Source organism: Channa argus, chromosome 15 (genome assembly GCF_033026475.1).
Source record: "Channa argus isolate prfri chromosome 15, Channa argus male v1.0, whole genome shotgun sequence".
In the NCBI taxonomy this organism is placed as follows: domain Eukaryota; kingdom Metazoa; phylum Chordata; class Actinopteri; order Anabantiformes; family Channidae; genus Channa; species Channa argus.
The window spans coordinates 9,081,179-9,353,288 of NC_090211.1; the positions used below are offsets into that span (position 1 = coordinate 9,081,179).

General features: G+C 39.7%; 16 protein-coding genes across 21 annotated transcripts; 8 read left to right on the forward strand and 8 right to left on the reverse strand.

The window, feature by feature from the left end:
• Nucleotides 1-419: 419 nt before the first annotated feature.
• On the reverse strand, nt 420-14,492 carry stat3 (signal transducer and activator of transcription 3 (acute-phase response factor)). 2 transcript variants are annotated; one of them, XM_067477517.1, is made up of 24 exons: nt 14,283-14,492; nt 11,272-11,421; nt 10,666-10,909; nt 10,474-10,566; nt 10,269-10,350; nt 9,973-10,073; nt 9,385-9,536; nt 8,875-9,033; nt 8,447-8,539; nt 8,302-8,361; nt 8,160-8,189; nt 7,977-8,070; nt 7,846-7,893; nt 7,652-7,735; nt 6,619-6,717; nt 6,353-6,488; nt 6,222-6,274; nt 6,037-6,131; nt 5,771-5,910; nt 5,459-5,680; nt 5,276-5,318; nt 3,392-3,451; nt 2,326-2,423; nt 420-1,562 (listed from the first exon to the last, which is right to left on the reverse strand). In XM_067477517.1, exons 2-24 carry the CDS (start codon nt 11,397-11,399, stop codon nt 1,522-1,524), a joined length of 2,355 nt encoding a protein of 784 aa, XP_067333618.1. In that variant the 5' UTR covers nt 11,400-11,421; nt 14,283-14,492; the 3' UTR covers nt 420-1,521. The 2 variants fall into 2 exon arrangements, with proteins under 2 accessions (XP_067333618.1, XP_067333619.1); XM_067477518.1 differs by lacking the exons at nt 3,392-3,451; nt 14,283-14,492.
• Nucleotides 14,493-14,955: 463 nt separating this feature from the next.
• cavin1a (caveolae associated protein 1a) lies at nt 14,956-31,179 on the reverse strand. The gene is made up of 2 exons (XM_067478171.1): nt 30,362-31,179; nt 14,956-17,504 (listed from the first exon to the last, which is right to left on the reverse strand). The coding sequence occupies exons 1-2, from the start codon at nt 30,860-30,862 to the stop codon at nt 16,746-16,748; spliced, it is 1,260 nt and encodes a 419-aa protein (XP_067334272.1). The 5' UTR covers nt 30,863-31,179; the 3' UTR covers nt 14,956-16,745.
• A 1,745-nt stretch (nt 31,180-32,924) lies between these two features.
• Nucleotides 32,925-47,643, forward strand: atp6v0a1a (ATPase H+ transporting V0 subunit a1a). Of its 3 annotated transcripts, none has more exons than XM_067477364.1 (22): nt 32,925-33,074; nt 34,257-34,417; nt 35,677-35,755; nt 36,033-36,130; nt 36,217-36,345; nt 37,009-37,091; nt 37,402-37,528; nt 37,620-37,702; nt 37,793-37,886; nt 39,659-39,871; nt 40,735-40,885; nt 41,093-41,232; nt 41,512-41,678; nt 41,773-41,863; nt 42,051-42,169; nt 42,257-42,473; nt 42,582-42,689; nt 42,789-42,896; nt 45,093-45,137; nt 45,704-45,821; nt 45,928-46,099; nt 46,612-47,643. In XM_067477364.1, exons 2-22 carry the CDS (start codon nt 34,301-34,303, stop codon nt 46,703-46,705), a joined length of 2,553 nt encoding a protein of 850 aa, XP_067333465.1. In that variant the 5' UTR covers nt 32,925-33,074; nt 34,257-34,300; the 3' UTR covers nt 46,706-47,643. The 3 variants fall into 3 exon arrangements, with proteins under 3 accessions (XP_067333465.1, XP_067333466.1, XP_067333467.1); XM_067477365.1 differs by having other exon boundaries at nt 45,120-45,137; XM_067477366.1 differs by lacking the exon at nt 45,093-45,137.
• Nucleotides 47,644-54,513: 6,870 nt separating this feature from the next.
• On the reverse strand, nt 54,514-68,012 carry stk17al (serine/threonine kinase 17a like). The gene is made up of 7 exons (XM_067477516.1): nt 67,661-68,012; nt 64,247-64,459; nt 59,763-59,907; nt 58,838-58,964; nt 58,686-58,734; nt 58,184-58,363; nt 54,514-57,419 (listed from the first exon to the last, which is right to left on the reverse strand). The coding sequence occupies exons 1-7, from the start codon at nt 67,753-67,755 to the stop codon at nt 57,128-57,130; spliced, it is 1,101 nt and encodes a 366-aa protein (XP_067333617.1). The 5' UTR covers nt 67,756-68,012; the 3' UTR covers nt 54,514-57,127.
• Nucleotides 68,013-84,205: 16,193 nt separating this feature from the next.
• On the forward strand, nt 84,206-90,407 carry hsd17b1 (hydroxysteroid (17-beta) dehydrogenase 1). The gene is made up of 7 exons (XM_067476749.1): nt 84,206-85,742; nt 86,018-86,179; nt 86,263-86,442; nt 86,610-86,703; nt 86,811-86,994; nt 88,056-89,572; nt 90,272-90,407. The coding sequence occupies exons 1-6, from the start codon at nt 85,646-85,648 to the stop codon at nt 88,209-88,211; spliced, it is 873 nt and encodes a 290-aa protein (XP_067332850.1). The 5' UTR covers nt 84,206-85,645; the 3' UTR covers nt 88,212-89,572; nt 90,272-90,407.
• si:ch73-141c7.1 (coenzyme Q-binding protein COQ10 homolog, mitochondrial) lies at nt 90,354-95,632 on the forward strand. The gene is made up of 7 exons (XM_067476751.1): nt 90,354-90,591; nt 91,132-91,284; nt 91,584-91,776; nt 92,282-92,383; nt 92,927-94,645; nt 94,741-94,875; nt 95,033-95,632. Exons 1-5 carry the CDS (start codon nt 90,488-90,490, stop codon nt 93,077-93,079), a joined length of 705 nt encoding a protein of 234 aa, XP_067332852.1. The 5' UTR covers nt 90,354-90,487; the 3' UTR covers nt 93,080-94,645; nt 94,741-94,875; nt 95,033-95,632.
• Nucleotides 95,633-97,542: 1,910 nt separating this feature from the next.
• Nucleotides 97,543-98,685, forward strand: LOC137099643 (complement C1q-like protein 4). The gene is made up of 3 exons (XM_067476752.1): nt 97,543-97,843; nt 97,940-98,074; nt 98,147-98,685. The coding sequence occupies exons 1-3, from the start codon at nt 97,579-97,581 to the stop codon at nt 98,431-98,433; spliced, it is 687 nt and encodes a 228-aa protein (XP_067332853.1). The 5' UTR covers nt 97,543-97,578; the 3' UTR covers nt 98,434-98,685.
• Nucleotides 98,686-99,118: 433 nt separating this feature from the next.
• LOC137099638 (uncharacterized) lies at nt 99,119-104,500 on the forward strand. 2 transcript variants are annotated; one of them, XM_067476745.1, is made up of 9 exons: nt 99,119-99,246; nt 99,510-99,675; nt 99,778-101,475; nt 101,551-101,735; nt 101,866-102,070; nt 102,162-102,266; nt 102,651-102,832; nt 103,150-103,291; nt 103,374-104,500. In XM_067476745.1, exons 1-9 carry the CDS (start codon nt 99,238-99,240, stop codon nt 103,967-103,969), a joined length of 3,288 nt encoding a protein of 1,095 aa, XP_067332846.1. In that variant the 5' UTR covers nt 99,119-99,237; the 3' UTR covers nt 103,970-104,500. The 2 variants fall into 2 exon arrangements, with proteins under 2 accessions (XP_067332846.1, XP_067332847.1); XM_067476746.1 differs by having other exon boundaries at nt 101,551-101,690.
• A 226-nt stretch (nt 104,501-104,726) lies between these two features.
• mylk5 (myosin, light chain kinase 5) lies at nt 104,727-113,931 on the reverse strand. The gene is made up of 17 exons (XM_067476747.1): nt 113,532-113,931; nt 111,349-111,498; nt 110,894-111,046; nt 110,524-110,700; nt 110,167-110,202; nt 108,969-109,096; nt 108,741-108,894; nt 108,350-108,661; nt 108,157-108,268; nt 107,571-107,774; nt 107,247-107,464; nt 107,051-107,174; nt 106,021-106,173; nt 105,804-105,933; nt 105,646-105,730; nt 105,406-105,546; nt 104,727-105,246 (listed from the first exon to the last, which is right to left on the reverse strand). Exons 1-17 carry the CDS (start codon nt 113,665-113,667, stop codon nt 105,041-105,043), a joined length of 2,619 nt encoding a protein of 872 aa, XP_067332848.1. The 5' UTR covers nt 113,668-113,931; the 3' UTR covers nt 104,727-105,040.
• Nucleotides 113,932-123,876: 9,945 nt separating this feature from the next.
• Nucleotides 123,877-126,448, reverse strand: fzd2 (frizzled class receptor 2). Its single transcript, XM_067476748.1, has one exon. It carries the CDS (start codon nt 126,238-126,240, stop codon nt 124,612-124,614), a length of 1,629 nt encoding a protein of 542 aa, XP_067332849.1. The 5' UTR covers nt 126,241-126,448; the 3' UTR covers nt 123,877-124,611.
• Nucleotides 126,449-129,390: 2,942 nt separating this feature from the next.
• Nucleotides 129,391-134,163, forward strand: moto (minamoto). The gene is made up of 7 exons (XM_067477716.1): nt 129,391-129,453; nt 129,865-130,031; nt 130,268-130,369; nt 130,568-132,083; nt 132,229-132,363; nt 132,771-132,948; nt 133,018-134,163. The coding sequence occupies exons 1-7, from the start codon at nt 129,391-129,393 to the stop codon at nt 133,200-133,202; spliced, it is 2,346 nt and encodes a 781-aa protein (XP_067333817.1). The 3' UTR covers nt 133,203-134,163.
• Nucleotides 134,164-134,388: 225 nt separating this feature from the next.
• On the reverse strand, nt 134,389-139,642 carry ccdc43 (coiled-coil domain containing 43). Its single transcript, XM_067478295.1, has 5 exons — nt 139,454-139,642; nt 138,405-138,498; nt 135,555-135,690; nt 135,321-135,376; nt 134,389-135,162 (listed from the first exon to the last, which is right to left on the reverse strand). The coding sequence occupies exons 1-5, from the start codon at nt 139,625-139,627 to the stop codon at nt 134,975-134,977; spliced, it is 648 nt and encodes a 215-aa protein (XP_067334396.1). The 5' UTR covers nt 139,628-139,642; the 3' UTR covers nt 134,389-134,974.
• A 66,307-nt stretch (nt 139,643-205,949) lies between these two features.
• c1ql1l2 (complement component 1, q subcomponent-like 1-like 2) lies at nt 205,950-221,227 on the reverse strand. The gene is made up of 2 exons (XM_067478289.1): nt 219,790-221,227; nt 205,950-207,765 (listed from the first exon to the last, which is right to left on the reverse strand). Exons 1-2 carry the CDS (start codon nt 220,396-220,398, stop codon nt 207,586-207,588), a joined length of 789 nt encoding a protein of 262 aa, XP_067334390.1. The 5' UTR covers nt 220,399-221,227; the 3' UTR covers nt 205,950-207,585.
• A 34,566-nt stretch (nt 221,228-255,793) lies between these two features.
• On the forward strand, nt 255,794-258,367 carry LOC137100471 (bryoporin-like). Its single transcript, XM_067478311.1, has 3 exons — nt 255,794-255,951; nt 256,299-256,407; nt 257,680-258,367. The coding sequence occupies exons 2-3, from the start codon at nt 256,304-256,306 to the stop codon at nt 258,107-258,109; spliced, it is 534 nt and encodes a 177-aa protein (XP_067334412.1). The 5' UTR covers nt 255,794-255,951; nt 256,299-256,303; the 3' UTR covers nt 258,110-258,367.
• A 547-nt stretch (nt 258,368-258,914) lies between these two features.
• On the forward strand, nt 258,915-260,589 carry apnl (actinoporin-like protein). 2 transcript variants are annotated; one of them, XM_067478247.1, is made up of 3 exons: nt 258,915-259,073; nt 259,555-259,677; nt 259,772-260,589. In XM_067478247.1, exons 2-3 carry the CDS (start codon nt 259,574-259,576, stop codon nt 260,226-260,228), a joined length of 561 nt encoding a protein of 186 aa, XP_067334348.1. In that variant the 5' UTR covers nt 258,915-259,073; nt 259,555-259,573; the 3' UTR covers nt 260,229-260,589. The 2 variants fall into 2 exon arrangements, with proteins under 2 accessions (XP_067334348.1, XP_067334349.1); XM_067478248.1 differs by having other exon boundaries at nt 258,924-259,073; nt 259,552-259,677.
• Nucleotides 260,590-266,890: 6,301 nt separating this feature from the next.
• Nucleotides 266,891-271,525, reverse strand: ramp2 (receptor (G protein-coupled) activity modifying protein 2). Its single transcript, XM_067476266.1, has 6 exons — nt 271,324-271,525; nt 270,683-270,748; nt 270,570-270,596; nt 268,722-268,754; nt 268,404-268,578; nt 266,891-268,308 (listed from the first exon to the last, which is right to left on the reverse strand). Exons 1-6 carry the CDS (start codon nt 271,382-271,384, stop codon nt 268,059-268,061), a joined length of 612 nt encoding a protein of 203 aa, XP_067332367.1. The 5' UTR covers nt 271,385-271,525; the 3' UTR covers nt 266,891-268,058.
• Between the last annotated feature and the right edge of the window lie 585 nt (nt 271,526-272,110).

Below are 272,110 nucleotides of genomic sequence, written 5' to 3' on the forward strand. Positions count from 1 at the left end.
GTCTTGAGATGCACTCAGCACTGGCCCTCCTAAAGAAAATGGTTGAAATCAGTAAGCTATGTGACAATTTTTATTTTTAAAAATTGTTGTTTTTATTTCAATTTTGTCACTCCAGTTTCTCCTGCTAAATTATGCCGTAGTAAAACAATTTAAATGACTTAAACATTAAATATTGTAATGATAAACTTAACGATCATAGTAAAGTAATTTTTGACGTGGCTTATGCATCAAAAGAGACTTTTCTGCTTCACTTGTTTTAACTTTCTTTCAATCTAATTGAATCTTAATTTGTCCTTCAAACCGCTCCAGAGAACAATGTTCAGCCAGGACGGGTGTTTTCAGTGGGTGCATTTAATAAGTTAGACATTTTTGGTTCTTGCCAGTTTTCTGTTTGCATGAGCCCATCAATAATTTACACATTCCTGTCCAAAATGTATTTATTATTGTGTTTTTGAATTACATTTCACGTTTTGTCATTTTACTTTGAAGTCAGTAATCACACCAACAGATACATTTAGTGCTAACTTGTCTTTTTATTGCCATCTGACAATGTATGGTAGTAGCATATTTTACAGAAACCCTCTTGATATCTCATGTCATGAAAAACAAACTTTGCTTGCTTTAATCTAACTGTATGAAACGTTAAAAGTCAACATAAACACAACCTGTATACTTTCTGTTAAAATATCTTAAACATCTATGATTATTCAGATTACAGGTTTGTCCAAAATAAACCATTCATAAAATTATTTAAATTACATATCTGATCAAACTGCCCATTTCAGAAACAAATTACAACTTACAATGTAATGAATGATGAAAGGAGTCATTCAATGAAAGGGACTGTTTTCAGAGCACCACCTTTGCAAGTTATGTCAATGTAATTTCTCACAACAAGGGAAAAGCTTTCCTTGTCTTCCTGTTTACAGTTTATAAATGCTTCAGAGGACTGAGAAAAGAAATATTTCATTTAATGTAAAAAAATAACCATTTTAAATGCAACCCAGGTAGATTTAAATTTGGCAGGGCCTAAAAATGAAACAAATCATACAGAAAAGGTACAATTTCAAAGCACAATAGCTTATACAATAATTAAAAAAAAAAAAAAAAATCACAAACTTATAACCATTAAAAAAAGGTCAATAACACAAAAATATTGTTGTCAAACAATAAAGATATTTAAAGACATCTATGAAAGTAGGGGAAGTACTGAATGGGAGCAAGATGCTGTTTAAAATACAACAAGGTCAATATCAATTAAACAGTTTCACACCAAAAGTATAGGTGTAACACCTAAATGAGTGGCAATGCTTTTTAAAAGAACATCTTTCAAAAATCATTTAATTTTCTTATTGTGTGAAAATGAGTAATTTTTACAAAAGAACAAGAGACAAACTGTACAGACAGAATGAGTGTACAGAGACAAAGAGAAATCATCATAGAATCTTCGACTATAAGAAAAGATTAAATTCCAAAAAAGAAAAAAAGAAATAAAAAAATGTAAAAAATAAAAATCTCTCTCTACAGAGGTGATGCTACATCCATGTCCAAAGTGAGTGAATCTGTGGAAGAAATCCAAATACAAGCAATTAAAATCACACTAAGCTGTATAATGTGATTATGCCCAAAGATTAGACCTTGATTATGAGATCATGTGAGATCATTTTAGCTAGCCCTACTTTTATAAAACCTCCCTGGTTTCAGAGGTAGGCTTAGAATTGGGTTTTGGTTAAGATTAGTGTATAGTAGGGCTGGGCAATTTGGCAAAAAAATAAATCCTGATTGTTTCTAGTTTTCAAGAATTTAATCATTATTTTTTGCCTACATGAAATCAAGACAATATTATTCTCTCTCTCTCTCTCTCTCTCTCTCTCTCTCTCTCTCTACTTATAATATGCATTGTAAACATTAACCCCAGGAACAACTGTGCAAGAATAACCTGGGCTATGAATGCTTCTAAAACACAGATGACCTACACTCTGTAAGGCCCCTTAATGCATCAGCAGTGCACCATCATACAGCATTTGTTGCTAACAAGTAGCTAACACTCCAACTTGTATATAAACAAATTTTTTCTCACCTGCTTGCAGAAAACCAAACGAAAAAAAGGGGGAGAATATCAGAAAATTATCACTATTTATCTATAATTTATCCCTATCACTGTGTTACCGCGACAACCTTTCTTTGGTTTTATTTTGTTATCTTCACCTGCTTGGCATGAGGTGTCATGTAATAGTAAAGGTCGGGACGTACAGGCTTGGGAATTCTTTACATCAGTGCGTACAGTAGGAATGTGTGTCTACAGTGTCTGTGTCAATGACTTACCCAAGTGTCCTGGATTGGCTTCAGCTTCATTGTGCATCAGAGAGTCAAGGGTGCGAGGAGACATTGGGAACAGATCACTGGTGTTTCCAGAGTTTGTGCTGAAAAAATGAATGAAAAATTACACAATTTGTCTGATACAAATTGAAATGCTCACTTATGGTCATACAAACACTTAAACATGGACTTCAGCCATACCACTTGTGTTAGTTGAAACATCTCCATTTAATGAATATAACCACAAATTTGTTATCCCACAAGCTAAAAGCCAAAAATAATTAGTGTATGAGTGTCTTTGTCATAGACCACAGAGCTACTAGAAGTAGGCTGCATGGCTTAGTGCACATACTAGTGGTTAATGGTGGTTATTTAGTCTAAATGTCACCTAATCAGTGTCGCCATCAACAGATGATCGGAGTTTTAAAAAGTAGATGAAAGGTGTGATGGTTCTGTGGTAAAATACTGATAAATACTGAGATTTAAATCAAACATAAATGATAAATTAAAATAGTTGAGAGTAGGCACCCGTTGAGGATATTACATACTGCTTCTTGCTTTTATTTTAAGAAGTCCTAAGGACACTGAAAAAGAATATTTATGTTTAACTCTGAATTCATTGTAATGACAGCTACTCTACAGTCGATTGCACAACTGCTGTTGATTACCACAGGATAAAGCAGATCAAGCCAATTTCTTCAAGCAAAAAAGCTTATTTGCTCAAGGTTTAAACCTTGCTTATTTTTTTAGGATCTCATTCTGGAAATACAGTATTTGTAATACCTATTATGTAACTATTATCCAAAATCTTTCCTAAAACAAATCTACACAATTTAATTTGGTTATTAAATGATGAAAAAAGTGTCTGAAACAATGTGTGACCTAAACCAAAAAAGAACTGATGAATGAAAGAGATGCTCTTGTATTAGACCAGTGTAATTGGCTGTGAGTTAAAAACATGAATATGAATTATGTCGATGGTAGTGCAAAACAAATATCCCTGAAGCCCATTACACACCCACACCCACACACACAGCCCTATAGAACATGCCATCTTCCCCCAAGCGCCTACCCTGGGAATCCGTTCCCAAGCAGCTCACTGTCCGGCAAGTCCATGAACACGGAGGGACACCTACGGAGACAGGTCAGGATCGCACTGAGCAAACCTCACAACGCAGCAACACACCATCAAACCCACTGCCAACCAAAGCCCACATGAAGTGGGTTTACATAGACTTAAGTAACCAAGCTGATTTCTTAACTGTCATTGTGTGCTGACTTCTCAAGTTCTCTGCCATGTATACGTGCAACCAGGTTTCTAATCAGTTTTCCTTAACAGCACATGTGCGTAACAAAAGGCTGCAGACAGGAACACGCAGCTGAGTGAAAGAAGTAAAGATCGTCAATGTGGCGATGACGCCTCATTTAAAACAAACTCAGTGTAAAGTCAGGCAGAAAATGTAAAAAAGACAAAGTGTCTCACGGATGTCCAAATAAGTTAATTTCCACCGCAGATTTGCAATGTTCAGACTGTTGTGGATCAGCTGCATGTGTATTTCCTTTCTCTTCCCCTGCTCCGACACGAACACACACAGACCCAGCAAAGTCAGAAAGCTACGTTTTCTGTCACTATACAGTTAAAATCTCTAAGCCAGGCTTCCAAAATAAGTCAGAGGTGGAGGGAATATTAGGGTTACTCTTCTTCTGCATGTATACACGGATTTCCAGTCCCCCGGTTACTTAAGTGCATGTAAACGCACAGATGCCACGTGATAAACATATTCTCTGAACCTCCTCTTATTACGCTTATTGGTATGAAGTACGGTACCAAAATAAAAATATAAAAGATATCAGTACCCTTTTTCTAAGCCACATGAAGAACACAGCTGGTCAATTGGTCAATTGTGATTCAAGTATTGATTCTATGGCTTTAATTAGATATTTTATCCCTTTTCCCTGACTTTCAGTATATTAGTAAAAGTACATTAGTCCCACTTTATGATGTGAATCAGTTAAATAAATCACTTGTGTTTTGCTGTTTTACTGCTCCATGCATGTTAACTGAAACTGAACTGTGTAGCTTGACAGTCTGACGCTCCCACTTCATTATACACTTTGTTTAGTTGTTTAATTGATCTCAAAGTGATAGTGCTGGTTGACCATGTTCGTCTACATGTGGCAAGTCACACTTTTTAAAAATGAGTTTTTTCCCCCCCTTTTTTGATGAGTCAGAAAGATTTTAGCCAAACAGAATTCATTCATTTTAAATAGGGTGGAAAATATTTTAGAACCACCTCTTCTTATAATTCACTCCGGTACGACTCCACCACCCACCATGACCTCAATAATAAAGAGAGTAGAATTATCACCTTTCTGACTGTTTCAACTAAGAAATTATAACATTGTAAAAGCAGAATTCATGGCAAAGCTGCTGTACTGGATTGCATTAGATTGTACAGGTGTATGTAATAAAGTAGCCAGTGAGTGTATACACTACGTATAAACACAGTGCTCCAGAGTAACAGTCTGTATTCTTGTATGTGACTGCAGCACTGATTTACAAAAATGAAACTATTGCACATGATGGTTTGCTGACTGATGATGGAAATCAATTCCATCAGAAGTCTTTGACGAAGACAAACCAGATGCCAGGTGTGAGGTGAACTCTGTCTAACTGAATCTAAATATAACTGGGTTCACAATACTTGGTCTGAACAGGATAATGGTTCCTCAAAAAACAGTGGTGACTCACAGTGAGACTAAACACAGCTCTGTTCTCTTTTCTTCAAAAATTTGGTAGCACATTAAAAAAAACAGGAACTGGGAAATTTTGTAGGAAAATCCAGTCTCTCCCCTTTGTTAAAGGAAACGTTAACATCAACTAATAAATTCAAATACAGGTGGAGATCACTAGGAATCACAGGTGGAGATCAAACATAAGGAATAAGATACTTACGGAGTAACACAGATGAACTTTGTCTTCAAGTATGGTTGAATAGCTGTTAGGGGACAAAAAAACAAAACAAAACAAAACAAAAAGTAAAAAGAGAAATCACTTAGAACAAAAATCATGGACTGCAAAAGCAAGACATCATCTGTTTTTTTCTAAACTGCAAAGACATAGTATACGGTGACTTACTGCTTGTAGAGTCTCCTCCCATCTCAGGTTCAGGAGCTGCTTCTGGCCTGCAGTACTTCCCAAAAGCTTCCTCTTTGGGGATATCAGGGTAAAGGTAGACGAGAGGTGAAACCAGGATGTTGGTTGCATCCATTATCTTGTAGCCCATGATGATGTCAGCAAAAGACATGTTGTTGAGCTGCTGCTTGGTGTAGGGCTCCACTGACTGGATTTGGGTCTTTCCTGTGAACACATGAGGAACTTCATTGTTTCAACAACAAAAGGAAGTCGTGAAAATATTACAATACAGCGAATAAGGTCTAAAATACTCACCACTGATGTCTTTCTCCACCCATGTAAATGTAATGCCCCCCTCTTTGCTGCTCTCGCTAAAGCGCAACAAAAAAGTGCCCGGAGGTTTTGGACTCAGAATGGCTCGCTCTCTTTCTTTACTGATGAAGCCCATGATATACCTGCAGAAAGTCAAGTAAACACATGCCTATTGACTGCATATTCAAACACATAATATGAAAGGCAGGTAACACGCAGATCAAATGACTGCTTAGAGAGGTGACTGTAAACAAAGAAGGACCTCTTACCCTTCATTCCACAATGCCAGGATATACTTTTTCACCAGGTCAATAATGTTGTCCAGCCACACCCAGAAGGAGAAGCCTTTGCCAGCCATGTTCTCCTGGGAAGAGGAAGGAAAAAATAACTCACAATGAAGCAATACAATGGCAAAATGGCAGACTGAGTCTCATGTGTTTGGTAGGTGAAGTACCTTACAGAACTTGGCCCAGGTGATCTGACAGCCAGAGTAATTCACACAGGGCCCTAGATAGACAAATATCATCACATATGAAGCAGTGCAAAGTTAAAAGGTTTTGAAGAAATTGGGGTACATTAGCTTACCTAGTAATTTCTCAGCCAATGTAGTGAGCTGCTCAATGGTCAGGCCTCTTTTGGTGGTGGAGGAGAATTGCCAGCTTAACACCTCGGCCACCTGGTCCCATGTCCCCACTGGAGGTTTGGTGAAGAAGTTGACGTTCTGTGCAGATTTAAGAAAAGGAAAAAAGAAATGAAAACAACTTTCACTACACAGTAACTGTGTAATGTGTATTTGGTATATTATCCTCCAACAGAGTTCACCCCCTTTCCACCAGAGGGTGCTCTCTTACCTTTGGGTGGTTAGTAAGCATGTTGTACCACAGAATAGAAGCCCAAGCGTTAGGCATCTGGCAGATGTTCGAAATGACTACCACAGGCAGGGAATGAGTCTGTGTGAAGGACAAATGAGATTACTATATCCTCTTTTAAATTTTCTTTTGAACAATACAGAAGAAATGTTCCTTTATTTTACTACATTGTCTACCTTCTTCATGATGTCCTCTCTTTAATACTGCGCTTAGAACTAGAGGGCATGCAGCTGTTTTCAGAACAAGCTATATTCTCTAAAAAGTTCCTTTGTTGACCAATGCAGATGTTGTACCCAACGTATAGGTTTATGAATAACAAGCGTTGATCATAAAAGAATGGTGCGAGAGTAATACGATGCACTAACATTACCTTAAACAGTACCTAAAAAACCACATTAACTAGTTTCCTAATCAGCATTCTGAAACAGAAAATGTCATAATAAAAAGAAATAGCATTTTATTGTTTTGGATAATAATGCAAGCTATCTGTCTACACACACACACACACACACACACACACACACACACACACATTTTACAATAGAGAAAATAAATGCTTGTGTTACATATACTTTGAGACATAAAGTTTTTTCATGGTCACAACACTGTAAATGGTAGATGCAAGTTGTGTGGTGTTATAGGTTTGAGGAAATACACAATGCTTGATACACTAGACAAAAAGATTAAAATAGTCGTAGCTATGTTTTCCACAGAGGATTAGGAGGAAAGCAAAAATTCAGTGTGGGTTACTCTGCCTTCAATGGAGTAACCTAGGACAGGTCAATAACCGAGTTGATGAAAGAGATTTATCTTTAAGTAACAGCTCATTTAGAAGCTGAGGTTGTGAGAGTCTCTGAGGGCAAGAGACTTTGTTAATGACTCATTTGACTTATGGCTTACTTTGCACTGTGTGTGAAAAATACACCGCAATGTGCTTTGAGAGTTGTTGATTTTTAGTGCTGTCTGAGAAAAGAGAAATGTCTCCCAGCTCATGAAACAAAGTGGTGATACTCACTTCAAGATCTATCTTCAGGCCTTGATGATAGACCTCTGTCTCAAAAGTGATTAGATGGAGCTCCTCTGTCACAATCAGAGAGGCCTACAGAAAACAATTATTTAAATGCCTTTTGTATAAAGTAATAATACAAATATATAGTTAATGTATGAGAAACCAACAATATGCCAAAAAGGGTTAGAAATAATACTTACGTCACTATTGGTCCGTCCACCATTACCGCATCTCTGTTCTCTCAGGGTCTGTAACAAACAGGAAGTCATTGCAAAGCAGGCCTTTATCTGAGAACGTCAAACATTATGAGTGTCTATAACTCATAACTCACCAAGTGTTTAAACTCTGCTGACAGGCTGCCATTGTTGGATTCCTCCATGTTCATAACTTTTGTGTTGGTACCAAGGATGTTAAACTTTCTTGACCTAAGAAAATCAGGGAAGAGCAGGAAGTGAAGATCTTTTTCGAAAATAAGTTAAATGCTCAGGCCAAAAATATATTAATTATGTCTCACCCTCGAATTGCAGCCACATCGCCAGATTCCCTGGAAAAAAACAATTGTGAAATGAGTAAGAAAAGCAAAGCAGTAGCTTCTCAAACTTAGTCTACTGAACAAAGCATAACGGAAATGTAAAAAAATAAAAAAAACAACTCACTTGTCTATACAAACTTTAATTTTCAGCTGGTAATTGAGTTCAGGAAACTTTACCAGTAACCTGGGAAAATAAGATATAAAATATTGTCCAATGCACAAGGAAATTAAATTATATTTTGTCACTCATACGCAGTTCTGCGTCTTACCTGACTTTATTTGTGAACTGCACTCCTGTTTTGATGACCAGAGGTCTGTCTGGGTGCATTGGCATACAAGGCTGTCTTTCAACGACAAATGCACTAAAAAGACAGAGGAAATCATGTTTCAGAGAAAATTCCCAGCAAAAAAAAAAAAAGGTCCACTTACAAAATATTCTGAGCTTTCAAGTGCATCTCACCATCAGTTGATTTAGCTGGTTCAGATGTTATCACATGACCTCAATTTAAACATTAAGACTATGTCAATTCCTTTCCAGAATAAAGACAGTGAGGTGGGACTGAAAGTTTTACACCCCTAATGGGTGGAACCTTAGCAAGCCTTGACCAGAGGTCAAGAATAAATATCGATGCAGCTCATATCAACACTAAACAATGGTCTGGACAGATATAGAGCAAGCACTTATTCCATGCAATACCTCTTCATGAGGTTTCTGAACAAATCCACGATCTTCTCCTCCAGAGCAGGACGGTGCTGAATTATGGGGTCACCTTTGTAGGACACTTTCTGCTGCAGCTCCTCCAGCTTCTTGATCTGCTGACGAATCTGAAGCTGGGACTCAGCCAAGGATGTGATCCTGGTTAGAAAATTAAACCCAGTTCCACGCTTTACTTAATGCTTGCATAAAGGAATTTTAAGAACAGGATAATAAAATCAGTCATGAAAGACCATAGTGAACACAATTGATCATGATATTATCAAAGTATTATATGACCTGTACAGTATCGAATGCTCTCATGTATACAGATACAAGACATAGTATAGCAGGTGCAGTAATGTAGGTGCATTTTATTAATTTTGTGCGACTCAAATTTTGTTGTTTATTTTATTCTGAACAAATTGAACACGTAAGTTAGTAAATAAAAGCTGTCATAAAAAAAAAAACAACTTAAAAATAAGAACTTGTTTAAAATGTGCACTCGTTTACCATGTCTCGAGGCGATCCAAGCAAATGTTAGGTGGCCCTCCAATGCAGGCAATTTGTTGTCTTCTCTTCCAGTCTGCAAGTTCTTCATCTGTCAGGTTTTTCTGCACATAATCCATGGCAGTCAGCAAGCCTCCCATCTCTGTCACGATTTGCTACAAGATAACAAGCACAGTACACAATAGGTATGGGCATAAGGAGTCAAAGTCCATCCGTGGTCAAACCCCAAAAAAATTATTTTTAAGGGTTTAAAGTCTGATTTTTGATAATATTTTAGGAGCAACTCTTCAGGAAAACCAACACAGATGAAGTTGAAATAATAACAGACAACCATGTACAATGCAGCAAAGATGGCAATAGACAATGTGGTTTTAATGCAAAGATGCCACACAATACATTGGCAGCTTCATAGAAGTACATTCACCCTAAATTATTACATCCTACTCTCAATTACGTTTTTTTCCTAGTTTTATCATTTGTACAGTATTTATCTATTATATTGATCTATATTTTGTCTAAGGCACTTAAGATACACAAAATGTTAAAACCTTTTTCATTTTTTTATTGATTTAACTTAATAAAGACACTCACCCTTCTGAGCTGGTCCAAGGCGCTAAGCATCTGCTCAAGCTGAGCCATCTTCTGTCTGGTAGCAGCTGCCTGGCTATTGCCATTAAGGTCCTGGGACAACTCTGGAAAGAGGGTGATTATTTCTTAATGCAGCTGTCAAATTTAATTTATATTATTATAAATAATATTGTGAACAGTTTTGACGTTTGACATAGTAAAATGTGGATAGAATTTCTTTAATTAATGTTTTGAATAAATTAGTTAAAAAGTTACCAATATAAACTGTTTGTGTTAATACAATATTAATTAGACATTACCTCCTTGGCTTTTCAGGGTCTTGTAATTGAAGTCAAAGTCATCTTGCAAGTTCTCAAGCATTTTCATCTTCTGTTCCATGTCCTGTAGAAAAACATTATTTATATCTGTCAATGCAGACTGATTACATCAAGGCAATAGTGTGTGTGGTATTCTTAATACTGCATTTTCAAATAATTAATAAGTAAGCCTTCAATGGAAACCTACCTGTACCCGCTTCCTGATGTCTTGAAGGTTGTGCTCAAGAATCTGCTGCTTCTCTGTCACTACTGTCCCAGTTGGATGGGCCGCCTGGCCATCCTGTTAGATACAGAAACATTGGACCAACAGATGCACATGAATAACTATTACTGCATAATAACATTAAGTCTAAGACTAGGTTGGTATTGTGCTCTTTACCTGTGCAGCAGAGGTAGCAGCCTGCAGAAGCCTCTGTTCCTCCCACAGACAGCGGGCAACAATGCGAGCAATTTCCATTGGCTTCTCCAAGTATTTGCTCTGCAAATGCTGTTTAATTCTGCGCAGGTTATGCTGGTAGAGGACATTGTTCTCCTGCAGAAAGCGGCTATACTGCTGGTCTATCTCTCCCAAGAGGTTGTGGAACACCAGTGTTGCATGGGACTCCTTATTTGCAGCATAAGCCCTTAAAAAAGAGAAGGTAAGATTATGAGGATATGATTTCTACTAGTTTCTTCTAAGAGGCTAAAGCTCAGCTTCTTTTTGAATCTCATGAAAAAACAAACATACAAATGGGACACCAAAAATTGCTTCTTTGGAAAGTATTGATTTTATCAATTGACTTCAAAAAAGAAACTAAAAGAAAATTTCACTTAGAACAGAAACAATGAATATTTAGCACATAGAGAGAATAGGGTGTCAATTAAACACAATAAAATGCAATAACATTTCAACTGCCAACCTAGAGTGAATTTAAGGGTATATGTTATGAAAGATCACATGAAATGTCCTTCAAGAACAGAAATCAGAAACTCAATTTACTCTCACCAGTCTTGACTCTCAATCCAGGGGGCAAGAAACTGCCGTAGCTCCATGGGGAAGCTGTCACTGTACAAGTGGTACAGCTGCTCCAGATACCTGGTTTCCAGCTGCTGCAACTGGTTCCACTGAGCCATCCTTGCACACACGTCCTCAAACCTACACAAAAAAGGCAAAATAAAATAAAATAAGCAGGATATATGCTTGTTAGTATTTGCAGTTCCAGAGAATTTCTTTGGAAGTGTACATTTACTTTCTGTTTAGTATTAAATGCAATCACACACGCCTTTACAACTAACATCTGCAGTGACCAAACAGAAATAGCTAAATGTCATCATTTTCAGAGGAAACCTGACAGGTCTTTGGGAGGCCTTATTTTCAGCACATACACTTCCTGTTCAGTGAAAAACGATGCCTTCACCAAGAAATATAGCCCGATATGAGCAGCTGTCAGCTTTCTAACCAGATATGCGTTAATGATCTTTGGCTGAGGTTTAGAAACAACAAAACCCACATTTCCTCCTCTAAGCTTCTAAAAAGCTACGGTAGGGATGGATGTTAATCCAGAGAAACAAATATTCTTTAACATAGCACTTGCTGGCATTCTCAGAATTACTCATTGAACTGCTTTCACAGACAACCATCATCTATCAGATTCACGTGAAAGTTCAACCAGATAGCAAGCTACAACATTCCCCATGGGGACCTAGACTGTAATCCAACAATAATCAGACAGTTTCTTAAACCAACAGGAAGTTCTCTCCTCTACAGTCTATATATTTATATAGCTTAAGCCCCTTACACAATTTTTGGATACTGTTGAATTATTATCCAAACTCTAATTAGTCACTAGTTACTTATACAGCAAGCTTGCATGGGACTGAATTTTAATGAAGGACCAGAAGTTTACTAAAGCGTTGATCATTAGTAACTGATGACTCATAAATGTTCTTGACAAGAAACTAGATCGTGATTTCTGTTTCCAGGAGTTAGCATACTGCTCTTGCTTGGAGAAAGGCATCACATATTGTGCTAGTAACATTTGAAATGCTATAACAAGTACTTAAATTTACATTCTACATTTTTACACATGTTTAGCCCTTCAGTAAAGATTGATAGAAACACCTCTCAGCAGAACACAACCCAATACAATGCCCCCACTAACTACAGTCTGAATAATCACAAGAGACTTTATGATAATATTAAAAGCAAGTGTAAATGCTGTAATATTTAGCTGTGAGACCACTACTACAGCTAAGTGAAATAAGCCATAAGTGATGATTTTTGACAACTCAAAATGTTTACTATAAATCACTCTTCTAGAAATACACAAGACTGCATATGTTTACCCAAAGAAGTGGTGGATCTGAAGACTGTCTTATTGTTTTAATTACTTAAAAAGGTAGCCTGAACATAAATGTGCTCCAAGTTCCATTTAAAACATGTCCTTGTGCCAAGGAATCCGGTAAAACTCAAATACAACAATTAATTTTAAGATCAGATGGGTTAGGGTTGTTTCAAGCATGTTTGCCAAATAACTGAATCTGCCCTACATACATGTTTTAACACAAGTCTCATTCCGCTTTCACTGACATTAGAAAACAGTGGTGAGAATTTCTGGGCATGTGAAAACCCTGAGAGGATCACATCAAAGAAAAGCTGAGTCACTTTTAGTACAGTGAAGTACCTTTCATTGTTTCATCACATGAATTTTGGACCACTAGATTCTAAAGTTGATGAATTTGGGTTGGAATTACAATCGTTTTTGTTTATATTTCTGTGATGCAAGATGATACCCTACTAGCCAAGAGAAGAGAAGATCAAGAGGGTGGGCACAATGACTTTTACTGTATGACCTATTTTCACTGCCTTCATTGTGTCTCTAGAATTGAATTACAAACTGGGTTACCAATAAACCCAAAAACTATATCAAGTCTATAGACAACTCCCACATGGAGTAGAAATCTGTGGGAACACTTTAGGATTATCAATAACCAAGTGTTCAGTCATGCAAGTGTAATTCTTATATTGTAATTAAAAATTCATTTAAATAATGCCTGTCATTGAGTTCCAGATAGCAAATGCAAACTTACATTGAATCTCTCATGCCACAAAGCTGTTTGTCTTTTGTCCAGTATTCAGTGCTTGGCAGTCATGTGGTACTAACCGTAAATAATAATGTGATTCTTGAGATCATGTTAATGATATTCCTGGTAGTACTTCCTGGTACAAACAAACAAAGCAATAACCATGCCAACTTATCACTTTTCGGGGCTCTGTAAACACATGTGGCAAAAATTACTTATTACTTTTTTTTTTAACAAAGCTAAAATCTATAAAAAGTTATCGCAATCAATAATCTAGTAGCCTGTGAGAAAACTATTACTAAGACTCAATAAATGTACAGCCTATATTAACCACTGTATTAAAAAAAAAAAAATCCGCCACACCACAAAGTAGGACTCTGTGCAGATATGGAAGGGCATCTCTAAAATCGTATTTGTGTGATGGTAGAAACTCATCCCAGAATAAAAAAAAAAGTCAGTCGTGCTCGCCTGCAGCAGGGAATGAGATGGGCGTGACGACTCGAGAAACACAAAACAATAGCCTGTACTTCAAAAGGTCTAATAAACACATGTCCATCTGGGTTGACGTTACTGTTAGACCTGTTTAACAAAAACTGGTTTGTGCATAAATAGTATACACAAGACATCCACCCTCACAAGAAAGTTTAAAAAAGAAAAAGCTTTACCGAGACCTCGTTGTAATATATAAAAGGAGTCAACAGAAGTGAGGGGCCTGAGTTAAAACACTTTAGTTGTGTAACACTGTGGACAGAATGGCTTCTCTAGCATGAATAACTTACAACATAGTCTTTAGTTGGGTTATTAGCGAGAACTTAAGAGTTAGTTGTGCTGTAATAAGATCTGCTGTGGCATAATAACGAAATCCCTTCGATCCCAGCTCCGTAAAGCATGTTAAAAAAAATGCCAAAAGCAGAAGTAAATGTAGGCGCTTACCTTAGTTTAGTCACTTATGTGCGAACTTTCACGGTAAAAAGTACGGACCCCTTTCTGTTAAAATCCGTAAGTGAATACTTTGATATTGAAATTTAACGCACAAAACGAGATAGAAGACAAGAAAAAGTCGCAACTCTCTGACAACTACGGAAAACACTTGCCTGACACACGCATATACAATTTTCAACCCATCCCTTACATTGCAGTGCTTCCAGCCAGACAAACTCCATAATTTACTTTATTGACACCTCGAACAGCCAATACTAACCGGGAACTCTGCTGTAGCCAATAATAATAAAAGCTATAAGTACGAGAGGCGGGACCAAAAGATGGTTTGGTTGAGGACGTCGTGTTTACTGCTGTCGCAACTCTGCTGTTCCCGAATGTCGACCCTCCCACAGATCAGGCCAGTTCGCTTATTTGGTGAGGAGGGAGGGCGAGAACGTCAAAAGAACAGCCAGCCTGGAAGTCATCTGAGTTACTGGCAGTGTTGACGTCATCAAGAGTTTAATAACGCCAGTGGTGTTCATTATCGACCTTTTCTAAGCATAACTTGGTGATATTATTTACCTTTTCTCACAGTAGGTAGACTAATAAATACAATTCATACATTGAAATACAAATGTTTTCACGTAAACAACATATTCATGAAATAAATATTATAGGCAGCATATATTTTTGAGTAAGCGTTTATTCATATATAAGCGGTTTGGCAAAAGAGGCATTAGGCACAACAGAATAGGCAAGCTTTATTGTTTTTTTATGAATTAATAACACTAAGCAAAAATACACTGTGTTGTTTTACAGTCTGGCTGATATTTTTTTATTAATAAGGCAATGTCCTCCTCCGCTTATAGATTGGGTTTTTAATAACCAGCAGCAGAACTAATTGATGTGAGTCAATTGCTATTTTATGAAATTTGGACTCAATGCTGATATAAAAATAAGTGTTTTCCAAAAACTAATAATAATAATAATAATTAAGTTGGGTATATAGTATAATCACCACAACCACACATAGACAAACACACGCACACATGCGTGCACACACACAGACACAGACACATCCTATTCTCTCTTTTTAACCACTTCTGTTCTATGCTCTGCTCCCTGCTCAAAGGAAGCACTCTTCTTAATTGCATTCCCCAGCCTATTGATTAGTTTAATGGTGTTCCATGCTACATAGTGGGCTCCTGCATGCCGACAGCACATCAAGGTCACACACAGTCTCTAAGGAGGACAATGGAAACTGTACATCGCTCCTGTCTGGAGCTCTGTGTGCTTGCCTTAGATGGTCAAAAGTGGAAATGATTAAACACTGTCATTGCTTGTCAACATCAGGTTCATAATTAGAATCTAGTTATCATTACTGTGCCTCCATAAGTATTTCTCTAACAAAAGAATATTGCACCTAGTCTTGCAAAACTGCTTGCACACTGAATGGTGCTATTCCAGTGCCATTTATCAATATATGGAGCCATTCATAATACCTGGCAATTTGCTTCTCACTTTAACTGCTGTTAGGATGACATTTGCATCTCCACATGTTACATAGTCAAGTCATTAAACTGTCATCTTGCTCTTCAGAACATCATTTTTCTGCCTGCAATTACCTTGGGAAAATTTAATAGGGATGTGCAAATGTACTGTGAGAAGCTGTGACCATGGTGACACATTTGTATTTCTTCTCTTCTGTGCAGCAGTGGAACTTGGGTAGAACAGTGTATCCAGATGCAATAAACATGATTAAGTGAAAGTACATAGACTCAGTAAATAACAGTAAAATATGATCAAAATGTGTCTTCAAGCATGCGTTGTAAAGGTAGACAGCGACAAAGTCAATATTCTGAATTTCACTGATATCACCTTTTCGTATTTCGTTGCATTATAGCCTGGAATCTTGAACAAGTGGGCAATTAAGGGCCTAGGAAAAAGTTGAGAAAGAGATTTCCCACTCAATAACATGGTACAGTACACGTTAAAATTCAGTATTGCACTACTGATTCTTTTATGAATTCACAACCCTTTTCCATATCTTGCCAAATACCTCCTGTTAATTATTTATGTGCATATCATACATGATATATTTATAAAATACATTTCATCTCAATAGCAAAGATCATTTATAACTTTTTTCTTACAGCCACTTGATGTATTAACCTAACAAGAAACAGCAGATACCCTGAACATACAAGTATTGGATAATTAATCTGCAAGACATTTCAAAAGCTAGCTTTTTTGTTTTTCTTATCTGTATGCGAAAGAGGAGCAAATATGAAAGTTGTCCCTGTTGGGTACAATAAAAAGAGAACAGAAAAGAGAAAAGATGTCACAGACTGTGATCACGTCTAGAAAGTCCCTACGACTAATAGTGTGTCCTTTTAATTAGACTAATTAATCAAGACTGCTTTCCCATCTTCATCCTTTTATTCCTGTCTGCTCAGCCATGTAGAGCTGGACACTCTATTCGCTTTGGGTCTTCTTTAGGTGATCGGGCTCCACTCTGATCAGCTGAGAGTCTTCAGTGACCTGCAACAAATCCTCCACCTCTGGGCTTTCTACACTCACTAGCTCCCCTTCCTCCACCTCCAAGTGTACACCCAGCCCGTTGTCCTCCCCTGCTTGCTGGGCTTCTGCCTCGGTCACCTCCACCATCTCTGTATTCTGCAACACCTCCACCTCCCCTTCTCGGATCTTCTTAACGTAAAAAGTGAAAGGGGGCACACGGTACACAGTGGTCTTAGAACGAGCATAGATCTTGTGGTCAGGAGTGAGGGATTTCTTCATCTTCTCTTTGGAGCTCTTTATCTTCGCCCTGCGCTCCTGGGTAGGGGTCATGCGGGTCCCGAGCTTGCCAATCTTTTTCTCCAAGCTGTGTTTTGTTTTTTCCAGGTTGTCACGGGTTTTTTGTCTTGTCTTCTCCAGGTTCTCACGGGTTCTCTGTTTTGTCTTCTCCAAATTCTCCTTGGTCTTTTGTTTAGTTTTCTCCATTTTCTCTTTGGAGAAAGCTTTCTTGATGTTGTCCACTTGTTGCTTGGTGGTGCGCTGGAGGCGCTTAGTACGGGACTCTTCAATAATCTCCTCAATCTCTACCTCTTCATCTGAGTTAAGGTTGGCTGGAACCTCCTCTTGTTCTTCTTCAGGTATCTGCTCAAGGCCTTCCACTGCTTTACCTTCAGTTGTTATCTTGGACTTAGATGTCTTTGGTGCCTTCACTTGGTCCTGAAGGAACGAAATAGAAAAGATGAAAAAAACATATGCCATTTAGCCACAGCAGCTTTAAATAAAGAATTCACAGAATATTAATCGAATAACATTTTTTGTTTGACATTTACTACAAAATTAGCAGACATGGTGCTACACTACATTACAGTACTACATTAATATAAATTTTGCTATTTCATTAAGTATGGCACGTGAAATATATCAGCATGATATGTGTAAGTTAATGGTTTTGGGTGAGAAATGAAATTGAAAATAAGAGCATGTGTCATCTCTGTAGTCATTACACACTGCTTGTAGATCACCGCTTGTCGCTGGTGCAGAGTGCCATCTAGTGGTGTTAATCATGTGCCAACAATCATGTGCCAACAAGGCAACATCCAGTTATTTTACACTTTAAAAGTCTTAGATGGATGTCACATCTCATAAATAACAGTAAAGCTTTAGGATTTTAAAACAAACCTATTTAAACTGCAGTTTATTTTGAAACTAAAGTTAACAGGCTCCCACACTTAACCACATGCACTTTTTCTGCCATTTTATCATTGTTTCTTTATAAAATCCTAATTTCATAAATTTCTCTTTTTTTGTGACGCAAAGTGCTAATATTCAGCACAACCCAGCAGTAAGCAAAGAAGATGTTTTGCAACTTATGGAACTTAATAATGCTGCTCACATGTCACTGGAAACACTTGGTGGTAAGTAAGGTTTCATTTTAACTATACACACATAGTCAGCAATATGTATTTGTGCCAAACGTATGGCCACACTATTTGTTTTACATACACCAATCCAGGACATTTGCTTCAAGAAGTCAAATAAATGACCTGGGGTTACACTTCAATTGTTTTCTAATCTTTAACTTCACTATCTGGCAAAAGGAACTTGCCTATAACATGTCTACTAGATATGTCTGTAATCAGTAAGAATTGCCAAACCTCACTGCTTCATTTTGAGTTTAATGGAAATATTTGACTATAATTACTTGCATTAGTAGGTCTGTCATGCAAATGATCTCAAAAAGTCAGGCTTTTTGGTGTCCCATCTTGTGTGAATGGGTTAATGGTGTAGTGTTGCTTCTGATCCATCCAATCACACACACAGTCACACACTGATGGTGACATCTACCATGCAAGATGCTCGCCTGACCCACCGGGAGCAAGTTCAGGGTTCAGTATCTTGCCCAAGAAGACTTTGAAACATAGCCACAGCCACCAATGACTGGTTGGTCCGTGAATGACCGCCATACACATTTTAAAAAATATTATCTCAGCAAAGAAATGAGGTGAGGAAACGTGGTTATTGTTACCCTGTGGCTACATATAGACTGTTTCTTCTGCAGAACAAGAACTGGGTTGAAGTGAGAAAAACTAGGTTAATAAGTAGCTATGACTCTCTTACACAAGCGACCATCTTTGTCACACCAATCTCATTTGAAGCATCATCAGTCTTCCTTAGCTGTCACATTACATTTTATTATTGTTAATGTTTATGACTGTGAGAAAAATAAGATTGCAACACTGAAATAATTGCTTTGTGACAGTAGGTTTTGTAATGTTAACCCATTAGTTAATTGGAGTATATATAAAAAAATAATATTCTCATATCATGATATCTGGCTTCTAAAAAACATACACCTGTCAAATCACATGAGCACCACATCTCCCTGGGGAGTTCAAATGTTGCCATATAATCCTATCGTAAAATGAACATATCCGGTGCTGTGTATGGTGACGGCCTGAACAAACCACCCTGTATGGGTTTATTTTGGGCTGGCCTTTCCCTCTCTCTGGATTCCATCTACCATTCTCTGGCTAACAGCCACTGCAGCGTTCAGTCCTACTGCCACTGCCCAACACACAACCCCCTCGCCTCCTGCTGCAGCAACAGATAAACACGGCGCATCGTCACCATGGCAACCACTTCCTCATGTTTACTCTAGTGGGTGGTGAAGTTTAGCTCGACAAACAGCTGATATATATTTAATATACCACCATTAGGATCTCAGTTGTATCACAATTAAACTAAAATAAATACTGCACCTGCTTTGCAGACATGCACAAAGCAAACTAAGGCTGAGAGCAATAACATGTCAGTGCAAGGAGTGCTATTTTTAAATCTGTGAGATTGTAGCCCTACAACAACTTTATCTAGTTATGCTAAATGATCAACAACAACACTGAGCAGGACCTACATTGTTGGACTAAATCTGAAAGCAACTTTGTTAAGCCTACAGTGTAGTAGTTCATGCTAATGCGTACACCCACCCTCACACAGTTTTTTCCACGAAGTTGAACTGTGAACACCTTTCATACTAAAACACAATTTTAATAAGGACACCTTGGATTCATGAGTTGATTTTGACAAAGATACAAGCTAAGCAGAACATTTTGATTTATAAAATGAACTACCCAGTTTGGGCCCTGCATTAGACAAACCATGTGACAGGCAAGTAGAAACCAACTTGCATTACATGCAACCTATAACCCAGTAGTGACACAGAATGTACAATTTGAGAGCTGAAATGTATCCACCTGTACTAAAGATCACATAGAGTGCACTTTCGTTTGCATTGTTTGCCTTTAATTAGACTTTCAAGGCTCATAGGAAGTTATTTCCAAAAACAGACACATAGCATTGTTGGAACATTTTGTTGTTTACATTCTTAAAACTTGACTCAGACCACTGTGGAAATTGTGATAATATCAGTGCAAACTGTGTTTGCGTTTTTCTGCCTGATTACAAATTGAGAGAGCGAAGACGACAGTAAGTCCATTAGTGTCCCTGATTTACCTTTATCCCCCTTACGAGCAATAAAAAAGCTGGGGCTCTGTGTGAGTGTGTTTACCATCTGCACCTGGGAAATGGAGAGAGTGTGCGCTCTCAACTATAAGAAAAAGGTCTGTTGCTAATGTTTTTCCCCCAAGTAGTGAAAATCGTACCTCATGGAAAAGTCTAGAATGAGTGGGAACACTCTCTCTCTGTTTAATTTGCTTAGACAAACCAACAACTGTCTTTCAGAAGGTGCTGCATTTAAAAGTCCTAGCAAACTGAGGGAAAAAATGTTGGTCAACAGCTAAAACTTAAACTTATGAATTTAAAGCAAGTAAGAAAGAAAGAAATATATATAAACTGCTTGAATTGTAGTTTTATAACAATTTTTGTAAAAAGGCAATGTGGTCTCATTGTCTAAATATTAGCAGAGGCAAAATGTTTTCTGTCTGACTCATACAAAAGCTTGGGGATAATTTCACCACTGACTGTTACCATGGGCAACAGAGCAAACAGTGTTCTGGGTCAGCACTATATAGAGATGGCAGCGGCTTTGACTAAAGCCGCTGGCATCTAACTTTCTCCATCACCCTCTCTGTCTTTATATCTGCTGTTACTAAGCCTTAACTCATTCAACTGCTTCAAAACTCTTCATTAGTTACTCAAATGACAGTGCCAGCTGTTAGCAGTGTGACTGTGTCAAGGCAGATACACTGCCTCCAAAAAAAAAAAAATAATCACAATGTAGTTTTAACTCAGGAAATACGTGAGAGTTTTCTTTTGAATAATTACTGCAGTGATAAATACAGTATGTCTCAGCTGGCAACAAGTTATTAAACCTCAACTAATGCAGAAAGTAGCTAACTACGTGAAAATGCTGAATGATCAGGTTTTTCCATCAGTGGGTGTTTTTACTTAATGGCACGGGCAAATTTCCAGATGACTCAAATTATGAAATTATGAGTGGTTCAGGAGCTTGAGACGTCATTGTCACACATGAATTGGCCACCACAGAGTCCATACCTTAACCCCACTGACAATTATTGGCGGAGAAGAATTTACACAGTTTGATCCTCCCATCATCTTTAAAAGAGCTTGGTAAAAAATGAATGGAACTTTGGACAGAAAAAAAATGTTTTGAAATTGCATAAGCTCGTCAAAAAGGTGCCATGGCAAATGCCTGCCGTAATAAAAGCTGTCAGTGTGTGACCTTTTGGAGCTGGGGAGTGTATATGAAGGAGAACTACAAATCAGATTAATTGTTTTTGCCACTTTTCATCATGTAAGTTTCTTGCACATAGAAAAAATACCATGTAGAATTTAATACAGAAATGCATAATACATTATACAAATTTAGAAATGTTAAAAACTAAAGGTATATATGTTAGCTATTTCAAATATGGTTTATTAAAACTATGCCCTAAAGCGAAAATGGATGTGTTGTTGAAAGCTCCTGTGATCCAGAGTCAATGAAGAGTAATGACAGCTATGCAGATATTTGCAATGCTCACACAAATCACAAAACTTCCAATATTTCTGCTTGAAAAGTACATTTTAAACCATTCTTATTCATAGAAAGCTCCTAATGGCAACTAGCTTAAGCACTGGGCATGAATGTAGTGGAGAGTAGCGGAGCAGGAACAGAGAGATCTGGTGGAAGCCGAGTTGATGGATTGGAAGTTTCAGGCTATCACTAGCTTAAGTTGCATATTTATGCTTGTTTGCAATCATTTTAATGGTCTGTTAGATTTTATTTAAATATTTTTTCCCCATTATTGTATTTAGAACAAATATTAGGTTGTAACTGGTTAACATCTGACATTGCCAACAGTGGGGAAATGTAGCAAGGGTGAATATTTAGACGAATGAGGTACATGAGATGAACATTAACGAACATCCTTATCCACCTACATGCATGCAAACACTACTTGCTTGTAAACACACACACACAGGCAGACACACACCATTCCTTTTGAGGGAGTGTGATGAAAGGCCTCTCCAATGACTCACAGGAGCAGCTGTCTGATCCTGTCCAGTCCCTGCAGCTGTGCACTTAGCTTTCACAATGAGTGATATCACTGACCCATGTGCCCCTCCAAGGTTGGAGACGACCAAATGAGAGATTGGCACAAGTCAAAGGTGGGGGTTCGCGTGTTACAGCTCTGTACAGTATATGCATGAATGGCAATGCTTTGATCCCTGAAGACTGCTCGGAGGCTAAAATAAGAGCACTAATGTGCTCTGGTCATTAATATTGATACCTCCCACACTCTCCTCAATAAAGCTCAAACAATTCACAGACCTAGAGCTGCCTACTACCTCAGGAATCTGGGATTTCTGCATAGTGCAAACCCTGTTTCATGAAGCTACCAATGATTTAGTGTCCTAACAACAAGTTCTACTTTGTGTATAAATTCAAATAGAAGGCCTCTGTACATACCACATGGCAATTACAGTGCACAGCACAGGAAGGGAGTTCCTTGGTTTTTGTGTCAAAGTGATTTGTGATTTCACACACAGCAACATGAAGGGGGAAGCCCTTTTCCACTGTGCAGGCTTCCCACATCCACGACTCTAAAACCACTGGAATCCCTGGGCTAGTAAAGCAAAGATCCAACATTTACTTTTCCATTGACATTACTGTGTGAACTGGCAGCATGAGTGCTGGGATACTGTATATTACATAACAATCCTGTAATGGTGCCATTCATTTCCTGTAATGGTGCCCTTCATTTTGACACTAAAGGGGTTCAGTATAACGGCAAATTTATTCACATTTTTTTTCAAAATTTCCATTCATATGCTTGAAATGTTGAAGTTAGTTTAGGCGAAAACTTTACTTCTGAAATGTATCAGATTAACATCTTTAAAATACTTAAGTCAATGTTTCAGTTATTTATAGTACACATACATAATACACAAATCCACATCCTGCAGGACAAAAAGGATTTGTGGCTAAATAAGGGCATGATTAAGCTGCCAACATGAATACTGGGAACCACTTTAGGAAACTACAACTACTGAATTACTTGCCAATATTGTGTTTAATGACCAATAACGTATGCCAAAAGAGGGAAAGGAAGGCATCCAGCCAATCACTCACTCTGTTGTGCTTTGTTCTCAACTGATCCTTTTTTTGTGAAAGCTCCATTATAAATAGTAAATTTGACAAATGTTTTTTTGATCAGCTGTGCATATATGTTTTTATTCTAAAGCTATAATAATGTGTACTTTGGGAATCAAGCTGGAGCATGAGACTTGCACTAAGAAAATCCTTGTTATTTCTTATAAGTAAATTAATATAATCTGAATAGTACTTTTAGCAGCAGTCAAATGTTTTATTGTGCCTTTGAAGTTAGCCTCATACACTGATGACGTAATTTAGGTACACATTTTATTATTTATAGATTAATCATCCTAAACATCCATGTGCATGCAAAATATAATCCCAACGGTACCCAAAACCCAGAGAGTGCCCTGGCACAGTTTCCATGACAGCCTATAACTCATATACCAGTGACATTAGCTGGGAGCCACTACAGCAGCAGAGGGAAAGACTGAAAGTTTGCAGACCAGACTTTTCTTCACATGCAATGTGTTAAAGGAATAACAGTTACGTGTATTAATATTTGAGGTATGGATTCTGCATATGTATTTAACAACATATTTTTTTATTACAAAAAAAGCTTTAACGAATGCCAGGATGTATTGACAGAGGTTGTGGCGTGTCTGTCTTCTGTAACCATTTAAAAGTAACATAGTAGCTTTCTTTAATAGACCGCATAATTCAGACTAACTTTTTATTTTGGCTATAGCCTCATGCATGAAGGGTGTGCCCACAAATCGTGGAATAAACAGCACCGAGTGTCTGTGGAGTTGTGATATGGTATGAGGACACATTTCTGCGAGCTGGCCAAAAAGCTGGATGACAACTACAACTGTTCGAATCAAGGGATGACCTGATGAGTCTCCCAGCTGGTTAAGCCTGTCTGGTGCTGTGGGATGGGGATGTATGCTGTGATAGAAGGGCAGCTGTGGTCTGGGATCAGACATCAGGGAACATAAAATTAGTTATTTTAATAGTAGCAACTCAGAGAGTCCTTTTGTGGACAGGAAAAATTGCTGTGAAAGAGTAGTGTGAAAGACATGTGTCTTAAGTGTTGCACACAAATTGTTCTGCAAATTTGTTCCTCTACTGCTCTGCAAACAAACATTACTTGTTTCTGGCTAATGTTAGAATTTTGTGGAAGAGCAATCTTTCAGCAAAGAAATATTCTTCACATATCCACACTAATCACTAACATGTGCTCATACTGATTGAAATAGGTTATCTTTTCAGGTTGAAGTGCAATGCAAACTAATAAATCAATGTCATTTAACCAACCAAACTGTGAGCACATATCGTGTAAAATTTGTTGTAAATACACTACACCACATAGTCACATTTAAGACTTGTATTACAAACAGAATGGAATTAAATACCTAATTCACAGTGAAATACTCTACACAATAAAAGCATTTTAGGATGCCAAGAATGATTTATTATAGCACAATTTTCAGTACTTCAGTGCATATTAAAATATAATAGTTAATAATATATTAAATTAGTAAGGGGTAGAAAATAGATGTAGGGGAAGTCAACTTATGTCTTAACTAGTTGATACAATATGTATTATGAGAGAATGAAATAACAAATTAGTAGTTTCTTGTAAACCATCCTAAATGTGGCTAAAAAAATACAAGCACTCCAACAACAAGGAGCTAAAGAACATTAGACAGATTATAGGGACAGAATAGAGACAGACAGAGTAGAATTATAATATACAGATGTGCAGTAGTGTTGGAATAGCAGGGGTCATCTTTCTATTATAAACACTGTCCTGCATATCCAGAAGAACAGGAAAGTCTACAATAAAACTATCAGCATATCCACTTGCACACTGCTGAAAAAAAAAACAGAGATTAAATATATTGTATGTTATGATGTTGAAATGAGAGAAAGAGACAAGTGAAAAAAATAAAATCTTGACTAGCAGTTTAGCTTTTGGGAGCTTGATGACTGATAGTGTTCTCAGTCCTGTAATGTAAATATGAAACTAGATGTCCAGCAATGTTTCATTTCAATACTGGAGTTTTTAATACCAATGTATTTATCCAAAAATAACAAACTAGTACGTCTTGATTAAACATGGGGCAGGTGTCTTCGTTAAGTCCTCAGAACTGTGTACCTGTTATTTGTGATGTATGTCTAACAAACACAAACTATTTGACAACCTTTAACATGTGAAGGCTCACATGCCACTGAGTACTGGAAATCAGTACAGGCTCGACATAGTAGCTGACATGAGATAGTGAAATGTAGAGCCTGCCAGATATTTTTCCACTTGCCTGGAAAAAGAGGAGCAATGCAGCAATGAAGGACAGAGAGACTGGAGAGTGACTGTTCATTATCTGTGCTACGGCAAATATGGAATGAGCCATGCCCCTTAGTCCTGGATTAGAAGTCTGAGTGGGAGTAAAATGAACTAATTTGATAGTAGGAGTGATAGGGGACAGATACTGAGAAGACGGAAAGTGAACAAGTGGGCATGTTGGCATGTTGGCAGAAGAAGCAACAGGATACCAGTGGGATGAATCACAAAGCTACTGTAACTTCGTAGTGCTGGTTCAGTGCTTTTGGCATTCCTCCGTTGCTTGCTGTTGTCTGCATAGGGGTTGTCTAAGGGCTTCGAAACTCCCCTCTCTATTAGGGTTCTACTGAGATCCGATTTGTGTCTGGACATATTCAGAGATCTGAAGTGGTTAATATCTGTTGCTGGATCACACTGTCTGCAGTAAGTGGAAGTGAATCATTTCAAAGTCTGGGCTGACTTCGAAAAAGTGGGTCTAGTGGCGAGGCTTGTTGGCTGTGATCTGTGCTTTGGAAGGTCTGTGAAGCAGACATGGAATAAGTAGACTGCAACTGAGAAGTCCTACATCTCCCTGATAGAGTTGACTACATACCTATCACTGCCCTTGAATTGCAGCCAAACACACCCTGATTCCTGACACACAGCACTACTGTCTCACACTCTAAAGGGACACATGCAATCACATTGCATTAACTGGATTAATCTACATAATTAAGCAGAGAATGTGCATTACAACAACGTCTGCAAATTTTACTCAAAAAAGGAATGGTTTGGGATTTATGAAGCTGGTCTTATTATAATGTTGATAACCACTTAAGTACATGGCAGTTGTTTTTTTTGATCGCTACAACTGTCTCAGTTAAATAAACGATGACCGTGCTTCATCAAATTTCACCTGAAATGCAATTAGACAATGAGTGACTGCAGCCAAAATATATAAAAATGTAGTTCAAATGTCAGCTTAGACTCATGTGAAACTGCAACAGTGCCATTAAGCAATGTCACATTGTTTCAAATTTATAGTGTATTTAAGACAAAATTCACTCCTTTTGTTAGGGTTGGATTAGATTAGATTCAACTTTATTGTCATTACACATGTACAAGTACAAGGAAACAAAATGCAGTTTAGTATCTAACCAAAAGTGCAATAACCAGTAAGTAAAAAATATACAGTGTCTACAGTATGTGCAAGATAGGCACTAATGGACATAATATACATGTTGGAGTACCATAGAAGTACCGTGGACATAATGTAAAGATGTGTGTTTAGGGATTAAACTTGAAAAAAAGCAAGTCAGTTCTCAAGAAAAGCGTCTCTTCATGCCAAATACCAGTGACACTGTATCACAAATTTGCCCCTGAAAGATCCTAAAAAGAAACGGTTTGGGGCTTGAAGTGGTAAAAATGTTTCTATAATTTAAACTTTCTTGAGATATCTCTCCATCACGGCTAAGGGGAACACAAAGTGAAATTTGGATTAACAGACTGTAATTTGGAAGGACACCGAATCAATTTAGCTTGAGAGGGGCAGAGATTCTTAAACTCATGCAACAAATGTGGGCTGTGCAATATGGCTCTGCAACTGTCTGAATATGTTTGAATTGGTTAAGCAAAGGCACTAGGGCACAGACAAAGAGCTACTGACAGGTACAAATAAGGATGTCATTATTGTAACAGGCTGTAAAAACCTGAACCATTAGTAGCTGATCTTAGTAGCCAATTCTGTTATTTTCGACAGTCACTTAATGTCTTTAATCTTCAGACAATGACAAATAAGAACTAAAACTAAAAAATAAAGCTGCTACAAATGTTCTAGCTGGTGTCTGCTTTAAAATATTTAAGTAATCTAACAAGTAACTTTCTAACAAGGGTTTGAAAAATCTGGCAAAAACTAAGTTGGCAATTAAATGAATGGCGATTGGTTGTTGTGCTTTTTTTTTCTGATATTTTATTGACCAGATTAACTGAGAATTAATCAATAAACAGAGAAAATGATCACTTAAAACAATCAATATTTACTATTTATCATGCTTAACAGAGGCTAACACCTTTCAGTTGTTCAATAATTTACTTGTTCACTTCAATACAGAGCTGCCTATATTTATAATACAACTCTTAGTAGGTTTAAATCAGTATTATCTATAAACTAGTTCATCACAAAACAATTGACAACTCAATCATATATTTATTTCCTGACAGCTATTACTGTTTTCTAGAGGAAATCAGACCTGCAGACCAAACAAAAGTCAAATGCCTGGTGATTAAAGACTAACGGGAAATAAGGAAAAAACTTGCCCTCATTTGGAATGTTTATTTAAGTTTTGACTTGACTGTTGTCCCCCCAAAATAATTTTCATATTCATAAACTCCTTTAACTAAAAATTAAATGATGGTTCTAATTAGGATTTTCATAGCTGATTTCTTTGCAATAAAACATCACAATACGTCTCCTGCCAATGCTGATATGTAATGTGCATTTGGTAAAGGTCTTTATCACAACATCATGCTGTTGCCCGGAGATTCTGCATCCCAACATAATTGCAGGTTTAATTATAAAGCATTGATGTCCTAGTATTTCAGGCTAGAAATTCTAAAGTGAAGTAGCTATTCTCAGAGCGCGAAGGCATAGTGACAGGAAAATAAAAATACAACACCTGCAGTTTAAGCCAATTTAAGCAACAAAGCACGTTACAAGTTTCTACATATCGTTATATGAAAATGCTCCACTTTTCTAAATCAAACCCTTACTTGACATTGATGCTGTGCGCGAAAGCGAGGATTAGTAAGTAATGACTTCACCTGCAACACACACAGACACACACACACACACACACACAAACACACACACACACACACTATCCTACATTAATTCCATGGACACTTAGTGAAACCTTAAACGTGACCTCCACATGCCGATCCTTAACCCCTAACTTGTTTTTAACCCAATTCTAAATCTACACTTAACCCACTTTAGCACATTAACACACAAACAGACAGTGGAAAGTGGTAAAATGTGACTGAGAGCCAGTGTTGGTTTGAAGCGCTGCCAATTTCTGATCAGTCTATGTGTCAGTTAATTAAACTGGACCAGAGGCAGCTATCCTCTGGCAGTAAGCAGATCGTGGGAGCCCAAAAGAGTTACTGCAACATGGAGACATCTCCTAAAACCACCTTGAAAACATGACAGTCACCAAGTTTAGACCATGAGATAATATCAAGAAGGAGTGATTTAGATGTATTAATTCTCCTGTTGAAACATAATCAAAACTCAGCTTTAAAGCTTTAAAATGAGTTTTTAAATTACTCCAACAGCCAAGCAACTTATCCATACAGTGTCAAAAACAGCAGGAGGCACCTGCTTTGCAGAATAATTTATTAAGGCCTAGTGTCTATGATTGGATTTCTGCTAGATACCAATAGTGTAACCTGCTCCCACAGTGAACATCCCAGAAGGGGTCCATGAAAACGTTTGTGCCTGCCAACACATATTCTGAAGTAAGCTCTACTCACGCGAGGCTTGCAACCCTCAGATTCACTGTCACTAATGTTCGAAAGAAAACTGTCTCTCTTTCAAAGCTCTCAAACTGCAAATGACATGATGTAATGTGCATAAAATTACATACTTTTCATGAGAAGTCCCCCAGATCTTAGGATATAAGATCTTTCCATGCACAAAATAAATGAAAGCAGGGGTGCTGCAACGAATGCTGTAAGCTGACATGACAGCACATCTTGCTAAAAAAAGAGCTGTTCGTCAAGTTTCAAATGCACAACAGTAGCTAGACTGATCAGTGCCCCACAGTCACACTCTTGCATGCAAATTCCTACATTATCCATTTAAAAATTTCAATCAAAGTCAGTAGGTACTTATCTGTTTCCTTAAAGTAGAAGCTACCATGTTCCCTAAGATCAAACTTACTCCTCCCTAGAATCTGTTTAGATTTTCAAGTGCATATTTGATAACCATGAATATATATGAATGTCACGTGAATCCCACTTCTGAGAAATCTTCATAATAAAAACTACATCTTCATCTCACATGCCAGCAGCCTGCCAAATATCTGCACTCGGAGCACCCAGAGGTGGGGCATTGGTTATGTCTCAAGTAGAACCTCATGCCTGTGTTTATAGGCCCTATATTTTTACTTACACCACGTCTTAATTTAGTTTTACTGTGTAACCAGGATGTCCTGTGGAATGGGAAAGGTCACTACCTGCCTTTACTTTTCTATAGAAGCAACAGGGATTCCCTTCATGGTGGAGGGAATGAACCCACCTCACACTGAGTGTGAATGCAAACCACCCAACACCTTCGAAATGGTGGACTGCAGTTTAAGCTTCAGAAAAACATGATTCAGATATTTATGTCATGGAAACCACAGAGCTAAAGCGCCGGCTGGTCTCCGTTCTGTGAAAATACTACGCCCCTTTCATTTGCACTAACAAGGGTCAACTCATGCCACAGAGGGGCTCTAACTCTGCCTGATGTGTCGATGTCGAAGGGTTGTGCTGATGCTCAGAGATTTTGCACTTCCTCCCAGCATTGCTTCATGACATGGGGAATGCAACACACCCATCCCTAGACCAACACGTATTTGTAATCTTATAATAATGAGATATGTATTATTTAATACAATGTAATGAGGAAAATAAAAGGCACAAGCCCTACTTCACCTGGTAGATGAGGACTTTGAAGTTGCGTCTCTTTAGCAGCTCATTCTCATTGCTCTCCAGCTTCTTGATCTGGTTTGCTTGCTTCTCCAGGTTGCTGCGCACGGTCTTGACGTTGACGCTGACCTTGCGTACTTTATCTAGCATTTTGTTGACAGTGTTGGCAGTGTCGATGTGGTTCTTAGACAACTTAGCCAGCTCCCCTTGGATGGTTGACACTGACTTCTCCATGGTCTCTTGCCGGGCCTCCAGCCCATGTTGAGTTTGCTGGATCTGGTCTACAACACCAATAATCTTATCAAGCAGAGACAGCACCATGACCCCGTTCATCTGGGCGTCACTCTTGACTCCAGAGCCAGTGGCCAGCACCGTGTTCGTTTCCTCTGCAGGGTCATCGTCATCTACTGCCGGCTCAGTGGCAGCACCAACCAGAGCCACCTCTTCATCATCATAAGGCACTTCTGCCAGAGTGGCATGCTCCTTCTTGACACTTGCATCTGCCATGGCTGTCAACTCTGAATGCAAACCGTTTGTACACTACAGATAAAAATACACTACTAAAAAACAACCTTCAGGAGCCACACTGCACAGACCTCAGTCCCTAATTTGTTTCCCTTCCTTTAGGCAACTTTCTTGACTACTTGTTTGCCTTTTCCTAGTCTACTTTAACTTTCTCTTTACCTCCGATCTCTCACGCTCAACCCTTTCTGTCTCTCTCTGCCTCTGCACTGGGATGACAGCCAGCCAAGGGGAGTGGGGCCTCTCACAGCTGAGGCATGTGTGCCCTGACTCAAATGCCTGTGCTCTCTGTGAAACCACCCCATCAAACATTTCCCTTCTCACACCCGGTCCCCGCCCCTGGCTCTCCCTGCTCCTGGGGCTCCACCCCATTTTGTCCCCAAGCACAGGGCAGCATAACTCCAAATCCCATGCTCCACCTCTTATTTTACATGACACTCAGCTGAAGTGGGGTCTTTATAACAGCAAAATGTGAGGGCCACTTGAGGCAAGATCCAGTACCACTACAAACTTACAGTAGTTTAAGATGAGTGAAATGTGACCATGAAAATGGACAGCCTCTGAAATCATAGCTTTGTGCATGTAGATGCTATATCAGTAAGGTCTATTGTTGATTTCAGGATAAAAAATAAGAATTGAATTTAATGTTTTATGTTAATTTGTTATATTTGACCATCCTTGGTCAAGCTATTTTTTTAAACCCACAGGCTTATCTTTACATGTGAGAAAAAATTTATGTCACCCTGTCACTTGTTTAATTTAATAATTTATGTCATGCAAAAAATCACTTTATTTGTTAAGGTATATTTTTGCGACTACATATAATGTGAATGGTATTACGTTTTGTTTTGTTTATGGCTGACGACAAGTTTAACAATTCATTCAGTTACACTTCAAACACTTTTAAGACTATCAATCACTGTACACAGAAGCAGGTTTTCATGTCTGTAATCTTTCCAGTGAAGATTGTGAAGCTCATGATGCTATTTAGCTAGGTAACAACAATTTTATTGTGGACTAGATGAAATGATAAATTGTTTTTCCTTTTATGATGTATTATTCATTGTCAAGTTTGTGTACAGTTAGTTAGTTAAAAGTCCAGCACCATGTAATACATTCCGAACAGAGAAAAATATTTTAACAAAATTTACCTTGGTTGGTGGAGAAAATTTTCTGCCTTTCTAATGGCGATGTAAAGTTTGACCGGGGAAACCTTGGGTGACCCATAAACCTAGAGAAAATTAGAAATTATCTATGTGTAACTTTACAGTTTGACATTTGAACCTGAAAATTCCAGGGCCACCTAGTGGCAACAGTGACAACACATGAACCACTAGAGGGAAGCAGTTGTCTATTGCTATTGGAAACATTTTCTTTTCATTATTGCCCTTCCCTTTTGGGTTTCCCTTTTTTTTTGTACACTTGCACTTTCCTTCATTTATGTTGCTGTGTAAAGCACATCTATCTCACATGGTGCCTATTAGATATACTAATAAATGTCACAGACCACAAAACCAAACAACAGATAACACAAAAACACAAGACATTAAAAAAAAAAAACAATAACATGCGGTAAATAATATAACTGTGCAGGTTAAAGACTAACAGACTAGTAAATTATTTGCAATATCTTATTGCACATTGCACTTCTTGAGGAAGCCTTAAGCTTCCTCAAGAAGCAAAGTCTCCCCTGTCTCTGTGTAGACGGCCTCCAAGTTGAATTTAATTCCAGTCTGTTTGTATTGATTGACTTTTTTGTTATATGGTCATTACTGTGTTATGTTTAGGGATGTGATGTTTTTAAAAACAACCTAATAGGGGCAACCAATGAGCAACAAATGAAACAATCCAATTGTATTTGTATTGCCCCTTTTGTACCGAATCATGCAAAGTGATTTAATTACAGTTTACTGATAATCCGTTAGTGAGACAGACGAGATGTGAACAGGAATAAAAAATATGTTGTGTTTTTGTTAGATCTGTCTTGGACAAAGTGAGAAGTTAGCCAACTGTGGCTTGTCGGTTAGTTGTGTGTCATCTAGAGGGCAGCAACCAGCACTGTAGTGTCTATACTGACAACAAGTAGAAGAGGAGTTGCCTGTTTCAGGCTTCAAACAAACTCCCGACGAAGTCCAAGTGTCTTCTCTGCTGGGAGGAAGCTGAGGCGGAAGGGGGAGAGGAAAGCTTCATTTAAACAGTAAGATTAGTCTTAGAGAAACTTTTAACTAACTATAGGACATAACATAATTCTTGTAACTACTTCAGCGTTAAGCTGACGTTCTTTTGTGTCCGAGGTTAAATAGTGAGCAACAGGTGTGTTAGCCTTAACCGCTGTTACATTTTCACGTTAACGTTGGCTAGTTGACAATTAGCGACACGTTTAACATTATTAGCGCGATCGCAGGAAAGACGTTAAAACGACCACAGTTAATCTCCTTCTTCTTCTCTTCTGGCAATAAAAGTAACACTTTAACTAGCTAGCGTTTGCTAGGACGACTGTTAGCTGATATTAGGTTGCTCTCTTAGCGTTATAAGCGTTGACGCTAGCAAAGCTAATGCTAGTTAGGAAATCATAAATGTCCAGCTCTGCTACACATTTTCATTACGCGGTGTAGAGTTAATAGTTTTGGTGAACTCCATGTGTGTCCGTGCCCAGGGAGTCGGATCGTTCATCGGCTTGCTCCAGCTAGTTGCCGTTAGTTACCCAGTTCTGACAGGTGAATCTCTAATGTAACGCTCACTAACAGGGGTGCTGGTTACGTTAGCAGCCCAACCTGTTATGCTAATTAACTATCTTAATGAACTGAAAATGCCAATTGTTTCAGCTTTGAAGTTTCGTTATGCAAACGAGTTTTAAAAGCCGTAAATGTGCACTCAGCGTTGATGGAGTGTGGGAGCTCCTAGGTCACATGCTGCATTGTAATCCACAGAAAAGACCTGTGTGCTTGTTTTAGGGTCGGTACTGAAAGTTTGCCTCAAGAGTTTCTATCTAAAACTTCTGCTTTACTCCTATGTAAATGACAAACAATACACGCTGGCTGTTTACCTGTGCACAGTAAAACCTCAATCCACACAAAGGTTCTCTAGGTATATTGTTTTACAGCTCAAATTCTTTTTAGCATAACTATGTTCCTGTACTGATCATGAGACCAGCATGGGGCCAGCTGATATTTTCTTACTCTTTTGTCACATGCCAGCTTCTCACAGTTGTGTTAAAGTAACAAACAATTGAGTGTTGAATGTCGAACTTTTGCATATCCTTCATGTTTTGTAGCAGGCGGCTCTAATAAACCTAATGCAGTGTGTTTCCACCAACTGCAAATCATGTTTGCTAATATTTGAGTGTTACTAATTTTCACTTAATGCTCCTTTTCTACAGACTGGTTGATTAAAGGGTGCAGAGCACTCTCATCCATCAGCAACATGGGGGACCTCTTAAGAAGTGAAGAGATGACACTGGCTCAGCTCTTCCTCCAGTCAGAAGCTGCCTACTGTTGTGTCAGTGAATTGGGAGAGATTGGGATGGTGCAGTTCCGTGATGTAAGTTCTGTTTTTTTTTTAAATCATCGCCACTAAATTGTGTATGTAAACTGTTTTTTTTACGTGGTGAAAAAAAACATGTGGTAATTTTATTTATTTATATATATATATATATATATATATATATATATATATATATAAAATTACCACATCAGTAACAGTTCTGCGAGAATTCATGCCTTTTGCGTCATGTGCTCATTGCTGACCCCCATTCCTGACTAACCCTGAGTGAGGCTTTGTGCTAGAAAATGCATGTATAATGGTCTGTAATACAGTAGGTCAGTGACATTTTATTAATTTAAAGAAATTAGACTAAATCATCCTCCACCAGTTTAGAAAATTGCAACTTTGGCAGGTGATAATGTCCAAAAGGAGTTTTTTGCTTCTTTTAAATGTTCATTGATAGATTTTCTAACATCCAGTTATTCCAAGAGTAAACAGTTGATAGCAGTGCAGAATTAATTGTACAAGTGTTACTACTTCAATGTAAATGTTGGCACCTAATTTTGATTTAGTCTTGTGAGAAAAATGTAAAATAGTAGTTAGTATTTAATATTTTCACATTGGTTGTAGTTTCTTTTTAGTAACCAAAAAAAAGTCTAGTTTTTATCTATGATAATTTAGTCTATTTTTTTGTGAGCTTTTTAGTATTCATATCTATGCATTTATACAATACTAACATATTTAGAAAATTTGAGACATCAGGTGTCACTGTATTGTGTTCATTGACCATGATTATGGGTGTTGCTTCAGTTGTATTTTGTTTAAAATATTGTATGGGTCCAGCTTAATAGGAGAAGCTAAATTATTTGATAATATTAATGTTTCACATTTCCTTGTCATGTTGAGCTGCTGCTGCATTTTAATAGACTCAGTTGTTTTTTAACCTATTGTCTAATTCGCAGTGGATTAATTTAGTTCATACACCTGGTTAAAAAGGGGCCAGAGGCAGAAAGTTACGGGATGTGAGAAGCTTCTTTATAACTGTCACTGACGCTACAGTTTCTGATTCACAGATCCTTGCCGGTCAGGAAGTGAGAGTTTCTCATAAGATGGATTTGTCATGGTCATTAGTTTGTATAGGTCGATGAAAAATGTGAAACATCAGCAAAGCTTTAGTTCTGAAAGGACACTTTATTTAATTTATTCAGTGACCTTTATTACAGTATTTATTTAGTTATTTTGTTTTGTCAGGAAAAGCTGGTCATCGTTGAATATTTTTCATTTTTATTATATAATGTATTTTTTCTTTTTTGCAGCTAAATCCTGATGTAAATTCGTTCCAGCGAAAGTTTGTGAACGAAGTACGGCGATGTGAAGAGATGGATCGCAAACTAAGTAAGTGTGCTTAGAGATTTCTTTCAGGAGCTGCCTGTGCTCTTACAGGAGCCCTTAGTGGATTTAACAGTGCTGCCACTGTGCTGTGGCAGCACAACCACAACCTCTATTTAATTTTGACACTCTTTAAAAAGTTAAATGGGCCCATACAAAGAGAGGTGTTGTCCTAAACATAGTGCCCTCTCAGCTTACTAGGAGGGGTAGTTTTTTTTAAATCCAGAGTTAAGTAAATGTACAACTCTACCCTTCTTTTAACATTGTTACTTCTTTCTCTCAGGATTTGTGGAGAAAGAAATAAAGAAAGCAAACATCCCCATAGTTGACACTGGAGAGAATCCTGAAGTCCCCTACCCAAGGGACATGATCGATCTGGAGGTGACTGTTTTCCTCTTAAACCTAAACAGCGACCTTTTTTACAGTATGTATTTTTTCCCTCTCTTGAATGCTCTGTCTTTCCCCAGGCCACATTTGAAAAGCTTGAGAATGAGCTGAAGGAGATAAACACCAACCAAGAAGCCTTAAAGAAGAACTTCCTGGAGCTGACTGAGCTCAAGCACATTTTGCGTCGCACGCAACAGTTTTTTGATGAGGTCAGCTTCATGGTACACATAGTCATGAAAAACGATGTGCTTGGTCTGTTAAGCAACATTGTGGTAGACTAAAGGAGAAGTTAGACTTTTACTTTTGTAAATGTTTCTTACTATTCAATTGCAACTAATTTTCATTTCACATCAGTGTCGTACAGACACTACCGATAAGCTGTCTGCACCAGTTAGACACACACACACACAGACACACACGATTTTGCAAAGCAATACGTTTTGTTTCATGGATGTTGCTCACTTGGCTCTGGCACATTCACACCAGCTATTCACCTTATCCACAAGTAGAATTGCAGTAAAATGCTTTGCTTAGATTTATTTCTCTGTACACTTTTCATTTGCTGGAGCAAAATCATTGCCATACCACCTTTTTTTCAACAGTGTCCCACTTTTTGCCTATACTGGCCAAAGTTGGTTTTTATGAGCTTTTTGGTCAATCATTTAGCCAAACATATAGCTGTTCACCCATTAACTGGTGAAGTTCACTGTCTGTTGGAAGCAAACTTTATCTTTTCTCTGATTATTTAACAATGATGTAAATAATAATGTAATTTTATAGAAACACTGTTTATCAGTATATGTGTGTGACATGTGGTGGTAAAGTAGTTATGTTATCATTGTAGCTGATGCTTTGTTTACTGACTCCTGTAGATGGAGGACCCCAGTTTACTGGAGGAGTCATCCATCCTCCTTGAACCCAATGAGATTAACAGAGGAGCTGCTCTCAGACTGGGGTAATTCTTGTGGGCTTTCCGGATTTAAACGGATTTGGCTTTTTTTTTTGAGACTTTCAGGTCTGTGCAATGTATTGTTACAGTCACATGCAGCATACCACTTCCCAGCTAAGTCACACAACAAAGGTCAAATAAGCAGGAAGGCCTAAATATTTATTGCCATAACATTACAGAATGTTACTTCACTGTTGTTACTGTGTGTATGTATGTATTTGTGTGTGTGTGTGTGTGTGTTTTTGTTAAATGTATTTGTCTTATCGGTTTTATGCACATCAGCTCTGGTAAGCAATTAACAAATTTTGTTTTATAGATTTGTGGCTGGAGTCATTGGTAGGGAACGTATTCCCACATTTGAAAGGATGCTATGGAGAGTTTGCAGAGGAAATGTTTTCCTGAGGCAGGCAGACATTGAAGATCCTCTAGAAGATCCGACTACAGTTAGTAGACTGTTAATGAACACACATTCAAAACTAAGGCATTTTTTTAATGTACTATTACTAACATCCTAACTCTATGATGATTCCTCAGGGCGACCAGGTCCACAAGTCTGTCTTCATCATATTTTTCCAAGGAGACCAGCTGAAGAATAGAGTCAAAAAGATCTGTGAGGGGTAAGTGAATTAGGAAAAATATTTAATTTAATTATTAACAATTATTAAGCGGTCTCACCCAACAACTCCTTATCTGTGCTTCATGTTCAGGTTCAGAGCAACCTTGTACCCATGTCCAGAAACACCCCTGGAGAGGAAGGAGATGCAAGCAGGAGTGAATGTACGAATTGATGACCTACAAATGGTAAGTAATACACTTCTGATGAAAATGTCTGCACACTGTTCAGTCAAACACTGACTTGTACAAATGTAGTAACAATTACTGATTTTATTTTTTTTTTTTAGGTTTGTTTTGTTTTTTGTTTTGTTTTTGTTAATGTGTTTTTCCTTCCTCCTTTGGGTAGGGTATGCCTGGTCTGCAAGATATTAGAGAAGGTAGTTAGTTAGCAATCATAAGTGACTAAAACATCTTACTTGGTCATAATGACAGGCTGTACATTGTACATTTTCCAATATTTATTTGATAAATACACATTCTTCTAAGTTTTCTTTGTACCAGTGTAGCCTTAATGATTTCATCCTCTGAAACAATCACAAGACTACCACCAACAATTACTCCCTTTTGACTTGAGCTGCAGTCCTCTCTATTTAATAGCCTGTTAATACACTGATTTCTTCCTTTGAGAAATAAAAGGAGAGCCCTTTTAATATTCAGGATTTTACATGTCTCTTTGACATGTAATTATACATGGATCCATAGGAGTGTTTTGCAATACATCACATTTGTACAGTGGCAAGACAATGTAAGTGAACCCTTTGGAAAAATCTTCATGTATGTATATGTTTGTCTCCAAAGATGGTTGATTAAATATCTATCATTCTTGGTTTTTTTTTCAATCTGTTCTGTTTTGGAAGAAACTATGTTAAGCCATTGGAATCATGAGTTTGCAAACCTGAAGTCCAATAAGTGTAAAAAGATGAGAGGTTAGAGAAAGATTAGCACTTTGACTTAAAAAGAGAAAACACAGTTTATTTACCACAATAATCTGCTGATGTGAATAATGCCAAACAAAAAACATCACATAAGACTATTGGTCTTTTTTTTTTTTTTTTTTTTTTTTTTTTGCATAAAGCTGCTTTGTTGTGAAATGAGCTAAGAGCTGTTAAAACCAAGCATCCTCAGAATATGGCTGAGCTAAAGTTGTTGTGAAAAAAGAGAGGTGCAGGTTTCTTTCTAAAGATTTCAAGTTGGGCTTGTTTAAGGCTGCGAAAAGTTCCTGTTGCTTTTTCCACAAGCACTATTAATATTTAATGTTTTTAATAAAGTCAGATAAGATTGTAATTGTGCTATAATTGCAATATCATAGTATTGAAATATAGCAGAAAACTAGGTAATTGGAAATCATTGACACACTCCTAATAGTCCTAATACTAGACGGATAATAAATAATTGACAAAGATGGAATTCCTCTTATGGCTCTCTGTACGGGTAGACAGTGTGTATCATGTTTGTGGATGCTATGCTGGTCACTACGTGGGCATGGAAGCTAAATGCCATGGTTGATGAAGAATGTGTAGCTGTTTGGACAGCAGTCTGCTATGTGTGGGCCATTAAGCTTTCGACAGCAGGCAAGGCCGTGCCTGTAGACAGACACCACAGAGCTTAAATAACCTGCCGTTTGCTGATCATGGGATTTGGCTTTAAATGTGAGTCATACAACTGCATATTTGGGAGTATCCTGTATCTCTTAGGGGAAAACCTAATGGATTGGGCAGCCTGTTGGTCTTTAACATATGGCTTAATGCTTACTAATCACACCAGTAAATGTAAACCCTTTGCTATGAATGTCAGGAATTGAATGTTTTATTCCTGCTATTTTTAAAAAGAAATTTTATAATTAAAATGGCTGTGACTTCTTTTAGATTGATGTTTTTGGTGATAAATGCCAATGATGATCAGAAACTTTATTTACAACAAAAGAAGCAAATACCATTTGTATCGTATCTACATCAAAGGTGCTGAACCAGACTGAGGATCACAGGCAGAGGGTCCTGCAGGCTGCAGCCAAGACAGTTAGAGTGTGGTTCATCAAGGTCAGAAAGATGAAGGCCATCTATCACACTCTCAACCTCTGCAACATTGATGTCACTCAGAAGTGTCTGATTGCTGAGGCATGGTGTCCTGTCTCTGAACTTGACTCAATCCAGTTTGCTCTACGCAGAGGAACAGTGAGTAACAATATGTGTTCAGTAAAAAACTCTCCACTATTTAGAAGCTGTGTTTCATATGCAAACTCGCACACCAGCCCCCATTATTCTTTCAGGCCGAAAACGAGCAAAGGCATGGTGGCAGTCTTAAGTCTTTTCTGTTTTGACCTTAAAACAATCTTCAAGAGCAGACAGACATGACAGAAACAACACTTAAAAAATATCAAGTGTGCCAGCTGAGTACTGGGTGTAACAGGTACTGTGAAATCATTGACCTAATTGATGGACCTGACTAATCAGCTGGCAAATCTAGTATCCTAGTATTCTAATCACACTTACATCTCACACACACACATTAGGGAACTTGGGATTAAAGGCCTTGCTCAAGGCCACCATTACCTTCATGGCTCTGTGCTTTTCATGGGGAGTAACTTTTCTGCTATTGACAATCATATTTTACTATTTATTTATAATTCATTTTACTAGAATATTTATTTTTAAGAAATCATCAATACAGCCCTGAAATGCTCTGTCCTTAGCCTGTTTCAATTCAGTACAGAGCAGCGTGCTGCATGTACAAACTCGCGCAAATAATACGGATGTAGTACTAAGGGGCTCGATAGATAAAGTCTGGATGTAGAGTCTCACGCCGACCTTTGCGTCAGGAGACCCAGAATTCCAGTGCATGTCTGACGGGCTATATACAGTTTCTTGAAAAAGTATTCCTACCCTTTCACTTTATCTGCATCTTACTCCATTTTAAAATGATTGTGGTTTTCCCCTTTTTTTCAATGAATTCCAGAAACATTTTAGCTGGTCATATTTATAAGTGAAAATAATACACAGCCTGACTTTTTTTTTTTTCTCCTTCATCTTGTTCTTAGGAGAAGAGTGGCTCTACTGTACCTTCAATCCTCAATAGGATGCACACCAGTCAGACCCCACCTACCTTTAATAAGACAAACAAGTTCACTTCAGGCTTTCAAAACATTGTGAATGCTTATGGAATTGGCAGCTACCGTGAGATGAACCCTGGTATGCATATGCCTCTGACCTTTGTGGTTTTGTTTAATAAATAAAAAATATGTTTAGCCAGCTACCTGTAGTTTCAAATTGCACACTGAAAGGCCTCAGCTGCAACCTCCATTGTCACCTTGTTTCATGAGATGTTTCACTCATTTGTTGTTTCACCTGCCACACCACCCTTCCCACCCTCATGTTATGCCACATCCTCACTTCCAGCACCATACACCATTATCACCTTCCCCTTCCTATTTGCGGTCATGTTTGGTGACCTGGGCCACGGGATTCTAATGACCTGTGGTGCCTTGTTCCTTGTGGTGAGGGAGAGGAGGCTGATAGCCCAGAAGATCGACAATGAGGTATGAGACACGCCACTTTCATGTCATCAATCCTACACCATCTTGACTGGGATATACCAGCCCCAGAGCCATACAAAGCCTGGTGTTTCTCTTTATTTATATGCATTAGAAATGCACATCACAAGTAAATACAAAATATATATTAAAAAAGTACATCTCTCTGTCTATCATCTATCACCAATACTGTGTATATACATTTTGATTAGACCATATCTTCCTTAGACCTGTATGGGTTTTTGTTTTTCTCATGACATTTTAAGACAATAACTCTTTCGGCAGATGTTCAACATGGTGTTTGCTGGCCGTTACATCATCTTGCTGATGGGAATCTTCTCAATCTATACTGGCATCATTTATAATGACTGCTTCTCCAAGTCCCTCAACGTGTATGGTTCTAGCTGGAGCGTCAGGCCTATGTTCAATTCTCAAGTAGGAGGCAACTGGACGTAAGTAATTGAAAATCACTTACTGGAGCTTTATTGTTTCATTCTGACTGCTCTGCTTTGCTCTAATTTAAGTTTACGTTCTCATTCTGTTCAGACTTGACACACTTTCTGGCAATGCAGTTTTGCAGTTGGACCCAGGAGTACCAGGAGTGTTTGCTGGACCATACCCCATTGGCATTGACCCGGTGTGTGTGTGTGTGTGTGTGTGTGTGTGTGTGTGTGTGTGTGTCTGTGTGTGTGTCTGTGGTCTCGGAATTGTGCTAAGGATTCCAGCTGAGTTGTTACTCATTAGTTTGTTGCTAAAATCAGTATTAGGATTAATCTGTATTCATAGCCATGTATTTCAAATAACTTGATGATGTTGTGTCTTAGATTTGGAATATTGCCTCCAACAAGCTGACATTCCTGAACTCCTTCAAGATGAAGATGTCTATTATCCTGGGAGTATTCCACATGCTTTTTGGAGTCTCTCTCAGTCTTTTCAACCACTTGTAAGTTTTCAATTTTCAATTGTATTTCCTTTATCTTTTTTCCACACTTGCCATGGCATCACATTGGATTTTTGCAATACTCTACAGGTATTTTCAGAAACCTGTGAATATCTACTTGGAATTTATCCCAGAGATTATCTTCATGTCCAGTTTGTTTGGCTACCTAGTCGTTCTGATTTTCTATAAATGGACCATATACAATGTAAGCATGTCCAGAGAAGCTCCCACTCTCCTCATCACCTTCATCAACATGTTCCTCTTCAACTACAGTGACTCCACGAACAAAACTTTCTACAAAGGGCAGGTTGGATACACTCGTTAGGCACATCCATCCATCTTTTTGTTCTTAAATGAATAGCAACACAATGATCACCCTTCTTTTGTGATTTTCTTTATTCCCCTGAATCTGTAGATTATTATACAATCATTCTTGGTGATCTTGGCCTTGGCATGTGTTCCCTGGTTGTTAGTAGTGAAACCTCTAGTTGAGCGAAATCAGCATTTGAAGAAGAAAAGTCAGGTAAGATAAAGCAGAGCTGCAACCTCAACTATGGGATAGCCTATTTTTGTATCATTATAATGACAATAAGTGACTATTTTTATGCATCTTGTGTGAAAGGGTACGCAGAACTTTGGAGGGGTCAGAGTGAGCAATGGGCCCACTGATGATCAGGCTGAAATTATCCAGCATGACCAACTCGATCAGCATTCTGAGGAAGAGCATGAGGTAAAAAGAAAATGTGCCCTCGTCACAAACACTCTTCTACCTGACAGGATTATATCCCTCTTACACATAAAGTTTGCAAACTGGAAGGCCATGGGGCTTCAGACTAACTTTTTCTACTCCTAGCACTTTTTACTGAAAATCATATGAGCACCAGCACAAAATTAATATTTGTTCCATCTCAATTGTAGTACTTCTAAATGTTTTAGTAATAAATAGACAACTTAGACAAATAACAATGCTGTAAGTAAAATAATGCTTTAAAAGGCAATTTCATTAAAGATAATTGCTGCTCTTTTAAATTTAAATGCCAAATAATTAAAATAAAATAACATTTAGAAATGTAATATATAGAATAAAAACAAATTGTGATGTATTATTTTACATTGAGCTACCCAAGAGAATACAGTAATTAATGAGCTCCATTACTTCTAGCTATAATATGAAAGATGAACACGATCATGCATCAGAAATTCTAATCTAATAATATATTGTATATTACTCTGAAATGAGACATTTTTACAAATTTTTGGTAAATTAAGTATATCTTGATGCCAGTACTTTTTAACTGCTAAATACAACTTTTTGTTTTGAAGCAGGATTTTTGCTTATGAGGGTATTTTTACTCTGTAGTACTGCTATTGATCTGAGTCCTTCCTCTTCCAGTGTATTAGTATTTTTCCTAACACAAATGTATTAATAGCTTTTGTTAAGAAAAGGATCTGGCTAGTTTTTCTACCACTGCTTTCTTTCTATAAAAATATGTGTGCTTCATAACCTGATACTGCAATTAATATACAGACTATATAGTTTGTGCTTTATGACTGTTGCAGGTTTAAAGTTTGTGGTCAAGTCTCCAAACATGGTTTCTCCCCACAAATGTTGGGTCACACCAGGAACATTACATACTGTAAAATACATAGCATTCCCATAGCCATGTACATTGTTTGAGCCATATTAGGAATTTGTGCCTGCACTTAGTTATAAAACATTACAGTGCCTTGTGGTGGCATTCTGGAGAACTGGGCAAGCAGTTAAGTTGCATTTGGTTGTGGAAAGGCAAGTTATAGTATCTACTTACATCTTTGAATAATTCACTCACTCAGCTGTTGGAAACAGAAACCAATACCTTACACCTGTTTCCTCTTCCACTGTGGAAATGAACAATTCATTATGGAAAAAGGTCCAATTTTGCAAATTGTTTTAAGGAACTATATTGTGTATCAGCTGTCAAACTGTACAGTGAGTAGAAATGAAAGAAATGCAGTTTTTGATTTTGTGTTTCCTAATTCACCAACTTTGTGTTTAGTTCCTTTTTAAATGTATACTTCTTGTGAACTGCTGATAAGTCATGCTGCAGAGCTTTAACACCACGTAGAAGGAAATCCATATTTGTGGGTTTAATTTAATTTTGAAATGAACTGACAGTGCATGTGGGACGAATGTTTCATCCTTCAGTGTTGAGCATTGGGCTGCGTTATATGACGATATATTTCATGTGAACATAGAAAAACTTCTTATCGTTTCATATTCTGCTCTATCGTGGTCGCAGATCAGACTCAAAGTACAAAGCAGCTTTCTACCACATGATGCAGACGCAGCATTTTAGCAACATGTGGAGGAGCCTGACAGTGAATAAACATATGTAGTTTGTGTGCTTAGGATTTAATTTACTTACTTATGCTGAGTGAATGAAGCAGCATTTAAAATGATTTCTGAGAAAAAGCTGCAGGGCTCGTCTGTAAAAATATAGGCCTTTCATTTCCATTTTTTATTAGATTACATTGTCATGACTCATGATTGTCATGACATGATTCATTGTCATGAATAGACTCACCTAAGGAGGCTATTTAAGCCAGGTGAAAACGAGGCCCGCTCTGAGACCCTTCACCGACAATCAACCCACCTTAACTTTTAATGCAACTACTTGACCATTCCATGTATTTTGAATGCTTTTCTTGCATGACAAATACAGACTAACCCTACTAACACTTCAAGTGTATAATTCAAATTGTATTCATAAATCAGCTTTCCCATGTAATTTCAGTGAATGCACAAAAAAGTCTATTGTGAAATTTGAGTCATGTTACACAGCCCTAGTTGTGTATGAGAAACTGGTTTTTTTTTTTTCTTCTTTTTCTTGTGACCTTCTCGTCCACTGATGTTGGTCTGTCCATCTTTGCTTTGTCAATAACCAAGCGTTGCCTTTTATCACCTGCTTTCAAGGCCAACCAGGAGGAAGAGGTAGGACAGGAGCTCGTGCTGCAACTCCACCCTGCAACCTATCCCCTCCCGCCATGTTGCATGTCTAGCAATTCTGTCTCTTTCTGCTCCTTGCCTTGTTCACTATGTATGCCTTCAAACATTGCCTGCTGTTCTTATATATGTGTGTGTGTGTGTGTGTGTGTGTGAGTCTGGGTGTTTGTGTGAGAGTGTGGGTGTGTGGGAGAGTCTTGTTGTATGTGTGTGTGGGTGTGGGTGTGGGTGTGAGTCTGGGTGTGTGATTGTGTTCCTGGAGTCTCCCGTTGAGACATGGGTTGCAGGGATTCTTCAAGCAGTGGGTGCCAGTTGGCCAGTGCTTTCTTACACTCACTGATGTGCATGAAGTATTAGCAGAGCAACTGATTCTTTGGGTTCATGGAGACCTCCTCTAATTTGGGGGGCCTTGCAGATCCACAGTAGCTTTCCTTTCTACTACCTGAATGATCACGCGCACACATGAACTCCTATCTGAACCTCAGGACCTGTGGTACAGATGTTGTTTTCACCAACATACATTTATGTTTTGGTGTCATGTCTCTGTCCAACAGTTTAACTTTGGAGATGTAGCAGTGCACCAGGCGATCCACACTATAGAGTACTGTCTGGGCTGCATCTCCAACACAGCATCCTATCTGAGGCTTTGGGCCCTCAGTCTGGCTCACGCAGGTAAGTCAAAACCTTTGATCATTAAGGTTTGATGTAAATATGTAAAATCATCCACACATTTAGACAATGAACTCTAAATTGTGCGCATTCTTTGTCCCATGCACAGAGTTGTCAGAGGTTCTGTGGACCATGGTGATGCATATTGGCCTGTCAAACCGCGGCTTTGGGGGCTTTGTTGTATTGTCCTTTATCTTTGCCGCCTTTTCTTGCCTCACAGTTGCCATACTCCTCATTATGGAAGGGCTTTCAGCCTTCCTACATGCACTGCGATTGCATTGGTAAGTTGAGCTGTGTGTGGGGGTGTGTGTTGCCTAGGTCAAGTGTCAAAGATTGTACTTGCAGTGTAGTCTGTTACTCTTTATGATTACACAGAAAAAGCTTCTTTGTCCTGGAATCAATGTCTTTATCTGGATCAAGGGTACAAGTAACTATTAACAACAAATATGAATTGTAGTGATGATTCAGTGCTGATAAACTTTGTACAGACAGCCTACAGAATGGCAGCCATTCACAACTCCTAACTTAAAAGGTAACTGTCACTTATCACTGTCCTTTTTAAAAATAGAGCCCGATCTTTTTCCAAAAGGGAAGGGGCTTATGTTACAAACTCCAGGACTGTGTCCAGGAGCAGGGTGTAGACTTAAGTGGGTGCGGACTTGGAATAAAGATCAGGGGTCATCAGGGGGGACTGCTCAGCTCAGCATTGCCCAACCTCACCATCATCACCAGTATGGCCTGACTGTGTTATTGTGTAATAGATGTTCTGCTCATTGTTGTATTTTCTTTGTAGGGTGGAGTTCCAGACCAAATTTTATATAGGCCAGGGCTACAAGTTCCTCCCATTCACCTTTGAAGCCATCTTGGATGGGAGGTCTGAGGACTGATCTCTGACTAACCTTCTAGTGTCGCTCATCTTGAGAATCTGTGTGGCGTTAAATTGTAATTTGTAATCATTCATGTTTTTGTGAGATGCTGTTTCCATCTTCTTGGGTGTTACCAGAACTTTGAGTGACACTCCTTACCTCCCTTAACATTTCATCATCTTTTTCTTAATTTCTAAATCATAGATCTTACCGACAGAAATAACAATTCACTCGTTCCTAATAAGATTAACTGTCATCTGTTGTGCCTTAAGTCTTTTTTTTTTTTTAAATTTAGTTAAAAGTTGGTAAAAATGGTGTTTAATATTCTTTATGTTAATATTTCCTTCATAAAAGCTGCATTTATCGAATTGGAGGGTTTCTCCATCTATGCATAAAGTTCCTGAAGACATGGCCATTTAGAAAAAAGTGACTGTTTCATACTTAGCGACATTGTTGTACAGTTGTTTCTGGTTTAGCATTTTTCATCAGCAACAATTAACATCTTGTTTGCACAGTGCTGCTCATCAGGTTGATTTCACAAACACCCACTTTGTTTGCACATGTAGACAATGACTCCTCCATCGCGTACATACTGACCTCACGCTGTCCAAAGGGAAGACACATTAACTTATTTCAGGATGTTGGGTCAGTTCTCTGGAATTGAATATTTACTGACTGATACTTCACTGTGCTCTGACTGTGCCGCAAGTGCCTTTTTTTTTGTTTGTTTGTTTTATTTTTCTACTGTCATAGAATAGTGATCTGTAACAATCCAGTGTGTTAGAGTGACACAGCGATTGAATGTTCTTCCATATGTTTTCATTTGTATGTTCAAGTAAAAAATAACATCGTCACTTTGCATAGAGAAACTAAAGCACACATCTTCAGACTAAATGTTTCAGAAATGAGTGAGCACCCATGTTAATTGTCCATCTATGATCAATAAAGTGGAAAGAGCAGGTTGTGTCATTTTTTTTTATTTAGTGATTTTACTTTTACTCCACTGCAGAAAGTTAACACTATAGCAACATCCATGATCAGTTAAAATCTTACTTCAGTTCAAATGCTATATTAACACAATATACAGACCATAATGTGTGTATGTGTATATAGTTGAGTTCTAAAAACTAAAGAAAATGATGAGATTCTTTGGCAAATTTGAAACTATATTTAGTAGAAGTAAGTAGAAATAAGAAAAAGATTACAGAAGAATTATGAAAAATGACACTTGACATTAAAAATCCAGCTATATTACATCCCTTGCAGGTTATTTTTAATGATAATAAAAAATCCTCAATACATTAAACTGTACCCTTTAAGTGTTTCATTCTTACTCCTCTTGGTGGTGCTGTTGACCAGGCTGTGAAGTTGAAGCTCACTATATCTCCATCCACCATCCTCTTTAAAACTTCAGCCACATTTGTCTGTGACAGATTATTATTTTTTTTGTTTCTGAAATGGGACCCTGGAGATTTAATTGGCAAACCTAAAGAAAATTTCCCCAAAGATAATAGACCTTCCCTTTAAAATGTGACTTATAGGTAGTTGGGGTTGACATCTATAAGCCATTATGTTATAATGAGTGCAAACAGAAATATCCACTTATGTCTTTACCCATTTTGAAAGGGTTTGACTTTCCCAGTCCTGTCAAGAGCAGCAGGAAACAATCAACTTTTGACATTTTTTCATTTTTTAAATTTACTGTAGCAGTGGTGATAGTTCTGCTTATATCTTATAAAAAGTTGCAATGTTTGGAAATATTAATACAAAACCATTCAAATTACAATCGTGTTGCATAACATTTTATTTTACAATCTATATAATTTTAGTGGATTATAATTGTTAATGTGTACATCAGTCTAATGCTGAAACAAATAACAAGGGTGCTGAAGGGTGCGGCTGTAGATTAGTTGGGAGGGCAGTCATCCACAGACCACAGGGTCCATGGTATGGCTTGTTCTTTGAGAGGGGTCACTGCCAACACAAAGTCTAAAGCAAAGCATCTCATCCTGCTGGCACCTTGGGAGGCCAGACAATAAAATCCTCTATGATAAAGGACATCGTGTTCTCTATCTTGTGTGTCTGTGTGTTTAGTAGGACGGCCTCTGTTAGCCACAACAGCCCAAAGTAATAATAGTGCTCTTTATTTATCGTGGAATTTTTTGAACAAGCTGATTTAATTTAATATTTCCCAGAGTGTCATGTACGGCCAGGGGTAGGAGCAAGCTTGTAAGAGAGCCCAAGAAATCCTGCTGAGTTTACACTTGCAAGAACTTTTTCTCTGCAGATTCAAAGTACAAACCCCAATGAGACTGAGCTTATTAATATGCTCCTTTATCTAAGGTAAATGTTAAGTTCACTTTGGTTTGGCAGAAGACTGTTTTTAGGAATGTTGTGTTTCTTTTAATGTCACACTAGATCTTTGAGATAACAGAAATGCTTTTGCAGCTGCTGCAGGCACAGACGGACAAGGGTTCACCATATCATTTTAGCTTTGACTATGGCAATGAAACGTCTTTGCGGAAGTCTGCAACAGCAACTAACAAAGCTGTTTGCACATTACTGTGGCTAACCAGAGTCTCAGCAGCCTGACGAGCCCAAAGTACATAATGTTTCATGAATTTGCATGAAATCTGGATTCACTCTTATGCATCTTGAGGGATGGGGACTCGTGAGAAGAATTTTTCTTCATTTCTAAAGTACTCCGCATGTAGCAGTTGTCGTCTCGTCTGTTTCCACCCACTGATAAATTATTAAAATCACTGAGCATGCAGCTCATGCCACTGTACTGTTCACTGGTTCACACCATGAACTAAATCATTAATTTATATGCACAATATTTCACAGAAAGAAATATTTTCTTTTTGATTCTAATGTGGACAAAACAAGGACTATGTACGTTCAAGGAGCTACAAACATTTCATGATTGTGGCCTTAAATAATGTATGACAGTGTGTTAAGCACCCCAACATTTACCTGTATGGGGTAAATACACACTCATCAGTATTTATTCTCTTGGGAGCATGATCCGTGCTGTACAAAATTAATGGCAATCTGTCCAATAGTTTTTTAAGATATTTCATTCTGAACCAAAGTTGAGTACTAAAAAATACGTACTGTAACACACTGCTGACTTCCAAAGCTGCTGTGTGTTTGATTTTTATTGTCACCTGCAACATGGCAGAAATAAAGCTATAAATTGTTGTCAGGAGACGACACAAGCTGTCAGGCCAGGAGCTATCAGGGCTCACAGAAATTATGTGTTTATGCCGACAAGCTGCTACATAAGGCCGATAGAAGGCCCAGGTCAGTCTGGGACAGCGGAAGCCTCTCCTTCTGAAATGGTTCACACCAATCCACACTACTGGGGTTTTATTACCGAGTCTCCAGATAACATTGTTCCTCAGCATGTCACAACCTGTCTGACCCTCAGCTATTGTTTCCAGGACCCTATTTTTCACAAAGACTGTGCAGATTACATCAGGAAGCCTCAGACAATATGAAAGCATTGGCACCGTTGAACTCACTAACATGCCCACATCCCTATAGGTCTGTGAAAGAAACACGCATAACGTAGAAACCTCGAAAATATTTAAAATGAACTGCAAGGGAAAAAAGTGAGAATCTTATAAAAATGTGTACTGGCTGACTTTTTGATTAATTGCTGGCTCCTGGAAACCCTGAAAATATTTTTGGAGGCAGTAAGAGCCACTGTAAAGTTGCCAAGTTCCAAAAAATGATGTGTTTGCTTCTCGTTTGATCTCAACATCTACAAACTCATAACACTGACAGGTGGCTGCTCACACGGCCAACACAAAAACATCACATTGGTAAAATGAAAGAGGAGCTGCCAGACAAAGCCTTTTTTTAACCAATACAAACACTTCTCCAGTGTGAGTACAAATCACTTTGTTCCAGACTGAAATATTTCAATAATGATTAAATGAACTGCTACGAAATTCAGTTCACACATCCATGGACCCCAGAGGATGAATTCTGCTGACTTTGGGGATTGTGTGAGAAATGCATGTGCTCTCTAATTCAGTACCATAGCAGTGTGGGAGCTCAAAAAGCTCCCGACCACCAGAATCTGTTCCCTCTCAGTCTAAAAACCTGGACTCCCACCTGAACTTGCAGCGAGTCGGGGGGCAGAGTTCACTGTGGGTACGCTGGCAAGAGTGTGTGAGTGTGTGTCCGTGTGTAAACTACAGTTTATGTACATGTGAGTGTGCATCCATGTGGACTGGGTCCTGCAAAACCAAACAACAGAACCGACGGTGTTTTCGTTTCTTTCCATGAACCCACAGTGAAATTGAACCTTTGTGAGGATAAACTTAGCAGCAGCCCTTGTTTTGGTTGGGTGTCTCACACAGCTTTGGAGTTGAAAAGTTCTCCCTGAGCTGAGTGTGCCTATTGTGTGGCTTTCTGAGTACACTCTTTGCCTGTTGTGCCCCCACATTGAGGGAGTACATGGTCGCCGCAGACTGAGCAAAACAGGCAGCATCATCAGGTCGTGATAGTCTTTGTTGGGAATTCTTTTGTTACTCTTCAACTATTTCCAGGGATGGAATAAATAGCTCAGCTTAACCAAAGGCATTTGCCTCCCTTGCTGCTATGAATGCACCACCACGAGAAACATATTACCAGCAGTTACGAGCGTTTCACCTCCATTGGAAATTCTCTCTCTCCTTCTGTTTATTTTGCACACATTTCCAGAACACGGGAAGAAATTGTTTCTCCTGGTCAACATGCATTTAATCAACTTTAATCAATTTCAGTCAGCCTTTGTATTGTCATGGTTGGTCATATCTCTATGAAATACTTCTGCATTGCAAGGACATTTGCTTGTTTTCATCTTCTTTTGCTAGTTTTTTATCATCTTACGGTCCACTTTACTGGACATATTCATATTCATCAGCATCAGCAGACTGCAGCTCTTGAACTTATCATCTGCTTATGTGGATCATAAAAATGATAGTATAGGTTTGCAGCTAGAGCTTTCTGCACGTTAATTGAGCGCATTGCTACAATGAAGGCATTCAAAGTCATCTAATCAATAAATATCACTGGCCTAAGAAGTGAAGGCTGCATTTATGAAGAAGACAATGTGAAATGTGAAAATGAAAGATGAACAGAGTTGGGGAGATTTGCAGCTGGAGGCTGCAGGTTTTTAAACCTCGGTGGATAGATATTGTTTATGCCTTGTACTTACTCCAAAACGGCAGTCTAATAAAGAACATCAGTGTAAAGGAATTTCCCCATTGTGTGAATTGCAAGGGGAACTACTTCTAAGAAAAGTGGTAATGGTGAGGGAAATGCAGACATACTGAGATTAAGAGAGACAGGAAGAGTGAAAAAACAGATACTCAGAGAAGACAGAAAGAGACAACCAGAAATGTCAGGAGGATGGAGGGATCGGAAACACGTTTTTCATTTTTTAGCAGTGATGGAAAAAAAAGAACTTTAATGGCAGCAGCTAGAAATGCACTGGCAAACTTTAATAAGTGCGTGTTGTCTAATGTGTTTTTGAGCAAGGTATCAAAACCCACATCAGTTTCAAGGCCACTGAGCTGTGAGTGTCTCTGTATTGTGTACTGGCCTCTGGGCATTGCTGGTTAAATGGATTCTAATTCAGGAATCAAGAAGCTGTTGCTATAAACAGCATGATTTCAACCAATAGATTAACAGAAAAAGGATTTTGAAAAGCTGGTAGCTTTGAGTTCTCATGTTACTGGAAAACCTTTATCTATATTTCTGTTAGCTTGTCATATGTTTGATCAGACCGTGGGTGGCATTGATGTAAATGAAACATCTTTCAAAGGTGATATTCATCATTCTGATGTTTCCAGCTACTCTGAACAGTGTCTTCATCCTCATCAGATAACAAAAACATTAGACTACGATGAAGACAATTCCTTCACATATGATACTGTTTCATGACACATATTTGTACGGTGGTTCTGAGCCATCAGTGGCACACGGCGGAAGCCAAAGTTAAGATATCACCCAGCTTTCAAGCAGTCTTTGGAGGCATATATGCTGTAAATTCACCTTTACTTTGTAGAATGTGTCCTTTTCAGTTTTCCAAGACATTTACATTTGGAAAGCCTGCTTCTGTTTTTTTTTTTACAGACAAGGGATCAAAGTTCAAAGCTGGAGGTGATGACAGAGTTCTCTTTACGCTGTACAGACATCAGTCTGAGATGAAATGGCTGCTGAGTGTCTACATCAAAAACATGTTAGAGTCCAGGTTTAGAATAGTGCAAGGAAAGTCGGTGTTTGTTCCATTATTGTTATCTTTTCTTTTACTGTTGTTGCACAGACTGAAGGGAGATAAATGTCATTCTGCTACTTAAAAGCAATATTTGTTGCCTGATATCTTTCAGAATCCATTAAGCTGGACTTGGGTTTCAGTCCACAGTGATTGTTGAGAGCAGGTTATCTGGATGTCACAATAAGCTTTGGTGTGCTCTTTGTATTTGTTTGGATCTGTGGGAGTCAAGTGCTCTTTGCTACAAAGCCAGATTCAGAAGGCAGCGTAAACTACCTCCACATCTGTCTTAAATCATGGTCTAATGGCCACCTTAGAAATCAAAGTCACATGAACTGATCCTGAAAGTCCTTCTGAGAAACAGACACTTAATCAAAGACTTTAAAAACTCTGTGTGTGTGTGTGTGCGCGCGTCTATATGCAGTGTGGAAACAAGATCAGCTCCCACTGAGAAAACAAACAATCTATAAGGAGGATATAAGGGAAGAGAGGCATAAAGGATGAAGTCTGAAAAGAAGGAACAAGGCTGGTTATGAACATTTCTGGAATTCCTCAGCTCCATGTAGCAGCAGGATTTTCTTTAGGGGAAGTAGTCGGTCCAGCCAAGAGCCACCGGAGCAGGACCCTGCAGGGAGCCTCATTGGCAACAGCAGTGCTGAACTGGCCCGGTGCCGACCACAAGAGGAAGAGCACATTAAAGCAAGAATTCAGGATACTGGCAGGCAGGAATGTTATTTAACCTGACACAAGTAAACAAGAACAAGAGTGTGCATGAGATAGACAGAAAGAGACAGAAATTTTTCAATAGTGGAAAGCTTTCCACTGTGTGACGCTGGCATTTCCTGTTCAGAGAGCTGGCTGGATATTTATGGAAGACAGGCTCAAGAGAGCACTTTTATTTTCTTTATTATACTGTTTCTGTAAATAGAAAAATTAAGAAGAAAATGAGCTGCTTCACTCACAGTCAGGTACAAACCACAGGTTATCTGCTGTATGAGATCTGACAAACACACTCACCCACTCAGTTAGGTGAACTCTTATCGTCAGTCAAACAGAAACATCCAAAGCTGTTCATTATAAGCACTATGTAAAATAAGAAACAGAATACATACAATATCTTAATCACAAGTTTGGGAACCGCTATTCATGAGTTAATGAATGATTCAGATTTGTTTGCTTTAAATGAGGGGTCTGTCTGGGGGTCCACTACCTGCTGCTGTTAACAAGCTTTGTTTCATGCAGCCCAAGAATACAAAATAAAATCAGACTTCAAATGTTTGCTCTGAGCACTCTCTTTTATTCGTATACATTATCCTGAATTTTGGTTTATAAAAAGCAGGTCAAGGTTTTCTGTTAAGATTTTGGACCAAATCTTATTGGGGATCAATGTCTTTGCTCAGCAATACTTTTAAGTTTGCAGAGCAAATAGATTTTGCCATGGCAGGTTTGTATAAATGTAGTAAGGTATACGGTCAGTCAAGCTAATAAGGATATGTTAGTGGTGTGTTGAAATGGCTCGGTAGCATTTGCCAACTGGCACAGAGTACAGTAATGTTAATGTTTGCAAATGTAAAATTTTATTGCTATTGTGAAAATCAATCACACAGAAACAGAGGAGTTTGGTACAAAATGCACATGTATTTTTGCAATGCATGCCATCAACATTTATTCATTTTAATATTAGGTCCACAAGGACAAGTGCAAACCTGCCTGAAATTCATGAGCAAAAAGTATCAGAAAATAAGTAAAAGTTACCATACAAAAAAAAAAAAAGGAGGACATGATACAATAATGTTAACATTCATACATTGGTTAAAAAAAATATGTTTACAAATTAATCTTAATACTAACTCATAATATACAACTCAGTTATTTTTTGAAAAATTCTTATCTCTCTGCTCCCGGACATCTGAAGGCAAGTATCACACAGTGAGGTTCATGAGAATTTAAACAGTGACAGATTTGATCATGTTGGCTCTGAAGAAGCTTTCCACAATGAATCAAGATGTTCAAGTGTAGACTGCCAGTTTAGTAAGTCATTTTTCCATGTAGCAATACACAGACATTCAGATATAGGGGCTCAAATGTAATTGGACAGTAGGCTCCTGAGCTGCTCTATGGTCAGGTGTGTGTTATACACTGGTTAGCTGATTTAGAAGAAAGCACATAAAAGTTACAGAGTTGATGTTAGGTGTTAAGTTTGAAATCATTAAATTTGGTTTCGAATTAAAAACAAAAACAAACTGTCACTAAAAATGGAACACCCCAGCAGAGGTAGAACTATGTGTGTGAAAGTAGACAAACAGGAGAAGACCTATAAAGAGTTTAGTACAAGGTGTCAACTAGAAAACCAAAACAGGAAGGCCAAATTAGACTTTGCAAAAAAACAAGGTCAGTTCGGAAACAACATGCTCCAAACAGAGAGATGCAAAGTAAAGAGTATGGTGAAGGGGGCTATGTCTGCCAAAAGGAACTGCTTCCTCATCACCATTGGAGATGTGACTGCTGTAAAAACAGCAGGATAAATTCTGAAGTGTTTGGGGCTTTATAAATTTGATCACGTTCGGTCATGTGCTTCAAAATGCAGAGGATGCGTCTTCACTAAGCTGAGTGACAAAGACAATGGAACAGTCAAACTTCTGCCATGGCCTTTCAATCACTTGACCTGAACACACTGACTGAATACAGCAGTAGTAATGGCCTTACAGAGTAGAGGGTCAGATTTGAGTTACTGACTAAACATCCAATTTAATTTAGGATTATGTTAGTTTGTCCATTTACCTCTGAGACCCTGGAATCGTATGAAAATGGTTTTAATACCTACATGATTTCGCACAATAGGTTTTTGACAAACCCTTAAATTATGTCAATAATTTCAAATCCACTGTGGAGGCTTACAGAGCCAACCAAGACGACAAGTGTCAGCGTTCAAATGCTGATGTGACTGTATTTTTACAAATCTGGGCTCTTCAGTTGGCCTTTGTCACTGTTCATCTGTTACAATGCTAACAACGAAACTGAACTGTCACTGTTCAGCTGTTACAATTCTAAGAACGAAACTGAACTACTGGTTTTAACACCTGCCTTTCCCCCCTGTTTTCGTGACTGCTCTTTTCCCCATATTTAAAGAGCAGGAACTCTAGTAGCAACCTAGCAGTTAATTACAAAAACAACAACAACAAAAAAAACAAAAACAACAACTTGTGCAACTTGTGCAATAGCCAACAAAACAGAAGAAACCTTAATACCTTAACTCCGACATTAATACAGAAGTGAGGTTGAAAAAGTGGCACATGACATGACAAAGACAGTGAGTTGTGGAGATAGTAATATGTACAGTACATCGTGTGAAAGCTAACTGTGCTTGATGAGCCTTTGGTTTTTTTATACAATTACTCAAAAGAACAATAACAAAATAAAAAAGTGCTCAAGATTGTCCTAAAAAAAGAAGAATGCTACCATATCCATCTTAAATGCAGGCATTGATGTGGCTTTATTTAAGGAGCTGAAGTGGTATAACAAACGCATAAATAAACTTTTTAAACAGTGGAATAATTAAGGTCTAGTTTCGGCATAGGCACTGTGTTTTACATTAGTTCCTTTGTTAAGTTTAACCAACTGTCAAAACCCTTTACTTCCTTCAGTAAAACTCCTCACAGAAGATATGTCTGGGTCAGCTGAAGCATAACTTGTTTTGATGAGGGGACACAGTGAAATCATTTCCCAAAGAAGCAGGACGCTGCCTCCCCCTAGGTCAAAAGACTAATTGCATGAAAAGAGAAACCAGTGTGTGTGCACGGGTGAACTAGTAACAGTGTTGAGCTGAGCCAAGTTCAGTTCTGTCACTTTTAAGGCAGCAGTGCAGTCCTGCGACACAGTCCTTGTGTGTCTTCTCCAACTTTTTTCTCCTGCACCTTCATTGCTCTCCCCATCCTCCCCGTGCCCTCAAAAAGCAGCACGGTGCAGAGCATTATTCACACACAAGCAGAGGTATCAAACGACACACAGCCCAGCTCACAGACGTCACAGCAGTAAAAGCAGCAGGCATACAGCATCCATATAGCACGGCCCTGAGTCCGATCAAGACCAAGAAGCTGCAGGCTCACTGGCTTTCAGCATCTGCTTTGTGGAGGTTAAGTTTCTACAGTCTCTCACCACCTGTGAAACGTCATTCAGCACATCAGCTCCTGCTTTATTTCGGGTCGTGTGGGAAAGGGGGGCTCGCTGAAGGAGAAGGCATCTCGGCCAGTCTTCAGCTCACCTTGGCCTGGGCAAGTGAGGTATGACTCGATCAAGTCCAGGTCAGGGGAGGGTGCCGGGCTCTCGGGTTCCGACTCTGACTGGCTTGTCTCCGGCTCATCCAAGGAGGAGGCTGACGTGCTGTGGAGGTGCGGGTGCGAGTGGGGATGGGGGAGCAGGTTCAGCCAGGGGTGGTCGAGGCATTCTTCTGCCGTGGCTCTCTTCCTGCACATACAAACACAAAACCACTGTGGATAAATGGAAATTCCCAAAGAGTTTACATAACCAATGCACTGCCTGGATCTTCTGTTTCAATCAATCTCTCACCAACGTTGGCCATATTCCTTTTCAACATTTGAGTTTGAAAAACCACAAAAAAATAAATAAATAAAAATCCACTTTTTACTCGAGATTTTCCCCTTCATCCTTCACTGATTACTCACACACGGAGGAATCTTTCACTTTTTCCAACGCCACCACTAATCTCCCCCAATTAAATGCTACGCACTGGCTGTGGATGTGAGACTGAGGCTGCTCCTACTTTTCATCAATAAAAAGTGGCGACAAATTATGGGTTCAAAGCTGGATCTCTCCATCAGATTAAGGGTTTGATACAAGTTCATCACTAAAATGGTTACACTTGGAAATCATCTTAGAACATTCTCTTTATCAACATAGCGACATTACACTGAACACATGAGCTGTAATGTCAAAACAAAGATACAAACATATTTTTATTTTTTTAAATGAAGGTCAACCTACAACCACATTTTGCAAGAAAGGAAATGGGTTTCAGCTTGAATGACGTAAATCTCGTTACCACACACACTTTAAAGCCCCATTTAGAAGGATGTACTTCCGTGCCGGTATGAACCTGACTCACATCCTTTTTGTGTAATTCAGATTAAATTGTTGCCGATGGAAAGTTTGCAGTTTTAGCCATAATCAGAACATCTCATCATCTTCATCTTTACTGCAATCAGGCTCACCTGGGGTTTTTAACCAACAATGACTTGATGAAGTCAATAGCCAGGGAGGAGATCCCCTCAAATGTGTCTTGTGAGTAGTCTACGTTGACCTGGGAGATGTTGAGAAACGTCTCCTGTTTGTTGTCACCCAGAAAGGGAGACTCGCCTGTCAGCATGACGTAGGTCAGGACTCCAATACTCCTGACAGATGGGGAAAAAAAAAAAGAAAAAAAAAAAGGGAAGCGCATCATGTAATTTGTCATCTTTATAAGAAACACTATTTTGTGACACACTGTAGCACAGCAGATTTGCCCATCATGCAGTATTCTGCAGTTAGTCATTAATTAACCACAAGTCTGAAGAAAAGATGATGATGTGGTCAAAGGTCTGGATATAAGACTTTATTGAGGTGATGTCACTGTTCTGAATATGTCACAAATATAAAGCCCAGAGCAAATGAGTTCTGCACAGCATCCACTAAAATGGGTGGAAATAGTCTTATGAAATAGAATGGCAGACTCACCACATGTCTGTTGCAGTGCTAATGGGTTCATAGTTCAGGATCTCTGGTGCTGCAACAGAAACACATGGCCACATTTTACTTCTAATAAATGACACTCAAATTGAAAAGACAGAGGTGATGCTGGATAATCAAGGGCTGCAAGCAATACTCACCCACATACTCTGGGGTACCCAGGATCTCCCGGACTTCTGTGATGCTGTCCATGTGTCTTGATAAGCCAAAGTCCACAATACGAATGTCCCCCAGGGGTCTGGCACTGGTCAGCAAGATGTTCTGGGGCTGGAGAGGATGCACACCCAGATTAAAACTGATGTATGCTACATAAGCGCTAATGATTATTCAAGAAGCCTGCAATATCACATCTGAGGTCAATAACTACATGGCTGTGTGAATAAATCAAAGAATCTGAAGTAGCTTTTCCATTGTGGATACCGGGTCTAGGGTCCTCTGAGCTCTGATCATTCACTTAGCCTATCAGACAAGACTGAACACAGGTAGGATTTTCCTGCCAGCCACTTAGATGCCTCTTAAGTATGTGCAAATACTGTGGCGTGCGTATGACTGGGCTTAATTCTTGGTCAGGCTGCTGGCTGGAGCATTTGAGACAAACACAAGAGGAGAAGACAGGCCAAATATCAGACCTGGGTGGCTATCAAACCACAGCTGAAGAGGGTTTAAGATTCAACTCTGGAAACACTCATCGTCGCCATATGGTAAACAGAATGTTTTAAAGCAACAGTCATGGATTCTGTTTATTTAAAATTATTAATCAAGACAGTTTTTTTCTCACCTGTTCACCGTGAAAAGAATTGTATAACATGTAATAAGAAACCAGATGCTTAGTGAATGTTCTAAGATACTTTGATAAAGAGACCACCCCGATGATGACTGCCTTATTACCTCTGGGCCCATTAAAGCAAACATGATGAGTTCATTGAGGTTCTTTTACAGATTGATTGCTTGTGGGAACAGAGATGTGACCCACTGAATGAGCTGTGGTTGCATAAGAGAAATCATATCTCTCACTCGAGGCGATATGCTGCCCTATATTGTCATATAATCTTTCAACAGGCTTACTTTCAGATCCAGATGCACCACATTGTTTCGATGCAGGAAGGCCACTCCTGTCAGGATCTGCCTGGCCAGTCGGATCACATCTTTCTCTGTGAAGGCTTCATCGTTATCAGCAACACATTGGTTGAAGATTTCGCCACCAGCGGCACTGCAAGTAAAGCACAGGAAAGAAAACTTAGAAAACAAAACATGGCTGCGATTTGGAGAAAATAACTGGACATGAAAAGCCTCTCTGTGGAGTTTAGTTTGGCATACTTACAATGTTTGATTATTCATGTTAACTTCTCATAATAAATTGTGCTTTAAACTGTACAAATACGCCCTTCCTCTCTGTTTGAATTGCACGAGTTGACGATTGCAAATTCCAAGCAATCCCATTAGTGTAATTTTAGTAAACAAATCTAAAGTCATTTCCACTTTTAAGGAAAAAAAAATGATGCAACAGTCCATCTCCTCATTAGTGTACTTTGAGTTGGAGGGAAAAGTCCATCCACATCTACACACTGTGTGTGAGTCCAATATGGATCTGTATAGCTTTTGATTCCCTGCCTCTGCATGTACTTTCCCTATTTCAGATATATTACCCGAGATAAGAATGGCCATATCAGCTCTTACCAGGGTGAGATAAGGCTTTATACAGGCTGATATATTGAGTTAAAGCACTAAATCAAAACTGTGGAAACTCTCTTAACTTTCTTACTGTAAATAGAATGGAACAAATCTTAAGCTGAAAATAGACAAGATTCTGTACATAAATGGTGACACTGTATTATTAGGCTGGCAATCATACTTTACTATATGAGCCTCAGTGTCTGTAGTATTTGGTCATTTACTAAAAACTAATTATATATATATATATATATATATATATATATATATATATATATATATATATATATATATATATATATATATATATATATATATATATATATATATATATATATATATATATAAAAAAACTAAATGGTGACATTTTTCCCTCCCCCATTTGTCTGTAGGAAAAACATTCAAACAGATTCCTGCCTAGCCTTGTGTAACAAGGTTAAGTAAAGTGGAGACATGGTGGATTTATACTGGATGCTCCAGTCAGTCAGATCACTGCCTGCAGCTGACAGTTCACCCCCCACAAAAAAAAAAACTAGAACCATGTGTGGGGGGATTTAGATGGCACACATGCTTCTCATCTTCGGAGGAAAAAACTTTATGACCGGGCCCTGGGCATGTCAGTTACATAACCAGCGTCGCTAAATCCCCCGTTAGCCTGCTAAACCTGCATTTATACTATCCTCAGCTGTAAAAACAGCATCCATGTTTTGTTGGATTTTGAAGATATCCGTCAATGGTTTCTATAATCTATAGTTTTTTTTCTTTTCTCATAGCAAAAGATGCTTGACCTACCACATAACCTGCTCAAGCCCACCTACCAACCCCCAAGGGCTTAATAGCAGTGGGGACTCAGCTCTCTGTTTACACTAATGTGCACATGTACACGAAACGCAAACAAGCCCAGTGTTACGGTTTTTATTAGGGAGAGGAAATGGAAGAAATGAGTGTGGTTTGACGGACATTTTTGATTTGGATTTTCCTGAAAACTACAATAGAAAAGAATGTGCATGTTACCAAGTTGATATTGTAGTGAGAATGAGCTGGAATCTGTCAACATAACATGGAGTTGATTTATAAGCATTTACAGTGCCTGTCTGAACAATTAAAGGTATGACATGGGAAAGATTTTCTATAACTTTATTAAGCTGTCAAGCACCAGAAAGAATGCAAAATCTCGACAAAGATCATCTTGTTTAAGTTCAATGGACTGCACAAATTCTGGCCAAGCACTTAAGAATGATCCGATACTTCCCTGAAGTCCAAATATTGTCTCTGTGCTCTTGAGTTAAAGTACTCAGCCCTACTCCAGTGTGTAGGAGGGCATCCTCCCCTACACTGCTCCACAAGAATAAACCCAGTGTAACCAACAAGAGCAAGTGAATGACCATGTAAAACTAAATGACCTTCTGAAAAACAGAATTGGCAACTAGACCCTCTGTGTCAAAACAAAGGATTAAGCAGGAAATAGGCAAAAAATATTCTAGTATAATTATTTAGTAAAGCAAATTATTCTCTTTTAAGTCGTTTTATTTGGTCAAAGTCCCTCTTGGCTGACCAGCCAGGTGCTCACTGACATCACCTCATCCACCATTTTTCACAAGTCTAACCTATTTGTTGGCTGGGTTTTCTGGACCGCACTTCTTAACTAAAGGCCAATTAAAGCCTGGTGAGGTCACTAGGGCTCTGGGTAACGTTACATATAACATAGTAAACATACCATTTCTCTCCAGTCAAAGTAGGAATTGGAAAATATTTTATGAAATTTAAGTTATGTCATAATCACGTGTCAAATTATGTAAAAGTATAGTGTATGTGAAGCAATACACAATGAAAGCTTAACATTAAATGTTAAATTAAAAGGCGCATCTGATGTTTAAAAAAAAAAAGGGATAAAAATTTGTTTGCTTGTAGATTAAGACATAGATGTGATCTCAAACTTACTGCCTAAATAAATTAAAAATCTCACAGTAATCTTTAGTATGGCTGAAAAAAGCAGAATATTTAAAAAAACTAACTATGCTGTGTGATGAATTCATCATCATAACCATTTTTAGCTACTGTGCATTAAGTTTCAGAGGTGATGCACGATCATTTTTCATCAAAGTGACCATCTGTCTAACTAGTCATTACACTGAGGCTTTCTGTGGTACTGACGCATGCTGGAGCTCCACTTCGAACGATGATTCGAATTCAACTTCTCGCTTGCATTTCTCTGACATTACCAAGGATGTGGTTGTGGCTACGAGAAGCGTGTGCTTGTGTGAGTGTGTATTACTGTGCGCATAACACTTTATACCAGTGTGAGTGTGGGCGTCTTTAGGGAGCCTCGCTTGCTGCTTACATCTAAACCAACAGGAAATGGAAAATGGTTTGCAATTCTTGAAACTCATGCTGAGGTCAGGCAGTTTACAGATGCAGCTTTCAGCAGCCAAGGGTCTCACTGTGAGAGCTGCTGCAGCTTTTAGGACAAATCCCGATAATAACTGACAAAAGCAGGAGCTGACATGTTAACCCCTCTTTAAGTGCTAAAATATGGTGTCGGTTGTTTGATTAAATGCTCAAATACCCTGTGTGCAGCTCCCTTGGGCAGCCACGGTGCAACTGTGGACTGGTGCCGGCTGACCTCCTGCTATGTTTTCTCTGCAGGCATGCAGTGGTGACCTGTGGTGATACTTCCCCTTTCAGACATCAGTCAGGGGTCATACAGCCACCCCCCTCCCTCCATAGAGCGGCTTTTGTTCTGCAGAGGCATTTCAATGTCTGGGTTGGGGATGACTAGCAAGGAGAGGGTTTCCTGCATTAATAGTGACCACTTTAGGAACAGGGTCAGGGAAACGTGGCTCAAGCATAATTGTCGTGTTTCATGTTATTCGTCCTTTCCAAATATCACAAAGCAATAAGAGGACACTAACTAGATGCTACTACATCCTTTCCCTTTACAACAGATCATGAACAGAGAGGCCTGGATGACCTTGTTGTGTCGACTCAGCCAGCTCACCTGCATATTTAACATCAATACACTATCCATTCTGAGAAAAATGTTCTCAAAGTAGGGTTTAACTGACTTATTTGTGGCAAAACAGCACCATACTTGTGGTGTGAAAATGATGGTAAGTGGTGCGGCTTTGCCGTATTGGGCCACAAGAGACAGTTTGTGACAGCCGTTTAGCGTAATGAGACTGAAGCATTGGGCTATGTTGAGACGAGCAACAAACCACACAGAGACTGAATTTCCTTTTAAGGCAGAGTTCATCTCACATTAGTGCAAGGCTGTGAATTTCACAAAAGTATGCATGTATGTAAGTGTGTGAGAGAAACTTGATTAACATGCTGCTTTATTCTCAGGAACTTGCACATGGCAGCAACATCCAGGAAGTTAAAGGTTTTTTTGTTTGTTTTTACGTCAGATCAAGTTGCATAAAAACCCAGAAGCACTGATAATCATGTCATGTAAAAGGCCGGATGTTGCATGACGTGTATTTCAGATTTATTGCGAGGTTTCCCTCAAACAAACAGTTCATGTTGGGGAAAAAAAAAAAAAACACACACTGCCCATTAAATCTTAACTATTCATTCATATCTATGTAACAGGCAGTGCATTTCTTTTGTTGTTTGTTTGGGGAAAATATGCGCGCATACAAAGATATTTTACAGGAGATGTAAATATAAGAAATTTCTGATGATTGAGAACCTAATATTCTCATTCCAGTCTTCCTGGCATTGTCCAAATTCCAAGGAAGTGAGGAGAGTTTAAAAGGTCTCTAAATGACCATGATCATGTTTGACTCATATCAGTGCAATGATGTGGGAGTGTAAAGTGACAGGTGAGGCTGCTGAGATGCAACACAGAAATCAGTGTTCGTTCCATAATGTCTTACCATTCCAGAACAAGGATGATTTCTGTGTTGGTTTCATAGACTTCATGCAGTGCCACCACATAAGGGTTTGACTTGGCTGACTCAAGCACGGCAATCTCATTGAAGACGTCCATGCGGCAGTCCTCGCCCTTCCGCCGCTTTCGCAGGAACTTGGCAGCGTACTGCTTCCCCGTTGCCTTGTCAATGCACTTCTTCACCACAGCAAACTTTCCCCTGGCAAACAAAGAGGGGAGAGAGAGTGATTAGCGAAAAAAGATCACAACCACATTATTGGTTTTTCAAATACATTTGGTCAGAGATTGTTCAGTTCTGTATCCAAAAAGCTGAAATTGAATTTAAGTTATTTAAACTGCAGCAAATGAAAGGCTAAAATTACTAAACATATATCATGACAGTTAAACCGCTATGAGGTGAAAATTGGAGAGATAAGGCCAAGTGGCATCATTTGAAAATACAGACACTGCTATTGACCACTGATATGCTCCGCTTAGAAGGCGTCATTAGACATTTGGCAGAAACTTCCCCCGTTTCTCCTCCTTTTCCTTTAGTCTTCAGGAGGGTCTGACAGGAGGCAGATAAGGGTGGCAGTTTTTGGGCAGGGACATGATAAGGCCACATTACATACATAAGTAAGAACACAGAGATGCGATAATACTACAGTAATTTCACAACCATTCATTTTTCTCTTTATACACCGATTCATAACGGTTGTCAGCGGTCGGCCGTGGGTGCTGGCAGGATGTCCGATGTGTACAATTGTCTATCTGTGTCAAGCTGACCACAATCTCCAGTTGTCCATCCATAATAATGATCCCTTGTCTGCTTTCTTTTCTTCACAGCTGACAGAAACACGGACAAATGGGTTTGAGTTGACGCCTCCGACCAGACCCTTGGCCAGAGCCTGCTTCTCCTTTGACAGTCGCACAAAAGCTGACCAGTGGGCTAACACAGCAGCCGAGACCAAGACCACCCACCTGACCGTGGCTGGGTAGGCCAGGCAAAAATGGGTGGGTGGGGGGGAGCCTGAGCATGGCAACATGGAGAGCAGATAGCAGACATCTGTGTCGTAACTAACATCTCAGTGTTTTAATGAGCAACACAGTGCAGCTACACTGCAGAAAGATGTGAAAAGATGACTGGACTGGGAAGACTCTAAATGAGGTCAGCAAGTCAGCGAAGTCCAGTCAGCATGGTGTCATTTTCCCACATACAGTAGTGTTACTCCAGTGCTGCAGACCAAGACGGCAACTGTTCTGGCCGGAGCCTGGTACTGTTTTGGCTACCACCCCGACTACTGTGAGGCTTGTCCCTACTCTTTTGCCATTTCCTACTCTTGCAGAGAAGTGACAACTAATTGTTCAGAGTGAAAAGGCAAAAGCCGTCACAAGCCTTTTCATCCTTAATTAGCCAAGTTCAGAGCACATCAGTGTGGGCTGGGAACTACATATAGAAGGAGAAGGAATGACCGCTGGCCACAGAAAGATGCAACAAGAGGCCTTTTCAAAGGCTGACAAGAGGTCAGAGGTTTATAAACACAGCCATCTTTCAGCCAGACATATACACACTCTGCCATGTCACTAGACAGATGCACAGAACCTACACAGAACACCGCACTGGTTTCATGTCATATTTTACCCCCTCCAAACCAAATGGTCTTCTACAGTAGAAAAAACTCTCAACCAATGTCTGACACTAATGAACAATTCTCAAACATCCTGTCTGGATCAAATTATTAAATAAAAAAAGAAGAGTTGTGCAAATCAAACAGCTCATTTGTGGGGTTATCCTCTGTACAATTTGTCTGAAATAGACTGTCATCAATCATCAACTTTTTTTGTGACACAAACACACAAAAAAAAACAACTAACTTCTCTCCAGCTCTGGGGATGGTGATAATTTGATTGAGAAACTGGTTTCCTGTGGAGTCTGCCTGCTTTTGTCTTTCCCAGTGGGGCACTGACTCATGACTGAAGTGTAATGAGAAATGACAGCTCTCACAGCTTTCATTTGCCTGTTTCACAGACAGGCTCAGTTCCTCTTCCTGCCTTCGAATTGACCGCAACATTTTGTTGTGCACAGTTCTGCAGGCGACCAAAATTCATTATGCAAAGCTTGATGATGACAAGGCTTTGAAACTAATGCCAACAAGCCTTTCTGCTTCTTTCAACATTTAACTTAATTCAACTTTGGGAATTTCAGGTTTAATATGGTCAAAATCCCTCCTAATGTACAGGCTATATACTGTGGCTGATCCTAACATTCCTGAGCTTATGAGGTCTAATCTCTGGATGTTGGTGGTTCGGACTCTTAAAATGATGATGAAAGGTCGAGGTAAGGGTGAAGGGAGGGAGAGGGACGTGTTTATAGGCTACTGAAGCCCATACTTCATAGGCTAACCCCTCCTAGGTCTTGGCTGCTGTCCCAGGCTGCCACAGGGTGTCTGAAGAGGACAACTGGCTGCCTGTCACACCACAGAGGAGCAAACTTAAAAGTCAAAATTGGAGTTACAGCAACAGATGCAGACTTAGCACAAGTGGAAATTAAACAGCTGTTGCATGAAGTGGAGCCCCAAAAGTCCACTGTGGTTCCTCATCTAAATTCAGACTTCTTTCTGGAGAAAGTCATTATTGTCTGGCATAATGGGAAATTCCCACTTAAATAGCACTGGAATGTGCACTTCAATGTCCCAGATCCACACATCAGTCACTGCATCAGTGTGACCCACAAAACACATTTGGCTGAACACTGAAAAGTGACTGAATGTGGATATTTGGCCCAAATTTTGATATATGGGTAGATATTACCAAACAGCCAATACTCAAGTTTGTGGTAAAGATCTTAAAAACATAGGTTTCCCCGTTTGCTCATTTTACTTTTTTCCACTTAACATCACTCTTTGAATATTATGCTACATTGAAAATATGACCCCAAAGTATTATTAAAGTTGAGCTGCAGACTCCTGAGGTGTCGCCCACACATGAGCAGAGATTGAGTGGGGAAAACGTAGTAGAACACATCAATAGAATAGCACAGGTAATGGAGTTTAAAGGTTTTAATTAAATTACCATTAAGTGCACAGTGCCATCAAATAACTAATCTTTGTGTGTGTGTTTGCGCGCGTGTGTGCGTGCAAAATCCATCAGTCTTTAAACGTTTTTAGCCAAGACGCAAGAAAGCGCTTTATTACCGCTACGCTTTCAAGGTGCCAAACTAGTCTTCAGCCCCGGGATGGAAGCGGGATTGGAAATGTTCAATAAACAAATGTTTTTCATTAACACGTGCAGAGAGTAAAGCTAATATGATTAACCGATTTACATAATCTCATTAAAATATTGTGGTATAATCCAGCCAGAAAGCACGCAGATTAGTTTTCAATGAATGCAGGAAAACCACTCACGCGACAAACCAACTCACCTGCCCAGTTCTTTGGCGACCAACTCGTAGGTGGCTGTGAACGGGTCAGTTCTTATCCTCGTGTGGATTTTAGTCGCCATTCCGTTTTTGCTCATTTTTGCTGAATCTGGCACTGAAGTCGTGCCTGAAGGAAAACAATTTCTTCTTCTTCCAAAAAAAAAAAAAACAAAAATAAAAAATACAACAAAGACAATTTCTAATCCGGTCAAGTAAAAACTAGCATGATAAAAAAAAACTCGATTAGGGCTAACAGCACCTGTGCCAAACAAGCAGGAGATAATCCAGGTGAAGCGCGTCCCAAACGACAGGAAGATGCCCTGCAGGACTGCAGTGCGCTCAGTGCGGTAAATTAGTTTGAGTGCTACTACACATTCCTGACAATAAACTCCTCGTCAGAGCCCGCCCCTCCGCCGTGACGCTCAGCTGTGGAAACCAATGAATGCGCTGAAGTGCTGCGTTCATGTGACAGGAGTTCAGTTGTGCCGCTGTACAACAAAAGCAAATACATTTATCACAAGTTTCAGTTATTAGGATACTTAAGATAAGTCAGGTATGACAACTATTCCACATTCGATATAAGGAGGTGAAAACCTCCTGCGCACAAAATCCAGTTTTTAGATAAAACGTCAGTTCAAACTTGTAGACATTTGTCTGCCTTAAAGTGCAGATAAAAACAACAATGTGATAGGAAGAGGTGATGTGTTTGCTGTAACACTACAGTGCCATGCAGGGAAACACACACAAACCCTCCTGATACTCAATCACTGAGGAGTAATTCCTGAGTAGCTTTTGATGTAGGACTATAGCAGATAATAAGAAGTTACTGGAGAAAAGAATAAATCAGCAGGTAGTGATTAGTTCATAAGTGTTTAAATCCCATTAATCTAAGTTATTTCATGATTACCTTAATCAATTGAGTTCCAGGTGTCCACACATAAAGGCTCTGTAGATACTCTAAACATGAGCTTGAAAAGAAACAGAAAGTTTCTCTTTGATTGTCAGAACGACTTTTACATGAATTTCCTGCTGCTTTGTCTGTGCTACAAGTGACACTTTGTCTTACAGAACCCTTAAGTCGTGAATATGAAATTGCCCTCAGGGGACGAGAGCTTTCCGCACAGGTTCGTTCTCTGATCTCTGGGAAAGTTGGTTTTCTTCCCATTTAATAGGTGTCATCAAAAAAGAATTCAAATCATCCCATTGGACAACTCAGCTGCAGGAAAGTCCAGTGCAGGTCCTGTACAACTGATTCAAATGAAAAAGAAAGTGAACGATTACAAGTAAGCCTGTAGTCAGAATTAAGTGTATAAAAGGAAGCCAATGAGGAAATGTTGGTCCTGGTATTCATGGCCTGCAGATTGGGCCTGTGTGACGATGACCTGGACTCCCCGGGAAATATGTCACCTAAGCTCCAGGAGCTGAATCTGTAAAGCTGTTACCAAGGCCAAGGCCTGGACTGACCCTAGGTATACAGAGAATCACACACACTCATTTGTTTTTATGACCCTCTTTCCATCATTTTTGAAGTCTTACCCCAAACTTAACCGTAACCAATACTTAACTAACCCCAACCCTACCCTAACCCTGACCCTCACCTTAAACCATGTCATCACCATCATCAAAATTCAGTCCTGGACTGCTGGCCCCAGGGGTAGGTGCAAATCTTCCTCAGCTGAAAGTCAGTATGGGAGAATGGAAGAACTGGTGGTGGAGGCTGTGGTTTTGGCTTCAGTTACTGACCTCACCAGCCAATTGTGATATATTTCTAATCTACAAACCTGCAGCATATAAAATATGAAAAATCGATCAACTAATTAGTTAGAATTAGTTGTTAATAAGTAACAATTAGTAGCACATGAGGAAGGGAGAGACCACATAATATTCGTCAAGTTGTGTCTGCGTGCTGCCTTCAGGGGATTAAAGAAAGGAGTGAAGCAAATGGCCCATAGTGGGGCACATTGCTAGTGGTTGGTCAGATGCCCTACATAGCTGTTAGCTAGCACACAGAGCAGGATTTGTTCAATGTAACCACGCCAAAGGTAATTTTGTTGCCACAAACAGCAGCTGAGCTAAAAGAGATCTATTGAGAGTGAACATTCCTCGGGTTACATAACCTGTTACGCCTCCTCAAATTGTTACCTTAAGTCTAAGTGAAGCCTTGACCCCTTTTCTCTGCCAGTCCTTCCATTAAAGCTGGAGTTCAGAGTTCAGATGAGCTACGTTAGTAAAGAACTCCAACCGGCTGCTAGAGGCCTAATGAAAATATTTAGCAAACCGCCAGCCTACAGTTTAGCTAGCATAAATATGAGTCTGACCATGACCTAGGGAACATGCATCGTTTGCCTCTGTGGAAGCAGGTACCTCAACCCCTTGCAGGTTGCACACACTAAAGAGTTGCAGAACCAAAGGAGGAATAAGGCTGTGGGGTGGGGGGCGGGAGGCAAAGGAGGTGACCATTGCAGGATCAGGGTAAAAGTACACTATTATGCTCTGTTATGGTTTCCTTGGGTAGAAGTGTTAGAGAGACAGATAGTCTTTTGTCCTCATTTTCAAAGATGTTCTTTTTCTCCTCTCATTTTTGTCACCCGTTGGTGTGTAAAAAAGGGAAGGGGGTGAGGGACGGGGGTGCTCTTGTTATGTAACTGCTTTTCTCCCATGACTTCTGAATGACTAAAATGAACTGTTTCCAGCCCATGCTTGTGCATTGAGGACGTATGAATGAAGATACAGCCAGAGCCAGCAAAATGTCTGTCAACGTGTCCTTGTTAGGCATGGTGTTGTAGATCGTTGTTTCCATTCCGCAATTTTTCATGTTTTGTTCTATTTCTGAATGATGCTTGATGGCTGCTGATTATAGCTTCAAATCAAACAACATTTCGTGAGAATGAAAAAGCCAACAACAATTCTTAGAAAATTTGCCTAGTTAACGAGGGCTATAAGGCAACATTTGAAAAGCTGCAGACTGCCGAATCCTTACACAACATGATTGCTGGCTGTCTTAATTCTGTTTATGGTTCTTGGTTATAAACTATTGTTTATGCAGAAAGAGGATCTCACGTAATGAATGGGTTCAGACTCAACACGGCTACTTGTTAATCTCACCTCAGTCGATAAGTGTTCCCTGTCTTCTTTGGTTGCTTATACAGGGCTTCAGTACATATATTATTTGTCATGTGTTGTGCAATTTGTAATTAACAGACAACTGATGTTTTGGAAAAAAAAGTGCTCAGTGTTACTGCACAAACTCTAATTTGTTTGGGTAGATAGCGTGTATGTTGCCACTTACAGGGTTAGCGGAGGATAACAGCAGGCCGGTTTAGTCCATGATGTCATGCTTTAATTAACTCTATCAATCATTCGTGCCGCTGTATTGGTGGTAAGCCCGGGTTACACACTGGTGTCATCTCGAATCTGTTTGCAGTGACCTCAGTGTAAAGTAGTCTGAATGGAGCAGAAAAGGTCTTACACCTCATAAAACAAACAGCCCAATAGCTGCGGCTTGATTTAGATGCGTAACGCACCACCTGTGTGTTAGCTCCATTATTTTAGCCTACTGCTGGTATTTCTGCACCATCCACTGCTGTGGATGACAAAAAGGACAAACATCTCCTCTGTAGCCTGACAAAGAAGATTGACTGGAGGTCATTCATCCCAAGACTGCAGGGTGACGTGCAGCGCTGACGCTCGAACAGTGTCAAAAGATAAGTTCCTGATCCTTTCGGCAACAGAAAAAACACTGAAAGAGGGATAAATATAAGACATCAGAATTGACTCCAGGTCTCAATACTTTCTTTGTGATGTAAGGATAACACGGGCCACATTTATGGAAGGGGTGTGTTGCCCACTAATGAGGCAACACACCCCCTTATTATTGCATTAATTGAAGCTACTGTACAGTTGGACACCGAGTGCAGCCATCCACGGTGTGAAGTAACTGGTTCAACATAAAAAAATAAGTAATTTCTTTTACTGTGTAAAGAGTCAGCCAATTCTGTTTGTTTGTTTATGGCATATCATACAAAAAGCAATGAAGTGGTTACAACAAATGTCCTAAAATATAGGTGTCTCATGATCGCTGCAAATTCGTAGCATGTTTACGCAACACATATAGAGTGTTGCCTTAGTGAATTCCAGTGTGTAAGTGAAATAATAATTTTGCAGTTGAGAAACAGCCTGACTTTCAGTCTAATAATTTTTTTATGTTTTTACAGTAAACTATGGACACAAAATGTATGTTTTAGGCTTTTGCTTCTGCAGGGATCTTGCACCTTGATGTCCCAGATAACCAAGTAACCGTGTTTTTCAACTCCTCTTGAATGCATTGAAGCCTCATTTGTTAAATGCCTTGCTCCAGGGTTACATACGTGAATGACGTACACCACTGATCACATCTCAAGTCCTCAAAAAACAACAGCCCTGTCTGATGCCTTTGTTTCTACAGTCAGCTACAGGGGTGACCCCTTCAGTGTAATATTTTAAAAGGGGTGATGTTAACCAAATTTGAACAGCTGGTTTCAGGTTCATCTTTGGTCACCAGAAAAGCAACAGGGAAAAATTGACATGATGTTCAAAAATGCACCAGATGGGAAACACTGAAGAAAGACTTGGTAGGGAACCGGGAATGCTTGTGTTAGAATTGCAGACCTACTGATTGCAGTGGAAAGACTGAGTGTGAACTGCATATCTCTTTTGCCCACAAATATGAAATAGGCTTATAGCAGACTATTTTCCCCTTTTGGTTGCAGCATCTGATTTATTTTTTTTAAGCTCGCACTGTGGGTTGGTGCAAAAACATCACAGCACAGGAAGATAGGAATGACAAACAGAGAAGATAAAAGCTGTGCTCAGGTAGATGCAGCAAAGGAGCCGTTTTGCCACATCCTGTCTCACTTTCTGACAACGTGACCTTCAAAACAGGAGGAATTCACAACTATAGCTGTGCACACACCCGTTAGACTGTTTGCACGCAGAGGCAGTGATTGTAGTTTAATAGTGAAGTGAAGTGTCTATTTCCTTCAGGCAAAAGAAAAAAACAGTATTAACATGTACATCATAGACAGACAAATTACTAAGACTTGTGTAATTTTACAAAAGCAAAATACAGCACTGTATTCACATAGGTATTAGATCATCTTGTCTTCTGTCTAAGCAGTAGAGAAGCAACATGCTCTTGAGCTCTGTCTGGCTGACTCCACAAGCAAGAACACTCCAAACAGCTTAACAAAGCTTGACTTGACTGGGCAAAATAGCTACAGTACATGCAGATTTAGATATTACACCACTCAAAAAGTCGATTGGGATGTGGGCATTAACAGATGCAACCAGACCTAATCACAGACAGAAAAACCCACAGACACACCAACTTAGAAACTGAAAGGGTGTTCTCAGCTGTTGCTTCTCTGTCCGGTCTCCATTCCCCCACACAGCCACACCATTGTCTCAAAAATGCAAAAACAGGCACATAAAGCCTTTGGTAGCTCAATTCACTGTACATGCTTTATGCTAAACAACTATTGCATTATTCAGATAATAAGAGAAGGGATTTAACAAAACAGTGAGAACTTCATAAAAGACACCTTCCTGAAAATGCTGGCTAACACGACCCTGCACCCGTCACTATCCATCAAAAGCTTATCTGTGTGGGCTGCTTTCCAAAACAAATGACTGTTTTCTCAATTGGGGCTTGATGAGAAGGAAAAATAAAGCTGTAAAAAAATGCAATTACAGTCTGGCGGTGATAAACATAATTTCCCAGTAACCCAGGATAATAATGTTGAAGGGACTTTGGCTTTTCACTCCTTTCTGAGATGATCTGATAAACCTAAAGCTAGCCAGCAGGGGTTGGAAGAATATGAATGACTCAAATATGAGGGAGAGTGATAGAATAAGAAGAATGAGAAGGGAAACAGGAAATGGGGAAGCAGGAGAGAAATGGAAAAAATGTATTTTAATTGGCAACTGAACACGGGAGCTGTAGGGCAGTGAGGTAATAGGGTAGCATTAATCTAGCCAACAAAAATACCAGTGAGAAGACAAATTGGTATGAAGAATAAAGACAAGAGGAATCTCTAATGATTTACAAAAAATTCTTAATAAAGCCAAACAACCCTAAATAGACTTTTTTTTATCTTTAAAATTTGTTTCATGAAGCAAAATATTCCAGCACGGAGTTAATGAGGATGACAGGTTTACACACCTCTGTGAAAAATGCTGATAGATTGAAAGCCCGACATATACTACAGTACTTTGAAATCATTTTTTGCACCCTCTGTCTGTGGTGTGCATGAAACAAATCCAACCGATGTTGCACGCTGTCGCATTTCCGTCACAGTGGGCAACACAATCCAGTGACTCTGGTAACAGCAGGTAGATGAGACCATATGTCATCTGAGGCACGTTGGGGGTCAAAGGTCAGCTTGCAACTAATGATTACCTGCTGAAGCGTGCAGCCTCAGTTAACTGTGTTTGTATCCGTAGCCATGGTGACAGGACATGAGGCTGCTGCATTTAAACACACACACACACACACACACACACACACACACACACACACACACACCAGCACCATATCAGCTGTTATAATTCCCACAAATGTTCTGTGTGGGACAATACTAACACTTGAAAAACCTATCAACAAATACACAGAGTGGTCGATGACCCCCTGCCACAAGCGAATAATAATAAACCGTAGCAAAGAAGCCCTTTAAGGGGTTAGCCTCCGCCTCATACCTGAACTACCAGAATTTCCGCCAGGGAGGGCTTTGTGGTTTTAGTTTATGGGAAGGTCTCAACTTCAAATGAGGTGAAAAGAATCCTAACAGAGTTCATAAAATAAAAAAGGTAATTAAAGCTTAGGTAAAGTAAAAACTGCAGGTCTCATAAGCTAAACAAATCACAGCACTGCAATGTGCATTCATTATTGCTTATGGGACCAGATTACAGAGCCTGAGTATTCTGCACGAGTGTGCGTAATGTGTGATTTGTGTTGGCCTGTTCTTGGGTGTTTTGTGTTTGACCGCATGAAGCCAGTGGGCAGCTTGCTCTGTTGCTGTGTGGCCTTTTCTGATTTGCATGAAGGATGAGGTGAGAGGAGGTTTGGGTCAAAGGTCAGACAAAGTAGTTAACCTTCTTTTTTACTGCAAATGTCACACTTCATGGCTGCTCTTTTATTTATATTGGGAACAGGTGCACTGTGTAATGCAGGGAACAAATCCTTTTGTTGTTGTTCTTAAAATAATATTATTGATGTCTCTGTCATATCTGGTGCTACAGCCAATGGCTGGTTAGCTTACCTTACTGAAAATGTTTGTTTGTGCAACAATTTTATGTGTAAAGCAGATTTATTTGAATGTTTTATATTATTATTAATACTATCATTAGTTAGCATTTTTGTTTGGTCCAATTCTTTTCGGGTGGGTAAAGAAATCGATTTCATAAGTTGGTTTAGCCTAATTACACACTTTTCTTTACTTTTCACAATATAAATGCCTTGGACTGAACAAAGAAAACATCAATTCATCAACTGCCTAAAATGCCCAAAATATAAGAACTATCCTCCAGGAATTATAAACGTTAAACTCACTTTCATCGCAGTCACGCCTAAAATGTATTTTCTGTGGATGAAGAGTTTCTTTTATCTTTAACACAGAAAAACATATGATGTAAACTTGAGTTGGAAACAGCAACACCCGATTTCCTTCAATGGACTCTCCTATACAACTGTCAATCAAGTACACAACTTAGAAGTGGTTGAGGACCTGGACCATCACCCCTCTTTTTCTGTGGATCTTCATTCATTCAATTTCTCTGTATTGGCTTTGGCCCAGTTTGTGGTGTTTTGTTCTCATTCGTACAAACAAATACTTTTCAGCCTCACTAAATCCTAAGAGCAGCTCAGGTTCCACATGGACTGAAACAAGAATCTGGCTGCTTATTCCCTCCCATAGGTTTATGATCTTTTAACACTTTACTGTATTTAGATCTTCTCCCCTACAAGACCTCCCAGAGAGACAGACCCAGACTAAAGAGTGTCTCCCCTTGTGTGTCAGTGTTTCCACCAGTTTAACACTCAAGGACCCCACAGCTATGACTTGTAGCTCACGTCGACGGCCATTTATTCACGCACCCCTACTGGCTTCTGTGTTAAAACTGTCTTATTTATTGCTGCTTTAGTTTTTCAGGGATCACACCACAAATCAGGCCAATGAACCACAAGCAACAATGAATCAAACGATACTTAATAGTCTTTCCTTTCACAGGAATCCAATTGGTTTTGCTGAATTTCATCATGAATTTCTGAGTTTTTACAAATCTGTTTTACAACCCTGTAAAGAATCTTAAGTGCATATGCAATGTTGAACTTATGGCGACTGGCAAGAGGAAATGCAAATATGAAATGAAGAACCCTTTAAATAATATGTAAAGAAGTGGAGAGTGTTCAGTTTCCAGTGGTCTGCAGCCCTTTTCCCTCAGGCTACATGGGAACATAAAACACTCTGGCAAGGATTCAGATTAAATTAGCAGCTGTCCAGCCTGATATCTGTGGCCACAATAAGGGTGTGTCCCTGCTTTGATGGGACTACCACTCCTGACAGGCCCTCCTCTAATTTCAAACACTGAAACCCCACAAATAAAGAAAAGGGTTAGAGCCATCTGTTGGGTTTTAACATAATCTTTCTAATGAATTCAAATGAGTTGTTGGTAGTTTTGCATAAGTTGGGTTTATGATCTGTCCCTGTGTTTTGTTTACTGAATCGGAGCTTCATGTTTGGTCACAAAGCCTACACATCTTCATTGGTAGCCTGGTTATTTATCAAAAACAGGGCCCCTTGTGTTAACAGACACTGAATTGCTGCTTTGTTTCTCTTCTTCGTCTTTTGAGTGAAGTGTCTGTTGGAGAGGGGATCGTCACTGTGGGATTCGCCTCCCTGGCCATAACTCTGAGCTCAGTGAGCATGTCTCTCACACCCCTCACTCCAGCTGGGGGACAGGAATTAACTCTGTCTGTGACTGTGGCCTAGGAACTGTTGTGTCTCGTAAGCGTTGCGATGGCAATGTGTAGGGACATCAAGAATGCGGCACCCAGATGCTGGATCTCGAAGAATCCCCCTGCTGACGCAAGCTAGTCCAAAGGAATCTGCCACATCCCTGTGAAACCAGAGGCGAGAGTCAGATTCCACCATTAGGGAGAGATTAATTATTTGGAAACTACAAGATCCCCTTTACCGTTTTAATGAAAAGCAACCACGGGCCTCATCTGCTTTTTTAAAAATGTACAATCTGTAGACACAAGACCTAAAAGCATTTCACATGTTATCAGTACAAAAATACCTAAGAAGATACATTTTGAAATCATTTATTAAGATCTTCACTTTTGAAGCAATTGCAGTTGAAATCATGAAACGTGACTAGGCACAAAAAACAAAAAAATTTATAAACAACCTTCACTAAAATCTAGACTGACATCTTTGTTAAAGCTTTTACCTTTGTGTGGAGCGTGACCTTAATGAGGAGAACAGTACATGTCCACAGCACTGTGTAATCTGAGGCACTGATCAAAGACCCCAGAGGCAGATCTGTCATGTGATCTGGCCGAGTCTCCTGTTAGACTCAGACAGCACTCATGAATTAAATAAAGTCAAAGCTCACATGAATAAGGCTCAGGAGTGTGCTTCCTCTTTGTTTCCTTATATGTACTTAACCCCCCAGAAAAATAAATATACACATGTATTCACACGTTTATCTGTTCCTATCTTACCCCGTGTCCAAGGAAAACAGACAGTGTCAGTACAAGTAAATCATGATATCATCAAATAAAGCATTCAGTTATTTGTATTTTTTTTGTCCACCACCACATCTTGCTTTTTTGTTAACTTTTGCAACTGTGGACTGTGTTGTAGTTATAAATAAACAGCTAGGATTCATGGCATGTTGTGTAATGGCTCTCAGTGATGGAACACTACTGAACTTAAATATGAGCATGAGGTGTTTCACATAAGTTTTTAAAATTTCTGATATATGCTAACTTTGTTATATCTTACATAACAACATATAAGTGTGTGTATCAATTCAAAGTATTCACCTTATGACTCCTGAAGTTCCACTGGTGTCCCCTTGGATGGGGCCAGGGCCGAATTTTGACTCTTGAAACATGTTAAATACATTTGACTGCTGTTGTTGTTGTTGTCGTTGTTGTATTGGTAACTACAAAGTAAAGGTCAAATTGCAACACATAATTCTAGCAGAGCATTATCCTAAAGTGAGTTGCTACGATCTAAATCTTGTTATGTATATTTTATTATAATTAAAACTGTGTGTAAGGACACTTCATAATTCAGAACCAACAGTTTCAGTTTAAGTGTAAGTGCTTGCAGTGCACCACCCATTTTCAGAAACACTAATCCTGACATCACAGAAATGAGCTGTAAACAAGAAAGGAATGTGAAGGTGAGTTCACAACAGCTTCAAAAACAGAAACCAAGAAAAACTGGAATCGCAAACTGGCCCATCAGCTCAGGGTAATGTCCATATTAGGCTGTAACACCATAGCATTCCTGTCATGCCCGTCACCAAGACTACCATGCATGTCACTCCCAGAACTTATTTATTGGGTTGTCAAAAACCATCTTATATAACCAGCAGCTAATAATTGGGCCACTCTCCTCTCTCGCTGCTACGTTATCTGCTGCCTCCACAGACGTCTGCTTTCTAAACCCAAATTATAGGCCAAAAGGTTCTTATGTAATAATTACTAAGTATGATAAATTGTCAGCGAAATGTTCACCCCAGATACAGCTGAGTGATGTGCTCATGGTGGAAGACCTCTGCAGTTCCCGCAGGATCGTGCATCACAGCACGTTTCCCAGAGCTTTTTGTCGACCTTTGCTCTGTCATCTCATAAGCAAGATGGATTCATTTACCATGTACCAGAAAGATGTCTGAGAAATTCGCCAACATGTCACCGTGACCCCTTCCATCTCTGTGGAAATGTACCTTACCCTTTAACTCTCCCTCTATTTGCTTTAAAAGACAGCAGAATTAGACCCCAGATGAATTATTAGTATGAAAGGAAGAAGGCAGGGACAGAAAATCACATTTACATGAGCAGTAAAATGAAGGGCCACTGACATGTCAAAACAAGGAGTGATATGTGATAAGCACGTAGCACCATTCACAGTAAGCTCAAGCACAGCTAAGGGACTTGGCTCCCTGTCTTGGCAATTTAATATGAAGGAAATGATGTTGAGAGGTGATAAGACCCAGATGGTCCTTGGGAATGTTTTGTATACGCATCCTTGGCTCAGAATGTGGGCTGTTCCAAAAAAATTTAATTTACACAGTGTTTCATAAACAAAAAATTTGATCTGATAATAAATAACTCACTCGTGCAAATTGACACAAAAAGATCATAGGAGGCATATTATTATTTGACTTATATGAGCAGCTATTTGACTGATACTCATCTATATACGAAAACCTAAAGTATCTCCTAAGACCCAGGTTTAAGATGAACTGTCAGCAAGGATCCACACTTCTCATGTGTGATTCACCTCCAGCTCTTATAAGTTCATCAGAGAAAAGAAAACAAGAGGAGATGATTTTCATGCTGATAAAAACAATGGAAAATATAAATAAACAAATATTAAGTTTATTTGGTAATGTTGCGTAATCAGAATGATATATTGTTTTACGTCATCCTAACTAAACATTAACCAATGTAATGTCAGGTGATTTACTATTTTACATTTAGCCCTGAAAAAGATATACTTTCCCCACCTGTTGCAAATTAAAATTGGCTCCAACCACAGCAGGAAGCAAGCAGCACATACAGTGCAGCAAACAAGTTCTACTCAAAGCAGCTGGACTTATGTGGGTGGTGTGAAGTGGAGCTTACTTTCTGCTGCAGGGAAAAGTACTGCAAAGAAAATATTGCTGTGAAATGAACCAATGAGAACACCAGTATATAAAAAAACAATGCCGAAATAGAAAAGGTATGAAAGAAATGAAGACGGGTGACATTCCGTTATATTCAGCTGTGTGAGAGAAGAATTTGTGGAGGTTAAAAACAAGGATTAGTGCTCAATTGTGGGAGTGTGGGACATACTAGGCCTCTGTCAAGAGCTTATGACAAAAGGTGCTGAAGAAATATGATCCTCCAAGCATGTCAATAGAGAACAGAAGAGAAAGAGTGTTCAAAGTGATAGGCACCCAGGTTTGCATGCCACAGGTGTAAAACTTTGTGTCCTTGCCTCCTGAGAACTGCAAGCTAAGGCAGTGATTATGCAACTTTGGAATGGGCCGGCAATCTGAGCTGCATTCTTATACAACAAACATTCACATTGATGAAATAGGTGGGGTATCCTGAACCTACACAAAACAACAATGCAGGTCAAGAATGAGGAGTGATAGAGCTCTATGTGAGCTGCATGCATTTTAGTCAGGGGAAGTGGCTTTGGTAAGCATTTGCACATGAGGACACACGAAAAAACGTGTGAGTGCAAAATGCAAATGTTTGCAGTTTAAAAAAAGGTGTGTGGTGTGTCTGTTTATGTTTGTGGGAATGTGTGTGAAAGATGTCACTTACACAATGCATCATATGTTATGCCTACAGACTTAGTTACAGTGTATCCAAAGCCAGATGTAAACAGAGGGTATCTAGGTGGTGGGTGGAGTGCACACCTGAATTCATCACTGTCTGTAAGAGCGCAGGAGAAGCATTATTCAGAAATGATTCAGACACAATTAGGGACACTGACAGAAAGCAGAAAACAGAAGAACCATTAACAGTGAGAGCAAAAAGACTCGTTACAAGTTAGAACTTTGCTGACTGAGAGTGAGACTGAAGTAACTGAAGTTTAATTAAATAGCACCTTTCTAGATCAGAAACCGCATAAAATATATAGTTTGCGTGCATTTGCTGCTGAGAACTCTTTCTACACAGCACTTGGCAAATACCAGCATGACTGAGTCACTTGCCGTGCCCCATTACACCACCCATCACTTCACCACATCACAGGTGAAGTACTGATGCATGGATGCCTTGCATTCTCTGTCTGCTGCACCTGGAGTTACTTTAAGGAGCAGATTAAAAAAGGAAAAGACAAGTAAATGGGATGAGTGTTACTGGGCGTTGTCAACATATCCACCCAACATGTAAGGAATATGTGTTTTTATTTTTTAGTTTATGGTTAGAGACATTCGCTTTAACTATATTTTGTCAGTCAGAAAATGGGTTTGACCTAGCAAACCTCTACTGATGAGATCTGCTCTCAGACCATCTAAATTTTCCTTGTTATCTAATGAGGTGGAATGTGCAATAGAAAGCATCTCTGATACATGATTCAGATACGTTTGTGCCTGTTGGCAGAGCAAAAGTCCACAGAATGGTGCAGCTGCAGGAGGTATGCATGCACATCATATCTGTCCTGCTTTGACCCCTATGACTAAGATATCACAGCCCTGAGCTAAACACAGGTCAGGTCTAGTCCCAGGACAGACATGAGCGCCTGAAGTCCCAGAAAAGAGCAGGAACAGGATGTCCCCATATTACAGCAAGAAAGAATGTCTCGATTGGTAGATTCAAAACAGAGGCGACATTTCCCATGACACAATCCCTGCCATTTCCTGGAGCGCTGAGGTTTTGTATACAAATGGGTCTTGTGGAATGCCAAACCGGCAGGTCAGACAGTGGCCCTGAGGGTTACGACTGACGCAAAGCCTCATGTCCAGTTGACTGTTATGAACATTATGTGATATATCAAAAACTACGGGAAAATATTTTAGTATAAAACATGATGCACCAAACGCATCCCATGACGGGAGCTGCAAGACCTCTGAGTTTGCCCTGGGATGAACGTTAGGCCAGACTCCTTCCTTGCACTAACTGTAAGAATGTATTTTTCTGGCCCATTAAATACTGATGAAAACATGTTGTCTCTGTTTTTGCCTTTCCCTAAGCACAATAACTTATAGATGTGTGGTGTTCAATTAACAGTTCTGTCAGACAGCATGTGGCGCACGTGTCTGCAGGTTTAGCTAAAATGCTTAAAAGGCCTCATGAGTTCTATTTTGCAGCTAGGAATCTGAAAATGTGCTGATCCTGCTTCGGGGTGCTTCATACTTTCCACACATCCTCTGCTGTTTCAGCCATGATGATTTTACCAGATAGGAACAAGCTCCACTCCTTCTATATTACCTTGTGAAAACTGCACTGGGCATTTCTCAGGCTCTCTCTTTACCCTTTATTAAAGTAAACCTGCCGTATCCTCCGTGGTCGTCATAACAGAACAACTGGTCTGAGCCACATCTCTTACCTGTCAGTGGTTCATAAACCAGCTTATAGAGTTATGGCTCCTTGGTTTGGGTTTAGTCCTTTTAGATTCTCAGAAGAGGGTGTTCTTTCAGTCTCTCACTGTAGTCCCTGTAATCTTGCCGGAAGGCTTAAACCAAACAGCAGATGCTTTCTATTTTTACCACGTACAGTATTTGTCCAGCATCTATTATGAGATGCTATGTCCAAATGCAACACGTAAGCACAAAACCTCTCCTAAATGCTGAAAGTTTCCTTTGGACATTTACATAGCACAGAGCTACTGTAACAATATGAATAATACCGAAAGTGTACAATAACAGACAAAAAACATCACAGTGTATATTTTCTGTTTCATTCCTGTCTTCAGGGGAAAGTTATTCCTGTTGTTATCTGAGGATTTTGTCAGCATTTATGTGAGTGATCAAATGGTTTCTAGTATTTTTTTGGCATTCACTCCACAGCCCAGTTTCATGAACTCAAGTGGCTATGGCTTTATCAACACCATCCATCATGTCCCAGTAAACTTGCAAAGTATGATTTAGCTATCAGTGATCAGACTAATTGTCAGTTTTACAATGGTTTGGTTGAGTCTGCATGTTACCTTCACTGGCAGCAGCAGAAATTGAGCATTTTATAAAGGTAACCAAAGGAATTCAACAATTCATTCATCACCTTTAGCCCAATGTTAAAAATACTTGTTTGCTTACTTTTAGCTAAGGCTAAAAGTGTTTAGCGTTTAACTATTATATTGTAACCATTACTTCATTAACTCTTGCTATCTTACTTGCTAACTATTTTTAGGACTTTAAACCTTTTCCAGGTCACATTACAGAACCAGTCTACATAACACCTGGCAACTCAGAATTACCCCCAACTAGAAACAGGTGGAAACTGTGACTGAAATTGGAATTATTTTCAACAACACATTTGTAATAGTTTTTTTTTTTAGCAATGCTGTCAGTGCCACCATCCCCGCAGCATGAAACATTTTGCCCCAGATGTGATTGCACTATTGTGGATCTTCCTCTAAATGAGACTTAATCTCCAAGTGGGTTAGAGAGATGCAAATCAAAGGAGACATTTCTTTTTCCTCGTACTGCGTTGACTAAAAGCTTGTCCCTATTATCAGTTAATTAAAAAAACTCAAACTCTGTCAAAAGTTTTGAGATTAACAAGTTTGCTCTCATCAGCTTTAAAAGGCCCTTAATCTCTACAGTAAAGCAAAAGAGCAGTGTAATTCAGTTGAACTGAAACCCACTGAGTAAAATCAAGCCTGCTTTAAATTCACAGTCAGGTATAACGTGACATTTCAGCTCCACCACAACCACTACAACGCATCTATAGCTGTTTCACTTCTGCTAATCAGCCTCAAATGGGACATCCTGTTGAGCACATCTTTTTCTGCAGCCACTCAGTGATTTTACAAGTCGTGTATTGTGTCTGAAACATGTACTTACTATTACATGTGTCTAGCCTGGAATAACGCAACACATATCAGCCACAGAGTGAACACATGCATTTCCGCCTTGACTACAAGTCTGATCTGTTGCTTCCATAAGTTACAAGAAACAATTTGTGCTCTGTTTTGTTATTTTCCAAATTGCCACAAAGACACCTTGCTATATACCAGAGTGTCAGAATAGATTCTAGTGGATGAAGTGATGCTTTGTTTCACTCAGCCATTTCAGTACACAGCATGATGAGTATGAATATAAGTAATATGGACTTTATTTAAAACATTATCAAAGCATGCATATGGCAGAGTACTGACATAGCCTACACAGAATATAGAGGTAAGAAAATAAAAATCTCCAATCAAGCAATTCAAGATTTTTAATAACACCTCAAGATATTTCAAAGATTTAAGGTCTGCTGTTGCGTGACTCAGAGAGTGGTCCAACTGAAAAATGCAACAAAAAAGCAGGAAAGTCCTTCTTGGTTTGTTGTAGTGAAAAGAAAACATTCTTTCAAATCAGGCTGCTTAAATGTTGCATGAAGCTTATTTCACTGGCCAGAAACTCAGCTCTAGTGCAGATGTGACTGTGACAGGTTAAATGCAGAAACAATGTGTCAAAGCGAGAAAATAGAGAAAAAGGAGAAAAAAGAGAGACATTTATTAAGTGTGTCTTTATTACTGTTTATGAAGCTTTTTCACAGAATCCTAGAAAAGAAAAAGCAGGTTGTGCCTGAGGTTTCATCACCACCTCACCTTCTTGTTCTTACTCATACACTTGTTCAGAAAAACATTTTAAAACTATCATTACTTTTTACTTTAATTCTGTGTTATTCTATGTTTTATATGTTTTTAGGCTTTACATGTTATTACATGTGTTTTATTCTTGGTCTTAATCCGTTTGTGTAGCACTTTGAGATTTGTTAGCAAATGTAAAGTGCCTTATAAATAAAATTAATTATTATTATTATTATTACTTGTGAACAATATCTCTCAGTAAATATTCTCATCTTAATGATCCAATTACTCTCTAACTTTGAGCTTTCATTATGTGATGAAGACTGTGAGATGAGGTTTAAAATGTATGAATATGAATATGTAGACATTTAAAGGATATCATAGACATTGCTGCAAAGGTTGTCTGTGTTTAAAAAAAAAAATGAACTTGATAGGATAAGCACACCGCATGACATTTCTGTGAGACAGTCCTACATAACAATTTTCCTACAACACAATCCTGGCAACAGGTTGCAAGTTCTAAGAATCAGAAAACCTTTGTGAACAACACAAAGTGATTTCCCTCCCGGATCACTTAAACCCTCAGCCATAGCCAGCTCTTTTCTGGCCTTTCTCAGCCTCCTTTTCTTAATGTGGTCAGTGGAGAACTCAGAGGTCAGGGTTGCAGTCATTGTGTGGTAGAGGACTGATAAGTTGATGTTCTGCTGCCACCTGCTGCTCATTTCTGTGGTGCAAATCACAGGAAAAACACATATCCATGGGAGGTCGATCCGTGTAATCTGTGGTTCACTCAAAGCAACTGGCAGCCGAACATGGTCAGGACTGTGGAGATAACAGTGGATTTAGGGAGGTCCCCCACTGCTTCCCCTCATCATATGCACCAGCCAAGCAGGGCAAGGACAAACTGCTACAGACAGTGAGGACTCATGTACTGTACACACTGGACTCAACCACTACGTCACCCACACAACAACTGAACATTCACTCACACTGTACCTTAAGTATGCAAGGAATTGTGTCAGAACTGTCAGGCCTGGGTTTGCCTTCTTTATGTCATACTTATGTTACACATAAGTTGTTTAATTGTCTAATTGTCACACATTTACTCTCTGTGTTTGTTTACTATTGAACAAATATGTGTACATGTCACTGAGAGCTAGAACCAACCAGAAATAAGTTCCTTTTACACTATGTGTTACCATACTAGGCCAATAAAGCTGATTTCGATGTCACTGAAAGTCAAATGAAGCTCCCCACAACTGTTTCCTACATGTCTCATCAGAAAAATTCAAACTATTCCAAGAAGGACATGAGAACAAATGGGAGAGCTCCAGGTGGCTGATTACAGGAAATTGTTTAGTATTAACTGGCCTTGTGATAGGGAAAGATATGAAAACACTGATACTTTTTAACATGATTCCATCCTGTTGTCCTGCTCATTTCTTCTTCTCGTGCTTAAGAAGCAGAACGTTGGTGAGGCTCCATGGACAAGACCGTGGTGCTGATCACAGGCTGCTCCTCAGGGATCGGTCTCAGTCTGGCCGTGCGGCTAGCCTCTGATCCAGACAGAACATACAAAGGTAACCACAACGAAAACTAACCAATCGTGTTTCTTGTAACTACATAGCTGGTGTGGTAGCATGTCTTCAATATCAAGTGCAGTGAACTGTACATGACTCTAAACGTGCAACTTTACACTCTAACATTTACAGTCATTCTGCAACATACAAGTAATTTATATAACAGCATGATAATTATAAATAAAGAAATAATTAATAACAGCAAAACTTTTCTCATTAACTTGCCCTTCGTATGATGTGAGTTTTCCTTTCTACAAGTGCTGCTTTCTTTTTAGTTTATGCCACAATGAGAAACCTGGACAAAAAGGAACGTCTTTTAGAGTGTGTGAAAGGCCTGCACAAAGACACCTTGGACATACTCCAAATGGACGTGACGGACCGGCAGTCCATCCTGACTGTGAGGGAAAGGATTGTAGAGAAACGTCTGGACATTCTGGGTATGCTTATGTGGCCATGGGCTCTGTTTAGCATTGTAATTTGTGTGTGTGTGTTTGAATTGCATTATCCTGACTTCTCACAGTGTGTAATGCTGGAGTCGGGTTGATGGGGCCGCTGGAGGTGCAGTCTTTGGACTCAATGAGGAGGATTCTGGAGGTCAACCTCTTAGGTACTATCCAGACCATCCAGGCTTTCCTGCCGGAGATGAAGTCTCGGGGCCAAGGCCGCATTCTGGTGACCGGCAGCTCTGGAGGACTTCATGGTGAGACAAGCAAATAGTCAAGGAGTCAGTAGATGTCAACCGAGTTGCACGTGTGCAGTTTTAGTAAATGTTTGAGAAAAAACACTTTAAGCACATGATTTTAAGGTTTGCTGCCATGCATGAAATTGCCAAAATAACCAACCACGGTGCTTCATGCTCTCTCACAGGCTTCCCTTTTAATGAGGTGTACTGTGCCAGCAAATTTGCAGTAGAGGGTGCATGTGAGAGTTTGGCTGTCCTCCTGCAACACTTCAATGTCCAGTGAGTTTTAAACTCTGCTGAATCTTGTTCTTCTGGGTTTCTTTTGTGCAAATCCTTGTCACATTAAATGTCAATGCAGAGAGCTGACTCAATGCTTCACCCTGCAGTGTGAGTCTCATCGAGTGTGGTCCAGTCAACACTGACTTCCTGGTCAACCTGCAGAAGGTGGAGCTTGGGGATTTGTCTCTCCAAAAGGTTGACAGCCACACGCTTAGTCTTTATGAAAAATACCTTCAGCACTGTGGCTCCATTTTCCAAAATGCAGCGCAGGACACTGAAGACATTGTAAAGGTTGGTTTTATGTTTTTGGGGAAAACATATAGTAAACACGGACATTTTTTTATTAGTGCCTGGATGCGTGAAACAATTCTGTATGTGTTGGAGAGGGATGGCTAAGGGCCAGCTTTACAGAAAGTAGAGCTCATTTACACCAGTCTGAAGCCTATTTGCCAATCTAAAAATCTAACAATGGTTGGGGAGGAGCTTCTCTCGAGACACCTCCAGGTGGGTCCCACTTTCTGTGTGAGTTTAAACTGCTTAAAGACAGCAGCTGTAAGTAGCACAACACATCAGTTACATAAATCACACAGAGTTAAAAAATACAATGTTTGCTTATCCTCTATGAATCAAATAAGATCCATAGTTCTCAGTTTTTAATTTGAAACTGGGAAAAAGGAGATAATTCTATGTGTTTGGGGTCATAGTGGGTAGTGGAGTCATACTGGTTTAAAATATTAGAGGTGGTTCTAAAGTTTTGGGCCCCTCATTCATTTTAGTGTGGCCAAAACAATAGAAACCACCTCTTAACATGATTCACCCAAGTTGTGTCTTTGGCTGTGAGGATTTCCTGTTTTTTTCATTTAACATTATAGTATCCTGATGTTCACATACTATTTGTGAGGTGATTCTTACAGATTGAGAAACCCTGGGTAAAAGGTCGACAGTTCCTTTCTTAGATCTCCTGTGTGGCGTGTTGGTGTTGGTTTGCATTCCCCTCTGTACAAACAGCTGCAACTCATTTGTTGGTCTTGACGCTTTGCTGTGTGTGTTTGTGTTTTACTTTTTACACCCTCATTTCTTTCCTTCTTGCTGCAGCCAAGACCTGTAAGTCCAAAGAGCAATTTTGTCTGAAAATGTGACTTAAAAAATTTAATTTTGTGTTTGTTCACTAAGCAAAGATACATCCAGACTTCTCCCCAGATTACATTATTTTCACAATTTTGAAAATTGACTTTTATCTGTATATACTGTATATATTTGGAATGTGCATGTGAACAAATGTCTACATTTCTGTTTTACTGTTCAACAGCACCTCTACATCTTATTGCTGTGACGTTGTTTTTGTCTCCAAGGTATTTCTAGATGCCATCCAGTCCCCCACCCCTGCATTCAGATACTTCACCAGCGGTGTCGTGTCACCTCTTACCCAAATGAAGATAACAGAGCCAGATGGCTCGCAGTGTATCCGTGCGATGAGTGAACTTATTTTCTCAGCTGAGGAGCAGTGATGTCCACTTCTACACGTGCGTTTAACAAAGCTGCTATTGAATTCAAAGGCTTGCTTTTCTTTTTCTGCAGATATTAATATTTTGCTCCTTCAGACTGGATTTCTGGAATAAATTTATTGTCCTCTTACTCACTGTCGCAACTCAACTGCCAAAAGCAATGAGTTTATGGTTTCAAGTAGAGTTCACACAAAATATTGTGGTTCTGTTTTGTACGCCTCTTGTGAAAAGTTTCCCTATCATTCCCTATAACAATAACTGCACGAATAGCACATTTTCTTGTTGGTGAAAGAATACTTGATGAGGATTATGGTTTACATTTTGGGAAATGCAACAGCTTTTGTAACTCAGATGTCTGATAGTGTTGACATATTTTCACTGGTTTCTGGAAATTTTCTCAATGTAAAAACACACAAAGAATTTAAATTTTTAAGTTGTTGATTTGCTTTTTTAAACAGAAAGGGACAACTCCATGAAAGTATGATGTGAAAAATAAATTTCCAGTCACCATGAGGTTTACCACAGGCAGTGAAAATAAACTATGCACATTTTATGTATTACTAAATGAAATACGGCTGTCTTACTCTGTTGATTGTGCTACTTTTTGCCCTAAAGTGCCTATTCAAGGATAAATGAATAAAGTCTTTCAAATAAACCAAAACAACTTGACATTTTTTTCCTCTTACACATTCACTGCACATTGTGCAGGTGTTCATGTTGTCGGGGTCTTAACTTTTCTTTCTCTAGCAATTTGGAACTATTTTAGTCTGAAAATGTCCTCTGGCCTAGTGTACTGTACATATTGCCACAATGTTCCCACACATGGATGGCCTTGTTTATACTGTGTGTAAACCTAACCTAATGGGTCTTTATCAGGGGACATATTAAAATCTAAACATACAGTTAAGTGTGAATGAAGGCCTGTCACTGTTTAAAAAGAGCTAAAAAAACAGATTCAGTCATGTCTTCAAAGCTTTCCATGAACTTCAGAAAGTCCATGGTTAAAGGATTGATCTAGAGCCAGCTGGAACAGAATCCATTCACTGTGTAACTTTTGGCTCAGTCCAGTGCTGTTAAGCTCATGTGTTCTTTCACAATCTGTGACAGGTCGTATAGTCTGTACATCAACTAATTACCTTTCCGGTCTATATTTGATAGGATTTACTGAAGTTCTTAAGTCCCTCCCTGATCAAGTGTTCTAATTGCAGCCTGAGGATCCTGAAATGGATCCTACGCTACCACTTCTGGCTGTGGTCCTGTACAGCTGCTAAATACAGCAAGGATTTCAGCCTTTTAGAGTCTTCAGTATGATGAAGATCAGCACAATGAGAGTCAGGCAAAGACCATTGTAAAGCATAGTTAAGGTTTGGTTGTTATACTTTGATAGTATTATTTCATTTTAATTTTTTCTAATAGTTAGAAAACTGCTATTTAGTGATACTTTTGTTACCGCTGTGTCTTAATGATTGCACTTAATTTAAATGTTGATGATAACCTTTATTCCAAAAACAGTGGCACTAAAGTCCAAGTGTATCATGCACGCAGCATGTTTCTGCTGGACTCACTGAGTTTCAGTAAATAACTCATTCAAGGCTAGAAATGTAGTGTGTTGTCATTATCACTTCTATTCATGAGAGAAGAATTAAAATTGTTTGTCAATTCTGAGCCACATAAACTTTTTAACATGTTTGTGTAAACCTTACACACATTAATTGTAAAGCATTTTCCTCCCTCTCAGTAAAGAATAAGGAAGATTAGGTCTGACATTTAGTAATTATGCATTCCATTAAAATAAAATTATTTATGATAATAAGTGTATTGATTTGTCATGTTGTCATGTTTTTATAGGCCGCAGAATATACACATACACACATATACATTATACCAGCACCAGCTCTTTAGTGATAAACATAATGTCCAAGATTGTTTCAGTTCAAATTTGACAATTCCTGCAAAATACCCATAATTATAATCTATAAGTCTCCTGAAAATGTTCAGTTGTTTGTTTTCTTAATTCAGTTCTTTTCTTTTCTTTTCTTCCCTGTTACCCTCACAATGACCAGATTGGCGGAACTACTTTATACTTTAATATGAAGTATAAAATGTTATCCAACTCCATTTGATCGGTCAGAGCCAATGGCGCCGCCTGTTGCGTCACTGCAGGTTTTATTGGACAAGTGCAGTGTCTCATCAGTCAGGACAAAGCCGTGCAGCTACTGCTGGGGCGAACATACCTGCTCTACCAAGAAGCAGCAATAGTTTGTATTGCAGACGACACTATGGCGAACAAAATGACTCCTCTCGTTTCCAAGGCGCTGCTGGAGATGTGTGATGTCCACGCATCAAAGGTTGTGTGTGCAAACACTAACAGAGGAAACTTCAGGTGAGTGAAAATGGGACTTTGCGACACGTATTCGGAGCAGCGGGTGAAGTTTGCAGGTTTGCAGGTTTTTATATATATATATATATACAATCTCGATTATTTAACGTAGCGCGAGTTAATTTTCTTTGTTTGAGAGAAGTATTTGGAGAGAATTCACACTTTACAGTCACTGGACTTTAGTGTGTGTTACTTTTTTGTTAGTTTGTTTATTTGCTTGTTTAGATAGTTGCCTGCAGTTTTTCTCAGTGAAAAATAAGATGTGATGAGAGAGTATCAGTAGCAGGTGAAATTGTCTTAAAAATACTGAAATTAAACGATCATACCCACAGTGTGTGTTGCCCAAAAATTCAAACAAAACTAATTTACAACCTTAATACTGTGGGTAATCTCTGATGTTCTTAAGTTAAAAAAGAGTAAGTGCATTAGAAATGACAACTGAAAGTTTCAGTTAGGTGGCACATGTCCCTTACTGAATAAAATTAAATATTAGTTGTATATTCCCCACAAAACCATTAATGAGTTCCAACTTCCTCTCCTCAGGCATCCAGGCTCCTGCGGGGCTCTAGGAGTGAGGAGGACCAGCCTGCCCCGGTGCCTTACCATCCACTTCAGCACACCCAGCCGCAGCTTCATCAACCTGGCTGCTCCCATCAGCGCCCGCAGGATGGAGTACACTGAGTGCCAGATATTAGAGTGAGTGACACGATGAAATGACATCTAAAATCTTGAAAAGCCTGGAAACACACAGTTAAACCATTACTATAGAAGGACAAAGTGAAAGGTGAACTGAGATAATACAGATTTCAAATGTTTTTTTCTATCTAAATTTTACACTATTGATAATTAGCTGATAGTCTGAATATTCTTCTCCAATTATTTTGATAATCCAAAAATACCTGGAGTCACAGTACAAGGGGAAAAAATTTACATTATACAAAAATTGGAATATTATCTCACTGGCAGTGCCTTTGGCGTCATGTGACTGTGCTCAGGTATACTCCAGAGCAGATGTACAGTGTGGTGGCTAGGGTGGACCAGTACCAGCACTTTGTTCCCTGGTGCAAGAAGTCCCAGGTCATGAAGGGACGAAGTGGCAACATCCGGGCCGAGCTTGAAATAGGCTTTCCCCCCATTGTGGAGCGATACACTTCAGAGGTCACCGTCATCCCAAATCACCAAGTTAAAGTAAGTCATGGTAGTTTGTCAAAGCCCATTTCTTCCTGTCTTCCTGAAAAATGTTAAATGGCATTGAATGTTAATAGACTGGATATTTGGGAAGTGCGCAGTCCTTTCTGGTTCAAAGTCTCAACAACGTGGAACACAAATACAAACACAAACTGCTGTCACCAACTATTTGTGCCACTTTGGCACGTGGATTTGTGTTTGCTGTTACACATTCCTGTAAATTACTGCATGCAGTAAAAGGTTTTATTGGTCAAAGATAAAGAGGAGCAGTGTGAAAAAATCTGGGGTTTGATTACTGACAAAAGTGCAGTGGAGGTTCTTTTAGTTTCCATAACATGATGCTGCTCAGCTGTATGCTTTTTGTATGTATTGCTCTTAAGTTAATGTTTGTGTCATGCACAATTTGGAAGACTGACAATTTGCCTGCCAGGATGTGTTCATCAGGATAGCACAGATTAGAACAGGTTTGTCTTGTCTGTAAGGTACCTATTCTTGTTTTTAACAGGCCGTGTGCACTGATGGATCCATCTTCAGCCATCTTGAAACTATATGGAGGTTTTCCCCTGGACACAAAGACCTGCCAGACTCTTGCAAAGTTGATTTCTATGTAAGTGTGTACAATCAAATGAGCATGAGGCCCTGGGAGCCACAAGGAAATTAGGTTTTGCACCCATAGTAATTTGAAATATGAAGACAGCGTACAATTCTACATTATTACAAATATTATAAATAGTGAGAGAGTTGAGGTATACTCCTTACTCACTTCAGATCTCACTGTGTGCTTAAGGGGAAACTAATCCCAAATCTTCTTTACTGGGCTGTTGTGAACGGATTAGACTGAAAGGAAGTAATGAGTAAAGTCACATCATGCTCTAAATGAAGTTGTGACTAGCACAATGGTGTCCCTGGAGGCCTTAAATAGCCATCAGGGAAGGGAACAGTGTTGACAGGAGTTTGACCTTAATGTCAAGTCTGATTAACACCAGGTTGACCCGGAAGTGTTTGGATTTTAGTGGAACACATTAAATAAGTGATGCTGCAGGACTGACTAAAAAGTCTTAACAGGAGAGACTTAACTTACCCAGTGATATCCTGGGTTTTGGTGATGATCAACTTTTAACTCTACATCCCCCTCTTGTGTCCTCTTTAGGTGTCCTTCGAATTTAAGTCTCTTCTGCACACTCAGCTGGCCAGCATCTTCTTTGACGAAGTGGTTAAGCAGATGGTCAGTGCCTTTGAGTCACGAGCAGCAGCACTTTACAAGAATCAGCAGGTGGAAGCATTGAGGAGACAGTCAATATGAGACATACCCTTTGACATCCTTTCCATCTACATCCACCTAAACCAAAGCCCTGCTGTCTGACAACGCTTGTCTTAAACAGGAGATTGGACCTTCTATTTGTACTCACTCATACCTTACTCTTGAGATGATATGCACATGAAATTAACTTACAGCTATTTATTTTTAAGCCACAAGTTATTTTGTTGACTTGTACATATGTATTTATTTTAGGGATAGAAATAAATGAATTGTTGCAAATTATGTTTGGAAAATTCTTCACAAATCAAGTTTACAGACTCCTGCTCAGCGCTGAAATATCTCAATGGGTTAAGAGCTTTTCTTGTCCAGTTGTATTTATGATTGAAATTAAAAAAAAAAAGTCTTGTGTTTTGGTAAACATGCTGTATGTCTATGCATCATTTAAAGCTTATTTCCTTTTTTGTTTTGTTTAGGAAACACCTGAAATAAGAAAGTATTTTCAATATAGTGTACTGTATTGCATCTGCAGCTCCTTGTTGTGTTTAAGTAAGAGGAAATGGATAAAAGCATGTGCTTCCAGGAACTGTTGCACAAGTAACCTGTGAGCTAAGATTAAAGTCACTATGTCCCACCAAACATTTAATTAATTTAATGAGTTTCTGAGAAGCTACTGTTCCTTGGTGGGTGTTGGTCTGCTTTCATGTCTGAGAAACCTCTAAACTGCAATGTGGTGCTCAAAATCCAAACTACAACTGTTTTTTTTCAACAATCATTGCCACAAAGTTGTTTCTGACCACAGCAAATGTCTGGAATCTGTACCTGGAAAAAGTCAATCACTTAATCAGTCCTATACAACTAGGTGTTAAAAATACGGTCGTGTCATGGTGCATTCACAGGATTAAAGTTTTCCATAAAGTTACATTTTAGTTGTATCAAATTGCAGTGTTTTAACTACTTCACACCTGTTAACTACTTGTAAACTTTTAATCCTGCGTTAGACATTTTTTGTGTCCTTCCCAACTTTCAAATTTATGTAGGCAAGCGTGTGACGTGATGGTTGTTAAAATCCCTGATCCAGCAATCTGGATAGGATCCTCATCACCTTCACTGTGATGCAGGATCCATGTGTGAATGTGTGTAACTGTATGAACGGGTTTCTGTGCAAAATAAAGGCTCATCTCTGTAAAACTACCCTGAACAAATACAGGTTAAAGAAGATAGTAGGTGACTCTTTTTTTTTTTTATTCAAATGGGTGTTTCCCGAGTTTATTGTGTTTTGCACAATGTCAGATAACGTATAAAAGCGGGAAGAGAATGGCTAAAAACACACTGGGATTTCAAAACCACAAGGATGAAGAAGATTGCAGCCCTGATCCTTGCATGTAGCTGGTTTCAATGTGAAACGAAAGAGATTGAAAATGATGACAAAGTCCATCCGTGTTTGGGATCAACCAGCTGCTGCGAAATCTACTCTCTCACTTCCATAACACAAAACCTAGGAGCAGTGGGGGAGGAAATTGCAAACATGGCAGAAAAAAATAACACTTCTGGAGGCTAAGTTGCAAACAACTGAAAAAGAAGTCCTGGAGCTGCGGAGCCTTATTGGAGGTAACACAGTGCAAATGTTTTTCACTATTATAGTAGATAATTTAGCCATGTATGAATTCCTAATTCTCATGTTTGTGGTAATTTAATGGCCTCAGCCTCGCATTAGGTGGCCTTTTCTGCAGCTGTCAGGGATTCTGGCGCCGGACATATTGGCCCTTTCACCACGGCTAAACCACTGCAGTATAAGAGGGTCTTCTCCAACTCTGGCAATAGTTACAATCCTGCAACAGGTAGTGTAAAAAAAGAGCAGATAGAGGGACACAGCAACAAAAGAGAACTTGTGAAATTGGAGTATACTAGTATAATACAGTAATAATTAATTAATTAATAATTAATAATAAAAAAAACATTTGCACTCTTTGTTGTATTTTATTTCATTTTTTGCAGCCATTTTCACCAAAATGGTGAAAGGAATGTACTTCTTTCGATTCTCAATATTCAACAACCTCAGCCCTGTTCCAAACTCTGTTGTGAGCCTCATGAAGAATGGTGAAAGGCTGACAACTGTCTGGGACACTTCAAGAACTGACACCAATGACATGGGCAGCAACGCTGTGGTCATCCCACTCAATGTTGGAGACAATGTATATGTGGAACTACAAGAAAACAGGATTGTCTATGATGATGAAAAGAACTACAACACCTTCAGTGGTTTTCTGCTATTCACCATGTAATCTGAACATTATAATTTTAGGTCTGTGTGCTTCTTCATAATTTTAAGAAATGTAATTTTCTCATTTTGCAAAACTTGGAAAATAGAATCAGTGAAAAAGTATTTTACAGATAGTGCAATTCAAACTAATAATGTGTTGTGTATGGAGGATTTGCAAAAGTTAATGCACTATTGTAGTAATGTATTATTAACAGCTAGCAAGCTTTGTATGTGGTATTCCTGTATCTGTAGGCTATTTTCATTTAATGAATTTAATTTTGTTCCTCTTTTACTGAAAAATTAGTAGGGCTACTATTAAATAAAGAATAAAATACCACCCCCAACATTTGTGCCTGTGAATGTTAAAACATCTGCATAGTACATAACCTGTCATAGTGATAATCTGTCGCAATTATCATTAGCATTAGCATTATCATTGCCCTTACTGTGGAAAAACAATTCTACGGAAGGAGCATATGGAAACTCATGTGCATGGATGTCATTTTAAACCGTCCCAACCTGAGACATTGGCTAAAACGTCATCGCCATTATCCGCATCACAGCTGCACATTTCTCCTTCTTATGATGTTTCCCCTACAACATCTCTAGTTCTTGCTTCTCATCCTGCAACATCCACAATACGTAGTTCTCCTTCCCCAACATCAGCAGCACCCCCTTCTCTTCCTCCAACATTAGCAGTACTCCTTTTTCCCCCAACATTTAAGTCTCTTCTGCAATCTCAGCTGGCCAGCATCTTTTTTGACGAAGTGGTTAAGGAGATGGTCAGTGCCTTTGAGTCACAAGCAGCAGCACTTTACAAGAACCAGCAGGTGGAAGCATTGAGGAGACAGTCAATATGAGACAACCCTTCAACTTCCTTTCCATCTACGTCCACCTAAACCAAAGCCCTGCTGTCTGACAACACTTGTCTTAAACAGGAGATTGTACCTTCTTTTTGTACTCACTCATACCTTACTCTTGAGATGATATGCACATGAAATTAACTTACAGCTATTTATTTTTAAGCCACAATTTACTTTTTTGACTTGTACATATGTATTTATTTTAGGGATAGAAATAAATAAATGTTTGCAAATTATGTTTGGAAAATTCTTCACAAATCAAGTTTACAGACTCCTGCTCAGTCCTGAAATATCTCAATGGGTTAAGAGCTTTTCTTGTCCAGTTGTATTTATGATTGAAATTTAAAAAAAAGTCTTGTGTTTTGGTAAACATGCTGTATGTCTATGCATCATTTAAAGCTTCTTTCCCTTTTTTGCTTCCAGGAACTGTTGCACAAGTAACCTGTGAGCTAAGATTAAAGTCACTATGTCCCTCCAAACATTTAATGGGTTTCTGAGAAGCTAGTGTTCCTTTGTGGGGGATGGTTTGCTTTTATGTCTGAGAAACTGCAATGTGGTGCTCAAAATCCAAACTACTATTGTTTTTTTTCTGACCACGGCAAATGTCTGGAATCTGTACCTGGAAAAAGTCAGTCACTTAATCAGTCCTGGCCAACTAGGTGTTACAAATGAGGTCATATCATGGTGCATTCACAGGATTCAATACAGTTAAGATAACATAAGGCATAGGAAATATAGGATCCAATCAGATGCACTAAGCATTTGAAAGCAATGTTTGATACAGGGTATGTGAGGCCAGGTCAATAATCCAGTGTTAAACTCATGGTACTTCAGTTTTTCTTGGTTTTAAAAGCCAATCATTGACTTAAATCTTGATGACGTAGTGTATCTTAATGTATCACATTAATAAATAAGTGCTTTTTTTCCTTAAAGTTTTCCGTAAAGTTACATTTTAGTTCGATCAAAGTGCAGTGTGATGTTTAAACAGCAAGGATAAAAATTCCATGTTTGAGTAAGATTGCTGAATCAACGTCTGACCACATCTATTTGCACTTGTCCTTTTACAACATTTTACTACTTCACACTATTAAGAACTTGTAAACTTTTAATCCTGTGTTACACATTTTTGTGTCTTTCCCAACTTTCAGATTTATGTAGGCAAGCTTGTGACGAGATGGTTTTTAAAATCCCAGATCCAGCATTCTGGATATGATCCTCATCAACTTCACTGAGATGCAGGGTCCATGTGTGAATGTGTGTAACTGTATGAATGGGTTTCTGTACAAAACAAAGGCTCCACCCATTTTTCAAATGGGTGTTTCCTAAAATGAGTGTCTTGTGTTTGGCACAATGTCAGATGACGTATAAAAGTGGGAAGAGAACAACTGCAAACAGATTGATATTTCAAAACCACAAGGATGAAGAAGATTGCAGTCCTGATCCTTGCATTTAGCTGCTTTCAATGTGAAACGCAAGTGAATGAAATGATTGAAAATAATGACAAAGTCCATCCGTGTTTGGGATCAACCAGCTGCTGTGAAATCTACTCTCTCACTTCCATAACACAAAACCTAGGAGGAGTGGGGGAGAAAATTGCAAACATGGCAGAAAAAATAACACTTCTGGAGGCTAAGTTGCAAACAACTGAAAAAGAAGTCCTGGAGCTGCGAAGCCTTATTGGAGGTAACACAGTGCAAATGTTTTTTCACTATTATAGTAGATAATTTAGCCATGTATGAATTCCTAATTCTCATGTTTGTGGCAATTTAATGGCCTCAGTCTCGCCTCAGGTGGCCTTTTCTGCAGCTCTCAGGGAATCTGGCTCTGGAAACATTGGCCCTTTCACCACGGCTAAACCACTGCAGTATAAGAGGGTCTTCTCCAACACTGGCAATAGTTACAATCCTGCAACAGGTAGTGTATAAAAAGAGAACTTGTGAAGTTTGAGTCAATCTCTTTATTTTATTTCACTTCATTTTTTTGCAGGCATTTTCACCGCAATGGTGAAGGGAATGTACTTCTTTCGATTCTCAATGTTCAACAACCTCAGCACTGTTCCAAACTCTGTTGTGAGCCTCATGAAAAATGGTGAAAGGCTGACATCTGTCTGGGACACTTCAGGGAATGACAGTCATGACATGGGCAGCAATGCTGTGGTCATCCCCCTCAATGTTGGAGACAATGTATATGCAGAGCTACAAGAAAACAGGATTGTCTATGATGATGTCATGAACTACAACACCTTCAGTGGTTTTCTGCTATTCACCATGTAATCTGAAAAGTATAATTTTAGGTCTGTGTGCTTCTTTATACTTTTAAGAAATGTAATATTCTCATATTGCAAAACTTGGAAAATAGAATCAGTGAAAAAGTATTTTACAGATTCTGAATGTATTATTCAGAGCTACCAAGCTTGTATGTGGTATTCCTGTATCTGTAGGCTATTTTCATTTAATGAATTTAATTTTGTTCCCTTTTTACTGAAACATTAGTAGGGCTACTATTTAATAAAGAATAAAATACAACCCCCACATTTGTGCCTGTGAATGTTAAAACATCTGCATTGTACATAACCGGTTGGTCATAGTGATAATCTGTGGCTTGAACAGATCATATTACTAAGCACAGAGTAAATGCGTTACTGTGCCTGCGTCAGCTTTGATGAACCATTAACTGCTTTCTTTAGAAAAAAGCCCTATATCACACAGCAACTGTAGAGAGAAGTTGCATCATTTTTACAGAGAATATCCAGCACTTCTTTCTGCAGCAATAAGAAATGCATTTACATTACTTTTTAAGTAAGACAGTTTAGTTTTTCTATCTTGAAATATTAATATTTCACACATTTTAGAGATGACAAATTGTTTTACAGCATGTGCGAGAGAGTTTATTCATGACAAGGCAGTCGGATTTTAAACAGGCAATCTGGTGAACAACCGGTTCAGTCGTTGGGGGTCTTTCTAATGTCTTGCGCATGCGCAGTGTGAGTTATACTTAGACTTGAGTGAAGCAACATTTCTGCAGATATAAAATATAAAACAAAATCGAAGTCTTGCGAAGACTCACTTAAAAACGATATGGTCAGAGTAAGTGTCTGTAAATTTGCTTCTTGCTAGAAAAAGAGTAGCTGATAGTGAGCAGATAGCTCAGCAAAAATTTTGCTTGTTTAAGTTTTAAAAAATTGAAAGACATACAAAACGTTCTTCCACACGTTATAAATCACGGTTTTTACTCTTTCACCTTAGTCTGTATATTTACTTAATCCCTTTTTGTGCACGATTGTACATGTCGTTCGCCCGATCGATCGTTTTGTAGAGGAATATGTCTAATATGTTTTGCTGTTTTACAGTTCCATCCATCAATAGTTCAGCCTGGGGGCCAGTTCGAAATACAGTCCTCAAATGTCAACCAGACATTGTTTCACTGCCTTCTGTGTCCTAAATTCAAGTTAACGACCAGCAGGAGGATCCAAAGACACATGGATGGCCATATTAATACAGCATTGCAAGTTGATGGTAAGTGAATTTTCGTAGCAGTAGAACACACGCTAATAAGTCATACTGTTGTTGTTGTTGTAATTGTTGTTCCCAACTATTGAAACTTGTTTGACTTTTTAGGTAACCTAATTTGCAGATGCAACCAGCCATGCCGGCCAGCAGGGCATTATCATTGCCCCTACTGTGGAAAAACAATTCTACGGAAGGAACATATGGAAACTCATGTGCATGGATGCCATTTTAAACCGTCCCAACCTGAGACTTTGGCTCAACCATCATCGCCATTATCCGCATCACAGCTGCACATTTCTCCTTCTTATGATGTTTCTCCTACGACATCTCTAGTTCTTGCTTCTCATCCTGCAACATCCACAATACGTAGCTCTCCTTCCCCAACATCAGCAGCATCCCCTTCTCTTCCTACAACCTTATCAGTACCCTGTTCTCCCCCAACATTGGCAGTAGCCTCCTCTATTCCTTTGACATCAGAGGTACCCCTCTCTCCTCCTACAACTGGAACACCCACTTCTCCTCCCCTAACTTTGGTAGTAGCCCCTTCTCCTTCTAAAACATCGACAGTATCTCTTTCTTCTCCTGTGAAATTGGCAGTACATACCCTGGAGCCTGACCTAATGCCACTGGATCTGCAGGACCCCATGGAATGTAATGCATCAGTTGTTGATCAAGACCATTGTTACACACTTCCATTCCCAGTTTCTCATGACTCCCCAATAGCTTCACCAGTATCCAGTGATATTCTCTCATCTTCACAACCAGAGGCCTCTACCACAGATGTCTGTTCACCGGACACTTCACTCAAAGCTGGTCCAGTGCCTGATGACATAACAGAGCTGCCATCTCATGGTGTTAGACGTTTGAAGTTGGTCCAGTGCTCTCACTGCTCACTTCGTCTTTATAAGAAAAACCTGGGTGCCCACATGCAAAGAAAGCATGGAGGGCCAAAGGATGTTACTGCTGCTTCACATTTAAAAAATGTATGTGTTGACGAAACTCATGGAATATTTGCTGTCCAAAAAGTTTCTCATGGATTCTCTGTGCCGATACATGTACAGCGTAAAACGTGGGGAAATCATCATCGAATTAAATGTGGGTTGGAGGAGTGTCACAAATATCAGTTGCTTACAAAGCAGAATGGGTTAATTTACAGCCTCTGTGAACATATTCGATCAGTGGATTACTGCAGAAAGATTGCTCATGAGGAGTTTCTTAAAACAGACTTTCTTGAGGAACTGGTATCTATGCATATTGTGGAAGAATCAATGATGGAAAACTGCAAAATGAGGCAAAATGCTGCAAGGAAAGATCATGTGCCTTTTTCTGTGTTCGTGGATTTGGGTGGGTCCACACATCAGCTTTGTCTCTCTGTGCATGAGCCTAATACCCAAAGATTATCTTGCTTTGGTAGAGTTATAGTCACGTATAACTTGAAAAAACAGTCCTGGTATTGCCCCTGCACAAACCCTCGTGAATTTTGCCCACATAAGAGCATTGGTAAATGGCACATATTCCAAACAAGGAGAGATCTCCTGCCTGCACAAGGTCAAGACATATCTGCCTCTTACACTCATGATCCTACCCCAGAACTGGAAAGAATTGTGAGATACACTTACACACAGAAAAAAATACCAGCAGCACTTCCCAGAGACATCACAGCTCCAAGAGCTCTGACAGATTACCCTGTGTGTTTGATTCCTACTGAAGAAACATGCAAGCTCTGCCAAGGCCACCCCAGATTAGAAGAAGGCTTTCTTATCACAGACAAAGCTGTAATAGTTTCCATGAGTGGAGTCAAACACAGTAAGTAGTATACATATTTTACTGAACATACACTGCCGATTTGATTTCCTAATTATATTCTCCTATGCATTGCAGATATCTCAACATTTAATAAAATATGCCCAGACTGCAACATGCACTACCGGTACCAGGAGTGGGGAGATGGCCTCCATAACTTCAATGACCATGTCATTCTTACTCTAGAGCTTTGCTTGTATTTGCGGCACGGCCTACAGGTGTGCGTGTGTGTGTGTGGCAATGTCAGGACTCCAGGAAATAATGTAATATAAGCAAATGCTGATTAACTCTTAAATGAACTTAGACCATTATGAAAATGCATGTTTCTGTTTGCAAGTGCTGTTTTTTTCTTGTAAAACAAAGGTGTTTTTTGTTTGTTTTTTTTATAAACAGAGCCACATGTCAGTGTGCAGAATTATCAGTTCTTTGGAAAGTTTTCGGGGCCAAAAGTTTCCTGTTGTCAGCATCATTTTCCAGGCATATTGTCACTTTGAGGCACTGACCAACACAGAGTACAATTATTCCTGTGTAAAGTGTGGCTCCTTTCCTCCTGTTGTCATCATGGATGTTCACAGCAACAGAATATCCAAACTGGAGGGTAAGTTTTAAACAGTTAGCTGTTTTTTTGGTTTTGTTTTGATTTTTTGTTTTGAAATGATTATTTCCGTAAAACTTATCTGTTATGATAGTGAGTGAACTGAATACGCCCCCTGAAAACTTTGATGGACTACATAATGTGGAGGACTTCTGGGACTCTGTTCATCTGGAAATGATTAGTCAAGGTTTTTTTCCAAGTAAGTACAAAGTTAAATCATACTAGATGTCTGTTTGTTTGTGATGAAACCACAAGTTAAACATCACAGATGTCATTGACTACATACAATTGTTGAAGAATGATCTACTATATGTAATTATTCATTGTATAATGCTGTTATGTTAGTGGTCTTCAGCAGACCAAATGGTGTTTGCTAAATGTTACAAAAGGTCTTGCCCTGTAATTTAGTTTATTTTAAATTGCACTTGGCATATTATTTAATTACTTTCTTAATTAAGATAAATCTCATTTATAGTTGGGTCACAAGTACTTGTGTTCACTTAAATGTGTGGATTTCTGAAAATTTTCACATGTGAAAACGCATGAAACCGATGATCATTTAATTTTTCCTAATGTTTTTTAGAGTATTCAGCAAATCCGTTTCAGGTTCGTCCATGTTTTGAACGCTGGGCTCCTTGGATTGGGAAGGAAACCCGCAAAACTAACAGCGTCCTCAACACTGAATTCAAAAAGATGCAAATATCTGAGGGAGAACTGACCAGTGTAACTGTAGACAAGCTTTGTGATGAGTTACTAAAACAAAATGTAAGTTCCTTCTTAATTTAGACATTTATTTAGCTTATGCTTTCTTGATTTATAAATTAATTAGGATAGGGTTTTTACTTCGGTACTGAAATTGAATCACCTAAGGGGCATCAAAGTGTATTTAATCCTTAAACAAAATATGTTTTGTATGGGTGCAGATGATACACAGGTACTTTATAGTATGATTAAACTGTTCAGTACAACAATAAACAAAAGTATGAGCCTGTCCTGGTCAAGTATTTACCTTTTTTCCTTTTAATAGATTTTGTAACAAAACATTAATAAGTTTATTCTTCTTATTCTCTTTCGTATTTCAGGATGAAACTCTCCAAAGTCTGTGCAAAAGATGTAACGTTGAAACAAGTGGATCTCGTACAGATCTGATAATCCAGCTTAGAGCGAAAATGACAGATCAGCAAACCTATGACAAGGTGTATAAAGCTGTTTGGGGTACCTCTCGTAAGTATGCATTAAATGTTAAAATGAAAATGTTGAGTAAAAGCCAGAAATGTTTATGGATTTTATGTTTTCCTATCCGCAGGTAGATGGTCTGTAGTTGCCTGCCCACATGGCATTGTTTACAGTCTGAAATTCAACCTGCAGACAGAAGGTGCAAGAGATTTTACTGACCTTCTTTTGTCGTGGAAACATTTTCCAAACATCTGCTTGTATCACTCTCCACATAGTTTGGCAACACACACAAATTTGCGGGCTCCTGACAATCCCCCATTTCACCCACATGAAGGAAAAGCATCTGCCCCGACACAGGAGAACTTGAGACATGCAGTTTGTGGAAAACTGAAAGTGTCTCTGCCGTGGCTCAGAGAAAGATGTGAGCTTTCAGAAAAAAATGGACATCCAGTCACGGGATCAAACCACCATTATGCACTTTATAACAAACTCAATGAGAGAAACACACAAGATCCACATGCTGTGTTGCGAATGATTAATTTGGTACCTGAACTTCAGGACATCGTAAAAAGCAAGGCAGTGAAACATCTGCTTGGCGACATGAGAAAAAACAATTACTTCCTCAACAGCCTGGCACCCTCCACCCACATATTCCTGGTGAGGAACCTTGTAGAACACAGGAATGCAATTTGTAACACACAACTTCTGGAAACCCATTTAAAGTGAGTTCAGCAGTTTCATTATGGGTTGCACTGCTGTAACTAACATGGGTTAAAATGCCATGAGTCACGGTCGTTGTGCTAGTTACTAGTTTAGAACCTGTATACATACTGATGAGGACATGCTAGCTATTTGAAACTAATTTTGTAGCAAATGTTACTTGAGGTTTTGTTTGTAACTATTATCAGCTGCTTTGGTCATCATGAAACTGGTCACCCATGCCTGTTGCACGAGTTTTTGAGGTCTGACAAAGCAATAGGCTGTATGAGGCTTTTACTAAACAGAACATACTTGTTACAAAGAACAGTTACTTCTTGGTTTAAATGTTTTTGTGAGATATGCTACTGTAATAAGGAAATGCTGAATATCAGTCTCGTCCTTTTATGAAGATCGATTCTTATTTCTTAATGCTGTGGTTTGTGCTATTGCACAAAAGTTTTACAAGAAATGTTTGTCAATTTTGTGAAAATAAATCCTTTATAGCTATAAATGTTTAATGTTCCTTTTCCTAGCAATAAAATGTGCATTCCCACATAACGCCACTTGTGTACTTGATAACCCTTATTTGCGCATTTTGTCATATTACAGAGTAACCTAAGCCACCTACGTTTTGAGGTTTATACACTGTTGCCACATTTATGCCTTATTGAGAATTATTTAAGAAGTACTATTTCAAAATATCTTCTGTTCAGCCTCAACATCTAGTTTTGCAGACTACAAGCGAACAAGTAAATCAGAAATAAATGGATTCCAACGGCATCAATTTAGACTTGTTTGCTTTCAAAAGGGATTTATTGAAAGGTTGGGGAAAGGTAGCTTAATTATTCACTTAGACAAAGCAAGAAAAAAAAATATTTAAAACTAAATGTTTAAGTGCATAGATTTCTTTTGGTCCCATGAAGAAATGTAACAATATCATCTGTTCATACATTTTGTACAGTGTTTTCAGCCATAGTATATGATGTATCATTTGTACCCTGTATGTATTAAAGCAAGAATGTAAGAGTGTTTAACAAGGCACTCAAGGACATTAATTATAAATATGATATGCTGTATGCTTACATTGATATAGAGAATCTACTCTTGAACAGTAAGTTTGGCTGAGCAGAAGGTCTCCCCGTGGTCATTGGTGGCTCTACAGGTGTAAACATTTTGTTCCTTGGGGCCAACTTTGGCGAGTACAAGGGTACAGCATCCATCTTCCTCATATTCTATCTGCACTGTGGATGACTCCACGACAGGCTCCTCACCACACAGCCACACCACCTCTGGGTCAGGGTATCCTGCCATGATAGGAGGGGTGACATTAGAGGCAAGAGGCAGAACCCACACAGTTGTCAAGTTAGTTGTCTATGCGATTAGGTGGAGTCAGTACATAGTTATGTATGAGGATTAAAGGTTTGAATAAACGTCTCTGAATAAAACACTGTGGCAGTGTGTACCTGTGAGTTGACATGAGAGACGTACACTGGATCCCTGAACTACTGTCTGGTCCTCTAGGCTCTGGGTGAACTTGGGTGGCCCCTGCATCTTACGCTCCAGAGAATGTAGAGCTTGCTCTGCCTCTGGGCTCATGGGTGAATCTGGGATAAAGAAGGATGATGAAGTGGGAAGTTGATATTAGAGAAGGGAAATCCCAAGGCTGCTTAAAATTAATTCTAAAAAAGAAAATCATGCCATACCTTCTCCAAGACTTGGAGAAGCACTGCTGTCACCTTTGGAAAGTACAGCCATTCTGTTCAGGGCTAGCATAGCCTTACCTGCTTTCTATAACAAACATTGAAAAAGGTTTGTAGCAGAAAACACAAAAAAGTAAAGGAAAAATGGAGACATGTTTTACCTTCCATTTCTGCCTAGCTAGAAACCTCTTCATCTTCTCTTTGGACAGACACTTAGTGGTGGCAAGATCTCCAGAGTCAAATGTTGCCATCCAAGGGTGGGCAAGGGCCTCTTCACAGGACATCCTCCTCCTGGGAGGTGCACACAGGATTATATGTATGGTGAAAGTGAAGATAGCATCTGGTAGATGTGCACTAGCTGTATGTTTATGAAATTACCGAGGATGCTTGTTGAGCAGGGAGCTGATGAAATTTTTGGCCTCGTCTGTTATCTCATCAAAGCTCTCCTCGCTGAACTCCCACTGAGCAGCTGTGACCAAGGCCAGGGTCTCAGCATCACTGTTCCCCTGGAACGGAGACTCGCCACTCAGTCTACAGACCAGAGAAAAACATAAAGACACAAACATAATGTTTATCCGTTATGACTGTTTTCAGGGAGTTCCAATTTACTAAGGGCCTTTTAACTAAAGTAAACTGGATTGGAGGGGATGAACGAGAAGCAACACTGCAAAGTGCATTGCATAATGATAAGATAGAAAAATGCAGACCATGGACTTTTAGAAGCTGGTTATCTTAGTTTAGCACAAAGCCTGGAATTAGGGGGCAGTGAGCCTGGCTCAGTCCAAAAATTCACCAATCAGAACTCCTGAAGCTAACTTTAACATTCTCATCTGCACTAACTGATTTTGGCCACTCGGGGGAAGCAAAACAAAACTACATTACATTGATATCTCAAAGTCTGACTGATTCCCGTTTTATGTTTGGGGATGCAAACATTTACACCCAACTGTAAGGCTCCATAAAGCTGCATACAATGATTGAATGATTTTTTAAAAATTACTACCATTACTCTTATTAATATCCGTCATTATTATTAGCAGTAGTAATTGATTATGATTATAGTTATTATTATTATTATTATTATTGTTAATCTTATCAATAATGTTGTTATTGTTAGTAGTAGTAGCTGCTTTTTGTGGGATGTGTACTGTTTTTTGTTTTGTTTGGTTTTTATTTTTTTGATGAATTAAAAAAAAAGAAACTGCTGACATTTGATATTGTTATTTTAGTTAAGTTTTCTGTGGGGTTATGTGACAATGACACAATCAATTTCTGCAGTTCTGGGCAACCCACAGAGAGTACAGATAAATGCTTATACACTTCAAGAAAGAGAGAAATAGGCATATTTACAGAAATTTTAAACTTGCTTTAATGTACAAAGGGTGACAGGAGTGATAATGTAACTCACAATATATAGCAGATGACTCCGATGCTCCACATGTCAGTGGACAAACTCACAGGCTCATAGTTAATCACTTCAGGTGCCACAAACTCTGGAGTCCCATGCATCACCTTCAGTGGTGTTTTGCCATCTGTTAAACACAAGTGACGTGATTTCATTTTGAAACCAGAATGACAAGTTGTGAGAGGTTCATTTTACATACCAAGCTTGCCGGCTAATCCGAAGTCAATGATCTTTACGGAGGTGCCTGTGTTGTCAACACACACAATATTTTCAGGTTTGAGATCCAGATGGACAATGCTTTGCTGATGCATGAAGCCAATCCCTTCCAGGATCTGCTGCATGTAGCGCACACTGGCAGGCTCTGTATGCTCAAAGCTGTCGTCCACAATGCGTTCAAACAATTCCCCGCCTGCGATACTGCGGACAAACCACACCAAACAGTTATTATGTTTCTTTGTATACGCCCAGAATTTGCAGATTCTCTAAGAATAAAGCCGCTGTGGCATTTCATGTTGATACTCACAACTCCATGACCATCACCATCTCAGGCTTGTGATCATATGCAGCCAGACACTGAACCAGTTTGGGGTGGTGGAGGTAGTTCATCAGCTCGATCTCTTTACGTGCAGCCTCCCTCTCCTTGGCACGTCGGCCTTTGTAGAACTTCCCAGCACACACACGTCCTGTCTCTTTGTGTGTTAGCTTGAACACCAGGCCAAACTTTCCCCTATTGAAGAGGCTAATTTAGTTATTTTTATCTCGTTTCTGGACCATAAGAAAAAAATACATGAGTGCTCTATCATAGATAATGAGCCCATCAGTTACAAGAGAGGCTGATGAATCCAGAAGGAGACTTTCCATTTGATATCTGTATTAGTAGGACCTTTATCTGTGAATCATTTGGAGTTCTAACAACCAGCTCTGTACTGTGGTACATCTGTTTGACAGAGTACAAACATGTCTCTACAGGCATGGATATTAATCCATCATCCCCTTCACTTGGCATGACTCCCCCAAGTAGCCATTGTTATTAAATGGAAGCCGTCTTATTTCTAAAGAAATGCTTGTTGAACTTGTTTGCAGTTTGACATATAAATACTACTACTTACATTCCAAGTTTCTCCTGTAAATTGTAGTGATCTGTGACTTTGTGGGAAGTGTCAATAGTGACACAGGTGTAATCTTGTGGTGCTTCTTCTCTTTCTTGCAGTTTCTCTGAGTCTATACACACAGACACAATAACTGTAATATAAGTCTCAATATATTTGCCAAATTAGACGTCAGCAACTCATAGCAATTTACCTTTCTGCTCCATTTTAACCACCGGTGACACTGGCCCTGGCTCACTTATTCCCACTGCGTTGTAGGCCCTCACTCTGAAACAGTATTCCTCTTGAGGCTGCAGCCCGGAGCAGACTCTGTATGAGGTACTCTTACACTGGGCAGAGAGCTCTTTCCAGTCCCCAGACTCAGCTCGTCCTTGGTTCTTTACCTCAACCACATAACCAAGGATGGCACTGCCGCCGTCGTAGCAGGGGCCCGACCAGGACAGCACAAGGCTGGAGGCAGAGACGCAGGCGATCACAGGACAGGAGGCAGGAGGCTGTGGCCTCTCTGGTGGGAGGATAATAAACAAAGTGCTAAAAGATCTGCTTCACGTTGTCCTGACGCTGCAAACAGTGTGTAGTCTTACCTATGACAGAAAGCGTGAGCGTGTGTTGTGCTGAACTCTTGCGGTCCCTCACTACAATGGTGTAGGAACCTGAGTGCTGTGGTCTGCTCTGTGCTATAATCAGTGTACTGCTCCGATCAGTGTTTTCTGTCCACACATCTGGACCATCCACAATCTGCAAAAACACAAGTGTGTAAGAGAAAATGGGATAGGAAACAGTGGATATAAGTAGACTTGTTATTACGTTACCTGCTCTTTGTTTCTGATCCAACAGGAGACTACAGGAGGGCTGCCGGTGAAAAAACACGCCACACGGGCAGTCTGTCCAACCTTAATTTCAAGGTGCAGCGGAGGATTTTCAAAATGTAATGTCGCACCTGACAAGACAAAACAAAACGAGTGGTTTGACTCCAATTCTTCCTACTCATTGTACTATACATCAACCAAATGCCTCCAACATGACACTGGAAGGAAACGATCCAGTGTGGCAAGTGAGATAAAGGCTATGAAAAAGTGAACATGTCTGTGGTTTTAGATCTGTGGTTTGTGCAATGCTGAAGAAGTATGTTACTTCTGAGTATTTTCTTTTGTAGCTTACAGCACATGAAGTGTGTGTCAAGTGGAAACAAAACACAAAGCACAGATGACCTACACCGCCCACGTACGACCAGTCCTTCTGTGATAAATAGCTTGCATTAGAAAATACGGTTCAGAAATATTTAGAGACATAACACTTATTTAAAGTAATAAACTATTGTATGACTTTAGAATAATGTTGATGTTTCTACATTAAAAAAAAAAAATCATCACAGTCGCCACCATGAGTGTAGTGTATCATGAAAAGGATTTGTTTGGAGACCAACACTAGTCTGCGTCTCTCTGTGTATGTTCTCAATCGGCAAAAATAAAAACCATGAGATTTTTACATTACAATATTATTCCATATATGAGCTGAAGTTAATATCACCTCTCAAACTGTCAGTATTCAAATATTAGGGCATTGGGAGGGTGAATTTGACTGGGGTCAATCTGATAAAACCCTCTTACCTACCATACACAGACAATTACGGAATATCCATATGTGGACATCACTGTTATCTCATTTAAAACATAAAACCATTCCTCTTTGCTGTATGATGCAGCCTGTGCACTCACAACAGACATTCAGACAATATTATATGAGCTTTTCATGTTGCAGCCTACACCCTAAGCTCCCCCAGTATATGGGAGCATACAAGCTTAGAACACACTATTATAGCACGAACAAAAGGTTAGACAGAAGGTGTAGCTCCAAGGCAAACCACAACAGCACACACAGACCAGATGCCAATGGATACATTACATCAACAGGGAAACAGCAACAGTCAACTTAACAATATAGCAGTAAGCAATGAGAAACAGGACAATGAATAATGCAAAGAACAAGGGAAAAAAAAAAGTTTCTCACCTGTCTGTGAGTTTGCTCTCTTCTTTGGGATGACTTCTGCACAGACACATAAGGGGCATGTAGGTTTTAGTACAGGAGTTTAGAGGCGTGGTTCTCTTCATTCTATGGCTATCAGTTAACAGTCTCACCAAGTTTTACTGTACTGTTCACTGATCACTTCCCTACAAGGCTTTCACTTGGACTGAGAAGTTTCAGTGGGTGTATGAAAAACCTGCGTTATCGTGGATGTCAGGCATAACTCTATGCATACAAGATGCCTGACAGCCAATCACACAATGACCAGAAATTGTGAAGAAGTTAAAACAATTGTAACAAGGCTGACAGCATTCCTTGGGTGTGGAATAATTGTCTATTTACCTCTTGGAGATGATACTGGGCTCTGCACATCCGAGCCTAAAGGGGGAAGGCATCCTGCAAACTTCTGTAGTTCATCTCTGGGGGTCTGTGGTGACCCTCCGTTCTCCACAATGCTCTGGGATGCAATAGTGGGGGTTTTTGAAACCCAATTCTGAACACCGCAGATAGTTTCAAAGTCTGCATTGTTCGAAAGAGAAGAGGAGGCCGCAACACAAATGAAACTCTGGTTATCCCCTAATGGTTGTGACAAAATAAATATTATCCTGAATTATTCTGTTTTTTTATAAGTTTTTCCATTACTTAAAAGTAATAAAGTTTATAATCAGCAGCAAATTGTGTTGTGGACTAATTTTGCCAGCGTCTCACTTACCTCTGACAAACACTGCAGCACAGCAGGATGTCTTCCCCACACTATTTTCTGCCAAGCAGGTGTAGGCACCAGCGTCTTCCGGCAGGCACTCCTTCACCACAAAGCTCACCTCTTTGCCATTGAAGGAAGGGTTTCCAAAATGGGCCACTTCACCTGCCAATAGGAGCAAACACACAAACTAGTATAGTAGAATAAAATGCAAAGTACAATGAAGCAAAGACACACTATAAAGGAAGGTCTGAGAGCCAGAGACATGAGACAAAATGCTGTTAAAGCCTTTGAAAAGCTGGGGATTGTTTAAACTATTTTGGTTGAAATTATAAATCAACACTCCAGCATCTAAAAACATGTAAAATGAGCTAAGGGAAATGTGTAATTGAATGGCTTTGAGTCAAGATTTGGCCTCAAACAATTAGCAAAATAATCAAATAGTCAAAAACAGTGTCTCGGCTCACCATTGTGCAACCACAATATTTTGATAGGCGGACTTCCTGTGAGAACCCCGCGTAGTGTAATGTCTTTTCCTTCGTCCACACAGCAGTCCTGCAGGGACTCTATGAAGATGGGAGGCTCCAGATGTTTACGACCGAATAGTTTAGGGGACCCTGTGTATGGAGAACAGGGGCAAAAGGAGGTGAACAGTAAAATACAGAAAGCAGGAAGGTTTTAATGCAGGAATGCAGTGAACCTCTGCTAGAAGAGCTACAGGCATTAAAATGGTTTGTAAGTGCAATGTTCCAGCCACTCATCTACCAAACAGTTCACACTTTTTTTTATTTTCTCACTTATTAAAACAGTCACTGCTGCCCAAAAAAACGTGCACTGAAATCAGTCATCTGACTTTATAGAAAACACAGTTCATTCTGCCTGAACTGTGTTTTTTATTTGTGTGTGTGTGTGTGTGTGTGTGTGTTTTTAAATGCCTTCCAGGACCACATCTCACATCATATTGAATGCAGAAGTCTACTCCCACTTGACTGAAGATGAAACCTTAAAACCTGCATTTTAGCCATGTGGGTTTGTATTCCATGGAACTGCATTCCACCCCCACCACCACCACCCCCACCACCACCACCACCCCCTTCACCACCACCACCCCCTTCACCACCACCACCCCCTTACACAAACACACATCACCCACCCTTACCATCACTCTTCCCATAACTAAATAACAATTTATCACAACTACACAATGAAGTTAAGTGGTATTGTCAGTCAGCCTGTCAGGTGTAGTATCCTACGATACTTTGAAAACATTTTTTGTAAAAAATATACCACATCTGATTGTGTGTGTCATAGTAATTCAAGTACAGTTTACTAGTTTGAGTTTCACAAAGCACATGTTTAAGAGTGCTAAGTTTCCCACTCTCCAGTCGAATACTTTTAAAGGTAAAGTAAAGTGCTTTATTTGTCATTATACATACAAGGTGTGTACAATGAAATTGCATCAGATGGAGGGTTAGTCCTGAGCCACTGCGATTGCGAACCACGACTATAGGCCAACCTGACCTGATCTCTAACACACATATTTGTAGGTTTAGGGGAAGGAAGTGAAAGGGAAGGAAACCTACGCAAACACGGGGAGAACGTGCAAACAGAAAGGCCCTGTCCGGTATGGGGATTGAACCAAGGACCTTCTTGCTGTGATGCAAGAGTTCTTACCACTCTTCCACCGTGCTGCCTGCCTGCTGACAGGATTGAATGCTGTTTAAAACAGGCACACACACAAACAAAACACTAACCTCTTGCACATTATGGCTCGTTGACTTTCCTTCCCTTTTTTTAAACACGTTGCTTGGACAGAATTTTAAACTTTCTTTCAGGTCAGTGACATCACACTGAAGTAACAGCCCACAGATCACTCTGCTGTTCCAAAGTAAACTACCCAACACTTCAGTTATGCTTTGTGCAAAACTGACACAAACTTGCTTTCTTCAGTTCCCAAAATTCTGACTTTGTTGAATACATCTGGTCACCCTGGTCACCAGATGTATGCAGCAATGTATGACAGACAGTTTTACAACAACCTTTCCAAAGGATTAGGCCTAAAGATGCTATGCTGTCACTTTATCTTCGTTTTCACAGCAAAAATACATATAAATTAATCACGAGCCCAGTTTATATTTGTACAAACAGAAAGAGACCAGAACCTTAATGCGTTCTGTTTTTGGACCCTAAAATTAATTAAAAAGCTTTAAAAAGCAAGTATAAGCTGTGAGAGCATAGGAAATGGTCATTGCTGGCTGATATGAAAGTGAAAGATCTCCAGTACAATAAACAATAAGATAGCTGGATGTTTTGTTTTGACTTCAGACAAACATTACACCGGATGTTAACTTAGAACAATAGACTTGTGTGTCTGTTTTTCTGGCAAACTCTTATTTAATAAAAAAAAAAAAAAAATGAAGAAAAGGTCTGTACTCTAGTTTTGCTCTGTACCGAACTGTTATAAAGAAGCAGCACCGTCCAAACATGTTAAACTGTGTAAGAGGTTATACATGCTGCCAGTGAATTCCTTTCCAACACAAATATGAAACTTTTAATTGTCAAGTCAGTTGTATTTATACATCAGTCTTAATACACAATGGCAATTCCACTTGCTTCAAATAGTCGACCCTCTCTATCATGCAGTCCGTACCTGTGTCAGAAACTTTGTCTGGGGTCCTGGTGTCAACAGGTCCTGGCCCATGTCCTGGTCCAGACGATGCACGGGCAGGCTTGATTTGCATCCTGAAGGTTGACACATAACGCTGTTTGCTTCCATCGCCATTCATGTCTGTTTAACACCCCGATCACAACAGCAACAGCAAAACTACACAGTCATTTCCACGGCTGATTATCACTTCCTCTGTGTGTCAGTGCTGAGGACCTCTGCTCTTCACACCCGGTGAAGCTCTGCCTTGTCACACACTTCTCAGCAGCATGTTCGAGCCCTCTGTTTTCACCCCACCCATCATCTGCACTTACTCCTCCTACATCACAAATCCTTCTGATTTACTTTGGCCCTTTGACACAGGGCAGCCATCTCCTTATCGCTCCAAAGTCACTCCAATGCCAGACCCCCCCGTAACCCCCACCACCTTTATTTTCATGGTAAATAGACGCACACTGTACATAAACAAGACAAAAAGCGAGAGAGACAGGGTGGGGTGTGTTATCTACTCGCCCAGCCAAAGGTCGTATTGTGCGCTGTTTGTTGAATACGCTGCCGTTTATCGATTTCCCTGTTTGCCTTGTCACTTATCAATGCTGCAGCTGAACTTTGTGATGCTGGTGACGCCGCTGATGACAAGGTTCATTTTATCCCTGTGGACTGCAGAGCTGCGATTGTGAACAACGGGCTCGTAAATTCTGCGTGATTAAAGCACCGACTCTGCTGCAGTACGATGGATTGGTGCAATCTGGGACATCTCTAAACTGTGAATGTGGCATTTCTCCTGTTTGATCGCATGCTTATTGTACCTGAGTTGTCAAATTAAAGCTGGGAATGTCACGTGATAGAAATCACCTGACCGCACACCTGTGGTGCCACAGACAAGTCCAGTTTAAATTATGTATAATGTTAAAGATATAAACATGCTTTAAATAAAGCAGTGTTCCCAATCATATTTGCACTAAAATATGTATATGTATATATGTGAGTTTTTTTTCAGTCAGTTTTTCATTACCACTAGAAAATGTGAATTGAAATAAGCCAGAGTATGGTTTTACTAATGTGGGACAGTTTCCTTAAATGGAGAAATATGCAAAGAAGCACTTTAAGTGTACAACATTAATAGTTTATCAGGGTCTTAGTCATGTGATTCTTCATTGTTTAGGCAGATTTCAAAGTATTATGCTACAATGATTGGGTGGTGTATCATGGGTCAGTGAATCAGGGTGGTACAAGTACAACTGTGGGAGATCATTTCTACCTTTGGTGTTTAGGTCATGAAAATTCAGCCCCAAAATAAACCAGTTCAGAGTTGCAACAATTATTTACTAATTCACTCCATATCCCATCACACAGTTTCCAAGGAAATAGTGCCAACACATCCACCTGGTGCCATGGGAGATGTCTCAAGGGGGTCCGGCTGTTGTTCTCATGATGAACATATGTTTTTAAGACTGTAGATCTGACAGTGCATTAAAATCACACATAATTTATTATGGGATGCAATCATGAGGGAACAACTGCATAACAATTTAAAACCTGTCTCCATATATAGATAGTACATCAGAGTTAATGAAAGGAATAAATGAAGTTGAATGCAAAAGTGTTAGTGAACACTGTAAATAATTTCAAGTTTGCTCAACTCATAATCAAATGTTCTGTCAGTTTATAAGTATTGTGTATGAGTAAAACTAGCTCAGTTAAATTAACTATACTTCAGAAAAATAGTCCAGTTAACTAAGATATTAGGTTGATTCAACTATTTAGTGTCATGAGCTGTCACATACGTATTGTTTACAGTTTCTTTAATTTCACTAAATGTCCTGTAGGATGTTTTACAGTGCGGGGATTATAACATCTCTTTCCACCCCACTCCCATTCAAGTTTCCCAAATTCCACATCAGTGATCAAACTGAATACCACTGTGAGGGGCTTATTTTAGTTTCTGTGAGGGAAGAATTCTCAAATCAAACATTTACCAAAAGGCTTCACACACAGATGCCTTTGTTGGACCTTTTTATATTCTAGATTTGTATGTGCTATTGAATATATCGTGTTCCTATTTCTGAATTTGCTATTAGTGAAATTTGTGAATTACTGATTTTAAGTAACAAAAACTAGAAAGCAACATTTTAATAACTGCTGCTGTGAAACTAGCCCAGTCCTACCTTTGCTGAATTCCACGTAATTCCACGTTCATTTTTCCACACGTTTCTCAATATTCTGAGGAACTGGAGGTGGAATAAAACTGAACTTCATTAGAAAAATACAATAATCACATGTATTACTGAACAGATCGCTAAAAAAATATATCAACTAGATAACACAGCCTCTACTCCTTTCATTTCTTACATTGTGTTGTACCAACATCCTCCATGAGACTACAAGACTCACACATTGCTGCAGGCTCCAGCATGTAAAGGAATATTTTGACACACAGTGATCTCTTAAACAATCTTGATATCTCTTCTACATGTTATTAGGAAACTGCAATAGCACATACTGGTTGACACTGTGAAAGCTTCTGTTAAGAACTCTGAACTCTGATTGTAATAACGTTAATGGGTCAAACAGGTGAAGCTAATAATTGCTATGATACTGCATGATATTGTCACCGTATAAAAACAAATCTCTGTGTTATATATTTTACACACTGAGAGAGACACAGAATCTAATAAGGTCTGACTCAGTGTTTCAAATAAGATGTGACAGCTTCCTGGGAAAAGAAAACACATGCAGAGAAAGCTGCTGCACTGCTCATTAAGAAAGAAAAAAGTCATAATACTGCACTTCTCCCACAGAGCCGAGGCCTGTAGTAGCATAATTAATGTAATCTAGCCACAGGGCCACTTTCCCCTTGAGTGGACACTGGCTGCTGTGTTTACCAGCTGGTGGTATGCATGCAGGTACGGTAGTTTGGTAGTTTGCTCTCTGTCCTTGATTGACTGCTGTGATAAATGTAAAACTTCCGTATCTTTACCAGAACCATCAAACAAGCTGAATCAAGCTGAAAAACAGAGCATAGATATAGACTGGAGATAGTCATGGCAGAGTGGAGAGGGAATTTACACTGTGAATAGGAATCTTTGAATAGGAATCTGTTCTAATGTGAGTAAACATTAAACCTGAAAACTATGGGTAATGCTTTAGATAGAAAAAATGAATAAGTTGTCCTTTTGTTGTCCAAATGAAATGTAAAACACAACAGGAATAATATCCGAAATGATATAACACTTAGTGCTAGAAGTGTAAGATTGTATGCTCTCTCCATCCATCCAGCCGTTATATTCTGCTTATCCAGAGTTGGGTCACAGTGGCAGCAGGTTTAGTAAAGCTTTCCAGACATCTTTCTTCTAGGCAACGATTTTAAGCTCCTCTAGCTGGATTCTGAGGAACGAACAACAGCTAGACCCTTCCTCTCAAGTGACTTTCAGTCACATAGAGGGTGACCCTCTCATTCCCTGGGACACACAAACCCCTCCACCACGTTAAGGTGGTGATTGTCGGAGTGGGTGATTGTATTCTGTACATACAATATAGGATATGGCCAGACCATAAGGCCAATATTTCTTGGAAAAAAAAAAAAACTGAATACAGGCATATTTTGGTTTGGGGGAGATAATAATAAAAACGGCACATATGCTTTGTAATTTTAAAGAAAATCTTAAAAGTTAATATTTACATTACATCAAATGTAGACCCTCGTGTTTCTACCAGGACCTATCAGAAAGTTAATGGATCAAATAACATGCATTTATCTTTTTACAGCTGAACTACTGAGCCCTGTGGTGTCAAAATGTCTTTCCAGTAAGGTGCAAATGGTAAGAATGTTTTATTAGTTGTTTTTATTAGTGTTGTGTGTTTCATTTACAAATAATGGTCCAAAACTGAATATTGTTGTTGTCATTACAAGGTATGATGAGCCTGTTTTACAGCTTTTCCAAACATTAAGACATCAGTGCCACCTAGAGTACAACTAACAAAGCACTAGACACTTCATAACCAATCCATCCATTATTTTTAACTGATTGTATTGTTCAGGGTCTCAGGGGACTGTAGCCTATCCCAGCTAGGCAGGGTACACACTGGTCACGAGTCTGTCTCAGGGCCAACACTTAAAAACATATAGAGACAGACACCAATTCACACCTTTGGGCAACTTGGTGTTACCACCTAACATAACATGCATTTCTTTGGACTGTGGAGGAAAACAGAGTACCTGGAGAAAACCCACACAAGCACAGGAACAACATGTAAACTCCACAAAGAAAGGCCGCAGCTGGCTAAAACTTACAAAAAAGTATACTCTCTGCTCTGATAATACAGTCATATTTCTGCACATCATAAATTCTATCTCAGTATACATTCAAATATCTGCAATGATATCCATGTTTATAAGTGTGATGCTTTTCCTTTCTTGTCTGCTGGGCTATTGATTTGTGGTTGTAGTCTAGTGTATCATAAATAATTTGCACCGCACACTTTGCAACCCACCAGATAATTTAGGCTCACAAGTTTAAAAAAAGAGCTTAAAACATGCCTTTGTTCCTCAGTCTATCACATCCCTATTCAGAGGTTTGGTTGTTAGTAGGCTTCAGTGATTAAACATCAAGAATTGTTCTGCAGCTTTCCATAAGGTCTGATGTGATAAGTGTTTGTGCTTGTGATTAATGACACATGTCTGGTGTGGTTCATTTAGTTTGTGACTTTCAACATGTGTCTTGGGAAACAATTTATGCTGACAAAGAGGAAGCAATTGAATCAAAATCATTGACAACAAAACTACAAATTTTAGAATTACAGAGAACAACTTGAAAGGTGACATAGTGTGGCACTATAACATTGTCCGTGACATAAAACAAATGTAATAATAGCACTGGTATCATAAAGAGACAATACGAAGGGATTTTAGACTTATGTGGCCTTATGTAGCTTCCTTCTCGTACCATAAGGCCACCATAGATACATATTGGAAGTGTAGCTAAAAAACATGCAAAACTTTACAAAATATTATGAACCCTTCATGGCTCCATGAAAAATGTAATACTTAAGCTGGTCAGTGACCCCTGGCTTCCCTCCTGACACTCTCCCAGCTCACACCTACAGGATAAACATTGTTTCCACAGCATAGTGAATGTGTTTCCGCTAAGGAGCCTGTTTTGGGAAATAATGGACAGTCTAATTAAAACTCTTTCATCATATATACATAGATAGATAAAGTATAACATAGCTACTACATCGCTCAGCTCACAAGATGCATCATAGTTATTTGAGTTGAAACAGCAGGGGGCGATGTTCACCATACCAATATCAACAGTACCTATTGAAAGGTTAGTAACATACCATTTAATCCTACATACACATTTGAATTCATTCTCAATTCAGATCACATTACACAGCTCATATCTTTACTATGTCTATATTATTGACCTATTGGGATTTCTTCTACCTTATAGTTTCAACCAGCTGCATTAGAAAATGATCTGTATACCTGTGTCTTCAAATGCTCATCCAGTTATGCAAAACATCTTGTTGTTTTTCACTCACTGTTGGTTTCACACATTGACCGTGACTGCCCAGGAGTCCTCAGGGCATTCCAGCTGACAGCTCAACATGAGTGATGGCAGCCACCACACAAAAACCCAGGCTGCAAAGGAAAACCACAAAGAAATCTGAATATCTCCCTAAAGGAAATGACTAATGAGCTTATTAGGCATCTTGACTTTCTGTAATTTCACACATTTGACACATTCAGATATTGGAAGAATTAGATTATATCTGGGTTGCATGCAGGTCTGGAAGATCATTGTGCACTGTTGTGGTTTATTTGTCAATGGCAAACAAGTTATGTACAGTAATTTTAGTTTAATAAATGTGTGAAAACGTGTCTGATTAAAGTAAGTCATAAAGCTTTTTATAACCTCAAAAAGTCTAAAAAAGTCTTATTGCAGCCTAGTGATCTAGTCTTAAAAGAATTGGCAATCCGTTTTCCATGAGATGGAGAAATTGTGAGCCTCAGTGTTTCTATGTGTTTAACTCCTACCTTTGCAATGAGGCCTCTCCATTACTCTCTCGTTGGTGAGGCCCACATGGAAGCGATTACGCTATAAAGAATGAAATTACAGAGGGAACCTACAGAGTTGGAGCCCTCCTATAACCACTACTCATTCACTTAGATTTACACACGAGCACAAGCTCAGAAGCACAGGCAGTCAAGTGAATGCACACACACCACACACAGAGATAGAGAGAGACAGATGGACGCACAGACGCTCACACAGGAGCTCTGCTGCCACCTTGCCTGAAGCTGTATATTTCCTCTGCTTGCGCTCTCAGGACATGGCTGCAGTGTGCTGCTCTCCATGCTTTCCTTGTCCTGCGCTGGAGTGGGATGGAGCCGGGGCTGTCCATTCCTAAGAAAGAGCAGCATCCATCAAAATAGAGGGGGGGGGGTGCTCGCCACAGAGGAGCCAACTCAATAAGTCATCATCGAAGTCTGAGACCTTACTGAGGCCAACGGGAGATAAACTGAATAGGTCAGATCATTACAGTCTCGTTCTGTTTACCCCTAGTTTACCTGGTAGTGCAGGTGGTCAGAGTGCTGTGATAAATCATTATTCAGCCTAAAAGAATGATTTCACTGCTTTGCAATGGATCTACAGCGGCTTGATTTCCTTATCAATGACACCTTGGCAATTACCTTCACAGTTGTTGAGCCTGGGCAGTGCCAGCCGTCGTTTCTAATCCCTAAAACTGCATAACAACTCTTTGCAACCATTGTAACTCTTTGCAACCAACTTGCACCAGCTGACTGTATCCGGAAAGTTTTTTTTTTCACAAGCCAAAATAGCTTCCCACAACTGAGAATTTTACTATTTGTATTTCATAACAACAAACAGATACAGGAGGGGAAAAGATTGGTCCAGTCACAGTTCCAAAATTGAGGTAAACATTACTGATATTGCTCATGTTGATGCATGTAAGACCAAATATGCGTGTAATTCGTTCCACAAGCATACACAACAGAGGACAACTTATTCAAGATTCATAACGAGACATATGGACATGATCAAACATGACAGGCCAAAGTCAGTGCTTTGGGCTATTTATGTAACCATAATCTAAAAGGTGATCCAGGTCTCAAATAATTGTCTGACCATCCAGATTCTTGCAGGAGCGTTGGATATTAATACTGTTTTAACAAACAGTTTGTGAGTGTGTGAAGTGAAAACATACAACTTAATAAACCACAACTGCATCGCATTTCCATAAATGCATTTAAATATAAAACATGCAAAGACAATGAAATAACACACTATCTTCAAACACCACACACTTCACTCTCCTCCTCGTGTTATCATTTGCTACTTGCACCCTCACCCCTAAAGTTTATGATAGTGGCACGGTTGTGTACACACTGTGGTGTCTGGATGCACATTAACCATTCCCTCCCCTCCACACACTTCTCCAGTTCAAGCCCATTATTATCCCCACTGTGTGCTGCAGGCTCCCAAAATATCTGTCAAGCAGCTGTCGGCACCTCTCTGCTCAGCAGCTGGAGAGGCTCTGAGGCACTCCCTCACTTTCCTCCCTGATACCAAACGCTCGCACTAAAGGACAGGAGTGAAACAATCACACAGTCAAGTCTCTTCCAGGCAGTTGTGTGTATTTGTTTTCTTTGTCAAAGTCAAACCTGTGTGGTCTGTGCACTTAAAGTTCCAGACAAATGGTTGTTCTGAACAGCAGAAATCAAAAAGTACTTTTGTGTTTTATATTTAAAAAATAGGTCAAAACCTTTCAGGCATTAACTACGTTTTTTTTAGTATAAAACGGGGCGTAAGCTGGAAATAAACTTAAGAAAGTAATTTCAAATGAGACAAGAGAAATGCAGAGAAGCAAACACCTCATGTGACTGTCAGGCCCACAATTCATGGCTGGAGGCCTTGAAGGAACGTTAGAAACTAAAATGCACATTTAAACTTCCAGTCTCCTGCCAACTTGTTACGCTCCATCCCACTTCACAGTGGGCGCCTCTGAAAGCCATGATAGGAAGAGAGAGCACATATTGCACTTCCTGTTGAGATTTCAAGGGAGACCAAGAAAGATAGATATAGTGTGCACTCTGGAAAATCTCAGCTGCTCTCATATGGTTAGGATAATGTATGACTGTGACTAATCCAGTGTTAGCCTTCATAGCAGGAGTGCTTTTTGAGTTTGTGCCAAGGTTTGATTAGAAACAGGCTTACTACATGTCTGGGTGTTTTTTTCCCCTTTTCTTTCCCCTTATATCACTCTTTTTCTCAATCCTTTTAAACCCCTGAATAGGCCTGAAATGATCCTTATACAGTAATACACAGTTGGTGGCACACTGTCCCTGACAATGTCTCCCAGTAACAGTAAGAACCCTGGCACTTGTGACTGACATGATTGCCTTTTTGACATGCCAAGACCTTCTTCCAGTAGGAGCAAGATCATAATATCAACTCTGAAGGCATTCTTCCTGTCTTACCCCCCGATCCTTGGCTTGTCCCTTCTTGCCCTCAAGCAAGCAGGAAACGGCTGCATGCAAGGCTTAAGATCTTAGATCAGCAACATGGGAGATGGTTGCCACTGAAAAACTGGGCATCAACATGAAACGAAAAGGGTCTGTTGCAGATAGCTACCACCTCTTTTGTAGTTAACATGAGCAGATCAGTGTATTTGTCACAGTGTTTAATTATAAACCTGATTGTCTTACTTTTCCAAACAGTATCGGCCTGTTAAGGTCGAACAGGTAAAGCCTAATCTGCCCCAGATGGGTCAGGCAACACACACATCAACATTGACTGAGAGAAATTTACTTTGAAAAGCTTTTCTTTTTCTTGGCACAAGTGAATTGCAGAACATCTGATTCTGTTTACTTTTAACAGTTTGAGATCCAAAGTTTAAGTTGAAATATTCACAAAATCACAGTCATGTCTCTCCTCATTAGGATTCTCTTCTTCCTTCTTCTTTTGTTGTTTTCCCCTGGAGTAAGACAAAAGCAACTAAATAATACCGAATTTTCCATTATGTTCTCCAAACCCCTCCTCCCCTAAACCCTAAAACAATCTCACTCTCCTTACCACCAGCACCCCACCCACATGCCGCTTCTCCTCATTCTCTCGCTCCTCATTCGTTTCTCTGCTTCACTGCAAAGCCAAACAAGCCAGCCATTAAGTTGAGTTAAGCGCAGGAAGTGGGCCTTCGGGCCAGGCGGCACTGTTTACAAGGAGCTAGTCAGGTTTCAGCAGCTCTTTGAAGTGAGCAGTGCACATGAGACTGTCTGTCACTAGGCAAAGGCCCAGCACTGCTCCACTGAGTCACTCACATTCCCCCCATTCATCTGTGTGGAGAGAGGGAGGGAGGGTCGAGGCAGAGGGGGCGCAACGCAGCAGAATAGATGAAACACAGGTAGATTTATGTTTTTTCCCCCACTTAAGAGTATCTGCTCCTACCTTTAATCACCCTTACTTGTCTGTTATTATAACCCATCTTTAGTTAACGCCACAAAAGGATAAAAAAAGACAAACGTCAGCTAAACCAACAGGTCATACGATACAGAGCTCACTGAAAGAAAAGCTTTGCTATATGCTCATAACAGTAACTTTACTGTAACCAGAGAAAATGTGCAGCTCTAACCAGTGTCCCCCTCTAAACCCACGCTATAACAATGTAAACGCTTATTACTGAATATGCACGCCACTCTCCACTGCCTGCGTCTAGCCAAGGGCCTCTGCTCTGAGGCAAGAGGATCAGCTTTCTCCAACACACCCATCTACTTCATGACATCACCCCAGAGAAGCTTCAGTTTCAGCCATTCATGGCTTGGGGGATTCCAACTTGGCAAACAGCACAGTGGCTCCAGAGAAGTAACACTACAGCAAAGCTGAACACCCTTGTTTTCCCTCCATGAAACAGGCAGGAAAGTTTTCCCACCTATACATCTGCAGAGACTCCTTTTTGCCAGATGAGCCCTCTCAAACAACAGGCGACAAAAAAGGTTTCTTGTTTTGTTTGGCCCTTCAAGGCAACTGCATTGAGGATAAGTCCTCCACCTCATTCTTGCAGGTTGGCACCAGTTTCTCAGATACACAACAGAATATCTGCATTATATTTCAGAATATACAGAGCAAGTAGGTGGTTTATTAACAGGAGAGTTGTGTTTATTTGACAGCATTTCCCAGAGGGATGGAAAAAGCTAATTTCCAGCTTTTTTTATTGCTGCTGTCTGGCTTAACAGATGTTCAGGTGACACAACCCACACATGCTTGTGAAACAAGATGGCCCTCCTTTCATCAAAGAAACTGTGTATCAAGACAATATTTAATGATTAAAAAAACTGAATATATGGGAGACATAAAAAATAAAAGAAACAGGTGTGGTTTTTGATGATATTAGAGACCAGTTTAAAGACACTGATAGTACAGTAAAATTTATCAAACCGATGTTGTTGATGAAATGTTGACAATCTTTTGATTTATAAAAAACATAACTACTAACCAGCAATGACTAAAAGAAATCATAAAAAGGAGCATGTCTCAAACTATTCTTACCTTGGAAAGCAAAGCTGCTACACTAGCCGATAATGAAAAGTGTTTACTTTCTTTAAATACAAATATATAATTTCACAATTGTACAAATACTATTTACAATTTTACTTAATTACACATGAAATGTTTACAGAGAGAACAGTTATTTTTCCACTGCTCATTTCCCCACTCCCTGTGTTCTTGGCTGCTGGATCATCACTCCCCTTGAGTTTATGATGGCTTTAAGAAAAGAGCCAGAGAGGGGGAGGAGAGGATTGCAGCACATGTCATCCATAACCACGCTTGTTATTTGCTCAGACAGTCAGGTTCAGTCCTTGTTTATCCAGCTTGTCCTTTTGTCAAACACCAACACTCAGTGTGTGTGGCTATAAAGCTGAGGGGAATACAAATGCTGTACAAATTAAGTAGCTACTCGGTGTGCTACTTACCTATTACATGAGAAACTGGTAACAATATACAAATGAGTCCCAGCAACTATGAGATGACCCTTTATTTTACACAGTGGTCTCTCCATGTTTTCCATTTGTCAGCCTCGTGTAGAACTTATGCCAGGAGTGCAGAGTTTTTCCAGACCAAATCCAGAAACCAGATGTGATGCCCACTATCAGTGTCATCAGGTATTTGATCATGTAGACGGTAAAGTCTGGGGTCATGCGGGGCCCAGTGTGCATAGGGCAAGGGATGGCCAGGCTCCTGCAGTTGTGGGTGACCCAGCTGTTCTCCCAGTGGGGACGGAAGGCCTGCTCATAGAAGAAGCAGGCAATAACAATGGTGGCAGGGACAGTATAGAGCACGCTGAAGACCCCGATCCTCACCATCAACCGCTCCAGCTTCTCCGTCTTGGTGCCATCATGTTTCATGATCGTGCGGATTCTGAAGAGTGACACAAAGCCAGCCAGTAAGAAAGAAGTCCCAATGAAGAGATAAATAAAGAGAGGGGCCAACACAAATCCCCGCAGAGGGTCCAGGTTGCTGAGACTGACGAAGCAGACACCGCTTAGTGTATCACCCTCAATCTGCCCCATGGCTAGGATGCTAATAGTCTTGACGGCTGGCACTGCCCAGGCTGCTAGGTGAAAATACTGAGAGTTGGCCTCAATGGCCTCATGGCCCCACTTCATACCTGCTGCCAGGAACCAAGTAAGAGACAGGATGACCCACCAGATGGAACTGGCCATGCTGAAGAAATAGAGCATCATGAAGAGGATTGTGCAGCCCTCCTTTTTGGTGCCTTGGACAATGGTTTTATAGCCGTCAGGACTAAAGCTGTCGTTGCAGACTACCTTGTCCCCTAGGAAGTAGCCGGCTATGTATGCTATAGAGACCATGGTGTAGCAGCCAGACAGGAAGATGATCGGTCGTTCGGGGTATCTGAAGCGCTGCATGTCAACTAAGTAGGTGGTTACTGTGAATAATGTAGATGCACAACAGAGCACAGACCAGACCAGTATCCATATGCGGGAGAAATGAATCTCTTTGTCACTGAAAAACATGTACCCCCCGCTCCTCGATGGCTCACAGGGAGCTGCACAATCGTTCTCCTCTAAAAACCTATAATTCAGATAAGGTGGTACTTTGAGAACAGATGGACAACGGAAATGTGTGGAGACCACTGGAGCGTCCTGGGTCCCCCGCACAGTCATGATGGGTGGGACAGTGACGGCGGAGGAGTCGTTTTGGCCCACACAGATTTGTCCGTCTCCCTGTACGGGAAAGTTTTCACAGCGCAGTCGCTCCGGCCACTGAAAGCCAAACTTGTTCATGAGCGCCTCGCAGCCCTGCTTGGCTCTCTCGCAGATTGATCTGCAGGGAGGAATGGCCTTCTCCAAAACCGTGCACACGGGCGCATACATGGAACACAGGAAGAATTTCAACTCCGGCGAGCACTGTACCTTTACAAGAGGGTAGAATTGATGCACCTCGAGCCCTGCGTCCTCCTGGTTGTAATGCCCCACTAAATTGGGCATAATGGTTTGGTTATAGGCTATGTCCGTGCACAGAGGTATTGAAATCGGCTGACAAAATCCATGCTCCGGGACGACTATTCCGTTGTCTCCTTGATACTGGGCTGACATCAGCACAGGCAGCAGAAGTGCAAAAGACCAGGTTCTCTTCCCAGTCATTTTCCCCACTTCAAAACAACTGTATCTCGATTAACTTGCTGTAAGTTTATTTTGTATGAAATAATATCTGCAAACAGTTCTTCTGCGAAAGTAACTTCCTAAAGTGAAATGGTCTTATCTTTAAGAGCTGCTCTCTTTGGTCCCCGCTTTAAGAACTGCCGCCGGACTTTTTTTTTCCACAACTCCAACTCCTTCAGCGCGGTCAAGGTAGCCACAGTAAGACTTCCGGTAATTGCTTTCAAGTTAAAATCTTTCAAGTTGATCGCCGGAACAGTTCTCTAGACTGTTATTTCAAAGTTCAATAATATCTCACAAAATAAGTTTGACTTTAATCAATACACCATTAAAGACGCCAAAAGTTGGGCCTCCCGTTAAATGACGCTTTGACCGATCACTGGGACCCACAGTGAGTAGGCTATCAGGCCAAGGCCATTATACTGCCGTTAAATGCTTTTATTTTGAAGGTAACGTCGTTTGCTTTCAGACTATGTGTTTTTCTGTGTCGTCTTCGCAGTTGGATCCCAACCAGACTTTCAGGTTCTCAATGTATGAAGAAGGACGTGCGGTTGTTTTGCATCCACTGTAATTTCATGTTCATGTCATGTGGGTACGCTGAGTCTGTAATGTTGAATACTAAAACTAACTAAAAACATTACTCCTACTACTCCTAATAATAATAATAATAATTATTATTATTATTATTATTATAACTTCCTTTACCTTTATAAAAAATTTTGTACTGACTAGTTAGTCATTCATTAAAATGAATAACATTAGCAACACCTTTGAGGTTTCCAGGTTGTGGAATAATCCTCTTGCAGTATGACATTTTGCTCAGAGGTAATACCCCCCAAGCCATCAAAGGTGCTGGTACAAATATTAGCAAATCATTATGTAATGGTTCCTAATGGCCTTTCTTATGTTCCACACCGATCGGCATAACATTATGACCACCAGTGCAAGTTAATGCAACCCAATACAGAGTCTCTGCCATGATTTCTTCTTTTACAAGGTTATATCTTTAGTTTTGCTAGCACTGAATTAACTTGCACATTGTAATAATGTAATGCCTGATTGGTGTAAGATTTCTTATATGCCGTCATGATCGTTAGCTAGTATATTGACACTTGGCATAAATATAGGGTTATTGGTTTTATCATTTGTAATGATGTAGAGCTCCATGTTAATAGGCTAAATATAGAATCTACAATAACTCATCTAGTTTGCAGCTATAAATAGTCATAACCTGTTTATAAATGGATTTTGATCCAGATATCTTTCAGCCCTTTTCCACCAAGTTTATGGTGAAACAGTCCATTGGACGTAGCTAAGAAGACAAGGAAATTGTTGTGCTGGAGGAGGCAACCAAAAGTTGTTCTTTTTAATTCCTTCTCTAAAGCATTGGTAAATAAATCATTAACACAGCTTAATGGTCCAGTTTCTTCCCTAGAACCAAGGTCTCCATTACTCTACCACATAAACCAAACATGCTTAAGGCACCTCATTGCCATGGTAATGACTGCACTCTATACACACACACACACCAATATGCCAGGACACCACCTGGTGGTGTCCAATGTTGTGGGAACATTTTTTGTGCTGGCCAGTATCAACAGGTGTGGGAACACAGAGAACTGCAGCTTACTGTGTTTGATGCAGCCCCGTATAGACAGAGTTATTAGGATGCTCATCCTGTGTCAGTTAAAACATACACACTTTTCTTTCAGGCCTTGGTATTCCTGGAGCTTCTTGTGTTCTTCCTGATGTTGCTATCACTTAGGATTCTTACATCTATCACTACTACCACCTTCTTCTCTCTCCCTAAAACAGGTTATATCATAGTATCTAGTATCTGCCCATTAATGTAGATAATCATTTCACACAGATTGGTTACATTTGTTCTTGGTTACAGCAAAGGTTTTACTTTTTAGCGTGGTTTGGTAATCTTTCACCGTGACAAAAATACAAACTAAACTTTCTCTCTTTCTGTATTTCTCTCTCTACACGCATACACACACACACACATACACACATACATATATAGGAGGTAAAAAGAAAAGGGGTCATGTTGTACAAAAGGTATAAAAAGTGCATATGTGTGTGTGGTCTTAGAATTGTTAATGGTAATTTTGTTCCATTTGGTAACCTTGCTTTATGTATTTGGGCAACTGTGGCGCAGGAAGGTAGAGTGGTTGTCCACCAATATCACAGTTGTGGGTTCAATCCCCGGCTCCTCTGGTCACATGTCAAAGTGTCCTTGAGCAAGACACTGAACCCCAACTTAGTTGCTCCCGGTGAGTGTTGGCCAGCTGCATAGCAGCTCCCCATCGGTGTATGAATGTGTGTGTGAGTGTGAATGGGTAAATAAGAAGCAGTGTAAAGCGCTTTGAGTGCCAATAGGTAGAAAAGCGCTAAATAAGTGCAGTGCAGACCATTTACTGTTTTTTTTCTTTGTACTGAATGCACGGATAAGAAAATATCTTGTCTCATCATTAATATGATAAATTGATGTAATCGAAGCCAAATCTATAAACTCCTGGTTAACATGTTATATATTGAGAATACTACCAGGGTCATATTGCCGCCTCCACAAAGAGGCCTGAACTGTTTGCGTGGCATCACATGTTGCTATGCGTCGGACTCTGTGCTCGATGATAATTGGACAAGAACAAAACTGAATGTTTAGTCTCAGCCAATGTGCGCCCATGTCGCGAGGGCTACATCGAACTTCAGTGGGGTCGAGTTGTGAGGGCACGAGAGCGCTTGGGGGTAAAGTAGTGACTGCGAGGAAAATTCCCAGATTTCCCCCTTATTTTATGTAACGCAGGTAGGTCTGTCCTGTTCTTGACTCTGAAAAAATGATTTGTGTTGGCGAAGTTTGCTAAATGTTATTCGCAGGGAATATTTTTCACATGAGCGACATTTCTGCCAAAATTAGCCAAGACAGCCTGCTAGCTTAATCTCTTAATCGTCAATGGAGTAGTTAGCTAGCGTTAGCATTAGAAACCGTCGCTGATTTGGTTCTTTTGAAATCGCAGTTACCTAACCTTACTTAACCTAAACCGATATTTGTTACATATTCATACCAACAATATGTTTTTTTTTGTGTGTTTGGAGATGGAGTAAAGAATACCTTGAAGGAAGATCAGAATGGCTTTTGACGGGCATCAAAGCACATTAGCAAATGCACTCTTTCCCACATTCCAAGGTCAGGTAAGGTATATTCTTTGTTTTGTCATTTTTTTAATATGACATTGGATATTTGCAGCAATTGATTGTCCTAAAAGTTTATTAATTTAAAAATTGTAAGGTTTCTTTAATGTTAATTTTTGGTCTTGAGTAGTCAAAGGGCATTAAGCACAAAATATCAGGTAATTTCCTCAATTAATTGTGAGGCCTGTTAAGTACATTTACACGAATTATTTAGGTTGAGGTCTTAAAAAGTTCTCTTTTGGCTATTGCTAAATTTTTTTGTTTCCAGTGGCATTCTTATATAGGTTGATGCTTATGTAACAATCTAAAAAAAATGTTTTATTAACAATTAACATTAATCCTTTGAGGAAGAAAAATACTGAGGTAATTTTTTAACAAGTGAAATTCTGATTTGTTACTTCTCCCTTTCAGGCCAGTCTAAATGTAGATGGTGGAAACAACGCAAGTGTGACATTACCCTTTGTTTCCATCCCGAGTGGCTCACTGCAGGACACAACATCCTACATGCTCTGGTCTCACAATGTTTATGAAGATCCCTATGAAGTTGTCAATTCTGCCCAAAGCAGCGCTAAAATCAGGTATTTAAATTGAGTCATTTTCAAATTAAGGGTTTGTGTATGTGTAAATCTCAAATATTTATATTGCAAAATAAAATCACAGATTTGCCTAGAGAATGTACAATAGCGATATCTCCATCAGAGAAGCAACCCTCCAAAACCTTTTAATGTGAAAATAATGGAAGAAACCTGAAAGAGCTTTTATTCTGTCCTGTAAAAAATTAGTGTAGAGTTCTGATGACATGCTTTCTTTTAAGGAAACCTGATAATACTGACTGTGATGATGAGACTGATCTACAAGGTCTAGTGTCAAATATTTTGGACGAAGCAGGTTCACAGGACGATAACTATAGTGAAGGGTAAGTCAGCATTTTATGTTTGTACTTCAAAGTTACAGTGTACAACTCAACTTTTTCTGTTTAAGACTATTAAAAATGGTGCAGACTATATATTAGAGTGTTTATTTGTGACTTGGCAATGTGGAATTGAAAACACAAAAATGTCATCTTACATGTTTTGATATATGTTATATCTGTCATACCCACAAACATTTAAAGGAAGATTATCATTTTTTATTTTAGGAGCCTACCTACATGTAATTCCATCTGGTCTCCAAAGCCATTGAGAGAAGAACTGCTTCAGTATTTACAATCAGAGGCTAAAGTGCAACATAGTTCTACCTTTCCTTCCAACACTTTCAGCAGAGCACAGGGACAGTCTATGGTCAGAGATGTTGAAGAGATTTATCAGTATTCCAGTAGTGGTGGTACTAATCAACAGTTGCTTTTTCATTTGCCTAATGGAGACAGGGACAGCTACACTCCATATCCTCAGAAACTGTCACCAGGTGTACCATTGCCCAACATAGGAAACACATACCGGCCACAGAGACAACAAAGCAGATATGAAAACGTGTCAGTTGACAAAGACAGAGTAAGTAGTCATCAAATGAATAATCTCCCTGACCTTAGTGATGTGTTTAGATGTCAAAGTAAAATGAACGGCCCTAGCTTTGATCCTTGCTATGAAGACTGCTACACCCAGAACATCACTGAGCCCAAAAGTGTTGAGCCGCTTGTACCACAAGACATTAACCAACTGGTGAGTAGTTTTCAGTCATTCATGGCTGTTGAACATGATAGCTTTCATTGTAGAGACTTTCCAGATATGAACAAGCAGCTTCTGGGCATGCACCACGAAGAACAATGGAAAATCGCTAGTCCTCCAGTGTCAGCACAAAAAACTCCCGCAATACAGACCCCAAAACAGCTGTTGGGAGAATTTGGGACAATGCAGAGGGAAAGAAATGAGGAAGTGGGGAAACAAATATTTGATGCCTTTCAACATCTACCTGGTTTCAACCCACAAAGTACTGAATACTTCCAACAACCTAAGCCATCCTCTGCTGCATTTTTGAAACATCCCAACCAATACCAGAACAACATGACCATCCACAGAGAGAACATTAACATAAACACACACCAGTATTCAAAGCATCACACCCAGGAGGGCCAGATACAGAACAAGGTCAAGCCACAGCTGCTTAATGATAAAAGGATGATGCATATGTCTGGGTTTTTGGGAGATGGCTTTTCTGGAATACCCCTGCCCAAGACCCATGCAAGAGAGGGAGATAAAAAACAGGCGCTCTCACAAACCCTATACTTTGACCTCCAGGGGAGCATGCTGCCTCAGAAATTTGATGGAGAAAACAGCATTGTCAGTACAGGCAGCACACACCAATTCATGCCTCCGATGTACTCTGTAAATGACCCCAGAAGGTACCCCACTATTCCCATCAACTCTAATTTCAACTCCAGAGGCACGATGTCCTACAGAAATGGTGTTCCTGGCTTGGGTGTGGGCGATATGGTGCCAGCCAATGAATCCGCTCATTTCAGCTCCTATGTCAGTGACATGATGACTCCAGGAGGAGAGCGCACTTATCACGGTATGGCCTCAGTCTTCACAACTCCAATGGTGATGAATCAAGAGGGACCCATGGTCCAGCTTTACCTCTTCGTGGATGAGTGTTATGAGCAGTGGAGGTGTTTGGAGAAAGAGAGGAAGAAGGTATAACATATATTGTAATTTTTATTGAATATAGTGTTGCCTATAACCCTGAATTTAATGTCAATATGTAAAGAAGAAAAATATCTTTGCTGCAGTAGTTCATGTAAGATTAGATTATCATGTTTTCACCAGATTTCTTTTTTAGACGGAGGTCATTCTTACGAAGACCTTTCCTGGGAAACGGAGTGCAGCATTGTCCAACAGTAATCAACTAAAAACTCCACCAAATGCCACCAGAGTGGACCACCTCATTGTTAAACAGATCAGAGAAAAAGCAAAGGTGAAATGCTTAAATTAGTACTATACTGCCATCTCCAGGCACATTTTGTCAGCAGCCTTGAGTTCTGCAGGTGACAAGTCAGGATGGTATTAAAAGCACTTTACACTCCTTCTCATTCACCCATTCACACTCACAATCACATGGGTCTGTATTGTGTCTGTGTGGAGTGGCTTCCTCAGAGTTTCTTTCCACACAATATGTTGCCTAATACGTGCTGCCACCATTTACGATTTTGCCAGTTTTCAACTTCAGTGAAATGCTAAACTCCTTTATGTAAATATTTAATTTGAATGCACTGATGTATATCACCTTTGTTTTTGAATATTCAGTGTATTTGTTAACAAGACACATAGATACAAGTAGATACTACAGAAAATAAGTGGTTGATCTTGCTATATGTGCCACAGGTGGCAAGCCTTCTGGATAGGATTGAATATCTGCACAACAATACCCTTCATATGAACATCCACACAGCACTCAACAGGCATCATATGGCCATTTGCACAACCCAGGCAAGGCGTAAGGAGGAAATTGCCAACATGTCCAAACGCCAGCAGCACAGAACTCATTTCACAGAGGACAGAGGTAACTCATATTGCTTTTTCAGACATGTGCAATGAAATGTTTCCAGCCCTAACTCGCTTATGTTCATAGACACCCTGTTGTTGGTCTTCGCGCTGAAGGACCTTATTGCTACCACAAGGAAGCTCCGCACTGCCCTGTGGTGTGCCCTTCAGATGACGCTGCCAAAACCTGCCGACAACCACGTCAACTATGTTGATGCCACATGCAGCGAGACATGCTCCTCTCCATTTGAGGGCTACTCTTTCAGATTATGATTTAGCAGCCAACAGGCATGAGTTAAATTAAATCCACACCAGAATGCCCCGGGTAAGAATTTTCAGTAGGTAACAGAGTGATGTAAAAACATCTTGTTATAATCTTATATTTAAGTCTGTGATATTTTACCTGCAACATAACGATCACTGCAGAATGAGATGAAGAGTATGAAGTATGTGATGATGGCTGCCTGTTTTGGCACCAAGGAGCTTTAGCTGGCTAACCTTTTTTGTGTGGGAACTGCAAATATATTTTATCCAGCTGCATCATAACTTCATTTAATTAGTGTTCGTTCCAAATTAACGTAAGTCTTGTTTCATCACTGTTATATTTAAAGGAACTATTTATGTGGAAGATTTCAGTGAATTTTTCATTGTTTTACTTATTTATTGAAATGTGATGAAAGCTCAGTTCTGTGTGTTTCCAAACAATAATTGAATCATAAGGGCAGAAGTTTAAAATGAATACATGTGGTTCTTTTTTTATATGTAGCTGTAACATGCTTTAATTTGGGGGAAAAAGTTCTATTTATTTGGGGTTTGGTTTGGTTTATTTAGAAGTTTAAAGAGTATTAATGATTCTATGCCAAATAAGTTCAGTGTTTTAAATGGAACTCCATAAATCACATTTCAAAAATAGAAACAGCATGAACACATCTTTCTTATCAATGATATAAAACATAGCCAAGTTATAACACAATTCTGAAGATGCAGTTTAGTCTGTGAAGCCTTTGAAACCCTATAAAGTATATTCTGAAATATTTTGATCAGTATCTTAAACTTTTTTCTTTTATTAATCCAGAATTTGAATAACATCTTGGAACTTTAACAAGTGATTCTAAAAATGTAAGCATTTCAATTTATATCTATTAATTACACTTTCCATCAGATTATTTTTAGATAGCATTATCAAATTTTATTCTTATAGGTAAAACATCACAGTTTGTCAGCTAGGTACCAGTGCCTCTATCTATTACAAAGCCTTAGCTTGTATTAGCACTCCTATGACTATGATTTGTAAAAATAAGTATTACCTGCGATTTTAATGTTCATGTTTTGGTTTTTGCCTTGTTTATTGTTCTGTAAATTTAAAATTGTAAAATAAAGCAACCCAAGCAGCTGAAAAATGTTTATTCATTTAAAAATAGGTATGATGAACCTCATTATAAACATTCAAATCATGGTACATGAGATTTTTTGAGGTATACGTTTGTCAACACTCCTTTGTTCTTATTCTGCATAGACGGTAAAACTAAAAACCAAAGTATTGACGTGAACAAAAATACGTTTGAATGAACATCTTTGCAAAATAGGGAAGAGAAACTTTGGAGTAAGCTGCTTTATAAGCATTCCTCTCTTGAGACCAAAATCTATCCAATTTATACTATTACTATTTAATAACTCCACAAGAATACTAAAGCATGTTTCCTACAAAACATCTGTATCAGCTAAGACTTAGTAATAAGTAGTTTTTTGGATTAATGACAAAACTGTAATTCAAATCATATAAAGACTTGCAACTTTATTTCGTTTGTATCTGCCCTTTTTAATATCCAAGGGGGAAAAATAGATTTTGTGTCTGCAAAAAACATTGCAAAGCACTTTGTCGTTTACATGTATCAGGAGTTGCAGAAAGTAATTACCAAGGAGGGTCTGACAAAGTCATGTTCACACACTGTAAGTGCCAATGAAGTTCAGCTAAAGAGGCAAAATGACTTTTTTTTGTCTTGCAAGAAAATAGTTTCACATACAAGGTGTCCATTCTGTTGGTTTTATCTTTTGCGTTCACCCTTCTGTGTACGTTTCTTCTCCTTCTCTTTTCTGTCTTGCTTTGCTAGTTTGTCCTTCTCCCGCTGCATCTTGTCAACTTCCTTCTTTTTATGAGCATCTTCACGAGCCTGGTCCCGCTTTTGCTTTTGTCTCATCAGCACCTCCTCCACATTTGTGTTCTTGAACAGGGCTGACAGCTTCAGTTAAGGACAGCTTAATGTAAGTCGAAGTACTATAGCTAATGGAGGTATAAATTATAGCAGCTGTACAATGTAAAGTCAATGTTAAGTAACAGTTACCTCTATGACATTTTAATTATCTTGTCACTAACAGCTGTAGAAAGGATACATTTATCATTTCCTACAGGGTTAGTTGCACTTGTTGGCTCCTCTTCTTCATCTTCAGTGTTTTAGTCAAGGAAACAACATTATGAAGATAACACTTGTTTTCTTCTCCTAATTATGTTGATGACACTCTCACTGTACAATTAAAGAAACATTGGTAAAACATATTAACCATTTGAGCAAACGTCATGTCACTGTAGTCCTACTGTAATTACAACTAACCAAAAGTCAAGGATATTCCTCTTCATCTGTTATGTTAGCGTATTGAGCAAGGAGGGCTTCTTTCCTCTTCTTTGACTCTTCAGACACCTCCTTCTGCTTCACCACAATCTGAGCTTGTTTTTCTATCATACTGGCGATGGCCTGGACCTCAGCTATAGGAAAGGAACGACAGACAAACTGTACAGTCCCCTCCAAGATTTTAGGAAAGGCAGTATAATACTAACTCATTTGTTTTTGCTCTACACTTGAATATCAGATGAAGGTTTACAGTTTCAGCTTTCATGGAATGGTAACTTATCACATTTATGAAATTTGGTACCTTAACTTGCAATAAAAGTACATTTTTCTTGTCAGTAGCATAAAAGTATATGAACAGAAGAAGCCATGAAGGCACCCATCTGTGTTTGAGGCTGTCACAAATATACACATCTTTATAGTTATGTACAATGTAAATACTCTCAGTTGAATGTGTGCTCTCTGTAATCTCAGGGACTTTTTTTTTTTTTTTAACTTTTTTCCCACTCAGAAAAAATAAAACAAAAAAATGTCTGTGTACACTCTGCTCTAAACTGAGCACAAATTACTTAAAGCCCAAATAGCTATTCCCTCTGTATGCTTAGCCGGTACTGGAAATAGACTCTATTTAGACTTTATTTAGTCAACTAAATAAGTTGATTGGTCTGCAGCTTGACTTTGGATAACTGTAAAATGATTCAAAATGTTTATATGAATTCCTAAATGGCTATATATGTTTTGTGTATGTTTAGTCCTGTTATGTGGTAGACAAACCTGAAAGAAATCAGAGACTATAAAATTGTGGAATGACTGCATGACGACTTTTGAGGTTAGAAAAGGAGAGTGAGGACCAAACTAAGAATCAGGTAGTTGAAATTGAAAGAGGAAGACTTCTATGTGAATTTCAGAGAGAAGGGGAGTCAAGGATTGGGTGGCAGTAAGGATGCGCTGGATGATTGGGCAACTACTGCAGAAGTGGTGATGGAGACAGCTAGGAAAGTACTTGGTACGACACCCAGACAGAGAAAAAGTGACCGTAGAGGCGATCTTTCTCGTATCCCCGCTGGTCTAACATACAATTCCGCGTTTCTCAGCTAAGCCGATAACAGAGTAATTCTACAGTACACGTTTACAAATAGTAATTTGACAGACACGTTCACAGATCCATTCCACCGAACAAGGTCAGAAACCGTGTGCCTCCACAGCTACACACTGAACCTCATTTCTACCTTGTTGCGCTCCCCACTACTGTACTGACTACAACTGTAGTCCGTTCTTTCTGTCAGCTCTAATAGCTGAACATAAATCTTTAATAGCTCTACCTTAAAGCTCCTATAGCTGTGTCGGTTTTTTGCAAAGGCTGAGCAAAACTCCCTCTCTTCTAACAAATTTATATACATAGTTTCCACGACAACTTATTACCAAACTTAAAAGGCAAACTTCAAAGGCAGTTATACGACGTCATTAATTACATCATCAGTACGCTTATACATAAGCTTATTAATCTAACTAACCTCACAATATAAACAAAAACAGAGGAAACCCTGGTTGGCTCATACAGTGACAAAGAAATAATAAAGAAGTTCAGTAAAGGGCAAGAGTAAGGAGAGGGTCAAAAAACAATTGGGATAGTAAGACGGATGAGGAAAGTAGAAAGAAGACAAAGTAAGTAAAAGACATACCGTATGATGATACGTATGAGAAGCTCAACACTAAACAAAGAGAAAGGGACTGGGATCAACTGGCCAGACAGGCTAGGAAAATGTGCTGACAAGCCAGGAGAATGTGTTAAGAAGGTGGAGGGAGTAGCTGATGAATGTAGAAAATGAGAAAGAGAGAGAAGGTTAGATGAGGTAGACACTGTAAATCCAAATAAAACTATGAAGAGGATGAAGAATTGAAAGGCAGCTGGTACAGATGACAGCAATGGAGGCACAGGGATGCTTAGGAGCGATGGCAGTGGAGTGGTTAACCTGAGCAGGGGAGAAGTAGTGTACTTTTTCTGATTTTTAAAAACAAGGGAGTCATACAGAGCTGCAGCAACTACAAAGGGACAGAGTTGATCAGCCACACCCTAAAGCTGTGGGAAAGAGTAGTGGAAGCTAGAGAGAGAGGTGATGATCCGTGAGCAGCAATATGGTTGCATGCCATGAAAGATCAATACAGTCGCAGTGTTTGCTTTGAGAGTTTTGATGGAAAAATCCAAGGAAGGCCAAAAGGGGTTACATGGTGGAGTAGAGAAAGAATATGACAGAGGGCCAAGGGACAACTTGTGCTACTGCAGGAACACGTCAGAAAAGCCAAACAAGTAGAAGAGAGTGCTACAGGACTTGCTCTCAGCCACTTCCTTTTTGCAATAGTGATGGACAAGTTCATGATTGAGGTCAGAGAGGAGTCTCTATGGACAATAATGTTCGCAGATGACATTGTATTGAAATGACGCAGTTCCAAGGGACAGAGGTGGATGAGTTTAAATACCTAGGGTCAACTATTCCAAATAATGGGGAAAATAGCAAGTGAGGAAAAGCGTGCTAGAAGGATGGAGTGGATGGAAAAGAGTTTCAGGTGATGCAGGATATATCAGGAAAAGAATGCTGAGGGTGGAGTTGCCGGACAGGACGAGAAGGCGGCGGCCAAGGAGGAAGTTTATGAGAAGACATGCAGAAATTTGGTGTAACAGAGTAAGATGGGAATGAATGATCTGCTATTACAACCCCTAAGGGGAACAGCCAAAAGGAGAAGAAGAAGAAGATGTTTGGTCTACATTCATGCAATACTAGTTACAGTGCTTTTTTTTCCTAACAATGTTTAAAGAGAAAATGAATGTGGATGGAGTCAATCCAATAAATACCATCATCAGCTTCTCTTTTTGCTGCTAATTTCCTGCAACAGGTTGTCCACTGCTTGATGATTTGCTTGCATACATCTTCCACGGCGTCCTCACTCTGCACACAAAGGATAGGTAACAGTTAAAGGGAACACGTCACCCATTTTCAACATGCTTTCTATGACTTTAAGAGGTAAATGTACATTAATGCCTTTCAACTTCCCTCTGAATTCACTATATTAAAATAGTTTTCTGCTTCTAGCTGGAGTTCAGATGATGTCATCTGGAGGAGCTTTGGAAAGCAGGTTAACCATGACTACAAACTCCATAGTGTGAGCAAGAAGATGACATCATCTGAACTGAAGGTTCCAACAAATTATGTCATCTGGAGGCATTTTCCCGATAAATGTAGAGAGATATTTTAATATAAGGAAGTCAAGTGGAAGTTTAATGGCATTTATGCACATGTACAACCCAAACTACAACTACAAGAAACTATTTCAAAATCTGTGAAGACGTCCTTTAAACACAAGTAACTCCTAACTTCATACACTCGGTACATGATAAAGTGGTACTGTTATCCGATATCTGTGTAACGTATGTGTAATATACAATATAACAGCACAACAGTAAACTATTTCAAACACAGTAACATTAGCCTCCACTTAACACAGGCGTCTGAGTAGGTAACCAACATGCATTTCCACCAAAATCACTGGGAACTACATTTAATGGCTGAAGAGTCAAACCACCTTTTGGCACAATACCACCGACATTAAGGCCATACATTGTTAACTGTGTAGAAGACTTTATGAATAACTCAATTAATTACAAAGTTCAATTTATTTTGAATATGGTTTGCGCGATAGCAGGAAACAGCTCATATCACTGCCTGTGGTGACTGGATTTTATTTATAGAAACACTGTTGAATCTAACACCAATTCCTAGCTCCATAAATGACAGCTGACATCATTGCTGTCACCTGGTACCGCCCTGCAGAAACGACAGACAGCAACAAATGAGCAAAGCCAGCCTCGATGGCTGGGCAGGACATGCTGCCTTGAATACTCACTAGAAACGCGGATAAAATTCCTTGAAGTGCATCTTCTTTCTCCTCGTCACTCTCCTCTTCTTGTAGGACCCCTAAAATGTACGCCCCGTAGACCTCACGATCAACTTCTAACAAGTCCAACCGATTATTCAGCCAGCTTTCAAACTCCCCGGTGTCTGTCACGGGCGCAGCCATCTTGGCCCTTTGGGGTCTTTCGGTGGCGCATGGCCGTCCTTTGTCATCGCCTGTAAAAAAAAAAAAGAAAACAAATTGTGAAAATCGCTACATATTTAAGCTTTTTTCATACTAATTACGAGATAGCCAAAGAACAGATAAAATAAAGTTTTTGGTTGTTGTTGTGTAAGAAGCTAATATACAGACGTTTGATTGTCTAACTGTACTAAATAATTTTTAGCCATCAAGTGTGATCTTGTCTGTACAGGATAAAAGTAACTTTCATCCATCTGAGTCCTGTAAGTCACGTTTTGTTTATAACTTTACCTATACATGGCTCGTTACACTGTGTACTGTTAGAAAATCTAAAACTTGAGTTTCTAAAAACACTAATGTAATTGTAACCATAAACCTTTTAAACCCACTGTCAACTTTGAAGTAACATGAAAACAGAAAACACTATTTTTCTGTGCCTTGTTGTTTAGTGAAATCCAGGCATTACGTTTTTTTATGCTTTTTTGTTGTTGTTTGTTTTTACTGCAAACTAGTAATATTAACTATTTTCAGATATTGGGGATTTGATTGTCATACACAGTGGGTAAAAAAAATGAAAAAGGGACTCAGATGTGAAACTGCAAAATGAAGAAGGTCTATCCAAAACGTGTGCTTTTTCACCCTGTGCTGAGCTTTAAATAAATGTAAGGAAAACCTCTGGGAACTTGGGTGTGCAAACCTCTCTATTTCTTTTAGAGAAAACAGTTTTGAGAATTATGAGTAGTAGCTCCTTTGCCAGGCTGACCTTGCTAGCCCTCTTTTCTTGAGAAACCAAGCCTCCCCAGTTTCTACCTGGTTTGGGACTGGTTCTTGGCACTGGGAATAGGGATTGGCAGGTGAGGGTTCAGTGTCTTGCCCAGGGACACTTCAGCATGTGATCGGGGAGAGCGACTTCCAACCTTGTGGTTGGTGGGCGGCCACTGTACCAACTGACCCACTGCCACCCCATACAGAAAACTATGTTTTCAAATAATTGTAGAATGTAGTGAGAGAGGACATGAAGTTAGTTGGTGTGAGAGAAGAGGATACAGAGGACAGGGTTAGATGGAGGCACATGATTCGCTGTGGTGACCCCTGAGAGAGAGTGAATGGAAAAGATGTTTAAATAATATATAAATAAAACATGATGTGGGCTTGTATTGAAAATATGTTAATTTATTCATTTTAAATAAGAATCCAGAACTAATTTTGCTAGGCTTAATGGGCACACTTACCTACATCAGTTTATGTGTAGGTAACTATAGTTTTTATAGTAACTAATTGTTTTTTTTGTAATGATTGTTATATGTATTGCCTAAGGACATTGTAACAGCATAGCTCATTTACATCCTATGGAGTAAATCAGAGAAGTGAGGTTCACGAGTTGCTCTTATAGGATAAGTTACAGCTTGTAGTCTTTGAACAGGGGGTTGTCAATTGTAAATTTGAATAGAAATGTCTATGATAACTTTGTCATACTGCTTTTCTGGCTTGTTAAGACCATTTCAGCAGCCAAAATTTCATACAGTACTAAATGCCCAGCGTTGGCAGTCACAAAAGTGCCCTGGGATCCTGCCACCAATCCTGAAAAGTTCTTGATTGAAAATTAACGCTCAATTGTCCCACAGTTTACAGAAGTACTTGTGCACTTATTCGTGGGCTTAGTGCACTAGGCATGCCAGTACAAGTCTAATTGAAATTCTGATTTCAAAATAATTAGCTATTATTTTTAAATTCAGTGGGCAGCTGGCAGTCAAACAGCCTTTGGCAGAACATATTCATTATCACAGCATATCAATTTACTGAAAAAGTGTTCTGTTTTACCATCTATATTAAAGGAAGACATCTTTGAAGAATCATTTGATTTAAAACCTATAAGAAAATGTAATTGGCACAAACACTGAGTGAAAGGATTAGTTGGAACATCTGCATGATATGGTTTTAAGGTTACATTTACTTAAAGTTTTTATTCTTAGATTATTTTTTTGTCTTGGTGGCACACATTTCATCTGTGCCACCAAGACAAAAAACCCAAATGTGCTGCTATCCAGAAGAGTGTAAACAAGCCTGTTATTCTGTTTTTGGCCACTGGGTGGAAATAGAGGACGCAGATTTTAGGTACGTCTCTCATTAAAGAGGATATAACCGAGTCTTGGATTTAGTTGAATGAGAATAGTTTGGAGCTTAGTTAGGGCTTTATTTATTGCAAATTGCTCTATGCAAGTGCATGAGACTCAGTTTGTTAAAGTTTAGTTGTAAGCAGAGCTGTGCAGCAAGAAAATGCCCTGCCAGCTGTTTGTTCGTCCTCTTTCATTTGACACTGGGACAACAGACAACACCTCCCAGCTGTTTGAATATATTAAATAAAGTTTCCATGTGAATGGCTTGATCCTGCTTCCAGAAAACTATTTGTGTGGGGGGCGGAACGGTTATTAGTTACTCCCCCTCTATATCCCCCCCCTTTCCCCCCCAAACACACAGACACATAAAATACCCACATCCCCTCCCACTGCTCCTACATAATGGCTTCACACGTCGCTGGCCTTGCAGTAATGAAGTGTGAAGCTTCTGTGACGCCACAGGGAAGCTACCGTGTGGAACTGTACTCTCTATTTTAGTGTACCTCCTTCGATTCCTTTCAGCTCAGATACATTTGCTCAAACATTTGGCTCACTTTATATTTCCTACAGGCAAGATTCAAACTAACTTTCATAAAACAATACTTAACAACTATGCAACTAGACTGATAAATGGGTGCAACATGCTCAGTCGTTCTTACTTCTGTTCTAATAGTGTTCTGCAAATTTTTCAAGTTGGACAACAACAAACAGACTGTGTGTGCCAGCTGCATACTATACATTACATTTATCCAAGAGCTGGTGCTGCATTAGGAAAACTGACAAAAAGTTTTGTTGGCATTTTTTAAGTCCATGTGCATCAGTGTTGCTTATGATGGAAGTGGGTTGTACACAGTGAGAGGTGAGTAGCAGCACAAGAAACAAAAAAGTTGTAATTTCTTAGAAAAATTTGTGTGCATTTAAAAAATAAAAATTGGAATTAGGTTGCCACATTTCTTTATTTTTGTCTTTAAAATTATAATATTATAGTCAGTGGACAATGGTGAAATACATTAATTTCATGCATCTTCACTGCCCAAATTATGTCCTGTTAACAGACTGGCAAGTGAAAAAGAACTATTACAACAGGCTAGCACTGTCATATTTCAAACTGAGGAGCCCAGGGTCAATGCATAATGCCATTGCCTCTCTTAGTATTGCGTAGCTTTAGGACGCCTGTCCTATTTATATTGAGGGACTGTGGATTGATGCGAAATGACGAGGGCCGCGAGGCTGCTGAGTGGGTGGGCATCCCATCCACATGCTCTCCTCCACAAGCAAGCCTCTACTTCCACACACACACACATGCAGACACACACACACAGATGCGCACAGATACACACTTGTCTTCATGTTCCAATGCCACCAACCTTAGAAAAGCCCTACAGTCTCAATGTGCAATGTCCTCTCTCTGTCAACATATCCTCTATCGCAACATTAATGTGACAGAATATAACCAGAGCTCAGAACAAGCAGGCAGTGCAGAGGAATGGATGAACGGCGTGTGTAACAGGTGTTTTTCCTCATCTTTCCGAACAGTTTGCTAGCTCCTCACATGGTAGCTCAACAAGCAGTGATGCTGAAAGTGTAAAATGTTGCTAATTCGTCTGAGGAAGGCTGGTAAAGTTGCAATTGATTTCTTTGTATGTGGATTAACATGTTGGAAATATGTTACTGTACTAATTAAGTCTAGGATACATATTTAGAATTTCTGATTTTATAGCAAATATCACATATTAGCTATTTTAATATTTTATATAAAATAATTTTCAACATAACACTTATGACATTATTTATATAATTTTATTCCCTTTCTTTACACACCGTCCACTCACACCTAATTGTAAACTTGCTCTCATTCCCTATTCTTTTGTTATCGTTATAGTAGTCAGTAACCACTAGCCCAAGGTCAGTGGTCATAAGAACGTAGCTAATGCTTTACTACAACTGTCCATCCATTAGTGAATTGATTTTATTATTTTTTTTAAAATGGATATTCAATCTTTGTTGGCATGATTCAGTTATCACATGTTAGAAATGTTCTTAGCTTAAAGCCATTCAAACGTTATCTAAGTTAGACATTTTATTTTCATCAGAACAATGACTTGATTGTCTGACTGCAGTCCACACCTCTGATTGATAAAGAAGAGGCCAGTCATTTAAAAAAAGATGCTTTGTTTGACTTGTTTAATGATCTGTACTGAGCTGCTTGGATTTCGGCTTTAGTTGTTACACAGCAATACCCTAATGTGTGCTGGTTCATCAGTTTGTTGGAGCCCAGTGACTGTGTGTCTCTTTGGAGGAGAAAAATTAACTTGAGCTGATAGTCGAGGGAATAATCTGGTTATGTGTAATGAGGTCTCTTATTAGTAGTTATGCGTCTATCAGTTTGAGTGTGCTGGTGGTGGACTTCCCACATCTCCCTCTCAGGAGGCACGATGCTTTCGCTCAGCTCATCTAGCTTTTTAGTCTGAATTGTAGGCAATTAAAACCCTGCCATGTGAGCGTGGAAAAAAGGTAATGAATATGGAACACTAACTCAGAGAGGTCCGCAGAGACCGCTCAGTGAGTTCTGAGGGTTCCTTTCTCCAAATCATTGGGAAGCACAAAGACCATCTGACAGCATTTTTTCCTCTCGTCCCTCACTTGGTGTGCATGTGACTTCCCAAATGGTGGCCCAGCGGTTTTAAAAATGCAAAGCCTATTCTTTCCAGGTTGGTGAACTTCTGTGACCTCTGGCAAGTGAGGAGAAACTTTCTGTCGTGGGTTTGGCGATCTGACTGGCTGACCGTGCCAGCTCTCCCCCCTTCTGAGCAGAGCAGAGGAGTGATGGGAAGGGGGATGAGTGGATGTGTCTAGACAGCCAAGTGGAGGAGGGCAAATATTTAGCAATGCCACTTGGGGAGGGGATCCAGGCCTTGTCCCCACACTAAGGCATGCCTCTTAGCCACAGAATCAGGCCATGTCTCCATCTTGCTCCCTGTGCTGCTTCACACTCTGTATTCAGGGTCACGGATCTCATTTCTTGGATAATATTTCAAGCTGGCCATAGATGGAGAATTAAATTGAACACCAGTCTTGGTATAGGGCATAAAGGATGGATTCTAGGGGCTTCTCAGAGACATGGTATGAGACAGGAAACGGATACTGTAGATTTAGCTGTTACTTAGGCTACTTTTAAGGTTCCCTGTACATGAATGCATGAAAAGCTGAGCTGTGTGCTTACAGAAAATGGAACAGCCACCGCAGTCATCACTTATTATCCACTGTGACATGAGTCACCTCATTTTAGACTGAATTGTTATTTTGCTGTTGATAGCTGAATGCAGTTTCTCTCTCTCCTCTTACAAAACTGTGTCAGGTTGTTATTGGGCAGAGCTATAGGTGTTCATATGTGAGCTCTGGTATGTTCTTGAATCCACTGGTAATCCAAGCAAATTCCAATGGATTTCCTTCCTGTTTTTAACACATTTGAACAAGTCCATAATCAGATGAATTGTCATCAGATCACTGCCCAACAAGGCTACTCAAATCAGTGTAAACATTGACTCAAGCAAATCTGCTCTTGACAGTTTATGGTAACACCACATTGCCACGCTGACAACAATGCATATCCCCCCATCGCTGTTCTGGCAGGATTGTGACACAAAGAGAGAAGTCAAAAATTTGTAGAAGGAAAAAGATAGAGAGGGAGAGGGAGAGCGGTCCGACGAGGCTCAGTTGCGAATGTCGGTTGGCGCTGCAGACTGGCACTGGTGTCGCGTTGGATGATGGGCTGAGTCAAACCTGCTCCACTGGTAGCCGTCACTCACCCACACATCAGACAGCGTGGAGCAGTCTCACGCCACCTGTGCTCTCACAGTGTCTGTATGATGATCTGTCTCTCTGGCTTCCTATTCTTCATCAGGTCCCTCTGCTCAGAACTGAGAAGAGCTTGCATGCATGTTGAAGAGCTAAATCCATTAAACAATGCTTTTTTTTCTAACTATCAGTAGCCATCAGGCAGTGCTGAAATCATTAGCTGGATAATAATTAAGTCAAACAGCAGAAACTTTACCTGTGACAGTTTTCATAATAAATTATGCTTTAGTAGGTATTTTGCCAAGTGAGTGTGTCATACTGTATATGTGCTGGTTAGAGCCTCTGAAATGGTGAGAATTTGCTTTGCTTGGATTTTCATAGTCATAATGTAAATTCAGCATCTTTTGGTTTGGGATCTGTTTTCACTGTTGGTAGCTTGGGATTGACATTTGTCTTCATTCCATTACAGTCTAAATGATCATTGTTTAGTCAAAATATAATGCTAAAAATAGTCATTCATTTTCCCCCCAAATATTATGCACAGGAAGGATTAAATAAGAACAAAGCTTGCAGATATCGCCAGTCATCCTATTTGCCATGTAAAATAATTGAGTTCAAGTCCACTGGTACAAGCTAAGGTCAAAGAAAATTAACCTGTCAGCCACAACAACCCAGCTTCCTTACAAATATATTAATGCTTGATTCACTTTTTTGTACCAGATCCACTCAGGCAGAGCACCCCCCCCCCCCCCCCCCTACCCCCCCCCCCCCTACCCCCCCACCCCGCCAGTTAAATTTCAGCAGTTTATTTAACTGACCTCTTACCAACCTTATATCTTTAGTGTTATTATTTGTGGTAGATTATGTGGTAGACCCAATTAAAAATAGTCAGCATAAGTTTTAAAAAACACATTTAGTCATTTTCAATTACTTTTTATTTTAAACTGCAGCACACATTTCACAAAAGTTCAGCACATTTGGGTTGTAATAATCACAGCCAAACCCTTGGTGGGATTTGAGAATGAAATGTGTGTTTCTTTCTCTCACGTAGTGCACACATGTCACACACACCTAATGTCATCAACACTGGACACATATTTCTGGATCCCATCTTTCTGAGGTAATGAAAGTTTTTGTACGTAAAGCCTTGTAGTGTTGACCTATCTGTCTACACTTGTGCTGTTACAGTGTCTGTCATCAGAGTCTACAACAGCAAATTAGTACCAAGGCTTATTAGTACCAATACCAGCAGTGACAACATTTATCAAGGAAAACATCTCCTACTCTCCCTAATTATCTCCCTTAGGGTCCACCGCTCTGTGGACTGATATTGAGGGCCAGGCAGTCATTAGGACATCACACTTAGGCTGATGGGCAGAGAATTCAGGGGACATGTCCACCCTGATTGGTTAATTTGATGTGAGTAGAATGACACCACGTCTCGAGCTGATGAGATATTTATAGTTTGTGTGAGAATAACCAGACACCTGGTCTCCCGTGCTTCTGTTCCTGAACTCCCGATAGAGCGCTGGCCACAGGGGGCTGGCGGTGCAAGCGAGGTGGGCCAGAATATGAATAGCTGACTGGGAACAGGCTGCTGGAGGTGGAAAGGGCAGTGAAGTTTATGTGTCAAAGAACAAGAGTGAGTTGCTGATATTCAAGTATATCTGTCAGTCTCTCCTGGCCTTTGAGAGTGAGTGACAAAGGGCGCAGGTCAGCCTGGCCTGTCTAAGCTTTTTTGTCTCTGCTCAATAATAGGATCTTGTCTGATACAGACACACTGCCTGTCTGTCAGTTTTACTAGCTGGTATTTTGTCACTTTTTGTCTGTGTGGCCAGTGCTGCGCAAGGCCGGCTCGTGCACCTTCTAATGAACGTCTGTGTGTGTGTGTGTGTGTGTGTGTGTGTGTTTGTCGTCAGATTGTGATCTCCAGTCAGGCAGGATTGTCCCTGCAACTGCCCCTCGTTCATGGTGATACCACCTTCCTGCCACTTTTCACTTCACGCTGCTTACATCCTCAGGGAGTGACAGATAGGAATCAGAGTGTAAAGCTGGGCTCAGCATCCGCTCAGTGTCTTTGCCCAAATGCTGCGAACTCTGAATAGGGCTTTGCCTCTACAGTCGGAGACACCTCCCAGCCCAAATCTCCCATTGTCAGGTTCCCACCACTATCTACCACAGTAGCATTGCACAGAAAAACAATTTCCCTCAGGTGTCCACAGTCTTGTCTGTTTCTCCCTCGCATTAGGGGCTTATATCACATAATTTTTCACACTTGGGACCATGCACATAAATCATGCTTTTGTCCCAATTGTTCCAATGATCAAGTTTTCTTTCCTGCCAATTAAAAGGCTTTGATGTCTATCTGTGGAATGGGTGAGACAAGAAAAGCATCTCTCTTCGGCTGCCTCTTGGCTACCAAAGGCCAGAGTTGTGCTGGCAGAAGATAATCAGCAGTTCTCACACAAACAAGATAAAAAAGTGAGAGAAGGATTTACTCCCATCCTGCCTGTCAGGCAACCCACTGAACAGACAGGGGAATTATTTTGGCAGCAACACTAATGTGGTGACGGTTGTTGTTTCCTAAACTGATTTCCTTAATCCTCCACTTGTTCCATGCTTTGTAAACATGGGGGCTTGATTTTGTAATCTGGGAGGTCCCATTGACGCACAGACACACATACACGCACAGACAACTTGTCCCTCTAACCCTCCTCCTCGTCAGCCACTGCCCTAATTAGTCAGAATTAAGACGAATGCCTGGGCCTCCCACGATCAATTGGTATCGAGCTGGCTCATGCTTGGGGGCCTCTCTCCGGCAGCAGATCATTTATATCAATCGCTCTGCTTTTCTTTCCTTCTCCCTTTCCATCTTTCCATACACCAAGTGCCCGGTTTGGTGTGTTGGTTGGTGTGTGGAATGGATGGCAGGGCAAAGACTTGCACGTAAACTGTTACAGTAGTAACGTCACAGCTACTGCTGAGAATAATCAGGGACATATTCGCTTTTCACATGTAAATTATAATATGCATTTGTATCTGTTGACACAATCATATTCATATTTAAGGATGGGTTTGATATTTTTTAATGCCATTTCATTTTAATAACAAGCTTACTACTTCACTACCAGCACAAATCTTTCTTTCCTGCTCTTTGCTTTTCGTGTTGCCCTTCTCCCAAATATCTCTTGTCTTTATGCCTTTATTACATGTTCGTCTGAGGGAACAGGGGCTATGTGTTCAATGTTTGTATTGATTTAGTCCATTTGAACCAAATTATAATTAGTTCAAATGCATGTATGTGCATCTCTCACCTGCGTAATTTTTCTTCACTCCCACATGCTCTCTTTGTTATTGCTCTATTGCTATTTTGATTGGCAGCACTGTGTGAGGACAGAAGCAGGAGGCTCACCATACTAGTCTCACTCTACATTCACACAATGGCAGCTAGAAATTACTGCAAATAGCAAGTTTAGGAAACTAATGTTGATTGTCTTTTGAAAAGGTGCGGTGACCTGCAGTGCTGCTTAAGGCCAAACAAGAAAGCCTTTTTTATTATGTTTTGTGTTGCCAGTTTATTTATTTTTTTATACTTAAAATGAAAGATGATTCTTTTTTGGGTTTCCAATGTTTATTTTAGCTTTTTTTTTACATTTTGAAACCATTGTTTATTGGTAGGCATGATTCCTTGGTTCCATCTTTAACCTGCTTCTTTATTTCTAGTTTTAGAAATGCCTATAATTTTGTACTGCAAATGTTACATACAATACATACCAGCGAAATTCACAGCAGTGTTATTCTTAAATTATTCTTTGATCTACTCAGACCCAGCACCTTAGGGAAATCCATTTATAGGACAAATTAAATAGAGGAAAAGAAAGGGTACAAAAGCACAGTTCTATTAGTTTCTCTTTTCCAAGGTTAATGGTAGAGTAGTACACTGCCACTTACCAAAGACATAGATCCACTATGTCCTGTGTGTGCGTTTCTACAGTGAGTGTGTACTTTGCTACTCTCAGTCTAGATACTGACTGCATCTACCCTGCAAGTGAGCTCAAACTCCTAAGGTCAGCTGCCTCTACATGCTGCATGCTTTGTTTGTTTGCCTGGCACATTTGTGATGTTACTGAGGACACTAGTCCCGCATGTATGTGGTGCCAAGCTTGGATGGTGCACCACAGCACTTTAGCCATCCGTGATTTGGCAGCTGGCTCTTTGGTTAGGGGTCTCTATTCTGTGCAGCAGAGTGTAGCGCTATGCCTGTGGTGTGATCCACTTGGACTGTAGTCCAGAGCAGTAAAACTTGGCTAAAATACTTAAGAATTGTGGCTAAGCTAGGATGTACATCAGGTTCAATTTTAAGTTTATATGCATTAACTGTAGCATTGCCAGATAAGCTTATTTATTTATTATTATAAATATATTTTTTTGCTCATTCTAAGTCCCCATTTCACTCCCTCATCTTAACACCTGGCTATCCTGCCATGATGTCTTTTAGTTTTTCTCCTACATACCCCTTTGTTTTTTCAGGCTTTTTTGCCACCTGCTTTTTTTTCAGAAAAAGAAGGTCTTCAAATGTGCCTTCTCATTTCTTCAGATACCACTGGAGAGAGCCCTCTTCTCTGCAAACGAACGGTGTTCTGTATTTCTGCTTTGAACTCTGGGTCATAGGGGATGTAGAAGAGAGAAAGAAAAACACAGAGTGTTGGGAGGGGAGTTGTTCTATAGTGTCTTCATGGATTAATGGCAGTAAAAGTGGGACTATTAATCCTCCTCTGTCATTCTGTGCTGTGGAGAATTGGATATGATGGAGACAAAGCGCCACATAAATATTAACCAGTGTATCCTTTTACAGTGTTGCCCATTCACCTACATTTTCTGCTTATTATCAGGTCTATAATGAGTCACAGAGGAGGAACACACTCTCCCACTGTTTGTGTGTGTATGTGTTTATGTTTTTGTGTGTGATAGTGCATATGCTTGATTGGGTGAAATAGTTGGCAACCACTCATGTATTTCTGCCTAATTTGCCATTCTGAATACTATTGAGTTAAGTGGTCTTAAGTTTGTTCTGTTTCCGGCTCCCTGCTGCGCTAGCATTACTACACCACTTTTGCTATACAAAATCAGCAAGAGAGAGAGAGAGAGAGAGAGAGAGAGAGAGAGAGAGAGAGAGATACGGGGATTTGAATGAACAAGGACTGCAGCATCATGTTTCAAGTGAAGTGCACACAAGGTGATGCTGATGATGATGAAGGATGTGGTGAATGCCTGGACCAAAGACTTTTGTACCAATCTGAGAAATGGTTCTTGTGAGTTCCCTGCAGTGGAGACTCCATTGTGGTTAGCTGGAACCCAAGACAAGCTCACCAGCTGTGTGAATTGTTGCAGTAGCCTATGTCTAGTCTATGTGCTCAGATAAACAGGTAAAGAAGAGAACCAGTACATAGCAATTTAGGATTGTATATGCATTTGCATAATTCTGTACATTCTGGAGCTATTTTTAATATTTTTGTGCCAAGAAGTGTTTTGTCTCTTTTATTAACCTGCTCCGCGGAGAAGCCTGAGTGGGTTGAGTTGTATTTCACTATATACTGCAGTGAAATCTTTACATACTGCTACAATATAAGGCTGTGCCATGTGCAGCCAGATGCTACTGTGCAATCAAGAGTTTGGTTACAGTCCTCCTACCTGAAGCTGCTCCTCCCGTAAATGAAAGTGCAGCACATCCAGAGAGACAGAAGCAGAAGACACAGCCTGTTCCCCCCTGCTTCATGATGTATTCACTACAGGAACATGTTGTTTTGAGATCCACATGACAGATTCTTGTTAGCCTAGATCCTGAATAATCAGTTGTTGCTGGGGCTCCCATAGGCATCCTATGGGGCCACAGAGACATGCCCAGGGAACCTTGTGGGCCCGGCTTAGGGGTGTGAGGGTGCTGTGTGTCTGCTGCATCTGTCTATCAGGAGATTTGTGAGAATGTTGGGGGCACAGAGTGGAGACGGTGTCAGGGCGATACCCTTGACGTGATGTGATTGAGTAGACAGCCGCGACCCGCTCCTTTCTTTACCCACCACGCATCTCTTTCCCCCCTACTTCTCTACACACTCCTCCTTACACAACAGCTCCCTGAGAGTGAGCGATCACTTAAACAGCACTGGTTATTATACCTAAGCACATCCTAGTAATTTATGCATGATTGCCTGGCAATCTGAGGCTATTCATCATCCTCTTTCCTATCTTTCTTTTTTTAATCGGTTGGTGTCTTGTTCCTCTGGACTTTAATCTATAGGGCTATTAAGAATGCCTGTGTAATAATGTCTCAGCCCAGGTGACATCATGACATTGGCATCGTCATTGCCATGTGGATTTGGGATCTAGGAGGACCAGATCTGACTTATATAGCTAAGGAGCTGTTAAGACCATCCATTGCTGTTTTGGTTACACATCAAGTGCTGTCAGGCAGATGGAAAAGCTTTGTCTGTGTGAACTGCAAACATTGTTTTGTGTCAAGATTTATTCAGTAAAGTGAATCCATGAGCATATATGCAAACTGTCCGTTATTATCATAAAATAAAAACATGTCTGGTATTGGTTGTGTGTATTTACACTTTTAAATTAGTCTGGAAGGCATTATCGATGTGGACCACATACTTTTTGTAATTATTGAATTTTGTTTTGTGTTTAGTTATTATAGCTATATTTTATGTTGTGTTCCATTGTTTTTTAAATGGTAGAATTATAAAGTTGTTAAAATAAGTTGAGTGATTCAGTTAGAGAAAGGTAGAAGAGAAGCAGAGCTCATTGACGATATGTTGCAGCATGTTCAGAACAGCTTTCACTGGCTAATAGGATATACATTTATTACTAATAATCAATGCATGTGACTGAGTTATTTGTGGACGACAAGGTGTTTTTCACCGTGTTGCTGTGGTTTTCACTCAAAAGGGAGCAGTTCAGATATGTATGTAACCAATCCAGGGAACCAGGCCAGCTCTTATCTAATGTACAGGCGTGTTTGTCACATGTCTACATGGTTCTGTGTATGTGTGCTTTCATGTGTGCTGGCACACACCGTGAAATATTCAGTGTGAGGCAGAGGTGGTAACAGCCGCAGTACACGCTGACCCTTCTGTTGTGGAGTTATCCATCTGTGACTTCAAGGCATAGCTAATGGATGCTGACCTTGCTCCATGTTCTCTATCAGTTCTGTTCAGGATCTATCAACCCAGGGATGTATCTTGATTTAGACCCCCCCCAATCCTGCCTTCACTTCTTCCTTGTAGAGCACTGCTCCAGGGTGCACCTTGGCCTGGGCTCAGTGGAGGCTAAATTAGGAACTGAACAACATACGCAAGATTGAGACAACAGAAGTCAACAGCTTAACAGACAATCAAAGTGGCAAATGGGCCAGATAGCGACCTTGGATTATCCGTATCATAATCTGTACTTTTACTGTGGTGAAAGCAATATTATATGAGACCATTAAAATTGTGCCTGAACCACTTAGAGTGATCTTAGAGTGAAAACTGAGTATTACTTCAGTTTTTTGATATTGTGAATCTTTTTATCACCACAAGTGTGGTGTCCATCACACTGTCATTTGTAGAGAAATAAATAATTGGGGGTAGTTCTGTCAACATATCCCCAAATGCCAACTTTTCATTTAAAAGAAAAATATTAAAGCTGCTGTTTACCTCTTTTTTCTTCGGTGCAAATGTGTTTTGAGGTTAAATTTTATTTCACTTTTGCCACTTTTGCCTCTGTAAGTCAAATTTCTGGTTAGGGACTTACACAGATGGTTAGGGTTATGTTAAGAACACCCAGATGGCATTCAGAAATATATGAGTCATATTTCATGCAATGTGTTATAGTACAGAGCTGCATCCTCCATTTACCCCGGTGTGACACTGAAGAGAGACTCACAAAGTCATTCAAACAGGTAAGACTTCTTTCCCTAACATTTTTTCCATGTCTAGTTTTTTTTATCCATGAATTACAATTTGTAATGTAGAAACAGTTTAAGAAGGCTATCTCATGGGTCTGCAAAAAACCCTTGGCAATGAAGTAATCTACCTAAAAAATACCTTGTTGATTTGTTTCTTATTTAATTGTCCTTGTATACTGCATGTGTGGGTGTGAGTGTGTGAGTGCGTGTTCCTGTGTGCCCTCATTTGCTTCTGTTTGTCTAAGTCTGAAGCCACGTGGGTGCATTTTTTAGATTGCACCACCAAACATTTCATTGACACTCACAGCAGCAGTCAGTGCATTGATTTCCCATTGGTCGATGCTGGTTGAGTTTACAGAAGGAGGTGCAATGTCTGTTTTCTTTCCTTCTTCCATCTGCAGTGGTCACACCATTCTTTACTTCCCTAAAAAGAAAAAAACTGCAAACATTGATAAAGGTGACATTTGAATACAGTATTTTAGGACATTTAGGCTCATGTTGTCCCACATGGGCATGATGTTAACATATTATCAATTTCAGTCACACTATACTCTTAGTGATTTTATTTATTTTATTGTTTTAGTTTTTTGGTTAATTTTCTTAACCTTTACAGTGCTATAGGTATCTGTGGCTCAGGAGGTAGAGCTGTCTTCCATTTATTCCAGGGTTGCTGGGTTGATTCCCAAGTCCGTCTTATTACACGTCGAACTGTCCTTGAGCAAGACAGTAAACCCCAACTTAGTTACTTTTGGTGAATTCAGGCCATCTGCATATCAGCTCCCCATATCTGTGTGTGAGTGAGTGTGTGTGAGAGAGCTTATGAGTGCAAATGGGTGAGTGAGAAGGTTTGTAGTGCTTTCGGTACCAACAAGGTAAAAAAGCACTGTATAAGTGGAAACCATTTATAGTTGCAAAGTGAGGTTTGTGTTTCCTTGTAAATACACTAGGAATTGCCCAACTGTAATAACCATATTTAGGAAAACATGGATATATATTTTTTCTTGAACATTTTGGAGGCTGTTGTTTTCAATTGGTCCTTTTTATTTTTACACTCTTGCACCCTTGTCAGTTGATGGACTTTGTTGGTCCACAGTGTGAGATAGCTGCAGTGCAGGGGTAAGAAAAGTATGACAACAACCGATGTGGGGTGTTGAAGCTGAGGGATCTGTCAGTCAGGGCCAGTACACTGGCAAACATACCTCAGATTAATTTATGACCCTGTATTATTTTCTCAGAATAATAACTTTGCAAATGTCAAGACAAAATCAGGAGTGAGTTTTTATTGGTTATATAATTCTAGAGGGATGTTATGGATTTTTACATTGATTTCAGTACAGTCTGAATTAGTTGGCAGTCAATGTCAAGCATTCACTGGCAGAAAAGCATCTTTGGGCATAGTTTTCTACACTCAGAATGAAAGCCCACAACCATAACAAGAGACAACTAATAGTAAATACAATAGAGGACACACACAATTTTTATTTGAATACTAAAATGGCCTAAGACGCATAAGTCCAGGAGGCAGCAATGCTGTTTAGCACTGTTACGATTTGGCTTGTTTGCTGGTGCTGCTGCCCTTGGAGCCTGGAAGTTCCTTAGAGCCCATTGTTATATACTCCATTATCTTCTCGCAAGTCTGATGGATATGCATGCCTCTTAGTTGGTGCTATGGAGATACAGTTTGCCATTATTCTTTCATCTTTTTGTATTTCTGTTTGTCCATGGTCTTTCATCAAACTTTCTCTTTCTCTACGTTTCCCCCAGAGCTCGTTCTCATTAACTGTGGGTCACCTACTTTCAAGGGATGGTTGGGGGTTGCTGAGAAATACTGTAAATCTAAATTTCTAGGTCTGTACATTGTTTTCCCTCTACGGTCCACTATAAGTGAAATGATCTTTGAGGTTGCATGAGCAGTTATGGTTGTTGGAGACATCCTTGTGGTTTTAGGTTTAAGTGTTTGTTACAAACGGACAAATTCAGAGGCTTTGTGTCACAGCCTGTCTGATCGCACATATCCTTTCTTTCTAACAGTCTCTTGATGTCTGCACTCTTCCTTGGACAGAGAGAAGACCTGGCAGACAGCAGTTTTAGGGCTTAGATAGATGACTGATTGTACTGAGGTCAAAAAGAAGACATGCTGTAATCACAAAGAAGGAAGGATGATGTCAATCATGGTGTCTGGTGTTCTGGTTGAGGAAGGAGGGCTGAATACAGCCAGAATTGGACAAACAATCTTGAGTGTCAGAGCAGGAGCCATCCTGTTTCTCCTTCGTCTACGTGATATAAATGCACTTCGTGTCATTTATCATGCAACTTTTTCCTCCTACCCATCTCCTTTGGCTTCTTCTTATCTTCATCATTGCCAGAAATTGGATTACATTGTGTCAGACAGTATAGTATGAGTCAGACATTTTCTTCTGTTTTTCAAAACTTTTTTACATGAAGTCTTGATATAGGTGTTATACATATCTGCAGCTAGGTTAATGCCGCTGAGGTTTTACACTCTACATAGCTGCCACATTCTCTTAGTTTAGCATGTTAGCCTGCTAACAGTACCTACGTAGCACAAAACATAATGTACACATTTAGTAAAAGCAACACCAGTGTTTTTACAAATGTAAAATCATCCTGGGCATTATAAATGTAAATCAATCAAAATAGTCACTGATCATTGTTAAATTGGTATATAACCTGTAACTGCTGACTATTAATAAAAGCCATCAGAATTTCAACTTATATGCGTTCAGTCAGGTACAAGCAGCAGCTATAGATTTAGATTTATAGAACACACACAGCTCATCAGAATGCAGTAAGTGGTGTGACAGGCCGTATCCACAGAAAGTGAAACTACAAACCAAAATCAGCATTAACGAAAAAAGGATAAAGCCATCAAGAGAATCAGGGACAGTTGATATCAATTAGATATATCCAGGTAAATTAATGTACAGATATCAGAATAATAGAATTTAGCACATTAGCACCCTTAGCACCAGAAGTGTAACAAATTAGGACTTAAATTACAATTTTTGCACAACAATATGACAGCTGGGTTCCTTGGATGTGCCGTAGTACTGCATGTTAGTCCCATGTTCCATCTCTTAATCTCAGGGAAGCACGGAACTAAAAGGGAATTTGATTTCAGAAAGGTGTTTTACGCAAGAACCTTCATGGGGCCCCTCCTGACAGTGCTACTTCAAAAACAAAATGAGGTGGGCTGTGACCAGCAATCCCCATTGATATGTCAGAGAGCTTCAAACTTTTTTTAAACTTTTACAAATTTATTTATTCATTCATATCTGTTTGTTTGCTTATTTCATACTCTCAATTTCTTCTTTGGGACTGTGGGCAACCTCCGTAATCAGTGAGTTAATCTTGAATTGAGTAATTTCTCAGAAGATCCACGTTTAATTCTTATTTGTTGTTGCTTGCCCCCCCTAATGACTTCACAGGAAAGATGTGCATTTCCTTAGCTGCTTTAATTCACAGTAAGAAGCTGCCAAGTGTGATCTCCATTACAGCGCCCATTAGTGTTGTGTGTTAAAAACACTGTACTCCACCCCGAGATATATATTGACGTAGTATCTCTCAGGTAAACTGAGCACGCTCAAGTTTCCTTCAGAAAATGTAGTCTTTTCTTGGTTTTTATGATTACACTTTGATTTGTTGGTTTGATAGATATCCCTTTGGTGCCAGCCAGCCTCATTTTATCTTACTCTGACTGACTGTGAGTGGTAATGAATCACCAACACTGTACTTATGAGATTATTAATACCTTAATAATAGACTGTTAATTCTTGCATCTCAGATGGGATATCATGCTTATTTCTCCTGTATTTCAGGGAGTCATTTCTCTGGCTGAGAGATATTGACTATCTAGATCATATTTCATCAGTGGCTCAATCTGTTTTTTTCCTCACTTAAAATTACACCTGGTGCTTACAAAGCAGATAGATTTTTAAAATGCTGCTAAATCTCAACACAGAAAATTGACTTATGTCAATAGATTTGTTTCCTTACTCTCCTGATTTTCTGTTTTTTTTTCTCTGTCTCACTCTTCTCTCCCATTTTCATGCATCAAAACAGCTTGATGGTTTGACAGGATGGGCCCTAGAAACTTGCTGCCTCCCTCCAGACCCTCCTGAGTCTCTGCTCCCTCATTGAACTGTTATCTGCCCCATTTCTGGGCTTTTCCATGGCAACTCAGAGCCAGCAAACGTATGAGTGAAAAGAGTGAGGTCTCTAGTGCAGGCAGCATCTTGTCTCAGACAGCTGTCTGCTAAAAAGACAAAGGAAGCAGAAAAAAACAAAGAGGAAAAGGAAAGTTTGGGAAAGTTGTTTTCCCCCCTTTAGCATGAAAAACAACTTAAATCACTCCACAAACTTTGCTGCTACATTCAGCCAAACCCTTTGACCATCATCAGTCCTTGGGCCATGGGTCTCTACCCTGCTTTTGAATAATACTTATATTATTTACATTGGTGCGATGATGAACACATAACAATGTCGTTCTCTCTGTGATTAGCTCCTAAGCAACCTGTTCACTTGATACAAGCTGCAAATACTGACTGACAGTCCTCAAAGTTTCATCCGTGGGACCCCCTCAGTGGAAGTAACCCACATTTCACTCTATTTTAGGCTTAATGTCAGATGTAAGGCCCTACGAAAACATATGGGTCTCTCCTCTCAACATGTATCAAATAGTGTCGGGTTCCCTGGAAAGCTAACGTGTACATTTGATTCTTTCTTACACAACAGCTCTTCCTCACAATCTTTAGCCTTTCCTCTGTAGGTTCCTCACTTAGATATGGAGCGACGAAGCGACTTTAAAGTTGGGTTATGCCTGCGCCTTCCATAGGATTACACTAGAATCCCGATGGTTTTAAACAGTCACACTCTGCCACTCAAAACCAGGCATTTTCGTTCGGAGCATTTATTAAAGGAACTTGGGAGTCTGCGCTGACAAGTGAAGCGTTTTGTAGAAACGAAATGAGGGATAGAGGAGAACAGAACTTAGCAACAAGGGTTTTCCTTTTTAAAAGTTTCATTTTCAACACTCATAGTCTTTGTCACTCTGTTTGCAAATACAGTCACAAACATAGCCCAGGGACACAGTGGCCCTGAGGACTAGAAAGGAACAAGCAGTTAGAGGCAGTCTGTGAGTGCCGATAGACATAACTTCATAGTAATGTTTTCCCACTAAGATTAGTATTTGGGAAGGATGATGAGGCTCTTCCCATCTTTACTGCCTATAAACGGTTGATATGAGGATTTTCCCTCCAAAATCCAGCATAGACAGGGTAGAAGGCAGGCTGTGTATGAGTACAGAGAAGCATCGCATGATTAAGGGGCAAAAGAATAAGGAGGGGGAACACTCTCTTCTGTGTTTTTGTGGATAGTTTTTATCCTAAATGCTCTTCTCAACAAATTGGGCTAGTGAATTTTTGTCAACATTTATCTGGTGAAAATTCTATAGAGTAGTATATTGTTTTGGCTTGTCTGCCTCTATTTGTAGGCCCAGGTGCTCTGTCCAGGGTGTAGCCCACCTAATGACAGCTTTGATTGGCTTCAGTAGCCCTGCAAACTCTAATAGGATGGTGTGTAATAGAAGTATTGAATGCAGAACTTACATATCATCACACATATCTGCTTATTTACACACCTACCAGTGATATAAAGAGTGCATTACTTGGAGTTTTGGAGTCATACTTCTGGCTACCTGATGAATGTAAATCCAAAGTTGAATGTAGCTCTGTTTTAGGTCTCTACCAACTCCTGAGAGAAATATCTTCCTTTCCACTGCTAAAACTATTTTCACCAGCTGTCTGCTCTTTGGGGTTGAACAGGTAGTGCCAAAATGCTGCAGTCAAAAACAGCAGTAAGAGCAGTGGTACAGAACCAAAGCAATAAAGTTGCAAGCTGCACAGATAATGCTGTCTCTGTAAAGCAGTAGGAAAGCTGCAGATTCATAATTATCTGGAGGTTCATCAGTACATATGTCCTCTTTCCACTGTGGTCACTTTTGACATCTTGTAGACATATTGATTAGGGTGCTTTAAAGCAATAGATTGATGTGTCTACCACTAAATCAAATCTGCTTTTAACAACAGGCTAACAGTTAAATACAAGAATAGCTGCATTTGTCACCTGGAGGATGCACAGCTACATCCTTTCCCTGTTTTGTTGTAATCTACCTTTTCCAGCTTGTGAAAATTGAGAAGCACGCTCTTGCATTCTCTTTACAGTGTTTATCTATTCCTTGTGTCACTCCCAGCTCAAAGTGGCTGGTGAGAGTATGGATCTCGATCATGACAATCCATCATTTATGACAAGTATACACAGTAATCTATTGTAAAGAGCAGGGTATGATGCTGATGATGCATGGCAGAAGCGGGTATACAGTATACACATTTAGCCATGCGTATTGATAATCAATTTTTTTCATTTTAACCAGTGCAGGAACAAATTAATCATTTTAGGAGCCATTTGTTGTTGCAATCTTTGAACTTAGTGAATAAAAATGTGCGTATTATGTTTTTCTGTACTGACATCCCTCCTTGTGTAGAATACTGGGAAACAAAGAAGGAGCTTAATTGATATGTGATGATGGAGATGCTATTATATTTCATCAGATGTGAATGTATAATTTTTGTGAGGAAACAAAATAATTTGTATCCATTTAATCTATAAACTCTCCAGCAGGATCTGTCAGATTCAGTTCAGTTCAGTTCCCAGTTCTCTAAACCACCATTTCTTTCTGTCCCATTTCGCTTCCCTTCCTGCCTCGTTTTCCCAGTATTCCACCGTCACCCTCTGATTCCTGTGCTCTCTGTGGCAGCAAGCCCATGAATTCCAGACCATTCTTTGGAGATATCTGTGCTCTTTCTTCTTGCTCCCAGACCCTGTTGCTACAATTTCAATCTGCCTGCTGGTTTGAAGGAGCTGCCAGGTGCTCCTGGCTCAACCATATGTCCTCTGACACTCTGTCTTGGGGATGGGGGAAGCAGGGAATAGGGGTGGGGTGTTAAAGATGAGACTATCTGGAGCTACCTCTGAGAACTACTCTCCCTGAAACTCAGTTGGCTGAGATGTGGCAAAAACACAACCCACCAAAACTAAACTCCATCCCTAATTCCTCTTAGCGCTAGCCCTGAGCTAGGTTCAGATATGAGGATGGCACTGAGTTTCTCAGTAAGTCCCCATGGGGTCAGAAAAACAGATCCTGTTTCAGCGTGCCAGTTGGCTCGGTGTGCCGCAGTGACCGCATCGCCATCTTCAGCTCAGTCTGTCAGTTAGTCACAGTCTGCTGGTCTGTGGCTCCAGTGGTCAGGCAGGAGTTCATTCTTTCTTGTGTCTTTGTCTGAATGTTTCTCTGACTGCCAGAAACTTCTTTAAACTCTGAAACCTCAGTCTTTGCCTCTTTCTCTGTTTCTGATCCAGGGCTGTGATTCTGTGCTGAACTGGTCACAGCATCAGTCCAGCTGCTCCTCTTGCCTTCAGGTACGTTCTGTAAGCCGCCGATAGTGCTGCTTACACAAAGGCAGATTAACACATGCACATACTGTACATTCATGCATGAACTGATTTTTGACTTTGAATCTGCTTGACTGCAAAGTAACAGCACAACAGTAATTTAACAACAGTTAAATGTCCCCTTTGATTTGCACCCTGAAACTCTCCAGTGCAAGACACAGGCTGTTGTTTATTGTTAACAGAACAAACAACAGGAACAACAGGGGTTCTTATGCTGAGACTGACATGCACTAGTAGCTGTCCTTTATTAAGTATTGGTTGTGCCATTTGTCGTTTCACAGCAGCAGACGCACATTTACCCAAAGGTCCATGCAGCCCACCAGTGTCCTGAAGTTAGCAGGCCTGTGGGATGTATTGTGACAGACTTTAAATGTGAGGAAGAAAAGCCCTCATCACCCATCACCTCTGTGAGATGAATGGCCCCGAAAGCAGCCCGCCACCCTGCTGGACACAGCTCAGCTGTTATAAGAAGTGTTTGACAGGAGTGGCAGGTACTTGACCTTCTCTCTGGCTTTTTCTCTCTCTCGCTTCCTCTCCTCTGCTCTCTCTTCTCTCGCTCACAGAGCCTGCTTGGTGTCATTGCTTCACCACAGGCTGACCACTCTTGCCTCCCCGGCCTCCTGGGTGTTGTCAGGGAGCTAAAAGTCTGGACACACTGTACTACGACAGCTTTTAAAGTTTGTTTATTACCTCTCTTTTTGTTAATTCAACAGAGAAAGGCTGTTGGTGGTGTTAATCTAGAAAATCACTGTAGAGGTTATGGTTCCAGGTTTCAGAAAAATTTTTGTGTGTTCAATTCAAAGGTAACAAGTGACAGAATTTTTACTTATTGGATAAGCAAAGGTGGTGGGGCTCTAATTACACAAACATGTGGAGTTGCATGAAAATTGAGACATTGTAATACCATCTACTTGCTAAATCAAGGGAGACTTACAGAGGCAAACATTGTAGGTTGCCCACTGTATTCTGAGCTTAAATCTGCATGTCTGGGTGGGGAAGGCCATTGAATTTTTAACAGCCTTGATGCACATTTCCATTTCTCCAGCAGACAGTGTCCCATGTATTCATCTCTCCTAACAATGGCGAAATGTCAGCATACTTTCAGGCTGCTCTAAATTAAACATTCATCCCCTCTGAGTATACAGCTATAGAGCTGTTCTTGCCATCCCCTCCCACATTATTTTTCTATTTTCACATAGAGGATTTAGCCAAATGAGGAACAAGACACTTTCTCTCACTTTGGACCAGATGGACCAGGGTGTAGAGTATTAGTTTACTGATATACCAAATCACAATTGTCTAGCTTTCTTTTATGATCATGTCTCGGGCCTCGATATTTGTAATGGCCAAGAAAGTTGAAGACTTAAGATGGGGAGGGGGATATTTTATTAATGGGAGCTATTAATATTCCATCGCAGTGGGATGATGGTGTGTTTCTTTTTCAGAAGCATAATGAATAACTGAGCGCCTCCATGGTACCCAGTTCCTCAGCATGAATATTCAGGCACTGGTGGTGTATCATGGGAGTGTTGAGAGCCTCCTCTCTACCCTGTAGTGGATCACACCCCAGCATTTTGTCTCACCTCTCTATTCCTCTCCATTTCCTCCCATGCACTGAGGCCAGTGGCATCTGGAGACCGACGTCTATAGAGCTGATGCTCGGCTCTCACTAACGGCCCTCCACGGAGGCTGGATTGATTGATTACACTACTGTGGTTTTGTGTGGGTTTTTAATTGATTGATTAATAGTGGGCCCGGGCTGAAATGTGATTGATTTTCAGTAGTCAGCAGCGGGTTGTCAAAGCCCACGGGTTATGAGGTGAGCTCATGTGGCTCCTGTAATATGCTCAGTCTTTTGTCCATGAATCCCCTTTCATTGCTGATGCTCACTTTGTCCTTGCCCTGGTCACCTCTCTGGAGCTCTTTTTCTCCCTAGTTTCAGTGCGTAAGTGTCTGTGTTCACATGTGCTGTTGCCTGCAGTTTTGTCTGTTCTGTTCTTGCCAGGGGAGTGTTCAATAATGTCAGGACTGTGGCATTCAGCACGTACAACAAAGGGTTTCTTATAAACCTCAAAGACTTATCTCTCATAGAGCCCACACAAGGAAATAGAAACAGTTCAAACATAAAGAGAAGTGTAACAAAAGATGCAAAGAATAGAGAACGCTTGTGATGGCAAGCAATGAAAAAGAAAAGAGTGACCCCACTCCAGGAACCTTATGCCAGTAAAAATGATTGAAAGACAGAAAGAAAATCTTTTTGATTACAGGACTAGGAAGGGCAGAAATAAATACAGTCACACACATTTCAATAGTAGGCATGTCATTCATAACAAATGATACATTTTCAACTGGGCTAATAAATGAATACATATCTGCTAATTTAGACCTGTAATTCTAGTGGATTGAATTTGATTGGGTGCCAAGATACAAAGATCACATCACAGCGAATTCTTTATGTTTTATTATAATCTTCGTTGCTTGTAACAAGTGATTAAATTAACATCAAAAAAATAATAAACTAATAAATGAACAAACAAAAGAACACATGAGCCAACAGGAACATACATGCAAATATATAATCGACAATAAATTAATTGAAGCGCGAGGATGGGCAGTCCTATGTGAGTATCACTCACAGTTTGTGTGTAGTCTCCCTGGACTAATTCTCCATTCAGCATAAAGATTCTTTCAGCACTTTTGATTACGGGCAAAGTGAGAACCTTAAGTTAAAGGTTTAGTCTTAGAGGATGTGCTTGGTGTGCTTTACCTGCTGATCATGTTTCACAAGTGAAATTTCAGAAGCAGTTGGAGAGGCACATCTGTTGTCTTTTGCTAATAATAAAGTTTAATGAAGCTGTTAAATGTAAGTTTAAGAAAAAATAATTGTCTGAATTAAATAGAAAACCTAAATACATGTTCTTTCATACCTGTTAACGACCCTTTATTTGTGAGACAGTTTAAAAAATGAAAATCTCAAGTATTTGTATGTTAAAAGCAGTGTGCATTGCACTCCTGTTGTTTTCTATAATGCAAAGATATTCCTTTATTTTTGGTCATTACTCCCTCCAGGTTCTTTGAATAGTAGCTATAGGAACAGTGTTGCCTCTGTTCTTATCCACTAATTGATTTTATTTGATGCTGTGTTTGCTGATTGTTAGTGAACATGAAGGCCTATGATTAGTTTCCTTTTAGCCTGTTTAGCGTATAAATCTGCATACATACTGTATGTATTCATTTGCTTTTCAAACCAAAATTTTAGTTCGAAAGTGGTAACAATGCAGGTTTCACTGCCTGAACAAGCCATGATTTGGCCTTTTGGACACTCATTTGGATCTCTTGATTGATGATGATAGTTGAACAGCTTTATGGTCTTATTTCCCTAACGGCTGCTGTCAGAATATCCGACATAAGCTCTGCTGAGCTTGTTTTAATATTATTGGAGAGGTGATTTGCAGTACATGGCTTCATGGCTTATTTATAACTAAGCTGGGTGTAATATAAAATTAAACGTATTATTAAACAATTATTACACTCTGTCTAAGTATTTAACCATCTGGGACTTTTTTATATTTGTAAAATAAATATTGCTGCCTTCTTTTTTTCAAAAAGAAAATTCCATAAATTGTTAAAATTCATTTTTCAATTACTTGGACAAACCTGACCAAGGGTTTGATGCTGTTGATTATTTTGAGCATCCAAATTGTGGCTGGTCCATTCATAAACTCTGAGCATAAATGTTTGAGGTCCCTTTTCAGACATGCACTGAAATTCAGACATTTTTGAGACTTGCTTATGTGTGAACACAATGCCCAATCTTGTTGACCCTGACATCACTCGGATTTTAACCAACCAGTGCAAAGTCCCCATTATCTCCAACCAAGCTCATTTGTGAATTGAGGAGGTAATTCTCTGGAGAATTTACCATGAGTGAATGGGCACGTTGATGACGTCCATTTCCTGCAACTGCCGCGAAACTGGGCATGTGCAACCACACCCGAAGGTGAAGAACTCAATCACTGAACCCAACAACATTGTCAAACCAGAAGGACAATGAAATTTGTGAACTTCTGACGGTAAGGGCAGACCTGGAAATCATCAAACAAATACAAGGAACAGCACGAGATTCTGTGGTATACGACCAGATTACAAAGCAAAACACTGTACTGCTGCAGCTTTTTTTTTCGTGTCATGACCTGCCCCCTGCTCGAAGTGCCCAAGCACCACCCCTTGCCCAAGTATTTTTTAAGATTAAAAAGCAGAAATAAACCCTCTGACACATTAATGTTCCATTGTGAGTCTTAGCTGAACTAAACTTTCTAAACAGGGCTGAATTTAGTAATTTGGGGCCCCAGGCCAGACCAGATATGGACCACCCCCATGTTCCATTCTCAACAATTCTCTAACCATGGACTTTTAGGGATTGGGGTTAACTTATGTGTACAGTGGGGTACAAAAGCCTGAGATCACAAGTAAAGATACCATTTTGCATTTGTCTTTAATATAATACACCCCTAAAAAAAATTATACTAATGCCACCAACCTCCCCTCTGCTTCTGTTTTTCTCCTTTTTCAGTGAGGGTTTGTAAGATATTTTTGTTTTATTTCAATGACATGGATGGTATGAACAAATTACATTTGCATTGATTTAAATATTATGACTAGCTATATTTGATAACTTTCTAATCTGTAAGTGATTTATATAGTTTACGCTGTCCATTGTTGCATTTTACCCTCTTTGCAGAACATATACCGCACTTCACAGTTTAATTTTCCAAAATGTTAAAATGCACTGTAGTTTGAAAAGTTGTCTTGCACTTAAAACTGGATTACAGGTCAGATGGTTTACTCCAAAGCATCCACGAAACTGGATGTTTCCCTATATTTGCTTGGTTGGTGTGTCTGGGTACATGAGGTCCTTTCAGCACATTTTGATGGCTATTTCTGAAAAATATGAATTTTTCTTATCAGTGAGAAAGCATTTTGGTGCATATGTACTGTATCAAGACATCATAGTACATTTTCGTTTTTTGGGCTCCTCTTTGTCTAATGGTAAAGGCCGTCTTGGTTTGTGAGGCTTCTGTTATTACCCTTACTGTACTTCAAGTACTGTAGAAACACCTATAGGGAAAACTGTTCAGTAGGATACACATGTTTAACTGATTCATTAGTATAGTCCTACAGTTAGTAATGACAGCATGATATAAGTCTCCAAGACCATGCATTGAAAACAGAAAGTAATGTGCATGTTGTAACTGGAGCAGCCATGAGAATCAAAATGTACTTTTGAGGAAAATTTGAAGTTCCTTTTGGAAAGAATCTAAATGTTCACAGCCTTCTCTGCTTGTCCTGGTGCTGAATGCTCTCCTTTTCTGGACAGTGCAGAGAGAGAGATGTGTGAGGGGGCTGCATATCACAGCCAGCTGTCAGCCACAGATCCCTAAATGTGGTAGATGGTATTTTGAAGCTGGCATCGTAATATATTAAATTCCTATAATAATATTCTGCATTATGACAGAATGAAAATGATTTGGAAATACTGTATGAATGTAAAATGTATTCTCTGTAAAATGTATTTTCTGCTTTAAATTGCAAAGAGCAATACTCAAGAAAAGATGCATTCATTTAGTGACACCAACGAATACTATTTAAATATGGATTCCTGCTAGCCTGGCAGATGCTATAACTTAATGCTGCCGAACAGCAAAGAAGTCAAAGACAGAAGGTACAATGTTAACTTGTAATTTCCACTGACTGAACAGAAGTGAAGGAATGCAAGACAAAATTTTTGGTATTCCTCAACATGTGGTCTTCTGTCATTTGTATTATAATGTAAAAATAGCAATTTGTCAAATAACAAATTTAAAAACAATGTGCCTGTAGTTATAATGCTTTGGAGCATGGGTTCCTAAATATTTTAGGGGGCCACAATCTGTGCCATCAACATACCTGGGAACGTCCTGTATCACCTCACAGTAGTGGGGACAGACCAGCCTAGCAGTCCTAGCCTATTTTTCTGTTTTATGCATTTTTTTTCGAAATAAACTATCATTAATATCTTTGTTATGGACATATTCCATACTATCAATATGTCAGATGGCTCACTGCACCTCCTCGGTCCTGAATCATCTGTTGCATACAATTTTCGCTTTGTCACTATAGGTTTCATGGACAGCTGGTGAACTTGCTTGGACATAGCAGACAAGAAAGGTTCTGTCAAGTGTTACAATTCAATTCAACACCATCAGTATGTAGCCTCGGGTCTCAGCTCTGATGGACATGCTGGTTAAATTAAACCAGTATCTGACTATCATGACAGTCTTTTCTTTAATTCCCCCAGTCAGTGCTCTGTGTTGTGCAAGTGTGTGTTGAGTTCCTGTCTACCTTTATTAGGTTCTTACTGTACTTGAGGTCAAACTATTTCTTAATTTGCATTGTAGTGTACTATTAATGTTATGGGATGGGCAGAATCTGTAGTGTCTTGCATCAGTGATTTGCTTTTTTTTCTTTTGGCTTATCCCGTGAGTTCAGGGTCGCCACAGCGAATCACTGTCCGAATATTGATTTGGCACAGTTTTTACGCCGGATGCCCTTCCTGACGCAACCGTCCTGCACTGCACAGCTGGGGAGGGGAATGGGCTTTTAGGTGTTCAGTGTCTTGCCCAGAGACACTTAGCTCGGACCAGGTAACAAACCACTGGCCCTGTGGTCTACCTTACCAACTGAGCTACAGTCGGCCCCCAACACTGAATACTCAGCATACGTTACTGAATTTCCACCTCAAATTGTTTCTTTGTTTTCCTCACATAAAACATATTCGTATTGCAATCAGCAAAACCCTACTTAAATTTAGAGCATCAGGCTCAGACGCAGAAGTCTGTAGGGAATGAAATCCATTGTCACATGTAAATATACACTCACTGGTTACTTTATCTGGTACACCTGTACAATCTAATGCAATCCAACACAGCAGCTCTGCCAGGAATTCTTTAAAATTTCTCAGTTTTTAAGTTAAAACTGTCATCATTTTAATCTGTTTATTTGGGTCTGTTTGCCATATTTATCACCTAGGGGTGAAGACCATTTGTCACTTTTTCAGATGTGTCTCACAATGGGAATTTTACCACTATCATGTTATTTTTAGAAGAAGTACATAAAATTTACTTAAAATTAAAAAGCACTGATACAAAGTGGGGATCACAAGTAAATGTTTTGCATTTAAAGTATAATCAGCACAGATGTATGAACAGTAAACTTACACATGCTACTATTACAGTATGATGCATTGTGGAGTTTTTTCTTATATAAAGTACAACATTTTAAGTTTACTACAGATGATGAGTAAATCTACTTAGTGAATTAATATTCAGTTTTAACCTCTGATATGTTGTTTATTTATTGTGAATAAAATATGGGTTGATTAAATTTGCAAATCATTGCATTCTGTTTTTATTCACATTTTCCCATCTTCCCAACTTTTTTGGAATTGGGGTTGTACTTTTCCCTTCTGTTCATCTGTGCTTGTGTAGAAAACTTGTCTGAACAACCTAGGACAAGTGAGAGTGAGGCCTGAGGCGTTTTAATGTGTTGCGTTGTACCATAGGTGCATCAGACTTTGGCTTTGGACAGTCTGTAGAGTCCCCAAGGGAACCAGCAGCAGAAGTAGTAACAGAGTGAATGCTACTAACCCTTCTTGCTTCCATTAGAGACAGAAACTAGAGGATTACTGCCAAGGGCAGGGCTAATGACTGTCATGGCTACAGAAAGCCGATTTACTGAAACCGTGGCAGGGAGGCATGAAGCCAAAATCTCCCACTAAGACCCAGTGTGAGGGGCCTTAATAAAGAAGCCACTCGGCTCTCTTCCGCTTTCTTCGGTGGAAAAGTTGTAAAAATCCCAAAGAGTATGTAATACATGCATTCCTCATTTTCCTTTCTAGCAGCATTTAATCAAAGAGTAAAAACATCAAATACAAGATATTTGGAAATAAAATCAGTCAAAAGATTAATGCATTTCCTTCCAGATACAAAAACCTGACATAAGGTTTTTTTTAGCCTAGTCTCTATGCGAGAGATATGCAATTCACTTTAATATTTTAACAGAGCAACAGCAGAAATAAATATCCCTGTCATCATCACTAAGACACGTATCACTAAAACTCCTGTCAGTTCGAGGATACGAACAATAAGTTGCCTTTTTGTTACACTAAGACATCAGCTCCACGAAGATATTTGACTAAATTTGTATTTCCTGTATCTGGACTTTTAGTTAGCTTTGAGTTAGCTTATATAGTTACTGAAAATAGGGGGCACGTGAATGTATGGGGGGTTACACATGAAAATGCTTTTTTGTGGCATAGGAAGCAATACCCAGAGTGAAGCACACCACTGAATGCAGTGGGAGCTGTCCCTGCTGCCAGGATGCCTTTAAATTCCACACGACACTGTCAAGAGACACTTCAGCTCAGTGACATTTAAGAATATCTGATCTGAGGAATTTCTTATCATTTACTGCGGCTTTTCTAACTCCCTTCATTTTCTTTCCCTCCTTCTGTTTTACCCTCAGAGTTGTTCTTTCTCTATAACATGCATGTAGTGCACATGCACATAAAACCATCCCTGCCTGGCCATTGATTTGGCTTGTTCAGAGTGTACAGGGGCAAAGGAGGGCACTGATGGAGAAGTTTGTACAATTGATCTCTGGAGGGCTTTACTGTAGATGCAGGACCTGCTCTCTTCTGTCTCCTAATCTCTCTCTGTCTCTCTCTCTTTCTCTCTCTCTCCCTCTCTTTCACAATCCTCTCTCGCTCACTCTGTTCGTATTTGTGCCCCATTGTTTCCTCTGGCTGAATATGCATTTTCTGGATTAGACTGAGGGAAGGGAGAAATTCGAAAACGGAGGACATTGCTTTTCTGAATCTGCAGATATGGGATCTGTGCAAAAAAAAAAAAAGAAAAAAAAGGAGGAAGAAAACAATTTTATCCCCAGAGGAAGTATCTTGGTTGACTTGGCAGTAAAACTTATAGATGTTAGACAGTGTGTGTCAGCTGCAGAGTAGTGCTCTCAACGATCCCCCCCCCCCCCCCCCCCCCCCCCCTTCCTTTTTAGGTAATGCATAGTGCTGTTATTTAAATTTGTGAAATTAGTTGAATTTATGGATGTGTGTCCTGTCTGTTTGTTATTTAGTTAAAGCATGCTACCATATCAGTCTTTTTGCAGCATTTTTTTTACAATATCAGAAAATAATTAATTATCCTGTAGTAACTGTCTTTAACCCAGGAGCATTTTATATTGACAGTTGATCACATGACCCCATCTACTGTTTATATGTAAAAGTGATGAGCCAACAAATAAAATTACCTGACTCTCCAATAATGCCCCACTAACACCTTAAGTGTCTCCTTTCACGAAAAACAGATCAATTCGTTTTTCTTCTGTTTCTTTATGACATCTGCAATTTGTGCAAACATTATGGCGGTTAGACATTGGACAGATAGCAACATTTTGCATGTTGTCGTTAAAACTATAAAGACTACTGAAATATATATTGGAACTGACCCACTATTATCTGCACCTTCCAATCACCTGCAGCTACTCATTTTTTGTTTTTGTTTTTCTTTTACTTTCATAATAATAGAATTGTTAAAAGTAAGGTTTTTACACCTGGACAAAACCAACAAGGGGCACAGTGCTTTTTGGGAAATGTGCAATATTTATTGTGGCTTTGAGGCATTAGTGCTAACCAATACGCCACTGAACAATACATTCCGACACCTCTAAACTGACTTAAAAGTGTAATATTGTGGGAATGTAACATTTTCTTTGTAATCTGTTAAGCATTGGGATGTTCTTAGAAATTTGGAAAATTTTATCCTGCAGCCATGCAAACATTTGATGTCAGATTTCCATTTATATTTGATTTTAGGACACTGCAAAATGATAAGTCAATATAAAGTATTACACACGGTAGCTTTTCCTTTATTGTATGTGATCACGAGTAGCTTCACCATACTGACGTTAAAATACAGATGCTTTACTCTACATTTAGGTTAATTACTTTTAAATTAAGATAAGTTTACAAATGAATAGACATTGTGTTTTTTTTTTTCCTTGCAATTGTCAGTTGGCCCTAAGTGATGATGTACATTCTTGGAAACATTCTGATATTAAAATGAATGATTAATGCTAGAAAATCTTAATCACTGACATATCAAACCGTAAGCGAATTTGCTGACGTTTGTACAGTTTTAAAAATTGTATATCACAAGCTGGAATGTCTTTGTGGCCATCTGATGTCTGACTGCATTTTCTCTGAAATCCTTGTATATTTGTGATGGAAGAAAGTCTGGCAAAGGATTAGGGGAGAACAGCAAACTGCCAAAATCTGCAAAGCCTGTCAGAGTTTGGAAAAGAAAGAGACAGGAGAGGAAAAAAATGTCAAGAAGGAGACTGCAAATGAGGCTTGTTTCAATAAGGGGATCGATGGGGATGCAGGAAAAGATGTTGTGTGCATCGATGATAAGTGTCCACAGGCAAACACAGGAGCGAAGTTTATAAAAAGGGGGGGGGGGGTATATATGATATACTAGTATGTGTTTGTTAAGCAGTGAAGATAGTGAAGGTCCTTTGTGGTCCATAGGATACTGTGAGATGCAGTGAGTATATTACTAGTTTTTGAAAAACTAGTCATAAAAGACCATATCTGGTATGTGTTTTCTGGTATGGCTGAATGAAGAGGAAGCTGCTCCTTCATTGGAGAACAAAAGCCTTGTGAGATGGTTGAAAGGTGAAGGAGACTCAAATCAAAAACTACTTTTTTAAAATATCCCTTTCAATTTTCATACCTGTTTTATGTGAAATCTTGATGATGATCCTCCATGGCTTGTGTATTTAGTTGAGAATCTCTACAGGCTTGGTAATTATTTTTAGGCTGTTGCCCTTTGTGTTATTTATTTCCCTGGCCCAGGCCTTTTGTAGGAAGATGTGATTGTTGGGGACAGCCCTTCAGCAGTTGTGCATGTCACAGGGCCTTGTGGGGGATGCACTTTTCACCGCAAGACCCATCAAGGCAGACTAGCCCCAACAACCACAATAACTCTATTTATGATAACCTAACCAGCCTGGCGGAGTTTGTAAACCACACAGCCCATTTTCTGTGTGTATACCTTGAAATAGAGCCTTGTGACGGAGCTAAAGGGAGGTGTACCCCCAGCTTTGATGTCAGTGTGTTATTCAGGTGCTTTACTCAGTGTTATCTGCTCATACACTGAGAAGCCACTGACCCTGGGCTTATGGATGAGCTACTGAGAGGCTCATCTCTCACATCTATTCAGGATTCCATTAGTCACTGATTGCTTCTGAACCTGGATCTAACAGAACCTTAATGTGTGAATTGTCTGCAGGCTGGGAGACCAAAACATTTTTTCATCTAAAACATGTTTTCATCTGTTTCATCTTTTTGATTTAGCTTTATAATAAGGTTGAACCTCCATTGCAGAGGAATATGCAGTGAATTGTATATGAGGACAATGCAGGCTGTGGAACAATTGGGTGTTGATATTTTACAAAAATGAAAAAATGCAGATGTTCAGACTTTGTTTAATAGCTGTCACTGCAACTTTATCAGCAACTTCTGTGCTGATGTGTTCACACTGACAGTAAGACAGATTACTTGTATGCCGAGTGTTTTTCTTTCTTTTTTCAATACTGGTGGCAGTAGGAGGAGATGTCTTCTCTATTTCTCACTGTTTGCTATCCTGCGTTAAAAATAGTCACAAAGGGTGACAGTGCACCATCATGACATGTCATTTTTGGGATCAATTGTGTGCTAAGAAACAGCTGGAAGCTTCCTGCCCCCCCATCGGGAGAAATGTTGTTTGTCATCATTGTCCAGCTGGCTCATGTGTTTGCCATGTGTAAGCATTGCTGTGACTCCAGGTGAAATAATACACATGTAGGTCTTAATCCAGCTGGAATAAGTGTTGTTTCAGGGGTTTATATTCTGCTTTACTAGACTGACTGGGATGAGGTGTCAGTCCAGTAAAGCAGTCGAAAAAGTGTTGCTAGTGTCTCCGAGTGTAATGACTTAGCAACCAGTAACCGGCTGAGCTGCTGAGGCATGAGTCACCTTCAGAGAGGGCAGCTGTAGCTCGGTTGGTAAGGCAGTCATCCATGGACCACAGGGTCAACAGATCGATTCCCGCTCTCTCCTGGGTTCGAAGTGTCCTTGGGCAAGACGGTGAACCTCAAGTTGCTCCCAGTGTGTCAGGCGAGCACCTTGCTTGGCAACCATTGGCATATAGGTGCAAATGGGTGAATGAAAAGTATCATTGTAAAGCGCTTTGGATAAAAGCACCATATAAGCTTCCATTTAGATTGTTGCATTTCTTTGTGCTGTTGATAATTGGTGTACGGTGAAATTGCCTTTTCTGTAGAAGGAAAACCTTTTAGCAAAATGTAACACTGCCGAAGAAGTAACAAGACAATCTTTTAAGGTAATGTTTACCAAATGAAGATGGAGATAGCCCAGGACTCTAACAATTCTCTAAACTAAAGGTCCTCTCCTCTCCATCTACTGTCCACTGTGGGGCTCTTGTACATGTTGTTCACATGCAGGCACATCCATCTTCTTTTTATCCCAAATTACTTGCCGTCTTTGATTCTCACTCGCTCTGTAAATGAAGTGGGTGTGAGAGGGCAGGAAAGTGGTGGGCTGATAGATCTTATTAGAGGTGTTGCATTGATAACCTGTGAAGAAATACCACAGTGAGAGAGAAATAGGGAGGCAGAAGAACAATGTTCACAGAGGCAAGGTGCCCTTGAGAGGACAAGGACAGAAAAGGCAGAGAAAGAAGCAGAGAAGACACCAAAAGATGTAGAGCTGTCACAAATGTAGCATTGATGTCACTTTGGTTTATCTCCATCAGTGCATCTGAGTGACCAGAGAAGCGATTCCACATGTGTGAGCTGAGTGAAACTCCATGTTTACGAAGGGATAAACATTTGTCGCACTCCTTCACTCTCTCTCCCTCGCCTTAATTGCTTTTCCTGCCTGTTGTCTGGCCTTCCATTTAGGAAGTGAGAAACTACACATCTTTATTTATAAATCATTGAAGTCTCATATCTTCCACTTGGTCTGTTTGGTTACAGTAACCAAACAATTCATGCACTTTTTCCTTTATTCCCTCTGGGTTTCCCTGTCTCTGCTAAGACAATATTTTTTCCTGTTTATATTCAACGGTGTACATGCAGCGCTTTCCTTACATTGTACGCTAATCAGTGGTTCTGCTGGTTTTACCCTAAATAAACTAACAATGAAGAGAGCACCATTTTGGCAGAGAACTGATTGCTTGAAAGAGACAAGGTGGCGGAGGAGCACAGGCAAGGAGGAGCCAGGTATATGATAACAGGTAGAACTGAGATTGTTTATACATTTAAAAGCTCTGCACGCAGCTGTTGTGTAGTGTAGAAATTTAATTAACTTAGCAGATTTTGTTGTCAGGATACAGTACAACTACCTGTCTCTCCTCTTTTAGGTGTGAAAATGCTTCCACAAGGTTACTTTTTCTGAAAAGGGAAGCTGAGTTAAGGTGATGAGGGATCAGGAAGGAAAGAGAAGCATTTGGTGCTTGTACAGAAGGTATTATGCACACCCTGGTACACTGCATGCTAGAGGAGACACAGTGAGCCTATGAGCTTGGCTTTTTTAGATCCAGGCATAAAGCAATGTTGGTTACAGCTGGCATGCAGACTTTATGTAATCACACCGCCTAAGACACTCAAGCAGCTGCAAAAGACATTCCCAAACTTGTTTACAGTATTTCTTATTACATTAACTGTTTTTAGAACCGTCTCTGTAAATTTGGTAATTAAAAAACTTACAGCTTCTGTACAGCTGGATTTTTCTTGTGATCACTAGATAGATTAGGTCAAAATTAGAAGGCAGGCTTTTGAAGAAGAGGTTTGCAAACTAAATTAAATTACAAATTAGAGGTTTAGTGTTGGCGATGTGGAAGTCATGTGATCTGTTTGAAATCCGCTCATGGCCTAACAATAGCTTTTCATTTCTGGTCATTGTATTTAGCCTTCAAAAATATCAATACCAACTCATGTATTGTCTTACTATAATATGTCACCCTTTGGGCAAACTATTGCCAACTCTTGCTTATTAAAGTCGGAGTTTGTTTTTATTGAAGCCATTTTCACTATGGCTGGCAGCGCCAGAACTGAAATTGTTTGTGTCTATTCATCTTTTTTTTGTCCACTCCCTGTCTTACTTCATGTGAAGCAACGAAGAATTGCAGTCTCTTAATATTCAGTCAATTATAATGTTGATTTTAAAACGATTAGTCAATCGCCATCGTTGTTATTTTCTAATTAACACTAAACATAAAGTATACCTGAGGAATATGGAAATTTAGTCATTCTCACAGATGTTACAGTACATCTCTCAGGCCCCCATATGACATTGTTTCCGTTCAGTAAGTTACACATAAAAAAGTGGGCTCCTCTTATATTCACAGACTACACTCACCACCCATTACATATTTAATACTGTTTCACAGTGTTCCTCTCTGACTGTCAGTATCTATGTCTCTGTCTCTGTTGTGCTACCGCTCTCTTTTTCATTTAGTTTGTCTACATTTTTATAAATTTCCCTGGCAGAGATTAGAATATCAGAAATCATGGGGGAGTTGTTACCTGGATTTTTAAGTTAAGCAGCTGCTTTGAGAATTGTTGATGATGATTAGAACTCCTATCCAGTGGTTAATGCTTATTCTCTTTGAGATTGAAACATGGAATTAAATCCAAGGATGCTGTGTTTTGTTAGGTATTTCATTCAACAGCAAACCATCCTTTCCATAATTATTTTTTTATCATATTTCTTTTATTCCAAAGGTTTAATGCAGAGCGACTAAAAAAAGTCTGTTTTTCATTTGGTCCAAAATGGTCCAAAAATAAGTACATTGTTGAAAAGCAATATACAGCAAACTGTATGTAATTATTTACAGGATGTCGTACGTATGACAACACACAAAGATCTAAATACATAAACAAATAAAAGCTGTATTATACATCAGAAGTTGACTAAAGATTATATGTTTAGTGTAAAGCAATAAATTAAGTCCAAGTTAAACAAAGCACTTCGATCATGTAAGTCATCATTAGTTGTAGTTTTGCTTTGCTGTTTGCAAAGTGGCTCAAATGAATCTTCTTCTTCTTGCATTTTGTTTAGGCTCATTACAAGTCAGTACCATAGGAAGGGCCTTTTAAATAACAAATTAAAGTGTCATCTTAAATGTTTTGGTATTCTTATTTAGACTCGGTCTGTTTGATAAAAACAAACTGAGGCGCAGATCATATGCATTTGGCATTTTCTGCCTCTCACTTTGGATACAAGCATTCTAATTACAGGATGATACAGCAGATCAGTCAAGGGCACTTAAATATCTATTTAAATTGATTAATGGGCCTTGCGACATTTGTGTGAAGTTGATACTTGACAGTGTCTTCAAACTATGGTGGGTGAAAATGTGTAGGCTAATTGATTACACTTATTGATTTTTTTGCAAGCCACGCCTCGCTATCTCCACAAGTTGCCTATTAACTGAAATATGTGAGCATATGTGTTTGACTCTGCCATGTGTGACTGTGAGTTTTCTTTTCAGAGGAAGAAAACGGTGCCTCCTGAGTCAGTGGAGCGTGATGCATGTGTATGGCAGGAAGTGGTGCCTCTGCACTGACACAAATGCTACGACACCCTGCTCTGCAAATGTCAGTCCCATCCAATTAAATGGTTGAGTGATGCCATTGCCCACAAGGGGATCCCACCAATAAAGTTCTCTGTTTGTTATCAGCTTTGCTGCCTGTTTTTCATTCTTTTCTGGAGACACTTAATAGACAACGGTGTTGTTGTACACGCCCCTACAGCGCATCCAGTGACAAAGAAGACCTGTGAGCCATTACAGTGCCATGTTTCATGCTGCAGTAGCCTCATGCTGTTTCTGTGATTCTCTCGGGTTATGTCTGTGCTTGTTATTCATTTGCAAGCAGTTTTGACCACCTACACATTTGCTATATTTACAACAATGTCAGTCTCTAGTCTGGAGTGTTGACTTTACTTTGATTATTGGTTGCGCTACTTGTTGTCAAGCACCCACATTTTCCTGCATGGTCCCAGTGATGAAATTCAACCATGCTGTTCAAGAGCAACCTACAGTAACAGATTTTAAAGACCACTGCCTGATCATACATTAGTGAACATTGCCCTCACAGCTCAGTTACTTTCCATTACTATGGCTATGCCATGTTTAGTCTGTGACAGTTGAAAAGGCACTGCTGTTATTGCTGTCTTTTGTTACCTTGGAGATTGAGCTATTAATTGGCTTACCATTTGTCATTTCTTAGTCTTGTGGTACTAAATACAGGAGAACATCTAGAAATCTTTCATATGATCAGACTTGGTTATACATTTTCACTTTTAAACCTGCATGATTGTATAGAAATGTCCTAAAAGCCGGGTCCGTTAGTTTGACATCTCAGAGTACACCCTGTATGTCCTCTGATATTCACAAGGAAGAAATAATTTCACATAGACTACAAACCATAATGTGTTCTTTCTTGGCAGGCTGTCAGGGCAAAGCAGGGTTATTGGCTGAGGAGGAACGTGTGCTCGTGCAAATCCCTCCTTACCCGGCACAGCCATTTCCACATATTAATTAAGCCAACTTACAAACCTGCTGCCGGTAGTAATTGTGCCAATCTGCCACTCCAACAAGAAGAAGATAAGGCGGAGGAGGCGTGTGCAAGCTTTAGCTGTCTTTTACGAGGGATGTTCTTAATTGGTGAACCTAAATAATAACATAAGGTGCTGTCTGGATCTTGAGGCAGATACTACAGATGCAAGGCCCTGTCCTGCCATTTTCTGTTGGAGGAGGATTCACGTTTCACACTCTCACTAAACTCATTAGCCAAAGCTCTTCACACTTTGGCTTGAAGAAACTCTGTAGGAAAACGATTTGAGCTCAGTGTTGAACTGTTGCCTACAGATGGCTTGGTTTACTCACCATGAACTCCATATAAAACTAATACTCAGAAATAGATTCACATTGGCATTTTAAGAGGACAGGTCTTTATTGGACTATTGGAGGTTTTTAGCTCCCTAAAAGGAATTTGATGTTAACAGTCCCACTCTCCAAAGGCTGCTTCTGTAAAAGGCTGAACACTACATTACAGTGAAATGTTTGGAAGAACGGCTTCTCTATGGGTCAGTGGGTAATGCCAAGAAAATGTTCAGAGTTTGACATTTATTCAGGGCTTGAGTTCCATCTGCTCTTGGTACTTTCTATGATGTGGAACCTAAAACGCCACAAACGTGTTTTTAAGGAAACAGTTTCTAACATATTCTGATTTATTTGATGACACAGCAAGCATATTGAACTGCTCCAGCAGAGTGCTCCTTAAAGACTTGATTAATACATACTGTCGTATTATATGGGTAATTTTGTGAGAATGTGTGCAATGAGCCAGAAGTGGCAGACATTAAGTAATCTAACACTGTTGAAATTTTCAGTCTGACTTATAAAATGTTTGCTAATTGACAGTGCAAAGGTCATTTTGTTTTTGGCTTGGAAATTCTCAAACACCTTGGGAAGACTTACTTGGTACTTATTTCATGTTTTAGAAATGAGATGTTCTGCACAGTCGTATTTCTTTCTTAATCTGCTAACTTTTAATAGGAAAGGGAGCTGCTTTACAAATTCTTTCAGAGCTGTTGTTGGTTTGTCACAAATATTGCTGTAATTGTGGTGTTCTTTTATATTTAGATCTTTAAAAAACAATAAATACATTTTATATGTGGAAAAACTATATATATACTGTATTCTTGTTATTTCTCTCTCTTGGAAAGATACATCTTGAATTTTATTTAGAACTCCCGATTAAATAGAGCCTAACTAATATCACACGTTAGTCAAACAAACATTGTGGGAAAAAAATACATACTCAGCTTGTTCATGTTTATATGTAAAAAACAATTAGAATGAAAAACGTCCATCATTCATCATTGGGGGGCTGGAGCCTTTCCCAGCTGTAGGGCTCTCCCCCTATACACCCTGAACAGGTCGCCAGTCATTGCAATAAACTGGTGCACATTAACTTGTTAATGTGAAAAGCTACATTTCACTTTTTAGGTTACTGGAAAATATAGAATAATTCTATTTATGGAAGCATTTAGATGGGGTGGCAGTGGCGCAGTTGGTAGAGTGGTCACCCACTGACCATAGGGTCAGAGGTTTGTGCCCTGCTCCTCCCAACCACATTTCAAATTGTCCCTGGGCAAGACACTGAATCCCAACAGCCCATTTCCAAATCCCCAGCTGTGCAGAGCTGGTTCCAAGTCCAGTAGAAATTGGGGAGTGTTGTGTCAGGACAGGGAACCAGCGTAAAAACTGTGCCAAATCAATGGTCCGCTGTGGCGACCCTGAAAATACAGGATTAACCGAAAGACAAAAAACAAAAAACAAAAAAAGCAGAAACATTCAGATAAATCTGCACTGAATACTAGACTTGTCATCTTGATAATATTTTTCTTGCAACTACATTTCACCTTTTGTTAGCAAAATGGATTGCAAACAATGCATAACAGCACTTATTTTTTCATTAAACAGCAAAACCACATAGAACAAGCAAAAAATATTGTTTTATTTTTTGGTTGTGCACACACCGGTGTGGCCCCTATCCATCTCTTTTTAAAATATGAATGAGTATGAATGGGTAAGCAACATCTTTTTAACATATAATGTATAGTAGTTGTAAGCAGGATCTTTGATCCGGCATATTTAGAGACTTGTTAGTAATGAACACAAACGATGTACAGTAAATAATCATCAACACTTAAAATGAAGAAAGGAATATGCTACAGTTTCACACATTTTGTTGGGTGTTTATGCTCATATCTATTTAATTTTATTTTCACTGTTATTTGATGTTGCTTGTGTCTCTGTGAAGACATTAGGGTGACGGCCCTGCTAAGATGTAATTGAAGGAAACCACATTAGGTCTGACTTCAAGATTAAAAAGCAATGACTTGTACAGCAAGCTGAAGTTGACAAATGCAGTGAATCCCTGAGGGGTTAAGATGTGTCCGTCAACTGCCTATCTGTGCCTCAGCCCCAAGCCTTTCCTATCCTATATCAACTCAACTCCCTTCAAAGTGTCAAGTCAGGAAAAACTTCCTTTAGACAGTGGAGAGTTTACTGAGTGACTGCAGCTGTAGCCTAAGGAAGTTTTTTTTTCTAAATACTAGACTTTATTTTATCTGAAATACAATGCGACAGAAGCAAAAAAAAAAAAAAAAAAAAAATCATGTCTATTGAGCTATGTTTGCCTATACATATCTGACAGCTGCTTTGAGAATGCTGTCACCCTAACCAGCATAAAAAACTTAAAAATGAATTATTGAAGAAATCATTTTCATATGTTTGTTCAAGATTCACCTTTACATGTTTTTTTGGCCTTTTATGTTTGAGAATTATGTCGGGGGCGGTTGTATGTCAGTTGGTGTGACAGTCGTTCCCTGGTCCCGGTTATATGTCGAAGTGTCTCTGGGCAAGAAACTGAAACCCCAACAGCCCATTCCCCTCCCTAGCTGTGCAGTGCCAGTCCTGGGATAAGCCAAAAGGACAAAAAAAAAAAATAAACATGTCTGAGAATTATGTCAAAATAGACTGACCTGACTGATCTGTTCTGCAGTCAATATGGTATTCTACTGGATATGATTGTCATTTCTTGTATGTGTGACAGCATTTGAAAAAAATCATGGCCATGCCTTTTGACCCTGTTTGGTTTCAATTAAACTAAATTGAAAATGTAAAACAAACAAACAAACAAAAAAAAACACATTTCATAAAAGAAAACCCATTACATTTACTGAACATGACAATTACAAGAAGAATAAAAAGGCCTGTCGATTTAACAAGTTCGGCTAAACGAAGATACTCAAGGTTCTTTTAACCATTCAATGTGGCCTCATCTGAAATTTCAACAGATGTAAGCACTTAGTAAGTGCTTAGTGGAGCACCTCCACAGTCTTCTGAATACAATTATTTGTCCTCAGCCCCAAGTGTCCAAGTCATGGAAAAGATAATATAACTTTGAACTTTGAGAAAAGCAGTTTTAAAAAAAGCCCAAGCAACATTTATCTATCCGCTATAAGCTATTTGGGGAAATCATTGCAATTAGTATTATTGTTAGTTTATTAGTATGTAGATGCAAAAGTTGTTGGGTAGAATTTTAGACTGGCCACGACAACTGGCAGGATATGTTATAACAGCATGGAAACAGTCCTATCTAGTCAGTAGAGAAGCATCTGTCTGTTTGCTTCAACTACATCTTGATGGGCACAGATTTTATGCAGCCGCCCCAGCAATTTGCCTCTCTTTAAGCTACACTGAATTACATAAATGGCTATCAGACTTTAGAGATTGTGTTGTGTTGCTTATCAAAGACTTCAAAGTCAACCATGTTTTATCGTGCAGTGACATCTTTTCTGATGGTGGCACTGTGTGGTAAGCTTAAGATTGAACTCTTGATGGAATAGCGGATAATGTATATGAACCCATGGGTGCTGGAACACTGTGATAGTCTTAATACGCTTGTTGTTTTACAACAATAATAAAATGTGTGTGAGAATTAAATGATCACAACGTTGTGTGAATTGGTGTGCTTGTATGCCTCTGTGACAATTCAAATTGAAATCATGAAAAAAACGAAAAAACAACTATACTGTAGGAGGTCCTGAATGAGGTATGCAATGATTGATGAATTGTCTGTTTGCTGAATGTGTTCTAACTACTCTTTTCTTAAAAAAGTGGGGGATAACTAACTAATGTTGCCTGGTTTTAGTGTCTGAAACCTGGCATAATTTGTAGTAGCAAATTTGCTTTTGATTTTGTTGCTAGCGACTGGGAAATAATGAAAATGTGCTGAATCTCATCAGTGCTTGATAATAATGTTCCTTGTGTTTTGCTTAAGAGTATTGAACAGAAACCAAGCAAACATACAATACTATACAATCATTGTTGTCTGAGGACATGTCTAGAGTCATGTTACATGACTAGAGACAGGAGATCCATCTAACCCAACTCACTGAATAACACATTATGTCTTGTTTGTTTAACTTTAAACAATATAAACTTCAATTTCAATTAATGAGATTTAGTATGTAAATCTGTGAATTGTAGAGGAGCTGGTCGGCTACCTAGGTTACTGCTCAGGCTGGTTAGCATTATATTTTCTATTAAGGCTATTCACTAGATGCCACCTATGACACCTAAATTTCATCATGCTGAATGTGCTGCTATGTGTACCAGTTATACACAGTAATTTACGGTCTTGACATTCTGCTTTTCTTGCTGTTTTGCTGATTGTATGTACTGAGATAAAGACAACATTCTTGTGGATGAATTTAAGGGAGAACTGAGGCTGAGAGGCCTGTGATGTATTAGACAGAAAAGTGAATATAGATATAATTGAGCTCTTGCTCATTGCTTGTGGCTAACCTAAACTCTTCGCAACAATCTACAGTTAATTTAAAGAAAGTTTCTATTGATTGATTTGTTGTTGGCTGATACAACAATATATATCTGTCACCCAACCTGCTTTGTAATGCCTGTGAGCATCCAGGTTCTTGAAGGCTGACTTCGGAGATAGAGATGACTTTAACACAACATAATGATACTGGACAAAATAAATGTAGACAAAATCCAGTAAATTTTTCTGATCACATTTCAAAAAATATTTCTAATTGTGTGATTCTGTTTTTATTTATCTGTTTTCTATTTTCTGTTTTACACATCCTCCCAACTATTATGGAAATGGTGGTTGTACCAAATATCTTTCAGTCGATGCTAAAACATCGAGTATTTTTATTGCTAAACCAAGACTTCAGTTATGGTTAAAGCCAGCATTTTTTTTAGAAATCTTACAATATTATGCCAACAAGTTTAAATTTTAAGTTGGAGTTAACTTATTTTGGCTTTTTTTAATCAATGGCTTTGACTCTGCAGGCTTAACAGAAGTTACATAGCCAGGTGTTGTTGACATGCAGTGTGACATGCAGAATGATTCTGCTTTGGCACAGTCTGCTGTATTCTGGCATGAAGTTTTTGTCGACTGTCTTGATGTGTGGGAAGTTCCACCGTTTGATGTGAAGTTGAAGGTCCTGTAAGATTGGAAAGGTTAATTTAAACATGTATTATGAGTTAACACATTGGACACGGATAAAAGTCGTGGCAGTGTTTGCTCAGCTTTGTGTAAAATATAGGGCAACACATCTTGATACAAGAACAGACTTTCACACAACACCGGCATGATAAACTGCGCTGATTACAGTAGCAAGCCACATTTGTCAGAAAAGCTGCTGTGACAAGTTCAGTGAGCACTTTGGTGAGTGACAGTCCTCATACCATAGGTAATACATAAGAAAACTTATACCAAAAGCTAAATAATGCAGAAGACAATATTACAATAGACTGTATTCTAGAAAGTGCAAAACAACACAGTTTATGTGACTTGGTCATGTTGATAAAAAACCTCAATGCAGCCATTACAATACTATAAACCTCATGCAGCTTTCAAAAAGCATGCGAATGGCAGCATTTCTCAAAATATTGAACTTTACCTTTAACACAAAACATGCTGTTTTTCACATAATTCACTTTTCTTTTAAGATGCCAGTTCACTTCAAGGAATAAGTCGCACTTGCCACCATCATTTACCCGAGAAAGAAACATTTCTTCAGTTTGCTATCTTTGTTTCCTGCGTATATTAAAGGGCAGTCCTGACATTGTGAAGCTGAGAGTAGTCTTATAGTAGAGGAGTTGCATAGTGAGAGAAAAGTTGAAAGATGGGGAAGATTGGTGAGAGAACACGGGAAAGTGATGGCAGACATGTCTTAGCTAATGGGAAGGCCTTCAAGCGAGACAGTAATCTGGGTAATATGTCAGGCTATTTTCAGCTGGGGAGCTTGACGTTTTCCCAATTAAACACGGGTGCAAAGGCAGCTTTTCCTCTAATTGTTTAACATGTAGTCCAACACCAAGTAGTATGACCTGCACGTGTGTTGTGTAGATCACAGTGTGCTGACTGACACAGGCACTCCCCTGGGCTGTCTGCACCATGAACTCCATCAGCCTCCAACAGCACCTTCACATTTAAAGATGGATCCATGGCTCTGTTTAAAACGAGGAGCTGTGAAGAGAATAGGAGGAGGAATAATGAAGTTGTTATCAATACTAGAGGTTATCAGACATGAGTAGTTTTGAAGGAGTCCATTTATCTTCATTATGACTCAAAACACGTCATTCATAGATCAGTTACGCCCCTGTTATTGACCATATGGACCAATTCAACTAGACTGAGAGAAACCTGCCTTATCTGAGCTCTTCATTCAGGGTAATAATACACTTCTCTTCCTGCCTGGCCTGTCTGTTCCTTAAAGTCCTCAGCGTGTTCAGCCATTGTCAAAGACACTGTGAGGCTCTCAGAAGAAAAACGTCCAATTTTGGGCAGTCATTTGTCTTCAACAGTCCTCCATTGGAGTGGTTGATCACCAGTGAGTTTTACTGTGTTTGGCTAGCATAATGAAACCTTGATTTCCCAAACTCCCTCTATGTATGTGTCTTCCCTCGTATCTCTCCCCAAACTCTCTGTGCCTCAGCCAGAGCCAGGAGCTGCCATTTGGTTTTGTTTGTAGAGTGCTCATAGCCAACTGAACCAACAAGCTGACTGATTAAATTGAAAATGGGGCCTCACTCTTGGCCCTCTATTTCTGTCTCTTGTTTTCTCTCTGCTTGGTGGAGAGCGTCATGCTATATGCATTCTCCTCTCATAAATACCGGTGGTAAACCTCAATATCTACAGCTCTGCCACTAGAAATAAAAGCTTAATATAAGAATTGTGTGGCTGTCAAAGTGTGGAAGCTTCTGTGTTAGGGGACTCAAGCACTTCAGCCAAGATTTAACTGCGAAAATGGGCAGACAGTGCAGGCATGCTGAAATCTTGTCCTCATCATCTCTACACTGGAGGAAAACCACAGATCAGTTGCATAATCACTATATAATGGGAATGATTATTGAACTGAAAATTGGTACAAAGAAACTGATGAGATGCTCCAGACATGGCAGAGTCAATGTTGTTAAAACCTGTGATCCCAAGTTGCCTCTAACTGTCATTGTTTCATATTTATTGTGATTCAAATAACCAGACCAGTAAAATAATAATAACCACAGTGTAATACAAAAGTGAATAAATAAATAATTCAGTTATCTGAATTAGCATTTTCCTTATTCTAGAGTGAAAGGGGTGAAATGCATGCTTCATTGCATTTGTTCCATCAACCCATCAGAGTGACAGTGTTGTCAGCGTTTACAGACACAGAAACCGGTGAGAGTTTTTAAAATTTTCACATTTCCTCACTACAGTATATATTAGAATCTTAGGGTGCAGGTTGAATGCTAAATGGCCCTCTTATCACACAATAATAAGAATTTTTGCCTCTGACTGGCTCATTATCACACTTTCAGTAATTTCTTACTGATAGTAAGTTCTTTTTTGGTTTTTGGAAAATGTTTTTTATGTTTAAACCTCATTTTGATGCGTGGACAGATAATGAGACTTTTGCAATAACATTTGGTAACGTCTGACTCTGTAAAAGAACTGCATTTAGCCTGGCCTGTATCACAGTACAGAGGGACGTCTTACTTTATACACTTGAGGACACATATTTTTACCACAATAGGCACAAAACACCAGGTACTGTAGTCTTTACATGTCTTCACTGATTAGATGTTCGTACATGACTAAGTCATCCAACTCCAAGTGGGATCGTTGGAGAGGCAGTAAGATAGAAGGATGACAGACCAAAAGTCAAATCTATATTGGCTATTTTTACCGAAGTGTCTCTCTAACAGGAGTCTGTTGGCTTGTAGCCATTCAGGTACATACTCAGACAATCAGGATGAGCCTCTTCGACTCTTCGGGTGCTGCCCTTATAAAAGGACAGCAGCCGCCCACTTTTCTTCAGTGACAGCAGACGATACCAAAGATAGCTTTGTCAGACCACTCTGCAGAGTTCTGCGGTGCCTGCCACAATCGGCTGCACTGTCTGCCAGCAGCTTTATATGCACTGGTACTATGCACATCCCTGCTGGTGTCATGCAACTTTCTAAATTATTGTCTCCAGTACAAAGTTTTGTCGCACCCAAAAATATGCTAAAGCTTTTACAACATTTATTTCTGACCTATCCTTTAATTACAGCACATGTAAAGCTAATACATCATTTTATAGCTACTATAATACTAAACTGTGTCTACATTGTCTGGCACACTGCATGATCATTATATTTGGCAGACACAAATAAAAGGAGTAATTATTCCAGCTGTATATACAGCAATGCACTTACTTTCAAATATATTTAAATTTATTTACATATTATATATGTGAATACATTTTCCACAGAGCAGCGATATTGAGCTGCAATATTGAGCTATATTTACATGCCACCTGAGATGACTTCCTGTGCACTTCCTTTTGCAGATTTTTCTTTTCTACATTTTTATTTTTGCTCTCCTCACATAGAACTGTCATTCACCGGGATCTTCTAGAAGCTCATGAATTGAGCATTTTCATTTTTTGCAAAGAAAATTCAACACCTGTGATTTGCCTTTGATGGCTGTGTGTACTGTAGGTTTAGGCTGAAAAACACAACTAGATGTCACAGCAATCAGTGAAAAGAAATCTGACTGGAAAAATGTTCTGAAAAGAGACAAAAGATAAACTGTTTTAGAAATGTGATCAGGGCTTTTGTAAACAACATCTCACTGGTTTACCAAGCATTGGGCTTTCATTTTTTATTTTATTTTTTGTAAACGCTTGCTCACACAAATATTTATAACAGCGGAACAGTCCATTGCATTCTCGTGATTCGTGGATTCGTTTGAAAGGCGACATATGACTCCTACAGCTAGAAGAACTTCATATTGAGGAAACCGAATCTGAGGCAAAAGCTATCATGTTTTTACTGCCACACCATCTTATTTTATACTGTGTGTCTCTTTTCTTTAGAAAGAGAAACAACACAACTTTTCATTTTCTCACAAGAAAACCAGCCACAGCCAGTGGTAGCTGCTGCAGCATCTGCATGAAGTAACTATCGTCTAGATGCTGGAAGGTAAATTTGAACTCAAATATGGTTCAGACAGTCATAAAGATAAACAATTAGCCCAAAAGTATTACCTGAGTTTTAGGGAGGCTTTAAATTAGCTGTCTCCCTGGTGGAAGCTTTCCTCTATCACCCAGTTGGATTGAGTACACACTGTGAGTTTTTGCGCTCGTCATGATCACAGACCTTTGTGTGATACCACAGGGCACAATGGGTGACATCCTTAGTAATCAGCACCTGCTGCCTCTGACAACAGAGGTATATCGGCAGATGACATGTCATGTGGTCACACAGTGTGTCATGATGTGTGTGGGTTAGGAGAGAGAATAAAGGTGTGAGTCTAGACACAAGAGAGAGGGGATCTCAGTAGGAGACGAAGGAGCAGTGGATCACATGCAGAGCTGGTGGTTTGTTTGAATGGCTAATGACGAACAAAGTCGTCCAATATTCTCATATAGGATAGGAAGTCATGGGCGTTAGCTAGCACCCTTCCAGATGCACCAAAGCGTGAATGTCTCCTGTTGGCAAACTCCTACAACACCTCCCACTGTTTGTGCGGATTTGGCTATCTGTGTGTGTTGGTGTGTGTGGTTGTGGCTGAACCTTCCTTGTTTAGGGAAACTATAATTACATTGCCCACTCACAAGGGGTTTGTCATGCCATTTATACAATAAACCTGCACACAGACCAAGTGTATTAATTATAAAAAAAATGCACTTTGCTTAGAGCACTCTGCTCTATACAGCATTGTTTCCCATGCTCCTTATCTTTTTCCTCTCCTGTGCACAGGGGTTCAATTAAATCCTTCATTATCATTTTCTGCTTACCTCCAACTTGTCAGATGCAAATTGTTCCTCCCTTTTCTACGCTTTTTAATCAACATCAGCCTGAAGAAAAACAATGCCTTCCACAAGGTAACACTGTTTGTCTTCAATACATAGAAATCAATCTGTCCTGCACTACTGCAGCGTCCATTTATGGTGGAGGCGCTGCAGTATCTGATGCTGTAGCTTCAGAAGGCTTTGACCCTTTGTTACTGTATATCCCTGAGTGGGAATGAAGTAGTTAGCTTTGTTTGAGTTCCAGAAAAGAGCGCACACACTCCCAGACTTACTGGCACACAAAAACACTCTGTCCTTGAGCAGTTAAGAGAGCATAAGAAGCAGTTGAGACAAGGAAATTTCTTTTTCTTCTGCATTTGTTTGTTCTCAACAGAGGCAGATGGAGATTTTTCTCTGGCTTATACATTTAAATTGTATGTTCTTTTTAATGTCTTAAGTTTTCCTAGTTTCTAAAAGTATCGATACAGTTGATTATCCATAACTAAACTCCTGCAGGTTTTGTCACATAATTAGTCCCCAAACACAGCTAGTCAGTTATGCTTGGGCCTTATGGCTTGAGGCTCTTATTTTGATTATTATGAATTAATTGCCAGGGTGTTTTAAATCAAATATAGTTATGCATGCATTGTATGTTGCCTGTATGTTGATTCAGTCGACTGAGCAGTGTTTCCTAGAGCCCCGTGGGAATGGCTGTGCATTCCTTTTTGGCTCAGTCAGTTCTCTGCAATTGATTCAATTCAGTGTAGTTTGCATAAATTGTGCACTGTCAAACACACCAAAGCATCACTTCTCATGTGAACATCAGGCTGTCACTAAACAGGTTTCACACCCAGGTTTGGATTGGTTATTGGATCATTAGATAATAAAAGCTGAATGTTTGTCAGTGACCTTTGAAAAGTAAACCAGAGTGTTTAAAACCTTAAGATAAATGCAGTGATCCCTGAGTGATTTTAACCATCAGTCAATTTATTAAATTGAGAAAGTAATCTGGATTAGCATATTAATCACTAGTTAAATAAAATGCACTATCACACAGTAAGAATTATGACAGAATAAAAACAGCAGCAGGTGAAAGTTGGCTTGGAAAATGTCAATTTCTGATAATGTTGGACTGAAATTGTGGACTGAAATTGGGCACATATTAACTGGTAGTACAAGTAGCTTACATTCTCATAACACATGTGAACACCCTGAACAAGTCCTGTCTTGTGCAGAAAAAATAGGCATTAGGTGTAGTTACATGGCAGCCTAATGATGTTTAAAAGAATAGATGCTATCCTACATTCCTCCCTCTGAAGTCCACTCATGTCGAGTTCCTACTGGAAAATGTCCAACCTGTTTTTGTTATATCTTTGAAGCACAGTACAGTACAAGTGCTTCAGTGATGACCAAAAAATAAATTTTTTCATGACAGTCCCATGATCAGGAAAACATTATTTGTCTCTGCAAATTTTTTTTACAAATAACTTAAAAAACAAATTTATGATGTGACAGCAATGTGTTTTCAAAATACCATAATTGACATTGCTTAGTTTAGGAAAAGAACACTGTCATTGTTTCCAATGTTAAGGCCTGCTATTTTGTCATTTAAATGAATGTCACCCTTCTCCAATTGTTCTGAACATTCAGAGGCCTAATCTAGAGTATCTAAGTTCCAGTAAATAGTTAAATGTGTCTCTTTAAATGCCGTGAGCATTTTTAGACAGATATTTAGTGCTGAGTTAGCATTACTATGTATGAGGCTGAAACGTACACGATTCAACAGCAATGCTGCTAATTTAAGTGAATAATTCTGTCATAAAAATGCACCTCTGAGCACAAGCAATCATTCCTTGTATGAGATGTGGTCTAAGTTGTTTGACCATTATCATGATGCACATAGTAAGAGATACAGCTGTCAGGAGGCCAAATGGAAGGAGCTAAGTTCATTACTAGGTCAAACCACAAACAATTTATGGTAACATGACAGTGCTGTCGTAGATAGCTGCATTTCACAGACTCATTAGAGAGAATCATTAGGAAGTCCAGAATGTTAGGTAACCTTGGGTTTAGAACACATTGTCGTGTTGATGTTGCAGTTTGTGTTTATGTGAATCCACACCTTCAGAATCTATTTTTAGTTAGAAAATACATTCATTACATCAGTTTTATCATGAAACAACCCCAAAAACATTCAATCGTAAAGGATTATTGTCCACAAAATTGTGATATTTTTAAGTGTTAATGAACACCCGGCTGTCCCCTTTGTTTGCAGCTTAATTTACAGGAAACAGGGCCAGCTTTCTTTTTTAGTGGAACTTTATTTTAGTTTTGATTGTTGAATAAAAAAACATAAATTGAACTAGTCTCTAATGGCTATTGTTGAATTTTAGGAGGGCGCTGAGGTAATGAATGTCCATTTTGAAAACACACTTTGCTCCTGATTACATATCTCATTTCCGACACAATGGGCATTAAATCAATCCACTATTTTGCTGGATAGTGTTTTGCTCCTTATGGATGCCAGATTTTCTAGTAACCATGTTATAAAAATGCAGCTCACTGTGCATAAAACTATACTGATATTTTAGATCTAGATATTTTAGCTTCACAGACACAGATTTATTCATTTGAGTCACCAAGTCCATGAACACGCATGCACACACAAACAGACTTTTATTCACACATTTCTGTGTTACACCCAACATATGTTGCCACTAACACAGACAATGAAACAAGCAGTTTGAAGATAACCAGACAGCAATCAACATTTGGCAGCAGTTGTCAACCAGCGAATGATTTATGTCCGATTGCAGCTCTGGTTTGCCTCTCCTGCTGCCAGTCAGTGACTGGTGTTTTGTTGTGAAGCAGAGGTGTTGCTCACGGTTTGATTGGAGTGGCATGGAGCTGCAGCACATGAAAAAAGAGCCAGTGTCACCTTGTCACTCTTGGGCACACTGCCAAACTGCTGGCAGGGGTTGGAGCGGGCATGTTGCCGAGGAGGGGTGTGTGTTGGGCACTATGGTGATGAATCATTGTGCCGTTCAACTCTGTCCCCTACCCCTCTTCTCCCCAAGTCTGTCCCACACCCACCTGCCTCCTATTCCCATCACTATCACTGTAATTATCTGCCTGTGGAGTGGGGGACATCTACAATAACACTGCAGTTTGATCATTTGTATGTGTTAAACACAAGGGTGACTCATTGACTGCTTTTACTTGTTCCTTAGTAACCAGGTTACTGTAAATCCACATATGCATGGACCAGATGAGTAATCTGATTTCCCCTGCACTTCAGACTACTTTTGTAAGCATGACTCATGGATTTTAACTGTATGGTGAAACACGTTTTTTTTTTTTCTTTTTTGCTGTGTGTGTGTCAGTGCAGGAAGACAAAGACAGACAGACACACTGAAGCTCTTTTTACAGTGGGAACTGTCTGAATATTAAAAATAGGCAGTGAAAAGTGACTTACAGTATCTAGACTTTCACAGGCCATGTAGCGTTAGTTTCAGTTTGGTTGGACTTTATTAAAAATAAGGAGACATCACTCTGAGTAACAGAGCAGCAGGTGGATGATTCTTACTTCTGATCAACCCAGTTGGTCAGAGAACTTGTGTGGTTCATCTCGACTACTCTCTGACTTGAAGCTCTGATCATCAGAGGCCTAATCCCACCCCTCCCCAAGGTCTGCACTTACTCAACATCTAGCCAGCTGAACTGGCCAAGGTTTACAGTGTGTGTGGCACATCTGATTTAGAGGCCAGTGGTTGAATGTGAAGTCACCCGACATTTAAATCTTTGCCAAAATAGATCCTCCCGTGGCGGGAGGGCTGTCACAACAACCAAAGCTCAGCTGGGGAGAGGAGAAGTGGGGGAGGTGACCCTGAGGGCCATGTGTCCTTGGCAACATAAATGCTCATTCGCAGCAATGGTGCACACTAGGGCTGGGTATCAAACTTATATACTTTTATGGCACTGACTGAATTGCTTTATTCTTATTTAGTATTGAAAATAGCCTTGTCATGGCAAACTTTGTATGTGCTGTGAATATGGTAGGCTAAGGCATTTTTATTTGTTTGTAATCCCAGGTCTTTTGCTTTCTCTTCCTCTCGTGCAATCACAGAACATGCAATGCTACATGCTCATCCTTGAATTGTGTTCTTGCACCTCTTTGTTGGCCCAGATGAAGCCGGTGAGAGCCAGTGTAAGCAAACAGCAGGTTCAAACCCATCAGTTTCCAGCTGTGAAGCGAGAGTGCAATTCACCTCTCCACCATGCTGCCCATTATGCATATGTATGAATATAAATAATAAGTAAAATAAAAAAAACATTACATACCAAAACAACTTGAATACTGGGATAGCTAGTCCACCAAGGTGTGTGGAAATGCTCAATAATCCACAACTTGGTTATCCCAAAGGTGCTTCTCAGTGACAGCTAGCTTGCATGAAGTTCTTAAGGATGGTTCACCATAAAGCGTTCTCAGTTATAACAGACTGGCGTCTACAATGTGGCAATTGCTGTCTTCAATAGAGTGTTCCTTGCCTTTCCGATGCAGATAAATGCTAAGTGTTGTCCTGAGGAACTGGCTCTTCTTTTTTGTGTTATGTGCTTTTGAAGTGGTTGTTTTGTTTCTTTAATGTACTGTCTGTGCATTCCTCACTGCACTGCTGTGTCTATGTATGGGTGTGTATGGTGTTTTGGACAAGCTGCCTTAATCTGTTACTGGTTTTAAAATGTACAGGGATGCAGTGTTTGTTGAAAGACCCTTTCTTCCATTTTTTTAATACTCCAGCAATACATGAAATGATGATATCGCTCAGTTTTTTGTTGTTTTCTTCTCTGTCTGCTGTGGAAGTGTTTTATCTTTGTAGATTTAAAGGAAGCCCATTTTGGATAGGCAAAGGTTCCAAAGGAGTGCGTCTGCCCTCATAAGTTCTCCTTCACATGTTTGCAGTTTGCTCTATAGTGTGGTGAGAGTCAAACTCAAATCGATGTATATGTTCCGTGTGTACTTTGATACTGAAGCTTACAGTAAGTCTTCTTTGATATGTAGTGGACTATCCCAAAAAAGACAGACAATTTCCTCTGGCATCCTCCTACAAAATAAGAACCAGATGCTACTGTCCACAGCACTGATTTATTTTGTGAAGCCTTGCACCTCCCATGTTTTAATTTTGACCCAGGTGTCATCAACATATCTAAACTACTGACTAGTAATTTGTCTAAATTATGCCATGTACTGTAAATGCAGCTTCCTCTCTCCATGTTGTCACCCTGTCCAGACTAAAATTATTCTATCCACATATCCTATCCAATGTATCCTATTCTATCCATAAGTTCTATCCACACTTTCTCGAGTTTATAGATCTGAAACTGCCAACATGGCGTTGTTTTTTAGAGAGAAAACTGAGCTCTGGTAAAAATGCTGTTACATCAGTACACAAACAGGCGGGAGGAGGACGATATTTTTCTCTTAAAAAACATTCAGACTTCTTTCTGGATGGACAAGTGTTCCCAGATACTGTTCTCTGCTTGGTATGTGATGGAACCATAACTCAAAACTTTAAAAAAAATCTTGTAGTCTGCTCTTTCTTTAAACAATGCAGAGAGCTGTACCAGAAACAGTAAACTTTTCTGTCTGTATTCTGTCTGGGATTTTCATTTTATTAGTCTAAATCGCTGTTTTATTTTACATCTGAAGTTCATTTCTGTTTATATTTCTCTGTTTTTGAATGTAATGAAGAACAAAACTACAAACTATAAACATTTTGTAACTTCTTTTCCTTTGGGTGTTAAAAACAATTTGTGAAACTAAAACTTTCAAGGCTCTTTCTTCTCCTGGTCAAGCCTCAGCAAGGTCACTGAACTGCAGTGCTAATTATCACCTGAGGCTGCTCACTCTTCTCCAGGGATTTGGACCCCCCCCACTTCCACCCACAACTCAATCTGTGCATTTAGCACTTGGAGCAAGTAGCTTTCTGATTTGTCCTGGTCATTTCTTTTGTTTGTTGACAAAAATGCATGTTCTTAATTGTATGCTGACTAATGTATGTATTAGTTGTGTGCAGTCATTGTGGACGATCCCTTGTGAATCATCATGGTGCTGACGCTTTGTTAAGACCATCTTAAGACAGCCCCACTATCTGTCTTGTCTCTGTGGATTCTTCCCTGATTTCTGTGAAATGAGACAATATGAGAGAACAGCCGACATCTCATTTGAAGACTAATTAGGTTATTCAGAGGGCGGGAGAGGGTGTGCATTGCATTAATGGTTTAATATGTGCTCTTTGAGATTATGAATATTGTGTCACATTTAAACTGCATGGGTGAGTGAGAATACATACAGTTATGTGTGTATGGTAAATGTTCCATTGAGGTCTGAATGGAAAACATTTGCATGTCTCAGCTTTTAAATTCTCACAATATAATTGGGTGAGTAGACTGTATATAGAATCATGCTTGCTGACACACGGTTGATTTCTCAGAGATGGAAAAAAGTTGCTGTTAAATGGCTTTGGACAGCAGAGACAGAAACATCATTGAAGTCCGGAGTGTGAAGATGAGGAAAAAACTGAGCCTGTCTGTTTGTCTTTCCAACTCTGCTTTCTAATGTTTTCTCATACAGACATGACAAGGTTAAGAGAAGGTCATACATTTAAGGAAGCTATAATGTGATGGCTAATTTGAATTTGTGACATGCTAGGTGAAGTTTTTCCCACTTAATGTGTGGGGTGTTAATTGAGTAAGCCACATGAGGGGAGATGACACTTCATGTCATACATGTTATCCTCACATAGTTTGCCCCATAACCACTGACTCTCTCATCTGTAGAGGAGCAGCCAAGAGGGGGCCTGTCTCATGTGTCAACATATAGAAAAAGTATGAAACAGATGTGAGTGGGAGAAAAAGAAGAGAAAGAGACAATCCTGAAGGAGCAGAACAGTGAGAAGGCAGATCCTTCACATGACCTCCATGTACATCCACTGATGCTACCTGAAGCACAAAAACTGACATCGCACCCAGAGGATATGGAAATTCACCAGTGTCTACCATTATCATTTATGGCAGCTCATGGACTTGATATTTCTAGCCATGCTGAGTTGTTGAATTCACCCACAAGAACCCAGTGGAGAAACACAAAAGCACGAAATAGAAACTTTGAAAAATTGTTGTGAAATACACAAGAAAGAGAAGCATAGGACACTGATAACCCCATCTCATAACCTTCTCTGTTAAGCCATCAGTCTTTCTGACCCTTGTAATTAGCACACAAAGTGCAGGAATGGAACGAGCCTGCTTCAATTGGTCCCTGTGAGACTCTGGGCTCACCCTACAAATAAGATATTGCTGCATAGACAGTATTTTACTGAAAGCAGGGAATAGATTTGTCTCCTGGCAGACACAGCAAATATTTCATCCAGGGTATGCCTGCGGCTTAGAGCCTTGTTGGTATTAGTGTGTCTAAAAGTTGTTGGGAGCTTACAGTCCACATGGGAATACTTTCATGATATCAATTACTTCAAACACACACAGACACTTTAAGGGATTTATTCACATTCACCACAAGACAAAAAAACAACAAAAAAACAGGTTTGTGGTAGTTAGTGAAATCATATGGCAACTGACTCTGTTTTTTTTTAATTGGATGAATCTGTACTAATTCTGTGCTATTATGGTGGGAAATGAGCGTGATGCTACAGGGAGATCTCCCCCTCTTCTTGGTGGGAACAGGCAGCTCCACGCCACACAGCAAACCCATCTTCCATGGTACCCCCCACCATCAGCCCCAGGGAGTGGAGGCCAGTCGGGTGAAGTAATTGAATAACTAACAGCAGATCACTATTCAGCTGACTCCAGCTCATTGGATCGACAGAAATGCTTAGACAGCACTGGCTGGCAGGCTGGTAAACAGTGAACTGTATGGAGGCTCACTGGAGAAAGTTGGAGCTGAGGACTTAGGATGATGGTAGGTTCTGCTTGGAGTCGTACCTACAGTACAGATCAAATGAGAGCAGGGGATAAGGCAGGAGGTAGTGTAAACTCAAGAGAAACTGATTAAGCACCATGTGTAAGTTTTCTTATCATGTAGTTTATTGAGTTTTTAAAAATGCAGTTAAAACTCTGAGAATCAAAGAAAGTCTTTTTGAGGTCAGGGAATATAATTTTGGGAGAAAAGCAAAAGTCTGTACAGTCTGGTATATGTGGAGTCCACTCAGGGCTGTGACTGCTGCACAGCATCATAGCTCTTTGTCTTTGTTCCTGTGAAAAGGAGAGGAAGTATGTGGCAGTGTGGAGGAACTAGTTTACTAATTCATCAGGTTTTCAGGTTCTAGCGGACGCAAGGTTGCTAAGGGATGATAAATGGCAGGCAAAGGCCCAGGTAGATGGGGAAAGGGAGGAGGTAAATAATGGAACAGCCCGACAAACAAAGAAGACTTCATGATGCATTGTCCAAATGTGAAAGAAGCCACAGGTGTGTGTGTCTGGGTGTGTCTGTGTGTGAGAAAGAGCAGGACTGATGGTTGCTGAATCTTTCCCTGTCTCTCCATTCCTGCCTAACTCCTGCAGGAGCATTTAGGAAGCTTCTCAAGTGAGCCTTGCAGTATCACCTCTGTGAAGTGACTCCATGGATGAAGTTGGTGCATTTGGGCAGGGATAAAAAATAGACTAAATAAATATATAAAGGAGGGAATGTCCCTCCAGAGTGAAAATGTATCTCTAATGCAGCAGAGGGAGGTGGACAGGAACGCTATTAAGGCTAAGCGAGGGCCTGGGGTCCACTCAAGTTTTACACTCCTACTCAGGGCTGCACTGTGTGTATTCCTGATACACACACACACACACACACACACACACACACACGCACGCACACACGCACACACACACACACACACAGCCTCTTAACCTCCTGTTTCAGCTCCGTTCCATCTGAACGCTTTCTCAGCGCTGAGCTGAGCAGACTCAAGGAAACGGTTTATTTAAATGTACATAATTTGCCCTCGAAAGCTTACTCTTGGTCTCACTGTTCCCCTGTGGCACCACAGAGAAACAGCCAAGGAGGAACAGACAGCGAGAAGAGATTTTATCCCGAAAGAATCCAGTGGTCTGGACAGAGACACGGACTAGTAAAAGCCAGGCAGAGTGAGAGCTTCAGGTGGACTGGACACTTATCCCCTGGAGATTTTGAAGCCAACATGTTTTCTTCTTGTCTTGTTACCAGATTCTTTAGACAGGACAAGCTCATATATGGTGGTGTGCACTTAACAAAGTAAGGTGTCAAAATTACATGTTGAAAACAATAGATGCCTCATAAGAATTTAGTATAAAGTTAATCCAATTTTCTTTTGTCACGAAAGGAAAATACAATAAAGCTGGAGAAATAAGTTCATCAATTTGGTGATCAACAGAAAAAATAATTTTATTCAATAATTCAGTAATTCAATAATTCAATAATTAGTTTTTTTTTCAAGAAGGAAAAAAACCCTAAATAGATGAAATGTGAGGAGTTTCTCTGCTTCATGTTTTTATTAAATTTGAATATGAGGTTTGACCTGTTGTTTGAATAAAATAGGCACTTGGCATGTGAACAACTAACTATTATTTGTTGCTGTTATTGTACTATCAGATCTGCATATCTGCAAATGTATATTTTTGCAAATCTGTTATCATACAAATAAAAATGGAGTACATAAGACAGGTAACAGGGTGAGACACAGGTGGCTCAGGATGAAAGAGGACGACAGGAAAGAGAGGGATTGGAAGAGTGGAAGACAGTGAAAAGCTATCTGGCCTTTGTCAAAGTCAACACTTGCCCTTTTGTGGATGAGGTGGTGATTGTGTTGACTGTGTTGCACAAGCTAGTGTGTTGTCAGAGTGTGTAAGATGCAGGCTGTTACTGCAACGTCAAAATATCAGTCGTGTTTACTTGTTTCGGAGTGTGAGGGTTTTCATAACCTCTGGATTTATGCAGGCTTCGTCCTTACGCTAACACTGACCCATATTTTCCAGGATAATGGTGGAGCTTTGAGCGTTTGTCTGTTCTCCAAGAATAAAGTAAACAAAGCAAGCAACTAATCCCCATAATTCATTCTATTTAGGCTGAGTCAACTCATATCAAATAATGAGTAAACAACTAGAAGGATAAGAGGGATAAAAGATAAGATTTTTTAGATCTTGTCAAAATGACTTTCTGTCTCCTTGATAAGGGTAAAAAAACTAACGAAAAAAGTATTTTCTCAAAATATCCAAAATGGTTGCTGACTGTTTGGTACCACAGGTATTTTTGTGGACTGAAAAACATAAAACATAAATCAGGATAAGCATTCCCCTCCCACATGCTGTCAAAAGTTCAAACAGATTTTGACCATAGCAAACAGATATAAATACATAACCCACCCACCCTGTTTGTACAATTAAGAAGGTGCTATTTATAAGAAACTGAGGGTTTTCTGTTTTATACCATAAACTGTAGAGCAATAATTTTTTTTTAATTTCAGTTGTTCCCCATCTTCTCATAACGTACAGGAGTGGCTCTGCGCTGATCTGCCCTTCAGTGCTTCATGCAGTAGCTGTAAAAACATTGTCTGCGCAAATCACCATCTGCAACTGCTTCATAATAACTTTAATGTTTTTGATATCTCCGGATATTTCACTGAAGAAAAGGAAAAGACATTTGGCAGGCTATTCCTGTTTGAGTCACACGCTCATTCCATCTGAAAATGTTTTTTTTTCTTCTGATTGGCACAAGTCTTCTCCACACCTTTTTTTAGGCTTAGGAAATTAATGGGTGAGACTAATAGCAAGCTGCCATCAATTCACACACAAACACGCACGCACACACACATAAATGCTTTTACTGAGCAAAAATCTTTGGAAGTACAGTATATTCATTGGTGTCCTGCTCAGATTGTGACCATAACCACCATTATGACAAACATGATATGCCCCTCATGTTACTTAATGTACAATTCCTCACCAGTGCCCTCATTATAAAAGATGTTTCAAAATGAATTTTTTGTTTTCTGAATGAATGAATTTTTTGTTTTCATCAGCAATATGATTAAAGTGTTTACAAGAATTGTTGTCCTTGTCGCTGTTAATACATAGAAATGCAGATTTCCCAGCAGCTTTTTATAGCACATGACTGTACACAGTTATACAAGAAAACACAGGCTCAATTAGCTGTAGGAAATAATCTGGCCTTTGGCTGAAGCACTCTAGTCCTTGCCAAACTTTGCCGGCTGTCATGGCAACCTGTGACACTGTGACATTTTCAGTAGGGTGCGTTTATCACCTCACACCCTTCCTGCTATGTACGCCGCTGACATTTTGAAAAGGGGCGTAGCTGGCACTGGGTACCAAAGCAGCTCTGCTGTGGGCTTAGGAGCCACTGGTGTCTTTATGTGTCTGCTAATCAACATGGTTTAGTGTATTCCTTTATGCTCATGTGTATTGATATATGTAGATCAGTGTTGACATGTGTTTGTTCCCCACAGGAGGTGGCATCTCACTGAAGCTGTTGCATCACTGTGCATCTTCATGGCAAGTGTTGAATTAAAGAAAATAAATCCAAACAAGCCGTGGCACCATGTAAGTTATCTATTATTGAAACATTATGAATAACTCAGCCTTGTTTGCATGATTCATCTGATCTCATATTGGATGCACGTGTGAAAAAATATCTATTATTGTGTGTATGTGTTCAAATGTGTGTGTACAGACCTTGTGCTTAAGCCTCTAGCCCAGTAATTGAAAATTGAATAGAACAGTGAAGTTGTAGGCTCATGGCTCATGGCCTAATTTGGCAGATGGCTCACTGAATCTCTCCGTGGAACCATTCCCTCAAGTGTGTGTGCGTGCATATCTGTGTGTTTGTGTGTGCATTTCTGCTTGTGTAATTCCTCAGAGACAAAGACTCCTCAAAGCGTCCTCTTAACGATTCAAGTTTACATCAGGATCAGCATTGGAAGTTGGAAGCAGATAGTAGTTTGGGGTATTGAATGCGTGTTGGTTTAGTTTTTTCTCTCAAAGGCCTCTTTTACTCCTCCGTGGTCCCGTTCACCTTGCAGGGGCTCATTACCCCCTCGGTTTATTTGAATCCTCATCTTATTCCCAGTCAAGTTAATGCAATTAGTCTTGCCGATGTTGTGCATATGATTTGTCTCTGTATTTGTTTGTCTGTTTTGTGATAGCAAGTTGCATTTTAGACCTTTGCAATGGCCAAAGGTCTACAATGCAACGTTCTGATCAGTGTTAGGTTGGTAGTTTTGATTATTAAATAATGTTACTTGCTTCTTTGTTTTTTGTCTTGGCTATTAAATCTTTTGGTTTGAAAACATTACACACAATTGCTAAGATCTAAGAGCTAAGAACGTTATGTCAACATAGTCCTTCAGAGAGAGAAACAAGAATCATCAAGATGATAGAAAGTCAACCCTTTAGCTCAGGAAACATAAGAAGTGTGTTGAAGGATGTACCTTCATACTAATGCATTTAAAATGTATTTCTGCATTCCCTATTCCCTGCTAGTAGCAGATGATATCATCTTGAGAATTTTTTCAGTATAAAGAGTTTAAATAATGTCGTTTTTCATAAATAAGTGATAATGTGATCTGGAGGAGTTTTGGAACAGTTATGAGCAACAACATGACATCATCTGAACTGAAAAACTCATCCAGGGGCATTCTTCAGCTAGAAGCAGACAGATATTTTAATATATATGATACAGGCAGACTGAAGCTTTAAACCATTCGCACTTTCTGTATTAACTCTCCAAACTAGACTCTAAGACTACAACTATGTCACCCTTTAAGTCAATGTTGAAACAGAGGGGTAGCATGTAAACTACTGTATGATGGACAGTTTGTAAGATGATTCAAATTTTTACCTCAGTTTGCACTTTGAAGATAAAGTTAACCTGACTAGTAGTAGGAAACTTACTCTTAAAGGGTAGGTTAAGGCAAAGGCATGTGGTAAGTGGCAGTGGTAAGGGATGCCAGTGTGTAGTGTGTGTGTGTGTGTGTGTGTGTGTGTGTGTGTGTGTGTGTGAAAGAGCGAGAGGGGGAGAGAGCACTGTGTAGTCTGAACATATGGTATTAGAAGAAAATAATGGAATTGTCGCTCCAAACCTCATTAAATTGGCACATCTCCAGAGGTCTTTTCTTGTTTCTAAATATCACTACAAACAATTCTTTGTTATAGCACACGCCGGAAGGAGATGAGAGATGCATGCATGTATGCATGTGGCTGCATGTGTGATTGTTTGTGTACATGCATCTGTGCAGGCACCTGCATGGCATATTTTTTTCATTCAATCTATTAATTAATTTAGCAAATGCTTCTGTATATATATGAATGTGTTGATGGGCTCACCTTGGCCTCCACATTTTTTTTCGTCCTTTCATCAGAGTCTTTATTTAGGCAAACTTCTGCTGTCAGGAGCAGGTTGTGTGTGAACGTCTCCCAGAGCGCCTCCCAGCAAATGCTCCATTCTGACACGTGTCTGTATGTGTTAATCACAGATGTCTCTTTCTTTGGCCTCCTCCAGACCTCCCATGGCTCTCTCCCTGTCTTCCTGCCCGGAGCGAGTGCAGCACAGGTGACACAAGGCGGCATGACTAGCATGCCACACATCCATCAGACTGTGAGAAGCAGTAGGAGAGAACATGAAAATGAGCTAAATTTGGGCAGTTATTACTCAGTACATGCAGACTGCTCAAAGTTATGCAAAAATCTGGTGGCCTTTATATTTTATTAGGAGTTTGGCAGGATAACGTATTCACTAATTGCACCATCTCCCTCAGACATTATGTGGCGGATCTGAGTATTATTCAAAATATCTTAATTTGCCAGCTAAGGTGACTACTTCTCTTACTTATCAATCTATTTTATCTGCTTGGCCCATCCGGTTGAGTGGGCGTAATGTGGAGGGTAATATCTCCTCTTTGACATCTGCCCTCTGCAATCCTGAGCTTATCCACCTCGCCGCAGTTCCCTGCCGTAGGCCGTGTAGCTCTGTCTGATATCCGCTCACGCACAACACCGCTGCAGTCCACATATACAATCATGCACAAACACTCACACACATAGAGATTTGCTTCAATTAGAGTCATATGGTGAGAGCTTACTGCCTCCCACGATTCTAACCAATAAGGTCATTTTGTAGATGAAGAAAACAAATACTTCCATTTCTGCAAGTTGCCTGTTTCAGATGTACTCCACAACCCTGTCTTTTCCCTGAGCCAAGCAACAAAAGTAATCGGTTTTATACGATGTTCATCTTTCTTCTTCTGCGTAGCTGACAGTTCTTCAACATTTATTGACCTCAACAGCATAGCCTTTTATTAACCATTTATTTACTACTGATATGCAAAATGAAATGTGAGGCAGGTTGATCATTGATACTTCTAAATAATGGGTAGGCTTACATTGATATCAAAAGTGAAGAGCAGTAAGCGTCTGTGTATAAGTGTATTTTTTACATATCCATGGTTCCTAATCTGCTCAAACGTTTAAACATTTGGTTGCTGTTTGCCCACAAAGATGTTTGTTTGTCTTGGCTACATAATTGAATACCATTAATATAGCGAGTACTGCTTCATAGCTAAGAAATGGTTTGATCTTTGTTTAAAGTGTGTCAGCTTTTTAGCCCTATTAGTACTTTGTTCTTCTTTGGGGTGTGTGCAAAGCACTTGGGAGAAAGCACTTTAAAAGGTCACTAATGCACTCAGCCTGCTGAAGGGGAAAAAAGGCATGTTGGATGTTTGTGCTTTTTTATGTCTCTTTACAATGAGTTCTCTGGAGATGCAACGCTTCAACATGTGAGGATACCATGGTGTTTTCACTGTGAGGGAGGAGGAGATCGAGAATGTGAGAAACACTTACTGCACTGCATTCTGTCTGTTTTTGCCTGAAGCATGTAAGGGCCAACACAGGCCTTTGTCAGACATTTATGAAGAACAAAAATACAAGGAGAGTAGAGTGTGAGGCAGCAAATGTGGTAAGTTAAAGCAGAGAAAAGAATGAAGGTCAGAGGTGTCTCAAGTTCTGTGAGTCAACTTTCTTTCTGCTGTGGCCAGGAATATGTTATTGCAGTGTTAAACAAGTGTGTCCCAGGCAGCGGAGCGGCAAGGTGGGGTCACGATGTCACACAGTCTGAGGGCGGGCCTGCAGATAAGAGCCTGGGCGTCGCAGCATGGCCGGCTCCCTCAGCACAGGGAGTGACTGCAGAGTACACCTGGCCTGGCAGCTTCAGACCATTCAGGGACAACTGCGAAAGGCTTCTTCCTCGGCCGCAGCCCAAACTGACAAAGAGAATCATGTGCGGTGGTAGGAGCCCACACAGCAAGGTTGACAGTCTTAATGTGTGACTATGCTATCATGGAGCAGTTTCTCTGTGTGTATATTTATTCATGTGTGTGCATGTACAGTAGGTGAAGCTTTTAGGTGGCAGGAGGAAGCCAGTACACTAACAGCTGTCTGCTTTTCAAACTTTTGCATGTGTCATAGCACGTTAAAGGTAGGGCATGGTAAGGGGAAATGAAAATATGTGGAAAAAAAAAAAATAAATAAGAAGGAAAAGGTCAGACTTGAAAATAGATAGAAAATGATGGCGCAAGAGTGCATGTAAGTCATAATTGTAAAAGTTGCGCCAGAGATGGAGAGGTTTTGTAAAATAACACAGGCTGCCAGAGTATTCCCTGCCCTCCAGACTATTTCCGCTCCGGGAGATGCTGTGAAAGCTGTTAAATATGCTAAATAAAATTAAATATAACCATACAGATAACATTAATTAACACCTTTAATAGCCTTTCTTCTCACACCAGTGGTGTAAAGGCCCCTCAGTATAAATCCTCAATATTTAGCATCATGACAGACAGCTGTTTTGTTTTTTGCATCTATGTGACATTGCTTTGTGTGCTTTTTAGCAAAAAAGTGTGTTTATGTTCTGGTACTACATGAGGGCACTCTATAAAATTCTTATTTAGAATTTGTACACTTTGAAAAGGGCAGGCAGTAAATAAAAAATCGAGTCCTTTGCCTGCAGTAGAGAGGTTACCTAAAAGTGCTCTATTAGCGTCAAAAGATGAATCTGGGTTAGTTTTGTCTCTTGGGGAAAAGCATGTGAAATTACAAGTGTCAAAAAGACAAAAGCTATGTCATAAGTGGAACCAAACCTCCCTTCTGGGAGAAAAAAGGCCAAAGGCTACATTATAGCCAGGTACATAAAACAAATCCATCCTTATTGCCTTCACTTTTACAACTACTTATTTTGTAGTCTTCTTGGTATCACAGTTCTCCCCGTTCATTGCTCCCATAATGAGTTTATTTAGCCACACTGGGGCTTTAATGTACTTTACGTAAAAGTGATGTCAGCTCTTGTTTTCAACCCTGTCTATAACTGCTAAGACATTAAATCTTTCTACCAACAAGGCCGTTTTTTTTGTTTGTTTGTTTTCTTCAGATTTGACTTGTATATTTTGTTTGTGCAATTGTCTTTTCGGTCGGAAAAAGTTTGGTTATTACAAGTCATTCAAAGAAACGAGCTCTGACAATGTAAGAAACACCAAAAATTACGTTTTTTTTCCCATTGTAAAGATTAAGAAGAAGAATCTCTTTTCTTTTAGCCATGGTACTTTAGCCATTCCTCACCATCCTTCATGCCTCAGGAGAGTCTTACAGCTTCATATCTAATGTGATGAAAAGCAGCCACTTTCAAGTAAAGCAGAAAATTTTAAACAAAACTTGACCTGGTGTCAAACACTAAAACACAGCTGGTAGATGCTTCTTTTCAGCAATGGTCCTATTTTTTTTGGTGATAATGTCTTCAAAATTACAGTGGGACTGATTTACAGATGTTAGAACCATTAAGGCTCAAACACTTGCATGTGATTAGCTTCTTATGCGCTAGAGGGAAAGAAATAAAATGATACAGAGATGGGTGACTGCCTCCCTTAAGAGCAAAGTAGTGTGGACCAACATAGCAGCCAGTGTCACATCCCATTCCTGCCAGGACTGAGGAATGTCCAGTCCTTGACACTTGTTCAATCCAAGTTATCTCAAGCTCTTTCCTGCAGCTTCATGCTGGCTAATCTCTCCTGACACCTCACACAGCCCCGACAGGGAATCACTCTACCCTAAAAAACAATCCAGCCCTCCTCCCTCTCCACCCCAAATCGGTACCAGCCGCCTTCTCCGTGCGTCTGTCTTCCTTTACCCTCTCCTACCCTATCTATCCCCTCTCCATTACATCTCTCTGTGGCCTACTCTTTTTCGTGTGTCTCCATCTGTCTTTGTCAAACCGTATTCTGCACCTCTTCTATCTCGCTCAATCTTTCCCCTTCCTGTTTATTTCTCCTCCCTCCTCACTTGCTTGTGTGGTATATGATGCCTCTTGATGAGAATCTGTGAAAAGGTGCTGCGATTGTGAATTGAGGAATAGCCTGCAATTCCTTGAGGTGTTATTGGTATTCAAAACCTGCATTTTACTCCACTCATGGATATTGCCAAAGTTGGAGTGGGTTATCTCTGAGCGCACCTTTACAGATGGAGAGAGGCTCTAGAGGATCATGTTTGGAAAGGACAGAGGGAGCATAAAGACAGACATCTTTCCCTCAATACTCCTTCACCCTAAATATAGTTATATTATTAGCAAGAAAAGACAGAGGAGGGAGTTGAAGATAGTAACCATTTTAATGTTTCTTCTGAAATTGTTTTATTAAAATTTATTTTAAAAACAGTGCAAAAAATACATATTTGTGGTCACGTTGTTTGCACTGTAGCTAGTCTCAGGGAGCAGTTTAGGTCTTTTGCAGACCCTTTTCCCTAATTAGTGTTTTAAGGATAAAAGAATTCTCAAGAGACAAGTCACTCAAAAAAATCCCATTTATTATTTAAATGTATTCAACAATTCCAAAAGATAAGATAGACAAACATGTCATATATTTCATTTACAGGTTGTTTGTTTCTCTCATTATATCGATAGAGGCTCCCCACCGTACGGAGCACAATCTCATTGGCTGCTGAGTACAATATCTGTCATTGGCTGTAGCACAGAATAACTCTGGAAAAGAACGATGAAGCTATGGCACGGCACATGCTAAAAATGCAGACACGCACTTGTTTGCACAGATACATACGCACTCACACGTGCAACCGCCCGCAAGCACTCACACATACACACAAACATGCAGTCATAATAGGCCATGTCACTCACCCAATCAATTTAGTTCTCAAGCAAGCTGTCAGGCCGCCATGTTGAGTAAATATTACCATAATGCCTGTGTGTCAGGCATTATGGTAATATTTATTATTTCGTTGGATGACATCCAGTGAAGCTGAGAGATACTCTAAGTTAAACACTCTCCGTGTACCATTAATGTGCCTGACCACCCCCTAATCCCCCCATCATCTTACTCGCTTTTGATTTTTGTCTCTCGGCCCTTATGACTTTCTCTCCCTCGCCCTCTGCTTCACGGGCAAGATTTTTTCATCGCACAAGAAGGCTTGGAAGTCGGCACTACAGAGAGAAAGACAGAACAAGCGCTCTTCCACCGAGTTAGTCTGAAGATTTTGCTTCATCGCACAGCTGCTTGTGGCAAGTAGAGCATCTACATAAAACTAGAATATCTTAGAGACGATTTGAACTTTTAATCCAAACGGCAGCGGGACACTGTGTATTTGTGAAAAGTGTGAGGTGGTTTATGGGAAGGGAATGTCTGTTTGAGATGTTTCCTTTTCCAGATACATTGGAAGGTACAGTGCAAAATGTATTGTTATTCTCCACATCAACAATATATAGTTACATTGCTGTACCTAGCGATGAAGAAAAACACCCACTGCCATGGAATAATGACAGTTTTGAATTAAAGATTTCTTTTCCAGCCGTTCGATCCTTTACTGCTTCACAAAAAACATCTCACAAATCTGTTCTGTCACTCATATATTTCTTCACAAGGGACAAATATATTGTTTTTTAAATCTCATTTGTGTAGAATATTATGCATGTCTACAAAACAAAAAACACAATCTAAGGAAAATTTGCACGGAACAACACTACGAGTTTCAGTCAGTTGCTTGCACTGACAGTACAGCTCACTGTTGCCACTGTGGAGAGAAGAGGTGAGATCGTCCGATCTTGCAGGGTTTTCATTTTTGTAGTTGATATTTCTGTGCAATGGAGCAGGGCTGAAGAGGAGAGACACTGAAAGTGAGGAGGTTCTGACACGTCTGCATTGTGGTGAGGAGTGCAGAAAAACCAGCCCACCTCCTCCCCACCTCCCACGCCGCCCGTCCCTCCCAGTGTGTCCTCAGGAGCTTTACATCCAGGCTACAGAGCCTAGATGTCTTAGCTGATGGATACAAAGCAGAGGTGTCTGTGATGATGGAAAGAATTAGGAAAACTAGAAAGCATTCCGGCTTTTAACACACACTCTCCCCCCCTCCCCTGTCGCACAACTCCTTCTTTCAACCTCATCCTGTCTGACTGTCACAATGTTTGTTCTCAGTCTGCATAGAGGATGAACCCAGAGAAGGTGCTGTACTTGTTGTTGTTTCCTCCATGGGCTTTGCCTCCGTCCAGTTTGATGTAAACCTCGTCGCCAGCATCCAGATGGAGGATGACGCTGTTGGAGGCATAGTCATAGTTCTGGTCAGCGTCTTGGGCGATGGCACTGGCACGAACCTGGAAGGAGGACAGACGGACATATAGGAGAGTGGGTAGACCTGTTAGCTCTAGCACATGTTAGGGTATTAGCTTAACCCGCTTAGAAAGTGCTCTGAATGTATACACTTTTGTTTCAACCTAAAAGCAAAGAAAAAGAAAAAGAAAATCTAGGAAAAAGCGGAGCTTAAAATTTTACGTCAAGCCAGAAAAAAAAACACATTTATTTATAATACAACTAATGTCATCTTGATTACAAATTGCTTGTTGTTTTAACTCATCTCTTAGTTTAGCTGATTTAAATGTGTTAATTTATTGAGCTGCTTAGGTAGTTGTTTAGACATAAAAATCTATGTCAGCTTATTCAAAAGGTCAGTCTTGCTTTTATTTTCAATTTGTCAATTTATTGAGTGATCTTGGTACAGTAGCTTTGTAACTTAAGCATCTGTAGATATTCCCTCTGTTCATTTATTCTATTCTTCAAACTGGGAAAATGAACCATAGTTTTTCATTTAATATGAAACCCCTGTTTAAGCCACTTTGTAACAGAACAGTACAAAAACATCATGTGACTTTTTTGGAGGAGATAGGAATTGAATTCAACTCACACCTTCATCGGGGTTAACATTGGTTAAAGTCTGCTAAAGTTTTCGCATTGAGTGTTTTTCTTGTGACTCAAGAAAAGAAAGCTCTGTGGAGAGAGCTCTCTAAAAAGGTCTCCTAAAAGATTAGTTTTGTTACTTTAAAAACTTAACTTAATGAGTTGAGTGAACTCTCAAAAGTTAATTGACATATAACATAAATAACATAAAGATTCTCAGTGATGCAAGTGTGATTGTACGGAAGTCATAGTAACTGGACATCTTTCATATTAGTTTGAAACATATATGGATTATAGACTGAAACTGTATTCACTAATGCAACTATCCATTATTGTAATCTTGAAAGCATCCACATATTTGCATTGAGGCTGCGCAGTCCTCTATGTGTAATTATTATTTGAAAAAGTTCTAAGCTAAATCTGCACAAAAATACAAATATTGGTGTTACTTATAAAACATTGCCCATGTTTAAACGAAGCTAGTAAACAAGTAAAAATATTCACACTTACAGTGCTAAACAATTATCTACATATTCCCGGAGCCACGACTTACATTTCCACCAAAGACTAATTTGTGTAAGTGGACTAAAGTTTAACCAATTTTTATTGATTTCCACTGGCGAGGCTGCTAATTAACCTGCAAACAAATCAGGGCAACATCATTAAAAGAAAACAAACTCATCAATTATCTTTAAGAGGTAATGAGGAGGGAAACAAAATGTCTGGAAAAATGAAACATAAAATAAAAAGCAATGTGCTGCACCACAAGAGAATAACAAATGTATCAGTTTAGGAAAACCCAAATAAAAACACTTTCTTTTTTCAAAATGTAAAATCTTATAAAAAGACCCACGTTGAAAATTTAATGGACACATCAATGGTACAAAAATCTCTTTGTATTGATATTTAATCTACAGAACAAACCGGGGGGTCAGTCAAACCTTAGGCTTCTCTGTCAAGCAGATTTATGGATTTAATCAAGGCAGCAGTGTTTCACAGAAGACCTAACATTCAACCTTGGAATAAAAGGTCCACAGAAAGAACAAGTCTCAGAAACTGAACAACAGGACTAGCTCTGGGGGCTTCTCATTGGGGAGGAAATTATAGAGAAATACAACAAAGGGGGAACCTACTGAATATAAGTAGAAAGCTTTGATAACTCATAGCTGCAAGTGACAAAAATGGTTGTAATAAGTTAGCACTATAAAAAAAGAAACAATACAGACTTTAATCTTTAAGTTTGCCTTTGTCTGGCAGTGTATTTGTATGTATGGGCATGTTTGGCTGTAGGACATTTGGAGCAGTTTCTAAATAACCTGTCCTAGCTAATTAAGACCTCTACCACAAACATGGTCTTTCACTCTGGGGAGAAAAATGTAGCTGCAGTGCCAAATGGGCAACGAAACAATGGCTGTTTTTTGTTTGTGTGTGAGTGTTGCAAGAAGGAAGAATAATATTTTGGTAGATTATCAGTAGGAATGGTTACTACTTAATGCTTTATCTAAAATTGCATTTTTAAGACAGAGAAGTGTTTTTGGTAAATGAAAACTAGCGAGAGTAGAAATTGAAGGTCACATTAAATGTTTTAAGTCTATAGTGTGGGCCTTTGTCTGCTGAGCCACCAGGCCTAATTAAATATGATGCTTGACAACAGTCATGAACTTTTTTGTACAGTGCTGTCTGTTAGTATTTGGACTGTGACGCTAAGTATTTTGGGGATTTTGTCTCAGCATAAACTAAAAGAGTTCTCCACTGACTCATGATGAAGAAAAATGAATGCAGCAACGTTTTGTGTGACTTGTTCATATGGAGCCACAACAGTTTTTTTTTTTGTTTTGTTTTGTTTTCATACATATAGATCTCCCAGACATGTAATAAGTTATTCTGCACAGTTATCCTTCAAACGGTGACTATAAGCTTAAATTACTAAGGGACAGCACCACAGGACAGTGATTCTAAAGTGCAGAGAACCAGTCAGGTTATATGGCTGAATGGTGCCATGCTGTTCACATTTTCAAATCAATTTCAACCCAACGTTTAATAAAGATCAGACTGATGGCAAAAAAGAAGCCTCCAGCAAATGCAGAAAGTGAGTGAAAACTGGAACTCTACTGGAACTATTGTTGCATTTTAAATTAATGGTATTAAAACACCAACTTTACAGGCTGCACTGTACAACACTTCAGTGCCTTTAAACAGTTACTAACAAGGTAAAAGTAACTTAAAATACTACAGAAGAAGAAGACCATTATTTTCTCTTGAGATAAAAAGCAAAAGCACTGTACATCATTTAAAGAAGCCACTAAGCCAATTAGTCACTTAGTCTGGTCAGTACCTTTGAATCAAAATCAATAATTTACGTCTACCTGAACAGTTTTCTTGTGGCTCATTATCAGGTCTCCAAAGTCCATTCTAGTTCTTTCCTTGGCTCAGTGTTTGTCCACACAGCTTTAAATCAGGCCTTTTTAAGCAGGTGTTAACAAGCTGCCCCGATGGGCAGCGCAAAGCATGCCCAACAATTAGTCAGCCTATATAAGAGTACACGCAACAGGCATATTGACAATTGAGGAGAGGCCAGCTACTGACAGAGATCCTTCACAGAAAGCTTCACAATTGCCAAACCTAACAGGGAGCCTGGAACAACTCCTCTGGACTTTCAAATATATCAAAATCCTACAATATATATATTTAATTTACCTATAATTCTACTGTACAGTAATAGATTTACATTTTAACTCTATGACTTCTACTATGAAATCTGTTAATGGAGCAACGTTTCATTAAGTGTTCCCCCTTTTTCTTCTATAACATAATATCTGTAATTGTTGATACTGAACAGCCTGCTGTTGGAAGTATAAAAATGTTCAGTGTGTGTGCAGAGGTGTGCCAAATCATCTTAAATAGAAAGTGTAAAGTATTTTTGAAGTGGATATGGAGCGGTTTGAATGCAGACGCTTGTTTTTATTTACAATAGAATAATATTACTTTAAATGTTTGCATTTACAGACTGTCAGTGATACAAGAGTTAAACGACTCTGATAAAAACTAGAAAACTCCTAAAAAGAAACATTTGAGTGTCCTGAGTTCTTCTCTCCTGAGCAGTGACAAACAAGTAGACCTACACTTTAGGGTAGAGTGGGTCATGCAATAAAACACTGACTCTTTACTGCCCCACTACTGTAATAAGCATTTAAGTGCTGAGGTGCCATATCTGAGACACCTTATATTGAACCTGGCCCAACCTCACTGTCTGCTATGGCATATTGGTAATATCGCATTATACAACATCACTTTACAACACTTCATCATAACTGTAGTGGGTGGGACAGCATTTCTGCAAACTGTCACCTCTCTATTCTTGCTCATGGTAATTATACTGTAAACTTTATGACCAGTATTCACATGTATTACACAAATTTTCTATCATTCGAAATAACTATAGCAAACGAGTGAAGTTGCTAAATACTTGCCAATAGTTTTACCATAATTATCAAGTTATAGGTATTTAGATATAAGCCCAAAACTACCTCTTTTCTGCATTTCATGTAAAGATCTCTCTTAATCCATCAGATGCTCAATTCTCTGAATTATTTTCAAAGAGAAAAGAGCTGTTCTTCGGTTTGCCTTCAGCTCATGGCATTGAATTATTGAGAAGAGAGGAGCAAGGCTGACACTTGTTCAGCCTTCTTAACAACATTATTCTCAATGATTCTAAAAATAATTAAATTTTGTAATGGAGGTGAAATGAATAAGAGAAGTGCTTTTATAGTGAGGAGTTGCATTCAAAAGAACACAAGGGGTTGGCACAAATATACAGTAATGAACATTTGTTCAGAAACTCATGGATTTGCAGGAACAGTTGAGTCCTAATGAATTTCATCAGGCTGCATAATGAGAGAGAAAACTTTTATGCCAGCTCACAAGGTATAGGTGTGGCATCCAATCAGTAATTAACCAGTGAGGTAGCTGAAGTAAATATGGAAATGTTGGACTTTTTATCAAAGTATAGTTCTATTAACAGTGCTAGTCACATTGATATGAAATGTGCTAGTGCTGTAAAGGCTAATCCGAATAATGAAATAGAGATATGGAGTAATATATGGAATATTGTAAATTTTTTATTGTTTATCCTCCTGATTAAATCTAGCACAGCTCATATCGAAGTGCAAACAACACCTCCTGTTCTGATTTGGAGATGCTTGCGTCCACTGCATATTAATATGATTTGATATGCCCTGAGTGTGCAAAGTCAACACCATCTTATTAGAGAGTTATCGCTTTGGGTTGGAGGGTTGAGCGGGTGATGATGGCTCAGGAGGATTTGTCAGTTGGGATTTTAATGAAACTTTATCAAAATATTTGCTTTGAAGGTGTTCACACAGAACCAGTGTACCTCCGGCAATGTCACAGATGTGTAATATAGCCTAAATTATCCCCTTCGTTTGCTGTTAAAGGAGCTAAATTTAAGGATTCTTCAAGAACATGATGCCTGATTTTTTGTGTGTGTGCATTGGGGGGAATACAAATATAACATTTTCCTTTAGTGGCGACAGAGTGAGTAAAGCCGTGGTGGAAGTAAACTTCCCTTCTAGTTGTTCCACAATGGTATTTTTGTTTTGTTTTGTTTCTTTGCTCTAATGGTTTTTATCCCCTTATGAGACTAACTGCCGCAGCCTAGGCCTACTTCGTTTGCTTTCAATGATAAACATGCATGAATAAAAACTCTCACTATTCTTGAAATAATGATCAGGGAGCTCCTATTGGAGCTGTTTTTCGTTTCTTTTTTTATCTCTGCTGCACACAAAGAACTTGTTAGGAATATAAGCCAGACGTTCGAATGCGGGATGCAGCCGATGTATAGTGAGAGAGGAACGGGACAAAAAGCCAACTGGCAGTGCGTGACCTTGACACAGAATATGTAGAGGAACTTTGACAAGACAAACAAAGCATGAGGCTGTAAGCGCCTGCTCCAGCGATGGTAAATGAGGTGTCAGGCAGTGTTGTCTTCCTTGTGGCTGCTCGTGCGTGTTTGCATCCGTCATATCGTCAACATAATGGTTTTGATTGAATAATATTCTAAGGGGAGACACGGAAAATTCCAAGCTGCGTTTGAACCTAATGGAAAATGCGTGCCTGGAAAAGAGAAGTGTGAATTCTCTTAACTTGTGTTTAACACTGTTTTAACTGTGAATATAAATGTCACAATAATGACAGTGTTTATGTGAAAGCGCTGCTCTAAACAGGGATTTATGGCACATTTGACAATACTGACTGTCATTGTTCCTTAGTGACGTGGGGTTTCTTTTACACTTAGCCTTCATTTAAAATCATTTTTCATGCTTTTTATTCAGAAAATCTAGTGTGTAATATTGCTTTCTTTGTAAATATTAAGAACTTGTTTATAAAAATTATGAAAATTTTTTGTTTCATCTGCTGTATTTGGTACAGGAGGGGTCTGGAAAGTCCCGCTGGGACAGCTTTCTTGCAAAAGGCTTTGTCGCTGTGACAAGGACGTGTCTCGTGGTTTCTCTGACAGGGATTTGTTGACATGATGTAGAGCCTCCATTTTGGATCAACGAGTCTATTGGTCCTCTTTAAATCAAAGTGTACCCCCGTCTAATTGTGTTTGAACATTCCAGCCGTGAACCGCATGCTTAATAGCAGCTCAGATGGCTTGCCACATCTATTGAGCTTGGTCCAACATTTCACTGCGCCACACACACTGTCAGAGTGATTGAAAGAAATACACGTATGTACATCTAAATGCATTTCGTGCACGACCATTCACAACCGATGCAGTGTGAGAAAGTGTGTCAGAAAGCATCGGGCCGTCCACGCGCTACAGGTTTATTTGTCAGTGGCACCTTAGTAAAAACACGATGAGAGGAATGAAATGGTATCGGGAGATTTGCCATCTGTCAGATGAGAACACAAAAAGGCTTCTTGAATTAATTTCACCAGCTGTTCTCTTTGGACCTGCTCAGCCTCTTTTGAAATGGAATGACTTTTCCTGCACAAATCTTATAAAAATTGTTTACAGTAATGCTAAAGGTGAGCCTTCTGACAAGCTCGTTCATCACTCTAACACTACTGCTTGATACAAATTTGCAGAAAACTTCAAGGAGCCACATTATCACAATTCAGCAGTGGCATCAAAGGGGATAAAATCAAGTCAACTTCTCCTGAGAGCCATTGAAAGAGCCTTGTAGGAGAGAACAGAAGAGAAAAAAAGGCATCAACTTTGACCTGCAATCTAGCCAGTCTTTTCTTTCTTGTGTCTGACTCATCACACTCAGTTAATTACTGAGATACACAGAGCTGTGTGCATCTAGACCCAACACCTAAACCAATACTATGGCTTGCAGCTTTGTCTGAAAAGACAGTTTTACTGCAAAAATTTCAACCTGTGTTCACACTAAGCCTGTTTTTCCAGTGTGCTTCCTAGTAACCCCGAGGCACTCAGCTTTTCCTCTGTTCTTAAATGAAAAAAGATTCCTCTAAAAAGAGGCAATGTCTGTATAAGTGTCTGAGTAGAGACAGCTTTGCTATGTCATCCATTTTTTTAATGTAGTAGCCAATCCACCCTCTGTTAGTGCGACAATTGTTAATTGTCTTACACATATTATTTTTGGGGGGGGAGCGGGAGGTGTTAACACATTGAGTTATGTAGCAGACTGTGAGTCATTTAAAGCCATTGACTTGCTGCTTTCCTGTGAAGAGGGAGAGGATAATTGTGGGTATCGCTGAAGACTGAATTCAGGGGACAGCTAAATGTCAGGGGCGTGGGGAGAGATGGAGAGAGAGATGTTTGCATAAGAGGGCCAGGGGCACTTGTCTATCTCCCATATGGCCCTCATTATAATGAAGAAGCCTTATGAGTCAACAACATAGCATCCTTGAGTCAGCTAGCCACAGGAGACAATCCATAGACTATTTTAGATCATATGTTTTTGGTCTCTCAGTACATAAAACACTATAGCTGTATTTCATGAGCTGATTAATCTGAGCCGCCAGCACAGTGTGTGCACTTCTGGGCTCCAATAGCTCTGTATTTGAGGAGGTCAGTGCAAAATGCTTTAGAAGTAATTCAATTACTAGAGACAAGTGGTGGGCAGTTCTCAAGGAAGTTTTGAAACTTCACCAATAAATGATAGATTTTCTTCTCTGTGCTAGCAGAAGACAGCCCAGTGTAATCTTGACATTTCCAATCTGTGTGGTATTTCCTAACAACATGGGCCAATCTTCATTTAATAGCCCTCACACCTAATTAGGCCAGCTCTAATGTTCCCCTCAGCAGAGTGTCAAATGCAGTGTCCAATTACACAGCAGATCAAGGCCAAAGGTCCACCTCCACCTCTCAGGCTGATTATAGAACAAGTGCCATGCAATACATCACACAAAGAGAAACGGGACTTTCAGAAGGAGGAAATGGAGACATGTACATGCACACATACACATAAGGGGATCAATACCTCGGACACAGAGGCTGAGGGAGTGAGGGTGGCTCTCTCAAACCCTGCCTGTCTATTTCAGACAGAGTCTCTCTGTTACACCAGGCGGACACACAGAGGCCTCTCAGTGCTGAAGTCTGACCATGATGAAGAATAGCCAGTCTGAACATTACCAGAATGTTAAAATAAATCAAGTCTAAGCATTGATGTATCTGTGTATTTTAGTGCTTGTAATGGCTGCTCACTTTTTCTCTATTATTTTGAGTTGAAAAAATACGGAACATTTGTCTATGCAAAAACGTCCACTAAGCTAGTGAATGAAAATCATTTTTTTTTGTCATTCACAACTTCCGCCAGAACATATGTCAAAAAATCAAATCTAACACATCAGACCTTCATCCAGGTGGCTCAGTTCCCCTGTTTAATGTTGGGATTGACACCTCATGCTAAACACAATGTGTGGGATTCATCTGGATTCACAGCCACAGGATAAACATAAACTGTGTTCATGTGCACCAGAGCTGAAGATCCCCCTGAGGCATCTTCATGGGTGGAGATGGACTGGAATGGTGTAACAAGGAAATGACATGCAGCTGAGCTAAGATGAGCAGCACTATAGGGCAAAAAATGACTTCTCTTTAAAGCGGAGCAAAACCTAAATTTAATAAATGGATGGTACGGTTTAACCTACTCTGTTAAGGTGCAACGCGTCACTAAAATAAGTTTTTCTTTTATGCTGAAAACTTTCTGCTCCTTTCAAAAAGTGAGCTCCTGTAGACCTGACATAGAGGAGAGATGGAGGGCAGTGCACAGTTGGGGTGGGTGAGGCAGTGGTTTTGGGGGGAGCAAGCATGCACGTACATGCGTGTGCATGTGTGTGTGTGTGTGTGTGTGAAAGTGTATGAATGTGTGTGGATGTGAGGAGGAAACTGCAGCGGTAATTGCTAGGAAAGAGCCATGTGCACGAAGGACATTGAAGCTTATTAAAGGAGGAGACAGAGTGATTATTCACTATGGTCCTCTTGAGAGACTGACGCTGAAGTCATTGCTTTTAATTAACTCTGAAACGGTTTTGCGGATTAATAACAATATTAAGAAGGGAACAGCGAGGAGACGCGCAAACACATCCTGGATCTGGTTCAAGCTTTTTAATTACAATTAAATAGGCTCTATAGCACAATAGCACAATAACTATGTCTGTTCTGTCCTCCTCTCTCCCTCTTTTACTGTGTCCAATAAATTTGTCTCCATTGTCACTGCTGTGTCTCTCAGGATGTGTCCAAGATAGGTTAGAGAAAAATATGGATTTATTGGAAAAAGCTTAGGAATGGTTGGCATATTTGGGCACGCAAGTAAAAGAACAGACAACGAAAAAGCCAGTGTGTGGAGAGGAACTTGGAAAGCGGATAAAGTGTGCTGTGCTGAAAATAGATTCCTTATTTGTTTGTTTACCAGGAAGCTAGCTTTTTGGTCTAGTTTGAAAAGTGTCAAAGTTCTGGGGACAATACTGCAATTCTTGTGCCGCACTCTGCCAAGTGAAAAGAGGAAGTGGGGAAGGAGGAAAAGAAATAAAGTAACCCATAGATGTTGATGTTCCACACAGCTTGTGAGGACCCCTAGAGTGGGAGGAGCACATGCTGGAGGGAAGCAGCACTGCAGGACCTGGAAACCCGCTGCTTCACTAAAGCCAAAAGATGATAAAATACTAGTATTGTCTTCAATTCCCTGGCCTCCCCTGTCCCAACTCACAGTGTAGCTTTTTGCTGCCTTAATGAGCTGAGGAAAGCACCAGTGTGACTGTAGGAGCTTCGCTTTGACTCTCAGCACTTCATCAATGATGTAGCATAAGTTGGCTCAACATTTATAACCATTCACAGCCATTTACACCGACTGGCTCTGGGGCCTGCTCCGCCAGCTAAGCTCACTACCTAATAAACACCACAGTAAGCGCACTGCAGACTTTGGGCTGGAGCAGGACAGAGGAAGACTGAGAACGAGAGGCAGTTACCACTTTATAAACATTATGCGTGTCTCTGGAGATGCACACTGTGTGCATCTAACTTAAGTACCTCCACACCCTCCTCTTGGGAGCACAATGAAGCGGGAACAGAAGGCGTTTTATAGGAACATATGTTCATCTTCCCCTATTATATATCAATGCTTTTACACCCACCCATAAACATTACTGTTGAGTGAGACATTATATATAGAAGGCAATTGCTGTAACTCTCTTTTTCTTGCCGGGTATGAACTTGGCGAGGTTAAAGGAATTAACCTCTAGCTTCCTTGGCGAGACTGCAGGTTCACGCCACTGAGCCGGTGGCAACTGTTACTTTATCTCCATGCTGCATATCATGGTCTCAGCACTTGCCAACGCCAACACCTATCTGCTTTCATGTAACTCTGCATTTATTAAGTAAATATTCCACTTGGCAGAGAATGAAAATTAACCAATTAATAATTGATTTTTTTTTCACCCAGCTCAGAAACAGGTCAGAGAATCTGGGCTGTGATGTCAAATCTCAGTTGGTTAAATACATTTGTGGATTTTACTTTTTTCAGATGTTTATAATTTTTCTGATCATGACGTAAGGCTCTGTGTTTCTGATTGTGTTTCAGCAAGCTGATGCTGGTGAATCAGAAACTCAAGATGTCCATGAAATTAACCATGAATATACATGAAATAAACTATGAATAATAACAATTTCCAGTGACTTGTGGAATCTGTGATGTCACTTAACATGTAGAGTAAGAAAAATGTCTGTCATCAGCTGCATTTCACATTGCAGTGCTGCGTCTCCATTAGTACAGATGAAAGCGGGGAAAAAAGCAAGCACAGCAATACTTCAAAATGCTATTTTTTTAGACAAATTATTTTCTTTCCTGTGTGTTCTGACAGTGGCCACAAACTGTTTGACACAGTTGCCGCCTCAGCAAACAGTGACTCTAAATACTGTAATTTAACCTTAATCTTTTGATAGCAACTTCAGAGATAAGAGATCTGACGACTGATCGGAAGGTACTGCAAACTACAATGGCACACATTACAACCTGAGAAGACCCCCCAGGGGCGCAAAATAAAATTAGCGCCCCATTTAAATGATGCAACAAAGTCTCCGAGAATAGATCACGTAACACATCCTAATGCATTTAAGGTGACTGCACAGACGGATGCAGCGGCGCGCACACATTATCCGGTGGATTTGCACAAGCATGGTGTAAATATTGGGGTCTGAGCGAAAATTCTAATATTTCCTCCTCGGTTTTTTACACTTAACCAGCCAAAACCCACATAGTCTAAAAGTTGTATAAAACAGAAAATACGATTAAATTTAATTAAAAAAAATAATAACAACACTACTAATAATACAAATCTACGTATTATTTATGTTATAAAGAAGTAGAATCACCCCACGTGACATCTCATAATAAAACAAATAAAAAGCTTTCAAACATTTCCACCCCCTGCACTTTGATTTTTCTTTCTCTCTGGACACTGGATGTGCCAACACACAAACTGAATATCACTGAATTCCTCCAGACATTAATCAACCACCAGGAGATTAAAATCACCGAACGCTTGAGCGGGTTTTAAGTTTTGCATTGCGAAGCCAAACACACGGTCGTGCACTCCCCGCTCAGCCCAAACTGCGACCCTCCCGTGGATCACGAGACGCGGCAATGTCAGGACGCATCATGCGAAGTGGGGACGCAGTTTACGACCAGTCAACACATCTTTATCTCCAGGTGCGCTGGCTCCCACAGCTGTGCGCACTGGACTTCGGAGACACACGGAAGAAGCGCACCCTTGCCTCACAATGTCCCTTTTAATTCTCCGGCTTTATCAGAAATCACAATCCGTGGAAGTACAGAGTTTTAAAAGACAGCGTCACAGAGGAAGTATCGAAGGAGAAGGGGAGAATAAGCATCACAAGGCTGGGTTTTGCTTACACCAGGGGGCAAGAAACTTAGAAAAAGTTTCAAAGCACTAACCTGGCCATTCTTGCAGAGGTCTGCCCACATGCTGGTGCCATCCCCTCCTCTCATCAGCACATGGTAGATGAAGAAGTAAGTGCCCGGGATGCTGCAGATGAACTTGCCCGAAATGCCATCATAGTTGTTGCCCAGGTTGGTGACCACATCGTCAAACTTAAGGATCTCGTAGCCTTCGTGGGGGTTCTTAAGCCCTGCATAAAAGGCCACTCGAGGCACTGTGCTGTAAGTCGCCGTGCTTATAGCTCCGGTCCCCCCCAGGCCCAAAATCCCAGTCCTTCCCTGATCCCCTCTGTCACCAGGAGGCCCAGCTGGCCCTGGTGGCCCCGGTTCTCCTGGTGGTCCAGGTGGTCCGGGCTTGCCTGGCCGGCCAGGCTTCCCCTGCGGCCCCTGCAGTAAGGTAGAGGGTGGAAGTACGTTGCTATGGTCGCTCAACGCCTCAGCCTCAGCCTGGAGACCGGTGGAGCTGGTGCTGCTGGCTGGAGTGCCCTTGTTCATGTAGGGGTCGCACACCATACGGCAGGTGCCCAGCATCTCATAGTGGCTGGCATCTGTACCCACAGAGCTGACGAGCACGGGGATGAGGACCACCAGCACCAGGACCAGCATAACCCCTACGGCAGCCGCCACCAGGGTCTTCCTCCCGATGCTGAGTCGGGGAAGAGGCTGCGCTGCCAGCGTGGGTCTCCCGGGGGCAGAAATGGTGACTGCTTGGTGTGGGGAGCCTGTCACCAAGGAAAGGGACCCAGAGATCCCAAGAAGAGTTGCAATAGGAGCGGCGAGTGTGTGAGGGTGAGACAGCGACCCACATACACTTGATCCACCTCACTGCTCCGCTCAGTCACACTAAAGTAGGTAGTCAGTCACTCACTCATACAAAAAGACTCGAGGAAGCCCAAGCATACAGAGGGAGACATTCAGCGCGTACTTACAAGCACAATCTGACTTGTGAGAAGAAGCAAGAAGGATGCAGAGCCCAGAGGAATGAAGTGAGAGACAGAGGGAGTGAGACAGAGAGAGAGAGAGAGAGAGAGAGAGAGAGAGAGCGAGAGAGAGAGAGTGAGAGAGAGAGAGAGAGAGAAAATGATGAGAGTGGGTGAGTGTGAGAGATACAGAGCAGCTACTGGTGCTGTGTGTGCATGTGTGTGTGTGTGTATGTGTGGTGAGTTTGTGGTGCCGGATTCTCAGGCTTGGCTTTTTATACAGCAATAGCAGCGGAGCCCCCCCCACACATACACACACACACCTCTCGCTCCCCCATCGAGTGAGAGGTTGGTGTGGTTTTGTCCCCTTCTCTCTCTCTCTCTCTCTCTCTCTAGCTCACTCAGAGGAAGGACTCTCGTCATGTTTCATTTCTTTCTACCTCTCTCTTGAACCACAGAGGAACCAACACAACCCCTCTGACCACCTTCCTCACACCCTCTTTTATCCCTCTCGCCTTTTTCTCTCCTTGCCTTTCTTCGTTTTCCCCACTTTTAATGTCATTTTTCACTCTCTTGCTTTTCTCCTCTCTCTCTCATCAGCATCCAGACTCTAAAAATAAAGACGGAGCTGTGGAAAGACAATCTTTTTTTCTTTTCCTGGAGGTGGGTTCTAAAGATTCATGTATATGTGTACAAAGACACAAGACAACATTTAAATGTGCTATGCCAGGAAATGCTAGCAGCTTCTCAAATGTGAAAAAAAAGGTGCTAATTACAAAAGTTAATGCCAAGCATGAACTCATAAGCCAAAGCTTGAACTAATACAAATGAAATGAAAGCACAGATGTAGAAAAACACTCTGAAAACTTTGAAATGGTCAAACAACACAGGGTCACTTTTGAACGGAAAAGTCAGCCAATCTATTCTTCCTTCAGGGGGCTCTGACCTTGTCACTTCTGCTGTTGTTATTTTATTCGCCTCTTTGCCTTTTTCCCCGTGTCAATAACCCTGTTTCTCCACCTGAATGCGCTGACACCATTTCTTATTGGTGTCTTTTTTTACATATTGATTTCATGGTTTTTATCAAATTAAGGGTCCTAGTTGGGAGAAAAAAAAATCCATATGCAGCAGTGATGTCATTTGTTTGACATTTTCATCTCGTGGAGTGATGAATGGTAAGGTAACACAGCCAAATGACAAAGTCAAGAGATGCAAACAAACAGTTATCACATAAAATGCATGTTTGTCAAGAAGTCCTTTAGTGTTTTTGGTCTAGCATGGTAAAATACAACAGCCAAAACATGGAAACCAGGGCACTTAAGCGGTCTGTGGATACGGAGCCCCAAATGCAGAGGGCCGTCGAACATGGGCAGCATTAAATTTTTCAGCAATTTGTGGCACAGTGGGTTCTCTGTGGGATTGGACCTGGCAGACTCCTCATGCACATCAGTGAGCTTCCAGCGCCTATGACACTGTCACTGGTTAAATGGTTGTCCTTCCTTGGTCCATTTTTTTGTAGGTCCTTTGTTCCAGGTACAGCCCATAAGACCTGCCAGTTTGGAAACGCTCTAACCCAGTGGTCACAATTTGGCCATTGTATAGTTGCTCATATTCTTACGCTTGCCCATTTTTCCAACTTCCATCACATCAACTTCAGCAGCTGAATGTTCACTTGCTGCATAATCCCAGCCCTTGACAGGTGCCATAGTAACAAGATAATCAATGTTATTCACTACAACTGTCAATGGTTTTAATGTTGTGGCTGATCCAGATAAATGGAGAGAATGTGACACCTCCATGTCAACGCGAACTGCCAGTTGGGGAAAGAAATCATGTCAGTCTCACAGTGGCAATGGAAAAAACAGCAGAGGCGGGCATGTTCTGTACTGATATCTCTGGCTTTAAATCACAAAACTGAAGCCAATACAGGTGGTAGCTCCACCACATACACAATCTATGGATGTGCAGTTGAAGGTCACAGAAATCTAAACTGTTGGATTCACTCCACAGATGTTAAAATCTCTGAACGGAAATGTAGATAGCAGATTCCTAATTCATTGAAAAATTTATATTTCAGGCATTATTCTTTGTAGCAATGTAGTTTATGTTCATTAGGGCTTTCCATTATTGTGTGAACACAGCTTTGGATAAATGTGCCTTTGAGAACCAGACATTTTCACTGATTGATTCCACTTCTCTTTTTAAACTTCTGTTAATCAGTTAAATCATCTGGTGTAGTCGTCAGTTGGAATAAACTCTACAGACTCTTGGCTTTGCACAGCTCGTGTTTGGCTATTTCTGCCTTAGATAGGACAGTTTGTGCCTGAGCTGGACTGAGCTCTTGTAACGGATTGAGATGGATCAATGAGCAGGATGCCTGACTATTTGTCATCACTACACTTGACATATCACCAGTTATTTTGCTGGATTTCTGTCTCTTCATCATCATTAAACTTAAGTTGCAAACTTATGGCATCCCCAGTTGGTTGTCTAATTTATCACTGAGCTGAGTCTGTGAGACATACCAAAATAACTGGCACACCAGGTGTGCCTGTGATGCATATTTGCCAGTTTTGTTTTATTCCTTATAACAGACAAGGAGTTTGCCTATATGAGGAAGCACACAAGCCCTAAATTGGTTTTGGTGTTTGTTCAGGGGGCCATTGTTTGTTCTTCACACCTGGCAGCTGTAACTGCCAGTCAGAGCACTGTGCCCCAAATCTCTAAATCTCTGAACCAAGATCAATGCACACCGGAGAGGACAGACAGAAAGCGATAGCAATGAAAGAGAGATGAAGAAGATTGGGAGACAAGTAATAGAGAGGCAGAACAGGAGCAAGAGGCACAACATGGAGGAGGGAATTAAGTGCTGTGACAGCTGAGCTTTCTATCACCGGACCTTGTTTGTTTAGCTTGATTTCTTGGAGCGCATAGGGAGACAATCCACGAGTGTCAGTGACAACGTTGGCGAAATGCATGAGCTGCATGTAGTAGAAACGATCAGCTTTTTGGCTGTGGTTTTCCTGTCCTATATATAGTTTATATTATATATATTAATGTAAATTCTCGTTCACCTCACCGAGGTAGGGTCGAGTTCCCATCGTGGCTTCTTGAGTGTGACAGCGAGCCTGTTTTGCATAGTTTTACTGACCACATGGCACCAGATAAAGGTTTTTACCCTCGTTGCTCTGCTAGTGACTCCTACTGATTAGTTGTGGCATCACTCAGTGTGGGTGATACTGTGAGGCACCCACATCCTACTGTCCAGTCAAGCTCAGTGCTGAGAGGTGAAAAGAGGTGGATGGCGACACTGTGTGTGTCACAAATGGAGCACATGCTTGTTTGCTGCACCCAGACCAACCGGTCACTTACCAAACAAGTGCTGATGGATAAAAAGATTTAAAAAATGTAAATACAGGTCGTAAGTTGAATTTAGTTTTGTAGTAATGGGTATTTTGGAATGTATCCTCAGCCTGTTGCTAAATCCATCTTGGTCAGGTAGCAAACGTATATATAAGATCAGTTTTTAGAGATCTCTCTATAAGCAGAGAGATTGAACCATAAAGTTTTGGGCCATAATATGAAATGTTGAGCTCGAAGGCACTAAACGCTTCATAAAGCTGTGGGGAACAATTCTCGGAGATCATTCTGAATGGGTTCATGACAGTACAGCAACCCTTTTCACTTCATAAGAAGCCAAGTGACCCACTATTCATGTAAAAATATTTATTATAGCTGCAGACATACTGAGGAACTTGCAGTAAATTGTAGCATTTCTTCTCCAAGGTTTAGTTAGTGTTCTTCTCACTTATATTGTGCACCAGCAAAGTACAATTTACTATGTCGTTACAAAAAGTCCCTACCCAACAGTTTGTTACAAAAGATGTTACGACATGACTATAGAATAATCTAAAGACATAAAATCCATCAAGGAATATAAAGGATCCCACTGTAGTTCATTCTTTGACTTTTAATTTGGTCTCGTTCACATTTTTAAAAAGTCTGCCTTTCACCATTTTATGGGTGTTTTGCTTTGTGCAGTTGGTGGGTCGCAGGTTCACGCCCCGCTCTTTCCAACCACGTGTCGAAGTGTCCCTGGGCAAGACACTGAACGCCCAACAGCCCATTCCCCCATCCCCAGCCGTGCAGCGCTGGTTCCAAGCCCGGTAGAAATTGGGGAAGGTTGCGTCAGGAAGATGATCCGCTGTGGTGACCCTAAACATACGGGATAAGCCGAAAGGACAAAACAAACAAACCTTATTCTGTAATCCATTCATATTCATCCTAGTCAGAGGAAAGATTTTTTGACACTGAAGAACATGCTGAACATGATGTGTAGTCAGGGTAGAATAATTTGAGAAAAAGAATGACACCAAAGCAGCTAAAGTTCAAAATCAGTGAAGGCGTCCTTTAAAACATGCCAACATGTGAGCTGATGCGGGGACAAGGCAAAAACAGGAAACCACAACCCCAGTAGTGCTGTGTCCAGGTATCAGCCACATCCAAACACACCTCAAAAGTTTTTAATCACTTTGTTGTTCTCCCTGGTTACAAAGACACGGGGAGGCAGAACCAAGAGTTTGTGAAGTGCACATGGGAAATCCACAAAACAGGGAAGAGTAAAAAGAAAGACTTTCAAGGATTTGATTTTTTTTCTCCAAGAGGAAAGTTTAACAGGTCAAAAAAACAAACAAAAAAACACAACATCACAAACACACAAGCAAAAACAGTAGATGCCTCATCTCTAGTTGAGTGTGTGTCTCTGATTGCTTCCCTTGTGTTGCTCTTGGCCGAGGCTTATCAAAGAGCTCCTTTCATAAGTGCCCGGATCAAGCCACTGCTGTGACTGCTTGGCACCCACTGAGGTGGTTTGGAGGGGGGGAGGCGAAGGGGGGCTTCAAAACAAAGAGAGGCACGGCAGAGGAAGTCAAAATTGAAGATGGTGAGTGAAGGGGAGATGGTGCGTTTGTGCATTTAAAGGAAAATGGTAAACGAAAAAGGTTGAGTTTGGAAGGGGAGTTGGCCACAGTTTCTGCAACCTGTGCGTGTGTGTGTGTCTGTGTGTTTGTTTATAACAAAGAGAAAAAGGAGAAAGGGGGGAATCTTTGGAGTCTGGTGAGGAGTTGTTTTATATATGTGCTGAGAAAATTAATATATATTTGCTTTAAGCTTTTTCTGCCTCAGTGAGTTCTTGCTGACATTCACTATAATGCACAGAATATCCAGGTGAATGCAGAAAAAGTGAAGGACATTACTCCAGAGGAAAATGTGCAACACACACACACACAGAGAGAGAGAGAGAGAGAATACCCGCAGGCCATGTGTTCCTCCTCACTACAGCAGCCATGGTTCTATCAAGCCTGACGGCTGCCCTGTTTGCTAAAGCGTGTGACAGCCTTGCATTTTTACTAGACATAATTTCTCTGACTTTGCAGACCTGAACTCATCCACTTAAAGGTGAGTCAGTCGGATGTTCCATCATGTTTAGGGGGTCATGTGTAATAAGTAGATCCTGATACTAGAAGTGATAACTACATGTTGTAACTACTTTGTTATGTCGCATGTGTAGTCAAGGCAGTGCAATGATCTGATTACATTTGCATGCTCTGTGTGTAGGATTGTGGAATATTTACTATCTGATTACACAGACATGCATATCAGCCAAGAGTAAGATATTGTACAGACAATTTAGTAAAGATGAGATGAATTTTGTTGTCCATGAAATTGACCTTTAGACTCTTGACTGTTTATATGTTTCCTGTTTTGCTTATTTTGTTTTTTGATTGTTTTTTTGTGGGGGGGTATGAATTGAGCAGTGGAGCTCCAGGGAAATTAATGTGTAACTCTTTGTTTTCTATCTGCAGAATGAAAAGAAGTGAGAAATCACACACTTGCTCTTTGGCTGACCTGCTGCAAGGCTGGCTAATATTTCCAGGTTTTATAATGAATGTGTTTATAATGAATGTGTGTGTGTGTGTGTGTGTGTGTGTGTGTGTGTGTGTGTTCCCTCAGTCTGCTTTTGCCTGCAGTGAGCTGCTTGTGGCTTCACTTGGTCTTGACTCCTCTCCCTCCAGGCTCCCAAATGATGTGATAACCTTTCCACCTCGGCCAGAACTGCAGCGTCACACACAGCATGCACTGAAAACTCTCCTTGCTAAACACTTTACATTGCTCTCCTCTCTGCCATACTCCTCCACTTGTTTCTGATTTTAATCTTGCTTTGCAAGACAGGTCAGAATTATGTTTATTTGCAAAATCTAGCGCACACTTTGACTTTTGAACTGTTACCCCAGCTTTAATTTAACATATAGGCTTTTTAGTTTACACTTAGATGATGATACATTCCTCTTGATAATAATAGCAAAGAAACTAAACTTAAAAGAATTCCATGGTTCTTGTATGGTCTGGTACAGTGAGATTAAACAATAATAACAAAAATAATGACAAAACAATTTTAACTTTTGTTTCTCTGGTCAGATAATTTCAATTGCTACAAGGTCATGAAATTCAATGTTTATGGCTTGTGTTAACAGTCGAATTTATGTTGACCTCCAAATGCATCTTTGGTGTAGAATGGTGAAATTGAGTGTTTGTTCTCCTTCTTTTATAACCCAGAAGTCCCAGTGTGGTTTCTTTCATCAAGGCGTTAAACAGCTGAGCCTGTCAAAGCCTCAGCTGGAGTCCCATGAAAACTCTCTGCGTCCCAGTCCTGCTCCCAGCAAGGCGAGGAACTAGTGAGGAATATTTTTCCTTTGGGAAAACAAATAGAATAGACAACATCCCTAAAGGTGAGATGAAGGGAGGATATAGAGTGTTTGGTGTGAAATTTTAAATCTATTCTGTTCAATGCATTTAGCCCATAAATATGTCTGAGAAGTTGTTGCAAGTAAATCACAAATGTAGTCAAAGTGCAGTGATGTGGTGTTAGCCATTTAACTTTGCAGGCATGAGATCTGAAATGGCATATTGAGATCAAGAGCATTGGTCCAACGTTTTTAGAAATGTAATAATTTGGTGTTTTGGAATGATGAATCATGTCACGGTGTAGCAGTGTGTTTGGCTGATGTGTTAACCAGGTTGTAGACTGATGGGATTTATGCATAAATAAAAGCAATTCAATCTTGGTTTTAGTGTCTGTGTGGAAATTATTGAAGATACAGTTAATTAAGATAATTAATTAAGCTATGTTAGTTGTGTACGTTGTTACACTCTATACTTTTAGTTTAATCTGCACAAAAATCTATGAGGAAAAACAATTAATCTGGGATTATGTGGCATACTATTTTTTGTGTGCATTACTATTTTTATTTTCAAAATGAAAACTTTCAAATTCGGATACTCTTACCTTTGACTGAGTCAGGCAAGCTGCCCCCCCATTTCCAGTCTTTATGTTACAGAAAGCTATTTGCCTGCTGACTGTAGATTTATATTTAGCATGTTATGACTACAGTAGTATACATCTACTCACCAAAGTAAACCAAAATGTCTGAAATAATGATCACTTTGGTTTTATTGTAAAATACCTTGACGTATTAAATGTTTGTTTTCTTGGATTCTTTATGTTTGTAATCTTGTGTTTGTCTTACTGTGTCGTGCCATCCCTGAATTAATTAAGAGTAAAATACAGGTAAGATAAAATTACTGTAAATTATAAAAACTAATGCATGTAATGTCTCATAGTAATAATATTATTAAAACAAAACAATAAGTTATATAGTACTGTAATAATAGCCTTTTTCTTTCAGCTCAGCAACAACAAATTGCACACAAAAGGTCAAGGCGCTATAAGGGAAACAGATGCATAATGAAATCATCACATATGTCACTGTGAACTCATTGAGCCCACTGAAGGAAATCAAGAGGAGTGTGTGTGTGTGTGTGTGTCTGTGTGTGCGCTTTGGGGTAAAAGTAATAAAGCTGCTGAAAGAGCATCTTCTCATCTGCAAAAAGAAAGTAGCAAAAGCATATATGTATATTATCTGTCCATCTAGAAAATAAACCCTATAAGAATACGTGTTCAAAGCACCATGTTAATGCCTCTAAGTGCTTTACAGTGCCACCTGCAGTCATCTTTACCCCTTTCATCCACCATCCTCTCTGCCCATTCTTTCTTTCTCCATGCAGTGACCCCCCCCAGGCTCCATACTCTAACCCAAGCCATCTACCCAACCCACCCTGTGGCTAATGTCACCTCGTAGGCCCGTCTCCCTGCTGAATTATATATCATACAGTATAGCCAACAGAGAGAAGAAAGTATGGTACAAAACATCATTAATATAAAAATCATTAATATGGATCTAGGACCAGGGAGAGCACATCCTGAAATAATGAGGAACCCATGATTAGTAATGCTGCGTCTCCACATTAGGGTACACATATATTATTAATCATTTAAAAATAAGCATAGAAAATGTTTTGTATATATTTACATTTATTTCGAAATGAATTAAAATGCTTTGTACTTAAGAACTTTAACAGCATACTCAGAGCATTTGCATCAGCTGACCCATAAGACCCAGCACTTTCTGCACATTGACTGCTGACCTTGACCTTGCATGTGTCTTTTAAGGATTCAGATTTCTGCTTAGTTTGTCTCCTCCAGGGAAAAAAATCTGGCTGAATATATTTTCCAGTAAAATCTGTCTGAGATCTATGAGTGAGCTGACCACCTGACAGCACACCTGGAGCCAAAAAAAAAATAAATGTTTCAAATTTCTCCTTGAGGTTGAGAGAGAGAGAGCAAGAGTGAAAGCTACTGTGTAATAGACTGAGTATGAGAGAAATCAGAGAGAGTGAAAGGAGATAGAGTGGGAGAGAAAGACGGTGAGAGAGAGTGAGAGGTGGAGTGCAAAGGGGAGCAACCCAAAAAGCAGTGGTGCCCTACCTCCTCCCTCCATACAGCATAGCAGTTAATTTAAATTCTACAAGGAGACAACCCATAAATCACCTCCATTCTGACTAATGGCTTCTGCTCTGAGGGAAAACTCTCGCCTCTCTACCTGGAGACATTCTGCACTGCAAAAAATATAGGTTACACTCGGTTTGTGTGTCCATGTGCGCAGTGTGTGTATACATATATACATTTTTATATGAGTGTTTCACTCAGACAGACTGTTTTTGAAAGAGTCAGCAACACGACTAACCCCTCCATGTGAGCAGCTTTCAGTGGAAGCACAAATCCCCCTGTGCTGGTCCATAATTAGCCCCCATAACTGCAATGCCTGACGTCAGAAGTGTGTGATACAAAACTAACCTTGGACTGGATTCCAAAAAACTCACCCTGGGTCGGCACACAAGCGCGGCTCACCCAGATTTGTGAGTCATAAACTCTTGTGTATATTTGCTTTCTTATATACTAAGTGGCTTTTACTTTGGGGAATTTACAAAGTTGTTTGAGAGGAAGTATTTCTTTGTGTACTATATGTGCTTTTGCACTAATATTTTAATCTATTTTTTTCAAGGAATAAAAAATTATGGAATCATATAAAGTCTAGGAGTAAAAATGCCAGCTACATTTTTCTACATGGATAATTTATTTGTGTTTGACTATGAGAAACCATTACTCTTACTACGGAAAGAGTTTAAGCATTTCCAACATAATTTACTCACACTTTCCTTTCTATCATTAATCATGTTTTAAGAGCGGACCACGCGTTTGTGGATCTGGCAGCAGTGATATTGGGGGTGGGGGTGGGGGGTTATCCTGCTGCAGCAGACAGGGTGGGTTGGGGACAGTGTGTGACTCCTTGCTGAGGGCACCCAGTTGTCGCTTGTTTGTTTTTTCAGTGGGTACACAGTAAGCGACGCCCTTTTTTCTGGGATGAGACAGAGCACCCCAGGCCCCTGTCTGCTTCTACTCTGGCCTCTCGTGACCTGTCACTGCTCATTTGAGTCTACAGTGATATGAAACATACTCCAAATTCATGCTAAATAAATTTGTTGCATGATCTGTTTAGATTTCTTGTATCACACACAGGACGAAGTACACTGGCTCTTGAAATTACAGTATTATTTCTTTCACTTTCCCAACAACATACGATTTCTAACGATTGCTAACACAAATGAGTTTCTGTGAGTTACAGTATAGTTTCTTTCCATTTATTGTTCAGTGTGGAGCGATACCTTTCCCGCTGTAACAAACATCTGTTGTTGTGTGACAAAAGGTTAGAACCAAACAGAAAATCATTATGGAAAACACTGCAACAACTGTTTTCATATTCGCCATTTTATCAGAGCCATAGATCCACTGAGAGACAGAGGTAGATGTGCGTCTCTCTCTGAAATCTGTTACACTCTGTAGGCATTTAGTCTATACACTCCAGATGAAATGGGCTATCGCTTGTGCAGTGACCTGAAGTAACTGGCTCCAGCTTGCCTCGCCTCCTATTCCCTCCTAGCAACACGGATGACCTCCAGCTCTGATTGGGGCCTCTGATCCCCCTTGTGGGTCATACATGTGTTTTAAAACTTGATGACATGCTTTCCTCCCTCCACTTTCCTCTCCAGTCCATCCACCTTCAGCACTCCATTATAACCCCCCTTCCTAGAGTTTCTGGAGGGTTGTGTGCATGGTGTTTCCTGCTGGGATCTGACAGAGCTTTAGAAACCTTGGGGCATGACACAGATCATGAGGCTGAACGAGAGTTCCAGTCCTCTGGATCATAAGAGGTTAGGCCTCCCCTCGTGCTTCCATGTCCACCTATGGAGAAGAGGTATGAGCCTCTGGCTTTTAGACCCCCACACACTGTCACCAACATCCACTCACCCTCACCACCTCAGCATTGCCTGGTTCATTCCAGCTCCCTTGAACAGCTGGGCTATTTGGGATCCCCAAATGTCTGTAGAGATTGCAGCAGCTCACTGCAATGATCCCTTGCACTGCTCACCACCAATCCCTGACTAATAATGAGTATGATCAATCATATATGAGACATCACTGCAAGAGTATCACACAAGATAAGCGCAGAGGTACGAACCCCCACCAGTCAAGCAGGTGTTGAGTTTTTCGGTCATAAAAACTGCAAGTGGGGACACTCAGACAGCACGTCCAATGAGCTCATTCTTTGCAAGACCGTAGATTTTGCACATCATAAAACCCCCTCTCTTTATTTCTAACTTTATCCTACTGGACACAGTTCCTCTTGTGAGTTTTCCATCACCTCTCTGAGGCACTGCTCCCATAATCCAATCTAATTAGCCCTATGAATGGAAGGCTTTCACTGTGAATCCAGTAAGAAAGCCTCTGTGTGGCTCCCTCTCTGTAATCTCTTTAAACCTGCTGGATTAATCAGCCACGAAGAACAGAAATCAATCCATTTAATCAGTAAAAGATGTGACAAAAACACTTTAACTTGGGGATATGGTGGGAAATTATTGGTCAATTGAAATTCATTGGACAAAGAGGGAAGAGAAACTGAAGGAGAGAGGAGTAAGATTTATAGAAACAGTAGTTTGCAGCAGCTTAATGAGGCAATCATTCTGCTTATTTGGGCTATGTATTTGGAAGTAGAAAGGAGACTTTTTTTTGTTCAGCAAACTAGCAAGAGGGAAAATAATACACAAAACAAATCAATGATTAAGAATAAAAAATCCCAGACAATGAGTTTGACCAAGACTGTCCTGTCATGTATTACAAATGAACAAAGTTTTCTAGTGTGAGTACATCATGTTTAGTGCCATTCACGTTGTGTATCTGCATGTTCAGCTGAGGCTTGCATTTGAGGAATGAGGCCAGGGTCCACTGAGAAGCGTTGTTACGTTTTGATGATGCCTCCATGAGCCCATAATGAGAAGGAATGAGGGTCGCTTGCCGACATTAACCCACTAATAAAATCTGTCTTTCTTTAAAGAGTGTTAGAAAACCACAATTACCCCCCTGACATTTTTTACTGCATGATTTATGAACTGAATATTGTGTCTCCCTCTCTAACCCTTATTCTGGCTGCTGAGTAATAAAGGGAAGTTAAGGGAAAGTATTGATCTGCTAAAAAGTAGTCTTTGATTTGCCACAGACCTGCGGATGAATGGAGAGGAGAAGAAATGAGAGGAGAAGAGATGAGAGGAGAGAAGAACTGAGGAGAGGACGGTAGAGGAGAGGAGCGCTTGGCTATTGATGAGATTTTCTCTCCCACGGCCCTCCACAATGCAGTCTCTGGCCGTCTGGACACCCGCCACGTGTGAACAAGCTTTCAGCTCACATCATCTTCCCCACTTCCACCTATAATTGGCCATATGTGTCATGAGCACCCTGCTGCTGCTGCTGCTGCTGCTGCTGGAGGGAAGGAAAGGGAGATCACAGCTTTGACAAGGTGATGGTTGAATGGCTCTTGCTTTGACATGTCAGGTAAGCCTTATTGTAGCAAACACTTCTGAACTTTTGAGCCATTGTACCACCAAAATTAGCAGTAACCTGCAGACTAACGACTGATTTTAACAGTGGTTGAACTGAGTGTAGCAGAGGAATAATGCTGTGGGTGTAAATTTTAAGTGCTTGTCCTTCACATGTAGTCCGGACATAATGAGATATTTATAGCATCTCAAGAGGATATTTCTAGTAGCTCCACTGTGGACAGAAAATGTACAGTAGATCATCGGTAGGCCAACCACTGAAAAAGCTGAATACATAATACCCCAAAGCAGCCCATGGCATGTGGCATTCAATGAGCATTCATTAACCTTTACTGCTGCTGCTGCAATTATCTGCATTAAGTAAGGCATTTAGGTACAGTGTTCAGACAGGTTATCAGGTAGAGATAATTGGATAGGGAAACTCAGCTCAAACAAACTCAAAACACAAGTCAATTACATTCAAAATATGCAATCAAATGTCATCTGAAGTTGACTTTTTAGTCTCTGAAACTCACGTCAGTGAAATTGGCTGTGAACGTGTGAGCGATGCCAGAGAGGGTGAGGGGGGGAAAGGTCAGAGTTTGGATAAGGGTTTGTCCCTGTTCACTTGTCTAAATGGCAAATGTCACACCAAGCAGCAGAGGCTGCTACACAGTGCGAGAGAGGGGTGAGTGGAGGGGCGGGTAAAGTGAGTAGGGAGAGCAAGGGGTGGGCGAAGAGGGGAGGAGAAGATGTCTCTAAGTGGGGGAAGATGTAAAGGGCTGCTAAGATGATACCAGGCAGACGCTAAGTGGTGAGTGGCCATAGTGGTAGGAATGATGCCAAACAGCATAGCAAAGCAGCCAGCCTGAGGCAACTGGGGTTTTGCCACAAGGGAGGTGGGAAGCAAAAAAACGGTGTGAAAGTATAAACAATGTTCATGCTTTAGAGTTGTTTTTGAGAAGTGTAAGTGAATCTGATTTTTAAATACTATGATACTATCTGATACTTCTGATTGATAGACGTACTGTTTTGGATAAGATTATCCATCTGAAACAATGTTTTCAAAAGGGGCAACTACGTTACACGAGCCCTATTTATGCCCTTTTAAGCACACTCATCTATTATGACAAATGTCTCCCGGCCGCAAAGTTTCATATCGCTTTAATTTTCCAACTCCAAGTCCAAACTCATGTGTGCAAGATTACAGGTTCATGGGAAACTACAAGCAAATAGCAAGGCAAGCGGGGTGGTTTGATGGTGTGACAGTGTTTATTTGTGCCATCAGTGGCCTATAATCAGAAAGCTCTTTCAGGATGATGAGGTGTTTTATTTCTCGCTCTGCAAGTGACACATAGGGAAGACTTGCACTAGGAGGGATGTGATACTATGCTTGTTCCCTGGTGTCCTGTCCCTTGCTGCTTCTAATGTAGTGATTACCTAATAACAGGCTGGTGCCATGCATCATGACTACCACACAAGTTAACAATGTTAATGAGACATTTTGCTGAAGGGTATCAAGATTTTATCTTCACTTTGGTTGTCACACACTGGTTGTCAGCGACAGTGCGTGACAAGCTGCTGTGTACTGTTTGTAATTGTATCATGCTGGCATCCCAGTAGCTCCTTTGTTCAAAGAAGATACCGCATATTTATGTGATTGTGTAGCTTTGAATTGTAGTTTTTTTTTGTTTTATTTTATGTCCTCTTTATGTCTAGTTAATTTATACTTTGATAATACAGAACATGTACCTGTATATCAAAGGCCTCTTTCTGAGTGACTTTTTTTATAGACCCTAACTGTCTGTCTCAAATCATGCCAAGAATTTGGCATCTGTTTGATACAAGCAAAAAGGTGATAGCATTTGCTTCTCTTTTTGTTATTTCTAACATTTTAAGTAGTGTCTAAAAGATGATGAGTCACTGTCTGCTCTGCTGGGCCAGATTTATTGTGCAACCTTTTTGCATGATGAATTAAAGCTATTATCTGACTGTGAGAATAATGATTGAGGATGTTTAGATGTTGAAGCTAGATTTATTTCCAAAATTCATCTGTAGAAGAACTGATGTGTTTTGAAGTACTGGAAATTTACTTCTTTTCACTCTACCTCAGTTTCTCTGGTGGCAAACTGCACCTGCAGGTGTCCGGTGGCATTAGAAGTGGAACCAGGTCGAGGCATCAGGGAGCCGATTGAGGTGGCTTCATTTTCTTCTAAAGGAATGGCAGAGGAGGCCACTGGCACAGACTCTGGCCTCACGACTTAGTGAGACACGGGGGACCTCTGGAGACAGCTCACCATCTGGTGTCTGTCATTGAGTTTGAGCTTGACACTGTGATGAGATTCTTTACATTATATGGTATTCCTGCCTCTGTTTCTGTCTCCTTGCGTCAATTACTTGGATTCACAAAGATTGGCAGCCGTCACCACACCTCCCTCCTTGCCCGCTCTCCAACAACCCTCCCCATTCTCACTCCTCATCTCTCTCTATATATCTCAGTCTGGTCTGAAGATAGACGAGAATCTGCTGTGGGATTATGTACTGTGAGCTGCTAATAATGTTGAAGAGCCTCCTGGGCTCCCACTCCCGAAGCAACGGTGCAATAAAGCCAGGAGCTGGGAAATACATGGCTATTTAATGGGAACCGAAGCTTCTGAGCTGCCGTGCTATATTTACAGGTAGCCTTTCTGCCTTAGCTTTTTGCAACCTGCGCTTGTCTGCCCGCCCATCAGCCAGCTTGGAGGAGACCTGGCATCTGCTGTTCCCTGTGACTCCCCTACAGCCTCCCACGCCACTAGCACAAGCAGACACTCTTGCTTGCTCAGGCACCGAAGCAAGAACTGGTGCGGGCACAGTCATCGTGATTGCTGTTAAAAGTGACAGTTATGCAGCACAATACAGGTGACAAAGGAAAACAATTACAGTTCACAAAGTGTGGAGAAAGAGGGCAGAACAGAATGCTGTCTTCATCACAGTTTGTTGTTTGTTGTGCTTGGTGCTGCTGCCCAGTTTCCCAACTATTCAAATCTTGCCATTTAGTTTGTACCATCTGCCTCACACCGAAGTCAGAATGGCTATGACACAACAGGGCCACTGTTTTGTTGTCTTGTTCTATTTATTCCTCGATAATGAGAAATCAGCAGAGGGACTGGCATGGTGCTTGCTGCCACACACATATACACATGAAGCTCTTCCTAGGCCATATGGCTCATCTACAGGGGGCTACTTGACTCTTATGACTCTATGGCACCAGTAGCACAAATCTTGATCGCTTTTCTTTAGAGGGTTGTCTTGAATCCATCTTCAGTAGGTCAATGTCCACCATGCATCCATGATTTAAAAAAAAACAAAAAAAACTTTTGGATACTGTGTCACTTCCTTGCAGGAATATGTTAAAGAAGTGATGGAGACCATGGGGACATAGTGTGGGATTTAAGCTGTCATAATTATCTTACCTCTGTGTGGGACATTTTATCCATATGCAGTAATCCTGTCTTTAGCCTTGTGAGTTTTCTGTGTGTCACCAGTGCAGTGTTCTCTAAAAGAGAAGACTGCAGTGTGTAACTAATTACATTCTCCTTGATTGTTTGAAGGGTCGGAGATTGAGGATGGCATGCATGCGATAGTTAATTCAGCTTCCCTGCATGAAGTCTTTTGAATCCAGGCTCAGCCTTGCAATAGCAAACTCTGGCACAGACAAGACACACTTGCAATTACCTGTGTCGCAAACAATAATGCACAGTCTCTCCCACAGTACAGTGGTTGGAAAGCGATGTACAGTAGTATACTGTACTACAAACAAATGTTGATTACACAGTTGGTAACACAGCAGCAGTGAAATCAGCCTGCTCCAGTGATGAATCTCTCTGATTGATCTTGCCCACATGAGTCTTTTTGTTCTGGGAGAAATTTCATCCATGAGACCCAAGGGTGACAGAGGTTAGTAATTGAGAACGCCGTCATTACACAACGCTTTTGTCATGCTTGATGCAGCAATTCCCTGCTAGCTGTTTCTCTATTCTCCGGCGCTCAGAGGTGGGACACGAGACCTTATTTCCCACTGAATTACTACTGCTGCTCTTTCTCAACTCAGCAATCTCCCATTTCAATAAATCAGTCAACTCATTTCCTCATTTCCCAGTAGCTCTGTCTTTATCACAGTGCTGAGATTGAGATAAAACAATCCTTCTGTAATTCACTCTGTTTTATTTTGTGCTTAATGTTTAAATAGTTCTTCATTTTAAATGAAAAGTTAATGTTTTTTTACTTAATTAATCATTACATAATGACTACATTAGAGTTCTTTTAAGAAATATCATGAACTGTCGTATTGTTTAAATATTATCACAAATTTTGTTCACAAAGTCCACTTAGCTTTTTAAGCATTTGTAAAGAGATGTTTTGAGGACATAATATTTACAAAACCTCCATGTATTTCTGGGTGACTGATGTAACAATGGAAAGCTGGAAAACTGGCTGTAGTGACCATGAAAGCAGTAATTAGCACTTTAAGGGCCATGTGTTCGAGTGGCCTAAAATGTGCCAGCTTAACTCGAAGTGTAGCCAGATTTGAATAGTAGTTGTCACAACACAGCAACTTTGTTTAAACAACCTTGAGTTAATACAGAACAGCAGAGAGGAAAATGAGGCACTATTGAACAAGATGAGAGATGCCAAAAAATGTGATGCTCCATCACAGGAAAAATGCCAAGAAAATGATTTGTACATAGATGGTATATCAAGTATTATATAACATCATAATATCCTCAGCTTTCTCATGGAAGAAAATCTCCATGCACTAGCTTGTATTTTATGTCTAGATTCACAACGGAATCAATGCACAGTAAATGTTATCTATCCTCATTCGAGCCGCGGTGGAGTATGACGAAGAAGAGAGATGGAGAGTTCTTTTTATCTTAACAAACATTCATTTCACATCTGGATGAGTCCACATCCCAGCAGGTTTCTGCCTCAGGCACTGTCATGCTGACCAGCACATCCCAGCAAGACCAGTACCATCACTAACAAATAGCAAGGCCCCATGGAGCACACATGTGGGGAGAAGGTCATAGACTGTGCTAAACTATCCGAACACAAGCAGAATCTGCCACCCTGTCTGAAACTGCATGCTGCAGACCTGCCCCTGTTTCAGTTCTGGATGGTTTGTGGTCGCTCTGTGCTTTCAGTGCTTATTATTGTCATCCTAGCACAGTGTGGCATAACGCTTACCCTAATGAAAATGTATGGAGACATTTAAGTCACATGAAATCTATTATTCTAACAGGACATGAGAGCATGCATCCATATCTCTTTTTTTCCTGAATTTAAAATGTAAACCCTTAGGATTCTGCAGTTGTTTTTGAAAACTTTTGATTTTACCATAAAGTGGACCACATCAAAAGATGTTTCCTATTAAACAAAGCATAGGAGTCGATCTTAGACTAAGGGCAATCCTTAATATTTTACATGTACTTAATGGGAAGCGGCTTGAAATACAACATTATTCATGCATATCATGACATATCATGCATCTCAGATACGCTGAGTGTGCCTCACTATCCTTGAGAAGCTTTAAACTGTTGATATGGAGTCATTACTGCTTAAAGCCACTTTGAATGCTGTCGTTCTTGTCATGCAATAAACACATGCAGTTTTGTGAAATAAAATAATGTTTGGTTTTGGTCTTTCAACTCATTCTATGGTGCTACTTACTTTTTTGCTCTACAGAAACATTGCTTGACTTTCCTATGGCCATTCAGAAAATGAATGGTCCTCAACCCTGACATTATTTATCACCACTGTATGCACATTTCAGTTTTGCACCTCATCTGTGTGATATTTATTCTGTGTACTGTAAGCTATCGCCTTATGAGTGTGTCAGAATGTAAGCAAATCAATGTGTGTGTGTTTCACACTAAGCACATTGAGACAGGTGTTAAGGAAACATCAAAGGTGTTGTGGGTATGCTCAACCCACAAGCGCTCTTGGAAATCTTTGCAGATTTGACTTGCAGGCAGACTTCACCAGTTGCCGGCTTGTTTTTTTTTTTTTGCTTTTTTATCACAAGTCGTTAAACTTTTAAGGTCAGTTGTATTCGTTTTTGTTAAATGCATACACGAAAAAGCCCCTCTGATTTCAGTGTGTAGGTGTATAACAAAGTGTCACAGTCCTGCAGTCTGACAGCAAAGAGATGAATATCCCACTCAAACAAACTATACACCCAATCAACCCCTCCTTTTTTCTTCAGCCATGTGAGACAGGTGCTGCTGCGTGCCGTGTAGTGGGACTGAGTGGCATTTTAAACTGAACTCGCCATTCTTACCTGCACCTGCATTGTGTCTCCAGAGCAACTGCTTTCCCATTTAGTGGCTGACAATATCCAAGCTTTCTATTCATTTCCCGTCTTTCAGGCAGGAGGAAATGAATCACAGGGCTGTCAAGGAGAGGCACAGGAGCAATAACAGGAGTGTGAGAGAAAAGAAACTTTGATATGTGAGGTTTACTCACTCTTTATTCTTTACCGACCCTTGGGATATGTTATGGGACATCACACTGCTAGACTCAGCCTGCAAAAGCTAACAGACCTGCAGGTGTAATTTCATCTGCCCATCTTTTTCGTTCCTGCCTCCGCCTACCTCCTGCTTTCTCGCTCACTTTCTGTTTTTGGCATCCTCTACCTGTCCCTTTTTCTTTTACACAGGCTGCCTGACTGTCTGTCCAGTGTCACTTTCATTTAAATCACTAACATCTTGCAGCTTATTCTAGGTTCAGTTTTAAGAAAATACTATCACATTGAAATTACCTCAATAATCAAAACCTCATTATCTCTGTGAATCTAAACCATACATAGCCTGCATTTAAATCAGTTGTACTGACTTATAATTAGATTTGGATTTGCTCACGCTCGCATATTTACACACAAAATTGTGCAAGTTCTTATGCAATGTCTTGTGTGTCCCTGTTTCTCTAGGACTGCAGTGTATTTGGCATAAATAGGGATTGACATTTAATTCTTATGGGTAACAGGTGAAAACCTAAAGCTTTGGTTTAACAGAAGAGCAAACATTAACAATTTTATTTTAATTTTAACATGTTTGTGACAGTACGTGAAAAGTCAGAGGGTCACCACAATTAATAATTCCTCTATGAGCCACAAATGTCATTTTATGGCAATCGAAGGTAAGATTATTGAAATATTCTTACTTTCCTCTTAATGTGCTGGACCGACAGACCAGCTGATGGAGTGACATTGCCCTTCTCAACTATCTCACTTGCGATGGTAAAAAGGCAACATATTGACAATGGGGTGAAAAGTGAAAACAGGTAAAAAAGAAAAAAAACATTGCACCATTGTGATTAATTAGCTGCCCATCACCAGGGTGAACATAGTAAGGACAGACAGATTGCTTATTAGACCAACAGGAGAGACAGAGTTAGAGCCAGGTAAAGTGTCCAGGGGTTGATGGCAGAAGACAATTCACATTGGTGTATCTTTGTTGTCAAACACTCTGCAGCACTGTCCTCTCAACAACACTAAGGAACCAATATTCATTCTCTGCCCTTTTCCCAGCTTATGTTCTACATAAATATACTACAGGTAGTATATGTAATAAACAATTTATTTACTGCACATGCATGTAATAATGTGAGTATGGCCAATACAGTGCTTAAAGCGACAATAGGTGGATTGTTTTAGTAGTAATGTTCCAAAACATATCTTCATCCAGAGATATGTTGTAACAACTCCCCAGACGTTTGACTCACAGAACATCAACATGGCTGGATTTTTAGTATCTTTTCAGAGCTATATTAAATTGCATACTGGTTTACTTACTTATTTATTTATTTATCTTTTGTTAGAGACTGAGCAACTTTTTAAATCATTTGTGTCTTTTGGACAAAGTAGCTGTGTTACAGTTGATTGACAACTATAAAGGCCTAGAACCAAGGTGGTACGAAATAAAGCGATAACAGTGTCTCTGTCGAGCTCCCAATTTGGTAATGGGGAAGTTATCAAGAGCATATTACTGGTGCTCTACTTGTGATCAGGCACCAGACCTGTGCTTTACAGTACGTGACATTACCAGTGATGGATGCTCCTGTCAGAGTTTTCTAGGTCTCCTAAGTAAGACATGTATATATGCGTCTTCTGGCCTTGTGGTAAGCTGCAGTTTGCCTCCTCTGAAGTATAATTATGACTGTAATAAAAGCTGATAATGGCCATTTAATGAGGTGATGACATTCGAAACAGCTGCAGCTGCAGCCAAACTTGCATAAGATACTGTTATTTGTAAAACTTATTTTATTTTTTCTTACTCCTCATCTGCACAGTCAAAGATCTCCAACAGTTTCTTACAGTAGCTAAAGAACTTGGGCAACACATTTCACATTGTCCTTTTCTCTTTTTTGATAATGTGTTGGCGTGAGTTTTATCATGAAGCTTGGTGCTTCACTTTCTCAAACTCTCACCTCTCTGAGGAAACTGATATTTTAAGGTCTGCCATCTGCACAGGTGCCAAACCAGCCTGGGAGTTCTACTAGATGCCTATAGATCAATGTGAAATTATTCCCCAGGTTCCTTTGTCTGAAAAGATGGCACGCCATGCACAACCACACACACACACACGCACACAAACACGCACACACACACAAAACACACACACGCACACTTAATGATTTTTCTAAAGCGAACAAAATAATTAAGTAAAGCCTGCAGCATGAAAGTCCTTCAGTTAATGCTCAGTAGCCTGTTGGGAGGTGTAGTGGAGACTGCAGACAATCAAAGAAATCAAAAGCTACAGTAAGTGAGTGAAAAAGCTCAGCTTATTTATTCTCTAGCCTCAGGCTTTTGTGTAGAGGTTACCCCTGAGGGATAGCTTCATGTTCTTTGAACACCTTTGTTCTCCAACCTCAGCAGAATCTGTGAAAAGAGGCTAAAGACCAACAAAGCCTCATCAGCATAAGTGATCTTGCATGTAATTTATCCATCCAATGCCAAAAGCTTTGTTGGCAACACTAGAAGCTCTGGATATTTTTTGTTTATCTTTTTAACAGAATTTTACAGTTAAGTTTGATTTTTCTCTTTTTCTTTTCCCTCCGGAAAAATGATAGATAAATATCTACTAATTTCAGGGAAAATTGCAAAAGTCAATTTAACAGTTATTTAGAGGATGGAAGGTGGAGGCGACTTTGGTACTGCGATCATCTACCAATCACAGGCAAGTGGCTTGCATGGAAAGCTTCACCTTCATTGATGTGTGAGTGTGTGTGGGAATGGGGTAATAAGAAGCAGCATGGTAAAGTGCTTTAGATATAGATATGGTAGCAGAGTTTTATAAACTGAAGGCGCAGACCATTTATTTGGCATCTTTTATCCCCTTTCTTAGAGATTCACTACTGAAAATCCAACTCCCTCCCCTTTGTTAATCTACAGTATATTAAATATTACATCTTATCTTGTGATGTTTTTTAATTGCATAATCACACAAGTTGTTTTTATATCTTAGAAAACATCAATATAATATCATATGACTTGAATGTTTTCAATATAGCAGGTGCAGTCATATTTTTTCTAGTGCTCCCGCACAGTAAATGAATTCACAAGTAAACTGCTGTATCTTCAATAGCCCATGAATGGCAACAGCAGTGTCTGCCTCTATCTCCCAGCGTCCCCAGTGCTGTTTTTGCTCTTCTTTTGGAAACGCCAAGATAACATTTCTCGCAGTGGTCTTCAAATACAACATGTCTTAAGGAATGTAGGGAAACTGATTCAAGTTTGTTGAAACACAGCATTAAAAGAATAAAGAGCTAGTGTGTAACAAAAAGATGTTTCCTTCCCTCCATCGGGGATCTCAGCCAATGTGCTTATCCAGATTCATATAGGCTGCTTCATGCATGTGTCTCAGGAATCAAGCACAACTACATTTCACTTCATGTCTGTAACAGTTTTATCCTACATGAGAAGAAATGCACACACTCACACACACACACACACACACACACACACACACAAACACACACACACACACACACACAAGAGCCATCACTGTACCAGCCTGTTTTCTAGTTGGAAATATCAGAATAACACATATCTAGTTCAAACCTCATACCAACCAATTAATATTTATGAATATTCCACAACTATGATTTTTTCTCTTCCAGCCATCTGTCTACTTGCTAAGTTGACTCAGGGGTGTGCCTGGCACTTGCAGTCATTTGCTGATGACTAAGGAGGTGATTAAACTATCAATGATATTGAGCATGCTGGAAAATCTCCTCTGTTATTTTTTTTTTACCTTGTTTCCAAGGTGCATTTGTAATAATGTTTTTAATGCAGCAACAATAAAGTTCCTATTGAAGGTTATGACACAGCAGCAGGGACAGGGTATGCCTTATGCTGCAGAGGAAAAAATCTTGCTTTAATTGACTGGACCTGACAGTTCACAAACACTCAACACCACCGTGGGAAATAAAGGTTTATGCAATATATTGACTACACTTGAGTCAAGGCCTGAGTGCTGCTAACTGCTGCTGGTTCGCAGCTCAAACCTCTATAAGAAATATAGCCAGATTGTAATTATGGTAGATCTAAAAAGATGTATTGGTGTATTCCCATGCTTAAATTTTTTCGATTGACCTCTAACATTGTGCCACATTGAGTTAAAACATGTGGTTTCATGGTGAAATTTAAATAAAAAAGGTTAATGCACCTGTTGTTCAAAAACAGACAAAAGGTCATTCTAGAGAGAACAACTGATTTGAATACAGGACAGCCAGTCTGAAATTGAACCACCACCATGTAATACTTGAAATAGCATGAAAACAATATTATCTAAGACGGCACAATAACACAGCAATAAAGGCAGGTTACAGCTGGCTCAAAAACCACAATAATAAAATATCCAATTCAAGCTCAGATTTGGGGGAAATCTGTTTATCAAATACTTTGGCTTCTGCTCTTATGAGATAATCTTTTCTGGACAACCTACAAGTTTAGCAAAACTCCAGTCATTCTCAAAACAAACAAAAACACATGCTTGATAAACCTAATAATAACAAACCATCAATTGTTGTTCTAATTATTGCAACAACTACAACTGCGTTTTGGTGAGTCAGGTTTGCTTTTTGCCAGCTCTTCTTCTAGCATTGTATTATATTTTCAACCTTTTGTGTCTCTTAAAAAACAAAAACATGTTTCTGCTGTTCTCTGCATGTATGAAAATTTATTTCTGTAATCACCACAAAAATATTATAGGTTATTTGGCTCTACAGCATAACATGCTGAAACTTGAGAACCTTATTACTGCTGACTGGGAACATACATGAATTAAACATCCAGACTGGTCAAGTTGGTGCTTAATTGATGTTATACCACTTGGGATTTGTCAGTCAATACAAAATGCAATACACATGCTGTGTATCGCATGTTTATTTGTGCATCAAAAGGCATCTTCCTGCTCATTGTGTGCCATGACAAGGGTCAAGCTGGAAATAAGTCTGCGTATGTGCACTCTGCTGATCCAGTTTTAAAGTAGACCCGCTGGTCTCTAACTGTGTACACACAAAGACATAATGATCCAAAGTCGGAGCAGCTGGGCTGAATGTATGGGTTGGTAATTCATGTAAAGTCATGCTTACAGAGAGAGCGCGCACTGTACAACACTTGCTCATTGTCACTCTTTGAAAACCAGTCCAGCTGTTCATAAGCAGGTCCATCAGATGTAGAGTGGGCTGTGCAGATTAACCTGGAAACAGAGCTTCCCTTCTGGCTTCCTGAATTTCACTGAAATAAAGATACTTTGAAACAGAACTGCAGTGTGTATATTGTGCACAAACGTGTTTCGCAGGGTTTTCTGTTATATTTGAAGTCTGATTGTTTTTGGATTAAAGAATCCAGAGACAGCAAGTTTTCATGTGGGCTCACAGTTTGTCATGGACCTGAGTTAGAGGAGGTCAGGGTGTTAGTATTGATGTCACCTTTTAACTGTTGTTTGTTTTACAGGTCTTTAGCAAGAATGTGCCTTTGACCTTAAAGCCTCTTCTGGTTTTCAGGGCTGGTCCGATCAATACCATGGACGTGTCCATGAATGTGTGTGATCATCAATGTTGCTGTCCAGCACCTTTTTCCTGCAACATTTACAGCACCCTTTTAATAAAAAAAGATGTGCAACATTGTTCATAAAAATTTTACCCTACCATTGTTAGCCTGCTAATGCATCTATTACCACTCATATGTGTGTTGCATATATAGTTTGTATGTATTTCTTATGTTATCAGTAATTCTTGAGTGCAGAAGAAAATACACTTAATTTGTGTTTCCACTCTAAAAATGCATAATTAATATTTAAGCATTTTATGATTATTCAATTCAGTGTTGTGTTATATTCTTAAATGTTCTGTTACCATGCAACTAATTTTAATATTTAGCATGTGTAAAAGAAGAGGACTGAAACGTACAGAAACAGCCAGAAACAACCCTAATTTTGCACCTCTCTTGCATCAACCAGTGGACCCTCCCCTCCCTCTAAGGACCTCACTCTTAAGTGACAAATGACCTTGACACAGAACCAGTGTAAGTACAGATAGGCCGACTCACTTTATCAAAGGCACAAAGAAGAAAGGGTTAAGAGAAAGAAATAACCATGGAAACACAGAGAAAAAAAGCCATCTATTGCAGTGTGCCCTTTTAAACTGTCAAGTGATGATTTAGGATGAGATAGGGTGTGGGGCTCACTCCTTTACAGCCAGACCCCATTACCCCAGGAAGAGGCAAAATAAGACAGCAGGGGTGGCAGTAGGAGAGTGCAGAGGAACGGGGTGTGGGGAGAGTGTGAGAACATAAGGAATAAAAATGAATCCATATCTGCGCCTCGATGCTTTTGTCTGGGCTGTCACTATGAATACATCGTCAGTCAAAAGCAAAATGTCACACCTTTCATCCTTTCACCCTGAGCTCTGGACTTTTAATTGCTTGGGGTAGAGCATAGTTTGATCAAAGTGAGACTGCGGCAAGCATGGGACCGAGCTTTACCAGGTGCAAAAGAGCCAGGTGAACGGCCATGGCGGCCAACAAGACAAGAAAGCAATAAAACTGATAAATGATGCCAAGACACACAGATACTGAAACCCCACCACCACATTCTCTTCTCTTACAGCAGCTGAACCTAGAACCCCCCCCCCCAATTCCTACCATCCGTCCATCACCTCTCTAGAGGACTGGACGGCTTTTATTGATCACTCGTCTGTTTACAGATCAACGCTTCCCATCAGGTATTGGATCAATGGGATTATATTTCTTATAAAGCAGGACAGAGCAGGGGAGAAGGGATGGGGTGGAGGGGGTGCGATGACAGAGGGACAATTTGGGCAAAGAGTAGGTTGGTGGGGGGGGTTGGAAGTGAGGTTTGAACAGATGAAAAGCCAATGCCTACAGATGGGATGGAGGGTGGGGAGGTTATTGATCTCCTGTCCATCTTCCCTTCAGAAGATCAGTGGCAAACAGAGGCCCTGGTGTTTATTATTTAGTCAATGCGAGAATGAGGACACTCTGTCTGGGGATATGGAAATATATGGTAAACTCTGCTATACCACAAGTTTCCGATGCAAGTAGTGTCCCAAGATAATGTGGTCACTGAGGGCAAAAGTCAAGATGTTTTAGAGAAAACACATTTAAAGGACAGAAAAGCATTCAATATTCACAGTTTTAATTGGGAGAAATGTTGCAGTGTGTCCACAAAAAAAGATAACAGATTTGTTTTCATTTCAGCCTTTTGACATGCTGTTGTAAAGAAAAAAAACACAGCGTTTGTCCCAGCAGAATTTCTATTTGTGTTTGAAATTGGCAGCTCTTTGTGTTGCTCATGATGTGTATGCTTTCTGTGTGTGTGTGTGTGTGTTTGTGTGTGTGAGTCTCCATCATCAGCTTGTGTTTACATGCATTCATGCGCGAGTTTAAATATGTAAAGTGTGCTCTCCAATAATTATAAATCAAGCAAAATAGTCAGTCTGTCATTGAAATAGATTGCTGGTACAAGGGTCGAAAGTCGGGGATAACATGCCAAAAAATGAGATGGAAAGTATTTACTTGAACAATGAATGATGAATATGGTGAATATATTTGCATATTTTGCATGATCAAATGATAAAGCTTTAAAAGTTAAAGATTACGCAAGTGTTGTTTTGTAAAAATGTATTTAATTCACATTGATGGGGAGAGATACTGTTCAAGGAGAGACAAAGAGTAAAAGAGCTCTTAATTACTGAAAGCTCTCCAGAAACAGCCAGAAACAGAAGTTGAGTTGTTGGGCAATTTTAGTCATTTTGATGTGTACATATGACTGATTTGTGGTCTCACTTCCTTGTCCCCATGCAGTGACACAAATGTATTCCTACTGCACAAGGTGCTATTGATTTTTCTTAGGTGGGGGAATTAATCCACACTGAGCACAAATCATCCCTGAAGCAGCCGTTTATTCCCACTCTCACCTCCGGTGAAGCACCCCGGACGCATTTTATCGTGTGGTAATTTGAGCAGGTGGATGCACTGGCATGCTCTGTCAACTTAAAGCCCCTCTCCTCAGTCTTTGCCCTCCTGAAAAACACATCAGGACTACATAAACATACACTTTTGCGCATGCATGCAATGAGACTCAAAGACACACACACACAAGCACACACACAGATTAATGTCAAGGACTTTCCATTTAGAATTCTAAAATATTATACATGCAGATTAAAACCACATTTCTCCTTGCACCTACTCTTCTGTGGGATATTCTGTGGGCATGTTCCTTTTATTTCCTCCCCTCTTCAAAGTGCCACCAAATGTAATCCTCCTTAATGGATGTGTAATATTTACACTTATACCATAATCGCTTAAACATTCATTTACAGAGCCATATTTGGTTGTTCGTGGCCCTGACAGCCTATTCATCAAAAAGTAAATGTGCAGAACCTTGCGGCCCCTGCAGCAATCAATCAATATGCTCCTCTCCCGGCTACCATCAGCGGAGATATGTCTAAGGCCAATATTAATCACTGTGAAGTTTGCATAATCCCCCTCCTCTTTCCTCCACCCATTACTGTGGGTTTGAGAACCTTTACCTTTGAAGACCATTTTGATGACTAAAGAGATTAATCAGAAATTCCCATTCTCAAGGCTGATGAAACTGTAAGAGTTTATGCGGTGGCAATATGATACATAAAAGGAGTATTTATATTCCATGATTGGATCACAAGCTGAAGTGATTATCTGGAATTTTACATTTCTGCTTTTGAGATTTCTTACATGACTCCACATTATATAATCCTGAACTATTGGATCTGAAATCATGACACAATCTGATGTTGTCATGTTGTATATGTAGAAAATAAATAACGGTGTCCAGTTTATGGTGGCCAGGAACCAGCTGAAAGAAATGTAAAAACAAATGTGCAACAGTTAAATGTACAGTGCCTGTAAATATGAATTTACACAGATCACTGTGTATGTCTCATTTGTACAGTCTACAGCAGCGGTGGAGAACCCCCGTTTGTCAGGATCTGGCCCCTTCACTTCCTGTTCTGGACTTTTATTTTGTAGCCCTCTCCCCACTTCCTGTTCCCAGGTCACTCCTCCAGTTTCACTACTCCTACTCCTACTAGCAATAATCATTATTGTTTATACCTGTTCCTCTGCCTTTTTAGACTCAGCTCTCCCCACAGTTCCCTGCCAGATCCTCATCTTTTCTCCTTATTGCTCCGTAGAGCGGCAGAGTAACCCTTATTATTTTAAGGGTCTTCACCTTAAGTCAAGACCTAAACCTCTGATCAAACCAGAGTCTCAGTCCAGCACAACCATCATGAGGTCATACTGTCCATACCACTATCAGTTCCTGACCCAGTTCAAAAGCTCATCGCCAGCATATACTCTGTTACTGTTGCTGAGCTGTTTCCTGGGTCAGCCTCTCCAAACCAGCCACCTGCCCATCTGTTCCTGCATCGGGGTCAGCCGACACCCCGCCTCTTCTTGCTCCCAAGATTGCCAACCATCAGCCAGACTGTTTCTGTACCTGAGTTGGGCACCATCCAGTCTGCTCCTGCTACCATTTCAGTTGCCGTTTCAATCCCTTCTATTGCTCCTCAGCACAGCAACAATCTGGCTTCAGCACTTTCCTCCCAGAGACTCAATACACATTCTTCTCAGCTTCTTTTCCTGAGCTAGCTCCTGGGCCAGCTAACATTCTGCCTGACACTGCCCTGGAATCGACCCACCAATTAAACCCTGAGCCACAGCTATCGAACACCATATAGGAAACAGCCAGCCAGATAGCGGAGATCCTGCCGCACTAGCTCCCCCAGACCTTTTGGCCATGAACATCTCTCCAACATAAGCCCAAGTATTGACTCACCAGTTAATCCTGTGCCGGACTTTAATAAGCCGCACATCCATCAGTTACTAGTAAGCCTTCAAGAGACCATAGTGACCTCAAGACATCCCGAAGTTCGCTGTAATTCAGCACACCAAAAGGAGGAAATGTTTAACTCCAGATTCTGGCTGTTGAAACTGCCTGGGCTGTCCACGTTGCTGGCAAGGTTGAGTGCTTTCAGGAAGGAGGTTGGACAGGCACAACCCACTTCTCTCCATGACTCCTTGCCTGCTTCAGTGTTCCGCCTGTTCAGGTTTTCATCCCTGAACCCACCCCTGGTTTGGTTGACACCCCTGAGTCCTGCATCGAGGAATCCTCTCTTTGCTCCTGTTCCTGCCTCATGCTCAGCTAATGTCCCACCTGTCCCTCAGTCGGTCTATGGACTTCCTGTTTCGAGTATACTGTCTGCTCCCGATCATGTCTGAATCGGCAGATGCCTATCCTCAGTCGGATCCTGCCCCTGGGTTAGCCAATACCATGCCATTCCCTGATTTTTTTTTTTTTTTCGTGTGTAATGACAATCCTTAGTTTAATTGTCCATGGTTAACCATCACTGACGTCAGGTTTTGTGTTTATGTTCATATGCCGTAGTCTTGCTCTCTTAGTTTTGTGTTGAGCTTCGATAGTCGCTAACGATCATTCCTGTTTCTACAGTCTGGCAGCTTCACCCTGGTTCCTTGGTGCCCATTTCTAGGTTTTAGTTTACATGCCTGATTGCAACCTCCAAAAGTGCATTTTGTTGTTTCATTCTTTCCCTTGTGTCTCAAAATAAAGTTCCCTCATATATCACATTCCCTCTCATTGTGTTAAAACTTGTGTTCATTCTCATACACAACCTGACAGCGTTCCTTCTGCAGCCCTGCTTGTTTTCCCACTTTTCGGCTTCTGATTTACTCAATACACCTGATCCAGCAGTAGGTGGAAAAGTAGCTGGAAAACAAGCTGGGCCCTTAAGAAACATGTGTTCCCCATGACTGGTTTATAGCAAAATTGTATTGACAGTTGGGCTGAAACATTTGTGTGCATGTTGATTTTACATGATTTATTTTTAGTGTGTGCTTTTTTTTTTTTTTTTTTTTTGGAAGTTTAACATTTTGAGGTGCTGTTAAGTATATTAATTTCTTCTGCTATTAAAGACAAAACTATGTTCACAGTATTACGATTTCGAACCCATGAAGCTCAAAAGGTAATAAAACAATACTTTAATCTTTATTCATGATTTAGTATACGGTAGTATGTCTCAGGCCTAAAATATTTATGCAATACACCAATCCTTAGATTTGAAAAATCAGTTTGTCCTCTCTTGTCAAAAAAGCCTTGGTCCTCTAAAGTCAGTCTTCACATTCATGCAAAAGATATGAAAATTTTTCACATTAGTAAACAGTATTCTGAACAGATCCAAATGAAAGGCAAAACAGTTGTGTTTTTGTGTCCTGTCACATATGTACATCGTTATGTGTTCTGTGTTACTTTACTAGCAAAACGATCACTCACTGCAGTATAAAGATTTTTATTTAAATTTGTTTTTTACCAGTAATATATAACTAAAATGAATACCTAGGACAAGAGCTTAGTTTGGACATTGTTATATATAGTTATTGATTTGCCCAGAGTAATGCATAGAATCAAGAAAACAACTATCAAGTATAACAGCAAAGACAAAGACAAAACTGAAGTGTGGCCTTAAGAGGGAGAAATGTCACTGATGTTACACATCATTAGAACTGTAAAGTGGCTGACTTCAGATGCTGCACTGAAAAAGGTTTGGTTGGGATGAAATCTGAACATGTCCATAAATCATAAGGCATTTCTTTCACAGTGCAATTACTCTATATTTTGCAATAAGGATTTTAATCTTTAGGATAATAAACTGTCACTGAATAAACTGTGTAGACAGTCATAGAGAACCAGGAATGTAAGCGCCATTGAACTGTGAATTTTTATTTTATTTGTTTTTTTAAATCAATCCAAAATCCGTCTGGCACATCTGCGCCAGAGGAGCAATTTACGATCATGGTTGTTTTCACACATCCTAAGTGGGCAATTCTACATCCCAGAGCCCCATAATGTCAATATCACATTTGGAAATGAAAGAGTGATTCTGGGAAAAGGTCAAAACAAAACAAGACATCAAGCATTGGATGAACAGGCTTTATGTTGTGTCTGATAATTGTCATAGGAGTTGGGATGCATTGTTAATGTTTAAAAAAAACACACACAAAAATAACTTTCATTTTTTGATTTTAACATATTAATACAGCCCTAATCATATTATGGTAAATATAAAACAATCTTGTAAAATATTGAATATATTGAATAATTTTTAGAGACTGCTAATAATCAGGACAGAGATTTCCTGTAGATTTGTGCAAAAATGCATTTGTAATGTGTCTGGGGTGTTTGTTTTATTCTTTGATATGCTGTAAAAGGCACACTCTAATAAAAGCCTCAGGGTTGAACTGCTAACGTGTAAATTGAGGATGTTTTAAAAAAAACTGAATTAGAAAGAAACTGAATTAATCTCCCACTACTAATCAGTGTGGCTGCAAATTATCCACCTTAGCTACTTAAACACTAATGCTGATCATTTATTCTGTGGTATATTAGGTTGATGCAACATTTGACTTCCCTGATACAAATGGGTGGAGGAGATTGTCTGCCAGGTTTTTGTTGAGGCTACTTTTATGTGTCGTAAATCTGTCATGACAATCTCTGACAGATCCACTTGATTTCAAGATAAATATCATTATGACCTGATTAGCCTGGGACATTTTCATATTTCTGCTCATATTATTGCATGCTATCAAAATTGTGAGAATGATGTACTGATGTTGGCATGGCAACAGCTGCTCCATACCACCACCACCCCACACACACAGACACACCCATGCCTCTTTTCCTTTAGATTTTAGTGATGAATTTATTTAGTTGTTTTTTGACATCTCTGGTGCTTCATGAGTGTTGTTCCACACCTGCACACCAGGGGACACATTTAGACAAATGTGCAACAGTTAAATGTACAGTGCCTGTAAATATGAATCTACACAGATCACTGTATGTCTCATTTGTACAGTCTACAGCAGCGGTGGAGAACCCCCGTTTGTCAGGATCTGGCCCCTTCATTTCCTGTTCTGGACTTTTATTTTGTAGCCCTCTCCCCACTTCCTGTTCCCAGGTCACTCCTCCAGTTTCACTACTCCGTAACCACAATTAGATGCACTACACTAAACAGTTGAATATTAGGAGTTTCTCATTAAGAGATGTCCTTTTTTTATAGTTTTGTTTGTTTCCTGTAAGACAGCATCTGAGATCACTCCTAAAGGCTTTGTTAAATTCCTACAGGGTAGGCAGAGATTTCCAAACTAACCTATATCATGGTTAGCATTGTTATTACTATGTGAAGAGTTTTAAGCCTTAAGCAATGCATGCTGGGAAGTCCACTAATAAATTAGTTTTATTAACTCAAAAACCTAATATTGGGTTGGGTGAATTGAATTCATTCAACTTGTTTCAAGGTAAAAGACTGCAAGTGTATTTGTTTTTAAGTTTAAACTGTCTGAAAGGTGAACATTTGACTATTTGCAATAAACACATAGTAAATGCACATAATAAATGCATATTAGTGGGTGGTGGAGTCTGACTGGAATCCATTATATTAAGAGGTGGTTCAAATTTTTTGGCTCCATCATTACTTTGGAAAATGTTGCCTTTAAGTGTTACAAGATATGTAAAAGCACTTTCTATTGTGACGGATCAATCATCGGGCCCCAACTGTGTTTGTATGTGTTTTTCCTATTTGTAAAGTCACAGAGTACCAAATTTTTACAATTTTTCTTGCTAAAAACATGATCCAGCACTTGTGGGGAGGTGCAGTGGAAGCCTCCAGTGACAAAGGCTCATTGAACACAACTGGTAGTCATACAGAGATATTAATTTTTTAAAGCATTTTGGAAGAAGCTCACCCTTCTGACCAACCAGAGTAAACCATCAATTTCTTCCTAATTAGTAAATTGTTGTTTATTGTAATTTTAAAAACTATGACCACCTGAGGGGTTGTGTGAGCATGGTGGAGGCCAAAGGCTGAAGAAAAGCTGTCTCAAAACAAGGAAAATGAGAGCTGGGCAGAGCAGAGAGGACTTATTCGCATGTTAGCACTAGTTTATGTTGCACACTGTAGTTTGACTTCATATTTCTACTGGACCTATAAGTGTGCTTTTGAGTAAACAAGCCTCCTGATATAAATTGAGTGGGCTGTACATTTTGAATCCATTTAGCTACAGCTTAGATTTGGGCTAATGATTTCTGCTCCTACCTATCACATGATTCCGACTACAAAGTGCAAGAAGTAAAGGTGAAAAAGTGAGAGAAAATGAAAAACAGAATACAAAAGCAATGTGAGTGATGTACAGGCTGAAATACTGATTCCACAGCCGCTGTAATTAAATATAGTTTCGTCCTCTGTGTACATTTATCTTTGTCATCATAACACTTGAAAAGCCTCAGCGACCTATGAATAGAGATTGCTGATATTCTGTCCCTTTGTCACCTTCTTAATTGCCTCTTACTGACTGTTCTGAGAAACTGCAAAGATAACACTACAGTCTGATGAAACTTAGCAGGCTTACTTAAAATAGGGGAAAAATTGAAATCTGTTCTGGCATAAATCGAGTGAAGATGATAATTTCTTTGTTAATGAAGGGGTTACCATGTGTTTCTGGAAAGAGGAGCCTTCTGCTTAATTATCTGTACAAATTAAAAGGAAAGGAAAATGTTTTGTGTGTCACATTACTGTAGATTCCACTGGGGGCTTTTGCTTCTATTTTTGTTTACTGTTGCATTTACAGTATGCATTTGAAATATATGCATTCTTGCTAGTTGCCCAGTGAATCTGTAGTCCTCACCACAAAGAGAGAGTAAAAAAAATAAGTTCTGACAACTTTGTTTCTCTTTTCGTCTCAGCAAAAGTGTGGCAAAAATGTAAATTGTCGATGAAAATTTTGTCTCGGCCTTTAGCAAAAATCTAATGTTTGACGTGGGGCCAGCAGCAGAGGTGAGGTCACATTTGGTAGTCATTCAGGGACATCTCACACTCAGCCTCACAGCTTCACAATCACAACTGCTTATTCACAATATGCGTCTGCTGTCGTTTGATTTCAATGGTGGGACCATGTATTTCTTTAACATTCTTGTGTTTATAATTCTTTACAAACCCTGACAAGGTTTCCTCAACTCTATTTTCTTATTTTCCATCAGACTTACAGTAAATATCTCTACATAGGGATATGTAGCGTAGCACCTATGACTGAATGCAGCCATGCACTTTTTCCAAGTCATAATGAAGGACATTCTAAATATGTTATATTTGTCAAAGATTTTCTACCACGGTCACTGGCCAACCATCAGATAGCAAACATTTACTGGCGGCCTGTGTAGTGCAAATGTAATTTTGCAAATGCATGTTTGGTGCCATCTGGTGACTTCCAACACTGAAGCTGAAAGATTTAAATCAAGTTCCTGGCGCCTGATGTATGGAAGAGAACAGCTGCCACAGTATCACGTGAACTGGTTGGTGGAGTAATGAACACATCTCAAAACACACAAAGTTTGCAAAACACAGTTAATTAGGAGGACCCTCGGGCCCTTTAATCTTATGGATAAATATAACACTGCACAGTAATGCGGTGCTGTGTGCATTGTTTTTCGTAAGTTACATGGCAGAAGGTAGAGTCTTCTCTACTCTGCACTCCAGGGGGAGCCAAGTTGGCATTAAAAGAATTAGTGTCAGACAGTGTGTTGAAATTTGGCACTGATTTACAGTAGGGAGGTTTTCACAAGAATCTGTAGCAAGCCATCACCTGCAACAACAGGAAGCAATCAGCTGAGCAATGCCCAAGAGATTGTAGTTTCATTCAAAGCAAGTCAAAACATAACACTTTCCATTACGATCTTGATGAAGTGCACGTTCTTAGCACCAAACCGTCCCACAGGACTAAACAAATGAGTTTATTGAAAAATGATAGAATTAAACTAATTGCTGTACATCTAGCTAGACATACTACATAACTGACAATAATAACTCATTCAGCCACAGAGATAATTCTATTTTGCAAAAATGTGCTATGTAAAGTTAGCTCCTTAATCCTTTAAGATACAAAGGCAATATCAATAACACCCAAGTGCTCAGCAAATATGTTGTCAATTAATGAAGGGAGTCTACTGATTTACCTAAATATAAATAGATAAACATTATTAATACAGCCTTATTGATAATGTTTTCTCTATATTGTAACTCTGGGAAAAATGCCCAAATGCTTCTTTTCAAAATATAATTTTTTCTAAACATGGGAGTGTAAGCTTGTTTTACAGTGGACACGCCTGTGCTTGTGTTGGAACAAGCTCTGTGGAGGTGTAAACACACAAGGGAGTCTCTCTCCACCTCTCTGCAGAACCCGAGAAAAAGGAACTTGCAGCTGTTGTCTAGCACATCGCGAAAATAACTCCAAAAGGTGACTATAATTATGCTTCCTAATAGCAGGATTATAAATTGACTGTGATGTCTTGGTTGTGTTAAAACCTTTTGTCTGTACTCTCAGGTTAAGAACGGTTGTCATGTAAGATACTGTAAGAGTTTTTTTAACAGAGAAGAGAAAAAAAATGGTTATTCATTGTGTCAAAAATGAAAGATCTGTAGTTTTCTTTTAACCCAACGGATGTATGAGTTACAGGAAACAGTCTCTGTTTACTTCACATATGTTAAATACATGAAGAAAACATACAGTGTCTTCTTATGGCCACCGAAGGGGAGCTGTTAGTGGAGACACTGTTCTAAGCTTTTAGTACTGTTCTCTTGCAGCCAAGATGCCAGAAACAGCAGAAGCTGTGTCAGCCACTCTCACCACCAACAGAAACTGCACCCTAGAAATAACAAATGTCAGCAGTAACTACTGTCTCATCAACCCCAAGTAAGTATGTAAATGTACATGTCGCCCTCAATAACACAATAATGTAGGAACTTAATATTTCAGATAACAACCTGAATAGATATAAGTATAAGTACCTTACTGTATGTATACTTTACAAAACTACAAAGCAATGAATGACTTCATCCATGTAACAACATAGTAAAACGAAGCAGAAGCTTTTCATCTTACTGACCCACCAATATAACTTGTGTTCATTAAATTTCCTGTAATTACTGTGGGTCTCAATATTTGCAGTTTAATGTATGAAAACCTTTCTAAAAAGGTTTCATGAAATTAATTTAGATTTCTACTTTCCTTTTGAGTAAAACTCATCTATGACATACCTGCATTAGCATTTTGTGTGTGTGTGTGTGTGTGTGTGTGTGTGTGTGTGTGTGTGTGTGTGTTAATAGAGAATCATTTCTGTAGATAATCAAAGCCTGAGCGTATTCTTATATTTCATGGGTTATGGAGAAAGTCAAAAGTCAATATTCATTTGTTTTGTAGCTTTCTGTGTGTAGTGTACATGTTTTTTTCTGTGTTCCTGTGTGTTTTCTCTAGGTTTCCTACCAAAATGCAAAGACAAGCAGTTAGGTTAAGGTTGCTGAATCGAGATTGCCCATAGTTGTCAATGTAAAAATGAATGGTTGTGTGTGTCTCTGTGTCAGCGCTGTGATAGAAACCTGTCCAAGGTTTTTCTCATTTTTTGCCAAATGATCGCTGTGATTAGCTTCACTACCCCTGTGACCTTTAACAGAATAAGTGCTATAGATAAGGGATGGGTAGTTTGTTTTTGATCAACAGTTGATTGATCAGCAGTGCAACCTGTCAGTTTCTTCAATGTCTGATAAAAGAGTGAAGCCAAAACAGTAGATCAATAAAAATTACCCATGTCTGTTGGAATTTGTGCCACGCTTTTGAATTTATCTCGCTGTGGCAGGACAGACCATAGCTTGGATGAGTGGTTTTCATGTGTGACATCAACTTTGCTAAGAACATCCACCTATCCATCATGCAGTGACACATAGCACCTCATTGAACATTGCATGCAGGTACACTCACTGTTGCTTAGAAGTCCAGCACAGCACTTGCACAGTTACACTCCATCCATCAGCATGAGGTGCTTTAGACTGCAAAGCCCAACACTCAGAAAGTACAATCCCCACAAAACCTACAAAAGTAAGTTTTCTCATTTAAAGTCTTTGTCTTTAAAGTGTGGGACGTAAAACTGTCAGTTGATTAGTAATGATGGTAAGTTTCTCTTCTGTACAGGGTTTTCATGACGAGTGGCTTCTGTTACCACCCTCCCCAGCCTACAATTCGTTCCTCCAAGACTGAAGTGTGCTCCTTCACCAAGGATGACAACACTGCCACGGGCGCTGTCGGCCTGCTGACCTACGACCTGTTCCACATGCGGAACCGGGTCTGCTCTGAGCGCATGGCCATCATGTTCTCTGTGCCCTTTGACCACAACCTGTATAAAAACCGTCTGGCCGTGGGCGTAGTCGACCAAACCTGTGCCTGTGACAAACATCTGTATGACCAGATGTACGATGGGAAAGACCTCAGTAAATTCAGTCGCTCCGAGACAAATGGTAGTGGCCTGGAATATAAAGCAGCTTATGTTGATTTGAAGGCGACGATGTCTACTGTTGGCAAAGCTATTGTTAAAGTGGAGCTCTTTGATAAAATGGGTCGTTAGTGTGACGTACTTCTTTTCTTTTTTCCTTTTTTGTAATAAATAAACTTCATTTGATCGGAGTAGTGTTGCATGTTTTCATCCAGACAACCATTAACATGAGAGGAAGACTGATTTTGCTGTCATCCTTATTTTGTGTCCGCTGAAAGATATCAGAATCTGACAGCCAGCTCATTGATTCTCCATTAGCCGACTTTTTGGGCCTATGTACATTGTATACTGCCTTTTCTTTGATTATGGTAATAAAACAATCAGACCCTTTGCTTGTGTTACTTTGTGTGGGATATGTTATTACTCATTGTGCTTTCATTATTACTGATGAACAGTAATCATTTTTTAATCACTTAGCTGGATCCATCCAATTCTAATGAGCAGCAACAGATGGAATATCTGCATAGATGTTTTTTTAATCGGCATGATAAAAAATATTGTTCTTCACTGGCTGTGAGACTCTCCATCTTGCTCTGAAGTGTGTGGTTTTTGGAAGTTTCAACAAAAAGAATGAAAGTCTGATGCCTGTCTTATGGTTCAGTTAGCTTTTTTTAAATATTGCACAATGCGAATGGGATTTTTCAAACCGCCTCAGTCAGTCAGAATCCATGTGCCCACAATCCTGCAGGAGAAAACGACTGTGTTGGGTGAACCCAGGTTACCTAATATGTCAGGAGCCAATAAGAAACTGCCTGGAAATGATTCAACTTTGGGTGTGTTTTTATTCCAGAGCAGAAAACAGAGGCACATTTGTTCTCAGAGCCTGTTTCTTTGTGCAGCCATGGCTTAGTGTTAAAGGTGTGTGAAAGGAGGGTGTGTATTGTGAAATTGGGGCTAGGCTGCAAGTGAGAGGTTGTCTTGGGTGATGTCATACATCACTGCAAAAAACACATCAAAAATTTTTATACTGGCACCTCCCTTTCCTGTAACTTCTCCCATTTTGGGACTTGGGAGCACCAACGGAGGTTCTCGGCAGGTAAGTCAATCACGGAACATTTGGGAGAAAGACTTTAATAAGAGACACTGCAGAGAAAAGCTCCTTAACTCAATTAGATGAGTATAGAAAGCTGATGGTGGCATTAGTTTGATTTGTATTTTGAATCTGCTGATATAAGGGATGATCATTTTCTCTAGTGTTTTCACTCGAACTTCATTATTGCATGGTACTTAGTGCTGTAATTGAAGAGGTACACTCTCTAATGAGGCAAAGAGAGTCTGCAGCTATTCTCTGATTGTTCACAACTGTTTTAAAATCTCATTAGTCTCTGAAATGCACCATCCAGACTTGCATCCAGTCTGTGTGCGCTTTTGAAGGTCAATGTAATGCCAATACAGCATGTCAACAGGGCATTATAATAAGTCAGTTGACATGATTCTCAGGGGGTGGGGAAAATGATAGTCACTGCTGTGATGTGATCTGGTTGGCCTGGTGTGCTCCTACTTTGTTTTACAAGCAGATCTTAGAGACATTGCAACATGACTGAGTCAGCTGAAGCTGTAGCAGCTGATGTGAGCAGCAAGAGAAGTGTTACCATTGAAATCACAAATGTCACCAACAACTACTGCCTCATTAACCCAAGGTAAGTCCTTACCTCATTGAAGTAATTTATGATATTATTTAAATCCTAAATCATATGTGTAATTTACTTTATCTGTCTATTTGTTACTAATCAGGGTGTACCTTGAGAATGGGGAGACATATAACCCACCACAGCCCACAGTGCGCCCTCTAAAAACAGAGGTTTGCACTTTCACCAAGTCCAGCAGCAAAGCAACTGGCAGTGTTGGTGTGCTGACCTACGACCTTTTCGAGCGCTCCCAGAATGACTACATTGAAACTCTGGCCATCATGTTCTCAGTTCCCTGGGACTACAACCTGTACAAGAACTGGTTTGCAGTGGGCATCTATAAAAAGGGTCGTAACTGTGACAAAGATTTGTACAAAGAAATGTACTACGAGAAGAATCAGCAGGAGCATGGGTTTGTCAGGGAGGAAGCCACTGGGTCAGGAATCAATTATGTCGGGAACTTCTTAGATGTCAAGGCCACCATGTGTCCCATGGGCAAAGCCATTATGAATGTGGAGGTGTGGGATAAGCTTTTCACACCCATGGCCCAGCAGCCATACTAGAGATCATGTGTCAAAAGAGCGGAAGTCACCCTTCCATCACAAGCTTTTACCAATCCGAAATATTCATCAGATCTATTGTTGCTGACATGTGCCTGATCTCTGGGCATTACCCTTCAGTAAATCTGCTTAAGATCAGAGATTAGTTTGTTCAGAAATCCAAGCAGTCATATCCCCCCTTCATAACCAAAACCTCTGTTTCAATAGCATCAGATTTTAAATGGCATCTTTAGAAATGGAAATCAAAGGATGAGTCACCTGAGGAGGGGATGGCACATTGCTTAATAAAACACACTGCAAGCATGTTTGTGTTTACCTTGACACTGTGGTCTGAGGAATCAAATAAAGCTTTTTTCTTAAACTATTTGTATATGGGCATCTGTTGATTGAGTTCAAACGAGAGCACGACTGCTAAAAAAGAAATAAGACTGAATGTTTTAATACAAAATTGGGTTATATTATGTGTGACTACTATGCAAAAAGTGCAGTTTTGGGGGGCTTTATGAGGGGCTTTATGCAGTAGGGACACAGTCTTTCTAACATTGGCCAGCATCAAAGCACATCTGTCTTCGGTAAAGCTGTATTTACGTTACACTAGTCTGACATATTGAAATATGTGAAACTAACCACATTTGTTATGCAGAAGAAATTTTAGCCAATTTGTTCACAACATTGTAACATTTTGTTTAACAGCCAAAATATTTGCAGTTCCACTACTGTTGCTGTGGTCCTTGGATGTGGTGAATTTCAGTTAAGATGTTGTGTTGTTTCCTGGGATTTTTCTTTTCTGCAGCTAAATGATTAAAATCTGTGGAAACTCACGGCAGGCAATGCACTTAACAGAAAGGACACCGAACACTGAACTCTTAATTCTAAAATAATGTCCCGATATACACCTCAATGTTAATCAGCGATCCAAAAATGCACTTGCTAATGGTAATGTATTTGCAGATAGACAGTAGAACAGTACATTGTTTTAGATGAAGAGGGTTTGAAGAGCATGCGTTGCTACCCCCACAGAACAAGTTAGGTCTATAAACCAGATCAGATGTTTGCTTATTGTTCACATATAGTCATTGGTTCATTTTAACAAACAAACTTAAAGAGAAAAAGAATAGATGTACTTGCTTTTTATGCAACTATTATCTTGGCAGGCACTATAGACAGCAGTGAATGAGACAGGAGTGGATTTAGGTGAAGACCCTGCTATAATGGCTGCTCAGTAATTCATTACACTTACCAAAATCTTTACAATTGTTTAATTGGGCAGAATTTTCTGGGTTTATCTCATCATCAAAGGACATGTTTTGCAGTAATGGCACATCCAATTTTGTGTAGCTGTAGTCATTAACCTCAGAAAAAATGTGGGTTTCTAAGGCGGGAGGTAGAATATTGGCTCTTAATTTCCATCTCAGACAAATTTGTCAGGTCTCTGCATTCTATTTACAAACTCAGCACTGCTTTCCTGATTCAGTTTCCCCATTAGATTTACGATGCAGTCGCAGTATTATCTGCCACAAAAAAGCCAAGATCAAAGGTTTTTGTTTAGTATCACCATTGCATTTGCAGAAAAGCCATACATAATCTAGAGGCGTAAACTAGGCCTGTTTAGACTCAATCCTTGAAGCATTGTTGGGTGATGTACTGCAGAAATGACACACAGTCCCTGTAAACAGATGGAGACACTAAGCAGAAAATTTTGTTTGTCAAAACTTTAAAATGGTAAAATCTCTGTGTTTACTATAACTACTGTACCTTTTGTGCTACATTGTTTACCACGTGTGTTTGTGCAGATATACAAATATGGATATTTTATATCATATCTCTTTTGTGCGTTATGTGATTTGTGTTTTAATCGGAAAAAAAATATTTTTACACAGAAAACAAAAGGCGTGTGGAAAATGCATTTTCCTGTGTAGATAAATGTAGGCATTGTCAGCATTTGTGGTTTGAAACTGAAGCTATTTACAACTGAACAGGAGTGAATGTAGTTGATTCTCCTTTACTTCTGTCAAAATCCTTTCTACATGTTAAGAGGAAGGGATAAAACAAGTACAGTGGCTCTTAATAAGCGCCACTTTTTATTATCACTGATTTTACTTTTTAAAATCAGCTGATTACATCAAAACCTCCATTAAACCCACTACAGGAAGTAAAAGCCAAATAGATCTTAGCCGTCATGACTGTCTCATGTGTTTGTCACTTTTTGTCACTTTTTTAGCTGTATTTGGATCTGTTGTAAAGACCATTTAACGGTTGTGTCATTTTAGTTTGTAACTATATTCGCTTTGAACCTCAGCCTTAAACTACTCCTAAAGTAAATAAGAACTGCTCAGCATATTGACTCAAATTGGGTGTGTCCATAAAAAGAATGTGTGATTGTAATTTCAGTGACCCGAGGACTAAATGTGAACTGCAGTCAAAACTACTACCATGTGACAAAGGTGTGAGCATTGCATTTTTTTTTCTTCTCCTTGAATGCGAATAGATTTGTACTTAAAAGGTACAGAATTTGCTCTCACACATTGCCATCTAGAGGCCAATGCTGATACTTGGTGTACACACAAATGCACAGTATGTATGCTCTGAGCAGTCTGGGCAAGTCATGAAAAGACATGGTTCAAAATTATTTCCATATTGTGAGAAGATACTAAAATTACAAAAATATGATGTTTACATTTAGTGTGTTCAAGAGTCTTTGGTTTCCAGAGAAAAAGTTGTGTTTGTATTCTTAGTCCATTGTTGTGATGTGTTTTAATGTGTCGTTCTCTGTGATTGACTCCCAGCTCCAAACATGTCTTGACATTGTGCACAGACTGGGTCTCATGGAGAGTTCATTCTGTGTCTCCCCTGATTGTGTCAGCTTGGCAACAGGTGCCTGCAGCACCATTGTTCGAGCTCAGGCCTCAGTCTATGTCAGGGCCCCCTCCAGATAGTCTAGAAGGGCAACACAATGAAAATTAAAGATTTCATTTTGTGTTCTCTTTTTATTCATTCTTTTTTTAACATTTCTTCAGGTCACATTTTGCAGATGAAAGTCATATTTCCCCCTGGGAGTCACAATTTGTATTAATCTAGTTTTTATTTTATTTTTATTTCCTACATGTGAAGTGACACAGATGTGCATCATGTACTGTAACAACACAGATGACTTGAGGGTAGAAACTCAGTATATTATTACAACAAACTATGATGTTATACAATGTTTCTTTTTTAATGATCCACTGCCAATGAATGTGGTGAATTCGGGGATAAATATTACATTTTAAATGATACAGTTCCTTTTTATTATTATTTTACTTCAAAATTTGTGTTTTTTCATTACAAGATATGAAATCTAGTGCAAGCTTACAATTTTGTTCGCTGCAACAAGAATGAAATACAGTACTTAAAATGAGTACCAGTTATGTTTTGTAGCTTAGCGATACAGTTATTGGAAGCATTTAGCAGCATTTAGAGTTGTTTGCCTTAGAATTATGTGGATAAGAAAAACAGAAATGTAAAATAAATCACTTTAAAATGTCATGTTTTTACAGCTTATTTCGACTGTCTCCAATTGTCCCCCAAACTAGTTATTCCAGGTTTACTGAATGAGCCTTATTGATTAACTAAATACTTCTTAGAGCCTAACATTTCTTACAATAATGCTGCAGCTTTAGTAGTTATGTGTCGTATACTTCTTGAGGATTGCACTTTCTTTGTGAATTTACTCAGCTTTTGTTGTGCCCTCTCTGCCATAGATGAACCAGCAGACCCAGGTTTGCCATTGGTGTAATGACTCAGCTTGGCAATGCATTGTTTATTTGTTCTGATTCTGATCATCCACCTTTGGTTGTTTCTAAGGTATAGTAGCTCTTTCTTTAAGACCTCTTTTCATGGTTAATTTCTCAATTTATTAATGTTTACGTTTGGTCCTTTTGTTGGTTGGTACAGGACCTGCGCCTTTTCCCTCACTCCTGGGAAACTGAAAAATTGCTCTGCTTCTTGTCAATTATATGTTCAGTTCTCAGCTACTGTATTTCTAAGTTTATTCTGAATGACTGAGCAGTAGTTTTGAAGTCAAACCTCCTGTACACTTACCTGCTGCCAGCGTGGTGTCGCCCAGCTGTAAGGTCAGCTCAGACAAAGCAGTGCCAGCTGCCTGTACGTAGCAGAACAAAGTAATTACTCATGTCGCTCTGAATGACTTGCATCAGTGGGTGCAGTCTTAATTTTTCGCTAGATTGGCAAATCTCCCGTATGCATATGGTCTAAAAATGTAGCTGTTGCATGAAATTTCAAAAACAATCAAGAATTCTGATGAAAAATCATCAATATCTTGTCATGGGCTGCTCCAGCATTTTGACAGCTGTAGAGGTTGATCTGCAGTTACTGATGTTGCTGATCGCTCCTTCAAATGAACCAGGAAGCCGACTCTACCAGCCACCAGCCAAAGTCTTCACCCACATTTATTAGTCTGTCAAAAAAATTAGTAGATGATGTGTACATTCACTGGCTGCCCTTCTCTCGGACATACCAGCCAATGACTCACATGCTGAGAAGATCCAGACAGCCCAGCAAAGGCTCTGGAGCCAAAACCCACAACCCTGCAACTAGAGACACACCTGAGGCCTGTAAGTGAGAGCAGTGCTGGAGAGAGAAGAGAGTGACTGATGTCTTCCCATACTGTGTAAACACCGTGCAGTGTTTGACTCTGTAAATGTATATTCATGTTTTCAATGCCAGTCAATATAAATGTGTTTGCAAAGTGAGCTCCATTCAAATGTGTCAGACAACAAGACAACAAGAAGACCGTGCTCAGTCATCACTCACATCAACACACACATACACACACACGCACATATCCATGCACACATATATATGCACACACACACATGCATGCAATGGGGACACTTTATACAATATTTTTGTATTCAACTTGCAATTTTGATGTTTTTTAATTTTAATTTTGTTCCTTGGTACAGTACATAAAATAAACAAAAGCTTGTTGATTTCTAAGCTGCTACTTTGCTGCTGCTTACAAAGCCTCACAACCTTTAGGCATGTGGGGTATTTTAAGCTTAATTTCAAATTGTTTTTACCTTCACGAATCACACATGCAGAATCTATATATTATAATTTAAATTTCCTTCTTGAGTTTTGAAAATTATTTGTGATCAGTTTACAAGATTATAGCTAACTCTGTTAGATGTTACATAACAAAATATCTCTGGAGGATTGCAGGATCATATGAAATGCTCCCTGATGCATTTAAAAAATATTCCAGCCCTGCAGCATCCACTCAACCCACTTTAATGTCAGCACGGATCACTAAAACCGAGGGTGATGAAATTATGTTTAGATCATGTGATTTATATCTAAGTTGATGCATCTGAAGATATTACGTATTTTTGTGGAATAAGTGAGGGGTTAGAGAATAACCTATTGACTCATATAACGCCTTCCTCGTGATAAAATACTTCAAAGAGCACATCTATCCAAGCACATCAATTTTGTATCTCAACTTTTTCCAATAACTGACATTATTGTGCCTGCACTGAATGATTATGTTATTTCATATGATTTCAAAAACATTTGCATATATTTAAAATAGTATAAACAGGAATATGGATGAAGACTCATCTATTTTGAAGAGTTTTAAAATAGTGTTAAAATACCTTTACAGAACATACAGTACGATGATCAACTTCAGGGACCAATTTTTTCTTCTTTGCCTGCCAAGCAATGCTGAGTGTAAAGCATTTCTTCTATTTTTAGATGACGCATGTCCACATGTAAAGTGAAATTCTTTGATGACTCCACTGTTGCTCAGAAATAGTCTTTCTGAGTTACCTTTTTTAAATTGAGTTTTAACATTACTAAGTGTTACTTTAGTGATGAAAGTCATGTTGGAAAATATACTGGTTATTAAAAGCAGGTCTTCGGTTTATCACAAAATACCACTAGAGGGCAAAGTTTCCTGACTGGAAACTATTGAAACTCTCATATGCTGTATAATTACTTTGTGTATTTGACTAAATTGTACTAAATCTGCACACATATTGTTGTGTAAAACATTTTATGTAATGTTACAGATAATGTGTAAGTAATGTTGTTTTCACAATCAAATCAGAAATGGTTTCTGGCTTGCTGTAGCTAAAAGGTGTTGCACAGAGTTGGATGAGCTCAGAAAGGGGGTTAACCCGTCATCAAGGGAGGAAGAAGGTCACCAAACACACTTTCCCACCCAGCCCTTCCAGACATGCACACACACACACACACACACACATATTGAACTACTCTCCACACAACCGCAGAAAGTCATGTTAGCTGCATTTAAAGTCAAACAGAGGCCCACCCTGCCATATTGTGTGTGCCAGATGAGGGCGTGATACATGACTGCTGTCACTGCTTCCTTCACGACATCAGCAGTGTTACCCAAGATACAGTGTAACACTACCTGAGGTACAAAGCAGTGCCATCTGCTCTGCACCCAAAGGGAAAGGAGTTTTTAATCAAAAACTGACAAAGGTTGAAGGACACAGAATGGTCAGAATGATGCCACAACACTATTGATGTACCTTTGTTAACATGAGAGGAATACAAAAGGAGGCAGTATCTAAACTCTAGTCCTGATGGTTTTCATTTACCCAGAGATCCAGATGAGTAAAGAAAGAGTAAGAGCCAACAATACAAATGTAGGTTTATTTGTATGAATTATTTTTATATCAAAATACATAGAGTACATGGTGTGAGAGCAGGCAGAGTATATTGTCTCATACAGTACAGTAAGTCCCGACAAAGGCAGAAAAATAACATAGTTTATAAATACACATTTTATGCCAAATCTGAAAGCACTTACAATGGCTTTAGTGTCAATCAGAACTGAACAATACAGTTATTAGCAAGATTCAGGTGGAATATAACACCTTTACCTTTTTGTCATTGATCAGTGTTTGTCAGTATGTTGCACATACAAATGTTTTCTTGTCTGAACTGGATGGAGATGTTTGATAAACTTTGCTTCAGTTAGCTCATCATTGATTGTCATATATTGGGCAGCAGAGCCTGCAGAAGGATTTCTTACTGTTCAAAAATAGATAATACCAGGAAAAAGAGTGTACACATTCACTGTGTCCTAGTAGGATCCTAGTCATACAGTATATCAAGCATGGACATATGCTGATAACCATTTCAGACTGAGCTGAATAAACTGCAAATTGCCTATTTAGTGGCTCAAAGCAGAGTTAAGTTTGAGTGGCAGCAAAAAGAACCTGCAAGAGAAGAGTTAAGGAGCTTAGTAATAAAGATTACCTTGTCTGTTATCAGCATAACTGGTGTCTAAATTCATAAAGAATGTAATACAAATATGGTTTACGTTTGCAAGCCCCTGAGCTTTTGTCCACAGTACCCGGAATACTGGGTTCTCCAGTTAATTTAACCTATTTTCAATGTGCAAACTGAATGTGACTGGTATCACCGTGTTCAGATCTTCAGTCTAGTGATGGGAAACAAAAGTTTTTTTCACAGCCTTTCATGTAAAAGTCACAAAAAGAGACAGTACAGAACAGAAATGTATAATCATCACAGCAAGTTCATGTTAGCACTGGGGGGGTTTGTCAATCAACAGCTGCAATAACTTTGATGCCACACAGTATGCCGCTAACTCTGAATTAGCATTTGTCTTCTGTTGATCATATTTCAAAATCCTCTGAGCTGTAATGGGCTGGTAAACTGGAAAATAGGCACAGCAGGAACCTGTGTTTAGATAAGCAGCCCTCAAATTAGGACAAAGGGGAGCGCAAAGGTCCAAAAAGTAATATTCTTGGTGACTGGGAGCAGAGTATTGATTTATTAGGAGTTGCCATCCCCATTCTTAGTCTTGAGCACCACAAGGCTAACCATGATGGGGATCAGGCAGATGGGAGTTACCACCAGGGCAAAGACAATGGCTGACGGTGGGTCACTTAGCTCCTCAGTGGGACAATCCTTGAAATACTCAGTATGAATGTTCACGAAGTTCTGTTCCACCAGAGGGTTGGGCCATGGAATCCGGAGACACTCAGAAAGCTCCTCTGTGCAAAGGCTGAAATTACTATATGAACTGCAGTGTGAGACATGGAGAGTGCAGAAAGGGATTCAGAATATTTAACAATCTCCTAAATGTTACATCTGCAACACAAAACACATACTACTCACCCTCTCACATTGCTCCAAATGCACCAGTCAGTGCTGTTCAGGGATTTCATTGCACTCTTAAATGTATGGAGACACGTATAGTCCATCAGCTCGGAAAGGCAAGTCATTCGTGGCATTTGAAATTGTATACAGGTTTCACAAAAGAGTGTACATTTTTCAGTAAGGTTTTTACATTCTGTATGAATCCAGGAGAAACAAAAAGAGAAAAAAAGAAAGCAGACAGAGACAAGCAGAATGAAAGTTTAAGAAACACAAAAAGGTGATCATAAATTAACATTAAAATTTGAATTACTGTTTACAGGAGGTTATGTCACCTACCAACTAGCAAGTCAGGATTTCCATAAGTGGGTTCTGAAAGGTAAAAAGAGTTTTACATTAAAAACAATAAAACCACAACAAGTTAAGATAAAGTCTCTGTCATGTAAGTCTTGAGTAATTCACTTATGTATCTCAGCAAATATTAGTACAAAGATATTTGTCCTTTTTAGCTACTGAAGCCTCGAGTTCTCTTCACGTCTCGCACTGAGGCAGGCATTTGCAGCTGTAGAAGAGAGACCACACACTCACCAGAGAGAAAGGAGAGGAATACCCCAATGAAACCAAGCGCTCCCTTCATGTCAGAAAAAATGAATAAAGGTGAGTTTTCCCCAGCTGATGACCATGTAGAATAAAGCTTAACCTCTTAGACTCTGTACAGCGAGGCATAACAGGAAACCCGACAGGATGGAAGAGACGCAGTGTAACCTTCGGTTACCAGATGTCCAAACAGTGTTACCCGCGGTTACCAGATGTTCTTCGAAGATCTGTCTGACAGCCCTGTGCCTTGGCAGCAGCTCGTCCTCTCTTCAACACACGTTTCTTTAGGACTTTCTTCCTTTTTTAAAGGGGTGGAGGCAACAAAGATTGTCCTCTCCATTTTCCCAAATAAAAGGGAGCACACCCAAGCTGGGCTGGACTCACATCTGAAAACCCTTACTCCTTAACTCTTGTTCTGCTTTTTAGTCTCAGTTTCTCACAGTCGCAGGCCTGGCCAGCTCACAGCATGTGATTTATTTGCCTTTTGTGCTGCCTCTGCCAAATAGGAAACATAAGTAAACATTTAGGGCTTAGCCTTTTGGGGTGGATGTAATCGTGACACTGCAGGGTGTGCTGTGCAGACAGCCATGATTTCATATTTAGGTTAATTTGACAAAACCTGGACTAAGTTGTTGTCAGAAGTGACCAGCTGTTTAAAAGGCCAACTATCTACACAGTAAAGAAAAAACATTTCCACCGTGAGTGTGGGAGACATTTGTTCTTTTATATCAGAAGGAGGTGGTGAGTGTTCTACATCTGCACGACAGTGTCTCTGTCACTACTCAGCACTCTGAAGAAGAGTGTTAAAGAGATGGTTTCATTGATTGAAGGAATAATGAAATGTATGGCGCATGTTTTCTCACGACCATCTTGTTAATTTATGCCGCGGAATCCAAACGCTGGGCCTCTCACAACATCTGTTTGCCGAGCAGCATTTTGATTTAGTAATGACATCAGGAAATGTGTCTTTTCAGCAGAGGAGGAGCTCAGAGTTTGGGGGAGGATGGCAGGGGAAGAAGGGGGGGAGGGGGGGCAGTCAGGGGAAAGGGAAAAAAGGGAAGCCACAAGATGACGAACAGTCAAAGGGGCGCTGCTCCAAAGTTCCAGTTGTTTCACAACTAAGAGTTCATGTGTTGATCACAAACGTTGCATGGGGTGAATGACGAACAAATGCAGGATGTTGAGCCAGGTGGGGGCTGCTGATAATGAGGTTTCAGTTAACCTTCAACCCCAAACCATTAGGGGCCTTGTGTCTACTGCTGTTGACCCCCTCACTGGTAGAGACCTCCCCAGGAGTTTGTCTTGGATTCTCATGATACTACACAAGGAAATCTTGGCAGAAAACAGGATCTGTGCTTTGCTTTCAGTGTTTGTCAGTTTCAAGCCAGGCAAAGTAGAATTAGGAACCGATCCAAAATAACCCATCAGGGGACATAATGTATAATCACTATTAGTATAATCTAAAAAAATAAAGTATTGTTATAAATGGTTCAAGTTCAATCAAAAGCTGCTCATTTGATGATTTCCTTTAATGGAAAGGCACCTTAACAAGTTACAATCATGTGTAATAGAAGGTGATTGTAAACTTACGAGCACTCATCGCTGTTGAGTAATATCCTAAAAAAAAAAAAATCTTAGGTCAACCAAAATATTTGTTGTTGTACAAGATATTTCTAGCTTTTTTTTAAAATATTCTTACATACCTACTGTTGTGGCAGGATTTGTACCTAACTTTTCATCAACCAGACAATCCACTGTTGTGCATCTTGCTACAAAACAAAGGGAGCTCAATGTGGGAATAGAAAAATGCAATTTGTAACAGGGTTTAACTACAATTATCATCCAGAAGATACAAATTCTTTAACTTGTGAAAAGAGAGGAGGTAAAGGAAATGACTAGGAAAATGCTACAGGGGGTGAAACAGGTCTGTGCATCCTCCCTTTGTCTCCTAATGCTTTAAGGAAATTTTTAAACATTCCACTCAAGCACAAACAGTGACATACATTCTATTTCCACAACAATAAAAATGTCTTATTTAATAAATAAAAGCAAACAATAGCTACAACATGGCTTATAAACTGTGATAATCTGATGATTGTGATGAACATTTTCAACTACAACATTTTTCTTTTGAAACAAATTTCTCCCAGGGTGTAAATCATTGTATGACCCTTAAACCAAACTGCCTAAGTATAAAACTCAATCATGAGACTGGCTGAGCCCCTCTCTAAAAGCCACATAATTACTGAAAGACCCAAGCATTCCTCTTAAGAGGTGAGATAAAGGGCAAGTAAAAAGTTATATCATAGAGTAAAGAAATGAACAATGTGAAACCTCAACTTACCCCAGATCAGAAGAGTCACAAAACACCCAGAAAACATAAGTGAGAAACTAGTGGCCGTCATTTTGGTTGGCAGTGGTCTGTCTGTCTTCTCTAGTGGGTAGAAATTACATATCTCAACCTTTTAGCAGGAAGCCTCTATAAAACAACAGGAAGCCCTCATTTCCTAGGATGGGCGTATTCACACACCAACAAAGCCCCTGATAAAGTTAAAACTGCAGTGGTCCTTTAGTTCACCACTAATACTTTCTCTCTTAATCTGCTTCCTTCACTCATCCCACCCTCTGTCAGAAAGGGAGAAGTTCTTTCCCCACTCTCCTCCTTTGCCTTTTAATTTTTTTTAAACACAGCAATATTTAGATGTCAATAATGTGCCTACAAGTAGTGGTTTTTAACAGTATGTGAGCAAATTTGTTCTGAAAAGATTCATGCAGCTATTTGAATACCTGACAATCATTTCTAAATGTTTTGCATGGTTAGTTTGAGTGGAAACTTGGAGCAGTAGCTTTGTACTGATTGATTGTTATCACCAGGACCTGTAAAGCCAAATCACAGTAGATAGAACTTGGCTATTATTAATAATCTATAAGGCCTTTAATCACTATTATAAGATTTTTATTTGTAATTTTTATTTTTATTTTTTTGCAGTGGAAGCAACTAATAAAAGTACAAACAAGGTGCAGACATGTTTCCTTACCAAAACTTGGTGCATGCATTCCCCACAATGCAACGTAACCACGAAGTGTGTTATGCTAGTAGCAGCCTGGAGTCTGCCTATACTAGCATCAAC

What these genes read in the sequence shown, in the direction of transcription:
- si:ch73-141c7.1 (XM_067476751.1), top strand. Translation starts at nt 90,488, where the DNA reads ATGGCGAACAAAATGACTCCTCTCGTTTCCAAGGCGCTGCTGGAGATG. An exon ending in ACTAACAGAGGAAACTTCAG is followed by an intron (nt 90,592 to 91,131) that starts GTGAGTGAAAAT and finishes TCCTCTCCTCAG; the next exon opens with GCATCCAGGCTCCTGCGGGG. An exon ending in TCCCAAATCACCAAGTTAAA is followed by an intron (nt 91,777 to 92,281) that starts GTAAGTCATGGT and finishes TGTTTTTAACAG; the next exon opens with GCCGTGTGCACTGATGGATC.
- ramp2 (XM_067476266.1), bottom strand. Translation starts at nt 271,384, where the DNA reads ATGACGGCCACTAGTTTCTCACTTATGTTTTCTGGGTGTTTTGTGACT. An exon ending in AAATCCTGCCACAACAGTAG is followed by an intron (nt 270,597 to 270,682) that starts GTATGTAAGAAT and finishes TTTTTTTTTTAG; the next exon opens with GATATTACTCAACAGCGATG. An exon ending in ATTTGGAGCAATGTGAGAGG is followed by an intron (nt 268,309 to 268,403) that starts GTGAGTAGTATG and finishes CTCACACTGCAG; the next exon opens with TTCATATAGTAATTTCAGCC.
- c1ql1l2 (XM_067478289.1), bottom strand. Translation starts at nt 220,398, where the DNA reads ATGCTGGTCCTGGTGCTGGTGGTCCTCATCCCCGTGCTCGTCAGCTCT. An exon ending in ACCTCTGCAAGAATGGCCAG is followed by an intron (nt 207,766 to 219,789) that starts GTTAGTGCTTTG and finishes TCCTCCTTCCAG; the next exon opens with GTTCGTGCCAGTGCCATCGC.
- apnl (XM_067478247.1), top strand. Translation starts at nt 259,574, where the DNA reads ATGACTGAGTCAGCTGAAGCTGTAGCAGCTGATGTGAGCAGCAAGAGA. An exon ending in TACTGCCTCATTAACCCAAG is followed by an intron (nt 259,678 to 259,771) that starts GTAAGTCCTTAC and finishes GTTACTAATCAG; the next exon opens with GGTGTACCTTGAGAATGGGG.
- LOC137100471 (XM_067478311.1), top strand. Translation starts at nt 256,304, where the DNA reads ATGCCAGAAACAGCAGAAGCTGTGTCAGCCACTCTCACCACCAACAGA. An exon ending in TACTGTCTCATCAACCCCAA is followed by an intron (nt 256,408 to 257,679) that starts GTAAGTATGTAA and finishes TCTTCTGTACAG; the next exon opens with GGTTTTCATGACGAGTGGCT.
- hsd17b1 (XM_067476749.1), top strand. Translation starts at nt 85,646, where the DNA reads ATGGACAAGACCGTGGTGCTGATCACAGGCTGCTCCTCAGGGATCGGT. An exon ending in TCCAGACAGAACATACAAAG is followed by an intron (nt 85,743 to 86,017) that starts GTAACCACAACG and finishes CTTTCTTTTTAG; the next exon opens with TTTATGCCACAATGAGAAAC. An exon ending in GAAACGTCTGGACATTCTGG is followed by an intron (nt 86,180 to 86,262) that starts GTATGCTTATGT and finishes GACTTCTCACAG; the next exon opens with TGTGTAATGCTGGAGTCGGG.
- LOC137099643 (XM_067476752.1), top strand. Translation starts at nt 97,579, where the DNA reads ATGAAGAAGATTGCAGTCCTGATCCTTGCATTTAGCTGCTTTCAATGT. An exon ending in GCTGCGAAGCCTTATTGGAG is followed by an intron (nt 97,844 to 97,939) that starts GTAACACAGTGC and finishes TAATGGCCTCAG; the next exon opens with TCTCGCCTCAGGTGGCCTTT. An exon ending in TAGTTACAATCCTGCAACAG is followed by an intron (nt 98,075 to 98,146) that starts GTAGTGTATAAA and finishes ATTTTTTTGCAG; the next exon opens with GCATTTTCACCGCAATGGTG.
- fzd2 (XM_067476748.1), bottom strand. Translation starts at nt 126,240, where the DNA reads ATGACTGGGAAGAGAACCTGGTCTTTTGCACTTCTGCTGCCTGTGCTG.
- moto (XM_067477716.1), top strand. Translation starts at nt 129,391, where the DNA reads ATGGCTTTTGACGGGCATCAAAGCACATTAGCAAATGCACTCTTTCCC. An exon ending in CAAAGCAGCGCTAAAATCAG is followed by an intron (nt 130,032 to 130,267) that starts GTATTTAAATTG and finishes CTTTCTTTTAAG; the next exon opens with GAAACCTGATAATACTGACT. An exon ending in GACGATAACTATAGTGAAGG is followed by an intron (nt 130,370 to 130,567) that starts GTAAGTCAGCAT and finishes AAACATTTAAAG; the next exon opens with GAAGATTATCATTTTTTATT.
- mylk5 (XM_067476747.1), bottom strand. Translation starts at nt 113,667, where the DNA reads ATGAATGGCGATGGAAGCAAACAGCGTTATGTGTCAACCTTCAGGATG. An exon ending in AATATTGTGGTTGCACAATG is followed by an intron (nt 111,047 to 111,348) that starts GTGAGCCGAGAC and finishes TCCTATTGGCAG; the next exon opens with GTGAAGTGGCCCATTTTGGA. An exon ending in CTGCTCAACAAGCATCCTCG is followed by an intron (nt 105,934 to 106,020) that starts GTAATTTCATAA and finishes TGCACCTCCCAG; the next exon opens with GAGGAGGATGTCCTGTGAAG.
- stat3 (XM_067477517.1), bottom strand. Translation starts at nt 11,399, where the DNA reads ATGGCTCAGTGGAACCAGTTGCAGCAGCTGGAAACCAGGTATCTGGAG. An exon ending in GCCTGAAGATAGATCTTGAA is followed by an intron (nt 6,718 to 7,651) that starts GTGAGTATCACC and finishes TCCTTCACACAG; the next exon opens with ACTCATTCCCTGCCTGTGGT. An exon ending in AGCCAATCCAGGACACTTGG is followed by an intron (nt 1,563 to 2,325) that starts GTAAGTCATTGA and finishes TTTCTTCCACAG; the next exon opens with ATTCACTCACTTTGGACATG.
- stk17al (XM_067477516.1), bottom strand. Translation starts at nt 67,755, where the DNA reads ATGAGCAAAAACGGAATGGCGACTAAAATCCACACGAGGATAAGAACT. An exon ending in ATCATCCTTGTTCTGGAATG is followed by an intron (nt 59,908 to 64,246) that starts GTAAGACATTAT and finishes CTTTACTTGCAG; the next exon opens with TGCCGCTGGTGGCGAAATCT. An exon ending in GGGTACCCCAGAGTATGTGG is followed by an intron (nt 58,735 to 58,837) that starts GTGAGTATTGCT and finishes TTTCTGTTGCAG; the next exon opens with CACCAGAGATCCTGAACTAT.
- atp6v0a1a (XM_067477364.1), top strand. Translation starts at nt 34,301, where the DNA reads ATGGGGGACCTCTTAAGAAGTGAAGAGATGACACTGGCTCAGCTCTTC. An exon ending in CTACCGTGAGATGAACCCTG is followed by an intron (nt 40,886 to 41,092) that starts GTATGCATATGC and finishes CCTCACTTCCAG; the next exon opens with CACCATACACCATTATCACC. An exon ending in ATTCTGAGGAAGAGCATGAG is followed by an intron (nt 42,897 to 45,092) that starts GTAAAAAGAAAA and finishes TCAATAACCAAG; the next exon opens with CGTTGCCTTTTATCACCTGC.
- ccdc43 (XM_067478295.1), bottom strand. Translation starts at nt 139,627, where the DNA reads ATGGCTGCGCCCGTGACAGACACCGGGGAGTTTGAAAGCTGGCTGAAT. An exon ending in GAATTTTATCCGCGTTTCTA is followed by an intron (nt 138,499 to 139,453) that starts GTGAGTATTCAA and finishes CTTTGTGTGCAG; the next exon opens with AGTGAGGACGCCGTGGAAGA. An exon ending in AACATAACAGATGAAGAGGA is followed by an intron (nt 135,377 to 135,554) that starts ATATCCTTGACT and finishes TGACTAAAACAC; the next exon opens with TGAAGATGAAGAAGAGGAGC.
- LOC137099638 (XM_067476745.1), top strand. An exon ending in TAGTCAAGGTTTTTTTCCAA is followed by an intron (nt 102,267 to 102,650) that starts GTAAGTACAAAG and finishes AATGTTTTTTAG; the next exon opens with AGTATTCAGCAAATCCGTTT. An exon ending in ATGAGTTACTAAAACAAAAT is followed by an intron (nt 102,833 to 103,149) that starts GTAAGTTCCTTC and finishes TTCGTATTTCAG; the next exon opens with GATGAAACTCTCCAAAGTCT.
- cavin1a (XM_067478171.1), bottom strand. Translation starts at nt 30,862, where the DNA reads ATGGCAGATGCAAGTGTCAAGAAGGAGCATGCCACTCTGGCAGAAGTG. An exon ending in TCAAAGTCCTCATCTACCAG is followed by an intron (nt 17,505 to 30,361) that starts GTGAAGTAGGGC and finishes TCGTTCCTTCAG; the next exon opens with GACCAAGTGAAGGCACCAAA.